Source organism: Eucyclogobius newberryi, unplaced genomic scaffold, assembly GCF_026437365.1.
Source record: "Eucyclogobius newberryi isolate DKJ021-1_F unplaced genomic scaffold, fEucNew1.0.hap1 SCAF_4, whole genome shotgun sequence".
Lineage (NCBI taxonomy): Eukaryota > Metazoa > Chordata > Actinopteri > Gobiiformes > Gobiidae > Eucyclogobius > Eucyclogobius newberryi.
Window position 1 is genome coordinate 28,409,649 of NW_027316056.1, and position 288,358 is coordinate 28,698,006.

Below are 288,358 nucleotides of genomic sequence, written 5' to 3' on the forward strand. Positions count from 1 at the left end.
ATCACTGCATTCATCTCTGCCATTTGAGTGGATTATCTAATGAGAGAAACAACTTATCCGTCCATATCTAAACAAACATGGCTGCTTACAGAGAAAAAAACGGAATATATCCCAATGAACAAAATGCTATTAATCAGAGAGTCAACACCAGATAAGGTTTTATTGCCATTGTCAATGAGCAAAAAAGGGGAGACAGAGGTGAGAGAAGTTTGATTTGATTGTAAACGATACACTGCCTGGCCAAACAAAAGTTAAAGGTAATCACTGCAATGTCACCAGACTTATTGTCATCCAGTGTTGCATTCATTTTTCACCAAGATCTTGAATTGATAATGGGAAAGTCTGACCGCGGCACAAAGTCTTCTCCTGCTCATCCCAAAGAGTCTTCACGGGGTTAATGTCCGGACTCTGTGGTGGCCAATCCCTGGTCAAGTAGTCAGCTGACCTCATTGTTTGCCTGGACCTGACCAACAAGCCCAGATCAGAGCGCTGTCCCCATGGGAACGAGGTATAATTGATGCATTCACCGCCCTCTCTTCTTACTCTGATGCGCCCATCGCTCTAGAACAATCTGGACTCATCAGACACACGAGCTTGTTCCATTCCTCCAGAGTCACACACACACACACACACACACACTTTCCCTTCGTATTGTACGTGTGGAAATGCTCGTTTTACTTTCTTTTGATTTTTGTGATTGCCGATCAGGAGTTGTTTCACGACTCCATTTGCGCCTGGAAGACAATGGTTCCCAACTATCCAACACGTTTTAATTATGTGCTGGACAGTTCTTAACCAAATTGAAGTTGTTTCTGAAATCTGTTTTCTGTGCTTAATGGTTTGATCCTTCTCAAACAGACTGACATCTTTTCCACAACCACAAAAGCATCAACTGGGGTTAAATAACTCGTTTCCAGCCGGAAGATCATCGTAAATGCAGTAATTCTTGTACCTGTTTGCTTAGTTCAATCCAGGAAGCTGCAATTTTGTTTTGCCAGGCAGTTTACATGACAAGGCAATTTATTTGTGGAGCACAATTTGTACAAAATGGAATTCAAAGTGCTTCATTTGATTGCATAGTTCGATTTGAGTTTGTCTTGAAGCGCGATGGAGGGCAGGGTGATCAGACTCACATTTTTTACAGTTTTTTACAATTGAATAAACACTAAAATCTAAAGTTTTGCCCAATTATCAAAACCTTACACTCGGCCTCAGATCTGCACCACTGTAACACAATAAGTCAGTTCACACTTTGTGCAAAACAATACACACAGTGATTTACAGTTGTATGTATTTAGACACAGAAGTTTATCAAGATGTCACTTCTTTGCAATTCTAAAGCACTGACTGTCAAATGACCACACCCATGTGCCAAATGACCACACCCATGTGCCAAATGACCACACCCATGTGCCAAATGACCACACCCATGTGCCAATCCATTGAACACTGTCATCAGGTGACCAAACACAAGATCGCTTAATTGTAGACACACCAATCAGGTTTAAGCACTATAAAAATGCAGCAGGTGAGTTCACCAAACTGAACCAAAATGGAAGGAAGGGGAAGAGTGAGGAGGAGAAGGAGGAGAAGGAGGAGAAGGAGAAGAAGGAGGCAGAGGCCGTGCCAGAGGTGGAGGTTGAGGTGGAGGAAGAGGAAGACTTCAAGCAGGAGGAAGAGGGGGAGGAGTTTGGGAGGGTTCTTTTTTGTACTGGATAAAATGTAATGTTCAAGAAAACTAGGAAATGTTTTTATTTTGCCATGTTGGCTTGAGTATATGGAAAAAAATAAATGACACTGTCAACAGCATTAGTCTTGTGTCCTGTGTGGTGTCTACAGTAACACATCCAAGTGTGTGTAGTGTTCACTGTGTGTGTTGTTGTGCAAAGTGTGAGCAGATATTGTGTTTCCAGTTGTGCAAATCCGAGCCATGTTTTGCAGATTCTCGATGTACTTCACCCATATGACTCTGTGCACTTAGAAGCAGGATTAGCCAAAAGTGTTTAAGGTTTTCCATAGCAAACTGGTGTGGTGTGTAACTGGTGTGTAACTGGTGTGTAACTGGTGTGTAACTGGTGTGTAACTGGTGCAAACATAGTTAAGTCATATGTGTGTGTTTCATATGGTAAAAAAATATGGTTTTGATCATTTAGTGTCTAGTTTTGACAAGAGTGTTTCATTTTGCAAAGGAGCTAAGGTGTTTTGCTAATTGGGTTTGTGGTTGTGCTAATTGTGTGCAGGGTTTTGCTAATTAAAACAAAACAGTCAAAATTGTGTTTATTCAATCTTAAAAACTGTAAAGAAGAAGAAGAAGAAGTGTGTTTTCTGCATCTCAACTTTATTCCATCTGCAGCTGCTTGAACGCTGTTACTATTGGTTGCAGACCATGGCCGGTGTTTCGATGACCGACTCCACTCCTCCCTCTGCAATGTCACAATTGAGCTTGGTATTTTGGCACAGTCACCTACTCGTTTAAAGGTTCCTGTCTTTGATATGAGCAGAAGAAAGAAAGAAGTGTATCTGCAGAGTGTAGCGTGTGTGCGGAGAAGAAAGACCACAGGATATAAAGTGTTGAGGACATTCTTGTAGAGAGTGTGGCCCGTGGGCACATTTCTTAGAGCAGACACAGAAACATTTCAGCAGCAGGTGAGCGCGCAGCAGGTGAGTGAGCGCGCAGCAGGTGAGCGCGCAGCAGGTGTACGTTCAGCTGGTGTAGTTTGAATCAGCACTTACCACAAATACTACAAATCCTTTTCCCGATCACTTTCAGTAAGAGCAAGATTTATAAATGTGTAGAACTCAATTCAGAGAGGTGCACATATCGATCCAGCATTAGCCAGGTTAGTGCTTTACATAGATGTTGTGATACTGGTTTGAGTTAAACTGTCCACTGGACGATTCTTGTTGTCTGCGATGAAAGATTCCATTTAGTAAGACTCCTCTGTTCTGATGTGGTCCTTTAGTCTGCGCTGCATCCAAACTGCAGTTAACTGATGAGCAGAACAAGCACATTATTTGCTAAAATTGACAAATCACTTCAACAAACTACTTACATTTGGTCAAACTTATTAAAAGCCTTTTTTTTTCATTTATAACAATGGTAGTAGTAATAGTAATAATAATACATGCCATATATCTAATAATGCTATACAATAATAGTATATTTTTACATTATGTCATATTATATATATATTTATTATTATGTTAAAAATAAAATCTAAATCCTGATCGGAGCACCTCTAACTTCAAGTCCTCAAATTCCTTTCAAAAGTGTCTAATCCAACATGAAAGCTGCGTTTACCTGATATATCTGTCCTCATGTTGCAGAAGACTATTTATTTCCTCAAAACTAGTCCCTCCAGACCCTTCAGCTCTGTTATTCTGCAGAAAAAAAGCACCATAAATGCATGCTATGTTCCATTTTAACATTGAAACGTGACAAAGTCTGCAAATAGACGAGTCGAGGCAGATCTACACGTGCTCTTTACCCAGTGGAGGCGGTGAATACACACTCTGTGGTCTTTGTGGAGGAGAACTGGACCTCACTTCACACACAGTCCACCAACACGTGACCAACATCCCAACTGTAAAAAGAAAAGAGTCTCTCTCAAGTCTAAGAAAAGCATTCAAAGTGTTAGAATGTAGCTGTGGCGCAGTAGTAGTAGTAGTACTGTAGTGGGACTAAGAGTACTTGAAGTGTGAGCTTGTGTAAACCCTACATGTACTTCAAACTATTCTCTGACTTACCTGTGATCTTTGTTCTTTCAGCTCTTGTTCCCGACCAGATCTACGGAGCTGGTGAGTGTCGTGATGACTCTCAGGGCTGAAGAAGAAACACATTTTTGGTATTTCTTTTGGTTTGACCTTGTGGTTGCTCCTGCTGTAAATTGGAAAGATGTCGACCTTTTTCTCAGGACCCGTCACATGAACCAGGAGTCTTCTGGCACCTCCAGGCTCGACCGTTTGTCCAGCTCGATCGGCACGACTTTACCAATGTCAAAGTCAGTGTTTACAGAGAATTTAGAAGTCTGACATAGGAACAAAAGCATGATGTTTAGTGACAACCGATTGAACTGGCTGAATTAAAGCTGGTCCTAAACGGTTTTAACGCTGTGAAGTCCGTCCCAAGATCAGGGTTGGACGGCATTTCACGTATAGATGCGCTAAAGGAGTAAATATAAATCAGCTTATATACATTTTTGTTTAGTTCTGTTGTTAGAAAGCGCAGAAAAATACAACTCAAATTATGATGAAATAGCAAAACAAAATCACATTTGCCATATATATCATATCAGTGGGTGAGAACGAGAAGGAATGGCCTGATATAGATTGTATTTTCTTTGTTTGTACCATTGGTTTTGCATATTTTTAATGTACAGACTTACTGTTCCTTTATAGAAGAGTGCCACACCCTTTAATCCAGTGATACTCTCTCCATTCTCTCCTCTAGTTTGATGTACACCTTGTTAAACATAGTAGAAAAAGCTTCAGTTGTAGTCATCTGGACTCAGTTTGAAAAAATAGACGTTTCGACTCTCATCCAAGAGTCATTGTCAATAAAAGAATTTAGATCGAGAACTCCGATATTAATACTGTTCTGTGGTAAGACCCGCCCATTGGGCGGAGCCTTCCTGAAGTAGAAAGAGTTGTTTGTTTCAACAAAAACTCCCCCCTTGTATCTACCGAGCTAGCCTATTCAGAATTTTAATGGGCTATTAGAGTCCTCTTTGTCTTTGTGAGACCCTGGCTCAACCACCCTGAGTACCTGATTAGCATCTAAATGTCCTTGTCCTGGTCCTCTACCTTTCCAGGGGTTCAGTATACCATTATAAATAACAGGAAGATTGAATCTGAGCCCTCCATTTCTGTTTAAAGAAGGTCTTTCTTTTTTAACAAAAATAGCTTCCTTGACTCCTCTTTCAAACCATCTTTTCTCCCTGCTTAAAACCTTCACCTCACCGTCTTCAAACGAGTGATTAGAGGCTTCAAGACTTGAAGCCTCTAATCACTCGTTTGAAGACGGTGAACCCCTGGAAAGGTAGAGGACCAGGACCAGGACATTTAGATGCTAATCAGGTACTCAGGGTGGTTGAGCCAGGGTCTCACAAAGACAAAGAGGATTCTAATAGGCCATTAAAATTCTGAATAGGCTAGCTCGGTAGATACAAGGGGGGAGTTTCTGTTGAAACAAACAACTCTTTCTACTTCAGGAAGGCTCCGCCCAATGGGCGGGTCTTACCACAGAAGAGTATAAATATCGGAGTTCTCGATCTAAATTCTTTTATTGACAATGACTCTTGGATGAGAGTCGAAACGTCTATTTTTTCTAACTGAGTCCAGATGACTACAACTGAAGCTTTTTCTACTATGGAACACGCCTGGACGAATGAGGGATTACACCGACACCTTGTTAAACAGTCTTTATAACTTAAATTTAAACATTTTTGATAGAAAAAGGGTCTATAGGTCTTATAAGAATACAAGTTTTGTTCCAAGTTTTTTCATACACAACTAAAACAACTCATGAGCTGCACAAAGCCGTATCCTCAAACTTCAATAAATTGTGTTGCCATTTTTTGTGCCAAGAGCAACACAAAGCATAATGCAATTGTGAAGTGGAAGGTAAATTGTGAAGGTGGGTGGGCGGAGTCATGGGTGGAGTCATGGGAGGAGTCGTGGGTGGAGTCGTGGGTGTTAACAAGTTAGCAGTAGCTTTGTGAACAATCAAATGAAACAAATAAGATAACATACCACACACTTTTAATTATTTTTTCAGAAATACATGAGTCTAAAATGACCTGTAAGTCTGGTCATAACAATAGAATAGCCCACCTCTGGCCCAAAGTAGCCCTACAAGTGCTAATAAGTAGAATGGAAAGTCCCAGAGTGAACAACACTGCTTTTCAACATAAAATGGGTGGTGACTTGCTCTTTAAGTCCATTGCCCTTATAAAAGCGTCAGATTTGTGAATGTCAGATGAAATGCTAAAGGTTTATGTGAATGAAGAGTCACTCATTGCTCGTTCCACAGGCGTAATGAGAAGATGGTGCATGGCATGCTGGATAATGGGGGCCCTTTACCCTGTAATTGAGTGACCCGCAGAAAGGAAAAGTTATGAATAAGATTAGAATAAAAGTGATGTGAAGTGAATGCCTGAAGGATGAGACGTATTATCCGAGTAATGGGCGAGAAGATTTGACAGATTTATTTTCCTTTAGAGTTGCAAGATCAAACTATCAGATCCCATCATTGCTGAGCTGGTACATCACACAGAGAGTAGGATTTATTTCCCTTATTCATAATTATAGTATGTCTATATGTACATGTTTATCATCATTTATTGCTATTATAGTTTCATTTTTGAAGGCGAGACGCTGCAGGTGAAAAGGAAAAATACATTTAATACAAATCAAGCTTAGAATTTGATTAATTTTTAACAAATCCTTCTGTACGTTTTGTCAAAATCTTTATAGCGTTTGGTATGTGTAGGTGCTACTTTTCTCTGTAGTATTTGACAGTGTTTGACAGTACAATGTCCCATAAAAAGTGTATTAAAAGGTGTAGACGGGGGCAAAAGCAGGGCAAAAATGTATGAAGTTTTGCCTGTAGTGTTCAGCCTTTAATAATAATAATAGTCATAATGATTGGTATTAACCTAATGCAAAGTGTAGCTCTAAAGATTTAAGGCAAAACTTTAAATTTATTTTTTCTTTCTTCTCGCCCCCTTCATTTGGTGGGTTTCTTCTCTCAGCGCACCAGCTTTCACCTGGAAACTTCTAAGGCCGTTTTCTCCAACATTGAAGATTTAAAGTAGCACAAACACACCGGATCCGGCCTGCCGAACATTTTGAATTAATATTTAATATTATTTTTATTAGACTGCTGTAGAGTCTTGTAATGAACAGCGTCACACTTCATGACAGAATCATGTAGAAGGATGTTTCATATCTAATTCAAAGCCTGATGTGCAAACGTTTTAACTCCAAAAGGATTAGGCATATTTTAAATGCTTACGCCACATGTCAGTCAGATGTAGTTTACTCAAATACTAAGAAATGTGAGTCCGTTTGGTATGTTTTTATCTAATATCTCAACATTTAAACTTGGATCTTTCCATTTTGGAGATGTTGATGTTTTTAGATGTTTTAGTAAAGTTACTGCATTACAAATCTCTTGCTCTACATCACATGCAGCCCATTGCCTGAGGCCACATCCCTGCTGAGTTTTCACAGCATAACTTAGGCTAATATATTCAAACGGAGCATAAAGGGAAAATGTATAATCATTACTAATATGCTTCTGTTCTTTTACGCTGAACTGAGCAGAGTTATTTTAGCAAGCTAAAATGTCACCAACTGATTTATGTGGAGGAGAATTCAGCCGTGGTTGCTGTGCCATTTACACCGTCCACCACACAACTAAAAGTGAAACATTTTCATAATTTATCATTCCCACAATATTCGCTAATTGATTTCCCAAAGATGATGTTGATGATCCAACTGTACATCTTCTGCACAGATGTTGTTCGTCATAGTTGTCATTAATCACAGATAATGAGATAAAGTGACCCCTCCGTATGGACAACCCCACAAGGACAATGTGTAGGTGTAGTATGTCTGAAATAGGAACACAGGACTAAACACACTTATATTTGTCTTATATATGAATAATAAATTATAGCTTTTAATTAGAGATGGGAATTATATCGACATTTGGATATTGTGAATATTGTGAATATTGTAACTATAAAATAAGTCTTTTTGTGATTTTTTTTCTGTTGGATTGATATAATATTGTCTGAATATTGTTATCAGGATACTCCAAAAAAGGAAAATTTGTCACTATTGCCAATCCCTACTTGAAGGCATTGCAATTTACCCCCAAAACTAGTCAAAATGTCATCCACAGAAGTCTGAATAGTGATCCATACATGTGTTTACTGACCTCCCAGTGAAAAATAGAGATCAAGCAAAAACTGTGTTAATAAGAAAACCCTACAAGAAGACCATCTACAGTGCTTCCATTGAAGGGTTATTTAAAGCAGACACAAGGGTAAACATGAGAAGTGGGACAGTCCGCACTTCAGAGCGTTATGAATACGGAGAGGAAAAACCGAGCAGTGTTCAAACCACAGTTAAATTAATCACAAAGCCACAGCTCAGTTTAGAGCGGCTCATTTGTTGAATTGGCCACAAATAAATACAATATTTATTCAACATATGGGAAAGAGAAGGTCATTTTGTCTATATACATATTCGTATAGACATATAATATTCTGAACTTTTTCCAACAGAATTCTTTCCAAACATGTGATATTGTGGTCCTCTATTGAACTATATTTATTTAATCCTGGAGAGACACAGAGACCACGAGAAAGGACTGTTTAGAAATCTTTATTACGTGAGTTATTTGGCGCTCAGACCCCGGCGGAAGACGTTGCAATCATGGGCACTCCATGATCTATTTGTATTCGATGTCTCCCCCCGGAGCCTGGAGACTGGTGGTGGTAGATGTGAAGAGAAGGTAGAGGATGAGGGGAATGCAGAGGAGGAGCTGGGGAGGTGGTGGGTCGCAGTACGGTTTGAGCGGCCGAACTATCTGCCTGAGGGCTTCAATGCGACCGCTTGGTGCTGAATGGGAGTGGGGAGGAGTCACTGGGAGCGTTGATTGGGGATGAGGAGTAGGTGCGGGGGCCATGATGCAGACGCCCCCTGACCTTTCACCCTCCTTCTTGGCCGGGAAAAAACTGCATAACCTCTTTGAGATAAGCGCAAAAACCTGGGAGAGTCCATGGTGAAGTGAGGGATCTGACTCTCACAGACGGACAGGCCACGCCCGCTTGAGATAAGATAAGATAAGATATTCCTTTATTGTCCCACATGGGGAAATTTCATTGGTGCAACGCAGGTAGATACAGAGGTAGATACAGAAGAACAGATCACTTATAGGAAGTCTGAAAAACACTTTCAGTAGAAGATCTCCTATAAATAAATAAAAACTCCCATAGACAAATAAATAAATACATAAATACCATTGTATGTGATCACGACAGTAATTGCACATGAATATGTGTCACGACAGCACGTAGATTGCACATGAATTTCACAGTAATTGCACATGAATTGCACATGAATTCCAACAGCAATTGCACATATGACAGAATTGCACATCAGTACTAGGTTAGGTCAGTATTGCGAGTGTTCAGTACTAACAGTTTTTGTTATAAAGTCTGACAGCAGCAGGAAGGAAAGACCTACGGAACCTTTCCTTCACACATCGAGGGTGGATCAGTCTCTCACTGAAGCTGCTCTCCAGAGCGGAGAGAGTGTCCTGCAGGGGGTGAGACTCATGGTCCAGCATAGATGTGAATCTAGCCAGGACCCTCCTGTCCCCCACCTCCTGCACCGAGTCCAGAGCACAGCCCAGGACGGAGCTGGACTTCTTGATGACTCTGTCCAGCCTCTTCCTCTCCCTCTCTGTGATGCTGCTGCTCCAGCAGGCCACACCATACAGGAGGGCCGATGCCACCACAGAGTCGTAGAAGGTCTTCAGGAGTGGCCCTGTCAGTCCAAAAGACCTGAGTCTCCTCAGGAGGTAGAGCCGACTCTGGCTCTTCCTGTACAGTGCGTCTGTGTTATGAGTCCAGTCCAGTTTGTGGTTCAGATGAACACCCAGGTACTTGTATGAGTCCACTCTCTCAATGACCCGTCCCTGGATGTTCACTGGTGAGGGGGCAGTGGAATGGCGTCTGCGGAAATCCACCACCATCTCCTTGGTCTTCCCCGCGTTGATGAGGAGGTGGTTCCGCTGACACCAGTCCACAAAGTCCTGCGCCAGTCCTCTGTACTCCCCGTCATCGTCGTCCCTGATGAGTCCGATGATGGCAGTCGTCAGATAACTTCTGCAGGACACAGCTGTCCGTGTCATGTCTGAAGTCTGCAGTGTAAAGGGTGAAGAGAAAGGGCGCGAGGACAGTGCCCTGGGGCGCCCCCACACTGCAGGTCTGAGTGTCAGACACACAGTTCCGGGCTCTCACAAACTGGGGTCGGTCTGTGAGGTAGTCCAGGATCCACTCTGCCAGGTCATACTCCACACCAGCCATCTCCAGCTTGTCCCTCAGGAGCAGCGGCTGGATGGTGTTGAAGGCGCTGGAAATATCGAAGAACAGAATCCTCACAGAGCTGCCAGGCTTTTCCAGGTGAGAGAGAGAGCGGTGCAGCAGGGAGATGACGGCGTCCTCCACTCCGATGCCAGACCGATATGCAAACTACAGCGGGTCCATGGCTGAGCTCACGGTGGAGCGGAGGTGGTCCAGGACTAGCCGCTCCAGTGTATTCATCAGGTGGGACGTGAGAGCCACTGGCCTGAAGCTGTTGAGGTCTTTGGCGCGCGGTGTCTTGGGCACAGGTACCAGACAGGAGGTCTTCCAGACCTGTGGTACCACCCTCAGCTTCAGGCTCATGTTGAAGACATGCTCCATAACTCCACACAGTTCATCTGCGCAGGACTTAAGGAGCCTGGGGCTGATGCCGTCAGGTCCTGCTGCCTTCCTCACTTTAATCCTCTTCAGCTCACTCCTCACCTGTGCTGCTGTGACAGTCAGTGGTTGGCAGGGGGACCGTGTGCTGGGGGGATGAGTGAGTCCAGGCGAAGTGGGGAGCTGATGGTCCGGGGCAGATAAGCGAAGAGGAACAGATGCAGGGCATTGTCCAGCTGTGGAAGAGGGAGCATGCAGCTGTGCAGGGGGAGGGGCGGGTGACCGATCAAACCTCAAGAACTGAGCATTTAAATAATTCACCCACTGTAGATCCCCCTCTGTCTGGGCAGGGGGGATTTTGAAGCCCGAGATGGTTTTCAGGCTCCTCCACACTCCCTGAATGTTCTTTTGCTGCAGCTGCTCCTCCATCCTCCTCTTGTAGCCGGCCTCAGCCTGCCTGATCTTCCTCCTCAGCTCCTTCTGTACAGTCCTCAGCTCCTCCTTGTTCCCTGACCTGAAGGCTCTCTTCTTCTCCTTCAGCAGAGCCTTCAGTTCACGGTTAATCCATGGCTTGTTGTTTGAAAACACCGCACCGTCCGGGAGGGAACAATGTTCTTAAAACAGAAGTTGATGTAGTCCGTGATGCACTCTGTGATGGTGTTGATGTCCTCCCCATGTGGGTCATAAAGCTCAGTCCAGACAGTGGTGCTGAAGCAGTCCCTCAGAGCCTCCTCGCTCTCAGCAGACCACATCCTCACCACACGGGACACCACAGGCTGTCTGCGCACGATGGGTTCATACACAGGCCTCAGATGTACAAGGTTGTGGTCCGAGCTGCCCAGGGGAGGGAGGGGGGAAGAGGAATAAGCCTCTTTGGTGTTGGCAAAAAACAAGTCCAATGTTCTATTCTCTCTGGTGGGGCAGGTAACATACTGGGTGTATGTTGGTAGAACAGAAGAGGGAGAAGCATGGTTAAAGTCACCAGAGATGAGGAAGACAGCCTGTGGATGCTGTGTTTGCAGCCTACAAGTGCAGGAGAGCAGTGCTTCACAAGCATTTTCAGCATTGGCAGATGGGGCCACATAGACTACGATCAAAATAGCATGTGAGAACTCCCGGGGCAGATAATATGGCCTCATGCCAATAGCCAATAGTTCAATATCCTTGTTACATAGCTGCTCCCTCACTGTGCAGTGTTCGGGTTTGGACCAGCTCGTGTTCACATACACCGCCAGACCTCCACCTCTTTTCTTCAAGCATTCTCTCGTTCTGTCCGCCCGCAGCAGATGAAAATTGTCCAAACCTACAATAGAGTCTGGCATTTCTGCTGTTAACCAGGTCTCTGTGAAAATCAAGACACTGCTGTCCCTATAAATCCTCTGGGACCGCATGAGGCTCGCTATTTCCGTCATTTTATTTTGAAGGGACCTCACGTTACCCATGACTACGGCGGGAACCGACTTCCTGTTTTCTCCTCTCTTCTCTCGGAGTTTACGTCCAGCCCGTCTGCTTCGTTGCGTTTTCCTTAGGATGTCCGCCGGGATAACGTGACGATCTCCGGGTAAGACGACTGTTCTCCGCAGTTTCATGAGTTCCTCCTTTGTGTAAACGCGGTACGGCGCCAGGCGGGGGGCGGGGCCAGAGCCGGGAGACTCAGAGCCAAGACACATCGCAACGACACGACGAAAACACTCAATCCAGCCGAATAAAGTCAAAACAAGTTAATTTAAAGCGATTCCAGTGCGTGTCCCGATCGTTCGTGAAGTTCCTCTTTCATATAAACGTGTATATAAACGTGTACCGACGACACGCCGTACTTTAGCGCGGCCGGAGGGCGCGGGGGGGGGCTGGTGGGCTCGCTCGGAGCTAGCTCACGTCAACCCTAACCCAACAACACAACGAAAAACGCTCAAATCCAGCCGAAAAAAGTCAAAAACAGTTGAATTAAAAAACTATTCCAGCGCGTGTCCCTATCGTACAGTAAAATAGAAAAAATATACTAACTATATTTACAAAATATAGGAGATAAAGCACAATAAGTGTGAGAAAGAAGAGAGAGCGTTTACACCGGGCTGCCAGCTGTACCAGCGCCTTATGACGCGATGAGAGCGATGATGGCGCTGGGGAAAGGGGTCCTTCCATGGTGGCCTTGACGTAGATGGGTGGAGTTAGGTCTTATGACGCGATGAGAGCGATGATGGCGCTGGGGAAAGGGGTCCTTCCATGGTGGCCTTGACGTAGATGGGTGGAGTTAGGTCTTCCAGGCTGAATTTACGCAGGCTTCATTACTCAATAATAATAACATTTGAGAAATTTGAAATATTGAGAAAAGTACATCCAGCTTTGGTCCAAATGGATGATTTGACTATGACTTTGCTGGACCACATGTTTAGGACGCATAACTGTGAGTGTGTTCTCTCTCTGTCTGTTTCTGTTCCGTGTTCCTCTCATCTAAGAAATAAAAAATAAAAAAATGTACTAAAAAGAAGAAAATCCTGTCCTCATGTTGGGCTATATACTATATTGTACTGCCTACGAGCCAGACATGAAGCAGTCTCTTTCCTCTTAACCTTTAGGTGATAAACCTGTGACAGACGTGAAGTGATGGATCTAACCCTGACCATTCTGATGGATTCCACACACTCTGAACATAAGATGATCTTTTTAAGGCCTAAGACATATTTTAGGCCTTAAAAGGTCATTTTCAGGTTCCACTTGATAAGTCGTTTTTATCCAGTAAAGGTGCAATATGTAACTTTGAAGGTGGAGGGTCCGCCACCTGCTTGACCCCGTGGAGAAAGCAGGTAGTGGACCGTCCAACAGAAAAAGTTACATACATTTTTCCTTCAACATTGACAAGTGAGCAAATTCTACATTATTTTGGAAGCTCCTTGGTTCATACAGATTAGCTCAAATCTTAATCGTTTGAAATAGCTAAATGTATTAAGTTAAATTTGCTGTTTGTAATTTCCGACTGAACATGACTTTAAACAGCGCTGCTCCTTGTGATCCTTCCTCACAGCCACATGAGCAGATAGAGGTGTTACATTCCAATGCACACAACTCCTACATAATCTTTTGTGCTCCAGTGGTTCAAAGGAAGTGTCTAAGATGACAATCTACTGTCTTTCAAAGAGAAAAATCCTCCAACATAAGTTAAATTTCCAAAAACCCTGCAGTGGTCAAACCACGTTCTCTTTTGGGCTTTTAGCAAACCATTTGATTCATCGGGACTGACACAAATGTATTTGGAGTGGATCTCTTACACTGTGGCATATGTATTTAGTAATTGTTGTTTTTTAAAACAATGTTTTTGTATTTACTATATTATTTATGGAGATTTATTGCTAACACAACATTAATAAAGCTGAACAACTGCCGAAAATCTGACCAAATGAGACAAGTATAATTTAAATTTCAAAGTCAAGTTGCAGATAATGACTCAACCACAAGGGGCGTGTGCAGAAAAATACTCTAATAATAATAATAACACTGCTATGGGATCATCTCAAAATGGGTTGAAGCTGAAAAGGGGGGGTTGAACCCACATTTCGTCTTTTTGTTGCTTTGAAGCTTCAATACATTTTTGTGGCAGTAATTGTTTTGAAATGCTAAAAAACTCTCAGCAACGAGCATTAGGCCAACGTCCATGACATCAGACACTCATGACTTTGCTTAATTTGAAATGTAATGCGCATAGCGCTTTACAGCAGCCAATCAACTCGCGCAATGAGGAAATTATTTCTTCTCCAGAGAGAGACTAAAAAAATTAAGTCTTTTCAGCTTCAACCTATTTTGAGATGATCCCTAACCTTATAGGCATTCCGCCTTAACCCCTTTACTACATTGTATCTGAAAATAGCTTTATCTTTGATGGATGAGTCAGTCCATACCTCCAACATAGCTTTATCCTTCATATATTTACCAAAGAAATTCCAAGCAGGATTTGAACACTTTCCTGTTTCCAGTTAGAGCAAATCACACAGAAGAGGCCAAGACTACTGAGGCTCAACTTCACAAAGAGTCCACACTTTTGTTTGTCGCCCAAAGTGTTCAGGAACAGCTTGAATCGGGAGAAATCTTAGTCAGGTGTTTCAGGGAAAATCAGTCCGAACGTTTAAAGTAGCTCAACAGAAGGAGGATTTAAAACATTTGTTCAAATTAAGGGAACTGCTCTTGTGACGAGTCCACCACTTATGGCATTAAGAACGTGTCTATCTCCATGGAGACAAGCAGGTATCACCATGCCAAGTCCTTATTTATAAAACTCTATATAGAATTCTGGCTAAAAGTGTACGGACAAAATACAAGTGAGATTCTCTTTTCTTTGAGTTCACTTCTGGCTCATATCTGAAAAAGCCCACACATGCAAAGATCACATATTTAGGACTGGATCGCATTATTTCAAATTAAATTGCCTTTTTATAAATTACAAATGTAACGTGGAAAGTCCCGTACAGAACATTTTTCAACATTTTTTGCGTTCTTTTAAGGTATTTTTGAATGAATGAGCAATCAAGTGCAAAATCTAACTCTTAACTTTGGAAATAGAATCATATAACACGACCAGCCACAAATAGAATAGTGTACATAGGGTCACAGAGAGAGCGATAAACGATTAATTGAGTTGATTTTCCGAGCCGTTTAAACAGTCTCCAGCCCTGTGCCATGGGTCTGATTCAGAGGTCTTAATTGAATCCCCTCCTCGCTGCTCGCAGATGCCCACAGCAGAGCAAGCCCACAGATCAGCATGAAAGGGGTGCGTCCAAATCCTGTCAAAGTGGTCAAATCCTCTTTGTCCGTGCGAGTTTAGCCCCGAGAAAGCCAGTGTCAGTCAGGAGACGCCAGTTCAGGAATTTGACTTGAGGTAAGCGCCTGCTCGAATCCTCCCTCTATCCTCTCTAATCCTTATTGATTAATGGCTCTTTAACCCAGCAGACTTTCAGACAATTACCATTCCACAGATGAGCTCAAGGGTGAGATGATTTATTTTTCCTTCTTTCTTTTCCCCCTCACAGTCATGAATAAAAAGTGCTTGTAAACAAAAAGGAAAATTCTATTCTTTGTGTGGTTTTGTAAAAAAATGGGTGTTAAGATGGATAAGTGTAGTATTGAGTGTGGCAGATCGTTTTTAATCTTGAGGACCTACTAAGAAGTGAGAGAACCAAACCCTGGTGTGCAGCAGAATTCAAAGGCACATATATTTGCACACAAGAGACTCTTGTGATTTATGAATGCACTCTTCCAATTTATATAAAAAGAAGGGGCTTTGGCTGCAGCTTTTGTGCTTCAATGTGTTCACCTACTTTTTTGTTGTTGTAAATTAATGAATTTATTTTGAATATAAAATGGCATGAGCGTATGTCAGTGGCTGAAGAGGTGAATACGGTATATATACATATTGTATTTTAAAGTATAATTTCCTCCTGTTTCCATCCATCTTATCCCTCTTAATCTAGGACTGGATCGCGGTGCAGCAGTCGCAGGGACTCTCGGGTGTTCCTAGGGCCAGGGAGGCCTGGAAGAGCAGTGGCTCTTCTCTGAGCCCTTGTAACTAAGCTCCTCACTCTATCTCTTTCTTGAAACTAATTTCAACCACTTGTATTTGGTCATGTTGCATACCCAGAGCTCATGACCTTAGATGAGAGAAGGCATGTAGACTGATCCGCCTGTCAATCTCACATTCCATTTTTCCCTCAGCCGTGAACAAGACCCCGAAATACTTGAACCAGTTAAGAACCATAGCCTGAAGTTTGGTAGTTTTTCCTTGCCGAGAAGGAGGGTCTGAGGACAGGGGAGCTTGGGACATTTGTCTAAGGACAGGGGATGCTGGGACATTGCCAAGTCCCTATGAACACTGTTTTATCTGTTCTCACTGTCTCCCTTCGAGGCAAATGCTGTTGTGATTTTGGGCGTTGCAAAAATAAATTGAATTGAAATCTAATTGACTTTGGGTGCTGATTATCATCAAGACTATTTAAATATATTTAAAAAATAATAATTTTTGGTTCAATTTGGAACATATTGGACCTGAACCTGACTTGAAAACGCACAGATGCAGGTATTTGGTTTAAGACTAAGGATCCTGCTATAGTGTGTTAGAGGGGAACGATGCAGCCTCCTCCTCCCACCCTCGACACACAATCATGTAATCTGACTTCCTTGTGTGTCAACCTCTCCAAAGCACAAGCCAATCTATCAGGAAAAAACAAACATACAGTTGTTGAACTTGGATATATTGACATTTATTGCTTTTATATACGACTGGCAAGAAGTGTATAGTGGTAAAACATGCTCCATAAACCAATCTTGACCTGAGTCTGACTCCTGCTCTAAACTCAAGGGCCTCTCAATAACTACAAGTAAGCTGGAGCAGAACAGAGAGCCTGTCAGTGCTTGCAGGGCAGTAACAGCTTGGCTGTTATCGTTACTGCAAAGAACAAGTGTTTTCTGTTAACTTTGTGCTGTCACCAATGTGGTGCCCTTACCTGGCACTGAAAAAAAAAAAATCAAACTATTGGATAGGTGGTTTTAGTGCAATCCTATGTGTAAAGACACACTGTTTTTTTTTGTATTATAGTTATTATCCATGACAAACATTTTTATTTTCATTTTTTACATTCTGTTCTATGTTACAATATTCATCTATTGCAACATAATAACCGCATTCCGGCTCAAAACCAAGGAAGCAATTCCTACTTGCCTTTTTAAGGTATTCTTAATTACTACCTTGTAAGGGAAATTAATCATCTTGCATTTGACCCATCCTCCAGAGAGCCGCTGGGGCAACCAGTAAGGAACAATGATCTGTTCAGGGCCATATCCAGACCTTGAGCTTTGCTTGTTCAGGACTTTGCCTGTTGTGCATGTTTTGGGTTAATCAGGTAAACCTCTCGCCACTCAGCCACCATGACCCCACTATAAGATAAGATAAGATAAGATATTCCTTTATTGTCCCACATGGGGAAATTTCATTGGTGCAACGCAGGTAGATACAGAGGTAGATACAGAATAACAGATCACCCATAGGAAATTCTCCTATAAATAAACAAAAACTCCCATAGACAAATAAACAAACAAATAAATACATAAATACCATTGCATGTGATCACGACAGTAATTGCACATGAACATGTGTCACGACAGCACATAGACTGCACATGAATTTCACAGTAATTGCACATGAATTCCAACAGCAATTGCACATATGACAGAATTGCACATCAGTACTAGGTTAGGCCAGTATCGTGAGTGTTCTGTACTAACAGTTTTTGTTATAAAGTCTGACAGCAGCAGGAAGGAAAGACCTACGGAACCTTTCCTTCACACAGCGAGGGTGGATCAGTCTCTCACTGAAGCTGCTCTCCAGAGCGGAGAGAGTGTCCTGCAGGGGGTGAGACTCATGGTCCAGCATAGATGTGAATCTAGCCAGGACCCTTCTGTCCCCCACCTCCTGCACAGAGTTCAGAGCACAGCCCAGGACGGAGCTGGACTTCTTGATGACTCTGTCCAGCCTCTTCCTCTCCCTCTCTGTGATGCTGCTGCTCCAGCAGGCCACACTGTACAGGAGGGCTGATGCCACCACAGAGTCGTAGAAGGTCTTCAGGAGTGGCCCTGTCACTCCAAAAGACCTGAGTCTCCTCAGGAGGTAGAGCCGACTCTGGCTCTTCCTGTACAGTGCGTCTGTGTTATGAGTCCAGTCCAGTTTGTGGTTCAGATGAACACCCAGGTACTTGTATGAGTCCACTCTCTCAATGTCCCGTCCCTGGATGTTCACTGGTGAGGGGGCAGTGGGGTGGCGTCTGCGGAAATCCACCACCATCTCCTTGGTCTTCCCCGCGTTGATGAGGAGGTGGTTCCGCTGACACCAGTCCACAAAGTCCTGCGCCAGTCCTCTGTACTCCGCATCATCGTCGTCCGTGATGAGTCCGATGATGGCAGAGTCGTCAGAGAACTTCTGCAGGACACAGCTGTCCGTGTCGTGTCTGAAGTCTGCAGTGTAAAGGGTGAAGAGAAAGGGCGCGAGGACAGTGCCCTGGGGCGCCCCCACACTGCAGGTCCGAGTGTCAGACACACAGTTCCGGGCTCTCACAAACTGGGGTCGGGCTGTGAGGTAGTCCAGGATCCACTCTGCCAGGTCATACTCCACACCAGCAGTCTCCAGCTTGCTGACACCCGCACCTACACATACCTGCTGTTCAGGGCAGTGCGCAGTGTTCTTTTAAAATGATGTTCCAAAATGGCTGCACTATGCTGTTGAACCCTATGCTGTTGAACCCTATGATGTTGAACCCTATGCTGTTGAACCCTATGCTGTTGAACCCTATGATGTGGAACCCTATGCTGTTGAACCCTATGCTGTTGAACCCTATGCTGTTGAACCCTATGCTGTTGAACCATATGATGTTGAACCCTATGCTGTTGAACCCTATGCTGTTGAACCCTATGCTGTTGAACCCTATGATGTGGAACCCTATGCTGTTGAACCCTATGCTGTTGAACCCTATGCTGTTGAACCCTATGCTGTTGAACCCTATGATGTGGAACCCTATGCTGTTGAACCCTATGCTGTTGAACCCTATGATGTTGAACCCTATGCTGTGGAACCCTATGCTGTTGAACCCTATGCTGTTGAACCATATGATGTGGAACCCTATGCTGTTTAACCCTATGATGTGGAACCCTATGATGTTGAACCCTATGCTGTGGAACCCTATGCTGTTGAACCCTATGCTGTGGAACCCTATGCTGTTGAACCCTATGATGTTGAACCCTATGATGTTGAACACTATGATGTTGAACCCTATGATGTTGAACCCTATGATGTTGAACACTATGATGTTGAACCCTATGATGTTGAACCCTATGATGTTGAACCCTATGCTGTGGAAGCCTATGTTGTTGAACCCTATGATGTTGAACCCTATGCTGTTGAACCCTATGATGTTGAACACTATGATGTTGAACCCTATGCTGTTGAACCCTATGCTGTGGAAGCCTATGATGTTGAACCCTATGATGTTGAACCCTATGCTGTTGAACACTATGATGTTGAACCCTATGATGTTGAACCCTATGCTGTTGAACCCTATGCTGTTGAACCCTATGATGTTGAACCCTATGCTGTGGAACCCTATGATGTTGAACCCTATGATGTTGAATCCTATGCTGTTGAACCCTATGCTGTTGAACCCTATGATGTTGAACCCTATGCTGTGGAACCCTATGATGTTGAACCCTATGATGTTGAATCCTATGCTGTGGAAGCCTATGATGTTGAACCCTATGATGTTGAACACTATGATGTTGAACTCTATGCTGTTGAACCCTATGCTGTTGAACCCTATGATGTTGAACCCTATGCTGTTGAACCCTATGATGTTGAACACTATGATGTTGAACACTATGATGTTGAACCCTATGATGTTGAACCCTATGATGTTGAACACTATGATGTTGAACCCTATGATGTTGAACCCTATGATGTTGAACCCTATGCTGTGGAAGCCTATGTTGTTGAACCCTATGATGTTGAACCCTATGCTGTTGAACCCTATGATGTTGAACACTATGATGTTGAACCCTATGCTGTTGAACCCTATGCTGTGGAAGCCTATGATGTTGAACCCTATGATGTTGAACCCTATGCTGTTGAACACGATGATGTTGAACCCTATGCTGTGGAAGCCTATGATGTTGAACCCTATGCTGTTGAACCCTATGATGTTGAACCCTATGCTGTTGAACCCTATGATGTTGAACCCTATGCTGTTGAACCCTATGATGTTGAACCCTATGCTGTGGAAGCCTATGATGTTGAACCCTATGCTGTTGAACCCTATGCTGTTGAACCCTATGATGTTGAACCCTATGCTGTTGAACCCTATGATGTTGAACACTATGATGTTGAACACTATGATGTTGAACCCTATGATGTTGAACACTATGATGTTGAACCCTATGATGTTGAACCCTATGATGTTGAACCCTATGCTGTGGAAGCCTATGTTGTTGAACCCTATGATGTTGAACCCTATGCTGTTGAACCCTATGATGTTGAACACTATGATGTTGAACCCTATGCTGTTGAACCCTATGCTGTGGAAGCCTATGATGTTGAACCCTATGATGTTGAACCCTATGCTGTTGAACACTATGATGTTGAACCCTATGCTGTGGAAGCCTATGATGTTGAACCCTATGCTGTTGAACCCTATGATGTTGAACCCTATGCTGTTGAACCCTATGATGTTGAACCCTATGCTGTTGAACCCTATGATGTTGAACCCTATGCTGTGGAAGCCTATGATGTTGAACCCTATGCTGTTGAACCTTATGCTGTTGAACACTATGCTGTTGAACCCTATGCTGTTGAACCTTATGCTGTTGAACCTTATGCTGTTGAACCCTATGCTGTTGAACACTATGCTGCTGAACACTATGCTGTTGAACCTTATGCTGTTGAACCTTATGCTGTTGAACACTATGCTGCTGAACACTATGCTGCTGAACACTATGCTGTTGAACCTTATGCTGTTGAACCTTATGCTGTTGAACACTATGCTGCTGAACACTATGCTGTTGAACCTTATGCTGTTGAACCCTATGCTGTTGAACACTATGCTGCTGAACACTATGCTGTTGAACCTTATGCTGTTGAACACTATGCTGTTGAACACTATGCTGTTGAACCCTATGCTGTTGAACACTATGCTGTTGAACACTATGCTGTTGAACACTATGCTGTTGAACCCTATCCTGTTGAACCCTATGATGTTGAACCCTATGCTGTTGAACCCTATCCTGTTGAACCCTATGATGTTGAACCCTATCCTGTTGAACCCTATGATGTTGAACCCTATGCTGTTGAACACTATGCTGTTGAACACTATGCTGTTGAACCCTATGATGTTGAACACTAGGCTGTTGAACACTACCATCATCATAGGGTTCACAGTTTTTGACAGATAAACAAAACAAAAACAAATAAATCAAAGAATGAGGAGTCAGAGCAGTAAAGGATATAGGGGAGAGGCAGAGTAGAGTAATGGCGCCTTGAATGCAAGACAGTAAAGATTACTCAAAGTAAAAAATATATATGAAAAAGAATAATGATATATATGTATTACACACAACCTAATGGACAACAGACATGTATGCTAATGATGTAGCTTACCATCGTTTTCTCTCTCATTGCTAATGTTAATGTTATGTAATGTTACCTCAAGCACTAATTTTAACAGAACAAGTGGTTTATTAAAAGACATCTTCTTAGCACAGCATTTTCTAAGCAACCATGTTTGAATGTCTCAGTAAAAAAAAAAAAAAAAAAAAAATGACATAAAAAAATGAATATATATATATATATATATATATATATATATATATATGTCATACGATACTATATATAGTAAGATCTTTTGTATGTTGTTAAAAATGCCCACGTGTAATGTAATCTACGCTGCAGGTGCATGAGTAAGCTCTAACACACTCCTGGGTGCACCTAGGGCCTGAAACTGCTAAAACAGACTCTCCAAAGTCAATTCTCTATTTAACCGGGGCACTTAAATTTATGACCGATGTGGTGAGAAGCATGAAAATACTTCTTACCCCTGAGACACAAAGTCATATAAGTTAGAGCAGACAGTGGAGTGTAAATCCTAAACAACTCCTCCAGTTTCGTACTGAGGCGGACACACTGCATTTATCAGGGAAATGGGGAGATCCCTCATATTCAGAACGCAAAATATGTTATAGTTTTTAAAAAGCTGTACCATTCATGCCATAAACATAAAGTGTTGTGTTGAAAACATAATCTGTCACAATAGGTGCTGTTAATTAACCTTCTTAGCAAGATGAGTTCACAAACTATTGACAGGCTCCTGACTGTGGTGCAGAGAAACTATCACAGCTTTGTGGTTCGGGCGGAAGGTGAAGCCCCAAAATGAACCAACACGGACACAAACATCAAGACAACACACACGGACATTCTTCAGACTATTTTAGCAATATGGGAAAGATGTCTGATGGAAAGGTCTTAACTGGACCTGACCAAAGTTTGATTTCTCGACTTGTTTCTCGTTGTGACGCTGAGACCAATCACGATGAAGTATTTGTTTGCACGTTCTGATTGCTTTCAGTAAGAGCCTTCCCAGAGTGTGACCCATATCGATCCTACATGAGCCAGGATAGTGTGGAAAACGTTTGCCTTGGATACAATAATGTCAAGCTGAAATTAGCAGAGCTTAAGGATTCCTCCACATGATTTATATAGAATGTTGAAAGATGGAGATACCGTATTGAATTGTGCTTAAAGTTGACAAACAAAAAAGCTAAAAAAATATTGAAGGATAAAAATAATGACACTTGTACTAGCCTTATTACAGCATGAACATATTAGTAATTATTATTCTTTATTTGAGAACTTTTCATTAAACAGGTTTATTTCAACAAAAACTGGTCATATTAGACAGAGCAACACGCTCTCTTTGTTTTTATTTGCTTTTATTCACTTTTATTTTTTTAATTTGCCCACCCTTTTCTTTTAAATTTACTTTGATTCAGCAGCACTTAAACCCTGGAGCTAACAGCTTAGCCCCCGGGGCCCAAACTCACCCTAGCCGGAGGCAAAAGCCGACAAAAGTGACAATAAAATCACAAAGACTAACACCAAACTCGGAGCAACACCGAAAAATAAGCCGCAGAGAGGCCGAGAACAACAAACAAGGCGCTAGCCTAGCTCCCAACTTAGCTAGCGGCTAACAGGAACAAACAACACACACCCAAAACACCACCCCAAACAGGAAAGAATAAGGAATACACACAGTTACACACATCAGACAACACAAGGAACACAAAAGAAACAAATAAAACTGAATAATTGAGGGAGAGTGGACGCTCAGCCCACAAGTGGATCGGTTCATGGCTCAGAGATACTCAGGTCGAGAGGGGATGGACCCTTCTGACGCTCTGACACGTGACAAGTGATCTCGGTGTCGGAGTTGCTGGTGCAGAACACATTTTTATTTTTATTTTCCAAATAAATGTCTAAAAAATGAATACATTCATTTTTATAAATTTAGACATTATCCATCCATCCATCCTTCTGCTTATCCGGGGCCGGGTCGCGGGGGCAGCAGTCTAAGCAGGGACTCCCAGACTTCCGTCTCCCCAGACACTTCCTCCAACTCCTCCGGGGGGATCCCGAGGCGTTCCCAGGCCAGCCAAGAGACATAGTCCCTCCAGCGTGTCCTGGGTCTTCCCCGGGGCCTCTTCCCGGTGGGACATGCTCCCAGGGAGGCGCCCAGGAGGCATCTGGAACAGCTGGCTCCTCTCGAAGTGGAGGAGCAGCAGCTCCACTCCGAGCTCCCCCCGTGTGACTTTGCTCCTCACCTTATCTCTAAGGGAGCGCTAAGCCACCGTGCAGAGGAAACTCGTTTTGACCGCTTGTATCTTCACATGCAATCTTGTCCTTTCGGTCACTACCCAAAGCTCATGACCATAGGTGAGGGTAGGAACGTAGACCGACTGGTAAATTGAGAGCTTTGACTTTCGGCTCAGCTCCCCCTTCACCACAACGGTCCGATGCAGCGACTGCATCACTGCAGCCGCTGCACCGATCCAACAGTCAATCTCACGCTCCATCCTTCCCTCACTCGTGAACAAGACCCCGAGATACTTGAACTCCTCCACTTGGGGCAAGTACTCCCCACCCACCTGGAGAGGGCAAGCCACCTTTTTCCGGTCGAGAACCATGGCCTCGGATTTGGAGGTGCTGATTCTCATCCCAGTCGCTTCACACTCGGCTGCAAACCGTCCCACTGCAGTGCAAATTTTGATATTATTTCCTTGAAATTTCTATCCAAGAGTCAAAGTATTCTTCCACGATTAACACAAATAAACATTGAATCTATGGTTGGATTGAACTATTTCCAACCACTATTGCTTTTGTCTATTACCCAATCATTTCTATCCTTACTCTTAGTTTACCACAGCAGCAGAACCATCAGCCCCTTCAGCTTCTCCATTTCCCTGCATGAATTGATTACTTTCATCGGTGTTCATAAACCCCATAGACATTGGAACATGCAATTAGATTTAGGTAGAAGTTAGCTGTTCCTAAGCCTTGTCAAGTACCTTGGCAATATGACTCTAGAGATGATTGCTGTATCCGAGTACATTTATTAGCATTCAGATGGCAGATTACCAGTGCGGCCTGTTCATTGTAAGAAATGATTGAGTTTCCCTTTCAGTCGTGCCTCGTTTTGGCTTCCACTGATAAATATTCATTTAATATTCTGAATACATGAATAGGTGGTTTCATTTCATTTGTGTTTCGAGTTCGGTCCCACCTCTGTTACAAACATCTCCATAGAGTGGATTTGAATGAAAACGTTATAAAGAAGAAGATTCAGTTACGTTGTTCTCAGTAATTGACAATGGCCACTGTAAACATGAAGGAGAAAATGTCTTCCACATATTTATCGTACTTTTTCTCTCATGACATGATATTTGCTTTGTATTCACTCCTCGTCTCTCCACACATCTCCAGTCCAGTCCAGCCAGCGATGGGAATTTTCAGTGTTATATTATAACGGTACAGCATAACGAACAAAACGTGTACAGCAGTGTTTTATGCAGTTTTTACATTTATTTTGCAATTAGCTTTATTCTAAACCAGTATAAAGTCGCTGAAACCTGTAATCAGTGATGATAATCAGAATCACTATTGAGATTTTGTTATTCCCATTTGTGTTATAAAGTTGTGTGTTGCCAAGCTTGTACAAACCAATACTAAAAAATGAATCAGAACAAAACCATTATTCGTCTCACAGTGGGGGAATCTCAGCGTTGTAACGGATAGTTCTTGAACAGAATGTTAATAGAAACATGCAATCAAAAATCCCAGTGCAAGTAGCTACAGCACTCAAGTGGCTGTGACTATTGTGTATAGTGTAGCGCATGGATAGAATTAATCGCTGGTAAAGTGGGATTCACATTATGTTACGGTTATGGCACATGATTACTACAGGTGAATGACACATGTGCAGTGATAGTTGTGTTCATCGTACTATCTGACAGCAGCAGGAAGGAAAGACTTACAAAACCTCTCCTTCCTGCAGCGAGGGTGGATCAGTCTGTCACCGAGGCCTGGTTTACATAGCAATGAGTTTTCACAAACCTGCAATGTTTTGATGTTGGATTGGCCATTCTTTTTCCTAATAATGAGCTATGCGCTCATTGAATCAGCCTCAAAACTCTGGAAGTAGTTTTGCTGAGCAGTGGTCTAAACAGGAAAAAGGAAGAAGAAGAAGAAGAAGAAGAAGAAGAAGAAGAAGAAGAAGAAGAAGAAGAAGAAGAAGAAGAAGAAGAAGAAGAAGAAGAAGAAGAAGAAGAAGGCATTGATTGAACTGAAGGCTGAAGAATGAAGCGTGTCATCACTAAATACCTTGACCCATAAGGGTTAGGTGTTTTTCTTACATTAACATCCTTTATTTTGTATTTATTTCTGTGTATTCAGTCATTTTAGCCACTTTGACATTACATTCAAGTCTAGCATGTTCCTCGGACTGGTCTTTTCCAAATACTCCATATTTGTGACTGACCATGGCCAATCCAGTTACATGTCTACCCGGAGACATTTTGAGTTATTCACATATTCCACAAAGTGTGAATTCAAAGCTTTCCAATGATGTCTCACTCATGTAGATCTGATAATATTTGAGTAAGTTGTGGTCATTTGAATGTATACAACTCTCAAACCCATTCACTGAGAAAACGGCTTCCAAAGTTTCTCACCTGAGTGAGCCCAGAGTCACAGGGGGGCTCATTTGCATCTCATTGAGATAAGCCCTCCCCCCTGTCACACTGACACCACCTTCCCCCTACAGCTGTCACTGAAGACTCAAGAGGAGTGTTGTTATTGATGGTAACTGGACTTGAATCAGAATTAGAAGTTACTATATTAAAATGTAAATACTTTGATTACAAAAGGCCCTGAATAGAATCAAAGAATCAGAATGAGAATAGGGTTCATTGCATTTGTCGGTAAACATAATTCACAGGTGATTCAGTGCACCAGCAATGGTGCACTGAATGATTCAACACAAACAACAAAAGATAAGATAAGATAGCCTTTAATGTTACAACGCAGTAGATACAGGGGGAAAGGACAGATAATTTATAGGAAGTTTAAAAAACACCCTCAATAGAAGAACTCTTATAAACAGATGCCAGGGCCAGGTATACGAACTGCAACATATGAGATAATAGACATCATAGGTACACCATCAGAGTCCAATTACGTCCGCAGCCTCTTTTGCACATTCGTCTTCTGTGCTGTGACTCTCGGCGCTGGGCATGTGATGTCTTTTGCCTCGTCAGCACAGAAAGGCCTGATTTTTTCATGCAGGTAGGTCTGCCTGTCAATGTTCAATCCAGGTGGGACCAGGACATGGAGATTGTCAACCGGAGGCAGAACAGCTGTAGTGCGTAGTAGCTGAAATTCCACTGGTTCTGCTCCACAGTGACTTTTCGCAAGCACCACACCTGGTCTCTTGGCATCAAAGCTGTAAGCAAATAACAGGACATTTAAGAAATGGCTAACTATTTCACATGAAACACTCATTAACTATTTTTTTTTGTTTGAATATAAATACCTGAAGTGCTGATAGCTCTTGATCTTTGGAAGCCGTCTGAAGAAGGGACTCAGATGCTTCTGCCAGTCGAAGTTCTTGACGAACACTTTGCCATCCGCCATTCCAACAAGCTGTGGGATATTGAGGTGAGACTCAGGAGAGCTGTTTTCCACTACCTGATGACAAGGGCGACAATGTAAAAAAAAATTAGAACAGAAGAAAAATATCTGCACTGAAGTTTTGCCAGGCTAATGTTTACACATTACAGTAGTCAAATAACATAAACTAACCTCAGCGATGTCTTCCAAAGTGTCAACCCTGGTCTTCATGTATGCTTGCTTGATAAGTCCAAAGCCACAATCAGGGGAGAATTTCGTGTGGCCAGCAATGAGGAAGTGGATGTCCATTGTGTGGTGAAGCTTGTGTCCAACACGCCAGGCAGCATACCACAACATGAAATTGTTTTTGTTTTGGCCACTGCAGTTGTCACAATGAAGATCCACGTATTTTTCTCCAACCCCGAAGTTGTTGAAGAAATGATGCATGTAGCTTATGACTTCATTGCTTCCCTTACTTGACGACATGCCTTCGTCAATCAGGAAATTGACCTGCTTCTGCATCCCTTCACAGGAGACACCAAAAAGGCCACATTTTCGTGGAGTCAGGAAATACATTGGCCCCGGCTGCAGAGGGTTTGAGGGAAAGTGTACCTGTAGTAGACAGAGAGAGAGAAAGGAGATTAGATTAATACATATGACATTTGATTAAGACGTATATGTCTCTATAATTGCTATTCTGCATTTGCACTATTAGTAGTACCTGCTGTGCAAAGTCGAAGCTGTAATGCATCCTGATGTCTTTGCTTGCTGGCGGTGAGGGTCCGAAAGACAGCACATTAGATTCTGTTGTCAGTCTGCAGGCAGCAATCAAAGTGTTGTAAAAAGTCCTCTCACTTTGCACAAGGGCAAGATGATGCACTTGCTTCTGGACAACTTCAGATTTTCTTTCATCTGGGACATTTGCACTTCGTATCAGCTGCTCGTTGTTGCTCTGACACCGCCAACAGAGATCTGTGCGTGGCCTGCAGCTTCTGATGTGTGGGAGAAGCTGTTTCCACAGTGATCTGAAGCTTTATTTACAAACTGCAGGCTCACCTAAAAAACAGATGTTGCTTATGGTTAATTATACTCTAATCATTAAAACATGAAAATCACCAAAATAATGTTTTACACTTACCAAGCTCCTTAGCAGACTTCACGTAGAGACGCCAAACTGAGGCCTTAGTCACATGGGTTGGGAGCAACTTCACATGCCAGTCCTTATGGCCAGGATGTCGACCAGGTAGCATTATGGAATGGACTTCTGCATAGTTTTTGATAAACTCTACAACGGTGTGGATGACTTCATGGCTGATGAACCTGCGTGAACGTGGCTGTGCGCGCTTCTTCCTCAACCGTGGTGTTGCTCCATTTTCATCATAATGTTTAATTATGTCAGTCAGGGTGTCTTTGCCAATTCTGAAAAGGGGGAAAAAAAGGATTAGGGTTGACAGTAATATGGGAATAACACGCTTCACGTGGCTAGCTAGCTTGTGATATCATGGCTCACCAGGTTTAGACCAAAACAGTCACTCACAACACAAACACGACCACAACAGCACACCAAAACATAACTTTCAAGCGTGTTTGTGATGCCATTTATTCTGCATTATTCACATTCTGACGTTTACGTCGTATTTAAGACTTAAAATGCGGAGGAGCGGGACACGGCCGGGGCTAGCGGCGCTACGTGGCTAGCTAGCTTGTGATGGCTCAACAAAACAGGCACTCACAACACAAACACGACCACAACAGCACACTAAAACAGGCGTATTTAATATTAATCATTACTTACGCCATGAGGAACAGGAAAGTACTTCTGCAGACTTCCGTGCCTCCTATGAAAAAGCTTGTCCGGGCAAACTTGCGCTTCTTCTGGGGCTTTTTCGTGGACGTCGTCAGCTCAGAAGTGACGACAGAACGTCTGTTTGCTTCCATATGTCCGATAATCCTCATATCCTGCCACTCTCTTTCTCCTGCTAATGAGTCGCTCCGTAGCTTGTACATGAGTTCTGGAGTGAGTTTCCCGCTACACGATTTGCTTGAGAGTAGAGAATTTTCTTTTCTTCTTGAGTAACATTTGCAGTCAAAGTTAAGGATCTTTTCCAACTCTTCGTTCTCTCCTGCAAAAGTAACCGTGGCTATAGCGTCTGTTATTTCACGCTCCAGCTCTTCGGCGTGACCGGGCGCTCCTTCCTCTGTCCAAAACCCATCTTCCTCCTCATATAACGTCAGCCGTAGACTAGGGATATTTTCCAGCTGGATGAAATCGCACTCTTCATCTGTGACCTCATCTTCAGATTCAGAACTTAGTCATCTGGATAAGCGGACTTTTCGCAGCGTGGAGCTGTAACAACCTCTGTTAAGCTCCGAAGCGATAGCAGAAGGATCCATTTTTCAACTGATTTTACACAGTGTGTGTTGCGTGTCCCTGTGTTGCTGCTTATCAAGTAGCCATGCGGCTGGCGGCTCAGCCCATTGGGTGACTACAATGGCGCAGCTGTTCATATGGAAATGCGGTCACACCCCTCTGCACGTCCAGAGAGCGCCCAAAAACACCACATTTTAAACGGCTTTATTATGCTTTTAATGCTGCAAATACTGTTATCTGATACATCGAATGGCTGGTCCATATCTTCAACTTTCACATAATGCAAAAAAACGAAAATCACAAATTTGGGGGAAAAAAAGTAAAATGCTGTTTTTCTCAGTTTCACCGAGGCCGACATGGTCCGACAATTGCCGTGGCGAGTCACATTTGCTTTGGCATGATTACCAGTTCACATGTTCTTGTAGCGTTTCTGCTTTGTAATCCACTGTCACCTCCTCATCTGTCCAAACACACGCTTCATTCCGGGTACCTGCCTCTTTCACCATTTGTTGCCCAATGGTTTGATATACCTGACATATACAATACCTGTCATATAGGTTGCGTGAGGTCAGAGAATGGTCATCTGACGAGGCCTCATCAGTGCTAGCAGTCGTAGCCCATCGCTCCGGTATGATTAATGACACTAGCTGCTGATGTGGCATAGGTACTACTGCGTCTTCAAGGTTATCGATATTTCCATGTGAAGGAATCAGAATCAAAATCAGAAGAGATTCTGGAGGATCAGATTGCCATGATACTGTGAGCATCTTTTTTGGGATCAATGTTGTTGTGTAAACTAGGCCTGAAGATGCTCCCCAAACAGCGCGTCCAGCTGGAGATGACGCTCATGGTGCAGCATTGATGTGAGTTTAGCCAGAACCCTCCTGCTGTCCATCTACAGCCCTGAGTCCAGAGGGCAGCCCAGGATGGAGCTGGACTTCTTGATGACCGTGTGTAGATTCTTCCTCTTCTTCTTTGTGATGCTGCTGCTCTAGCATCCATCGATCCATGGATAAACCGCAGAGGAAAGCCATTGTGGTTGGAGTAACAATACCATGTGATGGCAACAGAAATATCAAGAACTCAGAGAAGGCCTGTTTTAAAAAAAAACAACAACTCAACTTCAGATCTTTTGTATAGATACCTATTTATTACACCAAAGCCTCCAAACATTTTCAAAGGTTGAAAATGCTTATAAGCGCACACACAGACTGGTGTCACATTTGATAGTGTTTGTGGTGCAGCATCTGTCTGCTGAGGAAGTGCTGCAGAAGGTCATTGTGACTGTCTATACATCACCACAGCATAGAGGCCACAGGCAGTGGCTTATGCACACATACATCAGGAGAAGTCATGCTATGGCAGCTTTAAATTAATTTGGACATCATGCGTATTTTAGAAACTTTTGAATGTAAGACCTTGAGGTTTCAAATGACATGTGAGTTAATGAATCTGTGGTGAAAGAGTACCAGAAGAAACAGTAATACAAAACTAATAGTATTTAAAGAACACTTCCACTAAGGCATTGGCCCCGTCTCGCAATGGCAAGTGCCCAGACCTGAATTGGAGTCTTGAAGTTTATCAGAAAATGTTTTACCCGTTTTTAGCCAAACTTTTCATTCTCATTTAAGTAAGAATTCTGTAAAGAGGATGTTTCATAGCTCAAAACAGATTCTCTACGTAGCTTTCTCCTTCAAGAATTCTCCACATGTCCACAAAGAACTTATCAAGTTACAGGTCTGATCGTTGTAGAGGCGAGCCCACTTACAGTGAGAATGCTGTTTTTGTGTGTGTTTTTTTCATGAAAAACTCCTTGTTTTTTTCATGAAAAACACCTTGAATAAATGCAATATAGAGAAGTTTAATACCATAATTTAAAACCATGAGACAAGTGCGTCTTAGTTGTAAAACTTCACGCACACATCTTTCAAAGCAAACAGATGACAGATGGATGTTGCTGGATGAGATAAATTATGATTCTTCATAAGCTCGTTCATCTGGGATTGGTGCTGGTAAATCATCATAATTGAAATGTCTTGAGGTGAAGACAAATTACAGCTGTCAGCAAAGGAAAAGGAATGGCATTTTTCATGTGACTTGTGCAGTTGTCATGGACAAAGAACAGATTGCAGTCAATTAGCTCGACCATTTCATAGAAGGTGTACAATGTTTGAAGGACCACTTTGTCAAAAAAGACAAAATGCAAACTTAGACCAAAGTTTTAGTGTTAAATGAGACATACACAGTTGACTCAAAGCATTTAAGATGTCATAATTTATTCACCCTCAACATTTGCTTATTCAAAGTTGTATTTTGTGTGATTCATGTATGTTTGTGTGATCCTGTATTGTCCTTGAGTGGCCTGAAAATATCTGTCTGCATCTTTTTCATATTCACTTTTTTTAAAAGTTCTGGCTCCCGGGCGAGTATGCAGAACACAAAAATAACATGTAGCAGCAATGGATCCTCTGTCGCTTTTGTGGTTTGCAATAAAACAAATAAAAAAAGGTTACATTATGTATGTGATCACTAAACAAGGATACCAATCATTGTATGATTTAAAAAGTTAATCATGTATCATATTTATCCACTCATACGAAGAAGATTAAGTAATGGTGTCCCTCTGTCTTCAAGACCAAATTGCCCTGCCACTGAACTTGTCAAGTCTTGCTCAGCCACTGTAAACAACGCTGGAAATATGGAGAAATATGGTCTGTAATTCCAAGGACAAAGTTATGAAATTTCTTGATCTATTGATGTAAACAGCATCTCAATACATAAAAAATAAGGCTTAAGTATTGCTTTGCACAAAAATGATGTGCTGGGATGAGATTATATGCATAAGCTGTCAGTGCCTAGGGCCGATACAGCTCTGTGTTCATTACATGTGAGGAAGAGCAACATGTCTCTTCTAAATCTTCTTATGACAACACCAATGAGAGTTAAGATGGGCTGTTGACAGTTGCCTACATGGATAAACAAAGCATCCAGACTACTGGGAGAAACTGCAAAAATACAAAAGATGCATATTTATTTTAGAGGCAGTAATTAATTTAGAAGAGCCAAGTCTTAAGTGGATTCGAATAGAGTAAATAAACCAGACAATGACCCTGTATTGTGGGTCCAGAGTGGGTCTTTAGAGATGTCAGAGATGCTTGTTATCCGAGCAACAATGGGAGCCATGACAAACAATACCCAGCATGGAAACGAAGGTTGAAGGCTGAGAAGTGAGCCAATTGCTAGAGGCTGCGAGAGGTGCAATGCAAACACAAGTAACCAAGAGGGACAACCAGATTTCCATACCTGAAGCACTCGGCACTGCCAAACAAAGTCTCAAAGCCTTGGACAGCCTCCTAAAACACGAGATAATGAAGCCATCCGAATAAACCGGCAAATAAACTCAACCTGCAGAAGTCTGCGCTCAGTGGCAGGGTAATAACAGCCGAGCAGACCCACCAAGGCAGGAAACTGAAAGGTACTGAACACAACACACAACATCACACAACACTGATGTCGAGAGGCTCTGAGAGAGGACCAGAGCAACCTCCCCGAACAGAATCCAGTTACCATCACAGTGGCAACATGCACTGGATAGCACCGGGCCATGAGTCACACCTTCATAGCAACCTCAATGAGGCTGTGGAAAATCACCCTTGAGGCCAATGGCAGATCAGATGTGACACATACACCACATATACCAAGGAGATGCTCTGTCCCCATTGGGTACTGCCATTAGCGTGCAAGCAGACTTTGGGTGTTCATCAATATTTAGTGGATAGCACAAAAGTGAAAAAAAAAAGTCTCATATGAACCCCAATCTCCGGCTTGAAGGGCAAACACCTATTCTACTGAGCTATACTCTCTTTACTGAGCCACGTACTGAATGGATAGAACAATTCATGACACAAATTAGAGCGTGATGGTGTAAATGACTGCCTGTATTTCTGACTAACATCTAATCATTCACAGGTTTATTTAGTGTGGTTTGAGGATAGATCTGTGAGTTTGAGGCTGTGTTGTCCTCAGAGCACATGCGCCGGCCTCTTAAAGATGCTGCTGTCCACTCTGGTTCTAAAAGCTCCTGTTGTGACCACTAAAAGACACTTCAGCCATGCTTCAGCAGCAGAAGTGAGGGGAAAACATACTTATTTGGATGTATTTTATAACAATTTACATATAGTTGTAGCACACAGTAATTTTAGATATTATTGGTCAATCACTGCTTGCCTTGATTGCCCTGACCACTGCTTCTTAGCATCCTCAATATTCACGGTGAGGAATCTTTGAGCCCTTTTCACAACTTTCTCAAGCCAGAGCGAATTTTGCTGTCAAGGTAAAGCTAACAATAGTCTATCATAGTCTAATTTGAACCCAAATAGAGGTTTTTGCGATACATCTGCACTGGGGCAAGACATATAAGACATATAATAGACATAAGTGGTTATTGTGGTTATAATTGATTAGGTGTTTTTGTATGTCTTTTGTATTTAGTTTTACTTGGTTTATTTTGGTTGTGGATATTTTAATTGGGTGGATTTTTACTTAGTTTTAAAACGCGAATGTGAACGTTTACATCGATGGAGTTTTATGGTTTTACCCAGTATCCTTTCACTATTTTGCTGATCTAATTACATTGTCCCATTTGTTTTGTGCACTTAGTCACTTTTATACATTTAAATAATATAGCTCAAGCATATTAAAAAGTATACAATAAGCATCCATGAGACACCCCGGGCAGAGGTTGACCTGTTGTTTATTGTAGTTCAGTGCAGCCTTTCTAAGCATCACTTTAATGATAAATCGATACAGCTTAGAGTTCAGTCTGCTGCTCCACACTCTTTTATTGACCCACAGAAAAAACAGTCATTCCACAAAGCCGGCACAACAATTTTGAGCAAAATGATTGTATGAGACAGAACGCACACTCAAAATGGCAAAAAAACAATTTCTGACCAAACGCTGACAAACGAAGCAAAACAAAGCATGTTAGTGTAACTTATCAACTGTTTCCTGTTTACTCGCTTTAAAATAGTATATTTCCAGTACATAATGTATCTAGAATTCTCCAAACCCAATGCATTTTTCACAAAGAGATGAAAATGCGATGTAAAAGCACAGAGAATTTAAACGATTTACTGGAAGTTGTGTGTTGTTTTCGAGCTTTAGCTACCGCTCACAGGGTTTAATACGCTTTTAACATTACCATCTATTCAATTTAACATTATCATTGCTTTAACTTAATCTGAACAATAGTCTTTATGTAAATCCTTTATTGGCCTCACGCTTGTCTTAATCCAGTCCAATCCTGAATTCACTTCCCTGTCTTTTGTACTATGCACAATATCACTGTCTCAGATCTGAAAGTTTGCTGTTGTTCTCAGCTGGCGTTGTCATGGACACCACAACCAGGGGCAAAGGGGCAGCTGCTTTTTCTTTCCTCAGCAGATTGAGGATGACTTTTGGATGAAAGTTGAAATGTCTCTGTCCAGATGTCTACAACTGAATATTTTTCTACGATGGAACACAATGGATGAATGAGAGATTACGGTATACAAGCTGCTGTGGGCTTTTCCCAAAGCTATTGCTTTGAATCAACTCAAGTTTAAAAAGTTTTAACATACAAACAATACTATCATTATTTTAATAAGACCCACATAAAAAAAGATAATTTAAATGAAAATGAAGTACTAAGTTAATTAGATAATTAAATTCATCACCCAGCCCTACTGCTTCTCACCCTATTACTAGGGTGAGGAGCTCAGTTACATGGGAGGAGCTCGGATTTGAGCCGCTGCTCCTCCATGTAGAGAGGAGCCAGCTGAGGTGGCCCAGGCATCTCCCCTGGGGAGGCATGTCCCACCAAGAGGAGGCTTTGGGGAAGACCCAGGGCAAGCACCCGGAAGAGCTGGAGGAAGTGTGGATGGAAAGGGAAGTGTAGGCGTCTCTTCTCAGGCGGCTGCTTCCACGATAAGACCCCAAAAACAAAGGATGAGACAATGGATGAGACAATGGATGAGACAATGGATGAGACAATGGATGAGACAATGGATGAGATAACGGAGGAGACAATGGATGAGACAATGGAGGAGACAATGGATGAGACAATGGATGAGACAATGGATGAGACAATGGATGAGATAACGGAGGAGACAACGGATGAGACAATGGATGAGACAACGGAGGAGACAACGGATGAGACAATGGATGAGACAACGGAGGAGACAACGGATGAGACAATGGAGGAGACAATGGAGGAGACAATGGATGAGACAATGGATGAGACAACGGATGAGACAATGGAGGAGACAATGGAGGAGACAATGGAGGAGACAATGGAGGAGACAATGGATGAATGGGAGGATGGTTTATTGTAAAAAAAATATGTGTGGATCAAGATCAGTAATGCTTTGAACAAGATATTTATAATGCAATCGCCTGAACACAAGGGATCAATGTGACTGTGGACATTCTTTGATCTCAAAGATTTAACATTTAAAGTTTTCTGTAGTTAGGTATTAATGCAGTCTTTCATGTATTGATAAATAAATAAGTGTCTTGGCCAGCTTGCTATAATAACTAAATAATAAGGGTAATAATTAAATGGATGCCCAGCACAGTGTTTCTGTATGTGCAGTAGAGTTATGCTGCGCTGACAGAGAGTGGCATGAAAGGCCTCAGCTGTGACTCAGACTCTAGCACATTTAGAACAGCCCAGAAGTGTCACATGAATGACCAGTAGATCTCTGAATGACTTGGAGGAGGACAAAGCCTTTCTGCTGTTCACACAAGGAGAATGTAAGTGCATTATTTCGCTGTTTTGAATGGGCACCATGAGGTGAGGAGTGTCAGGACAACGTCAATAAAGTTTCCCAGATCCGACTTGAAGGTTAAGCAACATAAGTGTTCAACTCTTTCAAATACATCCATTGTTTCAGTTTTTCATTTAGACTATGCCTAATGACTGAAAAACTCTAAAAACAATTTTAAAAACAAGGACCATAAAGGTTACATTAAATAAGGAAAAAATAAGAAAAGGTTGCTGCGCCAAAAAATGGTCAAAAGCTGAGACAAATATTTCCAAAGGGACACAAAACCATCTAAATTACATTATAGAATGTCTCTCTGATTCATTAGCAAAAAAAGTGTGTCCTTATTTTGCTGCTATTACCAGGCAGAAAAGTCAATCCCTATCTACATTCCTAATTGTTTGCACTGCTTCCCTGTTTTCCTACTTTACATCCAGCTCCACTGTCTCCCAAGGAAACAATGAGCTCTTCTTGGATTGTCTTTGGCTTTAGGTACATTTTGAATTATTTTCCAAACGAGAATTCCTCGGGATAACCTACACTTGGCCTTGGATTGAATCTAAAACTTGTTACTATTCCACCATTCCATAATCTTGCAGGGAACTCCAACCTCCACAGTCGGAACGGTCATTCAAGTAAAATCGAGTGCAATGAGACTTCAGCTAAAAGAGGCACATTCTCTTCCCCAGGGGTGTCCAAAGTATAGCCTGAACTCAAATGTGCCGGATAACATAGGGACAGAGTGGGGAGCGGCCTGTGGCTCAACTAAATACATTTCAGAGACGTTGGATCAGGAGCCCCGACTTTGGGCTTTATAACTATTTAATTAGATGGATTAGGGGTGTAGTTTGGTGGAATGTAAAGCAATGTATAAATACTATTCTGACCTCAGTCCTACCAAAAGTTAGGGTTAAAAGTTACCCAGTCTTTCCCATTCCATTGCTCTGACTCAAGAAAATGTTCCATCTACGGCCAGCGTGGCATCTCTGTTGTATCCTGAGTGAAAACAATGCAATTTCTTCATCGCTGGAATTCAGTCGACACAGCGACATTTAATACAGCAATAATATTTAGTACAGACAGGGGGCGGCAAATATGAATATTGTGACAATGCAGATGAAATTACACCACGGCTACGTCTGAATCTCCTCCTTAATCCCTAACCCCTCATCCACTGTATAGCCCTGCAACGTTTAGCAGACTGTATAGTACACTTACTCACAGAGCGATTCGTACACTCAACTTTCTCCTCGTTGTGGGTCATGTGACTCTGGCGTTAAAGAGACAAAAATCTGTGATGGATGTTGGCCAAATCTACGACTATAAGGGCCAACCAAGAAAAAAAAAATGCGCTGCACTAAGAGAATAAAGTCATTAATTAATGAGAAAAAAGACGTTAATTAATGAGAAAAAAGTTGAAGTCAGAAAAAAGTCCTAAATTAACGACTATAAACTCATTAAATAATGAGAAAAAAGTCATTAAATAACGAGAAAAAAGTCAATAATTAATGAGAAAAAAGTCATTAATTAATGAGAAAAAACTCCTTAATTAACGAGAAAAAAGTCATTAAATAATGACTTTTTTCTCATTAATTAATGAGAATAAAGTCGAAATTTTTCGTATTAAGTCAAAATCAAACCATCGTGGGAGACGAAACGAAAGAAGCGGAGATCAATTCATCTTTACCCGGGTTTCTTCCATATTTTCAATGCAGGTAAGGCTATATTTTCTTATATTGTTATAATATGTGATATTTCAAAAATGTGGATTATGTATTTCGATACATTTCAAGTAAAACGGGCGGCAAGTGCGTTTAATACATGCGAGGGGTCGGCCTGGTTCCTTCGCAGGCCGTGTACACGGTCGACTGCGGGGCAGGACTGCTGCTACCTCGTCAGGACGGTCTCATTCATATGGGGAGTATGTTGAAGTTATGGCTGAGATTACAAGGCAATGAAATGCATATGATTTGGAGGTGTGCGTATGACGCATCGTATGACGCTTCGTAAGACGCAGCTCTTAACCAGTTGGTTAGGTCTTGGTGTTATGCTGGGGGTGGTTTGGTCCGGAATCAATCCTGGTTCTGACAAGCCCATCACGACGTAAGCAAGAGTTCGGTAAAGTTAGTACCAAGAGAATGCTGATGTTCACCGCACAGTGCAGTGCCGCGGCATGCGCACACCACAGGGACACGCACATGGGAATGGGGAGCACAGGTGGGGTCGAAGCATCGAGCAGACCATACACAGCACCTTACGGCCGGTATCCATGGCCAGCACCCATGGCCAGTATTGCTCTATGCCGCGATGGATACAAGGTTTCAATGCGGTGATTGTAAGTCCCGTTACATCCTATTACACAGCAGTAGCAGCCGCGACCCAGGTGAGCGCGGGAGGCAAACACGTAACCCCGCCCTCCACAACCTGCCATATTGACAGAGATAAACCCGCGCAAGTGCTAGCAGGCAGAGCCACAACAACACTTATGCTTATGAGCCTAGTAACTGTGATCATCTTTTTTCACTAACACTCATATGCTTACAGTTGTGGATTTATTCAGATGGTCATTCCCAGTGTTGGAGGAGGACATACTTTTGATGTGCATTGCTTGATTGTCCGTTGGTATGTTTTTTATGCGTTGACTAATGTTTCATTACTAAAAGCTGCTGATTAGTCAGATAATAACAAGGCCATTTCTCTTGTACGTTCCATGTCCATGTATCATGACTGACTCATTGTCTGACATTGTGGCACTCTTAAGGGGACGTCATGTTTCAGAGGAAGCCATCACATGGATTCAAGAACATAAGGTTACTTTTCTGCTTGTATATTGCCTATTATGTCAGCCATTTGACTACAAAAACATGTGCATCACCCATTATTTCACCATTCACTTAAAATAATGTCCATGTTTTTGTTTAGTTTTTTGCCTCTAACTCTACTTTTACACTGCTTTCAGATTGACAGAGAAGTAATTTTGCTGATGGAAGATGCAGATTTGGAGGACCACCTGCCATCCTATGGAGACAGAATTGCTCTAGTTAATTTTTGCAAATCTCATCCACACTCAGCAAAACGAAAACAGGGACTTTTTGAGAGACTAAGGGAGAAACTGAAAGTTAGAACTCAACCTCATAATGGGGAAGAAGAGCCTGGACCATCTAACATTAAAAAAAAAGAACCAAACAGTCTACGCGAATAATTGAAATAGGCTGGATCCACACTGAAAACAAATCATCTAAGCAGGTCAGAGCTAAACAAGGAGGAGGAACAAGAAAGCTTTCAATCAGCACCACGGCAAGATTTAGTGACATTCTAGAACTTGGAAAAGCTCTGTTTTTTCCACAAGGAAAATCTAACAAAGGCATTGAGAGTGATTTTGATTTTGATGTTTGGGATTTTAAACAAAACTCCCTGCCACACGATTTGTCAGTGGAGGACATATTCAACACTGTGAAGCTGCCAATGTTAAGGTTTTATTTGGCAACCAAAGTCAAAGTAGTGATTGTGGATGATGACATAGATGATCCATCCTTCGAAGAAGAGGAATGGCAACCCAATGAAGGCACAACCTATATCAATAGTCCACAGCATCAATCACCTGAGATGGTTCCAGAGCTTTATATTCCATCGGAGGATACCCAAAACAGTGCTGTTTCTACATTTGATGTTGATGATTCTTTCACTCTGAATAGTTCAGATTATGCTGAGAGTCTTTCTCTTTTAAATGCAAACAACTCTGACCTGGAGATTGCATTTGGCCCAGACCAAACTTACAATGAGGATTCTCTCAGCGACACAGTGGTTTACCAGCCGGATACAATGCCACCACTCAGTCCACAAGGCATCATTCCAGAGATAACTGTGGTCTTAAACCAAGCAAACAGCTTCAGTGACATGATAGAGGCGCTGGAGAAGGGCAGTGGTACAGGTTTACTTAAAGATGTCTATACTAGCTTCTGGGGAGAGTTTTATGAACGGTGTACCCTGGGAACCACATACAAAGTGCCTTTTCTTAGACATGACTTTACTGAAGTAACATGGAAGGCTATTGGTAGGATCTTTGTGAAGGGGTTTCAAGATTGTGGATACCTGCCTCTTAAACTTGCCCCTCCTTTTCTTGAGGAAATGCTTTTCGGGGAGATTTACAGTGACCTGAAGACAAGTTTTCTCCGGCTTTTCAGCTCACATGAACAGAAAATAATCAGCAAAGCACTTGTTAAGTTCGATTCTGTGGAAGCTGATGAGATAATAGATCTTCTCGCCAACTACGAATGCCGCAAACATATCAGCCCTGAAACCCTACCGGAAATATTGCTTGAGTTGGCGCACAAAGAAATTATTCAAAAAACAAAGTTTGTCATTGACTGTTGGCGGAACGTTTCACAGCCACATATGTTTGCACTGGACCCTGAGCGGCTGAAAACAATGTACAGTGAGTCGAAGCCTACTTCAAAAAGAGTAACAGAAAAGTTAACTTTTCCGGACAGCATGACACCAAAAGAAGCAGAAGTGGCACGATACTTAAAAAAATATGTGAAGGAACTTAATGAAGAAAGACTAGAGAAATTTCTAAGGTTTTGTACAGGATCTGACTTGCTGGTATCTAGTTGTATTATGGTAGAGTTTGTTGTTCAAACTGCATTTACCCGCAGACCAATCGGCCGTACCTGTGCATCCCTTTTGCATTTGCCTGACAGCTATGACAACTTCCCAGATCCCCCATCCATGAGGACAGTACAGAGTTCAAAGATGGTTGGATCACATGGATACTGCCCTTTAGGCGTGCACTCTTCTTTGCATATCACTATCTCTTCTGGTATGACTGGCTGGCAACCTGTCCTCACCCCCATGAAGTTGTGGCATGGTGTACATGAGCACTGGTCTTCCTCCAAGCACCTCAAAGCCAGGTCTTGTCATTATGCGGTGTGAGTTCCAGGTTCTTACCACACCATCCAATTCATCCTAAATACAAAATTGAGACAGGTTTAAATAACAATGTGTCAATTCAAATTTTACAGTAGATTATGTGAGAAATATCAAATACAAAGAGAACGGCTTTTGTTTCTTCCCCGCCTCCTGCATTTTAATAAAAATATGTGTATGACTTTCTTTGTGTTTCCATTCTAGTCCAAATACCCCTTTATTTGCAGGAGGGGGGGAAGAAACAAAAGCAGTTCTCTTTAGCTTTTTTAATATTTCTCTACATTGTCGGCTGATTTAGGGATCTAGTCCTCTCTTGCGCCACAGATTCTCACTTTTCTGGTTACCGAGGCCACACGGTGAATCCCCTTTTCTTGAGCCTTCTTTGGCCATTTAAAAATAAACTTAGCTTGGTGCTTGTGTTTAAAAGCTGTACGCGATAGTCACTGCGTTGCAAAAAGCGCATATTTGTGCTTGCGTGCTTGGAGAGTTTACGCACTCGCAAACCACCACCACAAGGTCACCGAACAGCCAACTTGAAACCTTGTGAATTTAAAAGTAATCTCCAAGTGAGCACGCAAAAGTTATAGTGCCTGTCGCGCACCTAGCCAACCTGTGTCAGACCCTCCGCTGCACCTCGGTCCCGTGCGTGCGTGCGTGCGGTGTGTGTGTGTGTGTGCGCGCTTTTTCATGGGAGTAACACGTTACTTTTAAAAGCTATAGCCAACACTGATAATTGCCTACCTGTATAATGTTGAGGAAAGAAAACTGTGCCAAGTTTTTGTCCACAAAGTCACCAGTGAAATGTCCATCTTCTTTTAGAGTTTGAAAGATGTCTATCCAAAACTGAATGCATTGTTTACGCAGGATTCCCCACCAAGACTCTATTCGTTGATTGGCGGTGCTGCATCCATAGATGAAACTTTGATCTCCAGCATATGCATCGGGTTGATTTCTCCGCAGGAAACGTTGCATGTCTCGGACATGTGCATTTTCTGTACCTGGATCTGCCCGGAGCCTCTGCGGACACCCCCCAATGCGGACACCCCCCAACGCGAGTCACGGTGTTGATATAATAATCCGCAGTTACCTTTGGATTGCTGTTGGTAACGTACGCTTCCATCCACATAATGTGGCGGCTGAAGCCATCAATACAGCCATTTATAGCAATGCCGTACGGCTTCAGTTTATCGTATGAATCCAAATGCCACAATGCGTTTGGCCCTTACACTGTACCGTCTACGCCGAAGACGCCGTCTTCTTCGCAAATCCACTCCATTTGGATCCAAAATTCCCAGCAAAATCCGCACAGTTTCTTGTGATACAACAAATCCTCTCTGGATAGCTCTGTGGTGTAACCACCGATAGCCCTGTAGCCGACCACTTCCAGTCAGTTCCTCCTCCACAAAATAAGCGATTTCTTCTAAATTCGTTTGGTTCTTCCGACGAAACAAACCCAAACGGCTGCAATGTCGCTTCAAAGTCCTTGAACTGATGATATGGTGGTGATTATGTGCTAGAAGGCACAGTATTTCACCGTGCGTAAACCCTAGGTGAAAGTATACCTGCACAAAATGTTCAATATTCTCCATAACGTAAGAGAGGTACCACTGACCTGCTTCATTTAAAATTTTGACTTTATTCTCGTTAATTAACGAGAAAAAAAGTCATTATTTAATGACTTTTTTCTCATTAATTAACGACTTTTTTTCTCATTAATTAACGACTTTTTTCTCATTAATTATTGACTTTTTCTCGTTATTTAATGAGTTTATAGTCGTTAATTTAGGACTTTTTTCTGACTTCGACTTTTTTCTCATTAATTAACGTATTTTTTCTCATTAATTAATGACTTTATTCTCGTAGTGCAGCGCATTTTTTTTTTCTTGGTTGGCCCTTATACTCCGTCGTACAAATCTGTTAGACATGCAAATAACTCTGGACAAATAATGATTATGTTTTATTTAACATGGATATGGATGGTTAAACTGGTATGGATGATTCAACGTTTTGCCTGTGATGGTTTTTACTGCTCGAGATGAGGTTAGACACTTAGCAGCATAGGTTAATTTGAGAGTTGTTTAATAAATAATTGACAGTTGTCATTTTTCACATTTTCCTAATGCATTGTGGTCCAGTAACCAGCATTGGGCGCTACTTTTCAAGGTAAATGTTTTCACCTGATGAATATTTGGACACCACTACTATAGTCTAAATCTGAAAAATACACATAAAAGACACTAGTTTTTGTACTTTTTTTATACTGCTTTTTTGCGCTTATTTGCAGTTTGAGCTTCTGCTAATTCACTAATTCTTGTGACATGATGTGTGTAATCTCTATAGGCTCATTAGAATAGTTTAATACCACGTCAGTGCAACAAACTACATATGATTAGCGTGTACGGCATCAGCGTTCCACATGAGGGAAACGACATAAGAAGTTCCAGAGAAAGTGTGACTCCCTCTGCGTGTCTTTTTATTTTCTCCTATGATTTGAAACGTCCTTGGTGTAGGTCGATTCAGCAACTCCGGATGGTTCAGGTTTCCAATTAGAGCGTGGAGTCAGTGGAGAGGCTCTCAGTGGTGTGACAGCAGTTGTTTCTTCTGTCTGAAAACAGTTTGTAGTGTCACTGTCTGTCAGATGGACCGAGACAATCTGCCTTCAACAACTGCCTGTGTGTGTGTGTATGTGTGTGTGTGTGTGTGTGTGCGTGCGTGCGTGTGCGTGTGTGCGTGTGCGTGTGCCGCTATTGAGGGGATTTAGAGAGGCTTTTATGTTGAATGCAATGGACTTACATTTGAGGACTGCGTGGACAAGATGCACTGTATCACTTTTCTGATTGTCAACGCCACTGAGATGTTATTGCTTTACCTGTCATTTTCTACAGTGCAGAACCCAACCTATATTTTGCCACCAGATCAAGTTACAAGTCAGGTCTGTGGAGGGAAGACCCTGTTTCTGTCCTTACGCAGAATGCATTTTTGAGCCATAACAACCCTGGCTGTAACTAAATGTAAGATAGAGAAGTTTAATGCCATTCTGATGATATTGGGATTATTTTAGTAGTTGACTGGTCAGCGATATTTTCGATTAGTCAACTAGTCGAATGATTATTTCTATTGTACATCAGGGTTCAGATTAAGGATTTTCACTTGTGTAGCGGTGCTGCTAAACAATCCGTTCATTTTTTCAAATTTGTATAGCAATTTGATAATTGCATAGCAAAACGTGAAAGTGACTAACAATCAATATTTTCCATTGATGTAACAAGATTATTTATTTAAAATGTATTTGTAAACATTATTATTTTTTTTTTAAACTAACAAATGAACTTTTAAACACTTTAAAAACATTTTTTTTTTTAAAAAAACCAGAAAACTTGCAAATAATATTAGCTGTTGAACAAATTAATTAACACCAAGTAAGAGTAACTTATTTACAACTTTCTTCCATATCATCATCAATCAGATGACTATTTGCTGGAGTCTCATTTACATATTAATTGTCTTTACACTCCCAAAAAATATGTGTTAAGCTTCTAATGGATAAATAAAGGTTGCTGTGGCGTCCATCATGGTGTATTTATGTGTTATTCAAATTGTACCACTCTTTTTGACATTCCATTCCAGCTATAAAACATTTTCATTTTTCGTTTTGCTATTTGATGACGGTCCCTAAGTACTTTGTCTCGGCTACGGCTGCACATTTGATGACGGTCAAAGTCTGAGGAATAAAGTCTGGCGGTAATGCAACACTTGGATGCCAACCGCCATAAAACAACAACAACAACAACAACATTTGATGACGGTCCCTAAGCACGCGTCTCGGCTCCGGCTGCACATTCGGGGCCGTGTAATTCGCTGCGCCCAAAATACGCATCTGATTGTTAAAAACGAGGTTGTGTCACTTTGGCAGTGTAAAGATGAATATTTTGGCCTGTGAATGATCTGCAAAGACTTTTGCGTTTAGGAGCTATTGACCTCGGAAGTCCAAATCTGTGACGCTAACTTTACCGCACGTGGCTCCTCCCACTTTCAGACTCTCGATCTGTGACAGCAGCGGGACTCGTCATGTCAACACAGCGTCCTACATTGTGTCCTGCCGTTGTTGACGATCGATTGACGAGTGATCAGTACTTTTAGGCGCTTTGTTTATACAATTGAACACACATTTTTGTATCACAAAAGCTGCGATACAAAAGCCCTTTTTTATGACGAATGCATCGCATTTGAGAGAAATTGCGTCGCATTTTGCGATGCGATACCGCTTATTCTGAACCCTGTACATTGAGATTTTTTAAATACTTTATCAACCCAGGGGAGATTTAAGGCTCAGTCTGAGAATCAGCCCTCTTTTACATCATTATTTTGCTACCTATTTTTCTTAATATCATTTTCCATTAATGTGTAAACCTGGTGGTCACATTGCACACAAAGAACCCTGACATGATGTGGAATAGATGTGTATGCATATATGTTTACAATTATTAGACAATGTATTGAAAATAATATCTGTCCATGAGAATGCCATCGACAAATCTCATTCATTTGTCCATTGAAAGTCATTCTGTGAAAAAGTAGCAGATTTAAGGAAAACAATTCAATATGTCCTTTGTGTCTTTTTTATCTATTTGTTTACATTGTTTTAAGTTTCCCCTGAAAATAATATTCTTTGTCACACTAACAGCATTTTAATTAAAAAAGAGAATCCCTCTTTAAACAGAAATGGAGTTTTAAGGTTCAATTTATTGGTAATATACAACAGCATTCTGAAGCCATGGTGTGGTACTCATCCGGAGTTTCCGCCCAATAGGAAGGACTTACACAGCTAAGAGTAGGATAAATATCAGAGTTCTCAGACTAGATCCACAGATGGAGAATGACTGAGCAATTAGTATAAAATAAATTGCTAATCTAATCACAGCGCTGTCAATATATATATATATATATATATATATATATATATATATTTTTTTTTTTTTTTTTTTTTTCCAAATTGTGTAGCCTACAAGTGGCTTTAGTTACTCTGCTGCTACAAACAGTGAACACACATAAAACTTTTACAACAAAGTTCATCAGCACTGATCCGACCCTCTGAAAAGTCTTGCACAACACATTTCTAAGACTTCTTTCTTGATCATTACGCACAGTTCCTATGAGTGGTTCTGTTGAAGAAGCTTATTTTTCTCTGACCTAACGGTCCTCATCACTCATCACTGCGCTCATTAGAACGGATGGTAATGTTGCATGAAGGCCAGTAAACACGCCACCAGTCCTGCAGCTTTTTTGTGAATCAATGAAGTCCCCAAACAACAAGGAGCTATAGTTCACACGGCGATGCGAATGGTAAAAACACAAAATGAGAGTAAATGTCTCCAAATGCAAGCAAAATCTTCATGGTCAAAATGTGCTCTACAACGCTTAAACATCAATACGAATACAAACGATACATAAATAAATCAATTTATAAAGACAATGTTCAAAAAGACTACAGTATCTGCGTATTGTAAGCGACCTAAACTGAAACTGATACATATTGTGTGCAAACAGGTGCCGTTTCTTTTGGAGGAGAGGATTTACTTTCCCAGCTTCAAAAATGAACAACAAAAGGGATGGTAATTGATGGAAAATGACTTCTTCATAAGATTTAATGCATGAAGATGAATGTTCGTCAAGCTAGTTACTGTGAAATATCAGAACAGAGGAACATAATCACTCTGATCAACCTTAAAACTCAAAAGTCTCTTCTCTGGGTTTCAATATTGGCAACTCTAGACTCACTGTGTTCCGTGTAATAGGCTTGTCACTGAGAATTATTGTCCCCGGCCATATTTACTGCCCTGGATAAGGACAGAGGGAGTGAGGAAAGGAGGAGAGGAGAAAGAGAGAGTAGGAGAAAGAGGGAGACGAGACCCTCTTATGTCACTAAATGCCAATGTTTAAGGCCTTGTGGGAGAAATAAATGGCTTTAGGACAGTAAGCTTTTTGTCTTTTGAGTGATTTTAGAGAGATCTAATTTGTAGACTTACAGTAGTAATGAAGTCTACATTTTAAAGATACAATATTTAATGATATGAACGCACCAGAGTATAAGTCGCAGCAGCCAAAAATGCATAATAGAGAAGAAAAAAACATATATAAGTTGCACTGGAGTATGAAATGCGGTTGCAAGCGTGAAAATAACAAATAATATCACATATAAGTTGCTCCGGTATATAGGTATGAATATAAGTATAAGTCGCACCCTGGCCAAAACTATGAATAAAGGTGCGACTTATAGTCCGGAAAATACTGAAGTCATTTTACCTGCGTCTATCTCCATCACATATTAATAAAATGCATGTTTGTCAGGACAGTTACAGTAAAATATTGGAAAAGCAACAGACTCACTATGTAATATTATCCATAAAACCAGAATGTCGACTATTGGCGAAACAATTGTTGATGAAATAGCACCCACTGTGGGGAGTGTCTCTCACAATCCAAAGAGGGTTCCTCCTTCCTCCAGTCATGGCAGCATCTGTGCGTCTCCTGTTTTAAGTACATAGAGCATATGGAGCCTGGACAGAGACAGATGCGCTTGTGTGCGAGGACATGAGCTGTGCAGTGTGCAGCAGGTGCACTGTTCAGCTCACAAGACGAAAGCCATAAGTCACAGTCAACCTGGCTTTGTTTAGAATAACGTTAGACTGTGAAAACCATCAGGGTAAATGTAAAGCTGTGAGATTTTAGAGGCCCTCTAAAGCACCTGAGGTTTATTTCCTCTAACTCAGGACAGCGCCCCTAACGCCCTGCATTGTATTGTAAATGCAGCTCTAGGTGAAACAACAAGTGCATCCGTCAGCTGATTGTAAAAAAAATGTTCATACAAAAAAGTGAAATCAGTTTTTTCCCAGTCCTTAAAGGCTCATTTCAAAAAGCAGCTCTGTGAGACAGTCGTTTGTTCTTTGTATGTAATGAAAGAGCATTTCAGTCTCCGCACAATTGGAAGCGTGTTGTTAGCATGCTAACTTTAGCTTTACCACTGAGGGTAAACGCTGCTCTGACAGTTGTGAAAAGCACTTATAAATGGAATAATTAAGATGCAATGCATGTAAGTGAGCGATAACTTTGTACCATTGAAAAACAGTTTAAATTGAAGAAGCTATTTTTGCTTTTTTGTAAACAAAGGAAAATGAAAACAAGACCAGAGAGAGAAACGACAGAGTTAAAAACAGTAGACATCCAGCAAATATTAAAAAACCCAAAAATACAAGGTACACGAAACACAAAGCAAACGTCCTATTTAGTCCAAGGTCTATCAAATTTTTCAATTTTCTAATTAAGTTTTTTCGTGTTTTTAAGACAGCAAACGTCAGGTAAAGCACCTTTAAGGACAGCTCGTCTGCCCAATTCTTGTAACAGTGTCCATGTTTATAACACTTGCATTACCATAGACTGTGGCTTCGTGTCTAGAACAAAAACATCTGCTGTTACATTCTTACAGCTGCTTGGACCCAAAAGTGAAGAATACGCTGCATAATCATAAAATGAAAGACGAGACTAAGTGAGCAGAGTTAACAATTCAAACTGAAACATGTTCCTCACTCGTGGCTCAAAATCAGACGCAGGTTCTTGAACTATTTTTGTCTGCCTTTGTCAAGAGTGTAATGTGTGAGGAAACATCTGGAGGCAATGATCACAAAGCTCCTGGTCTCTTAGTGTTGGTTGGTCTCTCTCCTGGAGTAGTAGGAGTCCCTTTCCCCTGGTGTGCCACAAGGGTCCATACTTGGCTCAGTCTTGTTCTCAATGTACTTTTCCCCCCGATTATTGCAAAAATATTATTCCTCCAGCAACTACTCAAGCTCTGTCTACTTTCAGTTCCCAACTAAAGTCTCATTTAATCAGAGTTATTTAGGTTTTAACAGAAAGCTCATTGTCACATATTATGTAAACATATATATGCCAATAAAATATCATTAAAAAACATGTTCATAAATCTCTTATTATTTTATGCTTCATTGATGAATTTAATATGTAATAGTATTGTCTTTTTATGCCTTGTAGTAGCTTAATTTATTATTGGTTCTATGTCTTAGTGTGAAGACTATTGTCGTTCTTTTGTTGTTCTTGAGTGCTCTATAAATAACGTACATCCTCTGTGGACTTTCCTCATTTGCTCCAAACATGCTTAAGCTCCATCATTTATTTGCAGATCTTTCCCCAACTCCTGTTCGAAGTTGCCATGTTGTTCAGAAAAGCATCGCTCTAACTTTACTCGTATACAATGTGACTGTCTCGCTGCCTGTTCTGAATCTCGTGGAGTCTGCTTGGACTTACTGTAAACAAGTGCAGATTGAGGTCATTTCACTGCCAGGAGTGGATTCCTAATATAGTTTGGCGCTGGTACCGGATAGTGCGCTGTAAGTACCCAGGTATGCACACACAGCTCTGCAATAATGAGCCTAGCCTTCACACACAGGAAGGAGCTGCCAGCCTGACTCCTGCCAAAGACGCCTGTGCAGCTAGAGGACAACATATTTTAGCTTTATAAGGAGCGGCAGCATCTCTTTTCCACTCGCCTTCAATCACACAAATCTGCTGGACCTGACTAACCAGACATATTGAAGAGTTGGGGATTTAGTACTTTGCAAAGTAATTCCAAGCTTTGATAAACAGCCAAGAACTGGCAGGTATTGCCCTGACATTTAAAAAAGAGGAATTCATATGCTCGTGTGTTATAGGCGCAGTGAGTGATGTGGAGGGCGTCGCGTCGTTGTCCTATTGTGTTAATCGCCGGTGCAGCCGAACTGATCACAACTGCTCAGTAAATTCTAGTTCCTAATCAGGATTGCAGTGGTTAAATGTTTAAATGGTTTCAGCAGTTTGAAACCAGTGCATACTCTTGTTGTGTCCGTGAGCAAGACACTTTACCCATATTGCTTGCCTGTGTGATATGCTGTGTGAGATGGGTGGTGGTTTAAGGCAGTGGTTTCCAAAAAAAAAATCTTGAAGTCCTTCCTGCATGAACCAGAGACCTGCCAGGCTAAAGGGACCACAACAACTGCAGGACATGATAAAAAAGTATTACTAACAAGAATACATTATATATTTATTTGAAAAGGGACATTGCACATTAATCAACATCAAAGCTGAGATGAGCTCATTTGTATCGGGAGTCCCTATGACAGATGTCAAAAAGGCCTCCTAAAAGTGAAAACACTTAAAAATCACACATCAGACCAGTATACAGTAAAACTGCAAAGACAAATGCATTTATATACAACTAGTGCTGACAAATTTGTGTTTCTACAAGCAACTTTCAAGCATTCTTTTTAAAAGAAAGTAAAGAGACAGACTCTCGAGTGGCTTAGTACAGTGTGCCACTGTCGGGAAGCTCTGACAAAATAAAACAAATACAGTTCTTCTGTGAGGGATGATGCAGTCTTCCCTTATTGCTCCTCTGGTCACTGCCCTCCCTATTTCAAATAAATATATAAATAAACAAACAGTGATTGTGGTGTTTATGTTCCCATGCCCAATTTGCAATTATTTGTTTGTGATTTTTACCATTCAATGTGCCCCCTCATGGTGGGAACCACTGGTTTTAGGCCCGTTTGGTTCGGACAGTGGCTTTTATTGTTTACACGATGTAATCCCTCGTTTGTTCTGGAGTGGTCCATGGTAGAAAACATTTCTGTCATCTGGACAATGTTTTAGAACTCAAGATGTTCATATTTCCCTCTAAAAGGATCAGATCAGGTTGAATATTACTTTTGAATGGAAAGTTACTTTTGAGACCTATAATTATGTACTTAAAATATGTTCTAAATGGCCTTTCTACTCAGTAATAAGTAAATGAGATGGACATCATTTATAAATATTTATACAGTATAAGAGTGTCAGTCATTTAAAGACTTTAAGAAAGCAGTAAAGCAATTTGTGTTATTTTGTAACAAGACGTAAGCGGTCTAATTATTATATATATTTCAAGAAATATTATGAATTCTAAATGACAAAATATTCTTGTGGAAGTTGTAGCTTGTAGAGGGGTTTGGTGGTTGTTTGTGTTTAGATGAATAGAGGATGAGTGGATGGCACTCATGTGAGCCGCCTGCAGAGAGAGAGCTGCATCCTCTTTCAGACGGAGCACACGAGTGAGCTTTGTTTTAATAAGATAAGATAAGATATGAAGCGCATATTCAACACATTCATTTGTCTTTACACATCACACGCTGGAGTTTGGACCAACTCAAATGATCCAACCTGACCCTTTGTACGACATGTGGCCCAGTGTCCAAACCTGACTCAGACCCAGAATCTCTTCATTATTTTGTAACAGCTTGCTCTGAAGGGTCCCCCAATACTGTCTGTGCCAGACCCAGGCGTGCACATTCACAGAAGTAACCAATGTTTTCTTTTGACAAGCACAATTTATTCTGTCATTAAAGTGAATTTGAGAGGAACGAGTCATTACAATCACTTTCATTTGCATTTGTCATAAAGCCTTTGATGTGACTCCTGCGGCATGCAGCGTCTGCCCCTCCCGCTCTGTCTGCCTTGGTCAAAGCTTCTGATTATTGCACATATTTAGGTAAATCTCATTCATAAATCACTTTGCATGTTTTTTTGTGAGGTCTTTTGTGAGGTTTTGGAGGTGTTCAACAAAATGTCTATGCAATACTTTAGAGATGAGGTCCCTGGTCACCCTTGAAAAAGAGGTTGAATCTCAATGGGTACGTACCTGGAAAAATAAAGCTAATATAATAAATAAATACAAATAAATTAGGACCAATTTCTGTTTTCAGGGTTAGGGTGCATTTATTCCATTGTATCTTCCATCTTTTTATATATATATATATATATATATATATATATATATATATATATATAAATATATATATATGTGGGAGTAAAAGTTTTTTTTAAAAGCAAAAGTAGCAAGCGGGTTAGTGCAGAGGAGCACAGCAAAACACACTGTAAGTGGTGACAACATATGTTAAAACCTCAGGGAAAACACAATAAACAATTTGTCTTCATTATGTGCAAACATAAAGAACATGTAGCCCTGTTTGTCCTTATGGGGGACTTCAAAGTATTTAGCATCTGGGGTTAGCAGAGTCATTTTAATAAAATGCCATATTTGTTGCAGTTAACTGACATGAACATAAGGTCATCCATCTAAGCTGACAGAAAAGGTTATGCAGTGTGTGACGCAAACTGTGAGACAATGTGAGACACATGAAAAAAAGATGCTTGGACTTAACCCGATGTATTAACAATGGCAAATGTTTGCTCCCACCCTAAGAATACTTGTGATTGTGAAAAGGAGGAGATGGTCAGAGCGAAGAAGCTCATGGTTCTGTTGCTGTGGTGACATGACTCCTGAAGCTTGCAGGATCTGTGTATTGTTTGTTCCTTAGTTTTTCCTTTTTGTTTTCTGTCAAATCAAAAATAGAGAAACATTTGAAGCATCCATTTGAAACAAAATTACACAAAAACAAAATTCAAAGATTTTAAATTCTGATTTGTATTTTTCATATTTTGATTCAGTCTAACATTATCAGCTGATAACAGCACAACACTTTTCTTATGCACACAGTACACAATAAGAAAAAACAGGTCGATTTGGGCTCATTCACCTTGTCATGGGTCTTTTCTCACATGATCTACATGCACCTTTTTGGACTCGCGCGCACACAGATGTGTAACGCCCGGCACTGCTCAAGTGTTTGGGCGTGATAGTGTCAAAAGAGGTTGAAAGGCTTCTTGGATGTGCAGCGTAGATTATTACAGTTGACTTTAATATGAGGCTCCACTCAGTGCATGTGACGTCCTCCATGGTGGACTTAAAGAGCCACTCTGGTCCAGAGCTGGACAGTGGGGCGCAGTGGTGTCCTTAGGCAAGACACTTCACCCACATTGCCTAGTATGGATCAGGTGTGTGAGTGAATGGTTGGCTGGTGGTCACATCGCTTCTGTCAGTCTGCCCCAGGGCATCTAGGGCTACAATAGTAGCTTATCCCCACCTAGTGTGGCTTGAAGTAATAATACAATGTGAAGCATCTTTGGGTGTCCTGAAAAGCACAATATAAGTAGTATGTATGTATGTACTTTTAGGATGATGACGATGATGATGATGATGATGATGATGATTGTTATTATTATTGGTGGAAGTGACCTCAGTCTGTTCGGGGATTTGCACCCTGAAATGCTGCCTGCGTAAAAGCCATCTCCAAACGAACGCGTACAATTACCTTTCTTTGCGCTCTTTGCCATACACACAGTGACCATTTCAAACACTTTTACCCCAACACTGAGTTACATAGTGTGTCCAAAGGGGCTTTAGCGGGCTGTGAACTGGGGAACTTTGCCTGCCTCAGCTCTGCGGTTTGCGGTACGGTCCATAGGCCCATAATAAAACATATAAATTGAGGTTGAACTTGAATAATAGTAACAAGAAATAGCAGCTAGCGTAAGTGACATTATGTATCTACATTAATGGCCAATGTTATGCCAAAAAAGCATCTTTAAAACCGCCTGGTGTCAGCTCACAGCTGATTCTTGTGTTAAGTTTCCCTTTAGTTTTCCACACATATGACACCAATGCAGAGCTCGTGCTTGTGTTTTTACAACACCTTTATGGGTGGTGGTGGTGGTGGTGGTGGTGATGTGGTGGTGGTGGAGGAGGATTATGGCAGATTGGATAGTACTTTCAACCGGACACGAACACTGTTGCTGCATTTTCAGTGTGAACAATGTGGCTGCATTTTCTTACTGGATTTTAAGCATGCAACATTTACTTGCGGTTTAAGCATTACCTGGACTGAGAAGTAGAATTAATCAAGTCAAAAGTGTTGCTCATGCCTGTTTTGATTTAAGCACAGCATGCAGACTTTGTTGGGTGACTGTTTTTGGGTGGATATAAGGGCGAATCTGGACCTTCAGTTCTTCTTTAAAACTAAAGAATACAAGGATTTTGCAGATTCTTGGATAAGAAGCTAAATCTGAGATTTGTTGACAGTCATAGTTTATAAAGGCTGGTTCATACCCAAGCCTTAAATCAAAGTGTATATGCAGCACAGCTCCCCAATCCACCTGACAGCCAATCAGAAAGCTTGTGGCGCTCTCTGAGCTCTGAACGGGCGGGGCACGTGCTCTGTACCTGTCACTTTGCGTCCAAGTGCTGCAGACCACAAGGGCTGTGATTGTTTGATCTATAAATACTATGTAAATAAAATATGGAACTGCTCAATTTCCACACAGAAATATCTGCAGCAAAAGCAATGTTATTACATATCTTTCTATTTTATACATATATATATATATATATATATATATATATATATATATATATATATATATATGAAAATGTAATTCTTTGTATTCTCACAATGCAATTCTACAGAAGTTTGACAATCAAACAAAGCAGCCTAAAGAATGGTTCCTTTCACATCTCTTAACAGATAATGTTAAAAAGACATTTTGTATGAGTGACAATAAAGGGTCACTATATAACTTGTGGTGAAAAGATATTTTCTGGCTTCTATCTCCTTGTTTTTGCAACAAAACATAGATTTGATAAATACAAGATAGATATGTAGAATGTCACAATGAGTAACATTTCAGACAAAGCCATAACATTTCCATGGAGATTTCATCTGTCTACATCAACCTGCCAATGGAACGACAACTGCATGGCTAACTCTGGCACATTTACATGTTGGACCATATGTGACCAGTCGTATGAAAACCAGGAACAAGTCCATTTATTCACAGATTCTGAAAGTGTACTTTAAAGCTAGAGCAATGATGTCTCACTCATGTACATCTGATCATATTTGAGTAAGTTGTGGTCATTTGAATGTATAAACCTCTGAAATCCTTTTTCAAAGAAAATGGGGCTCAAACATTCCTCACCTGGGCTCACAAGGTATAGTAGGACAATTGTGCTCATTTGCATCTCATTGAGATAAGCCCTCCCCTCCTCACACTGTTTTTGGTGCATTCAGAAAAAGAAATGTTTATTACACTAATCGCTAACGGTAACAATCTACACAAACACAGAGTTAAGTGAAATTCTATTTTCACGTTTTCAAATCACATCTCTACCATCCAGTCGGAGTTGAGTTTAAAAATAAAATTTTAATCTAAATACATTTTCTTGGATTCTTAGAATATAGGCCCGACTAGCCCCTCTCTACATTATCTACATAATTATAGTTAGGCTGAGCAAAATAACATGTCTGTTTGCTGTAACCCGACCGACCCGGTATAAAACTAGCCGACTGAAAAAAAAATATGCTTTTTGTTGAAGAAACGTCAATTGAAATATCTTAAAATCGGGAGAAGTATTTTGTCATTGCCTAGCTTCCAACTTAGCCCGTGGCTAACACAGGAACAAACAACACCTACTGAGCTAGTTTTTCGATGTGCATATAATTTTAGCATGTATGCATGCATGCTAAAAACGAATACTGTTATCTGAAACACGGAGAGGCTCCCTGATAACTTCAACTTGCACATTCTGCAAAAAACGAAAATCACAAATCTTGGGGAAAAAGTGTTTCGTCTGCGCCGACTTGTTGCTGGTTTTACCGCGGCAAGTCACATTATGTTTATTAATGTGCACTGCCCCATATTAAATAAAATGAACATAAGCAGGTGGCACACTTTATATACATTCTAAACTATATAGTGCACCTTTAAATTAAACCAATCATGCACACTTCTGCAAATAGAAAATACATTTGATAACAAAACAACAAAGTCAAGATTTTTAAAGGAATTTAAAATGATTTATTTTCTTTTTTTACATGAGCAGATTTCTAAAGTTCTAGTGTATGTTTGTTGTGTTGTCAACCCAGAGGTATAAGAGGTACATGCAAGAAAGTAAACAACTGTCATCAGTTATATAGGATATGTTTTCCTTGAAGTAACAAGCTGTATTTGACAAAAATACGTCCCCGGAGGCCCTTTCATATCTACACTTTCTGACTCCCCAAACACTGTTATTATGTGAAGAAACTGTCAAAATCTCACTGAATTTTAGCATTTCTAAACACCATCTAGATGGATGACAGTTTCTCTGCAATGGACAATGGTATTCTGATTTAAATCAAAAACACACACCTTCCATAAAGAGAGTAATTTGCATGTGCATAGAGCTGCTGCATGGCTGAGAATGGACAGCCTGTGCACGTTGCCCTGGGGTTATTCATAGTGTGGTGGAGGAGGACAGGCCTGTTGGGATGTGGGAGTTGTGGTGGAAAAGTGACAGGAGGAACATCAGGGGGCTGTAGAGCATCATGTGTGCGCAACATAAACTAGATGCGTTTTAGAAACCACAATCCTCAGAAAATGTTGGGGCAGTGTAAAATATGAATTATTTTTAACTGACTCAGGTAATATTTTACCAATATTTTGGAAGTATAGGTATGGTCTATGCGTAAAGCAATGTGCAAGTTGGGCTACAACTTATTTGACCCTTTGCAACCACCTCATGGAAGGGACACACCCCCATTGATAACCAATGAGCCCCCATAAACTTTTATTACATTTTTGCATGGCACAAACAGCGATACAGTGTTTTAACCAAAGCAAAACAAACATTTAAATTAAAAGTGTGTCAGAGAAGTCAAAGCGCCTGTGACAGTGTCCGTGTTCACAGTGTCCGTGTTCACAGTGTACGTGTTCACAGTGTACGTGTTCACAGTGTCCATGTTCACAGTGTCCGTGTTCACAGTGTCCATGTTCACAGTGTCCATGTTCACAGTGTCCGTGTTCACAGTGTCCATGTTCACAGTGTCCATGTTCACAGTGTACATGTTCACAGTGTCCGTGTTCACAGTGTCCATGTTCACAGTGTACATGTTCACAGTGTCCGTGTTCACAGTGTCCGTGTTCACAGTGTACATGTTCACAGTGTCCGTGTTCACAGTGTACATGTTCACAGTGTCCGTGTTCACAGTGTCCGTGTTCACAGTGTACATGTTCACAGTGTCCGTGTTCACAGTGTCCGTGTTCACAGTGTACGTGTTCACAGTGTCCGTGTTCACAGTGTCCATGTTCACAGTGTCCATGTTCACAGTGTCCATGTTCACAGTGTCCGTGTTCACAGTGTACGTGTTCACAGTGTCCATGTTCACAGTGTACGTGTTCACAGTGTCCATGTTCACAGTGTCCATGTCCACAGTGTCCATGTTCACAGTGTCCATGTCCACAGTGTACATGTTCACAGTGTACGTGTTCACAGCGTCCATGTTCACAGTGTCCATGTTCACAGTGTACGTGTTCACAGCGTCCATGTTCACAGTGTACATGTTCACAGTGTACATGTTCACAGTGTACGTGTTCACAGCGTCCATGTTCACAGTGTACATGTTCACAGTGTACATGTTCACAGTGTACATGTTCACAGTGTACATGTTCACAGCGTCCATGTTCACAGTGTACGTGTTCACAGTGTCCATGTTCACAGTGTCCATGTCCACAGTGTACATGTTCACAGCGTCCATGTTCACAGTGTACGTGTTCACAGTGTCCATGTTCACAGTGTCCATGTCCACAGTGTACGTGTTCACAGTGTACGTGTTCACAGTGTACATGTTCACAGCGTCCATGTTCACAGTGTACATGTTCACAGCGTCCATGTTCACAGAGTCCGTGTTCACAGTGTACGTGTTCACAGTGTACATGTTCACAGTGTCCATGTCCACAGTGTACATGTTCACAGTGTCCATGTTCACAGTGTCCGTGTTCACAGTGTCCATGTTCACAGTGTCCATGTCCACAGTGTACGTGTTCACAGTGTACGTGTTCACAGTGTACATGTTCACAGCGTCCGTGTTCACAGAGTCCGTGTTCACAGTGTACGTGTTCACAGTGTACGTGTTCACAGTGTACGTGTTCACAGTGTACGTGTTCACAGTGTCCATGTTCACAGTGTCCATGTCCACAGTGTACATGTTCACAGTGTCCATGTTCACAGTGTCCATGTCCACAGTGTACATGTTCACAGTGTACATGTTCACAGTGTACGTGTTCACAGTGTCCATGTTCACAGTGTCCGTGTTCACAGTGTCCGTGTTCACAGTGTACGTGTTCACAGTGTCCATGTTCACAGTGTCCATGTCCACAGTGTACATGTTCACAGTGTCCGTGTTCACAGTGTCCATGTTCACAGTGTCCATGTTCACAGTGTACATGTTCACAGTGTCCATGTCCACAGTGTACGTGTTCACAGTGTCCATGTCCACAGTGTACGTGTTCACAGTGTACATGTTCACAGTGTCCATGTCCACAGTGTACGTGTTCACAGTGTCCATGTCCACAGTGTACGTGTTCACAGTGTCCATGTTCACAGTGTACATGTTCACAGTGTCCATGTTCACAGTGTACGTGTTCACAGTGTCCATGTCCACAGTGTACGTGTTCACAGTGTACATGTTCACAGTGTCCATGTCCACAGTGTCCATGTCCACAGTGTACATGTTCACAGTGTCCATGTCCACAGTGTACGTGTTCACAGTGTACATGTTCACAGTGTACATGTTCACAGTGTACATGTCCACAGTGTACATGTTCACAGTGTACATGTTCACAGTGTCCATGTCCACAGTGTACATGTTCACAGTGTCCATGTCCACAGTGTACATGTTCACAGTGTACATGTTCACAGTGTACATGGGGACTAGGCCCACAAGAAATCACAGACACGTAAGAGATAATGTTGTGCTACAGCACCTCAAGCCTGCAAACGTGTAATTTTGGTCATAAGGCAGAGATGCAGCGAACTAGATACAAGAAGTTTGGCCCTGTCTATCTGTCCCAAGCAAATTTTAAGGGCTATCCCTGTCACATTATACTGCCACCCTGTTTTATTTTGAGGTAAAAAATAAAAAAAAAAACATGCATGTGGAGTGGATGGACAAACATACATGACAATAAGTCAAAACCTCTCGCTCATGACGAAGCGTACATATTATCTGAAGATTTAAAACCGCACTGGAACTAAACAGTCCCAGAAAGGCTTGGAAGCTGTGGGTGAGGTGGAGGGCGTGTCCAGCACTAAGGAAAGGGACATTTATGCGAGTATTGGGGCCAATTCAAGAAGCTGCAGTTTGTGGTACAATAGTCATTTAAATATAATCTATGTTTTAATGCTCTTGTTTACTCTAGGCTTGTGTTGTTTTGAAGGTGGGAGTAATGAAAAAAGAACATTACCTGCAATGCCTTTTCCTCGACTCTCAAGCTGTATTCCACTGGAGCGTTCCCGGTAGCAGTCCATCAAACTGCGCTTTCATGTATCCACACCACATCCTTTTAAGTCCTTTAAGAGGAGAAAATGTAGCCCAAACACCGAGATGAGACGCGGTCGCGGACCACTTATTTCTGTATGTATTCTGTGCACCACGTACAGTATGTGTGTCTTAGTGGCCATCGGTTATTGCTCTTCAAACTCTGGGTATTCTTCCTGTCCTCCTCGGTGGTGTTGTTTCGGCCTCCTGTTAATGATTTCCATAAAAATGAGTTTTCCAACACTGAGAGACATTCACGGGTCTAGTAATTTAGTATTGTTCCTATTCCTATCCCTAGCATTCACACTTTCTCAGCATTCTAGTTTCAGTTGATTTATGCGCTGTGACTGCCCACTTGTGTCACCCTGGTTTTATGGGGCTGCATGTGTGGGCTGACAGGGGAGAACATTTGCAGTCCATAGAACCAACCAGGGCTCATGAGTGACAGTCAAGGAGCCTCGCTGCAAGTGCTCTCCCCCTCCCAAACTTGTCTCATATTGGATGGTACACATTAGCAGGCAGAGAAGCACACCTCCTTTGAGCTGGTCTGCCCCTGGAGAACAGGAGGGGTTAAAGGGTCACAGTGCATACTTTCAATATTTCACCTACTATAGGCTGCTGTGTGTGGGAGTTCAAATCAAGTGCACCACTACATTCAACAAGGTCGCATCAACGGCGATCCATTTGCCTGTTGTAGAATCAATCACCCTTAAATATATAATGCCTCATTGAAATGAGAATGAATTTTATTACTTCAACACTAAACTACTGTATACTAAACATGTTTTAAAATAGCCTTTGTTTCTGGTGGCCTGAAGGTTAGGTGTTTTCACAGGTTTGACGCACAGATTCATGGGGTTGACGTGATGCTGAATGTCTCTTTTCTTTTCTCCCCCTGTTTCTCTTCTGTCCTGTGTAATAAAACCATATGCAGCCTTAAAGATTCAACCATTTTAGCAGACATTTTTTTATACTACCACTTCAATGTGTTTGAGGGGCTACATTTTAACTGTGTATTAGTGCTGATATGTTTGCATTCTACATTATGTGGCTTTTCAAATGTCATGAACTTAATGATAAAGATAAAGGGGAAATAAAGACAAGATGATGGTCCGTGTAATGGTGAGGGTTGAGGCTCTCCATGAGACTGGAATTAATTAGCTCAGGAAAAGGTCACTCCATCTAAAGAATATGTCCAGAGTGAAGCCAATGACCTTCTCAGCTCTTATTTTAGAAAATAATAAGTCTTAAAATACCTGAAAGGTGTGACGGAAACAATAGCTTCGGCTATTGCAAGTAACTGTATTTAAATTTCAGTAGTTTGTTCTAGATTTGATTCTTGTCCCAGAATTGAACCTGCTTTTATTACTGAAATTATTTTTATTTTAAGTCATTGTACATCCAAACTAATAAACTGAACCATACAAGTCATATTTAGTGTAGTCTTTGTGGGGAATCAATCAAACTAATACATTTACAAACTAAAAGTCTCACACATAAATCAAAATCAAATTGTTCTTGAAAGAAATGTGTTATAAATATCTGAAATCTGACGTCATGAAGGTCCCATTTCTTTTTATGATCAACTAAACATTCAATAAAGAACAATAAATTGTAAAGTTTAAATGTTTAAGAATCACACGCACACACACGCACACACACGCACACTCACACACACATATATAAAAAATATATATTTATTTTATTTTTTTCAAACTAGAGTGTAAAAGCAAAAAGCAGAACTAAATGAGACCACTGCGCATTGTTGCTCATGGGATCCTCTTACAGAGACTAGAGGACTGGGTGGGCATCACTGGCACTGCCCTAAACTGGTTAAGGTCCTATCTGGAAGTCAGGAAGTACTTTGTTGAAATTGGCTATTGTGTCTCAGACAACATGACCCTGACCTGTGGAGTGCCCCAAGGGTCAGTCCTGGGTCCCCATCTGTTCAACCTCTACATGCTGCCGTTAGGTCAGTTGATAAGCAGGGAAAATGTGTCCTATCACAATTATGCAGACGAAACTCAGATCTATGTTTCACTATCGGCAGGTGACTATGGACCAGTAGATTCACTCTGTCACTGCATCCAACAGATCAGTGTGTGGATGCAAAACAACTTTCTCCAGCTGAACTCAGACAAGACTGAAATAATCGTCTTTGGCCCACAGAAACAAAGCTCTAAAACCTACAAACCAAGTTAGAAATCTGGGGGTAATAATGGACTCAGACTTGAATTTTAACAGCCACGTCAAATCAATAACATCAGCAGCTTTTTACCATCTAAAAAACATTGCCAAAAAATATAGTGTCTAAACCAGATCTGGAGAGACTTATCCATGTATTTGTCTCCAAACTAACTAGAACCAGGAAGTACCATCATATTAGTCCTGTTCTCAGGTCTCTGCACTAGCTCTTGTGGCTCAAAGAATAGACTTTAAAGCAGCTCTATTTGTCTCTCCATGGCCTAGCACCAAAGTACATCTTGGGCATGTTAGTGCCATATGAACCAACTCTGACTCTGAGGACCTCAGGGACCGGCCTCCTGCTGGTGCCAGAGTCAGGACTAAACAGGGACCGGCCTCCTGCTGGTGCCAGAGTCAGGACTAAACAGGGACCGGCCTCCTGCTGTTGCCAGAGTCAGGACTAAACATGGACCAGCCTCCTGCTGGTGCCAGAGTCAGGACTAAACATGGACCAGCCTCCTGCTGGTGCCAGAGTCAGGACTAAACAGAGACCGGCCTCCTGCTGGTGCCCAGAGTCAGGACTAAACATGGACCAGCCTCCTGCTGGTGCCAGAGTCAGGACTAAACATGGACCAGCCTCCTGCTGGTGCCAGAGTCAGGACTAAACATGGACCGGCCTCCTGCTGGTGCCAGAGTCAGGACTAAACATGGACCGGCCTCCTGCTGGTGCCAGAGTCAGGACTAAACATGGACCGGCCTCCTGCTGGTGCCAGAGTCAGGAATAAACATGGACCGGCCTCCTGCTGGTGCCAGAGTCAGGACTAAACATGGACCGGCCTCCTGCTGGTGCCCAGAGTCAGGACTAAACATGGACCGGCCTCCTGCTGGTGCCAGAGTCAGGACTAAACATGGACCGGCCTCCTGCTGGTGCCAGAGTCAGGACTAAACATGGACCGGCCTCCTGCTGGTGCCAGAGTCAGGAGTAAACATGGACCGGCCTCCTGCTGGTGCCAGAGTCAGGAGTAAACATAGACCGGCCTCCTGCTGGTGCCAGAGTCAGGACTAAACATGGACCGGCCTCCTGCTGGTGCCAGAGTCAGGACTAAACATGGACCGGCCTCCTGCTGGTGCCAGAGTCAGGACTAAACATGGACCGGCCTCCTGCTGGTGCCCAGAGTCAGGACTAAACATGGACCGGCCTCCTGCTGGTGCCAGAGTCAGGACTAAACATGGACCGGCCTCCTGCTGGTGCCAGAGTCAGGACTAAACATGGACCGGCCTCCTGCTGTTTCCCAGAGTCAGGACTAAACATGGGCCGGCCTCCTGCTGGTGCCAGGGTCAGGACTAAACATGGACCGGCCTCCTGCTGGTGCCAGAGTCAGGACTAAACATGGACCGGCCTCCTGCTGGTGCCAGAGTCAGGACTAAACATGGACCGGCCTCCTGCTGGTGCCAGAGTCAGGAGTAAACATAGACCGGCCTCCTGCTGGTGCCAGAGTCAGGAGTAAACATGGACCGGCCTCCTGCTGGTGCCAGAGTCAGGAGTAAACATGGACCGGCCTCCTGCTGGTGCCAGAGTCAGGAGTAAACATGGACCGGCCTCCTGCTGGTGCCATAGTCAGGAGTAAACATGGACCGGCCTCCTGCTGGTGCCATAGTCAGGAGTAAACATGGACCGGCCTCCTGCTGGTGCCAGAGTCAGGAGTAAACATGGACCGATCTCCTGCTGGTGCCAGAGTCAGGAGTAAACATAGACCGGCCTCCTGCTGGTGCCAGAGTCAGGAGTAAACATGGACCGGCCTCCTGCTGGTGCCAGAGTCAGGAGTAAACATGGACCGGCCTCCTGCTGGTGCCAGAGTCAGGAGTAAACATGGACCGGCCTCCTGCTGGTGCCAGAGTCAGGAGTAAACATGGACCGGCCTCCTGCTGGTGCCAGAGTCAGGAGTAAACATGGACCGGCCTCCTGCTGGTGCCAGAGTCAGGAGTAAACATGGACCGGCCTCCTGCTGGTGCCAGAGTCAGGAGTAAACATGGACCGATCTCCTGCTGGTGCCAGAGTCAGGACTAAACATGGAGAATCAGCTAAAATCTGGAACATTCTTCCTGAAGATGTGAGACAGGTTCTACTCTGAAAATGTTCAAATCTAAGCTAAAACCAGTTTTGTTTAACTGTGAATATGACTGAAAGAATTTAACTTCTCTTTTATCTTAAACTGTGATTTCTGTCATGTCTTTGTGTTTTTAATGCATTTTTGCCTGTTGTGTGAAGCACTTTGAATTGCCTTGGGTACAAATTCTGCTCTAGAAATAAATGTGCCTTGCCTTGTCTGCAGTTAATAATAAAGTATTTTATTTCTTGCCAACCCAGAAGAAAAATCCAAAAGCAGAGCTCTGATTGGCTGCGCTTGTGTGGGCCACCCCAATTTCAGTACTGTGCCGTATGAAAAAAGCTGTTCTAAAGCTGTGCTCATAATAAAAAATGAATACATGTGAATGGAGAACAAGGCACTGAAAGGACGACTTACACGTCACATACTTCCTCTTTTCGCAGTACACCAGAACACCAGTGCTCACAAGGGCCAGTTGAGTAATAACTAATTGCGGTGAGCTGCTGGCTGTTCACTGGAGCCCCGCTGTACCCATCAGTGACGAGGCCCAGTGCACTCCAAGTCTCAGCCTCAATTCAAGCAGCAGCAGCAGCAGCAGCAGTAGCAACACGGAGCCGCACGGGCAGCCAGATTGGATTAGTGGAGGTAGAAATACCCAGCCCCGCAGAGAAGTGACCAAATTGAAAATGGACACAATTAAACTGATGGCTACATGCAATCTTGTCCCTGACTTGGGGCTAAAACATGAGCAATGCATTGGCAATAGGAGAGGCAATTTCTGGAGGGAAGATGGCATTGCAATTTATACCGAGTTTCTGGAATTAGGGACGGTATATTGGTTATCAAATATCAGTGATATCGGAGGGTTTCTCCAGATATTTCTCCGATATCAAACATGAGTAGATATTTGCCACCGAAATGTATCTTTTGAACAGACTCATAAGTATAAATACCAATAAGCCAATTAGGCCAAAAGTATTACAATTAATAACTAATAATAATAATTGGCGAATAGGACAATTAGGCAAAAATTGTTTTATATCCCACATATATGCATTGTGTTTTGTTTTTATGAATGTGAAAAATGAATTTGTGAGCTTAACAATAACTTGTGGTCTTATTATCGGTATTGGCAAATATCAGTGTTCGGCCACAACAATAAAACACTGGTATCGGATCAAAAAAATCATGTTGAACCATCCTCATCTGGAATGTTCTGGAGTGGATATTATGAAAGTACTCCTACTAGGGCATATCCAACTAGCATATTAGCATAATGAACTAAATGTAGTGCAGAACCTCTGTATTTACAATAATGAACTTTGTGCCAGTTTTTGTTAAATCTACCACAGAATTTTAACCTTTCCACCAGCTCGATTTTAAACAGATCCCAGAATGTTGCGATGTCACATTAACACAACCTAGTACTAGAATAGAGTGCATTTACAAAAAGAAAAAGAAAATGTAATGTTTTTAACGGAACTTGACACATGATCAGATTCATATTCTAGATGCAAGTCATTTGGAGGTTCTGCAGTGTAGATAAGTGAAATGTGTAACCCTTGTGATGGTTGAATGTGAGCTCTGAACACTGGGCCGAGGGCAGGGAGAGGGTGTGAAAGAGAGGGATGAGGTAAGACTGCAGAGAACAGCCATAATGTGGGCCCAGCAGACATTAGACACTAAAAATCCCCAGCAGTGGACCACAGGGAGAACTTGACCCTGGACAGACACTGAGAAGTCTTACATACTTGAGAGCAAGGATGTTCCATGGATTGAATCCACATGTTTATCTGAACTTTTTTTTTAATTTTATTTAATTTTAGATTTGTTTTTACCTTTACTGATTCTGTATATTGCTTGTTTGTCTAATTCGGTTACATCATGTCTAACTGAGTCCAAAAATGTACTTTGCAAACCAATGAAGAGAACTGAAAATGTGTCAGAGAGATGAAGTGTAGAGAGCAGATAGAGGCTGAGAGCTATAACATTATCTCCCTCTAGTGACTCCTTCAGTGCAGTACAATATGTATATTTTTCTATGCCCCATTGTCAGATTTGAAGAAGAACATGTTTTAAAAAGCAATCAAATGTTTACTCTTCCCATCCGTCATTGATTTGTAATTGTATTAACTGGTTACACCCAGTGGGACCACAGATGAAACTGAGCCTGCATGAACTAACACATGTTTAATGATGTGCACTGTCCCATATTGAATAAAAGAAGCATAAACATACAATACAATCACTGTTTAACTGTATAGGTTTGTGTTACACTGGTTTAAAAAATAGGTTGTGCATTTACATATTTTTTCATTAAAACATGACCCTCAATATGTCAACTGAGTGAGAGACGAGATTAGTTTATTTTATTTTATTTATTTTTTATTTAAAAAAATCTTTCTTTGGAGGTATTGCCTGTCAAATTTCCTTTCAGCTTTCATTTGTCCGTATATATATATATTTTTTCTCTAATTTTGCTACGATTGCGTTTTTGTTTTTTCTTTTCATTTCTAGCACTGTGATATCATGCACATGCAGAACATTTATAGCTCAACTTTCACTTTTGTTCCAACACATTGTTCTGTTTTGGCTTCCAGACAAGGAAATCATCTTTCAGACAAGTGAGACTGTTTAGCTACCACCCATGTCAAAACTTCATTATGTACTGTTAGTGTCCTTTTGCTTCACTTGAATTATATATTATATATACAAACTAAATATGTATTTATTTTTATTTTGTTGTTGTTGCTTAAATCTGTTACATACATACTTTTAACATTTCCATTAGATTGGGTTTTAGGAGTAAAACAGTTGACTGTTAAAACTAAGGAGGTCTGTTTGATTCTCTTTAGAATATGTACACCTGGATGTCTCAAAACCTTCAAAATTTTATTATAATTTGACATTCTATATGATAAATAAATGCTACACGTTTGATTAAAGGTGGTATGGACGATTTTTTTCAGCAAATTTTGTATCATATTTCCTCGTGGCGTGGATAAATCATTTGTCCTGCCACGTATCAATCATAAAACGCACCTATCACTCACCTGCAGCCGCGTGCAGTTCGTCCCCACGTTTCCGCGTGCCTAAGCGCATGGATCTATCATAATATAGTTCCCTCAGTGTACGGGGCAAAATGAAGACGGAGAAAGACAGTTCGAGCTGACGCAGAAGTGGACAGAAATCTACGGGAGACGAGCGATGCGCTCCGTTGCGCTAATAAACAAACGCACGTGTGTGTTGTATCAGTCCGCACGGGGGAGTGCGCATGCGCACTTCCGCCTGCGTTCTCAAATCGCCGAAAAATCGTCCATTGCGCCTTTAACTTTAGGCTACCCCAAATAAATTGTCTGTTTGCTGTAACCCGACCCAACATTTTCAACTGGGTCGGATGGTAGGCAAATTCTTAAAAAAAGATCCAAATTTAGCAATTTTTTTACTTGGAGTCACCACCAGGGGTCAGGCTTCAACGTCTCTATCAACCTGATAGGGAGACTAAATCTCACGATTTTCATGATTTCAATCGACCTTTTGTACGCAGTTATCCTTTATTTTGGTAGCGAAGGCGAGCTAGGGAACATGCGAGCGGGGGAACATGCGAGCGGGGGAACATGCGAGCGGGGGGAACATGCGGGGGACACGGGCGCTGCCATGTTTGTTGTGATGACGCTGCTGGGCGTGTTTCAATCCCAGAATGCATTGCGGGAAAATACACAAATGTGTATACACACTGTTTGTCTTCAATCTTGCATATGGCTTATTGCGGACACACACAAACTGTGACAATTAATGTTAGTGTATAATCAGGAATAAAATCGGGTCATACATGTCGAGTGTACAAGTTGGATATTGATCGTTGAGAGTATGACATTTGAGAATTGACTTGACAAACATGGAACATGAACTAAAAGCTACGAGAAAGTAATTTATAATTTAGTCATTGGGACGGTTTGCAGCCGAGTGTAAAGCTGCTGGGATGAGAATCAGCACTTGGTTCTCCACCGGAAAAAGGTGGCTTGCCCTCTCCAGGTGGGTGGGGAGTCCTGGCCCCAAGTGGAGGAGTTCAAGTGTTTCAGGGTCTTGTTCACGAGTGAGGGAAGGATGGAACGTGAGATTGACAGTTGGACTGTTGTGGTGAAGAAGGAGCTGAGTCAAAAGACAAAGCTCTCGATTACGGTCAATCTACGTTCCTGCCCTCATCTATGGTCATGAGCTTTGAGTTAAGACCAAAATTATTTGGTGTAAATTATCTGTTGTAGGACTGATTTGAAGGTATAAGTAATACAACAGAGCATGGTGAGTCCTCCTTTATTAACATTTCATTTTTCAAATCATTTTTTTTTTTTTACCCCATTATTATACATGATACATTTACATGGCATTTAAAGTTGTACGGAGCCCAAAGGGAGCAGGCTGAAACCCAAAAACCAATGATGTAAACTAAAACAAAAGCGCATGTTAAGTCCACCTTTATCAATATTTAATTTTCACAATTATAATATACATGTCATTTGCAATAAAAAATAATATAAAGACTGATTGTTTCTTATCTTAAAGGCATAGAAATGAACTGTGCACCACAAAGCTAACACGCAATCACACATCTATTAATTTCAACAAATGTCATAAACCCGATTTTCTTTAGCGTGTGTATGTGTTACCACCAAATATTTAAAGAGACACACTATTCTCCATACATTCTGGTTTCAAATAAGTGTATGGCAAATCTAGGTTCTTGTTTCTGTCATCAATATGTGTATTTAGGTCCTTGAGCTCCTTCTGAAACGTCTTCAAAAGCTGGCATGGGCGTTCTTCAGTGAAGTACTCCTCGGGGTGTTGTCCAAGAGCAACCTACAAAGTAGAGATATGACTTATTATAATATTCACCAATCTCTAAGCCATGAACTGTCTCTCATCCCCTCAATCTGTTATTTTAAACACAAAAACTCACAAAGTGTGTCTTCAGTTGTTTGACCCTTCTCAGTTGGTGGAGGGAGTCGTAGTGAAGGAGGAGCATTGGGCATCCAGCTATCAAAGTCAAACTGAAACATGCAGATAGAAGCCATCTCAGTGTTTACTTGTATAATACATTAAAAAAAAAAACATAAGTGAAGAGGGGAGACATCATGTAAAATGTCTATATAATAATAATGATAATAATGATAATAATGATAATAATGATAATAATGATAATAATGATAATAATAATAATAATAATAATAATAATAATAATGTTTATATAATGTCATTCAGGGCAGAAATAAGAAAAAGAACAGTAGGCAGCAGGAAAAAAGAAATAGTGAAAATGTATTCAAAGATTTCTATTAATGTGGTGAGGTCAGAGCAGTCTGTGCAAGAACAAAGACAATTTACTTCATATTGTTATTTATATCATGATGAAAAATGCAGTGAATGTGAAAGTGAATCTGTTCAAAACTAAATACTTGTAATAAAAAGTAAAACAATACTAAAGTAAAAGTATTTAAGTACACCTTCAAAAATAGAAAAAGTCAAAATAATTTGCAGAGATTTTGAGAGCCATTCAAACATAACATTGCGATCTGAATAAAGACTGAAGAAGAAGCAATATTTTTCTGTATAGTCTATTTTTGTTTTCTTAAAGATTGGACTTGGATAAAAGAACTTTACTTTTCAGTTTAGTTAAAACAATATAGTGGAGTATAAAGTACAGATTCCTGCACTCAAATTTAGAGAAGTAAAAGTAAAATGTATCCAATGTAAAATGTTCTTAAGTAAAGTACAGATACTGTACAGATATTTACTTGTTCTCATATTGTACTCTATTATGTTTGATTTCTTCCTTGGTCTACATTCCATTATGTACAAAGATTTGCATGAACTGGATGATTTAAAACATCTTCAGGATTACAACATTTCTAACCCATCCAAGTATTATTTTGATGTGAACTGACCTGTCCATTGTTGACAGCTGAGTGCTGAGCAGAGCAGGTGAAAATGACCATTGTGGTAAACTTTACCAGTTCATCCACAGTATTGAAGTGACCTGGGATTCCTGAAACCATACAGGGCATTAGTCTTTCCTTTAACAGCACAATTGCTCTCACATGCTTTACCTGTTTCAGCCTTTGAGAGGAAGCCATGCTCATAAATGTCCTTTATGTAGTTCTGCATCTCAATGTCTTTTTTTACTTGATCATTACTATTGTAGTAATGCTTTATCACTCCCTCCACAAACCTTTAAAAACATTTAGATTTGACCTTCATGTACTAAAATAATGTAACAATATTCAGTACCTGTGTATGATGTCCCAGAGCCTGAGTCCATCGTCCCTGTAGTAGTAGTTGGGCACAGACTCCACTCCTCTCTCTGTGACGTCGTCACGGATACAGAGGGAGCTGTAGGTCATGGAGGACAAGGACTTCTGCAGGATGGTGATCATACCCTCTTCAGCTGGAGCTGTATACTATAAAATGTAGATGTTAGTGAATGTGATAATTGTGTGTATTGTTTACACAGTTTTTATTTACCTTTGCAAAAAATCCGTTTTCTGAAATCAGTTCCTTTCTGGCCATCAAGTTGATATGAAGAGTGTATTGAGTGTGCGGAACAAGAAGCTAAACAGTTTCACATTAGAGAAATTATTTATATTGTCAACAGGATTACAAGACAGGACATATATCAAAACTCTGTTTTCACCTTGTACAGAGGGTGGACCCTGGGCACGTTCCTCAGCAGAGCCACAGTGAAGACTTCTGCCAGCAGGTGAGTGCGCAGCAGGTGCACGTTCAGCTCATGTAGGTTAAAATCTGCACCTCTCAAAGGTCTTGGCCAGTAACCAGTCGTACTCCGAGTCAGTGGGGACAAAGATGGGGTTGTCTTCTGCTGGAGTCTGTTGGAGCTGTGGCAACAAGGCAATCACTTAATTGAGGGAGTTTTGTGCACCTCAGGGTGAAGCAGCTGAGATCTGCCACTGACACTCACCTGAATGGCAATGGGCTTCAGCTCGTCATTAGGTGTTTTGTGAAGGAGGACAAGAGGAGCTGCCAAATACTGCTTTTTCTCATTAATCCTACACAATTTCACATCCTCCAGAAGTTTGTAGTCACAGAGGAATATGTTCTTTTTCTAAAGTATAGAAAATCATGACCTTTGATTATTATGTGTTTGAACATCAGTACAAATCAATACTACTGCGAGTCATACAATATAACTCCTTTGCACCTGGGATTGTACATACAATAAATAAACTAGAAGCATAATTGACTTTGTGGGCAAATGTATGTTTATGTAAATAATTTTACCCTCATCTCATCCGTCAAACTGGCCCCGCCCTCCAGAGTGACCATGTCATCAGTGACGGGGAAGTTACTGGGCAGAGAGGTGCAGCGTTGGATCAATATGGGGTTGAGACCATTTAAGTACTGGTAACCAAAGAAAGCATCTTCACTCCAGTGTTCCTGCACATAGTCTGAAAAAATAAACATAATAACACTTAGTACTTTTTTACAATCAACGACATGTATGTCTTCTTGATCACTTGTCTGTGAAATACCTGATGCAGCACTTTTGTGGGATTTAAATGCTTCTGAAATGGCATTAAAGTTTTCCCATGAATCTTTACAATTCGCCAGACCATCTAGTTTCATTGCAATCAGCCTAAAAAAACTATATGATGACAAAAGCAAATATTGCAAAAATATAAACACATCAATGAGGGTTTTTATATTTACTCTTGAACTGCAGTCAACTTGAATTCTATATCTTTAGTGAAAGAGAACTGAACTTCATAGGGCAAAGAGCTTGGATCATCTGCATCCATGCAGTATGGAAACCCAGCTCTGTAGGTTTTCCACCTGGAACGAACAAGTGTGGTTTGGTTAATGGGGAACATGCCACCAACCATTCTGGTCTTGTACCTGACATTGAACTAGAGGAACGCCTAATACACCAACATTCATATTTTATTGGATGAGAGCACTATGTAGCGACAGACTGTTTAATCTATTTAATGCGACTTTCCCAAACTGTGGTTTTCTGTCAGGGTTTGACATCGGGATGAAAGACAGAATTAACTTTTGACTTCCCTCATTGTACAAATTCAGATAATCTTTATTTTGATGACAGTTGTTAATTTAAAAAAACAGAAAATATCAATTTTTAACCCAAGCGATGTATGTACTTACTTATATTCCAGTTCCCTCTCCTTTAACTCCCTCTCTCTACAGGACTTGCCGAGAAAATGATGCTCATCATTGGCTCTGATTGCTGAATTGATTCACAAACATTGACCAGTACAGTGTATATTTACTGCATATACAACAAATAATAATATACAAATCAGCTGAAAGACTACTCACCTCTCCCCTCCCTGAACTTGTAAACTTTACCCTCTTTGATCCAGTGGTAAATTGGAAACTTGTAATCACGGTTGTCTGGACCTGTCATTTCAACTTTGTCAACAAATGTGGACCTCTTAGGAACAAACGGCAGCTGGTGCTGTCCTAGTTCAACCATCAGTACTGTCCCAATTGATTCAGGACAGTTCAGTGTGAATGTAGCTTCCTGAGAAAGCAAAATGTGTTCATGAGATATGATGATTAAAGAACAAAGGAAGTAAATAATAATTTTAAAATGTAACTTACTCCTCTACTGAGAAGGCGCCGGACTCCACTGAGCCAGGTCTGGTAACTTTCCCCATCTTCACCCACCAGTTTGATGAAAATTGCATCGAATACATTCAAATACAAAAGCTTGCTTGTAATCAATTTGCCTGTATATGTCTTCATTTTCCAGCCTAAAAGTAAATAATCAGAAGTGAAAGGTGGTGTTTTAAGAATCCTGCCTCATGGAGAAGATGAGCAGCTGTTGATCTAAACTGATCAGGTTCCAGTGCAGCGTTGTCATTTATAATGAGTGGAATGTGGGTGGAAATCATAAATGTAACTCCCTTTCTGAAAGACAGTTTCCTTGTGTGGAAGACAAGAATGTAGAATCCATTACATCTTAACTATCTAGAGTTTGAAAATGAAAGAGCTAAATCAAAAGTAAAAATGTCAAAGACATGAGACAATCTGCACAATCTTGGTTCCTGGCTCCCTCAGTTATTACTCACCTCTTCTCTTGAGGCAGAAAACCATCTCATTCCAAAGTGAGTGATGAACAATGCATTTGACTGTGTGTCGGTTTTACTTTATGCATATCCTTGTCAACACTTTCTGTGGAAAAAGGTTTTGGCTTTGTGGAGCCATGAGCATAATGTTCTTTCTAGATTCATTATTCTCACAATTTAGTTTTACAGAGCCAGTTAAGAGCTGTTTCTCTGCAAGAGAGTAACTTGTAATATATGTGCATCTCTGCTCCGCTCTGAAGTTTGGTTAATATTACTTCCATTTACATTTCAGAATGAATAAGAGGAACTAGGAACAGTTTGTCACCACTGTCACCATTTGTGGTCTACCACAGCTAAAATGGAATACACAGTAAACACTCTCACCTCCTGCTGTGTGGTACACGTACCACAGTTTGAGAAACACTGCGCTGCACCTCCAGCCACGAGTCTGTGAAACTCATCAAGTTTGTGAACCTCATCGGCTCAGCTCAGACGGCGATGAGTCTGACAAGACAACCTAGAGCTTAACGCCCAGACATGAGTGGAGATGATGAAGTCAACAGACTCACAGTATCTTGGTCCGACAGTATTCTTTCAAAACATGTCATTTTGTTGTCCTGCATTGAGAAGAACATATATTCTGTCAAAACCAGATTACCTTCTTTCCCTTTAGGCAACATTCATACTGCAGGGTATGGGGACCAATTTGGATATTTTGTTTGAATCAGATTTTTTTATGTGCTCGTTCACAATATTAAAAAAATGCGACTGCCGCTTGTGCCAACATGCGCATAAAAGAACACAACGTCATAAAAGTACGGTTACATGTCGGATTTATTTCCACATACCAAACTCAACCCTTCTCACCCTTAGGACTACGACAAAGTCTAAGGAATAAAGTCTGGCGGTAATGCAACACTCGGATGCTAACTGCCATAAAACAACAACAACAACAACAACAACAACTATTTGAGCCCACTCCCCTCAGGCAGGAGGTTATGGTCCATCCGGACAAGAACCTGCTGCCACAAGAACAGTTTCTTTCCCTCTGCCGTTGGACTCATGAACACTTCTTAAACACCTGTTGCTGTAAGTATAATTTAATCACCCACTGCACTTTCTGCACTACCTATGTAAATTCAATTGTAAATTCGGTGTACATAGTAAGCCTATTTTTATTTTATCCTGTAGTAGATTTAATTTTGTTTCCTTAATACATGCCCTTTTTAATTTTTTATAAGTTGTTTTTATATGTAAAAAAATATAGTGGAAAGCAGTTTGAAAATATGAAATAAAGCTGTGTTCACAGTTGCACACATCTAAACTTGACCAGAAGTAGAATAGGGCCAAACCAAGTCGATCAGAACTAAATCAGGAGTGAAGTGTGAATACATTAATTTATTCATCAATAAATTAATTTAGAGCAGGTTCCCTTCAATGTCATGTTTCTTTACTGTTGGACTGTTGTGGACGTCTGACCAAGTCCATGTTTGTGCTCATTGAACTGGATCAGCGTTTGTTTTTCTGCTTCCCCCACAGCTTTGAGATTTCTTCAAGCTGTTGCTCCAGAAAGTGGCGTCTTGTTCTTTCCAATTCAGCAAATAAACCTATTATTTGTATAATTGTTGTAGTCTCTTTTCCCTGTGCTTGGGGCTGTGGAGGTGGTGTGGGAGGTTGTGGAGCCCTGAACATCTCCTGTCTCAGACCAGCTTTCTCTGCTGCGGGCGGGATCTCTACTCTTCCCTTTCTCTGTGCCAAACTGATATTGCCTTTTGGTTTGTTTTTCACTGAGACGTTAAAACTTTTCTGAGCTCGTTCCATTCCCTCGATCGCCTCGCCCTGGTGGCAGACGGTCGCCTCCAGCTCTCTCATCCGCCTTTGCTCCTGCTGTCCAACCCGCGATTGCAGCTGGAGAACCGTCTTGAGCTTCAGCAGTTCCTTCATTCTTCCTGATGAGCTGGTTCTGCAGCCGCTGGGTCCTGTCGCTCAGAGCCGCACCCTGGCTGGAGAGGGATGCCGTGCAGTCAGCCATCTCAGCCTTGGTCATAACGTCCAAGTCTGTGTCCTTTCAAGACGTACAACTACAGTAGGTGTAATATAACACTTTCTGGATACTACCCGCCATAAAACACCAAAGAAGAAAGTACTTAAAATCTATCTTTTGTCTTTGATGTAGCTAAGGCTCTGTTCATGTTTCTAATGATTAGACATCAGCTGGAAATACATACAGTCATTTAACAGAGCGCTAATTTGTGTAATGGATTGGTCATCTTATTTAATCCAATCGGCCTCTATCTTAAGTAGGAGGATTAGCTCATTAGGCCTTTGCCCTTCATACGGAAGGCCACTGTTCAATATATGATTTTTTTTTTACTACAGCCACACTTTGATTTGCGCTCTTTCTTTTGATCGTTATTATTCATTTTTGCATATTTGGTATTTGATACACATGCTAGATTGTACATATGGGCTAGTTTTCATTCATTATGCCAAATTCACTCTCACAATACTCCTGCATACATGGACGGTCAATCTCAAATTGTGATAATAATTGCCCTCTGTAGATGTTCAAACACTAAACTGCTTGTTGTTTCACTGTTGGTGTTATTTGTAGATTTTGAAGTAACCACTTCTTTCACTTCTTTTGCTAGTCAATCATCTGACTGGAGTTACTGGAATAACTGGATAATAATAATAATAACTTTTATTTATATAGCGCTTTTCAGTGACCCAAAGACGCTGAACATAATAAAAAAAGGGGGGGTATTTACAGACAGGGGGGACAACACGTACAATACACATTAATATACAGATAAAATGAACAAGACAGAAGAAGTAGAGAGAAAAAGATGGGGATGTAACAGGGGGTAGAAGAGTAGGCAATGGGGTAGAGGAGGCTAGGGGTAGGGGAGGTCATAGGCTTGGGTGAAGAGGTATGTTTTTAGGCGGGATTTGAATGTTGTGAGTGAGGGAGAGTGGCGGACAGGTTGGGGGAGGGAGTTCCAGAGTCGGGGTGCTGTTCGGGAGAATGCTCTGTCGCCAAAAGTTTTGAGTCGGGATGTTGGTGCAGTCAGGGTGAGAGAGGAGGAGGATCGGAGAGCTCGGGTGGGGCGGTGGGGGATGAGGAGGTCAGACAGGTAGGGGGGGGCAAGGTGGTGAAGAGCTTTGAAGGTGAGGAGGAGTATTTTAAAGTTTATGCGCTGCTTGATGGGGAGCCAGTGGAGAGAGCGGAGAACGGGAGTGATGTGATCACGGGACCGGGGGTGGGTGAGGAGGCGGGCAGCGGAGTTTTGGACCATTTGGAGTCTATGGAGGGAATGGGAGGAGATGCCAGTGAGGAGGGAGTTGCAGTAGTCGAGGCGGGAGGAGATGAAGGCATGGATGAGGGATTCAGCAGCGGGGAGGGTGAGGCAGTGTCGGATTTTGGCGATGCGGCGGAGGTGGAAGTATGAGGTCTTGACAATGTGGCTGACATGGGGAGTGAAGGAGAGGGTGGGGTCCATGATGACACCGAGATTGCGTACCAGGGTAGAGGGGGTGATGGTCGAGGTGTCGATGCTGAGTGAAAAGGGACCAGTTTTATTGAGAGTGGATTTGGTGCCAATGAGGAGGAGCTCTGTTTTGTCACTGTTCAGTTTGAGGAAGTTGAGAGTGAGCCATGATTTTATTGTAGAGATGCAGGTTTCGATGTGGCGAAAGGGGGGAGGGGAGGGTTTTGGGTGGATTTGGTGGTGAGGTATATCTGGGTGTCGTCAGCGTAGCAGTGAAAGTCCAGGTTGAGTTGGCGGAGGATGTGACCAAGGGGGAAGATGTAGCAGATGAAGAGGAGGGGGCCGAGGACTGAGCCCTGGGGGACCCCTGCGTTACTGGGGAGAGGGTGAATGAGTGACCGGAGAGGGAAATGAACTCTTGCCTGTTGGTGAGGTAGGATGTGAGCCAGTCAAGTGCAGAGCCCTCAACACCCAGTTGGCGCAGCCTTTGTAGGAGGATGGAATGGTTTATAGTGTCAAAGGCTGCGCTGAGGTCTAGTAGTAACAGGATGTTGAGGGCCCCGGAGTCTGCAGAGGTGAGGAGATCGTTGAGTACTTTGACCAGGGCTGTTTCAGTGCTGTGAAGTGGGCGGAAGCCAGATTGGAGGGGTTCATAGAGGTTGTTTGACTGGAGGTGGGAGTGAAGTTGGGCGGCGACGATGCGTTCCAGCGTTTTTGAGAGGAACGGCAGGTTGGAGATGGGGCGGTAGTTGGAGAGGTTGGCGGAGTCTAGGGTGGGTTTTTTGAGGATGGGGGTGATGGAGGCCAGTTTGTAAATGGAAGGAACATGGCCGAGGGATAAAGACTGGTTGAAGAGGGTGGTGAGATGGGGGATGAGAGCAGGGAGGCAGGCCTTGGTTAGAGTCGTTGGGAAGGGGTCGAGAGAGCAGGTGGTGGTTTTGGAAGCGGTGATGAGGTCTATGATATGAGAGGAGTTAACAGAGGAGAAGGTGGTGAGGGGAGGGAAGGGTGGGTGGTCAGGGAGAGGAGGGGGGGCAGGGGTGGGGGTGGTGATGGAGTTAATGGAGACGGCAGTCATGGAGCTGTTGATTTTGGAAATTTTGTCATTGAAGGCAAGGAGGAAAGAGTTGCAGAGGTCAGGGGAGGAGGGTGGAGTGATGTCCGGTGGCTGGAGCAGCTTGTTGACGGTGGAGAACAGGGTGCGAGGGCTCCGGTGGGAGCTGTTGATGAGGGTGGAGAGGTGGGCAGATTTGGCGGCTTGGAGAGCGTCACGGTAGGAGGAGATGTGTAATTTGAAAGCTTCGGCGTGGACGGTGAGGCGGGTTCTTTTGAGGAGTCGTTCGAGTTGGCGGCCAGTCTGCTTCATGGTGCGGAGTTCAGGGGTGTACCAGGGGGCGGGGTTGATGTATGAGACGGAGGAGGTTTTCCAGGGGGCTAGGGAGTCAAGGGAGTCGGAGAGGGTGGTGTTGAGCATGACAGCATAGTCGTCGGGGGAAGAGGGGGGGGAGTCAGGGGGGAAAGCAGAGGATATGAGCTGGGAGAGCGTGAGGGGGTTGACTGACTTGATATTGCGGTAGGTGATGGTGCGTTTTTTTGGGGTTGTGGGGCGAGGGTAGGGGGGCGGAGAAAAGGATGCAGAGATGATCAGAGAGTGGGAAGGGGAGGGGGTGAGGCTTAGATATGGGTAGGAGAGAGGAACAGACTAAGTCCAGAGTGTGGCCTTTGGTATGGGTGGGGAAGTCAATATGTTGGGTGAGATGGAAGCAGTCCAGGAGAGAGAGGAAGTCGGATGTCAGTGGGGCGTTGGGGCAGTCAATGTGGATGTTGAAGTCACCAGTGAGTAGGAGGCGGGCAGAGAGAGAGGATGCGATGGTGAGGAGTTCAGACAATTCAGTGAGGAAAGAGGGGTGGGGCTTTGGGGGACGATAGATCAGGATAGCGGTGATAGAGTTGGGGAGGGAGAAGGCGAGGTATTCAAATGATGAGATGGATGGAAGGTTGAGGTTCAGTTCAGTGATGGATGTAGATTTTTTATGAATAACAGCAAGACCTCCCTCACGCCCAGAGAGGCGGGGTTTGGCAGTGTAAGTGTAGTTGGAGGGAGTGGCTTGGTTGAGAGCATAGAAGTCCAGGGGCTGTTGCCATGTTTCACAGAGGAGAAGCAGATCAATGTTATTGTCCAGTAGCAGTTCAGATATAACAGGTGATTTGTTGGCGAGGGAGCGGCAGTTCAGCAGTGCAAGGGAGATGGATGGGGGCGCGGAGATGGATGGGGGCGCAGGGGTGGGGGGGCGGAGGTTGCTGAGGTTGGCAGTGCGGCAGGTGGGGGTGACGGGGGGGCGAAAACTAGTCCAGAGTGAGGGGATAGGTGAGCCGTCGTTGGAGTGTTGGTTATGGGAGAGACCAGAGCCCCTGTGGATGTAGCGGGGCCGGCGAAGGATCCCAGCTGAGCTAGCTGCAGAGGCAGCAGCAGCTGGGAGACGGTGGTTATGGTTGAGGAGGTGAAGGTCAGCAGCGGTGTAGGTGAGTAAGCGAGAAGTTTGTGGAGCGGTGGCCTGAAGGCGCGGGAGTGATAGTCCGAGGAGGAGATGGAACGTAGCAGCAGATGAGAGTAATCCAGTTAGTATGTTGGCGGTGGCTAGAGGCTGGTTAACTAGAAGCTGGTGGGCAGAGAGTTGTGAAAAAGCAGCAGTGGACCGGGTGTTGAAGCTGGTGGAGTGAGTGGCGTTGGTTGCCCCAGACCTTGTCTGCACGGCAGGGAGGCCCCGCGATACCATGACGGACCTCAGCAGGTGTTAAGCCAGCTGTTAGCTGGCGGCTAGGGCAGTAGATAGTCCAGGAGTGAGGGAGGAGATGAGTGATGGACGGTGCAGTAATGTCCGATGAAGTTAAGGAACAGGGATGTAGACAGAAGACAACACAGAGACGCGGGAACAAAACAAAACAATGGAAACGACTAACAAAACAAAGACGTTGGGACAGAAGCGGCAGTCCACATACCAGACGCCGGCGTTGCTCTAGCCCAATCAAGACGCATTTGAGTCCAGTTTTGTGACCAGATCGCCCCCGTCTGTGGAGCGGGGAAAGCAGAGAAACGGGGCTGTACCTTGGTTGTATGGGGCTGCTTTTCTCCGGGTGGAGCCGGTGCCCCGCTCTCCGTGTCTGCTCCTGTGGCGGGCTGGGGCCACACCTTCGCCCAGGTACAGACCTCCGGGGCGGCGGGTGCGGGAGCGCGGAGCCGGTGTTCGGGCGTGGAAACGCCGGTGCAGCGGAGGAGAAGCGGAGCCGCGTGCGGCTCGTGGCGGTGCGTGCCGCTCGTGGTGAAGGCGGTGACCTGGATGTTGGTATCTGCTCATAGGCCTATGGAAGCTGAAGAGTAAAAGTACCTTCAAACAAGGAAAGGATTGTTGGCAACAGTGTGAAGATGTAGAGCCAACTTCCTCAAAAAACTGATAAAGTCATCAGATCATGTGTGGCCTAGTAGGTGCTTCATTTCAAATGAATGGGGAAAACATATCTTATTTTCAAACCATGGAGAGGAGGAAGTATGTTGAAGATTGAAGATATACACATAAGATTCCTTTCCATTGCTTTCCTTATGCAAATCTCATTTCACCCACTTTCTTCTGAATTTTCTGGTACGATCGGCCTACCCTTTCAATATACCAGTCGTCCTGACATTTTTGATACTTTTTGTTTGTTTTTTTGAAAAAAATAATTATTATTATTATTTAAATTAAAAAAAAATAGGGAGAGAGAGAGAGAGAGTGAGAGAAAGAAAGACTTCTGATGAAACTTGGTGCTGCTGTTGCTTCGCTTCTCCTCTGCAAACCACAGGTTTATTCAGACCTCTAAAAGAAGCTCCTGTCCACTCTGGTTCTAAAAGCTCATGTTAGAGAGCGGAGCATGAACGGGCTTCTGAACACGGCCAGAGACTGAGCTGCTGCGGCTAAAGAAGAATCATGCACTGTAAATTCAGCCAAGCTTCAGCAGCAGAAATGAGGTGAAAACTGGCTTATTTGGATATATTTGAGAACAATTCATATATAGTGGTGACACACGGTCATTTTAAAATTCTATTGGCCAATCACTGATTACCTTCATCGCCCCTGCTGTACTGGTGTGATCCAGAAAATGAAGCTCAATGGAAAATGTTGAGTCTGGTGTGGTCCCAGAGGTTCCTGTACAGGCCTCACTGGCAGACCCAACGGTTGGGTCAAATGGAGGAGAAAAAACTAAATAAAGAGTTTAAAATCTTGAACTGGTTGACATATCATCTAAGTTTTGTACCGAACGGAACAAACAGCATCTGAACTGGATCTGGATTACAACATTTATAAAATATTTTTACCAGATTGTAAATAAAATGAAAAGCTTTGACAACCCAAAAGAATCATTTGACTTAGAGAAACCGGACATTTAAGAATTAATAACACCCAGGAAATTAGGGAAAACAACGCTGACGATTATAAAACCCTGATTGATATTTTTATTAAAACATTTCAAATGGAATAATATTTAAAATATAAAAACGATATAATATCTGGACTGCCATTCTACTAAATTAAATGCAGATAAATGGGAAAGACATTTAGGCGTCTTGTACAATGACCTTTAATAGGCTACAATGTATCGCTGATCATCACAACCGACCAATCTCCTGGGCATTCACTGATGACAGACGCACTGCAGTTGCTCCTGATGAGCTGCGATGGCTTGCTCAGCCGGCTGGTCCCGTTTGGACCTCACAAGCTTTTTGTTAAAACATTTAATCTCAAACAAAGCTATTGTTACAGACTCTAGTCCAAAATTAGCCAGTTTAATAAATAATAATTCAAGCAGTAGACCAGACTGAGCTGAATTGAAAAAAAAGGTCTGTTCAGGGTGATGAGGATGGGACCAGTTGTAGTATTTGCATGGAAACAAACACATATTGGAGTCAGAGGAATCAAAGTTATGTCAAATGGACACAAAAGCTATTTTCAAACAAAACGTAGCAAAAATGTCATGACGACTGGTATATTGAAAGGGTTGGCCAATCGTACCAGAAACTTCAGAAGAAAGTGGGTGAAATGAGATTTGCATAAGGAAATCAATGGAAAGGACTTTTACATGCATTTCTTAAATCTTCAACATACTTCCTCCTCTCCGTGGTTTGAAAATAAGATGTTTTCCCCATTCATTTGAAATGAAGCACCTACTAGGCCACACATGATCTGATGACTTTATCAGTTTTTTGAGGAAGTTGGCTCTACACCTTCACACTGTTGCCAACAATCCTTTCCTTGTTTGAAGGTACTTTTACCTTACAGCTTCCATAGGCCTATGAGCAGATACCAACATCCAGTTATTCATGTTATGCCAGTCAGATGATTGACTAGCAAAAGAAGTGGTAACTTCAAAACCAAAAATGTGACTGACCGTGGATAAACCAGTTACATGTCTACCCGGAGACATTTTGAGTTATTCACAGATTCTGAAAGTGTGAATTCAAAGCTTTCCAATGATGTCTCACTCATGTAGATCTGATAATATTTGAGTACGTTGTGGTCATTTGAATGTATACAACTCTCAAAACCTTTCACTGAGAAAACTGCCTCTAAATATTCTCACCTGAGTGAGGCCAGAGTCACAGGGGGGCTCATTTGCATCTCATTGAGATAAGCCCTTCCCCCTGTCACTAAAGACTCAAGAGGAGTGTTGTTTTTGATGTGAACTGGACTTGAATCAGAATTAGAAGTTACTATATTAAAATGGAAATACTTGGATCAAAGAATCAGAATCAGAATCAAAATAGGGTTTATTGCCATTTGTCGATAAACAGAATTCACAGGTGATTCAGTGCAACACAAACAACAAAAGATAAGATAAGATAGCCTTTAATGTCCACACATGGGGAAAGGACAGATAACTTATAGGAAGTTTAAAAAACACTCTTAATAGAAGAACTCTTATAAATCACAAATTTGGGGGAAAAAAATTAAAACCCTGTTTTCTCAGTTTGGTCGGGGCCGACATGTTCCGACATGTTCCGGCATTTACGGCGCTTCGTCACATATTAAATAATATTTGCACATCTCAATGAAATAGCAATAAAGTGTCCATGAAAGAGCAAGCAACATAATTTTTATTTTGTCCAAAAGATAGCGCTGTGACTGATTTGAGAGTTTGCAAAGTCTGTGGTGTCTTTTGGGTGGGATCGGACGGCTGAATCAGCCCCAACCATACCGCAGGTGGCTCATGTTGAAGGATTTGTAAAATTCAGTGTATCAGTTCTGGTTCCGGGTCCAGGCTGGTCTCAGCTCGCCGTCAATTCAATCTTTTGATCTGGTACCCCACTGGGCACACCTGGCCTGCGGTCAATAGACAGGACCATCAGTTAAATACCCAAACATTAGCTAGCTTCTATGTCATTTAGTTCATCTCTTTAAATTAACAAATAATGCAGTAAATAAATACATTATATAAATACCTTTCGTTAAGATAAATAACCGGTTGGTACGGGTAATGAGTATATATATAAATATCAACAATCAAATCAATATGTAGCACAACAACAAGAAAACACAGACAGACAATTCAGACAGACTCACCAAATTCCACGTTTTCCTGTGCTCTAAAAATCCAGCATCGGCAGCGGTTGATAAGGCGTCTATGAACATACACTCGAGTTTAAAACCTGCGCACATTAAAGTGATTAAAAGCGGGTGTTTTACTCGCAAAGCTTACCTGGTTCAGCCGTCCTGTCGTCTCTCCCAACACCGTGCACGGAGAAGCTGATATTGGCCAGGCAAGCGCGTGATTGGTTCGAGTGACGCAGTGCGTGCGTGACGTGCAACGTACGTAAGCCACGTGATCAGAAGTGATATCGGGAGTTGTAGTTTTTTTTTCTATTCGGAGCTAAAAGCCGGTTTAGCCACGAAAACTAACGCAAAGCACCATAAAACACACATAAAGCACGACCCACACAACCCACGGGTAAAGAAATACAACATAAGTATATACTTAATATAACACACACAAAGCATGCATGCATGCAGGGATCTTGTGAGTACTTACGCCAGGCACTTTCTTTTCGTGGATCTTTTTTCTTTTTCATCATTTTATACTACGTATTCCATCTTCAACACCACGGAATGTGACGGTGTTTTAAGTAGCCATGTGGCTAGCAGTTGATTGGCCAAAAAATATCAACAATGCGCTGGCTAGAAAAGGTGACGCCCCCCAGGAGCACTGGAAAAAGACCCGAAAACTACCCATTTTTAACAGCTTAATGTATACGTTTAAGACAACCAATAGTGTTATCTGAAGCACACCGGGGCTCCTTCATAACTTCAACTTGCACATTCTGCAAAAAAACGAAAAAATCACGCATTTGAAAAAAAAAAACTTTTTTGGGCTTTATCTCAGTTTCACCGAGGCCGACATGTTCCGGCATTTACGGCGCTTCGTCACATATTTGGGTGACGTCAGCTGCACATGTAGGAGACCCCTGCGAGCCAGGTCTTTGCCATGGAAACGCAGACCGCCATTAACAGAATGTTGCACTTATAGAAGAACCTTAATGGTAACATATAGACGCATGTAGTAAACATTGCCCATTTACTTCAAACATATAACCTTTGAGCAATAACTATCTCCAGGCATAACCATTTTAATTTCTAAACATTCGAAAGGCTAGGCTGGCCTAATCTTTCATAGGTAAATATCACTCTCTTTTTTCTTTGTCTGAAAGGATACTGTTTTGCTGGGGTGCAGGCAGGACCCTCGTGGTCACTGGAGCCGGACTCTGACGACACATCACCCTGGCCCATGTCTGTCCCAGCCAGGTCATCTGGCGCCACTGCATTGTCGGCCTCTGCGTTGTCTTCCCTTATTGTGTCGTCATCCGTCTCATTGTCTTCCCTTTGAGTCGTGTCATTGTCCGGATAAAACTCATGTGCTTCAGCTCTCAGTTGACTGTCGCTTTGAGCATCATTTCCAGCTTTCAGTCAGATTATGGCGTACCAGCCATTTTCATTCTCTTCGGCTGTGCTGTCTTGAGTGTCAACATGGCTTGACTTCTTTTATTCCTTTTTGTTTTTCCTGAGTTTTTATCGGGAGCCACCACAGTATCCACAGGGAGAAAATCAAATGGCAACAGCATATTTCTGTGCATTATTGGGATGCGTCTTTTGCCATTTTCAGGTGTCATTTCATACACGGGACTGTCTTGATGTTTGAGTTACTACATACATTCGATCTTCCCAGAATGATCTCAATTTCCCTGGCCCACCTCTCTTTGTTAGGTTTCTGACCAGTACTCTGGATCCATGGAGTAACTCAGCTCCCTGAAGGCCAGTTTGTAAGCTTCAGTCATTCTTGCCTTCCAATTTTCAGCATAGTCTTAGTGAGAGGAACTCAAAGCCAAACATTAAGTCAATCGGCAGCTTTGGACAACGGTCAAAGAGCAGGAAATATGGCGCATGACCCGTAGCTTCACTGCGCGTGCAGTTGTAGGAATGGACCACCTTAGCCAGCGAGGAATTCCAGTCTGCCTTTGCTGCTTGGGTCAAGTTTCTGAGCATAGCCAACAAAGTACGATTGAACCGTTCCACGTGGCCATTTCTGGATTATGGAGTGCCCATAATCGTTATGTCTTCTGTCTGGGTCTGAGCGCCAAATAAACTTTGTAATAAAATTTGCTAAACGATCTTTTCTGTGTTCTGTCTGAGTCTCTCCAGGGTGAAATAGGATTCAAACTAGCTGAGGGCTGTTCCTCCAACACCTACATCACATTCTAACCTCTGCATTAGAATGTTGTGGTCAAAGGTGTCAAACGCTGTGCTGAGGTCCAACAGAACCAGGATTGAGACCAGTCCATCGTCAGCGGCTAATAACAAATCATTTGTGACTTTAACTAGTGCAGTTTCAGTGCTGTGGTGGGCTCTGAACCCTGACTGGAAGACTTCAAATAAGTTATTGTCCTGTAGGTGGCAACAAAGCTGTTTAACTACAACTTTTTCAAGGATTTTAGAGACAGGGAAGATTTTAAATAGGTCTGTAGTTTACCAAAAGGTCAGGATCGAGGTTAGGCTTTATCAAAAGCGGTTTAATGACTGCATGTTTGAAGGACTGTGGAACATAGCCACTTTCTAGTGAAATATTTACTATAAGAAGAATAGAGTCTATAATCTTTGAGGAGTCTGCTTGGAATCGGGTCTAGGATACAAGTTGAGGTTTTAGAGGACATAATGGCTGAAGTTATCTCTGCTTGATCAACAGCTGTGAACCTTTCTAAATTTACTGATGGATTTATTTCGGACAATAGTTTTACAGCTTGGGCTACTCCTGTTCGTTATAAAGGTTTGTCGTTTAACCTGTTATTCCGCCATCTAGTGGTGAAATTATACGTGGAACAAATAACGTCAAAATAAGGTTCTGCCCGGATTTAATTTAGAGACGCATTCAGCCTTCTGTGCAATGCTGCCACGCTTCACGGATCTCGAGCGTGATTGAAGAAAATAACAACAGAAATAGATTAATAACGAGCGAACAACGACTAAAAACATAGAGGAAGACAGACCAAGGACACCACAAGAAATTAGCCCCTTGTGGATGTCAGCTCACAAGGTTTGTGCACTTTATTGTGCAATTTGTTGAATGAATGTAAAAATACTAAATATGTTTAATTGTATTTATTGTAATTTCTTTTATGCCCAGTTCTCACGGGTTGTCAAGCCAAGAATAAACCCTGTTTGTTCTACTTCGTGCCCATGGTATAACCTTGAGGGTGCTACAACAGATGTGCGCCATCTGCCGGCGTGATGGGCACACTGCTACACTAACAACAACAACTTTAATGTCAAAACATAATATATTTTCAGTAAAACCACAGCAATACTACAGGCATTTTTGAAGAAAATCTTTCAAACAAAGGACATTTAATTTGCATTACTTTTTATTATCATTAGTGGAACAAAGCATATTGATCAATCCCTCTTTCATCCCATTAGTGACACAATTGGTTACATTTAGTTTGAATCATAAATCTGTTATGCCACTCAATGTACTGCAGATAAGATTAGCTGTTGAGAACCAAAACAGCAGAACTAAATTATAAATGGCTCATTCTGACCCACAGGAGCTTCAAATAGGCACACTGTTTTCCATGCTTTTGGGCTGTGTGTATGTGTATGGTAACTTCAGATTTTTGTTTCTATCGTCAATAGCTGCATCCAAGATGTTCAGCTCCTTTTCAAACTCCTTGATCAGATTGCAGCAAACATCTTCAGTGAAAAGTTCCTGTGGGTACTTGCCAAGACCAACCTGAGACAAACAAAACACATACAGAGATTGAAACATTGTACAGTTTATACATATTTCTGTGTCATATAGTGGAAAACGTACAAAATCAGTGGACTGTGTGCTGAGGAGCCACAGGACAGCCAGTCCATTCACAGTGGTGCTGACATCAGGAAGAGTCTGCAGCAGGGAATGTTCAGTCGCACTGCCCTTTACGGTTGGTGGAGGCAGTTTTAAGGAGGGTGGAAAGTTGGGCATCCAATCACCAAGGTCCAACTGCAAGGCATCCATAAGACACATGAATAATGAGTAAAGACATGTATATGTAATGGTTAAGAAAAGTACTTTAATTTAAAAGCACACTCATGTTATACGTATTATTATATATTTGCATGAACTCATCACACAGGGCTGGGTTGAAAAATCACACTCACCTTACGCAGCTCCTGTAGTGTGTGTCCGAAAGAAATGTGGAGGGCTCAGGTTGTGTATAGACTACCGTGAACTGAACAAGAAAACTATTCATGACCGTCAGCCTATTCCCAGGGTTCAGGACATCATGGATGGGCTTGGAGGCAACTCGTGGTTTTCTCTTCTTGACCAGGGGAAAGCCTATCACCAAGGCTTCATGGCACAAGATTCACGCCACCTGACGGCATTCGTGACGCCGTGGGGCTTATATGAGTGGGTCCGAGTCCCTTTCGGTCTGATGAGTGCCCCAGCCGCTTTCCAACGCTGCATGGAGAACTGTTTGGAGGATCTGAGAGATGAAATCTGCCTTCCATACCTCAATGACACCATCGTATTCAGTAAGTCATTCACAAAACATGTAAACAATGTAAGAACTGTGCTCCAAAGACTCAGACAATATGGCATTAAGCTAAAACCAAGTAAATGTGAACTGTTTAAACAAGAAGTGCCTTACTTGGGACGCATTGTCTCGGCAGAAGGTAGTAAAATGGACCCAGCAGTCCGATCTCTAAAAGACAAGCAGCCCAAAACAGTTGGAGAATTGAGAGCCATCATGGGTCTACTGAGCTACTACAGACAATATATAAGAGGCTTCTCATTTATTACTGGCCCCCTCTACCACTTGCTAAAAGGCCCTGCTGGTACATAGACAGCCAAAACCCAAATGATAAAGTCAAGACAGAGCAAAAGGTGTCCCCTCAAACACGCCAATAAAATGGACTCAAAATCATCAACAGATTTTGGAAAAGTTGATCAGTTTCCTTGTTGAGCCACCAATCCTTGCTTTCCCTGATTTCAGTAAACCATTTATACTCCACACTGATGCTTCAAACCAAGGTCTAGGTGCAGTCCTCTACCAGGAGCAAGCTGGAAAAATGAGAGTAATAGCTTGAATCTGAGAAGAATTACCACCTACACTCAGGAAAACTCGAGTTTCTTTCATTAAAATGGTCCGTTTGTGAGAGATTTAGGGACTACTTGATTGGCTCATCGTGCACAGTGTACACGGATAATAATCCACTTACATACGTGTTATCAACAGCTAAACTAAACGCAACTGGATGTCGGTGGGTAGCTGAGCTTGCCGATTTTCACCTCACAATAAAGTACCGGCCCGGACGTGAAAATGTGGACGCTGACAGTTTATCACGCATGCCAGTTGATATTGAAACAATAATGAAAACATGCACAGAGGAGATGTCATCACGTGCTGTACAGGCCACGGTTGAAGTCGTCGAAACAGATTCCAGCGCACAATGGTCTATGGCTGTGACAACTCAACTAGACATTGACAAAAAGATCATTCCCATCCAAAACAAAGACATAAGCCAAGCTCAAGAAGATGATTCATGTATTGGCCCTGCTATCAACTACATGCAGTCAGGCACAAAACCCTCTGCCCAAGAGTATAAATCGCTGGGCATGGCCACAAGAAGACTGTTATCTGAATGGAATAAGTAAACAATAAATTACGACAACATCCTCTATTGCCAAACAACTTTAAGGACACAATTAGTTTTGCCAGATATGTACAAAGAGACAGTTTTGAAAGCTTTACATAATGAAATGGGACATCAAGGAGTTGCCAGAACCACATCACTTGTGAGAGACAGATTTTTCTGGCCCCAAATGCAGAAACAAATTGAACAGTATGTGTTCAACCAGTATTGTCATGTTCCAACCTTTTGAGCTAGTGTCTATAGATTTCCTTCATGTTGACAGATGTTCGGGAGGCTACGAGTACATTTTGGTTTTAATAGACCATTTCACAAGATACGCACAAGCTTACGCCACAACATCAAAATCAGAAAAGACAGTTGCAGACAAAATATTCAACGATTATTCACTGAAGTTTGGATTCCCTTCACGGTTACATCATGATCAAGGGGGCGAGTTCGAAAACCAACTCTTTGCACAACTGTCGAAGCATTGTGGTACTGCAAACTCTAGAACGACTCCGTACCATCCTGAAGGAAATGCCCAGGTTGAGAGATTCAACAGAACACTTCTACAAATGCTAAGGACACTTACAGAAAAGGAAAAATCAAACTGGAAAGAGTCACTGAATAAAGTTATTTTCGCCTACAATGCCACCAGGAGCGAAGTAACAAGCTTTTTCTCATTCTACCTGTTATTCGGCAGGGCTTCACGACTGCCAATAGACATTCTTTTCAAGACCAACAAGAATATATGAAAAAGTGGAAACATCAAATGCAGGAAGCCTATGAAATAGCAAAAGAAAAGTCAAAAAAATCATGACCCCTAGAGGTGGCACGGATAAACTTCGCAACCACTGGGAAGAGAGTCTCTATAAAGTTGTGCGACAAGTAAACAAGGATCTCCCTATTTATGAAGTTGTGGCAGAACAAGGTAAAAACAGAGACAGTAGAAAATTACACCGTAACTTTCTTCTACCTTGTAACCACCTACCACTGGAAATACCACTCAAAGTGGAACACACAAGGAAGAAAAACAAATCTAAAGATAAAACAGACATAGCTGCACAGGACAAAGAAAGCAGTGATGATGAGAATGACTGGTACCTCTGCTACTACCCAACTCAAGCTCAAACAGCAGAGCAGCCACAAAGGGAAAATGTGCCATCAGATAGGGACTGTTTTAATGATCCTGTCGGCACAGACCAAGAGGAAGTTGAAAAATCACCAGCATCGCTACAGCATCCTGTCCTGCAAAGAGAAGTGACACCACAACCACAAGCAACACTCGTCCTGGAAGAATACTCATCTCCCTGCAACGCAGCCACCGATGATGATCTCTCAGCATCCTTGAGGAGCAACCCCATGGAGCTGAACCAGACACCTCAACGACCACGCAGAGAGAGGCGTCCACCAAGGGTATTCACCTATGATGAACTGGGTTAGCCATCTTGTTGCAGTATCTGGCCAACAGCTTACCAGCGCCAACCCTGTGGTCTACAAGTTGCAGAGACGTCTTGGATTAACCCAAACATGTTCCACTATTATGATTACCAGCCGTTGCACTGATGCATTAGAGCACAGTAACAGACATTCATAAACCTTTGGTGATGAGAAGTCACAATAAAGACTGTTTCTATACAGCACGTATCTGGATTTCATTGGCTGTTACATAACAGAGAAAAGCACCATATGAGTAATAATCTTGTGACAAGATGTTGAAGTCAATCCAGTGATTCAGTAAAGCTAATGTATTATTGAGTGATAACTTGCAAAGTTTGTGTTGAGATGTGATGAGTGACTAAGGTTCACATAGAGACAAAATGCTGAAGAAAATCATTTTAAGACATACTGTCTATTGCAAATGACCAAAAGCTGTGATAATAATGCTTATGCATTCAAATCTTGCTAAGGCTTATGCCTAAACATGTATATATTGTTCTTTATGCTGTAATATGTTCAGTGACAGTTTCAAGTTTATGTATGATGTCGGGACGACATCTTATTTCCAAGGGGTGTCTGTAATGCTTAAGAAAAGCACTTTAATTTAAATGCACACTCATGTTATGTGTATCATTATTTTTCAAGAGTAAATGCTATGTTTCAATTATCACATAATATGACTGCATTACTATTGTTTTACTTTAAATGGATTTTATTTTAGAAAAGGGAGTGTCTACAGAGCCGCGGCACGCGGCCGAAACTGCCATGTTATTTTGTGCCGCGGCTCCTGAAACTGCTGGGCTATTTGACCGCGCCGCGGCTCTGCAGCCACGGCCTTTGGAAAACACACCAGGTGAAGTGAACACTAGGGGGAGCTTGAGTTCCATCTGGTCATTAAACCACGATTTGAGACGCGAACAGCCGCTGTTGTTCCTTGTACTCAAGTTTTACCCCTTTTTCAGGGGCCGTGGTCATAACATATATCTCCTAATGCTCTCTCACACTGTGCTGCCTGTGTGCTGTGCTGCTGGACACAGAGGAGTCTTTTGTCCTAAGGGCTGTTACTCTCCTTAAACTGCCCTGGCACACAATCTGCAGACCTTACCTGATGAATCCTCCTGCTAAGCTGCACTTTGAGTCCTCTGACTGACATAAAGTACAAAGGCGACTGAGAAGCAGGGTTAAAATGTTTCTGCAGCTGAATTAGAATTGTCCTCAGGATCAATAAACTATCTAATCATGAATTTAAAGCAAAGAGAATGCATCCATATGCTTACAAACATATTTTTTTCTTGTCCTGAGTAGACAAACATTTTCATAATGTATCATATATGTGCCGTTAGTAGAAGTAGTCCATTCATTCATTCATTCATTTTCTACCACTTGTTTCCATTAGAAAATGAATGAGCTCGTAGCAGGGTTAACACAGTGGCATAAACACACAGACACATTCACATTCACAGCCAATCACTAGGGGCAATTTAGAGTTGCCAATTTCATTTGTGAGATGGAAGCCGGAGTACCTGGAGAGAACCCACGTTAACACGTTAACGTTAACACCTTCTCATCTTGAACTCACCTGTCCAGTGTTGACAGCAGAATGCTGGGCTGAGCAGGTGAAAATGACCATAGTGACAAACTTCACCAGCTCATCCACAGTACTGAAGCTCTGTGGGATTCCTGCAAAATCATCATGAAATGTACACCCATGCTATTTATTGTGCAGTAGTTTGTTTTTCAAATGACTCACCTGTTTCTGTTTTTGACAGAAAGCCATGTTCAAATATGTCCTTGATATAATCCTGCAGTTCAGAGTCTTTTTGGACCTCAATGTCACTCTTGTAGTTGTGTTCTATCACTCCATTCACAAACCTTTAAATTCATGAGAGCAGGGCCGGCCCAGCCTATAAGCGAACTAAGCAGCCGCGTAGGGCCCCGAGGCGTTAATAGGGCCCCCAATCTGGCAACCCGTCTTATGAGAAGTGCAAGCGCAGCGTGCGCCACTAGTGTAGTAGCGCTGCTGGCGCGGCAGCGCACACAGCGGTAACATATAACGCACAAACCGCATTTATTTGTAATGACAATCTGGCAACCAAGACACCAAACCTGCGCTGATTGGGCAACTTCAATGTGCGCGAGCAGAACGAGAGCAAAACATAAACACAACACAATGTGGTCCCTGCGTGGTCCTCATGTCCAGAGGAATATATCCCCCCGATGCCGAAAAACGAAAGAAGAAACTTCTTGACGATGTAAAGAAACTGCAAACTCAACAACACTCTCCAGGTATTGAACTTCTCTTACAAAGAGACGGTTAATGCTGCTGTTTGAAACAACACGATTCTGTCACGTTAGTTCGCTCAGGCTGGAGGCGACGAGAGCTCTGCCCCGCGCACAATATGTGTCTGAATGAAAAGATAATAAGTTTAACATTTACACCAGCCCGTGTGAGCTGCAGGTGAGGCCGGTGAGGGGCCTCTATGGCCCGGGTCACTAAGAGGCGGAGATCCGGTCCGGACGAGCGCCGTCTCGTCCAGAACCTCTGACGTGAGACTTTGGAGTGAACAGTGTGCGGCCCCTGTCCCGGGCCCCTGTCCCGGGCCCCTGTGCAGCCTCAGTCAGAGATGAGCGGTTTGAGTTTGCGTCCCTCTCTCTCACATCACCATGTGTGAGATCAATCGTGACTCGTGATGTCTGTTTTACTTTGACTTCTTAAAGTGCAATGAGAGGAACGTAAAGGTTTATGCACGTAAGGTCCATCAGCCAATCACATCGCAGCATTGTTTCATGCAGGAGTCCAGTGTGTGATGTTCTGATCAGAACAAACATTTATATTGTAATTCACTTTTAATAGAGCAATAAAACATTTCAATTTATTTAAAAAGCATCATTAGACTATTTGTTATAAATTATAAGAAATTGAAAGTGAAAAATAACCAGACATATTATAATTACGTCTGTTATAGAATAATACTATATATTTTTATACAAAAGTGGCAAAGTTGCAGAAACGCAGTCTCTTCACTTCTCGTTCTGTTCATTCTCTGGGAATAACTTGTTTGCACTGTTTTATCAGTGTTAATTGTTAATCAAGCAATTTGTTTAATTTAATATAACTTGTTTTGTCACTTTGGCAAGTTGGGAGCTGTAAAAGATAAATTAGTAAGGATAACTATTACTTTTACATTTTCAGTTAAAATGAATCAATTTGACCATAATTATTTTTCATAGCCAATATTGTATTGAGTAATTAAGTACACTAATGTATTAATAACTGGCTTTAGTCATTTTCTCCTGGCACAGTTTCATCACATCATCATTTTATAGCATTACAACCTCAACATTTTACTCTTACTTTAGCCGGCTGGACCACATTAAAATGCAGCAGAAAACCCAAAAAAGGTCTGAAAATTTCTGGGGGAGGGCCCCCAGACCCCCCCTGTTCATTAATTTAAACTGCTAATGTGCTAATGTGGCTGTCGACCCTTAACACCCACAAATACACCCAAAAACATATCTGGGATGTGTGTTATTTGTACAGGGAGTAGAGGTGATGTCAGCGGAATACCAAGTTGCATTGTGGGATTTAAGTTAGCAATATTTGAGCTTGTGAGGTGTTGAGAATAAACTAACTGGCAAACAGATGCCCTGGAGTTTTGGTGCGCTTTGTTTGCGTTGAAGAAAGTTCCCATATGTGAATTGTTTACTGACAATGGCAATAAAACTGATTCTGATGACGTGGTGAGGGGCCCCCAAAAATGTTTTCGCTTAGGGCCCCCTGAAGGCTTGGGCCGGCCCTGCATGAGAGTCAGTTGTATCTTTGTGCAGGCTTCCTGGATTCATTAGTTCTGGTCAATTCATTGGCAAAATCCAATGAATATAACGCTGATGAAGAAGGCTATAACACAATCCATGTTCTTGCATCTTTTCTACCTTTGCCTTTACATTTTTCACCTCTCAAGTAATTGCAATTTATTTTCACTCATTATAGAGTCGGACAGGTCAATTAATTCAGTTATACTCCAACAACTTTAATTTTGTTTTCTTATGGTATATCAACCAGACTTAGGTTCAGTTTAGGAGATGTGACCACCTTGTAGACGGGGTTGGAGTTAACCCTTCGGGGTCGACGCCCGCACCGGTGCGTTTTGAAACATGGTCGGCTTTAGGACCCGGTAGCATGACAACCAAGCAACGTAGACGGCTGCCGTTGACGTCATACGGAAGTGGAGACCCGTAGCAACGTCTGAGTATGTATTATTATTATTTGAATCCACCCGATAAAACCAAAGTTATGATAATTCCAATTCCATTAAAAATGTGCGGAAAAATATGCGCTCTTTTCTATGCGCGTTACATTTCTTATAATAACTTTGTCGTCTTTTGTGATAAAACTGAACGGAAAAAAAACGTTAGCTTGTGCTAACCCGGATGTTCAGGATGCACACGAGGAATGTAAACATTAGTCTCATGACAAATAGTCAAAGAGGAAGAACAAACGAGAGGAATCATGCTGTTTTTGAGTAGTTTTGGAGAGTTTTAGAATTTCAAGTATTTCATTGTCAGTAATATAGTTGTTGTGAAGCAAAATGAGGGGCACACTTCATGTTGATCAAGTTTAGACCTGGTTTAGTCCTGGTTTAGTCCTGGTTTAGACCTGGTTTAGTCCTGGTTTAGACCTGGTTTAGTCCTGGGTCAGACCTGGTTTAGAGTTCCTTCTGAACATCACTCACATGGAAGTACAAGGCCTGTGATGTGGCTCTCTGCAACTGTTGTAGCGCAAATAGAAAAACGCCTGAGGATGTACCTACTTTTTATTGTAAATAGTTGTTTATTGCTTGTATATTTCACAAGAATACTTTTATATGTTCATTTTTGCACCTTGTGGTTCAGTTTGAACCTTTTTAAATGATTGGTTGAGCATGTTTGAGGGTTTTACAATGAAAAAAACATAATTTTTCTAGACAGACTTTGTGTTTTCTGTGTGTGTTTAGGTCCAGTATGTTGAAATAGTATGTCAAAGTGAAAAACTAACTAACTGATAATATAGGTTAGGTTGTGCTGAAAAAAAAAGATGCATTGGTCTGGTAAACATTTCTTAATGTAGTATATCAGGGCAAAATTGAAGGTACCCAAAAACGGCCAAAAAAGCTCTTGACCCTGTAGTGGCAAAAATGTCTCGATAAGACAAAGAAGCAAGTTGTCTCGTTTCAAAAGTAAACTGTTTAATCTTGTGGCTGAATCAGAAAGAAACTCGTGTGGACTCGGCCATTCTCATGGAAGGCCGAATCCACGCGTCTGTCTCTTGCCTGCTCCCCAAAATGTGTCTCTCCCAAGTCCTCCCGTCCCACCTCTGTCCCCTTCCTTAAATCACAGATGGTCACATGACCACACACACACAGAAGTTCCCGGTCACTGGTCTCTCAGGTACAAAGGAACCAAGGAGCAAATGGGACATCAAAGAAACAGTGGTTTCAGGAAGGAGACAGTACATAACATTTGCATTAATTCAATTCACATGTCTTGCTGGCTTTGTCCTAGTGTGAAACCGAACGTGGGACTTCCTAGTCACTCCAGGAGGTCCGGACATGTAAATTTCCAGGCCAAGAGGAGTCGTTTCAGGCTGTTGACTGTGTTAGAACTAAATTCAATTGAAAATAGGATTTAAAGTTAAAAAGCAAAGGGCCAGATTATATTTTTCCACAACAACCCCGAAGGGTTAAGCAGTCAAAATATCTCCTAAATTGATTGTCTTAAAAAATAACCTAAGTCTGTGGATTAATTCAGTTAATTGTCATATTATATGGTTGGGATTTTTGAATCAAGAAGTCCACAGACAATACTTGTGGTATTGAATAGAAGCCAGACTTCTGTTTGGATTCTGAATTGAATTGTTTTTCTGTAACAAATACACATTTACATCAACTGGAGTCAAAGCAAAGGTCTATTGCTTTATTATGTTTGTACATTTTCAATCACTGAAGTCTCCCTCCTGAAACATTATACTGGAAATCGCACCTGTGTATGACGTCCCAGAGCCTGAGTCCATCGTCCCTGTAGTAGTAGTTGGGCACAGACTCCACTCCTCTCTCTGTGATGTCGTCTAGGATACAGAGGGAGCTGTAGGTCATGGAGGACAAGGACCTCTGCATGATGGTGATCATACCCTCTCCACCAGAGGCCGTAAACTGGATGAACAGAAAAAGCATTTTAGTTTGTATTTATATGTATTGTAAGCAGTGTTATCTAAGGTATCATACTGCAATAGCTTACTTGTGAGAAAAAAACATATTCAGATATGAGTTTCTGTCTGGCAAGCACGTTGATTTGTAGAGTGTATCGGGTGTGAGGAACAAGAAGCTGTGATGAGAAAAACAAAGAGACAATGCACTAATAAACTCTTATCTTCAGAGAGGACAAGATTACACTGTTAAGATTACTAATGACCCTTCGTTTAACTTAAGTTCTACTGTGTGCTATACCCAACTTGAAGTGCATATGACAGGTTTTCATGTTTTTGTAAGTATTGTTTGGTGGGATGGGACCTGTGGTAAAATATTATCATAGTTTACATCAGCCAAGTTGTAGTTTATGGAGAAAAAAGAAAAGTTGAAAATTACAGGACCTGAGTTGTATAATAAGCAGCACAACATGTCATAGTGAGCCCACAAAAGATGGAGAAATGTTCACCTTGTACAGAGGGTGGACCCTGGGCACGTTCCTCAGCAGAGCCACAGTGAAGACTTCTGCCAGCAGGTGAGTGCGCAGCAGGTGCACGTTCAGCTCATGTAGGTTAAAATCTGCACCTCTCACAAAGGTCTTGGCCAGTAACCAGTCGTACTCTGAGTCAGTGGGGACAAAGATGGGGTTGTCTTCTGCTGGAGTCTGTTGGAGCTGCAGGAGAAGACACAACTGTCGCTTAATGTACCTGTGTGATCGTTCCCCAAAAGCGGCAGATTGACCTCTCACCTGAATGGCGGCTGGCTTCAGCTCATCAGCAGGGGTTTTGTGAAGGAGGACCAGAGGAGAAGCCAGATACTGCACTTTCCCATTAATGGTATTGGTCTTCACGCCATCCAAAAGCTTGTAGTCACACAGAAATATGTTGCCTTTCTAAAACATGAACCACCACACATTTACACCGTTAACAAACCTTTTCTTGATTTTGGATTATGATGATTTGAAACTGTACTCCCAGAATATATAATTACATATATCAAGGAAGAATGAAAAAGAGTGACCTTCATCTCATCTGTCAAAATGGCGCCGCCCTCCAGCGTGACCATGTCATCAGTGACAGGGAAGTTACTGGGCAGAGAGGTGCAGCGTTGAATCAATATGGGGTTGAGACCATTTAAGTACTGGTAAGCAAAGAAAGCATCTTCCCTCCAGTGTTTCTGCACGTACTCTTAAAAAACAGGACCACACAGCAATAGCAGTAATTGTACAAATCACAATAATATGATAAAGCGAGCAATAAAATACCTGAAACTTCTGTTTTGTGGCAGCAGAACACCTTGTAAAGGGAATCGAAATCAGTCCAAGGCTCTTTACGGTCACACAAATGTGACAGATTCATCTCCAATAGCCTTGAAACAGTGGATTTTAATATTTTACAAATGATGAGACATTATATTTATAATAATGGCTTACCCTTGGATTGCAGTCCATTTGAATTCTATGTCCTTTGTAAAAGAGAATTGAACCTCAGGAGGCAGTTGACAAGCATCATCTCCTTCCATGCAGTGAGGCATGCCCTTTACATACGACTTCCAACTGAAATATAAGCAGATACAGTGAAGATTACAATTATTAATATATAAATTGATCAAAAGTACGAGGCATCTCATGCTTACCAGTGTTCTCCTTTCCTGTGCTTTAACTCCCTCTCCCTTGCAGATTTAGCGTATGAATTACGCTCTTCAAAGTCTTTCACAGCTGTCAAGGCCAAATACACTTTCAGTATAGGCATACTGCACAAATACTCAAACATGTGATATACAGTATATATATATATATATATATATATATATATATATATATATATATATATATATATATATATATATATATATATATATATATATATATATATATATACATGTATATAAAATAAGAGATCTGAATATGAGAAATTACTTGCAATAAATATGATACCACTGACCGGTTCCCATCCTGAAATAGTGAACCTCCTCATCATGGATCCAGCGGTAGATGGGGAACTTATCGACTTTTCCCTCTGGAGAAATCACTTCCACTTTGTCCACAAACCAGGAGTCCTGTATTAACCAGTGATCTTTGTCCAGCTCCAGCAAGATCAAATCCCCAAGATATTCAGCACTTAAAGTAAATTGATATTCCTGAAATCAAAGAACATTTGGACTTCAATATCTTGGCTCTGTAAACATACGAATCCAATGTTACTATACAGTATAGAACTTACTCTTCCACTGAAATAAGTTCCTGTTAACGAAATCAAAGTGCGCTCACTTTCCCCAAGCTCACCAACTAGTCTGATGAAAACACGGTTAAAAGTATCTGCACACGCACCGTTGCCAGTAAAAAACGTGACTTTGTATGTTGACATTTTCTTCTCTGAAAAATAAAACTGAAATTGTAAAATGTACAAAAACAAGTGAGGGTGGAACAGTGAAGTGTCAAACAGCACATCTGCTCTTTATATAAGCCTGGGCAGGCGTGTCGTGGGGGCAAACAAACAACTGGAAACTCCAACGTCAACACCAATCAGATCTACACAGATCTTTATCATCCTGAACACGCCTATTGATATAGCCTTTGTGGAGCTACTTGGAAAGGAGTGATACAGGCTAAAAGTTAATGGTTGAGCTCGCTGGACATCCAGGTTTCCAAAGAAATCTCTGACAAACTTTAATGACCCATTTTCAACTGAGAATTATTAACATATTGATAGCAAATCAATAAACCAAATTATGTCCCATAAACATAACAACTGCTTCACACCAATTTGTAATAACTAAATATCTGACAAAAGAATCTATCTATCTATGATAGTATACCAAATTCATAATCTATGAATTTAGATTTCCCAAATTTTGTAAAAAACTGCCAACCTTCTTTTTCTACAGTTTGAGGTGGTCCCGCTAGTTTTCTAGTGGCATTCCCAAAAATTCACACGGCAGTTGACTAAGGCCTTAACGTTAGTCAATGTTAATGAACTTAATCATGCATGTATTTATTCCGTTTCCTCTTGGTGATGGTCAAGAACTCCCGCAAATGGAATTTCAATGTTAAAATTGTATTGTTTTATTTCAATGTATTTAATCAAACCACAGAAAATATACATTATCTATTGAAAAATAAAAACATGCTCCTGGAGAGGTTTTATTTATTTTATGTGTCCTTATGTTATACTATATACACTAATATATTAACTTTTAAGTCAGTATCTGCTCAGTAGGCGACGTTCATGGGCGTGAATGTTTTGATGTTTCACAATGGGGTGAAATGGAAAAGTTCTCACCAAACCAATAAAATAAATATATCATCCCCCAATAATGGCATTAAACATAAAAAAAAAGCTTACGGCGTACATTTAAAGGCATTCAAACATTTCCTATGGTTTCAAATCTTCTCACTATTCTCTGTTTTTTCCGGTCTTGGTTACAGACAGTTTACATCTGTAGGTCAGCTTCAGTAATACAATAAACAAATTCATTTCATAACTTATAATGTCAAATACAGCGACAAAGTAAAAAAGGATGATCACGGCAGATTAAACGGCATAAAATAAATCAATCCGTCAAACATTTCCCAGACCCAGGAGGAGCTTCAAATCGCCACACTATTCTCCATTTTCCCTGGCCACATATATACCATATTTTTCGCACTGTGAGGCACACTTAAAAGCCTTTGATTTCCTCAAAAAACGCTTTATAATCCAGTGCGCCTTATATGTGGATTAATTTAGGTTGTGCTTACTGACCTCGAAGCGATTTTGTGTGGTGCAAAATCACAGACTTTGATTGTTTGGTCATTACAGGTGATTTCAATGTGCATGTTGATAATATTTGTGACAGAAACGCTAAAGAGCTTGATGCTGTCCTTGAAACCTTCAGTCTTACTCAGCATGTGAGAGGCCCCACCCACAGCAGAGGACACACTCTAGATCTCATAATTACAAAGGGGGTAAATATTTCAAATGTTAATGTGATCGATGTTGCTCTGTCTGATCATTTCTGTGTCTTCTTTGACCTGTCTGTTTCTCCCAAACCTCCGGTTGGTCCTGCAGTTGTTCAGAGGAGACACATAAGTGATGGCACAGGTGCACTGTTTATGGAAATGATACACTTTGAAAATGTCTCATGTTCTAATGTAAATGATTTGTTGAACTCTGTTACATCTAGTGTTTTGAATGTTCTCGACACCATTGCCCCTATGAAGGCTAAAATTTTTAAAAATAAACAGAAGGCGCCGTGGATGATTCGGTCAGGGCACAGAAAAGGGAGTGCCGCAGGGCCGAACCGAAATGGCGGAGTCAAAGCTGGAGCTTTGACTCAGCGATTTGATTTGAGAGATTTACAAAGAGAAGCTGAACATGTACAATCTAATCTTATGTAGAACTAGGGAAAGATATTTCTCTGAAGTTATTGGAAGCTGCAGTAACAACTCACGTGTCCTGTTTGCCACAGTAAACAGATGAACAAACCCTCCAGCTCAGCTGCCGTTAAAACTCATTTCCACATCCAAGTGTAATGAGTTTGCATTATTCTTTAATGACAAAGTTCAAGGCATTAAAAATGCTATAAATCCCACAATGCAAAAAATTACTCTAAAACCACCAAGACACTTAGAGCTAACTCACTTTGCACCAGTAACTGACAAAACTGTCCATGAGATCATCACCAGTTTGAGTTAATCCACATGCTGCCTCGATGTGTTACCCACCAGATTTCTAAAGTCTGTGCTGAACAGTTTATTAGCACCATTTATTTTCAGACCTATTTCAAAGCTCTCTTTCATGTCCAAGATCCTAGAGAAGGTGGTCTCTGAACAATTGTCAGATTTCCTTGATCAGTCAAACATTCACGACTCTTTTCAATCTGGTTTCTGCAAACATCATTCTACGAAAACCGCATTGTTGAAAGTGTCCAGTGACATTATGATGTCTGCTGATTCTGGAAAATGCACTGTTCTAGTTCTGTTGGATCTGTCTGCAGCCTTTGACACTGTCGACCATCTTATCCTGTTGAACAGACTGAGGGACCTGATTGGACTATCGGGGTCAGTTCTTCATTGGTTTTCCTCATATTTATCGGGTCGGAAATTTTGTGTCGCTACAAACCAAATAATGTCTGACTCAGCTGATCTGTTGTGTGGAGTTCCTCAGGGCTCCGTTTTGGGTCCCGTCTTATTTTTGCTTTATATAATCCCCCTGGTAATGATCATTAAAGAGTTTAGTGATGTGTCCTATCACCTGTTCGCTGACGATATTCAGCTATATTGCTCTTTTAAACCTTGTGAGATCCAGAAGCTGAACTCCTTGGTCAGTTGTTTGGTGCAAATAAAACAATGGCGGAGTAAAAACTCTCTGCAGCTAAATGCTAACAAAACAGAAACTCTGATTATATAAACCAGTACTTGGGTGTTTTAGGCCAGACTGTAAAACCAAGTCTTAGAAACTTGGGGTTTATCTTTGACAAAGACATGTCTTTAGAGCACCACTCCAAGCTGTTGACGAGGAACTGTTTCTTTCAGTTGAGGAAAATCTCTAAGCTCAGGAAAATGATCTGGAACTTATAATTCATGCTTTTGTGTCTTCACGTTTAGACTATTGTAACAGCTTGTTTTCCTGTCTTTTCAAGAAGGAACTCTCTCGTCTGCAGCTGGTCCAGAACTCTGCAGCGAGGATCTTGACTCACACAAATAGAAGGGCCCACATTTCACCCATTCTTAAAGCCCTTCACTGGCTGCTGATCTCCTACCGGATACAGTTTAAAATTTTAGTCCTGACTTTTAGAGCTTTGCATGGTCAGGTCCCTCTGTACATCAGCGATCTGATCGCACCTTACACTTCCCCTCGCTCACTAAGGTCCTTGGATCAGAAACTGTTGTTGGTTCCTCACACTCGCATTCGGGCCAGAGGAGACCGATCCTTCCAGGCTGTTGCCCCCAGACTCTGGAATGATCTTCCGGTCTCCCTACGGTCACTGGACTCAGTTACTGCTTTTAAGGGTCAGCTCAAAATATTTTTATTTAGTCAAGCCTTTTAACTATATTTGCTTTAGGGACTGATTTGACTCACTGTATTGCTCACTGTTCACTGCTCACACTCAACTTTTTTTTGTTTTTATTGTTTCATTGTGTGTTTTTGTGAAGCACTTTTTGACTTCTGTCTGTGAAAGGTGCTATACAAATAAAATGTACTTACTTACTTACTTACTATTTACTTGCATAGTTAACATGTCGCTTCAATCTGGAACATTCCCAATGTCTTTGAAAACTGCGGTCATAAAGCCTGTCCTAAAGAAGAGCAGTCTTGATGCCGCAGTACTGAGTCATTACCGGCCCATCTCTAATCTGCCATTTTGGGCCAAAGTACTTTTATCTGCTCCTTATCATTGATTATGTTAATATTGTGGTCCACACTCTTACCTGGTCTGATTTACCCCAATAAAGAACATAGCGTGACCCGCAGTAATGATGATACGAGATAGTTAGAAGCCCTAATGCCCTCAAACAACCACTTTACTAGTCTCTAGCCTTGTCTCTAAATTGCTAGGGTAAATATGCGAAATACGTAGCAGATAGTCATAAGCAATGAGATTGCTATGCATGCTCTGCACTTTGTAACACCGCATTGTTTTAGACAAGCTATATATATATATCATATATCATATATATATATATCATATATGTACATTTTTTGCAGTCAACAAAGCTTTTTGTTCTGGGTAAGAATGTATTTGTTGTGCGAACAGACCAGGAGTCATGTAGAAACAGTGACTGTCCAGTTCCACCAAGATCAAATCCCCAAGAAATTCTGGACATCTTAAAGTAAAATTATATCGTTGAAATCGAAATACATTTGGACTTATGATATATTGGCTCTGTGAACATACTAAACCTATACAGTACAATATAGAACTATTCCAATGAAAAAAGATCCTGCTCACTTTCCCCAAGCTCACCAACTAGTTTGATGAAAACATTGTTAATGTAAATCTAAACTCCAACGTTGATCAACACAATCAGATCTACACACACTCATCCTGAACATGCCTATTGATAAAGCCTTTGTGGAGCTACTTGGAAAGGAGTGGTACAGGCTGAGAGTTAATGGTTGAGCTCGCTGGACATCCAGGTTTCCAAAGAAATCTCTGAGACAAACTTTATTACCCACTTTCAACTGAGAATTATTAACATATAGATAGCATATCAATAAACCAAATTATGTCCAACTGTATGGCAACTGTTTCACACCAATTTGTAATAATTAAATGTCTGAATTTAGAATTATGAATTTAGATGTCCCAAATTTTGTCAAACTACATTCTACAACTGCCAACCTTCTTTTCTACAGTTTGAGGTGGTCCCGCTAGTTTTTTTTCCAAATCATCACACAACAGTTGACTTAAGGCCTTAACGTTAGTGAATGTTATTGAACTTAATCATGTATTTATTCCCTTTCCTCTTGGTGATGTGAGCTCCCGTCAAGAACTACTGCAAATGTAATTTCAATGTTATAATTGCATTATTTTATTTCAATGTATTTAATGAAATACAGTTTCTGGTATAGACCACAAAAACATGCTGCAGGAGAGCTTTTATTTCCTTCATGTGTCGTTATGTTGACTTGGTAATTTATTCACTTTGAAGTCAGTATCTGCTCCGTTGGTGACATTCATGGACGTGAATGTTTTGATGTTTCACAATGGGGTGAAACCAATAACACTTGGAATTATTGTCTATCGAGGCACTTGCCAAAAAGCGTTGTGTATAGGGATGCGTACCGCAACGACGGACCGGATCTGGACTTGTAAAAACGTTTCAGTTCAGGTCCAAAAAAAACTAAACCCCGGTGATTCGGTTCTGAACTCATATAAAATATAGCACTCAAATACTATATCCTTTTTGTTCTAGAATCTAGACCATCTTAAACCTTCCATTGATCGCGAAAGTTGCGCTGGAAACGACGTAAACACTGCCATGCGCCGCTGTCAATAGCGCACACGGACCCTAATTAGCGACGCACGCGTCTTCCGGGCATAAGTTGAAGCCGGCGAAATAAGTTTAAAGATGCGAGAGACAGGAGCGCCTCATACGTGTCGAGCTGCGCAGAACCGTGTATCCACATGTGAACATTGAAGCTGCAGCCGGTGAGATCGCTGGCTTTATTTGAACTGTTTTAAGCTGTGGCCGCCGCGTGCGATGTTGTGATGGTTAATGTGCTGCGGGTTAAAGGGGCGGGGTCAGCGTGGTCTTGTCTGGGTCTTTGGTCTGGGTGTAAATATAAATTAAATAACTTAAGTGTTATGTTGTGGTGTGATGTATTTGGCATTAAGTAAATACTAAGTCAAAGTAATATTGCTTAATTGCTGCATTCATTAATTGGAGTTTATATTTTGTAATAGTATTCTGTATTTGTATTCTACAGTTGTTAAATATGGTCTGGTGTTTAATGCTGCTAATATGATGTATTATTTTGATGTGTTGTGTAAAATATTTTCATATTCTACTTTTGATACTGCTAAGTTGATTGCTTTATAGTGATTCAAGTTGACTTTTATGCTAGTTTTTATAACTCTGTTATTTTACACTGCGACTTAATTATTTACACTGGTGTTTTGTCTGTTTGAAGGTTTTGACCTGACTTTTGATGCCAATGGATCTGTAACATTAAAGAGTGGAAATGTGTCTAAAGGCAAAACATTGTATCAGATGAAACAGCTGATTTGACCCTTGACCCAGACTGACCCTGTCAACAATACTCAACATGCTCTTGTTGTTGAGTTGAGTCTTAGCTCGTAGCTTGTGATTTGTAAGTTGTAACTTCTGTTAAATAAACAGTGAATAAAGCAGACAAGTTGAGTTTATTTCACTCTGCAGTTAAGCCTTGTGTTTGATAGTCGTCCTTGTTCATGTGTCTTCAACTTAATTGAGCCAAGTAGCTTGTGTTATGCTGTTATAACATTATGCAAATATGGCATGAGTTCAGCCGGACTCATTAGGTCCGGACCTGAACCTAAACCTCATGATTCGAATCCGGACTTGAACCTGAACGCGGGTTTAGGTATGCATCCCTAGTTGTGTAACAACCTGAGAATCTGCTGCTGCTACTGTCAGAATACTTTTGAAGTTTAGTCTTTAGAATCTTTAAATTTGTATTGTTTTAACATAAAGTTTTAATGTGGGAGGAGACGACCCCCCTAAAAAAATAGGTTGAGGTCGTGAGATGCATTTCTAACATTTCGAGGGACATATATCATTCCCCAATAATGGCATTAAACATAAACATAAAAAAATTAAATTCAGAAATGTTTCTTCCAGAGATGGTGTTTTATTTCAGGAATAAATAAGCAAACAAACTATTATAATCAAATACAGCAACAAAAGAAAAAGGCTGATTACAGCGCACATTAAAAGGCATTCAAACATTTCTTTGGTTTCAAATCTTCTGTTTTTTTTCCGGCCTCGGTTATAGACATAATCTAGTTTACGTCTGTAGGTCTCTTTGTAAATCTTGGATCAGTTTAATATAAACAGCTTCAGTAAAGCAATTCATTTCACAACTTATATCATCAAATACAGCGACAGAGTAAAAAAGCTGATAACGTTACATTAAAAGGCATGAAATAAATCAATCAGTCAGACATTTCCCAGACCCAGGAGGAGCTTCAAATTGCCACACTATTCTCCACTTTCCCCGGGCACATATATATGTACGGTAGTTCAAGAGTGCTGTTTCTGCGGTTAATATCGTCACCGAATTCTTTCAGCTTTTTCTCGAAAGTATTCATCAGATCAATCGGACCATCTTCAATGAAACGCTCCGATGGGAACTGACCGAGAGGAACCTGTAAATGAAATGAAAACATCAGCAGGCGTTCCAAATATCAGTGGTGGAAGAAGTACTCGAGTAAAAGTAAAAGTCTCACATACAAGTTTCTGCAAAAAGTATTGAAGTACCAAATAAAAACACTTTGAGTAAAAAAGTATTTCACAGATTTCGAGAACTTTTAGCACCAAATGTAATGATTTTGAGTGTTCATTTTAATCATATTCTTCCAATCTTTTTATTTCATTATTTTTTGCTCGAAACCAGTACTCGAATTCTGAACTTTTGGGCAAGTTTTCCCCTACTTGAAATCAACCCCTCCAAGCATACCGAAAGTACATTTTACTTTATCATCCAGTTCAAAAACGTTGTGGAGTAGAAAGTACCAAGATAACCACTGTAAACTATGCACTAAGTAACAACAGATACCTACAAAAAGTCGAGTACTTTTACTTTTGTACTTGGCTACTAACACCACTGTCAGGGATGAGGCACTTACTGCGTCCTTAAACTCTGTGGTGAGGAGCCAGAGAACCGCCAGACCGTTCACAGTGGAGTCAATAATAGGAAGGGTTTCCAGCAGGATTTCCTCAGTCGCGTCCCCCTTCTTAGTTGGAGGAGGCCGTGCGAGAGTGAGTGGAAAGTTGGGCATCCAGGCGCCAAAGTCCAACTGCAATGCATCAGAAATAAGTTTAAATAATATTGAAATGATCATGTCTACGCGTGAGTAAGATGGCTTTACACGGACTAAATTTCTGTGGGCAGTTTACACTTATTTGAAAAGTGGTATTTCCTGAACTGACCTGTCCATGGTTGACAGCCGCGTGCTGGGCTGAGCTTGTGAACACAACCATGGTGAGGAACTTCCCCAGTTCCTTCACACTACTGAAGCTCTGCGGGATTCCTTCAAACATATTGTTATAATATGAGATACTTAAAGCCAATGTCAATCAATATCTTCTATATCTATGAGTATTTACCAGATTCTTTGTTGGAAAGGAAACCATATTCAAAAATATCCTTGATGTAATTCTGCAGTTCAGTGTCATCTTGGACCTCTTTGTCGCTCTTGTAGTAGTGGATTATCATATCATTCACATACCTTTGAACATATACTTAGTATTTATAAATGTGGCATTCCACCACATAAATATAAAATAGACATCGAAGATTGGAAATAGTACCTGTGTATGATGTCCCAGAGCCTGAGTCCATCGTCCCTGTAGTAGTAGTTGGGCACAGACTCCACTCCTCTCTCTGTGACGTCGTCTGGGATACAGAGGGAGCTGTAGGTGACTTCTGCAGGACGGTTATGGCACCCTTTCCACCAGAAGAGGTAAACTAGAATATAGAGTCAGATGTTATTATTATGATCTAAGTCTCCGAACACTAATACTATTATAGTAGTATTTTCTGTCAAGAACTTGCCTTATTAAACAGCCCACTATCGTTGCCCAGAGTAAGAAGGGTTTGCCTGGCCCGCACGTTGATTTGCAGATTGTATCGGGTGTGAGGTATAAGAAGCTGCAATAACAAAAATGAGGCAATAGCAACAATTTGTAATAAAAATAATAATTCCCAAAAGCAATGTATATCTTGAGTTTTTTTGCTGAAATCATGGTGAAATAAACACTGGAAACAAATGTGGGGTTTACCTTGAACAGAGGGTGGACACTGGGCACGTTCCTCAGCAGAGCCACAGTGAAGACTTCTGCCAGCAGGTGAGTGCGCAGCAGGTGCACGTTCAGCTCATGTTGGATAAAATCTGCACCTCTCACAAAGGTCTTGGCCAGTAACCAGTCGTACTCTGAGTCAGTGGGGACAAAGATGGGGTTGTCTTCTGCTGGAGTCTGTTGGAGCTGTGGCAACAAGGCAATCACTTAATTGAGGGAGTTTTGTGCACCTCAGGGTGAAGCAGCTGAGATCTGCCACTGACACTCACCTGAATGGCAATGGGCTTCAGCTCGTCATTAGGTGTTTTGTGAAGGAGGACAAGAGGAGCTGCCAAATACTGCTTTTTCTTATGGATTAAATTTGTTTCCACTCCATCCAAATTCTTATAGTCACACAGGAAAATATTGCCATCCTACATGATACCGAAAATAAATTACTCAAAGCCCATTAAACTCATAACTGTGTAACTGTGCAGGCTGAATCAAGACAAAAATAATGCTCATTAAAAAGAAATGATGTATTTACCTTCATCTCATCTGTCAAACTGGCCCCGCCCTCCAGAGTGACCATGTCATCAGTGACAGGGAAGTTACTGGGCAGAGAAGTGCAGCGTCGGATCAATATGGGGTTGACTCCATTCAGAAACTGGTAACCAAAGAAAGCATCTTCCCTCCAGTGTTTCTGCACATAGTCTGAAATGATCTCTGAAAAAAGAACATGTGAAGGGCGATGTAAAAGTGTGAACTTGGGACTTATTCTTTTCACACTTTTGTTTGAGTAGTGATTCTCTGTCTCAGGCACTACAATTTTTACAGTCAACAAAGCTTTTTCATCAGCCTATGAATGTATTTGTCGGACAGAAAAAAGAAGAAGATTTTAAAAGTTTCAAAATGCTGTAAGAGCTTCTTAAGTAATTCTTTTTTCTTCTTTGAAGCTCTGAGAGAATGTAAACGCACTTTACATTACCTGTTGTTTTATGCTGTACTTTTTTGAACGCATCATGAATCTCATCAAAACTCTCCCATGAGTTTTTACGACCAATGAAATTACCCAAAAGGTTTGTGGCAAACCTTGTAAGGAAAAAAAAAAAGTATTTTCATACAAACAACATATACATTCATAACTTGTAATTTGTAAGATTAATTACGCTATAGTCTGAGCAATAAAGAATTCTCCGTTCTTCATGGGAGAGAATTGAACTTCAGAAGGCAGATCAGAAGGGTTTTCTCCCATTATGATGTAAGGCAGGCCATCAGAATACTTCTCCCAACTAAAGATAAGCAGAAGTACAGTTAGGTATGTATGTATGTATATATATATATATATATATATATATAATGGACTACATGCTTACACATATTCTATTTTCCTGTGCATTAAGTCATTCTCCCTTGTCCACTTGGCGATGTCATAGACCTCTTCAAATACTCTCATAGCTGAAAAATATATATACCGGTACACAAAAGTGAAAAATTACTTACGCAATATATACTAGCTCTATAAAAAATATTCAAAAACCATGGTTTTATGGTTGTAAATGTGTTGCAGTTACGATTCTGCCACTCACCTGTGCCCTCTCTGAAGTAGTAATTCTGGTTATTCTCATCACCATCTGAATTATTTTTATATTTGAGCCAGTGGTAGATGGGAAACTTGTACACTTGTCCTTCTGGAGAAGTCACTTCCACCTTGTCAACAAACCAATCTAGGTTGCTCAATAGCTTCCTCTGGGTCCGCAGCTGAACCACCACCAAGTCCCCGATGGATTCAGGACAGATCAGAGTGTGTGTACAATGCTAAAAAAAAAAAAAAAAAGAAGAGACAAGTTTGTTTTGAAAACCTGTGCAAAATACTTACTGTATAGAGTGAAGCAACCCAGACTTACTGAATTACGGTCAATCTCATTCCCGGGAAATAGATCTTCCTCACTCTGCACATTGTCACCCAATAGTGTAATGAAGACCTTGTTGTTTGTACCCGCATACAGATGGTCACCTGTAAAGATAGTGATTGTATATGTTGTCATTTCAATTGGATGTTTCTGACTCCAGAAAGCACGGACAAATATGGGTTAAAAAGCAAGTAGTGAATCTGCTGATGAATGCAGTTGCTTGAAGTAGTCTTGGAGCAGTCTCAGTAAAAGGCTGCTGCTGAAAAGACCACAGAGCCAATGCTTACTGTACACGGACTCCTTTATATACAGAATACATTAAAGGAGTGTCCCCAAATTCTTCAGACGAAAGATTTTATCAGGACAGTAGCGGGAAACTACACAGATTCTAGAAAAGAAAATCAACAAGAAGCTGATAGTGAACTTTGTTATGCATTAGAGGATGTTTGTCCCTTGCACTGGTCAGTTTAGGCAGTGCACAAACATTGACCCTGCTCTAGGGACAACTTTTTATTTTTATTTATTTTGTTATAATAGGTCAGAATTGTCTAAATATTAAGTGAATGATACTGCCAACAAAACTTGACCCTCCCACGTTATCTCAAATACACTGCATGGGCCGGACTGATATAGACACACTGCGCTTTATTCTGGAAAGAATCCAAGTAGCTTTCGGGAAGTACACAGATGCAGATTGTGCACCAGTTTTGTGTAATATGAAATAAAATGTCACCAAGGAGTTTTAAAAGTCTTTGCTCAGCGTTTTTTTGTATCCACAATTGCAGCTTTGTGAGTAAAAATGAAAGAGACTAATATTATCATCGTATTTTCAGAACTATAAGTCGCACCTTTTTTCATTGTTTTGGCCGGGGTGCGACTTATACTCCTGAGCGACTTATGTGTGGAATTATGAGTTATTTTCACACTGACAAACGCATTTCACAAGAGGGCGCTCTAGGCTCTAAGTGACACAGAAGAAGAATCTGCACTTCCTCTACCTCTGGAGTTTGTGGAGTTGTTTAGAAGTGACACAGAGGAAGAAGAATTCAATGGATTTAGTGATTTGGGGTAATACTGATGCTTTGGTAAACTTGTCAGCATGTTCTTTATGCTATAGTTATCTGAATAACTGTTCATATGTTACGTTAACATACCAGACACTCAGCTCATTATTCATCAGCCCTCAGTCTATGTCTTTGTCCACGACACAGCTAACAAGGCACACTTACTTATGCCTAACATTTGTACACTAGAATATGCTTGCAAATATCGTGTTACCTAAAGTGTTAAAACAAAGGCGTTGTCAAATGTGGCAAGACGAGGGCTGTCTAGGACAATTGGACTTGTAAACTATAATTAAAACCAACAACGCCACCTGAGAGAAGGCTCAGGACCTAAAATGAATAAGCTAAAATAAGGCGCATAGGTAAGTAAAATCGATACGACAGAGGCAATAGATTTACTAGATAATTTATTTGAAGTTATGATAATAATTTAATGTAATGGTTCCACATGAGTTACACATTCAGTCCCATTCAACACTGTTCCAAAAGTTTGGCTTTCGTTTCACATTTGTCTCATTTTCCTTTTTACCCGGCATGAGTTCGTCAGACTGCAGCCGACCCGCAGCCACAGTGACGGTGTATTAACAGCGATCGTCCGCGATACGGTCCAGAGAAAAGGTGTCCGTAACACGGTCCAGAGAAAAGGTGTCCGTAACACGGTCCAGAGAAAAGCTGTCCGTAACACGGTCCAGAGAAAAGGTGTCCGTAACACGGTCCAGAGAAAAGGTGTCCGTAACACGGTCCAGAGAAAAGGTGTCCGTAACACGGTCCAGAGAAAAGGTGTCCGTAACACGGTCCAGAGAGAAAGATGAGGCGGCAGCGCGGTTGGAGCTCGGAGACCCAGACACCTCCGACAGCCACACCGTGGACCCCGAACGCCTGACTCCGTCCAGCTATACTGTGCTGTCGGCCCAGCATCGGCCCTCCGCAGAGCAGATTAGTTGATTGTTGCTGGCTTTACGCCCTGCGACCGCAGGCTTGACGCTCCAACACGACGCATCACAACTTCTCACTATTTTGCTCTAGAAAAGTCAATAAATGTCATTTTAATTGGCATATGTAAAAACCCGGCCCATGCAATGATACATTTAAACAATGATTGACCTGTATGAGGGGTTAAATGACAGGAACATGGTATTTGTATCAACTATGCTCTTATCCGTCTACAACAAGACCAACCGACAAGGAAGAGCTCAACACTGATTAACACATTCACCAAAGTTATTGAAAGTGAATTGCTGATGTATCTCACACCCGCTGCCAGGCTTCACAGTGAAAAAGAGTCATTATATCTAGACGTTCATTAAATCACAAGTGATTTAATGAACCAAAACTAGAACAAAGTCTATGCAGAGAACGTAAATACGGTGTGTGAGGTGTTTCTGGGAATCTTTTGGTGTCGAAAAACCATATTTGACTATGGGCCGTGTTTTGCCCGTAGTAAGCATGATAAAATGCACAATTTTACTAAATAAACGTACTTATTTTTTCCTGTTTGACAATTTTGTGATGGTCTGTAGAGGTCATTCCAAAACTGTTACCTAGCAACATACCGTAAACAAATACCAAAGTCCATGCCAATTACACAATAGTTATGATTCGGTGACTATTAATACCCTTTAACATGTCTATTTTGTTAAATTATTGTTTAAAATGTGTTAATTGCGCATAAAATGTCAACGCTTGTTAATGAGATTCTGCTTTAGAACTAATTTTCAACTTTACTAACTACAACTTCACTGATGTAACGCTAATAAAAGTATTTACTATCCGACAAAACTAAGTAATAAAGAGGAAAAACACGAGAATGTCGTATGTTCTTTAATATTCATTGTTGGAAATGTGAACACTAATCTCCCCGACAGCGTATCGTTCTTTACAATGACACATAAAATAATTACAAAATCTGCAAACGGGATTCATATCTGAGGTGAGGGAACCGTGAGCAGTCCCGTGGGTTTCAGTTTGTTGATGCCTCCGTCGAGGACGCAAACGCGAGGGAAATTCACTTTGACCAGGTGCGTCGCAAACTAGAAAAGAAACAGAGGAAAACGGCGTTAGACGTGTGGATATTTTTCATCTAGATATTGTATGTACACCTTTGGAAGTCATTTGTCTCACTCGATTTGGCATGCTTAAAAAATTACACATGTAGTTGTGAATATTCAGTTGCATTTGAAATTTAGTTGAGAAAAAACACATTTAGACTGAAAATTGATGGTCTGAAAATGACCCCCCCCCCCCAAAAAAAATGAGTTTGGAAAATTTTCATTCATTTAAAAGGTAAAAAACCTACCTACTTTTAAATTTTTTGGTGTTCCTATCTTTTGAGATGCGCTGCGCCATTAGATTAAAATGATAAAATCACAAATTGTATTTAAATCTCAATTTCTTCAGATCAGAATGGTGTTTCCCAGAGTTTTAAGTTCTAATGTGAAATGTTGTTTTTGTTGTTTCCATTTTGTTTGGCTGAAAGTCTTCTCACCATAGCAGCGCTCTTCATGGCGTGACTGATGACCACAATCACTCGTCCTCTGTAGCTCTGCAGAACTCCTGTCGTGGGACACTGCACCAGCTCCCCGTCCGGGCTAAACACCGTGCTGAACGGGACGTTTATGCTCCCTGAAATGTGGCCCCTGCTGTAACTGCACACGCTCAGGTTAAGGGGGAACAACTGGATGGTTTTACAGAACGATAACGTAAGCATTCCACAACAATTTAAGTCAATGTTGAAACAAAGCCCAGATTAAAGTGTAACTTGAGTAAAAGAGCTTCAGGCTAAAGCTCTTGTCTGCTCTGTTTGAAGCTCTGCTGCTCAGGTTACACTTTAATCTGGGCTTTGATTCAACAAACACTGACTTAGTTGAAACTACAATAAGTGAACAGGAGTCTAAAAACAACGTTTCAAAATGGCTCAATAGTGACACCTCAAAATTTGTATGAAACTTGGTAACATACCTTATTATTTCAGGACAAGTAAAAAATTATATTGTGACCACGCCCTAAACCCCACAGGGAGGCGACTATTGTGGGCGGAACCCAATTTTTTCAAAACTTTATCCCTCGTATTTTTCCACTTTGGATTTTCAGTCAAAAGGCTTGAAAATGAACTACACCCATGTGCGACCAGAGGTAACTCCTTAGATTTTTGATGCAATTTCAAATGTAGGCGTGGCAAGCTCATTAACAAAACGTCACACTCGCTTTTTCGATGAAAGTCAAGCACCTAAACATGGACATGAAAGCTGATATGTAGAAACGTTTCTGGTCGTCTTTTCAGTGGGATGAAAAGTATGAATGTGCATGTGTAGAACTGTATGTATGCAACTTCATTGTATTCTTCCTCACTTCTTTACGGTGATGCAAAGTTCTGAAATGGGGTTGATTGTTAAAACATTGTGAAGAGGACTGTCCTGAGGTGCTGACACTTTCACCAAACTTCCCCAGACAGGCATTGCTTAAGATGCCGTCTGGTGCTTGATCAAATGGACGGTTTCAGGCCTCACACTTCTCACTTTTTATTCCTTCAGTTTCTGTTTTGGGCAAATCATCTGCCAACTCAGCAGCAGGTCGCATCACTGCTGAGAAGTGTGCCCAACGTGGCGGGGAGAACTGTATGTGGTTATAAAAAACATGTACAATGAATAAAATATTGCTAACTAGTGAATGCAGACACCTAAAAATGTTACTTAAGTATATTTTACAGTTGGTGCTTTTTACTTTTACCTCACTAACTGGACTGAAAAGTAGAAAGTAGTTTTTTGGGGTTTTTTTCAACTTCAACTTCAGCAAAACTAAGAAATTGATCCGAAGTGACCTTTGCTGACCAAGGATTCTTTAACAATATCACTACATTTAACATGCTAAACAGTTCTCAAAATCTGTGTGAAATGATTTTACTTTTTGCTCCATAAAGTTTTACATTTCCAAACAAGTAATTCGAAACGTTCACTTAAGCATCTCGCGTGAAGGTGATTTGGGAAAAGAACTAGCTGGACATTAGTGATGAGGGATGGGGTGAAGCAGTGAAGAGGGTTACAAATACTTAGCACTACTCCAAGTATTTGTAATAATGTAAAACGTAGAATTCTACATCACGCACATATTATCTTTCCCAGCAACATACATTTTATTCAGACCTTTCTCTGTTATGTCTTTAGTGAAGAATAGAGGTTGTTACTCTCACTCAGGGCTTTTGGTCCTGTGGGAAAATCCATTATTTTTGGCATGTTATAAAATTTGAAATTGACAAGTTCTTTTCCATTACTTATATTACGCATGCTGCTTAGATTAATGGATACCACTGTCACTGGGAAATACAAATGCCAACTCTCTAAAGTGCTCACATTCTGTGCAAGGGAAAGTGTGCTTCTGAACTGGATTTCAGATGCAGATTTCAGACAGGATTCAAATATGTGTCTTTGGACGATTTGACAAGCAAGATGCACGACAGGGATCTTTTCATGACAAGCATAGGTTTGAACATTTCACCCACATTTCAGCAATTTTCATGAGAAGTTTTGTAATATAAAGGCATAAGGCATAGTGTTTATTATAATAGTGTCATGGTAAATACTTGTAATCTTATCTTAGAATCAGCCGGAATGTTCTGTTGTTGTGTTTTGTTTTGTTTTATCAACAAAAATCCTAATTATTATAATGATTTTTATTTCATTTTTAATTTAAAGCAGCACCACATAAGGATCCTGTGGTGGGCTGGCATCTGCATTTCTCCATGGAGAAGGGAGGTAAAAAACAAACTTTAGAACATTCTCCATGGAAACGGACCACTTTTTTGTCCTTCTTTGGAACGTTAGAGGTAAAGAAAGAACATCTCCACGGAGACAAGCAGATCCTCGACCAGAGAGTCAAGTTTGTGAAAAAACACAGCACTTTAAAAAGACCTGTCATTAAGTAATTACAGTAATTTAAGTGTATTTTTTGGCAGAGATCTTACACATTAGGGATTTAAGGAGTTTTCTATGTGATACTTTTACATTCAGTTAATTGCACTTGTATCTGTCTTAAAACAACATTTAGTACTTTGATTCAGGGAAAGTTAAAAGTATATATTAAACAAAAACGAATGCACAGTTCTTCTTATACAAACTTAATAAGGATACTCCTCGGAACTGCGAATGTCGACAGAGATGATTTTGGGTTTGCCGGACTTGGTTCTTTTGGTGGGTGCGACCAATGAGAGCTCACACAGGTCGATGAGGTCATCTGCAGAGATCCGAGGCGACACTTCTGCTTTCAGCTCACACAGGGACATGGGCTCTCGACACTACAACCGAAAATGACACAACAAAACATGTTTCCAAATACTCACAATAACCTTTACACAATGGTCTATTTGGCGTAAGTGAAACCCTGCACTTTTCTATCATTGCTTAAGAACTGTCCTTTATCGGGCCATCGGCCATTCCTATTAATGAGGAGTCCTTTGAACAATCTCCTTATCATGAGTGTGGATTTTGTCCTAAAACATCTGACTAAAATGACATTTACCTTAAGGCTTCTTGAAGAATTTTGTAAAATGTTTGTGGGTTTGGAGTACAAACTGACCTTGATTCCATCCAGAACAGTTGATTTGACTGAAAATAAGGGAATCAGTTGGAATCATAGGGTCCATGCTCATGCCCCTCTTCTTTACTCTCAAGCTCCTCCCACTTGGGTCAGTTCTCCGACATTCCTTTTTAAGCTGACGACGGACAAAGCTATGTACCACTGAAAAATGGTCATTGCATAAAGCAACTCTTGCACTGATGTCTTTGAATTATCTTAATTTGAATGATAAAAAGACAGAGGGTCTATAGCTCAGTCCAGATGAAGCCCCCTTTCGTTAGCTCAAGAAACCGTCCAAACCCGAGGCGTTTGTTCCACCGCAATGCAACTCATCACTGGCCCGACTACAGTTTGTCCAAAATGCGGCTGCTCTGCATTTAACTGGCACAGAAAACAAGAGCATGTCACTCTGATCTTAAAAAGAAGCTGGCTCTCAGCTTCTTATCGCAGTGATTTTAACACAGATTTGATGTGTTTTTAAACGTCTACACGGCCTTGTCCCTCAACATCTGTCCGACCTGCGGCAGCCCTACACTGCACGTTCTCTCAGGTCGACTCACCGATCTTTAAACAGGGGGGAGCGATGTTTTTCTGTTGCTGGGCCAAAACCCTGGACTGAGCTCCCTGTGCACCTTAGACAAACCAAGTCGCTTTCTGTTTTTAAGTCTTTTTAACACAATTTCGAATGTTAACTTTAGTTTTTAAATGTGAGTTTATTCTGTTGTTTCACTTTGTCTTATGTGCGTTTGTGTGTCAAGCGCTTTGGTCAACTTTGTTGTTTTTAAGTTGGATTGGAAGACTTCACAGTGTTGTTATTTCAAGTAAATAACACATTTAGGGTTAGACTAGACTAAAGGATTTGCCATTACGCCTCCCGACTCTGGCCTCCGTAGTCTGGCCTCCCTAGTCTGGCCTCCCTAGTCTGGCCTCCCTAGTCTGGCCTCCCTAGTCTGGCCTCCCTAGTCTGGCCTCCCTAGTCTGGCCTCCCTAGTCTGGCCTCCCTAGTCTGGCCTCCCTAGTCTGGCCTCCCGACTCTGGCCTCCCGACTCTGGCCTCCCGACTCTGGCCTCCCGACTCTGGCCTCCCGACTCTGGCCTCCCGACTCTGGCCTCCCGAGTCTGGCCTCCCGAGTCTGGCCTCCCGAGTCTGGCCTCCCGAGTCTGGCCTCCCGAGTCTGGCCTCCCGAGTCTGGCCTCCCGAGTCTGGCCTCCCGAGTCTAGCCTTCCTAGTCACCCCACATGCAGTATTTAAACACATTCAACAGTACCATTATACACATCCTATATTTACACTCTATATTACTTTTAAAAATAGGGACACGTTAATGATATGGTCACAGTAAACGTCCTTTCAGAATAAACAGATACAGTCACTGGCATAGGAAATAACACTATTTTGTGGCGTTCTTATACCTACCAACTCAGTCTTCGTCATGTTTTGGTACTCGGAGGAAAAGTAGGACACAGGTTTTCCGAAGCCGTTGTCCGCCGCGTGTTTGGGTGGCTGAGCGTGTTGTCTGTATGTGGCACTTTTGGGGGTCCAACAGAAGAGACTGATGGACTCTCTCACGCATCTCTCAATGTCAATCTCTGCAGCATCAAAACACGTTCACGTAAAAAGGATCTTGTCATAAAAAACCCAGCGAGGGAGGTTATTTTGTTTTTACCTGGGAGGTCAGAGAAAAGTAGGATGCACTCGTTGAAGCCGTTGGCCAGGAGGCGGTCCCGAAGCTGCTGCAAGATGGCCACACCGATACAGAAAGGGAACGAGGAGTTACCCAGGAGGAGCGTGTCCCACAGGTGAAAGATCTTGTGCAGTGGAAATACGTCTACATGAGGAGAGTGAGAAAAGGTGTCTCTTCAAACGCGTTGATTATTAGTATTAGTATCGAGTATTTCATTGACGTATACAAATTAATTCAAATGTCAATGTCCCGCTAAGACAGGATAACAAAGTATGTAGATCTAACAAAGCCACTTTTGTGCAGGAGATCAAAGAATTAACAGCAGAGAAAGTACATTTAGAGTGTTATGAAATTATGTTCAATATGACCATCACGCTGTAGTTGTTTAGCCATATCAGGAGATAATTCTTGAAAAATGTACAAGAGAAATATCTAGTTTTATGTGTTTGAAGTATTAATACTGTTCACAGTTTAGGTGATACTTACGTGTAAACATTGTCAGGAACCAGGGAATGGCGTAAAGCTGTGAAGAGTGATGAGGACAACAAAATATTATCCACCATAGACAGTATAATGTGAAACTAAAAACGAAAGTTACGACTGTAACTACGGTTCTATGAATCCCGGATGACCACCAGAGGCGGTGCATAAAGCACTGGATGATCATCCTTGCGCATACACAGGTCGAGAATTAATAACAAAAAAGTCACCTTTGACCCCCCGGTGGCTCACGTGAGTCTATATAGTCACGTGACACCGGGAGCTCAGTCCCTGGAAACCTTCTCGCAACGCACGAGAATTCCGAGGGACCAGATGCTCTGCCGGTCATCCGGGATTCATAGGACCGTAGTTACAGTCGTAACTTTCGTTCTATTTCATCCCTACTGACCGCCAGAGGCGGTGCATAAAGCACTGGATGACGAATACCAGCAGGGTCCCGAGGAAAAGATAAAACCATACCTCAATGGGACGCAGAAGAGTGTTGCCAGATAACCTCTTCCAGCGGTTGTGGAGAAACCACATTCACTCTGTAGAATCTTGGAAATGTATTCGGGGATGTCCAAGAGGCCGCCGCACAGATCACGTCCAAGGACACCCCGTTCATAGCGGCCCACGAAGTTGAGAGCCCCCTTGTGGAGTGGCACCTCACCCCGGACGGCAACGGTCGCCCTTGTCGAGTATAGGCTTCCGTGATTACATCAACAATCCAGCGTGCGAGACGCTGTTTGGACAGAGCCTGACCCTTGCGCGGGCCGGCAAAACAAACAAACAGGCTCTCAGATTTGAGTATCAACGCTGTAGCACGCACACATGCCTCAAGCGCACGGACAGGACACAGCTGTTTGGCGGCAGATCCCGCACCAAAACGTGCAAGTTGTAGCGGCCGGTTGTGCCCCTCCGACAAAATCACCTTTGGAACAAAATCTATATTTCGGCCAAAGGGAAACCCCAGAGTTGTCGGGGTGCCAACGAAAACAGGAGTCTGCCACGGACAAAGCCTGGAGCTCACTCACCCGCTTCGCAGAGGCCATCGCCAGAAGGAATGCCGTCTTCATTGACAGCCATTTAAGGTCAACCTGCGACAGAGGCTCAAATGGAGAGGATCGCAACGCCTCCAGCACCAGGGACAGGTCCCACGCCGGGGCCACAGACCGGGCCGGCGGATGCAAACGCCGAGCACCCTTTAGAAAAAGGGAAATATCTTGGGTACGGCCAACCGAGAAACCATTCCACCCCACGTGCCCACAAGAAATTGCGGCAATGTATACCTTCAGGGTAGATGGAGAGCGCCCCTGGCCAAGTAGCTCCTGCAGGAATGCGAGCACCGTTGACACAGCACAATGCACTGGATCCTCCCCGCTTTTGCGACACCAGGCGTCAAACAGTTTCCACTTGCAGGAATACAGAAGACGGGTAGACCGGGCACGAGCATTGGTTATTGTGTTCCCAATCTCCCCGGCGTACCTCGAGAAGGTCAGGCCGGGCCCTGCAGCGGCTATACCCAGAGCTTCAGGCGCTCGGGATTGGGGTGCAGAATCTGACCCCCTAGTTGAGAAAGGAGATTCCGCCTGGAGGGGAGACGTCTCGCTGTGCCGCAGCAGAGCCTGTGCAGCCTGTGACGGCACAAGGCAGCTCTTTGCCAAGTTCACCCGCAGCCCCAAGTTGGCCACGTGCCTGAGCACAGTCTCTGTATCTTGAAGCGCCTGCTCGTGGCTGGGCGCACAAATGAGCCAGTCGTCCAGATAGGGCAGAATCCGCAACCCCTGGGCCTGCAAGGGGGACAAGGCTGCAGCGACGCACCTTGTAAACACTCGAGGGGACAGAGATAACCCGAATGGCAGGACCCTGAACTGGAAGTGTTCTCCCCGGAAAGCAAAGCGGAGAAACTTCCAATGTGGCGGTGCAATGGGGACATGAAAATATGCATCCTTCAGGTCTACTGTTGTGAACCAGTCGCCTGGGGAGATCGCCTGGAGCACTTGTCTGACCGCCAACATTCTGAAAGGGAGTACCTTTAAAAACATATTTAGACCCCTGAGGTCCAGAACTGGGCGTAAATCGCCCGTCTTCTTGGGTACTAAAAAATAACGGGAATAAAAGCCCCCTGGATCCAGCAGGGGGTCCACAGGAACTATCGCCCCCTTGTCCAGCAAGGTGCGAATCTCCTGAGAGAGCGCCTGAGCCTTGGCCGAATCCTGAATAACTGTCATTCGGATCCGACCAGGATCCGACCAGGATCTAACCCAGGGCTGTGAGGAACGGGACGCACGGGACGGACGAAATCCAAATCTTGGGGCCTGTTGCAAGTCTGAGTCATGATTTGGCGGTGGTGTGTATCTCCGTGAAGAAACGGGAGGGGCGGCCTGAGCCGGTCGATGAGACCCCCGCCTATGAAGCCCCGCCAACTGTTGCCGTGTACGGCAAGCCTGGGCCGTGCGCTCTAGAGCCTCCAGGGCGGCCGGGCCAAATAGTTCTCCGGGAAGAACTGGAACACCCCTCAAGGTCTTCCTACTGGCCTCAGAGAGCAGAGACTGTGCCAGCCATACTTGGCGGCGAGCTTGCACTAATGTAGAGAGCAGTCGCCCTAGTTCCCTTGACATGAGGGCAAAAGCCTGCAAGGAGGCATCAACCAGCCCATGTGTTGGTTGGTCCACTGGCACCGTCTCAAGGGAAACCGACAGGCCAAGCATTAAATGAGACAATGAGTTCCCAATGCGACTCATACGAGCTCCCATGTCGTACGCTTTACACAGAAGGTCGTCTGTAACCCGGCACTGTGGTCGTGGACACCGGGCATTAGTCCGTAAAGACTCCTCTGGGCGGACGATGAGGGAGGCAATAGCCGGCTCCACTGCCGGCATATGTCCCAGGCCAAGCTTCTGAGGATCCTGCATCAGTGCCAAAACCCTGCCATCTGAAGTAGGCCTCGAAAATGCCTTTGGGTCTGTCCAACAGGCATGCAGTTCCTTAATGTACTCCTCCGAGGGAGGAACTGCAAAGTGGGACGCTGCAGCCTGGCGCCGAAAGAAGGCGCTCGAGGGTGCCGCCTCATCCCGCGGAACATCCAGCTTTAAGCGGGAAAGTGCCGTCCGCAAAGCCGCTGTGACAGTGTCATCACTGTCGGCCTGAGAGCCGGCAGAGGCCAGTGAGCCAGATTCTGAAACTCTGGAGCTCAGAAGGTCAGACTCCAGCTGAAACTGCGTGTCTGAAGCAGCCACAGATATGACGTCATCATATACTGAGGCTGTGCCATGCCCCTCATGCCGTTGTGCCACCACACGACTGGCATCAGTCTGGAGAGTCTGGATAACTGCCCGCATTTGGGCCAGTTCAGATGTCAGCGTGCTCACTTGAGCCGCTAACTTCCCGGGGCCCTTCTTTTTCTTAAATGGGGGGCCGCCTTGAGTAGCCGTGGACGGCCGCTTGAGGCCCTCAGTCTGGCCAGCTGGTAACTGACTCGGAGGCGCCACAGACAACCAGTCTGAAGCGTCCTCGAAAGCCGCCAAGCGCGCCACTCGCACAGACCGGGGCATAACCGAACAGTTGGAGCAAGCATCATCGGAGAGTGCCTCCCGAAGATGATCCACTCCAAGACAAGCAGGGCAGAGATCATGCCCATCGTCAGGCTGCAGCGGCGCCAGGCAGGACCGGCAGCACAGGGACTCCAGCATGATAAGACCGGAGCCAATAGAGTCGGGTCGAGCGGAACGCCACTAGCGACTCTAAGATGTAAAACCTCTTACCTACCCCGGTAAGAGGGGCGCAGCGGGGTCAGGTCGAGCAGTGAACGCCACTAATGACCCACTATATGAGGGGACACCGCGGGGTCAGGTCGAGCAGGGAACGCCACTAATGACCCGCTATGTGAATGAGACGCGCGGGATCAGACTGAGCTGAGCACGCCACTAATGACCCAATGTAAACACAAAACCAGCTACATGTAACCACCAGGTCGAGCCGAAAACGCCACCGCTGGTGTGTAACTGGCTGAAAACAAAGCAGTTCAGAACTAATGACCCGAACACGGCTATAGTTAGAACTTAGAGCCGCGCGGCTGTATCAGTAAACCAAACAACCGGCTTTAGCACGGGTAAACACAGAACCGGGTACAATTGTACGGTTCAAATTTAACAAAAAACTACCGAGCGCACGGCTACGGCGAAATGCATTAAAGGGGTACTTACCAGTCGTAGAAAACAACGTAAATATACCTCCTATTGCAACAGGTCCGACACGCTTGTGCAGCCCCAGGAGGGCGAGCGAACTCGCTGCACCGACTGTACCACAGTCACAGGGCTAACAGGCTACAAGCGGCAAAACAAACCAAACTTTGTGGGAAAACAGCAATATTAGCCGAACAACCACGTATACAACCTGCATGCGAGAAGGTGAAAAGGGACTGAGCTCCCGGTGTCACGTGACTATATAGACTCACGTGAGCCACCGGGGGGTCAAAGGTGACTTTTTTGTTATTAATTCTCGACCTGTGTATGCGCAAGGATGATCATCCAGTGCTTTATGCACCGCCTCTGGCGGTCAGTAGGGATGAAATAGAACTAAACGCATTTGTCAGACAAACAAAGCATGAAGTGGTTTCAGTGGTTACGCCAAATCATCATAATACAATCAATATTTGTTGTACTTTCATTTTATTTGGAGGTGATTATCTGTAGCATTTATTGATCAAATGCATTTTTTTTGGTAAAGGATTTGTGCAATTTCAATGCAACGTCCATCAGGGCTTAGCTTAAATATATATCATAATTACGAACATTTCTGAAGCAAAATTAGGTATTTTCTTTCAATCTGCAGTCCAAAATGACTCATAAATGTAAAATATTTGTCTGTTTTTGTCACTTTAAGATTATACAAGGTAAAGAGTCAGTGAATAGACAAGATAATTCACAAATCTCAGTGGCACAACAGGCAAAGAGCGATCCATGACATATTCTATAAAGACATGTAAAAGGAAGAACCACGACTTTTGTTTTTCTGTCTGTTGTTCACTTACGTCTGGGATGAAGCCGATCTCATTCAGATGGTTGCTGAGTTCAGGGTCGTGGAAGGCAATCATCTGAGAGAAGACGGTCAGGTACTCTACAATGAGACAAAGAGGTTTATTCTTTTGAGGCGGCAAAATCTTCAAAGTATTCTTCTCTCATTATCCATAGTTGAACCGTGACCGTGCGTCTAGATGTGGGAAATATACATCAAAATGTATCGATATCAAAATACTACTTGTTTTGATGATGCAGATATAAATTGTCTCTGATTAAAGTGACATTTTTACACGTTTGTGGTTAAAGGTGACATGTTGAGCTTTTTCCAGGATCCAGTCGTCCTCAAAGGTCAGAACTCGGACCTGGACGTGACGTTTCAGAGTTGTTGTGTTCCAGTTGGAAAGAAAATTACCATTACGTCAAAGTAACGACTCAATCAAGCAATAAAAGCAAGTAAAGTGCTCAAAATACAGGTCCGTTTAAGTTAATTTATTCACCCGGACTTTGTACATTTTAGCATTAGCTCCGCGTAGACGTTAGCTACATTAGCATAGCAGCGCATTTATAACTGCAGAAGCTCGGAGACACAACAGAGCCAATAAAAGGGAAACAAATAACCAAGTACTATCACATATTAATCTTTTGAGTGTTTATCTTTCACCAAACGCAGGCGTAGCCATGTTCGATTTGGGTTGGAGTTGAAAATGAACAATCTGAGCTCCAAAGACGACTGGAACGCATTAGTATATCTTGTTCATTGTAAACGGCAAAATAACAGTCTAGAACATCTTAAAACAGAAAGGGTTGATACAATATATCTATATATATATATATATATATATATATATATATATATATATATATATATATTTTTTTTTTTTATAATAATTGTACATAACATCATAACGTTACCTTGGATGACATGTGAATTGTCCTTCAAGAAGAAATTATACAGGTATTTGGGGATGAAGGCGGACATACACGCATAAGCCAGTGCTAGAGAAAAAGAGAAAGACATGGATATTTGAACAATAAACACATCTATTATCTGAGAAAACGCTGATAAATACTTACCCTCATTGTTAAAATTGAGGTAAAGGAAAGGGGCACAGAGTGAATCCAAACCTAAAAACAAAGATTATTTTTTTGTAATTATTTCAATGTTAAACTTTTTAAAAACCTGTTACTTTAACTACAACTGTTACTTTAACTACAATTGAGTAACAGTGCAGTGAGTAATCAATCACTCACTGCACTGTTCACTTTCTGCACTACATCTGTAAATGTAACTAATTATGTGTACATTGTAAGCCTATTTGCTTTTTGATCTTATAGTAGATTTAAATAGTTTTTCTTCAATTCCTGCCCTTTTAGATTCAATATATGTCGTTTTATTCTTCTTCATCGTTATATGTTGCACTGAATCACCAAAGCAACATCCTATGTTTGTGACAATGGCAAAAAACCTTTTCTGATTCTGATGTAATACGTGTAAGCGAGAGCATCATATAACACATAAAAAAATAGCCTGAATGATAATGAAAAATGACTTTAACTGCAGTAATAACATACAAAACTGTAATATAATAATGTAATCCTAAACTGGTGCGACCCAAATGCTGCAACACCGTCGCCACCTAGAGTCTGAACCCATTTTAGACCAAAAAGTACGGATGTCTGGGCTACGACGTGTAAAATAATGTTTGGGGTGAGACGGTAAAATGAGCCCGGACCCTGCCAGTACACCAGGTCGGGATGGGAGACCACCCAAGCTTTGAGGACTCGTCTGAACTTGATGTGGCCTTGAGGGGAGGAGAGCAGCTCGTCGTACTGGTGACAGCGTGGAATGTCTACCTCAATCTGGACAACAACAAAAACACACATACAGTTAGTCCAAACGCTTTTTCGTGCTCATTTGCTTCATAACGTTACCTGTCTGTCAGTCGGAATGGGGGTATCTTTGTCTATACTCTCATATTTGGCTTGAATGTCGCCCTGTAAATGATATATTTTGCGATTATTATTCAAATTCATTGCTGTATGTTGCACTTTGCCGCCAAAGTGTGTTTTTATTTCTGGTCAAACCTTTGAAATTCACTTTTTTTTGGTCGTTTACCTCGATGCCTAGCAGTGCGGCCCATGCGAGACCCCGGACAAGAGGTGGGATGTCCACTCTTGCTTCTTTCCACACCAAATTCCTCTTGTAAGGATAGGCCTAAAAGCATAGAAGTAATGACATTAAAAAAACACACACAAACATATACTGGTAATCAATCAACTCAATGTATGCACAGGTCATTGATGTACTGTTTAGAATGAATACATTAGCAGGACTCACTACTTCACTCATTTGTTTTCAGATATTAGTTCACAAAAGGACTGGTCTGGAATAACTTTGAACGTTTACGAAATGCAGACTTGACTTTTGCACGGAATAATATGGACAAACGTGCGGCACATCGGTACAACAAGAGAACCAGGATTGATCATTTTTTGGGTCTTGTACTGTTTTTCTAAGAACATTTTGATCAATTATAAAACAATAGTAAAACATTAGCAATATCATTTGAGGAGCAATACTAAAACAAAATACATCTGCTAACCTTAACTGTAACGATTTGAAACGACTACAGTTCACCGCATATTTTGATACTTGAATTTGAAACGATAGTCACTCATTTGAATTGAAATGCAGATATCGTTTGAACCTATTAGAAATGTCTACCATTTATATAGTTTTGGCCGGGGTGCGGCTTATACTCCGGAGCGACTTGTGAAATTATTCGTTATTTTCACACGGACAACCTCAAGAGGGCGCTCTAGGCTCTAAGCGATGCAGAAGAAGAATCTGCACTTCCTCTACCTCTGGAGTTTGTGGAGTTGTTTAGAAGTGACACAGAGGAAGAAGAATTCAATGGATTTAGTGATTTGGGGTAATACTGATGCTTTGGTAAACTTGTTAGCATGTTCTTTATGCTATAGTTATCTGTAATAACTGTTAATATGTTACGTTAACATACCAGACACTTACCACAGTTCTGTCTGTGCGTCATGTAGCTGAAGGTGTTAGCGTTAGCATACGTACACCTATTCACCATGTTCTTTATCTGTTATTATTGTAGATTGAATTTCAAGATGAAATGAAAATTGCTCTTGGATTTTATCAAATAAATTTCCCCCCAAAATGCGACTTATATACGTTTCTTTCTTCTCTATCATGCATTTTTTGGCTGGTGCGGAGCAACTTATAGTCCAGAAAATACGGTAATTCTAAATGCAGAGAGATGAAGGGACGAGACCTGGAGCAGCCGGTCGAAGAGAACGACCCGGAGCAGCTGATACTCGGTGTCCTTCTCGCGGATGATGAGCGGCAGCGTGACACTGGAGGAGAGCTCGTTGCTGCTGTTGGACTGAGGGAGACTGGACTGCCTGAGAGACGGGACAAAGAAACGGGACAAAGTCATGGTCAACGTGCCGATTCGGTGATTGGATTTGACCAAAACGAGGAGGCGAGTTTAGGGGAACTCACTCATCTTCAAGTAGAGGATAATACGCCTCTCCACCGACATCTTTCAGTCGCTGCAAAAAAGTATAATATTCGGAAAAAAAAGTATTTAAAAAAAATCACACACATAAGCACAATTTATGCCTTTTACATTTTTATATAAGAAAATGGACGACTCAAACTGTGCCAACGATTAACGACTGGACTAATGTCAGAACAGATATTCGCACGATAAAAAAAATTACCTCAGGACTCGACTTATAAATAGACAAATTTAAAAAACAATGGACAAAATGGGACAATTATCTGCTTTACTGCTTTACTTGCCTTAAATTATACCTGGTCCAGCTCGTACTTTGTGGTTCTTATTTTTGAAAAGTTTTTTTTTCCCATTCTGTTGTTGTTTTGTTGATTTATGTTCTAACAAAAAATAAAATCGGAAAAAAATAAGTGTGCATATACATATAGATCTGAGATAACAAACGCCAAGATATTGTTGCTCATACTGTATAATATTGCCATTACGAATCCACCAAAGCGAGTATGTGAGGTCAAAATTGTAGATTATGTTTGTTTTTTTGGAACAGTAATATTCATACAGTTCTTTTGGGCAAGTTTCCAAATGTTCACAAATATTGCGAAAATAAATATTTCAAACAACGTTGGGGTTTTTCGTGCTCATTTGGCCCGATAACTCCACGTACATTTCTGAGCTGACCCAGCGGGAGCGTAACCGTTGTATCGTCCAGCAGGAAACTCCGATCTCTGGCTTGTCCGAACGTCTCGCCATCCTCCAGGACGAAGCTAAAACAAAACGCAGTTAAATGACAGCAGCGATGACCTCATTAGAGTACTATGTGTGCGTACTTGGGCAGCGTGCAAATCGGAGGCTTGGACTGTATAATGCCCTTATTAGTCAGCTCTTTCTCCAGGTCTCCTCCGGCCAAACACCACAGATGGTACACTTCATCAATGGCTCTGTCTGAAAGGTAGTCTTCGTCGACATCTAGAAACGTAAGCAAGAACTACAGGTCGCTGCGGTGGCAAAACGGTGAGGTAAAGCTGGGGGGGGGGCAGACCTTTGCAAAGTTCGTTGATGTCTTCCGGAAGTTCTAAGTGAGCGCAGCGCAAAGACGAGGAGAACAAACTGACGGGCTTCTGGAATGGAGAGTAGAGGCCGGAGATTCCAGCGAACACGGGGTCTCCCAGCAGCTCAGCGGGGGTCGGCCTGGAAACAGGGAAGAAAGAGACACTATTTACAAATGTGCAAACAATGTTGCATACTTATATCTCGTCGAAAGAACAGAAGCCGCATAAAGGGTCGGCAGGGGCGACCAGTGAGTTTACTTTTCTTGTTTTTGGTCATTTTAACAAATATAAACGACAAAGCCAGGACAAATAGATAGTTAGTTTGGCTAAGTTAGCAGCCAATAAAACAAAAAGTAACAGTGAAAACCCAGTTAAGACAGTAAAATAAACATTTACAATATTAATAGTGTGTTTAAAATAACACAATGAATCATACATAGCAGAAAACTATGCTCAGCACTGATTTTAGCACCGATTTTAGTCCTCGTTATTCATAAATCATAAATTCTATGCTTAAATCGATTTTATTGTTAAGTGTAGTACATGTTAATGGCCACTTGAGGGCGACAAACAGCAGGGTTTAACATGGTAAAACTTCTTGCTATCAAAATCCTATAAAAGTCTATTGAATTAACTATAAACATTGTGTAAAATCCCAAATATGTGGAGATAAAATGCATTGGTTCCTTTGGCATAACTATGTCCATATTGTCCCTCTGTCCGATACTTGGTTTTCAGGTATAAAGTAGGTTTAATTTTGATATTCCCTGCTTTATTCCTGCGTGCATAATGAAGATATTACACATGGCATATTCATTAAAAATGAAACCTTATCCTAAAATATATAAAACATGTGAGAAGTAATGGATCATTATAATTTGCATAAGAAATAAAAAGATTGACATATTTAAATACTGAAATACAGAGCTGTAGCTTTTTTTAAATTGTAGAAAGTAGAACAAAATCGTTCTTCCCATCTGTGTGGACAGTATGTTTCTTTAAAACACCACAGTATTCTGCGTACTGCATACTGCCAAACCCTTCACACAAAAACACAAAACACATAATACCTTTTGGATGGAAGAAAGGTCAAGCATTTCCTCAATAACTCCAGAACACTTTCAGGCTGATCCTGTGAACGTGACCGTGTTTAAAATTGCATAAGCATGTTTCTCGTGAATAAAAGAAGAGGAAATACATTGTTGGAACTACCTTAATGTTATCGAGGCATCCGTGTTCCTCAGCAAGGACAGTAACAATGTCGTCCATGCAGCCTGAGTACAAGAACGTGTCATAGTCATGTTCTCGTACATACTATAACTTTAAATAACTTTAATTAATAACTTTAAAACGTTTGCATTCATCTCTCTTACCCAAAGTCAATATAAACTTTAGCCGCTCGCTTATTTCGATATTTTGCAACAGCCGTCTTCCCTGCGGCGCCAACACAAACACAGTGTCAAGAAACATGCACTTCAGCAAAACGTTTTACTCGTTTTACGTTTTTACTCACAGCGCACAGCTCGAACAGCAGAATCCCGAGTGACCACACATCGGACTTGTGGCCGGACGGAGGAGGAGCATCGTCATGGGAACGGTCGCTCGGATGAAACGATCCCTGGGCGATCACCTCTGGAGCGAGGTACGATGGGTACCTGACAAATGGATCCATATCGCACAAAACTGTTTAAGATTTATTCGATTTATTGCGTGGTTTGTCTTCTGTTTGTGGCCAATGTTATGACAGTGGTTTAGTCATTTATTGATACGTAAAACCAAAAAGCTTGACAGTTTGAAAGAAAAGAAAAACAATGAAATTCAGTGATAGACTTTTCAATAACGTTTGACACGCGTAACATTTACCGGACACATGTTTTATCGCAGTCACGCTGCTGCTTCTCGACTGGCGAAAGGATATTGCCAATTTAACTTGATAAAAACATACAAGGCCCGTTTGGACACAGATAAAAGAGATGTTTCGTAACTCGATCGCCATGAATAAAAATGATCTACCAGGCAATCATTTTGCAGTCGGCGCCTATTGAAAACCCCGCGGATAACGTTACCCGATGGGGAAGTCCACGTCTGCTCCGTGATCCGTCATGTGATAGAGCCCAAACTTTGCCAGCTTGACGTTGCCCTAAAACGAAAACGATATTGATTTGAATATAATGTTCGTAAACCTCTGCAAGACACACTTTCAATCAGTTCTGTTCAGTTTATTCTTTCAAAGGACTGAACTCTTGCGCCACGCCACAAGCGGATTTGGCTGTGGAATTCTCGGTATTCGAAATGACTCTGGAATCTTAAGTCTGATTCCACTTTGATTAACAGCACAGCCTCGCGCGCTAAATTCATTGTGTGTTTTGTACCTTGCAGTCCAGGAGCACGTTGTGTCCGCCGAAAGCTCTGTGGACCATGCCATGTTTGTTCAGGAACTCCAGGCCTTCGAGAACTTCATAAGCGACCTGCAGCACCTTCTCTGCACTGGAGAAACGTCATTAGCGGAGGTGAAAGTGAAGTGCTTTATTCTTCTAAAAAGATTTACTACTACAATGAAAGTAAAAGTAGTTTGTAATCACACGTACTGTAGCAGTAGTAGTAGTAGTAGGGAGTACAAATAATATTAGTACTAGAAGTAAACTTTGAAACCCGCCACAGCAGTAAAAGTGTCACATATAATTAACTACTACTATAACAATTATCCACTTAAAGCAACACCGTGTAACTTTCTGGACGTGGCATGTCACTTGCATGATCAATATATAAAACCATTCTTAAAGAAGGGTTATTCAAAGACCGTGGAATATAATATAGCCAAAGGAATAACATTTCCATGGAGACAAGCGGTAAGACGCTCCTCATGGCCAAGTACGAGTCAGGTTTGTGGAGATGCAAGCACATTCTGAGTAAAGTTGCAAGCTTTTCAGTGCAATAAAAACAACCTACATGAAAAAAAGACAAAACAAATCATGGTTTTATTATTGGCTTTTTCTGGCTAAATGTTGGGACACGGTGGGACTTTAACTTGTCGTGTACAGCAATGAACATTTTATCCATTTCAGAAATAGCTTATTACCTTGCCGTTTTCCCCCGCTTTTGGAAGTCACTTAAACTGCTTTCATAGTGCTCGGCAACAACTGTCAGCCGTTCTGATGAGAAAAACACAAGCAGAAATATATATAGGTTTTTAAAAAGTGTTGAAAACATAATACATATTCTCCCGAACAGCACCCCGACTCTGGAACTCCCTCCCCCAACCTGTCCGCCACTCTCCCTCACTCACAACATTCAAATCCCGCCTAAAAACATACCTCTTCACCCAAGCCTACCCCTAGCCTCCTCTACCCCATTGCCTACTCTTCTACCCCCTGTTACATCCCCATCTTTTTCTCTCTACTTCTTCTGTCTTGTTCATTTTATCTGTATATTAATGTGTATTGTACGTGCTGTCCCCCCCTGTCTGTAAATACCCCCCCCCCCCTTTTTTTATATATATGTTCAGCGTCTTTGGGTCACTGAAAAGCGCTATATAAATAAAAGTTATTATTATTATTATTATTATTATATTAGAATTCACTCTATATTCCGGTTTTCCCCTGATCCCTGCAGCTCACCGTGCTTTCCTCTGGAGATGTCCACATACTGACAGAGTCTGGGGTGTGTGATGGTCTTGAGGATCTGGAAGCGGCCCAGGATTTTGATGGAGTTTGGAGTAAGAGGCAGACCGTTACTTCCACAGACATCATGGGGCAAGGCTGAGGCAAAGAAGGTGAAAGCCCCAAGCTGAGCATCTTTAAGGGCCCGCATCATCCTGCACTCAGCACTGCAGACGACACGAGGGTTATGAAGGAAATATGACACTTGCATGCATATTTTCAATGTTCGATCACTAAGTTTTTCAAGCAATTACAATATAAGCGTCACAATTTGAGCTAATGATGAAAGTAAAAATCACATCCCCATATCCTGTTTACCGCTCAACATAAACCAAAAAATTATCCACAAAAATCTAATGCATAGCAAGATTCTTTCAGTGTAGGAATTGTGTACATATGCGTTTTACTCACGCTTAAATCGCAGCTTTTAGAGACATTTTAAAAGGGATTGTGTCTGTAAATAAGGTGTAATTTCCTCTGTTTGTGATTCGACAGGGACAGCTGAGCGAACGTGACCAATGACGTAAAAGCCGTGCGACAAATATAATAAGAAAAAAACAAAACGAAAGGAAGATACAACTGTTTACACAACGACTATCACGCATTTGAGATAATTAAACAGATGGGTTGCCTGTCAATTTTTAATTTGCTTATTTTGTTTAGATAATTTTGACGAATGATAAAATTACGGAAAGGCAACTGCGAGGACTACTAAGACTACTTGCTGACTAGTAGATCACGTGGATGTTCCCCTAACCAATTGCTAGCTTGTGAGATACTTGATCCCTGTAGTTATACGTCTGCAGTGTGGGCCCTGTGTGTTGCTGTCTGTTTGCTGCCGGGTTTTTTTTCTGGCTCCAGCTGCTGTCAGGTCCCCAAAACGTGCGAGGTTGGTGCTGCGTTCATGTAAGTTAGAAGATTTTGTACAATATTTCTGTAAGTTTGAAGATTTTGTCAATCGCGTATGTTCAATGATCGTGTATCTGAGCCAAATGGGCTATTGTAGCAGCCTGAAAAGCATCGCTCGAAGCATGGACCAGTTTTATTGATATGTTATTCACATGTTTTTAATTCCAATTTAATCTAAAATGTAACGCTACACGGGGGGCTATTTTAAAACGCATTTTTATCAGTTATCCTTCAGCAGTGAAATGTGAAATGATGTTTTGCATTTCACATTCTTTAAATAATTTTCATAATCAGGGCAGCCTGTTTGTCTTGTTTTGTTCTGCATCATATAATCAGGCCTACTGATTAAAACAAGGTTACTTTTACTGTTTTTATTCATGCTGAAGGGAGGAGTAGCTTCTAGATTAGACCATTTGGATATACTTTTGAAAATGAGTAGACTAGAAATACTTAAATAGCCAAACTCAAGCAGGTGTTTAAGTCATTTAACTTGTAATCAAAATAGAAACTGAAACGATACACTTTCACATTTACAAGCTGCAACACCTTTACTGTAAACTGTCGCTTACATTTTCCCTTCAACATTAGAAGCATATTAGGCTATTTGTTTTTTTTGGTTCTCCATTCATTCATTCATGTCTATTTTTAGAAGGGCCTGAACCTGTAATCAGAGGCCCCTTTTACTAATAAAGTATGTGCAAACATAAGTCGACTGACACACTGCTCGACTTAGACCGGTCAAGAGTGGGCTACAGTTAGAATGGATACAGTTTAACAACGTTTAAAAAAAATAGCATTTATTCATCTATCTTAAAAGCGTACTGCAGCTCTTTATTATCACACATGGTCCCTTCTAATCCCAAACCCATGACATGTTTTGTATTCATTGTTCAATGTTTTGTTGTTTGTGTTGCATCGAGTTCCTATGTTTGTGAATTTTGTTCATTTACAATTGGCAATAAACCTTATTCTGATTCTGAGCACGTTCAAATACTTCTTCTTCTTCCGTGTTTTATGGCGGTTGGTATCCACCGCAGTTAGACTTGAGAACTTGATTCTTTAGACTTTTTTAAGTAGACTCTGACTCCATTTAGCGCTGTGCATCTCCAGAGAATATCTAAACATGATCCGCCTTTATTGTGGCCTACGTTGTTAGTTCTCCACTGTTGCTGCTTAAATCAAGGGTTTTGTTTAAAGACACACACACACACACACACACACACACACACACAACAGAGCTTTGATCCTTGATTTTTATCAACTGCAGTGCTTTTGTGTTTCAAATTTCCTCGTCCCACTGCGTTCTGTTTTCATCTGGGGCCAGCTGGTGTTTTCCTGTCTTTTTATCCTCCATTTGTTAACCTTATAAAATCCATCTTCAGCTCGAGTCCAGTGTCAATTCGTAGAGCGCCACTACAAAACTGTGTATTTAAAGCTTAGCAGTGGCGATAACAGTATTGTAAAAGGTCCACGATAATGTTGGGACTATTTTATCACAAATTGACAGGATTACTCATTACACAACTTAAAAATAATTGTGTAATCTAGCTTGAACCAATGTTGCGACAATGAAAATAACACGGTGGAGTTTTTTGTTGAGACTGCAAACGGGCTGTGTTTTGTTTGTACTTTGCCCCGTGTTTTCTTGCGTACTGCCCGGACTCGTTGTTTACAGTATTTGTATATTCTGTGCTAGGTTTTTGGCGCGCACGCTGGCCAGGATGTCGGGGCACAATCCGTTGTTGAGGCTGGAGCAGAGGGCGGCGGAGGCGGACCAGATCATCGAGCACCTGAAGCAGCAAGTCCAGCTACTGAAGGAGAAAGCCAGTAAGCCGGTCAAGAAACGCGGTGCAGTTTACAATGTTATGACGATTATTCAAACCACGCTGTTGCCTATACTTATGTTGGTTAAATACTACTGCACAGGAAGTAAACTGTTTTTACTTCTTGTCTCATCTTAAACTGCGATGCCGACCAAATTGTTGTTTTTTGTCATGGTTGATAATGATTGTGTTGAATCCAGAAAAATCATTTGCCGATATTTCTGTGCCGATATGTAGGGACGATTTGGGTATTTTCCCCGAATGATATACTGTATTTTCCGGACTATAAGTCGCACTAGCCAAAAAAATGCATGAAAAAACATGTTTATTTGATCAAATCCAGTACCAAGAACAGACATTTCATCTTGAAATGCGATTTAAAATGATAACAGATGAGAGAACATGGTGAATAGGTGTGCGTATGCTAACGCTAACACCTTCAGCTACATGAGGCACAGACAGAACTGTGGTAAGTGTCTGGTATGTTAACGTAACATATTAACAGTTATTCAGATAACTATAGCATAAAGAACATGCTAACAAGTTTACCAAAGCATCAGTTTTACCCCAAATCACTAAATCCATTGAATTCTTCTTCCTCTGTGTCACTTCTAAACAACTCCACAAACTCCAGAGGAAGAGGAAGTGCTGATTCTTTTTCTGCGTCGCTTAGAGCAAAGTGCGCCCTCTTGTGGTTGTCAGTGTGAAAATAACAAATAATACCACATATAAGTCGCTCTGGAGTATAAGTCGCACCCCGGCCAAAACTATGAAAAAAGGTGCAACATATAGTCCGGATAATACGGTACTTTGAATTTACCACAAACTGCAAAAGTATTTGTATAGTCACATTTTGTGCAGCGCCTTCTTTGCATTAAAGTTAAAATGAAGCTTTAGGCAGATGTTTAGACCACAAGGTTTATCTCTAGCTGCAGTTAAATTGTGGTGAAAAGATGATGGTTTATGTCCTGTAGTTCTACTTTTTGTCATTTCACTGGAATCAAACCATTTCTTGGCTTGCGTTTATATTTCTGAAAGTTCTTGAGACGGCAATATCTCAGTGTCGTGACTGTAGAGCTAACAATTTGGCCATCGTTTGGACATTTTTCATACGATTTTCAGCTGCAGTCCCACGCTCCATTGTGTCATTTCAGTGGTCCAGGCCAGCGCCAGAGAGGAGAAGAAACTGATGGTGGAAAATGCCAGACTGAAGAGCGACATTGAAGAGCTCAAAAAACAGCTGCTGGCGAAAGAGAAGACGAGGGGAGGTATGTGTGGAGTCAAATGTGAGATCGAAAGATTAAAAAAAAGGTTTTGCAGGTGGAAAATGGCGAGACGAAGGTAATGTCAAGGATGGAACTCTCATTTCTATGTAAACCGGAAGGTCCTCTTCTTTCGTTTGAACATAGAATTAAGGTGATTAAAAAGCATTCCTGTAACCGCGGTGTGTTTGTCAGACCAAACTGCTCCTCTGTACAAAAACTGCAGGCGCCGCAAATGGATGGTTACTTCTTCTCAGTGGCACCGTATGTTGTTCTTTATGGCTCCATTTCCTGCTTATCGTCAACTCTGACATGGTGATTTTCAGCACTGTTTGCGTCAGCAGCGCCAATGTTTAAATAAAGCTTCCCGTGTCATTTTTAGCTCTGTTTTGGTCAAAATTATCTGCCTCTTCAAAACGTGGGACTGTTATGTCTGTTTCGTTGTGCAGTGCTGGATGTGCCAATGCCGTCGGGGGAAAACAGCGTCGAGTGCAGCGCAAAGACCGTTCCCCCCGCAACCTCCAAGCCGGCCCAGCCCCCCTGCGCTGCTGCTGACCCGCTCCAGAGCCCCCCTCCCAAAGACGAGGCCAAGAAGAAGAAGCCAGAGAAGAAAGGTAAAGTCGTACAGGCAGCAGCATCCTTCCATCTTCATGAAGGCCAATATGAGAGATCATTTCAGCGAGGTTCTTTGACATCTTAATATCAAAGTCAAAACAAAGGCGTGTCATGTCTGGCCCTTCACTCCCAAACCCTGATCAAAGACGCACTGCAGAGGGATAAACTTCTCTGTAATAAATCACTCATCGTGTGTGTGTGTGTGCGCCCCTTTGTGTGTGTGTGTGCGCCCCTTTGTGTTTGTGTGTGTGTGCCCCTGTGTGTTTGTTTGTGTGTTTGTGTGCGCCTGTGTGTGTGTGTGTGCTTCTGTGCCTGTGCCTGTGTGTCTGTGCCTGTGTGTGTGTGTGTGTGTGTGTGTGCGTGCGCGCACAGGCGCACACACACACACACACACACACACACACACACACACACACACACACACACACAGTTACCAGATGTCACGGTCTCTTCCACATTTGATATAGTTCAATTTCCAGCTCGTCATTTCTTGTTAGTCACAAAGCCGTAGTAATCTCAATGGAGATGTGCAAATGTGATTTTGTTGTGCTGTCATCACAGCGCAGCCCACAATCAAAGGCCGCATTTGGAATCAATTTAGTGCAAATGCTGATTAAAGCTTTGCTGATCACTTGATCAGTGCTGTCCACTGCAGCAACTTAGTCCAAATGAAGGTGCTTTTCTGGAGAAGAACCGCCTGCTATTCTGTTAAGTCACTGGAGCATGGAGCGTTTGGCCAACGCGTCTACTGGTTTTGTCATTAACCTCGGGTATGCATACCGTCTTGTGTTTTTTTCTTTTGCTGAATATATTTATTGATGAAATGAAACACATGCCTGCCCTAGGCATTCTATTGGTGGCTTTTGTTTTCTTTGTGGCAGGAAATTAAACTGAATTCCACATGGATGCCAAGTGTTGTTTGAGCTGTGACTTGAGCTTGGAAACATACCACTTGAAAAAATGCTTTTTTAGAATAAGGCATCGATACAAAGCATTTATAAATGTTTGTTAATCATTAACTAATCAATTTATTTCTATATATCTATAAATGCTTTGTATCTCTGCAACAAAACTTTTCCTTTTACGACCATGAAAGATTTCACAAATGGCGCTCTCAAACTTGACTGACTTTTTGGAAACGCGGCTCCTTTACTCTCATATCGAGTTCTCTCGGAGTACATTCAGTTGTATGAAATATGAGCTTAGGTCTATTTGAATCTCCAGGTTGCGTAACAGTATTTCCTGTCACAGAAAAGGCTGAGAAGAAGCAGTCTGCCCCGAGCCAAGACGAGGCCAAAGTGGACGTCTCCCGCCTGGACCTGCGCATCGGACGCATCATCTCTGCAGACAAACATCCAGACGCAGACAGTCTGTATGTGGAGCAGGTGGACGTGGGCGAGGCCTGTCCCAGGACTGTGGTCAGTGGCCTGGTCAAACACATACCCCTGGACCAGGTGCGATCGCACTACATTCTACTTAAACATATGTTAGCATAAACACTGGGAAGGGTGGGTTATTGATAATTGCCCTTTTATCAGCGGTAACATGGTATACTATGTGTCATTTCTAGTGTAGTGAAGTGATCAGTGTTCTGTTGTGGGCCTCCTGCAGATGCAGAACCGCATGGCCGTGCTCATGTGTAACCTGAAGCCGGCCAAGATGAGAGGAGTGGTGTCCCAGGCCATGGTGATGTGCGCCAGCTCCCCAGACAAAGTGGAGATCCTGGACCCTCCGAGTGGAGCCGTACCCGGAGACAGAGTGACTTTCCAGGGCTTCCCAGGTATCTGAAACACAACACCGGAGACGAACCCAATTATTTCTGCTTCGTGTGTCGCTTTGAGCCAGTTTTCCACAGAATGTCTCTGTTCCGCAGCAGTTGGTTTGTTTCAAGATATTACTCTCTTGAATTTGTGCATGGTTAAGTGATCAAACAGTTCTTAAAAATCCCCAAATAAATCATCACAAACTCCTCAGGTTTACACCGCAGTCCAACAGATGAGCTACTGCCCCAGGTTAGCTCACTTTCTGGTAGGAACAATGTCAGAACTTTACAATACAAACAATTTATGACCGCCAATAAAGTTGACTCCCTGTGAAGATGTTTTATTCTTTTCCACAGAATAGTTTTAGTTATGTGTTTTTTGCTAGACGGTAAATGATGTGTGACAGATGATTTTTAATTTCTTTTGCCAAAATCCACCTCTTAAAGAAGGATTGTGAGCTATATTTAGCGCTTATTTCCTTTGTGATAGAGCAATTGTTTTAAGATTCGCTTGCTTACACGATGCCAATTGAATGACTGACTAATCAAAAGCTGACTATAGTGGTTACAATCAATTTTTTTCGTTGTTTCTAATTTGCTTTTTCCCAGAAGAAAGTGAAGAATTCCGGTGAAATTGAGAAGGATCTGATGAAAGCGTTTTGATCCGAGCCAAAGCTTTTATCTCGGCTGTACGCGTCGTAGTTCTTTGGTTATTTAAAAATGAAATGGGGTGATGATTATTTAAAAGGCTCTTATTTAAAGGATATACATGTGTTGCTTTAGTGTTTCTCAATGCAATTTCCGTAAAATCTTGGTTTTACCTCACATTTACCGTAACAAAAAGTACAATTTATTACAAGAATTAACCAAACTCGAAAGTACAGTTTACTTAAAAACTCCATCTGTAACGGAGCGTACGCCTAATCGAAATCAGAGGTTGAGACCACTTTTGTCATGTCTCGAATGTCGATTAAATTACGGCCGTTTCAGTGTTGGCGCGCGGCCGTAATTACCCGTGACTCCTCTTTCTAATAGGGCCCAGAAGTTGTGCTTGAACTAGAGAAAGGCACACGAGTCCTGCCGCTCAGATCTCTGTAAACTTTGTAAAGATGAAACGCGCGGCAGTATTCGGGCGAGCCAAGCGTAAAGATGACGTGAAAAGAACGAGCAGGTTTGTAACACCCGATGCGTCGATAGATTTTGTTCGCCAGGGAGAAAAAACCTCACGTTTGCCAAAAAAACCGTCAGAAATCATTGAATTATTCTCGCCGTCGCATCATTTTTTTTGGCCGTAGTTGTTTAGCTCGTTTGAGGTTGTTCGTGGAGGCAGGTCGTCCATCACAAAGACTGAATTTGTTATAGTAATGATCCGGGTTTAAGTACCTATGCCGTGTTTTTAAGATTTTCTAATTTTGAGTTTATTTGGTGTATTTGTACCTGTTGCACATGTACATTATAGTTTTACACCATATACTGAGTTGGTATCTGTGGAGAAAACGTTGAAAAATCTGTAGAAAAATGACAGGAAGTGACATCACACTAGAGACTCATTCCAGTCAAAGTTTATGCAGAATTTACTACTATTTTGACTCTCTAAACAACAATTCAACAAAATAAAGACGCTCTCATAAAGTTTTATTTCTCATATTAAAAAAAGTGACATTAGATGAGTTTTGGCCCAGTTTTTGCCAGGTAACTTCCTAGTGTGATGTCATCAATTATAAACAGGAAGTGAAATAATAAACCTAAAAAATGCACTATTCTGAATATATTTATCTCAAGTGCATTTTAGTTCAATGCGTCGTTCAAACTGTCAGAGGCACTTTAAACCGGGACAAAAAAAGCACTTTCTGTGTCAAGTGTTGACTCAAAAAACGTCTCAATCTGTGCGCTGAATGAGCCCTTTTAAAAAAACGATCCGTCTGGTTTGCAGGTGAGCCCGACAAAGAGCTGAACCCCAAGAAGAAGGTCTGGGAGCAGGTCCAGCCCGACTTGCGCACGGACGCACAGTGTGTCGCCACGTACAAAGGAGCCGCTTTTGAAGTGGCCGGCAAAGGCGTGTGCAAGGCCCAGACCATGAGCGGCAGCGGGATCAAATGAAACGCCACGGCCGTCTGGAACCGCTCTCCGCTCACAGGGCTTTAGGATGTTCTCCCGCCCGAAGACGAAGAGCAGGATGACGGTGTTGGCGAGACTGAACTGCAATACTTTGAACGTCAATAAAAAGAGGAAAAAGAGTGGTTTACGGTGTTTGTTTTTTGTATCTCGCACAGAAGTGTTTAGTCTGATTTTAATCCCATTTTCACAGTCAATTCGAGTTAAAAAAAAAAAGTACAATTCAACTCTGTTCCGACTGATGTGAGTGGCTATGGTACACGTCGACAATGGTGGAAGACGTACTGCAGAGTAAAAAGTATTCAAAAACGATTAAAGAGTGAAATGCGGCTGATAAAAGGCCACGACTTGAACTCAAAACCTTAAGTCAGGACGTCACAGTGAATGTGCAAAAATAGATAAAAAAAATAGCCGATCAAACCATACGGAAAGTACTTAATACTTCTGTCCATAATGTAGTGGAGCAGAAAGTACAGTAGGCTGACCTGTTCTCAAATGTAGTGAAGTAAACGTAAAATATAGTCACTGTAAATGAAGTAAAGTACAAATGCCCCCAGTTATTACTCGGGTACAGTACTTCAACGTTTGTACTTACGGTGTTACTTTCCACCGCTGCACTTCAATTAGTAATGGGTTTCTAAATATGACTGGACAGTAAAAAACACAAAAAGTCAGAAATGTCACTGTATACCCTCATATAAAAGATGACTTCACTAGTTCAAACACTTTTTGCTCAGTTCAGTCAACATACATCATTTTATTTGAACTGCTTAAGAACAGATTAAGAGGTGAACGCAGCATTTTACTGATTTGCCCGGAGAAAACCCGCTTGGATGCAGCATTTGTCCTAAAAAGACACAGTTCTATACGTTTGGTCTTGGGTGGAGTAGCTGGAAATCGTCTCCTGAGCCTCATTACGTCCAATGGCCTTTGATTCGGTGTCTTTTAAAGGACAAGAGCATGAAAGTCTTTGTTTCCAGTTGGTCTGCTCGTGCTCATGGACTTTTTAATGAGCCAAAGATGAAACGAGAGGTTTTTTTTGTTTTACGACAAACTCCTGCAAATCCAGATCAATTGTTCTAGTGATGGAGAGACCCATAAGTCCTGATGCTGCGCCCACGGCCATTATCTCGTCTGTGCTTAGGCCAATTTGTTGTTTTGTGTGTGTTTTTGTTGTTGTGGAGGTCCCAAAGAAGAACACAGAGCACTTGGTTTTCCTTTTTTGAACCTCACCATCCGCCGTCCTCCGCCAAAACATCTGCCAAGGTCGTGTCAGAGCACAACCCAAGCACAACAACGGTGAAGTGCTGGTCTAGACTCTTTTTATCTCTTTTACGAGGAGAGAATAGTTTTGTATCAAGACCGGTGCCAAGGGTGAAGGACGCTGGGATCAGAACATGCTCGACCCTGTGACTTTTCTGGGTAACACGCCAAGAATAGCAAAGTGACGCCAACTGCACTTGTCCAGTTGGCGTGGCGTGCTGTTAACTAGTAGAAATGACAAATGAAACGCGTTGTACCGTGAAATTAGATACTCTATGGACTGGAAGAGACTTGCTGTCGGAGGAACTTAAAAGAACAGGAGTCAGGGAAAAAATAGGCCCTAAGAATGCAACGTGCAGTTTAGAGATCGTCTCAAATCGAACATTGTTTTGATTATTTCAAGATCTCTGTTCTTTTCTGTCGCTGTGATAAATGTGTTTTTTTTGCCTTTTTTCAATTTCCCTTAATCCAGTTCTTAGCGATCGACGAATTAGGTGCTGATTGTTTCATTGTGTTGCAAGGAAAACTTCAGATGTGCGCGCGCAGGCTTCTGCTCAGCGCTGCAAGAGTGATTCCCGGCTCTTTGACAGTTTGCTGAATGTCCGCCGCGCGTTTTACCCCAATTTCACACAAAAATTAGCTTAAGGAAACGACACGTTTAGTTGTTTTCAATATAAAAATGTCACTTTTCAGCATTTTAATTAGTCCACAAGCTTTTAATGTGCAAACAAACTAGCCACATTTTAATATTTATGATCCAATATCCATGATGCAGATCCTCATAAAAAGTCCTTTGCACTTTTATATGCTTGCTTTATACGCTATAAACCCAGCGCCAAAGCACCGAGCACACTGCAATCTCAAACTGTCCAATGCTCCTTCTGAATTTATGCCATAATCTGATTAGCCACAAGTTCTTTCTTCAATTGGAGTGCTATAAAGTCACAAAAGCTGGTCTGAGTTAATAAATGGGAAGCCCTGGCACCTGGACAGTTGCATTATTGACCACAGGGGGGCAGAAACTCTCCAAAAACTCTCTCATGGCCAACGTGTCCTTCATCATGAGAGTAATCAAAGGTCCACAAGTGCAATGCTAAATAATCTCTAACATTTGACTCCATGATGGCGTCATGAAGGTGGTGGAAATCTCTGTTGATGTGTTGATGTGAATATTTGAACCAGGCCTATTAAATGCATGTGTAATTACCAGACTTTGTCCTTATCTGAGCCACTTGAGATATTTATCCCTGTCCCTCCACAATTACAACATTCAAACATAGTTTTCCAGGATTTTGAAGCTTGAAAAGGGTCCATCATAACAGCTAAATGTCAATTAATGAGAGGAACTAACGCTAGAAATCATGTGTTGGCAGGAAATATAAGACTGCAAAGTGCAATGAATGAAAAAGAGTTTCACTGCAGTATTCATTTGTAATCTTAGATGGATGTCATCATTTGTGTAGTGTCAAACTGACTTTGCAGAACCGCTTCAATAAGACAAGTAAATGCACATGTACCAGGCTCTGACTAATGACAAACACTGTGTCATTGTGTTTGAGTATAATTTCAGCCATGTCATTGTAATACTCACTATGAGTATTGAGTAGAGCTGTCTGTCACAAAACACCACTGCATCGACTGCTCTGATTGGCCAGAGCTCATAGAATATGCTTAAAGTGACTTACTTCCACTTTAAACAAAACAATCATGTTAAAAAATACATAGTATCTAGTACTCCGAGTAGTTTTTTTCATGAGTACTTTTTATTTTTACTCAAACACAGATTTGATCCCAGCACTTACATTATAGTCATGCACCTGTACCTTTACTTCCATATTCAGTACTCCTTCCACCACTGAATGTATGTGAATGAGTATGAAAAAGGAAAATAGGTCGTTGCGGTTAGATTTGCGGTTTCCATTTGCAGTGTAATGTTTTAGACTATGTGTTGTGTAGGTCATACAGAGAAAGGGGGCAAATCAGATTGTTCTCCAATCTGTTCCTTTTCATGAGGATCGGTATCGAAATATCAACTGAGAGAGAAAAATGTGGGTTTCAATGTTACTACACACATTTTGATCCTAATTGACATACATACATTTTAAGAGTGGGCATTGATATTGGACATGTTTGGGCCCTTTCTTTGTTGTTTTATGTCAAACAAACTTCACCAGCTGCACACTGGACAATGTCAGGTGTTCTGTTTGTCCTTTAGAGCCTTTTTTTCCACAAGCTTAGGCTGTTTTTATTAAGACGCCTTCACCATAAGGTTCCATCAGTATTGAGTAATGGTATTGAAAACACTTCCACTTGGGGATAAATGTGGTAACGTCCATCCCTACCTTTTCATTCATTTTTGGTATGCTTATATTACCGGTGATGTCTTTTTATATGTTGTGAACAAAAAATAGAACTGTTGTCAAGGGAACAGACGCTTGACCGCTCCCTCTCCATATTCGCCACCTGAAGAGGACGTGACTGAAGCTGGGTAAGTTCTTTGCTGACCTGGCTCATCTCTTAGCAGCTCACATGCTCCAGGAGACAAAGGACAGTCTGGCTCTTCATAATGACTAGTGACTCAGGGTGAGTGAGCCTTAATGCCCTTCAAACAGTGGAGGAGGAAAATCCCCCGGGGGAAGTTTTGAGGTGAGGATGGTAATTGGAAGAAAACAAGGATTTCACTGTCCGCACATCCTCGACCGAAACCCGACACGGTCACGACGGCAGCGGTGAACAGAAGTGAGACTGGTTAGTTTAGCATTCAGGCTGATTTGTGTGCCACCTGTCAGGACAGTCATGGCTCTTGACAGACAGAAGTGTGGCGTAAGGGTCATTTCAATCTTCAAGACTTGGTGAACATGCTTGTTGGATTTACACATGAAGAGCTGGACGAGGACGGCTTGTTTTGATGTGGTTGTATTCTTATTCACTGAATGAAATCAGGCCAAGGTCCAACTCGGATGAAAGTGAGCGTGCACAGTTTATTACCATATGTGGGCAAGTGATGGACAAATAATGGGGGACGGCTCCATGTAATGTAGCTTTGTTTTGAATGCCGTGTGGTTCACCAAGCAGAGCAGCGGTTTGTAGTCAAAACAACCATCATTGTTACTGTTGTTTGCTCTCCACAGTTGGCACAGTTAGTACGTATAGTGGCATTGTTGTTGCAGAAATTAGTTGCATTAGAGGTAATCTAACACTTGTTCACAAAAAAATGAGTGCGCACAGCAAAGGCTAGTTGTAACAGTCCAGCCTTGCTTTGTATGGCATGTGGTGTGTTTTTTGGCAAATACAACATGTGGTTATTGGTGCCTAAAGTCTATGATCAGCACATAGGTTCTAAAGACCATGTTTTATTCAGTGTGGTTCATTTGGTCATAATTTAGTTGGGCAATCCCCGCTCGTGAGCTGGGAAAATGCTGTGGCAGCATCTTCTTGATGATTCACATCCCATCATGGAATAATCACACATGCACAATTCTGACAGCGCATTATGTTAAAAAGGTGTGAATACAGATTGATTACTTATTATTCCAGCATAAATCAGCAGTTGCAGGTGACTCAGCCGGGAGTCGAGCAGATTTACATTAAGATCTGTGAGAATGCCACGAACACTTCTCCAGATCCAGGATTTTGGTGCTCCACCTGAAGTTAAACACTTCAATGTCTATTTGCCCAGGTGGTTCCGGAAGTACATTTTCCATTAATTTGACCCATACACTTGAAGGTGCACTTGAAACATTTCACATCATTTAAAGTTTCCAATGTGTTTTTTTCTAAATGTCTGTATATAAAAAAGGAATGAAGGAGAAATGGGATACTTCAAAGTCTTCAAAGTGTGCGTGGTACTTGAGTTTGACATCAGAAACACAATAAATGTCTCTGTGTACATTCAACGTAAAATCTCAGTCTGTTTTATGGTAGGATAGTAGTCACGTTTCTTGAGTCTGTTTTTCTTGTCCCACTGCAGCCACAAGTGGCGTGCAACTGTATAATTTGGGGTTGACCATGATGCACTGTGGCCACAGCCTGCTGAGTGCCCGGAGTGTAAACCATGCAGAGCCGTGTGCAGCAGGAGGATGGACAGATCGACTGGTGACAGAGAATAAAGCCATCTTTTCACTGATGCTATCTGCCTGAAGCCAGATCATGTTACAGCTATAAACAAGTCACTGAGATGAATGGGGCTGTTCCCGCCTGCTTCATGACCACTCTTTTCCCCTGATATATACATTCCACTGCACATGTATGTAACCTGTAGCTCGGAAATCACTCACTGTTGATTCAGAGCAGTTTAAAAGGGATTTTTAGAGAGATGTTTGTGCTTCAAAAGGAAATAATGTGTGAACATATGAGAGGATATGACTGAGACATGGTTAGAGGCTGAGCTGTCCAATGTGCTGAACAGAAAAATATGTACTAAAGCCTTTCAAAGGAAAGTGACGATCTGTAGAGACACACAAGTACAGCTGCTTTCATTGTGTTTTTAGCAGCAGCTCATTCAGACGCTCAGGCCATGTGCTGTGATGGTGTCAACGCACTCATTTGGCAAAGGGCATGGAATCCAGCTTTGTTGTCCTCCATACAAATTGTGTTTCATGTTGATAAGTTGATAACGATAATCCGTTCTATATATGTGTATTACGTCCATAGATACCCTTCATGGTGAAAGAGTGTTGCTCTGTCTCACATGTTTGTTATGCAGAGGTGTACTCTGTCTATACAGGCCACTTATTGCTATAGTGTGAGAAGAATAATTGGCATGGGAGTCTGTATTTTTCTCATAGTGGAACACTGAAAGGTTGTCGACTGAAGGCTCACATCGGACTGTCCCAGGGAGACGCTTAGATAAACACAAGGCTAAAAAAGCCAGGGGCTCGGGTTGCACCGGCAGCTATGCCTAAAAGAAAGGGGATGCAGAAGGTATTGTGAGTGCATTGTGGTCGCTCTATTTCCTCTCCCAGGTAATTTCTTTTCTCCCTTGTGAGGACCGGACACCCATAATTTCTCAACACAAACACAAAACAACATTATTCAAAAGCTTGAGACAATGGAGAAGAGATCTGATCTAATAATTGGAGTTGTGAGTCAGAGATGGCTTGAGGCTCAGTCAGTGAGGTTCTGACTCCGGGTCCTGACTGATGTTTGGGGTCACAAGTGTCCGTCAGCACGTCAGGAATTACAGAAACCTAACCTCCTTGAAAAGAGGACATATTTTAGGTGGCCTACTTAATATGTAAGTTGCATCCATTCTATTGTGTTCCTGTACCTACATTTGTTGTTTGGAATAAACCATTACAAAAGGTTTTGGGGGTTCTCACAATAGAAAATTATACTTTCCTGTATTTTTTGGTGCATTTGAGATACGTTAATTCATTATTTGAGTTGGCTACACCAAATTATTATTATTAGTGTTTAAGTGTGCTATGAGTTGTTGAAGGACCCCCAGCCCCAGGGTTTCTCTGCTCCGCCCCTGACGCTCGCAGACTTCACGCCCCCCACTCTCACTGCTAACTCTTCTGTCAGGATGACTAAACTTTGATTTGACGCACTTAGACTATCTATTTTTCCACGAGTGACCTGTTGTTTTACTGCGTGCGCGTAGTAGAACATAAGTGGCCTAACTGTGCCCCCGGTCAGCCTGTGTGTGTTTGTTCAACCCTCTGCCAGACGTGATGCAGCGTTCTCTCTGATGATTCACACTCCAGCTCTACAGGATCTGTCCACCTCTTATCCCAATTTACACTGACTCTAAAACAAGATATCAACAACAACAAAGGTCAAAATTCAAACAATGTAGGACTTCTTTCGTCTCCTGTATTCACCTATGGAGGAATGCACAGGAGACGGAAGCAAAGATGAGGTGCAATCTTGTTGAAGTAATACAATTCTGCGCTAGCACCCCTTTCATCTTAATGTCCGTACACAGCCCTCCCGAGTGGAGCCTGACTCACCAGTTGAATCATGGAGAGTTTGACATCTGGCCTGGCTCGCTCTGACAACTCCCTGCCAGCTATAGTTTCATTCATCAAAGCCTTCCCTCTGTCTTTTAATCAAATCCTAATAATGCATTTGATTAGGATATATTATTTCACATTATTTTACAAGATTCTTTGGATATTCCATCGACCAAAGTGAAATTCCACTATACCACTGGCCCAATAGTAAAAATAACATTGCTCTAACGGCTTTGGTGAGGTGTACAGATGTTTTTATCCCAGATTAATTTTTATTTTTATGTTCCCATCAGAATTATTTGGAAAATGAGTAATTCATTTGGAAAATGATAATAAACTCTGACATTTATTCAACTCTCTGACTGTGAAAGCAACCACACAAAGGCTATGGTTACACACATCTGGTGAAGAAACAAAGCATTAACATTACTGAGACAATTCATCAACTTAAGAGCTGTATACTGACGAACACTATCGATTTAGAAACTGTTTTATTTAGATGGGTAAAGAGAATATACATATAAGACACTAAGAATAAAGAGTTGGCACTGAGGACTATGTATATACCTTTTTTGTTTAGGCTTTGGTGTAGTGGCATCCTTCACTCTTCAGAATACATCCCCAGCTGATCCTAAATACAATTGCATGGATGTTGTTAGCCTTAGCTTAATACAAGTTTCCCTATACAAAGGGTGCAGATAAGTATATATATAAGAATATTGATTTGACACAGAGGCTCCAATAAATTAGCAATATTTATTTAGAGTGGATTCCTTTGTGTTTTGGTCATGTTCATTTTCAGTTTAAAATGACTTGCCGTTCAGTTCCAGTCATAGTTTAGTTCCAGTCTGTTCACCTCATTAGCTCACACAGCCGTCTCAGTCTGGACTAGACGCAGCCAGGACATACTGCAGGTAGCTACATCTGGTAGTTCACAGTCCACACAAACATGTGAGTGTGAAGAGCCAATCAGAGCGAGAGCTGACCAATTGGTCGAACACGCGCAGTTTGCTTATACATTACGCTCAATGGAAAAAATGCTTTCTGGACTGTCAAGGATATTTTCACTGCAGTTCCAATGGACTGGCCACGAGTCCAACTCAGGACAGGCTTAAGCCAGCAATACCTAATCCAGATATTTTAATATGATATCGGATCGGATCAATATAGCAATATTTACCATAGTATTACACGGTATTGGATCAAATCAGAAATCGGCGGTATCGCCCATCACTATCGCAGAACACCTTGCGCAAAGCTAGAGAGTCCAGCTGCGAAGATAGTTTGCTGCCATTGGCTGCGGAGCGGAGTTTCGTGCCTTCTCAGAATACTTTGAGTATCTCAAAAAGCTCTGCATGAATCCAAGGCGTTATTATTATTACAATGAGTTGAAATGAACTTTGCACAACTGCACCACACACAAGCACATGCTACATTTTATTTGCATTCTGTGCTTATCAGGACACAGATACACACAGGGGATTGTTGCAATGACAGACTTGGCAGCGATGTAGAGCCAGTTCCACTGCAGTGAAGAGTCCCTCAGTGAGCTTTATGGGGCTAGAATTACTCCAGGAGACCACCACAGATCATCAATAACATAAAGAGGCCCGTGTACTCGAAGCACCTTGTAGCTTCCTCCAAACATAACAAAAATGACTAAGAGTGGTAAAGTGTGATGGCAGGTCATCTTTTCAGATAGATTGTTTATTATGGTCTGCGTTGTCATTGATACCCCTTGAGTTAACATGTCCAACCTTAATCCATAAAGTGTAATGGGGAAACAGAGCTGTGAATTTGTTATGGCAATATTGATGGAGTTTCTAATAAAGGACAAGCTGAATCACAGGACCCACATCAGACCCACACCTCATGCTTGGCTGCACTGCACACACCCGCTGCCATTTCAGCCCAAGCACGCGTCCAACAGCCACTGACAAATGAATATATTGTTCTTAAAAATGAGTTTGAAATCTCGCCAGGAAAAACATCGTTTTGCAAGTGTAGCATCAGCAGAGACGTTGATCTCAGAGATTGGCTTGTACAGTGTAAAATCTGAGGGGGGCACACTGGGAGTTGTTTAAGATCCAACAATATGCTGTGGTGATATGAGTGATGTGGTCCCCAAATAGTAAGGATTGTGTTTTCTATAGATAACGCAATGAACTGTCTTAGTGTAGGGCATATGTGATAGTGCCAATAGGACAGGGAAGACTGTGAGTTAACACTTTTTCACACATTTTTCCTTCTCTTCTCTGGTGAACGGTCCACCACTTTCTTAAAACAAAAACATAAAACATTTTATTAATCGCAATGAAAAAAAAAAGCCTTATCAGATGAGGAGGAGAAACACAGTAGTTTAGATGTGCCAGCCCTATTACCTAAAAAACAGAATTATAGTTACCAGAGTTGGAAACCGTTCCACTTTGCTCTCAATATCACGTTTCCATCACCATCCACGTCTGCACTGAACGGCCTATAAACCCGTTTTGAAAGGACTCAGCCCTGGGACTTGACCACCCAACGATCAGCTGCAACGAAGAACTCCGGCTCCTCAGGATAGTCAGCAGCCAAACCAATGTGCGGTGACACGCTGCAGAGCAGTGTGCCACGGGGCTCTTAACCGCTCACCAGACTGAGAAGGGACGCACATTAGAGGAAGCGCAAACTCATTTAAACCAGATTAGTTGGATATTTATTTAGGAAAGAGTATTCCTAGGCCACAACCAGTCGGCCCGGGACATGGTAGTGCAGGAGAGAGACAACATCGAGTGAAAGAAGAGGGCTTTCATATTTTAGGGGTGCCATCTGTTGATCATTACCCGCAAGCCCAAATTGCCACGTTATATTTCATTTTGGGATGAGTATTGGATGTACAGTATTACGCCGTTTTTTTTTTTAAATCAGGTGCCTCAACGAATACCTTTGGTCCTCATACGGCCATGTGGCTCAATAGTAAAGCTATATGCCATCCCACAATTCAGATAAGTTAGACTTGGTGGAGCTGGGAGAGACATCTGCAAATGTCCCTCACTGCTCCTCTACATTCTCTTGTAATATAGTTACAAAAAAACACCTCACTTACACCTCACTTACTAGTGTAAAAGCAAATCTTTGGGTATAGTACCTTCATTTCTAAACTGCATGTAAAGCTGAAGTTTCTTTTCTTTCTTTTGCTTGGCCTTTCTTGGGTTTCATACACTAATGGTTCCGTTGTGCTGAATGATAGACATTTCATGAGGTGAAAGAGAGGGCCTATAACAATCCCACAGCGAGGATGATTCAAACAATATGTGACAACCTTACCATACACTTCTTACTTTTTTGCTGTCTATCTGTCATGCAACCGCGGGCTTAATGTCCAAGTTCAAACGGAGCTGGACCCCTACAGAGCAAGGCATCTTAAGCAGGTATAAATCTCCGTTTTAGACAAGGACCATGACCTTGTATGATACATATAGATTCTCCAGACAGATAGAGAACAAAAGAAGGTTAAAATGGGCCAGGAAGAACCAATAAAAGTGTCAAGTGGTGTCAATCATAGTGCAGTGGTCCAGACTGCATCCTATTACACAGATCCCAGCTACTATGTTAGCTGGGATCTGTTGAAAAGTAAGTACATTTTGCGTCTATTTGCGCTCATGTTCTTAATAAACTGTAATAACTTGATTATTTCACAAATCTAAATACATTTTTGAAAAGCCCAACTAGTTACAATTAGTCTAGACATTGTATTTCATGTTGAATCTGTGTGGTCGTTACGTTCGGTGGTCACAGGGGCAGCCTGCAGCGTCGCCGTTGGGATTTTGTTTGCTGCGGTGTCCTTTCCCAGTCGCATCCCCATTTCACACAGTACTCACACAAAAAGAATGTGTGGTCACCGATCACATTATTTCAGGTAAACGTACATGACCAAACAGCAGGTTTAGTGGCTCAAGGTCTTTTATTGGCACTTTCAGATGTAACTGGCTCCGATGGTGACAGATGTGAACAGCTGGTGTTGATGTCTACAAGTGTTCTGTTTAGTTCTGTAGTTTAGTGAAATATTTGGCCCTTTCCACTAAATTTATCGCCCACACCCGGCTTTGTTTAGTCGCGAAGGGCGCCGTGTTTGGCTTTGTTCGTTCCGCAGCGCCGCTACGCACGTGGACATCGGCGGAGAGCGGTGAGCTGTGGCTATGCGGAGGCGGGGCTTTCCAGTTCTGCGGTTTCGAAACAGGAAGTCTATGAAGCGGTTCTACTAAGCCATTTTGAAACAATTTTGCGGTTTACAATGAACAAAATGTAAAATGATGATCTACTTGTAGTTCAATATGAAGTACCTGAAAAAGTAATATGTCTCCTTTAAATGTTATATGTTTAATCCCTTGATGTAAACTGTCGCTCCGAGCCATCCCCAAACAGCTCAAGTGAAAAGGGAGATGTGTGATTGAGAAAGATGCGTGTCTCTCCTGAGTGTACACAGCAGTACGGCTCTAGCAGAAAATTAAAGGGTAGAGTAAAGTTGTGGGCACAGCTAGGCCTCTGTTTGTGTCTATTCAAGAGCAGTGGGGCTGGGAGGGGAAGCTGTCTTTATAAATGACCAGGGAGAGGGAGGATGTCTCCAGCCTTGACTCTGGCGTCCCTTTGTTGTTGCTGCAAACAAAACAAAAAGAAAGAGAGCCACTATGAGAGAGCGGAAGAGTGGAGGGCGGGATGAGCTGCAGCCAGTCACGGACAACAATGGCGTCTGCGGGGTGACAGAGACATGATGTCAGAGGAGTCCCTGGTGTAGGGGGATTGGGTGGGGCCATACCTCTACCTTCCCTCTGTGTTTTTAGTGAATGAAGCTTGGGAAGCGTGAAGAGGCAGGCTGGCAACTCCACTTCCGAACAGCTGTCATGTGAAACAGTGAGATTTCCAGGTCGTTCATTCAGGGCGGCAGTCCCTGTGGCCCTGGCGCTCAGAGAGAGTGAGGGCCGCTGGAAAAGGATCGGCCCCCCGGGATTGTGTGTGTGAGTGTGTGAGTGTGTGTGTGTGTGTGTGTGTGTGTGTGTGCGTGCAGGCAGAGACAGAAAACTAGGGAACAAACACAGGCTTATCTACGTGATCAATTTCAAGACTGACTTCAACAACAGCAGGGCAGAAGCAGACTGGGCTGGATTTTTCCATAACATATAAGATACAGCTACGCTTTGATGACTGAGTTGGATCATAAACATGTGCCAGAACACCACAATAACCACATAAAGAAGGGCATACTTCTTCATATGTGCCACGGCGAACAGTGATTTAGGTTTTCTGCTGTCTCTCCATCTTCTAAATATAGTCTAGGATGCATAGATATTATCTCCACAAAAGAGACTCTCACCAGAAAGTACTGGATGACTCAAAAAGACTTCCCTCAAAGTTGGCACGCTGTAACCTTTCCTGATCTACATTATTTTTCTTGCTAAATATAAAAAAGCTACCCAAGCATTACCTTGGGACTGCCAGATGTATATGTTGCACTTTAAATTGAGTTAATATCGCTCAGGAAGCGGAGGGACTCTGGAGTTTTGGCCAGTCACAGCAGCCAAATGGCAAATAAAAACAGTATTGCTTTTGTGTAGCATCATATCTACGTTTTCTTACTCTCACCTACCTTGTAAGCAAGTATTACTAAAATGTTTTTGTCGGAAAAGATTCACATTCTGCTCTACATCAAAAGTTGTGTGGGCCAACGGTTCATCCGGAAGCCCACACAACAAACTCAACAAAGTAAGATAGGCACTACACTTTATCTTACCACACTTTGATTCTATGGATTTCGAGCCAAAATAGCACTCGCACGTCGACCCCTAATGACTTTAATTGAGATTATAACTGTACGTGTTTTTGTTCCATTCTTTTCCTTCTAATAACCATTAACTCTGCTAATGACAATGTGGTGTTTTTTTCTTTTTTTTTCTGTTGGCAGTCTCTAAGGTTGTTCATTTCCTCTCACAAACACTAAGGGCTACACAAGATGCAGATCATTATATTCAAAGTGAGCCCACACTTTGTATTTATGAACATCTGGGTCGTCATTCAAGTAAAGGAAGAATGGTCTTGGCCGCTTTTCCCTTGACCATTAACACAGATCTTTTTCTGAGCCGAATGATCTGCTGCAGGTGTTTTGGTTTCAGTGGAATAAAAAGCTCTTCATTTAGAGGTATGTGTGAAGTTAATGATTGTTCAGTCGTCTCGTGTGTACAATACATACTTGGAAACATTTCAACACACATGGGAACTGTGTTTGGGGCCCCAATCAACACCCAAGCAAAAGTCAAACTCAATAAAAGTTTGTATCTTTTATTCATGATTAGAAAGCCACAACATCTCAGGTTGGCCCCAGAATGTGCTGGACAACTAAAGTCAGACCACTCTTGTCCTAGTCAACATGCGAGTCCAAAACCGATTGAGTGGCTGTGTATTTATGTAACATTAGCACCAAAACGTTGCGGCTATAATTGCTGATAAAACACCAGTCATACATTTACATTAAAGCCACACTTTTGGCAAACATAGGTTGCGCATTTGATTTTGAGACATGGAAGTAAGAACTGTGTTGCTCCCAAGTTATTTTCTCTCCCCAGCACAAATACATTTGAATCAGTTTTACTTTCATTTAATGCAGCGTATCAAAATAAAACAATGCATGCAAGTCTGTGGTGGAGGGACTGTATTTTGTTGCTGCTGATACAAGTCCAATCTAATTGAAAAATGTGTTGTAAATTGGACTAGGCCAGTTATCCGGTTTTCCTAGCCTGCATGTACATTAAGTTGTCTTTAAACTGACATATTTTGGCAGTTTTTGGTTCACCTTCTTTAAGCGCGTATTCCAAATGATTTTTTAAAACGTTTTTTTTTTGTCATAGGCTGTAGTAGACTGGAAGAAACAGGGTGAAGCAAATGAGGAATCACTCTCTCAATGCTCTATGCTTCCAGTGATCTAACCACTGACCCATTTTGCTGTTCATATATTGAATATATTTGATTTTCAAAGATGCTATGAAATATCACCTTTATATCAGTACTTCTGTGCACTGTGGGCCGTTTCAACTAAAAGTCTCAAAACAAAGGTTTTATCTTCTGTAACATCCCCAAAGACACAGTTTGTCGCCATAAATGATTCCTGTGGTCAGGAGGGACCAGTGGACATAAAGAAATCACGCCAGACTGAGCGGTGAGCTGTTTCAGGTAGTTAGCATCTGGCTAATTCTAGTTTACATATGATTGTGTCCATGCAAATGAACGTTAGCATAGTTGCCGACAGTTTTAATGAGCCTAATTTCCAACTGTGCATTATATTTTAGGATCAGACAGTCACTCACCTGCACATAAAGTTTATGCTCTTGAAAGCTTTGAGGGCTTTTGGATGAGGAAGCTTGAATGCAAATGTCCTCAAAGGTTTGTTTGTTGTTTGCTTTTCAGTGTCAGCGACTGCCGCTGTAGATAAGAATCAAAGTCCATAACTTCTGTCTTCTTGAAGTATCAACCCTTTTTATTTTCAATTTTATACAGTGTTTTACATGACTATATGGCTGCGGAGGTATAGCAGCAGCATGCGGTGACGTCTTCAAAATAGCGGTGACAACAAATAAGTCATGTGACTGAAACCCTTGGAACTTCTAAGGCCAATCCATAACCAATCAGTGATCAATATGTCTAAAATGGAGTGTGCACAAACGATGCACAAAGCTTCGACAACATTTGTAGGGCAATCAGACACAACAGGGCGGGCAACGTCACCCAGGTAACAGCCACCTGTCTTTTTAATTAATCATTACCAAGTCTCAACTAACAAGCTGCTGTGAACTCACCTTCCAAGGCAAATGAGCTCTACAAATTAAGAAACACATCTGCCTTGTGTCATTCATTAAACCGAGATGGCCAAGGGCGAGCTTCCATTACAACTTCACAGCAGGTTCGAAAAAGGAACGTCAACTCTGTGCTTAATGAAGAGCGTGAGCCAGAACGTCTGATGTCCCGCGTGTAACATGGGCCGGTCTCCTCACCATTCCAGTGATGCCTGCAAAGAACAAAGAGGAGGATATAACCAAAGATTGATTGGGTGTGCTGTGAATAATAGAAAGATAGATGGACAGAGCAGCCAGAGATCAAGGCGAGAAGGGCAGTCAGACAGGAAGGATTTGTGAACGCTCCATGGGAAGGTTCCAGTAATTGTTGGAGTTTATTATCTAGTCACAGGAAATTGTACCCTTTGCCACCCACAGGCACTCAATAGTAACTATCAAGTTAAACTGCCAAAGTGAGACGTTGTGACAAAGCCTCCTTTTAGAGATGAGGGATGACAGTGAGCTGGGGATGGGGTGGGGGTTGAGGCGAGTCCCATGAGAGTAGGAGGGGCAGTGTCACCGTTTGGGCCTGTTGAAAAGAGCACAAAGACGGCACATATCAGGTGTACATGTTTGACAAATGGATCTCCCGCTGTGATTGTGGCGAGTGCAGAAGCGCTTATCTGCACAAACGCCGCCTGATGGAGATAAATATGCCGGAGCTGTTCTATGGTTTGCATTTGTTTGAAGCACATACATATGGAACGTTTAGAAGTGTCTCGTTCCAATTCCACTGCTCTCTTCTGCAGGAAAAATGTGCATCATAAACTTGATTGTTGGGCCGTTAGGTTTGTACCGTTAAAAATCCCAATAATACACTGTTGTGCACATTGTGGGAAGGGTAACCATGCAGCATAAATCTTCTGTATATATGGGATTATTATTTAATAAATCAGGAACAACTCAACAGTTGGCGCAGAAAATAATTATTAACTTTTAGTTCTATTTTGTTTGTATTTCCAATCTTACGGTTTTCTACTATAAATAACCATCAGTAGTCTCTAGGAACAGGTTTAAAGCCAAAGCTGTCTTCTGATTTACTCTGTACAAGGACATAAAAATGTCTTTAGCCCACAATGCCAAATGCTGTCTGGGAATAGACTTGATGTGGACCTCCCAGTGTGTTTGCGTCTTATGTGTGCGGTTCCTGTCACTTTGGTAAAATAACATGCCCCGCACACATTTCCCTCTCCTCTGCTGTGACATGAAGTTGACACAGATCTCACCTATGCACGAAACAGCCTTTGAACTAAGAGTGTGCTATCCGCGACTTACTCTCCAATAAAAGAGCACACATCTTCGATCCAGGCCTTGTAAATCAGTGTGAGCACTGATCAAAGCGATGCTGTGAATCTTACATGGCATATCCTGCATTCCCAGCTAAATGCAATCACATGGAGCAGTCTCCAGAGAGCTCGCTGACCTTTAATCTTTGATTGAATTTGAAGATTAATTTGACCCTGGTGCAATTGTTCATGACAGTGGTCAAGGACTTGCATCTGTACAATCACACCTTATGTGTTAGTATCATTCCATAAGTGTTTGAAGTGCACATGCTTTTTTAACCATCACTGACGCGTTTCAAGAAGGTTTCAAAACAGGTTAATACTTAGTAATTAAAGCAACATTGTTTGCACTACTCCACCTATTCCACAACTATTGTGTTTTCCCTCAGGATCATCAGAGCCTTTCATTCCTTCACAGATAGTGGCCATACCTGATGCTAATGGCAGATCCCATCAGATCTTGGGCGCTAAACACGACAGGTCCTGGTTGGCACTTGGCTAGTACAGTGGGGCAGCAGCGGCTCTTATATCTTTAAGACACGTACACAAGTCACATATATATATATATATATATATATATATATATATATATATATATATATATATATATATATATATATATAAACTTAATTAGAGTGTATTAGCATTTTTTTTTTTTTTTAGAAAGAGCAACACAAAGCAGCACACAGGAAAATGATACATGATTTCCAGATTAGAAAATAATTACCACCAATCTCCACCAGCTCTGCTCAACTACTGCTCAAGCACAAAGATTCTCGATTGGATTTACGTCTGGACTTTGACTGGACCACTCTAACTTGATATGTTTTGTTTTAAACCATTCCATTGTAGCTCTGGCTTTGTGTCTGGGGTCGTTGTCCACTGAAGGTGAACCCAGTTTCTAGTCTTTTTCAGAAGTTTTCTTCCAAAATTACCCAGTATTTGGCTCCATCCATCTTCCCATCAACTCATAGCAAGTTCACTGTCCCTGCTGAAGAAACACGTTTGACACGGACGCTAATCGGGTTGGACTTTACGAGAATCGTCTTATATCTGAGTTCTTTATCAAACCAAAGAAGATAGCTCCGCTTTGTGCAGTGAGAGAAGTTTGCTTGTGTTCTTTGCAGATTGTGTTTTTACTACACGGTGACATGTTCTTATCAGCCCAATGTAGAGCGAGCGAGTGTCTGACTCCTCCGGTAACTTTAACTATTGTCACTGTTTATGATCATTGAGTTCAGTCACAGTCCGTGTCATGTTAAAGGAGTAGCCACAGTCAGTGCTGCAGGGCTCACACCTTTCCCTGGGTTGCACAAAATATGAAACACCACATAAACCTAAAAGGTTTAGAATGAATAATTAAACAACATTCCTTAACATATATTAAGCCTTCATGAAACGTTAATCTTCCTGACAGGCCATAGTTAGATTACTGTATTCAAAAGCAGGCAGATGTTGCCTTACAGACTAGTTATAGAAGTTTTCAGATTGTCCAAGAAATGGTGGAATTAAAAGGCTGATTAGATGTCTTAAGCATCAATACTGGGCTTAGTTTGGCTTATAAACTATTGTTATACAATTATAGCATTAAATTATATCAGAAAGAGCTTGTTGTTGAATTGAAAAGTGCATAATTGTGGAAAGACACTCCACTGTTGCGTCTCAATTGACTTAACGGCAGCATGTACAGGTCGAGAAGGGGTCTCAGGATTGTCTAGAGAGGACCTGAACCAGTTTAGGGCAGTGCCAGTGATGCCCACCCAGTCCTCCAGTCTCTGCAAAAGGATCCCATGATCCACAGGGTCAAAAGCAGCACTCAGATCTTACGAGACTAAGACAGAGACTTTTCCCATGTCAGTGCTCAGACGGATGTTGTTTGTTACTTTTATAAGAGCAGTCAGACTGGAAAACATTAATCAGAAGATAATTATTAAGCTCTTAAGGACTTTCCCCAAAGCCTGTAGGTTTGAGATGGGCCGCTAATTAATTATGACTGTGGAATCAAAGCTGCTCTTCTTTAAGAGAGGCTTAATGACCACAGTTTTTAAGGCTCTTAATGGAATGTTCCAGATCAAAGTGACATGTTGACTGTATGAGCGATTGGAGCCAACAGACTGCTCAACATAGACTTTATAAATCTAGTAAGCAATGCATCGAGGCAGTATGTAGAGGGACTCAGACTTGTGGTGATCACTTGGACAGTTTTGTCAGCTACAAATGCTAATCAGGTTAACTCCAGGTGTCTCGCATGCTGTGTGGTTGTTATTTGCACTGTGGAATTAATGGTATTTTTAATGTTCTGAACTTGAAAGATTGCAAACTCATTGCACTTGGAAGTGTAATTTAGCTCGACAGCTGAGCTGGAGGGTTTGTCAATCTGCTTACTGTTGCATACAGAACACACACAAGTTATTATGCAATTTACAATAACTTCAGAGAAATACCTTCCCCCTGTTCTACATAAAAATACTTGTACACAAAAACATTTTTCTTTATAAATCCTGGAGCTTTGACTCCTCTCGGCCCGGCAGCACTCCCTTTTCGATGTCCGGACCGAGTCATCTTTTTTTTAATATATAATTGAAGTGTATATAGGAGAGTCCACATTCAGAATTGAGATTGGTCTATAAGAAACAGTCGAGTCGATCCTTCCCCTCAAATTCAATTTATTTTTGTAACGCCCAAAATCACAACAGCAGTTGTCTCGATGGACGACAGTGAAAAACAGATTAAACAATGTTCATAGGGACTTGGCAATGTCCCAGTGTCCCCTGTCCTTAGACTTAATGTCCCAAGCTCCCCTGTCCTCAGACCCTCCTTCTCTGCAAGGAAACACTACCAAACCTCTTTGGGAAAAAGTAGAAACCTGGAGGAGTTCCAAACCAAGCTAGAACCAGTTCTTTGAGGCGGACGAGGAACCGTTCATCTGGAGTAGAGACTGTTTCTCCAGGCAGGGGAGGAGGATCATGAGGTAGGATGGGGCCATGTCATTTGTGGCTTTATAGGGCAGGAGGAGGATTTTAATATTTGATACTAAACTCAACATGGAGCCAGTGAAGAGACAATCGTAATGTGTTCTCTTCTTTTAGTTTCTGTTACTAATCTTGCTGCTGCATTTTGAAACAAGCACCTCATTTTTTGCTATGCTCTTCGGTCATGGTGGGTAAATATAGGGTGTCAAGAAAAGATTGTATTTGTTCTTCATCGTTTTGGGAATTTTGGTGAAGGGTTTTTGTCTTTGGTCTTATTAAATTACATTACCTTTTTCAGATCCAATGCATTTTCATAAAGACATTCTCTGAAGGTCCTCTTATCTTATTCTATGCTAAATGAATGGCCTGACAACGATAGTGCAGCGTATATTGGTCCTGACCCAAAGGGGGAAGGGGGGGTCATAAACCAGAGGGCTGTTGTCTCATGTGATAGTTCACATCGCAAGCTCCTTTTGCTTTGTTCTGCATCAGTGAGTATAACAGTTGTTTTGAATTATGGAAATGTAATGTCTTTTGGGACTTATATGTCCTACTATAGTTGCTGTTGTGCCGTGTTGAACATTGAAATCAGACATTGCTTGCATCCAACTGAAGTCCATGACAATTTTACTATTCAGAAAATAAAATTTCCCCATGTGGGACAATAAAGGAATATCTTATCTTATCTTATCTTAAACTATACGTTGTGAGGAGTTTGGAAGAAAATGCTCCCTCTGAAAGTCTGAGGTTCAGTTTCCATATGTCTCCAGTGGGAGCTCAATCCATGATGGATTGCTGGCCTGCCATTTTGGTCAGGTTAGTTTGTTGGCTTCACATTTGGTGTATGTTCATTGACAGCCTATTTTAAATTGGATTGTACACTGTCAAGTGCAGACACACAAACACATTATCTAGGCCCACAGCTTCATCACACATGCTCTAGACTTTCAAAGTGGTTTACTCTGACCTCAGTCTGACTCTTAATAATTGCATTTTTTTTGCAGTTTGCTCATGAAGTCTGTTGAGCTTTATTGCGAAATGTAACAGGAACCCAATTGGTCACACATAAACATCTGTTTGGCAAGGAAATTAGCCGTGATTACTAACTAACAACAGGCGTCGGCTCGTGGAATAATCCTTGATAAATCAAGCCCCTCCCCGCCACATTGTTGACCTTTAGCCCTTATGCCCTATCAAGAAGTAATAATAATTTTAAAATCTGCAAACAACTGGTCTCCTTCGCGGATCAGATAACTTGTAACACTCCATACCCAGGCACGCTCTACCTTATAGGAAGCCAAACACATGTTCAAAATTGTACCAGCATTACAGATCAAATAAGCGTGTTGAAAATCTGAATTTAACGGGTGTAAACATGCTATTATATCATCTCGGGTATGTCATTGGGCTAGTAAAATAAATACATGTGTGGTCATTCCCTGTTGAGTAAACCATGTGACAGTACCATATGACCGAAGTGGCACGGTCAGATAGATGATAAACAAAATAAGTGAAGCATTTAAACAGTGGTGCTGGTCTCAAGCACGTATACGTAAGGTCAAGTGTAGAAGCTGCAGTGCAGATGTGAGGCCTTGGGAAGCACAAATCATTTAAGCACATGTTGTCTGATTCATAACTTGTGCATGAAGTAATTGAAGCTATTATTTTGATGTCCTGCATGATGTCCACATGCGCCATCTGTCTGAGAGTTCTGTATGCAGACAAAACGCCCTGGTAGACGTCCAACTATGGGGGGACATAGTCGGGTACCTATGTTCCCCAACTGTAGATTCATGTTTGATAAGATGATGTTTGTACAATCATTTATTTCTCAATGGTTTGTGAGATACCCACTGTATTTACCCAGGTGCTTATTGTATTGGAATATGAATGATATGGGGAACATAGTTACTGGGGAACATACTTTACAGGCATCATTATTCTTGCATCGCTGTACAGTTTTTGCACATTCTGAACCTCAAATACAACAATGACAGACATACCGGGCGTGTCCTGCTCCTGGTTGGCGTGCTAGCCTAGCGGTTGTAAACATATTTTTGTGTCGCATCAAGCAAACTTCTCATACAAGTCATTGCATATCCTTTGTAATTGTATGGTCATGCTCCATATAAGCACTTTGATGTATCTTACGTAGCATGTTGTTTTAGACCTTAAACTTTGTCACAATAACATGGTGCCCAGACTCACAAAGCCTTACACACTTTATAATTTTAATATTCATATTCCATTCATTCAACGTAAATGAGTATGTTGGTCACATGGGCCTATATCATGATTAGACTACATCATGTGCATGTGAGGTGGACGTCATGAGTCTGTGGCCATTTTGGAGATTCTGGAGACGTGGGCCTCTGGTGGATTTGAACACTGAGTTTAGAACATGTTCTGCCGTTTTAAGGACAGAAGCTGCTATGTTGTCTGCTTGCTGTACTGTGGATTGTAACAACCTTCAAAAGAAAGGATTATGTAACATCCCCAAAGACCCTGTTTGTCACCAGACATGGAGTAGCGCCATCAGGAAGGACCAATAGACTCCCAAACAGTCACTCCAGGCGGTGCTTTTGTTTCAGGTAGCTTGTTTACACCGTAAACTACCACGTTAATCGTGTGGCTATGCTAATAAACATTACAAGCCTACTTACCCTTCCTGTGACCAAGAACATAATGCCCAGGTGGTATATTTTAGGATCAGACTGAGACGGGCCTCGTCTCTGGCAATGTTCAAAATAGGCTCAAAATGGTTCTGCTTAGTTATGCTCTCGATTTGAATAATTGTATCTACATTGTACTCTTTTGTTTTGTTGACATATCAGAGTCAAACGTCAGACACTGTGAACCGTTGTCTACAGCTTCACTTTCCACACCAGACTTTCCTACTCTTCAACTGTGAGCGATATGAGCCATGCAACCCCAAAGTGTTTTTCTAATTCACACGGTGCCAACATAGGCTCAAAATCAAAGTGTTTTACAGAATACATTTGCGTATTTATTTAGCTGGCAACGTCAGTAACGGGCAGTCAGGGCTGTCTCACTTGGGCTGGAAAGTGCCACGCCAGTGATACTCCCTCATTAAGAGAGACTGTGTGTGGCCCGTCGCTGTGGAGACGCTCTGCAGCTTTCCAGTTCACACTGATAAAAATTACATACAGCGTTTCAGCAGATACAAAGTGAACCCAAACAAAGAACATGATCGCAATACATTGTACATTTGAAAGGACAAGGAAATACAGTACCAAAAATACAACTTTGTGTTTATGTTTTCTGTGTATGGAACAGCCTCTCCTGTTTTCCCCATGGATGATACAATGGATAAAGATGAGAGTTGCTTTACAATACTGCAGTGTTTAGGCCTATCATACAAAACTGATGTTTTGCTCGTAACTAATCCCCTCAACAGTTTTTTTAATTAATTGATTAATTATTATTTGTTTATTTAGTCAGGACAATGCATTTTGATGAACATACATCAAAAACTGTACATGCTGTACATGCTGTAAATACACCAAACTGTAGCCATAGGCTAATTATAATCTGCTGTCCTTTATTCCTACTCACAAACACTATTCATTCACCAGCATGTGTGCTCATGTGCACTGGAGGCAAGGTGGGTGAAGAGTCGCCCATCCAAGCACTAAGCGGGCCCATCCCTGCTCCGTGATGAGATTGGGCATTAACAACACTCAATATAATATAAGTTACCACAGAAGAGACTATCATTCATTCGTCCAGCAATTCTTGGAACCTTTGTACCCTTTGGTCCAACTCCTCACATCTGAATAAAGAGAAATGATAAGAATGAGCTAGATCACCTCCCAACACTACTTCAACCCCTTTACAAGAATCTCAAGAATGGTAAGGTATTTTTACTTTGGCATTTGAAAATATTGTTTTCATCTCTAAAAAACACACACAACATAAGACTGATTTTGTTTTACGTTTTCTCCTTGACTTTTAACAAGAGCAATCCCAGGGCCTGTCCAGGGACAATCACTGGAAATTAGCCCTTGAGCTACTGCCTGGTACAATGCATCTCTCCTGATAAGGTTAATGTAAATTGTCCCTGTCTCAAATAAACTTACTTAACACTGTAAAGTAGTGTAAGTTTTGTGTTAAATATACTGGAGAGCTTTTCACTGTAAAATAATGTGAGGGAGATGTTGTGCACCTCATGGCTCCTGTAAAAACACTTCCACTGTAATGTGGATTGGAAACATGACAAACAGAGAGCAGTTTTAGGTGCAATAAGAAATTACTTTCAAATAATTAAGTTAACATCTGCTAAAGACATTGACGTAGGAAGAAATCCACATTAGTTCTAATTAGAGGACATTTTATATTGATACTTTAAGACTTATAAAATCCTGGCTGAGCAGATGTTGGACGACTCTAAACCTCTGAGCGTGTATTAAAGACGGGGGATATCTTATCTGTACTGGTCATTTCACAATGGTACCAGATGTCGAAAACAGACTATGATAAGTGCTTATCCTGAGATACTGGCGCCAACGCTTTATATATACTTTATAGATTATACAGTAAAAAGATGGTGGATTATTGTGGGAAATATAAAGAAAATTAAGTACAGCTCTTAAGTACGAACTATCCAGTGTGTGTGTGTGTGTGTGTGTGTGTGTGTGTGTGCGTCTAGTGACATAGACTGTGCTGAAAATATAAATGTATAAGATTAATGCTTAGGTTTTTTAAATTATACCCATTTTACTGATACCACAATATAATGTCAGCTCTTTAGCCTTTATCTACTTACTTATGCATGAACAAAATCAAATGAATAAAACCCCCAACCGATTGTAAACCTGGTGAAAAAAGTGAAAATATTTAAAAAAATAATAATAATGGGAGAGATTCTGCTCAGTACCAAAAACATTTAGTGCTTACTCCCACTTCAAGGCATTGTAAAAAAGAAAAAGCCTAATGTATATTTCCTCCTGTCAACCAGTTCAAAACATTCCAATTGATTAAAAAAAAAGGAATAAACCTCTATCGACCCGCTTCACAGCAGCAGAAATTGCACGGTCCCAAAAAGATCCTCTGCCTTTGCACAATCGGCCTTTTCTTTTTTAATTATCAGACAGTGTAGTCTGAATTTGTCTGTGGATATTAATAACTTCACTCGAAACTTGAAAAAGCACATCCTAGACAGCTAACTTAGTTTTTAGCTGTATTTCTTTATCTGTCTGTAGTATTCTGTAACTCTTAGAAATTAATTTGTTTCATAGTGTATTTTACTGAGCTAATGTTAATAATGAAATGTAGCGTGTTGTAATTGTAATGAAATGTGTACTTTTATTGTTGTGATGTATTCACCTGCCCAGGGACTGTAGATTGAAAGTAGCAGGAGCTAAATCTGGTGCAGATCATCTTTTCTCTTGAATGATTTTGTACATGGTCCTGACAAATAAAGACTAAACTAAATGTAAAGTTGGCCAATAGGAAATTCTGCATGTGCACATAAACAAACAAAAATGATACAAAATACATTCTTTTATTTATCCATCACTGTAAATACATCAAATCATAGTATTCACACAATAGTGCTGTAAATCTTCACTCAATTTATGAAATACGACTTAAGTCTACTCTGCCCTCCGGTCTAGTACCACTGTCACACGCCAGCCCTCATTAAAACTTTATAAATCTAATATGTAGGATTTATATTTTGTAATATGTACATGATATACAAAGACTTTTAAATACATTGTTCCCATCTATTTACAAAAAGCTTATCGGTATTTTATTGATTACAAAAATATTGGCTGGTCTTAAACACGTGTGTGCAGATGTGATATAGTGTTGTATTTGTTTATTGAATGGAACACATAAGTAACAGCATAATGTCATGAGAAGGGGCTTTTTCTGATTAAACAGGCTTGTGCTTGAAATGTTGATTGAAAGTTACATTTCTGAAGATTCTTTGTCTTTTAAATAAATATTCTTTCATCTCACATCTCAAACCGGCAGCTGAAATGGAAAAGTCTGTATTGGCATTTCCACAGCGACCTTGAATCCTGTTTCTGTGATTTGGAAAGCAGTTTTCAGTCTGCAGCGCCTCAACACAATACAGCTCACAGATCAAACAAGACTTCACACTTTAGTACACTAAATCACAAAAACATTTATATTTCTTTGGTTTCAAAGTATTCTGTGTTAAACTAGACTCTCTGATTGTGTCACGGTCTATGAAGTGGAATAATCTGTAAATAGATGTTACCGCGGTGGTCTGAACTCTGAGCACGTCCTGGCCGTGCTCTTCACGTGGATGTTTTGCACTGGCTGCTGTCTCAATGCACAAGATGAAAGAAGAGAGATTCTGTGTGAACATTTACACAAACATACATAAATAACATGGCCTTTTGTTCACAGAATAATCTCGTAATAATTATTTACATGTTTTGGCATGTAGTTTCCCCGTCTAAAGGAAAGCCCTAGTCAGTTCCCAGCTTCTACTCACTAAAGTTATAATTCCCTGAAAGTCTTAGAGTGTATACAACTTATTTGGAGCCTGTATGTGAGCGACACGGCATGATCTAGACCTAGATCTGCCCAGTCGTGTGCTGGAATGTACAGGAGTAGGCTGCACCTTCTCTGCCAACACAGTTCAACATCTCTCTTTCTCAACGTGTGAGCTGTCTCTGTTAGTCTGTTTGTCTTTTGCAGCCATTTTTTTTTCTAAAAGAGTTCTCTGGCACTGGAGAGGAGCCTGTGCCTCAGATCTTCTGGCACATGTGGAGGCGGGACTTGGATGAGGAGGTGGCGTCTTTCCACACCTTACAGGAGAGACTTTTAGCACAGTCGCAGCGCTGGAAGATCTCCAGACCATGAGAGCCTTTCTTCCTCTGCTTGGTGCACACCTCACCCAGCCGCAGCACAGGTTTGCAGATCTTGGTCCAGAAGTGCCGTGCACAGCAGTAGCCGTCTGAGCAGTCGGACGAGCGTAGGCAGGGGTCGCCCTCGTGACCTGTCACAAAGAAGGAAAGACCTTAACTTTAGTGAGTGTCTCTTGGGATAAAAACCTTCAAGGAACAAATGTGCATCCAGCACGAAGCATCCATGCAAAGGAAATATACAATCACTGCTAATTCACACTATTTTAAGATCGCATAACACAGCTAATTTTACAAAATGATGATCAAATCTAAGGGGTGCCCCTGGCCCCTGTCCAGGGTGAACCCCGCCTAATGCTCAAAGTCACTGGGATAGGCTCCAGTCACCTGTGACCTCTAACAAGAACAAGCAGTATAAAATGAATGAAGATCCAATCTACTACTACTACTACTAGTCAATACTCTGTATTTTGATTATAGAAAAATCAAAAATTGATTTGTCAAACTATCTTCTCATGGATGCTCATATTTCTATGTAGATGCTTAGGATTTTCAGTCCTGATAATTTCTGTTTTAGCATCATTTACACACCCAAGTAAAATGTCAGTAGGGTGTACTCAGTTTTAGTCATGCAGTCATTGCAGGCTATTAGACCTTACAATCGACTTATTTCAGTTGACATTAACACTGAGCAGGGGACAATAATAACACTAAAGCTGCACTTTGTGGTTTTCCCTTGGAGCAACAGGGATAAGGTGGTTTGTGATCAGAGCTGGACTCTAGGCATGTTACAGACACTGTCAGTGTTACAGACACTGTCAGTAGTGTTACAGACACTGTCAGTGTTACAGACACTGTCAGTAGTGTTATTGGCACTGATGATGGGCACAGGACCGGTGCTTACTCACCTTTGAGTTTGCCGTGTGGTTTGCTGGTTTTCCTCCAGCTGTGATCTTTATTGGACAGTTTGTTGTGTTCATCGAATGGTGAGATGTGATGTGAGAGCACACTCTCAGACATCGGCATGCAGATATCTAGAAGGACACATCAGTTACGTTTTTTTGCCATTGTTCACAATTACAAGCTTAAAACCATCAGTTGTATGTGGCACTCACAGCTACTGCAGCGATTGCCGGGGCAGCACATGGCGTCTCGGTGGCACCGCTTCTTCCTCCTGCGGCAGGTGAGGCAGCGTGAGGGCGCGTGCTGAGGGCTGTGGCAGTAGCTGCCCACGCTGCACTCCTTGTCATTGCTGCATGGATACACCTGCTGGAACAAGACAGCACTTTTACTGACTTTTTACAAGACAGACAAACTAAATGTAGCAACCATGTTATAATTGTAATTGGTAAATGGTGAATTAAAAAAAGATTAAGAAAGAGCAACTGCACAAGGTCAAAAGGGTCTACACAACAAGCAATTAAAGTTACATATATTTGTTTAGAATTACTACAGGAAAACTACTTTTTTACAACTCAGCCCATTGTTGCTTGTATTTTAAGTGTTAATATAAAAAGAAAAACACTACATTATACAAATTTCCCCGGGTGACAAGTAAGTCTGGCTGCTCTATATAACTTGTAACATACATTGTGTCTATAACAGACACGATATTATTCAAGAACTGAACTACTCCATGTAACATATTCCATTTTTATCTCGACTGGAAAAAACACAGCGATTTGAAACACAATGTTATGCGGTAGGTAGCCCTCAAACCAAGAATGACCCTCAAGTGCACAACTAAATACCTCTAAGTAGGAAAATGAGTGTGATGTTTGTCTTGGAAGACTTTAAGACGAGGTTCCAATGCGGGCGGTTAGTCGTGGGCCCAGTGTTGCAGCCAGGAGTTCAAGTACTGAGTTTTATCATGTTTTCGGGCTTTTACATAGTGGGAATTTCAAATGATTCTTACAAAGGAAAACAGTGTGTTTGAGTTTCAGGAGCGTTCAAGGGCTTAATGAGTCTACAGGCATAATGAGAGGGCAATTACTGCTGCTAATCATACAGCTCTGGAGCCTGCCTTTATTATGTCTATGGTTTACAATGAGTGGTCCAGACATGTCGCTGTTGTGCGGCCTAGCACTCAATGTCTAAGAATGTCCTTACAGTAAGGTCCCAAAGCCTGCAAACAAAATGTCCACTTGAAGGAATAAAACCGCGTAAACAAGCACGAAGGCGGGTGTGGATCTTTACTGGAAGCTTCATCTCAATTCCATTCCAAAGAGACATTCCTTGCATAACATACGGGTTGCTTGGTCACTTAAGTGTCTAAACTGTTTGCAAATGTGTCCCGAGCCTTAAAGTGGACCGCTAGTTAAACTTTAGACAGCTATTCACTCATATAAATTCACCGTATGCCTTTTTTCGCATGTTATCAGTGTGCAATTGGTACATATCAGGCTCATTTTGATCATTGTCGGCTGTGTGAGGACATTAAAGTTTACCTTGCGTTGTTGTGTCCATGCACAGAAGACATATGTCCAGGTTAATGGCTTTGAGCTTTTGAGAGTGGCCTATAACTGATGCTCATTGTGGGAGCAAATAAGGCCAAGGAAACACTGCTTTGTCGAATATTAGAAAACCACTGACAAAGAATTCATGTACTAAACGTCCTGTACACGCTGCAAGCCCGACCGTAAAACACACAACTATTTACCAACACTGACCGGAGGAAGGAATAAATGTATCTAAAGAGAATCCATGAAGAGGACATGAAGTCTTACAGAAAAAGAGATGAAAAGAACAAGGAAACTGATTTGTGGCGGTTATAATGACGATCCCGGCCTACAGACAGTAACTATATCTACATCTAACCAGTTTGACATGAGTATGAAGTCACTATCCGTTCATTTGGAAGTGGGCGGTCCTATCTTATGGTCTGATTTGTATTTAATAACAGTCAAAAGCATTGAAAAGAAAACACATCAATCCTCATAAGTCCTCTACAGAGCTTTAGTGAAACCTTTAAGAGAATCCTTCGTTAAGTAAGCCCTGTTTTTCATTACTAACATATCACAAGTCCTTGATAGTAATAATGATGTAAATATATAAGCGGGATATTGACTACGGTTGGTTACAAAATGTCCAGCGCAGAATGACATCGGAACAACATGTTTAGTTGGCAAACCACCACAACACCGCAGTGGGCGCTACACTGACAGAGCAGATTTAGTGCGGCGTACCGCTGACAAACACTCAACGATTAACATGAGGGCCTGCGTGAAAGACGGCTTAATCATTACGGCCACAATAAACAACAACCTCCGCTCAGGGGACGGGGTCGGCTGCGCGGAGGGGGCGGCGGCGACGGTATCCGGGAGAAAACGGCGGCATTCCAACCACGGGTGCGCGCCACATGTTAAATCAAGCCTCGAGAATATCAATATTTCAGCACGTTACGCCTTGTTATTGGATGGGCCTGTGCCATGAAAGTGAGCGAGATTAGAGAGGTTGGACTGCCGCCACGTTTATACTTTCTCTGGCCGGGAACACGCGGATGCAATGACGCAGCCGCGGTGAAGCGTTAGACTGCGTGCAAGTATGACAGTACGACATGTGAGATATGAGTGATATGTGATGATGAAGGGGACCGGGATCTGAAAATGTATTACAACAAAAACATTTATATGTACGGGCTTGTAAATGAAATGTAGACTGTACACAAAAGCATCAAAACGTGTTGGGCTGGGGTTCTTTAGTGGATTCATCAGTAGAGCTCTCTTATCGTCTATACATTGTTTTAAGTTTTATGGGCCGCAGCAGAATGGATATTCAGGAGTGAATTGAGTTTTTACAAGAAGTTTTCTGTTTAAAGAAAGTTAGTTAAAGGAAGTTAAAACAGACTTGTAATTGTGTTCCCTCCTGTGATCTTGTCAGAGCAGTTTGTGTCACATACATGGTCGGATCATAGACATGCCACGCCCCCTTTTTAGTCGACTAATTGATGCAAGGGGCGTGACTTCAGTCGACAAAGAATTTATTCGATTGATTACAGCCCAAAAACGTGCAAAGCGCAGGAAGTCCTATGTGCTTTGGGTTGCAATACGTGAATGTCTGCACCGTTTCCCAATTAGCTACACAAATACATAGCATACAGTTCAAATGAAGTAAAACAGTAGGTGCAGTATATTGTTCCTACTGTTTTACTTAATTTGAACTTTGCTGTATGATCAATTTTAAAATGTTTCCCCTTCATATGTTGAAAAGTGCTAACAACAATAGAAAACCACTTACACTTTTGCTTTGCTTTTGCTATGTTTTATCAATGTGAACAAAAAAAGCAAAAGCATATATAAGATAAGATAAGATAAGATATTCCTTTATTGTCCCACATGGGGAAATTTCATTGGTGCAACGCAGGTAGATACAGAGGTAGATACAGAAGAACAGATCACTTATATAAAGGTAATATCATGGGGCTATTTTACAGACAAGAAACAGGTCGGCCTCAAACTGCGCTCAATCCTGCCTGTGCCCAAGCTGGCCTGGACTGACAACAGAGTTTGTCCATACGTAAAGAAAAAAGAGCAATGGGCCTCACCTCTTCCATCAAATCTCCCACCACATGACAGCTATAATGCGTTACAAGACCCAGTCCCTTGCCAATCTCCTCTGATAATCTTGCCTTAACTTGTCATGTTTTTGAACGCCTCATTTGCAACTTCTGAAGTATCTGATTCACCTCATATCGCTCCCTTATTTTTTTCCCCCTCTCAACGGGCTTTTCGAACATTAAAGCCAGCCCTGCATTTGGCGTGCAGGAAGTGGGATGGAGACAGTGTACTTTGGGTATGCTGGTGAGATGATGCAGGCTGAGACGCTCACATAAGAGGGGCATGGGGAGGCCCGCGGAGCTGTCTCGTGCTGCTCTCGTGCTGGTAAGCCTGCTTTTCTTTGAAGATGGAGCTGAGATGTGCACAAGACAATCTACAAGGGATTTACTGCAGGATATACAGGCTTTACATTCTTCCTCTGTCTGCCCGGGTCCCTGCTTATCCCCCTATATCCATTCCAAATGGGTGAGATCATCATGAATTTAAAAATACCTTTTCTGTGTGGTAGGCTCATAAATTAAAGCGATATATACTTTGTGAAGCATTGCACACTTATAATCCCTAAAGGAGACATTATGATTTCAGATGCTTAGTATTAAACCATAACATAAATAGACTAGATCCTCTTTCTGTGTTTTGTTATAAAAGGTTTTTTCATACTGACATTTCATTGTTTCAAGCAGCAGATTTTCATGTATGTGTCTTTATTTTTAAGTGTCTGCGTGACATTTTTTAACTTGTCTTTATTTTTTTCAAATAATCACAAATAAGTACAGGGATGTGGGCAGGTTTAGGGGGTAGGTGAAAACAGGAATTTTCTGAGCACTCGAGCAGGTTTACAGGAAGCATGTATAAATCAATCAAAAATACAACTTAGGATGAGGAAACACCCGTGTCACCAGGTTAAAAGCTCATTTAAGTTGATTTAGCATAATTTGCCCCTTTGAAATTGTGCTCACTGGCCAATACAACACATTTTATCATTCTGTTCTGATCATTTCAGTGCTCTAATTGCCTCCACAGTTTATTTTTTTCATAACAAATGGGAAAGGTGAGCTCATCTATGGGGCAGGCAATGTGATGTAGGCACTCTTCAAGGGTCCATGATATAGAAATACTTCAAATAAACGTCCTTTATTGGCTATAAGAACATACCAACGTGTTTCGTCTCCAATGGTTAATTTATCTTTCATATATGTAGCTGTCATTGTTTTTTTGCCATATATAAATTCCAGCTGTGCCGACCAAAATTTTTAGCTACTCTATCCTAAATTTTTGAAAAGAATGGAACAGGATGTGAGTAAAATGTAAGTAACGTGTCAGAATAATGTGCCATTCTGTCACAAGAGGGAAAATATGCAAATATATTTTTTGTGTTGAATGAGAGCAGATTTAGCAGATTCTTTTTCTGTTTTTTGGGGGGATGGTGGGAGGAACACGTTTTCAGCTCACAGAGAATACAGTATTCCTCACTCAAACAGGCATGAATTACATCCACCCCAACTTCAGGTATGTTTACGATGAAGTCACGTTATAATTGGTCAATAACACATCTCACGACTCCACTTTCACGCTTCCAGATTGAACTTGGCCTTCAAGAGATCCACGGTGCAACCCGAGCCCGTGAATGGTGTAGATGAGTGGCAGGGGCCCTACCAAGTCAAATAAACGATGTCACTGAACAAACAAACGTCCCAGGGCTTAAAAGCACAGCCGGGCCGTATTGAGTGACACGGGGCACGGCGAGGTCCGAGGGTTGAGCTATCCCTTCAGCCCTTCAAGCACGGCTCTTTCATCACTCAAAACATATGTGTTTATAGCTACGCTCAAAACCCTCCAAACTCTCGCCCCAAACTAGGCCTTCGCTTAAGTTAAGTACACATTCTTAGTTGATCTTATTCATCCAGCTGAAAGAAAAATGAAACTATCTGGGACAAAGACGGCCTGCTTCAAAGAGGTTGAAAGTTTGAGACATTTTAATCCATGAACCCCGAAAAAGGCGTAATCCTGCCCCATTTCTGCTCTCTCATTAACAGCTCCAGTTACAGTAAAGGAGGTCTCCAGCGCGGCCCCTCATGGCTCCAGTGCCGGGCCCTCGTATAGCACCCAAGGGACTGGCAGCCAACAAAAAAAAGCAAAAAAAAACAAAGACAAGGGGAGCTGGAGACTCGCCGTAGCCGGGCTAACAAGCTAACGAGCTGTCACACCTCAGACTGCCTTTTCTCTCTCTTTCTCAGCTCATTAGGGTCAGTAAACAGTCATTTCAGGGCACCAACAGGACACAGTGTCTCTGAGATGGCTCGTAAAAGTGATCTGAAATAAAAAATAAACTATAGTTAAAGTGGTGGTGCCAGGGTTGGCTGCGGTGTCCGTTACGACAGCTTAACCTGAACGCTGGGCCGACGAGATTCAGCTATTTTCGTACATGGGAAACAGAGCACGTGACAGAAAAAGTACGTAATATGATTTGTGGCTGACGAATGGAGTCTTATTGGCAAAATCACCTACTGCTGTTGTGTTCTGCCAACGACTGCAACTGCAATACTACAGCTTGTTTTTACAGCAGAGGTAATTATGAGGCGATGTGTATTGGAGCCGACAGATAAGAGAAAGAAATACAATTCGCAGCCGTGCACTGTCTCAAAAATTGCATTGGACAAAATAGAATTTGTTAAACTGTCATTGGAGATACTGTATATGTCTTATAAGTGGACACGTTTGTATCAGTTACTCCAATTTATTCTTGATCTGGATAATGGAACTTGGACGATTCATTGTGGGTCGTTCGTTATTCTTAACAAGTTGTCCCAACAGCAACGGTTGAAGGATGTGGCAAATGCAGTGAACAGATGTCTGCAGTGAACCATAGAGTCTAGCTTAACATTAACAAAACTGCACTGTATGGTTTTAACTTTGATGAAGAGATGAAGGTGTAAAAACCACACTAGCCTCTGTAGCCTCTCTTGGTCGACTAAAGACATGTCCTGTGCATCGAATAATTGACTAAAAGGCGTCGGCGAGTGACATGCTGCGCTGGCAAAAGCACTCGAAACTATCTCGAGGAACAGACTCTGTATCAATCTGACCCAAACTGCACAGACAGAACCAAAAGATGGCAAGAGTTCACCCAATTTCAAATATTTATACAAAAAACTACTAGTAAAAAGGATAATTGTCAGTAAATAAGCAGTGAATTTACTCCCTCACCCAGTCCTTGCCTTGTCTATATGAATCCTGTAATCTAATTCAAATAATTAGTCGACTAATAAAAAGGTTGGCCAACTAAGATTTCATCGACATCGATTATTCGACCAAATTCTTATCAGAAACATAACAAATTAAGGCCCTTTTTCCAAACCCAAAAGTTCAACAGCAGAAATGCCTCTACTTGACTTTACTCCAGTGTCTTATTTTACACAATTACTGTTATTTTAACAAAAAAAAACTGTTCTTTGGTTTTCTGTATTAGGTTTTCGTCCTAAATGTTCGCTCTGATTAACTATAGAGGATGCATGCAGCGCTCTCCAGAGGCAAAAGCTCATGCATGCCAAGGTCAGGCTGCGGCTGCTATTTCACAACTCTGGCAGAATCTGGCGGATCAGAGCCAGACACGTTCACACACACACACACACACACACACACACTGAGTGAAATTAGCCGTCTTCATCTGGACACCACCAGCGTACACAGTGGCTTCTCGCATTATAACAGTTGCGGTTGATCGATGTGCATTATGTTTCCCTCAGCCCAAAACCGCTGCAGACGGTAATGGCGGTTGTGTGTGCTGCAGCGCCGGGGTCTGGCAGTGTGTTTGAGGTCGGGTCGCCACACTCGGCAGAGGAGAGTAAGAGGCTCTCCATCATTATTGAGGTTTGAGCTGAATGTTTAGAACGCACTTAACACATCTCGCAGCCATCTGACACCGCCGTGACCACCGGCAGAGAACATGCGGTTGATACGAGATACATACTTTGCGGGAGGAAGACGCTGCCGGGACAACTGTGCACGGCAAGAGGGGAAAATGGACTGGAGAGTCTTTTTTTAAGGAAACAAACTGGTCGGATTGGTTGATTCTCGATGTGCGGAGGTTGTCGAGCAAGACACTTTGTCTATTTTGCATGAATAACAGTTAACAGTGAAATGTTATGCTGGATGCCATGTTGCCATCTGCACATCGTTACTGCAGTCATGATACTAACATTTCAAACTTGATTTCAAGCAATGTAAGCAATATATTCAATGCTGAAAACAAAAAAGGCTCTTTTTACGTTGAGATTTGGGTCAAGACTGACATTTTCAATTGTACTTTCTTTATTGAATCCTGTGGTCTTACAATATTAGCTCTGATAATGCTCAAGATGATTCTCCTCTTTTTTGTCCTGTTTTTTTGTATTTATCCTTGCCTAAATCTAGTTTCGATGGTAGTTTCAGCATTGATTAGTGCCTGATTTTCGATACTTTTGACAACCCGAGGGACAGCGAGTGAAGCGTCTCACACTGAACGCAACATTCTGCACTGAGCTGAGGTTTAAACTGGCAACCTCATGATTGACGTGCCAGTGTTTAACCCATTGTACCACTGTTGCTCTCCTGGATTAACAAAAAATATGAATGCACTAATGACACCACAACATTCTAGGTCGATAATATTCAATACAGAAAGGCAGCAACAGAACTCAATAAAGTTATCCAATAGTAATGCAGATTTCTGTGTAATATAGCGAGGTCTAGACACTAATAGAAAAGATCAAGTTCAACATTTGTTCATATTTTAGCACAGTTTATATTTTACTTTTGTCATTGTCTTTATGCAAGTTTATGAATACTGTTCACTGACAATGACAATTAAACATATTCTGATTCTTACAATGTAATCAACAGGAAAATCTGCACAAGACATTATAGAAAACACTATTGCTCTACCAATATCACTAAGGATCACTAAGCATGGACAAAATGTATGATTCGTGTCAGCAAAATTGTTAAATTAAATGAATAGAAATGAAGGTTGTGTGATTTCTGTCATGTTTTTGTGATTTTAATGCTTTTTTTTCCTGTTGTGTGAAGCACTTTGAATTGCCTACGAATTATGCTCTACAAATAAACTTGCCTTGCCTAATATCATCATTAAATAGAAAGACAGAGCTTCACTTTCCACACCTAACCAGTCTCCAGACACCTCCAAACGATCACATGCAGGTTCGGTGTCAAAACCCAGCCCATGTTTCGAGTTGTTGTAACAGCAGGGATTCATAAACGCTTAAGTGGTTGGTAAAAGAATCCATCTAAGGCCCTCCACTGAAAGACTCCCATAATCCCAGCTAACGTCTGGTCCTCTTTAATGACACTAAGAACCAGACAGAAAATTACCCAGACTAGTGTTAACTTTCTCTCGCATTTCTGCCTGGCATTAATGATTTAGTGCGGTGGAAGTGCGCTGCGCCCCGGTGTGGCGTCAGCTCTGAAAGGCAATTAGGGCTTTATGAGGGGGCTCCAATCCCTGCAATTTCCAATAACCCTTCACATGTGAAAACGAGGGCCTTTAAATTGTAAAACGGTGCTACTTGTTCACCTCAAGACACTCCAGAGTACAAATTTGGGGCTGTGGCAGTTATTAGCAGCCGGGTTAGGCTACTTAAGCGCACTTGTGTCTGACTGCGCATAATTGTGATGTCTCTAACGAGCTCGGGCTATTTTGAGTCGTTAAAACACAATTAGCACTCCAAATAAATTGGGCACTTTGCATAGCTGGGAGTAATTGCACTTAATTAGTAGGCAGGGTATTTATATATATATATAATAAAACATGCAGGCTATAATTAAGACTACAATCAGCAAACTCTGTATTTTTGATATAATCATTTGAGCCCATTAAGGTCTGACTTTGTGCTTAATTGATTGTTTCTTTTTGCCTGATGCATTTAGTCCATCAAGGAGCTATTACGCATCTACAAAAAAAATAGGCTTTAAGTTGCATCAAATGTAGTCAACGTCATTCTGGTTGACATCAGTGGTCAAATCTAAAATTGAGCTCTATTTCCCCCCAATATTCCCCCGACATAAAAGTGCGGTCACCTGCGCCAGGATGCTGTGCTTCTTGGTGACACTCCCGTGGCCGGAGGCGGAGTGGTTGGTGGCGGGAGCGGCCGTCTCCCCGAGCTGTCCCGGTTTGATGGAGTTGGCCTTGGGACGCGCCGCGGACACCTGGCGCGTCCTCAGCGAAGCCACGAGAAAAAACACCGCGCAGCACCTAGTCCACTTTGACGCGAGCATCCTTGAAGGGGCGAGCGCGGGGGCGATCACCTGAGTTTACGGGACGTGTCTTTCTTTTGGGGGGAAATATCCTGCAGACGTGCGGTTTGTCAGCGCGCGGTGGCAGTGTCCATGTGTTGGAGAGCACATATGCGGCTGCAGCGCGTCTGGGACTGAGGACGGGCCTGGGACGGGACCAGAGCGCGCTCTCTCTCTCTCTCTGTGTCGGGCTGTGAGTGAACGCTCTGCGCCGAAGCACACACTTTTATCATCTCGGTTTGAGGTTTTTTTTTCTTTTCTTCTATAAGATCATAATGAGCGCGCTTCCTCCGCCCATACTTACAGCTGACAAAGACTGAAACTGATCCGTGCGCCGCGCTGCCGTTGTCTCAAGCCCGGCACCAGGAGCCCGGCACCAGGAGCCCCACTGGGACAAGCCTTTAAAATTACACTGTGTTTTAACTGTGCTCTTGACCCTTTTACGGCCAGACGTTTAGTCGCGTATGGAAACGGAAGTATGACTATATCAAGGTCATAAGACATTATGGGGATTTATAGTCTGGGACTGGGAGCCCCCCCCCCCCAAACGACCTCCAAATGATATTACTCTGTTCCTATACTAAACATGTTTAGGCATCATTAAGTCATGGTTTATGTTGATTTGATTATATTGATCATTTCTTCTTCTTTTGAATGTATCTGACTCCACCTGTGACCTCTTGGATATCATATGCAGCAGAGGCAGAAAGTTGGATTATGTCTCAATATGATGACCAACAGAAATGGGCTACATTTACTTGAGAAATTACTTTTACTTTTCAGACATTTGCCTAATATTTAAAGTTTTGGTTCTTTTTCTCAATGTGAGAGTGAAGTGATGAAAAGCTTTACAATATTACATTATTTTAACATCTGGGTTTCTCTGTCAGATATGGTTTCGTTTTTCAAATTTTTATGTCCATCCTTTGGAAATACCGTATTTTCAAACGACATTAAGTTGAAAATAGAAATCTGGTGTTACATCCAGACAGTTACTCTTACTTGAGTCACAGTTTCCCCGAGTAGCCCATACTCTTATTTGAGTCATTTGTTGGAGGATTTTACGTTATTATTATTCTTTAATATTATTTTGAAGTAACACGAGATTTACTTGAGTAAATGTTTTAGATACTCTACCCACCTTTTCATGTAACAAATAGCTTTTAATAATGTGCTATCATAACCATGTGGAAATAGACCCTATAGACTATGAGCAAAAGCATTAAGCTTATAAAGTTTCAATATCCTAGACTATTGAATTACATTTTTATTTGACTGAATTATGAAACCATTACTGTACTTTATATTATTGGTACTGCATATTATATTGGCTGTGATGCTGCACGGCTTTATGGCATTTAAGATTTAAATAGGCAGGAAGCCATTTACTCAGCATTCCTGAATAAGTTATAATACAAACTATCTGATAACCATTGTTTCCTCTCTGTGGGAATGGCATCCCTCATGATGCAAGGAATGCCACTGGCGATAAAGTTAGTGATACAAGTATTATAGAGGCTTCTTTGTGTCTCCGTGGCATAGGCACTATCTGAATATTTATTTTCATGTTGGTTAGATAATACACGCGGCGATACAAAGGGTCTTTCAGTCAGGTAAAGCCTTTCATTTGACAATGTTAGCAGATTATTCATGGATGTTATCACAAACTGCATTGTTACTTCTATACAGTGAAGTAGCGGTTAAAATCGTCGCCCTCAGATTAATGTAGACCATAATCTGTCTCGCGGTCAGTCACTAACCATTTACCACAATGGCTATGGCTACACACCTCCATAGTGTTCACTGACTGGGCTGGGATGAAACCAGAACACCAGCAAAGGCTTCTGACCTCAAAAGCGATCCATCACAGCCTCCAATTCAAAGTGTCAAGTTCTTTTGTTGCTGACAATGGGCGACCGACTGAAGTGGGGAGTGGGAGGAAGTATTGGACTTGTTTGTAACTGTAGACGCTCAGAGGTGATACTATTTTAGCCACCTTTGTCGCCCGGGGGTAAAGTCATTTACTTTGAAAGTCTGCAATCAGACAGTAGTTTCTTTCAATGTGTTTCCTCTTCACAAGTGATCCTGACACAAGTATTGTGATTCACAATGGTGCGTTCACTTCAATAGGTTCTTATGTTATAGCATTAACTGAATTGGTTGCACTAAAGAGCAATTATGCTTTGTGTCCATCAAAAAATAGTAGTGGATTATAATAATTTCAGCACTGAATGTGCATTAAAGTCCTGTTTTATCAACATCATTAGGTTACAAAGACTATGTAATCCATTTTGGATATAAACTACATAAAACTAAAAAATTAAAAAAACATAATTATTTGAAAGATTGTCAATATTTTTAAATTTTTCACAGATGTTTTATAGAAAAAGCACACAATTGTTGATCTATACATTGTACTTCCACTTTATGTGGCCGAAGACTGAGTTTTCCACTGGTAAATATATTTCTATGGAAAAATATAAGGCATCAGGAAATGAACTGCAGATAAAGCACTCAAATGTAATGGTTTCCATCATAATACTGGACATGAAAGCTTGCATTTAAATAACGCCACAAAAACAAAGCAACGGCTCAAAGCAAAGAGGGACATGACTGTGATTTATTCTTAGTCCGGATGATGCCCATCTGTGTTCTGTCTCCTCTCGGGGCTCCTGATTAAAAAGTCCCTGAAGAGAGGGTGAAAGTGCATGGCCTTTCCAACACATTTATCACTGCAAGTCCTGCATGCAGAGCAAAGACACAAATGACACGACCATGAAACTGCAGCATGTTGTGCTGCTGTGAGAAGAACAGAGCTGTCCGGATCAACCACAGCGGATAGAACGTGACAGGTCCCAGTACAACACATAATATAGTATCTCCGGAAGGGACGCTGACGAGAGGGATTCTGCTGCATTCAAAGTGAGTTTGTCCACACAGAACCCTGAACAGAAGTTATAGTCAAGAAGATTGTCTACAGTAAACGTCTTTTTTGTCTTTGAACTTTGAGCTTATTTTATTTTCATTGTGCGTTGATTGACATTGATTTGGCATCAAACGTTTTAAGCCTGATGCACTTTCTGTCGCAACCTTTCCCAAGTCTCCAGGCTTGGCAACAGCACAATCACTTTATTGTCATGTGATCACATGCAGCTGGAAGTACTAAAGTAGAAGAACACCAATAGGATTGTACTTAATACAACTAAATGTTGTGTTTATTAATACCATCACTGTGGCAGTTTTGAAATAACTATGGCTATTAAAATACAAGAAAATGATCTTTGTTCATTTGCTCTTTTGAGTGTGTCACAGAAACAACAGAAACAATGCAAAAGAATGTCTCAGCCAAGAAGAATGATTTATTTTCTAATTTGACTTGTCTTGTCCTGGGATGCTCTTATCACACTGGTCTCCTGCTGTATACTGACCGCTGTTTTAGTTGTGTGTTCAACATAGAACTTGTTTGATAATTTAAGTCTATTAATATCACATGGACAGGAAACATTAGATCTTTGGTTATTTTTTATGTATAATCAAGTGTCAGTTCTGGTAGCCTGTTGTTGTGGGAAAGTAGTTGAATATTCTGATAATATTCTTCATTTACTCAACTCATTGGTGGTAACTAAGTTCTGATGTCACGTCTGTGCTTGGGCTGACTAACAAGTACTGTACACGGCTTCCATTCTGTGCCAACTGTGCCATCGCCACCCACCACTCACTAACTTCACATAGGCAGCTACAGCTGAGCTTGAACCAGCTACAAACATAATATAACAAAAGCTGTGTTTCGAGTCAAGTCAATATCAGACCTGAAAAACAATTAAAGCTGGGATATCTGACTTTTGAACTGTAATTAGTACATTTTGTGTTTCCCCCAAAAGATTACACCACATTCCAAATGATTATGCAAATTGTCTGTAAGTGTCATAATTTAGTTTTGTTTTTAAGTGAATCTCATCAATCTCAGACTCCTGTGCCAGTTAGTTTGCTAAGTAGGTCCAATTAAAGGAAAAACTACTTAAGAAGGACTTTCCACATTATTAAGCAGACCACATTTTTTAAGCAATATGAGGAATAAAAAGGATCTCTCTTGTGCCAAAATGAGAGAAATAATTGAATGCTTTGGTCCAGGTATGAAAACCTTAGATATTTCGCACTATTAAGAGAGTTGTAGCTGATTTAGAGCCCACATGGACTTGTGCAGATAAAGGCACAATCAGGAAGGTTTCTGCCAGACAAATACATGAAGACAGCAGCTGCTAAAATGCCATTACAAAGCAGCAAACAGGTATTTGAAGCTTCTGGTGCCTCTGGAGTCCTGCACACATGCAGTTATGCATAAACCTCTATTCGACCCTTAATGCTCAAGAGCAGAAATGGCTCCAGTGAGCCCAGAAATGCATGAGGACTCATTTTCAAACAGTCTTGTTCTGAGCGCCATGCAGCCCTGGATGATCCAGATGGATGGAGCGGTGGATGGAGTGGTGGATGGAGTGGTGGATGGAGCGGTGGATGGAGTGGTGGATGGAGTGGTGGATGGAGCGGTGGATGGAGTGGTGGATGGAGTGGTGGATGGAGGGGTGGATGGAGTGGTGGATGGAGGGGTGGATGGAGCGGTGGATGGAGCGGTGGATGGAGCGGTGGATGGAGCGGTGGATGGAGCGGTGGATGGAGCGGTGGATGGAGCGGTGGATGGAGCGGTGGATGGAGGGGTGGATGGAGCGGTGGATGGAGCGGTGGATGGAGCGGTGGATGGAGCGGTGGATGGAGGGGTGGATGGAGGGGTGGATGGAGCGGTGGATGGAGCGGTGGATGGAGCGGTGGATGGAGCGGTGGATGGAGCGGTGGATGGAGCGGTGGATGGAGCGGTGGATGGAGGGGTGGATGGAGGGGTGGATGGAGCGGTGGATGGAGCGGTGGATGGAGCGGTGGATGGAGCGGTGGATGGAGCGGTGGATGGAGCGGTGGATGGAGCGGTGGATGGAGCGGTGGATGGAGGGGTGGATGGAGCGGTGGATGGAGCGGTGGATGGAGCGGTGGATGGAGCGGTGGATGGAGCGGTGGATGGAGGGGTGGATGGAGTGGTGGATGGAGCGGTGGATGGAGCGGTGGATGGAGCGGTGGATGGAGCGGTGGATGGAGGGGTGGATGGAGGGGTGGATGGAGCGGTGGATGGAGCGGTGGATGGAGCGGTGGATGGAGCGGTGGATGGAGGGGTGGATGGAGGGGTGGATGGAGCGGTGGATGGAGCGGTGGATGGAGCGGTGGATGGAGCGGTGGATGGAGCGGTGGATGGAGCGGTGGATGGAGCGGTGGATGGAGGGGTGGATGGAGGGGTGGATGGAGCGGTGGATGGAGCGGTGGATGGAGCGGTGGATGGAGCGGTGGATGGAGCGGTGGATGGAGCGGTGGATGGAGCGGTGGATGGAGGGGTGGATGGAGCGGTGGATGGAGCGGTGGATGGAGCGGTGGATGGAGCGGTGGATGGAGCGGTGGATGGAGGGGTGGATGGAGTGGTGGATGGAGCGGTGGATGGAGCGGTGGATGGAGCGGTGGATGGAGGGGTGGATGGAGGGGTGGATGGAGCGGTGGATGGAGCGGTGGATGGAGCGGTGGATGGAGCGGTGGATGGAGTGGTGGATGGAGCGGTGGATGGAGCGGTGGATGGAGCGGTGGATGGAGGGGTGGATGGAGGGGTGGATGGAGCGGTGGATGGAGCGGTGGATGGAGTGGTGGATGGAGTGGTGGATGGTGGACAAACACCATGTCCCAACAAGGCTGCTACGTCAGCAAGGAGGGGGCGGAGTCATGTTTTGGGCTGGAGTCATGGGGAGAGAGCTGGTCCCTTTAGGGTCCCTGAAGGAGTGAAAAGGACCTCTGTAAAGTACGTGGCGTTTCTGACTGACTACTTTCTTCCATGGTGCAAAAAGAAGAACCGTACTTTCAGCTCTGGGAGACTATTCCGCAAATAAATTCAAACATAAACTCCACAAACTCACAAGTTCAATGGATGCAAGAATAATGAAGCTCCTGTCAAATAAAGGGACTTATGTTCAAATGTAGCTTGACCTGTTCAAATGTTTTAATTGAAATAGCTCTTGATTTCAGAAAATATGACCTGCTAATGCTTCTAATTTAACAAATGACCATTTTCAGTTCTTTACAACAATAACATGGTTTGAAACTCTGTTGAGCATAATCATTTGAAACAGTGCATTTTAAGGTTATTACTGTTATCATTGGGAGGTTTGTTCAATAACATTCAAAATGTACACTGTTTGATGATGATTGTCATTTATATTCCTAATCATTTGGAACACAGTGTATATTTTAAAAACAAACATCAAAGCCCTGCTCTGCATGTAATAATAAATGATTTTATTTCTCATCAACCCAGTAGTAATCTGTCAAAAGCAGCGCACCGATTGGCTGTGATTGGGTGCTCCACCCCAGTTTCTTTCTTTTTTTTGTGGCCCATTAGACAGAGTGGGACAGTGTGAAATGAGGGATGAGAGAGATGGGAGGACATGCAGTAAATTTGTACTGTGCCTTAACCACTCGACCACCAGACCCCAGTTTCACTTCACCCTTTGACTGATAAAAGCTCTTCTAAAACTATTCATGCACCTAAAATTAATGTGGATATTTACCATGTGCCAAAGTGTTTGTGAGAGATAAGAACTAGTTAAACAGTAAAGGAAAGGCACTACAGCTTTAACTGGTAAAACATACTGCTGTATATAACCTGTTCATTTAATGAACTGCACAGTATCCACACACACAGCATCCGTTAACCTCCTGAGTGAAGTGGTGAAGGTCTCCACTTGGACAAAGACAAGGGGAGGCCCCTCAGAGAGCAGCGTGACAGATGTTGCTCACTTATATTTGAACTCAAAATGACCTATGACTAAGATCACACACAGTTCAGTAGCAGCAGCTTTTACTTAACATACAAAGTGTAGCTTCATTACAGTTCAGCCACATACATAATACATGTCCGCACATACAAGAATGCAGAAATAAGTGCATGGAGTATGACTGGGGGCGCTGCAGTGGCTCAAAAGCTTTCTTGCCCAGCGCTGTGCACGATAACAAATTTCAATCCACTTTTGACATCGCCTAACATAGCAGGCCCATCATGGGGTCACGGACACTGAAGCAGAACCAAATTTTACATTAAATGAAATACAGCTGCAGTCATAGAAACACAGGGAGGGAGCTACGCATGGGCTCAGAGTTTGAAAGTGAAGGGCAACAAAGCATTTTTAAACGAGACAATAAACAGTGTAATTTAAAGCAGGGTTTGATTCCTCTGACGTGTGGGTCCAATTTACTTTTTTTTCCAGATTTGAACAGGAAGTCAGTACACCTGTTTCTATTATTAAGCTGTTTTAGAACAATATTGCAGGTTACATAGGAACAAATGTAAAATGATTATCTGATTATGTTATAGTTCAATACTAAGTATACCTGAAGAATGCACAATGTCTCCTTTAAAATCATGTTAAAAAATGGCTTTATATTTTGGTGCAGACAGCAGTCAGTGGTCTCATTTTGATCCTAAGAGTTGATTGTACAATATATTTTAGGGGCAAATAAGAAAGACAACATTTTACACTAGTGCATGAAACCTCACATCTCTAGGACCATAGCATTTACCCCAGGACTGCTCTGTGCGCTGTGTTTATGCTCTGCTGTGGGTGTTGTCCTCATGTTCTGAGAGTCACATCAAAGTGGCACAGGGACAGCCCTTCGACTGTGATTTACTGACATGTTGCCGGCTCGTAACTGCGGGGAACCTCGCTGCATGCACACAGCATAAACAGCCCCCTCAATTCAAAGGCTCGCTCGGGGTGGGCCACCTGGGGAGATGTCTCGACGTCAGCTGCGGGTGGTCAACACGGAGGACCCGAAACATGTACTTCTGCTATTAATGAAAAACAGTCCGACGTTCACACTGAGGCAAAGTGTTTTCAAACTCAGCTTTCAGGCAGTTTCACACGACAGGAATATTGTGTCTTCAGATGTCCGTCTGCGCTTCACGGATCGCTTCTTGTGCACTATTCACTGGTGTGGAATTTACAACTTTGTCAGCAAAAACAACTTGCATGGAAGTTAATTTGCTAGTTTTATCACACGCCTTTCATTGTTTGCATGCAACTTCAGTGACTTTTGTGGTGTAGTTAAAGAAGAAAAAAGGCTTTTGTCTTTTTCTAATTCAAACTGAACAAGGGTTAGAATGGGATCCATGCCGCACGGGAGGCATAATCTAGGCTGCTGCACATATGCCAGGCTATGCTCAGCGCCATGAGTTTGAACCACTGAATGTCCCTCCCACTTTTCGCTCCCATTTCAATCTGTTCTGTAAAAAAAGAAGGAAAAAAAAAAACGATTTGACCAGATGAAATAATTAAGAATGAAATCCAGAAAACAATATTGTGGAATATTGAATTGAAGTGTGGGTGGAGGTTGCTTGTTCTTCCTGTGTCTGGTTGGGTGTCACATGCAGGTTCTCCCCATCAACCCAAAACATGCACAGCAGGCTCATCTCTCCTCTACACTTAAATCTAATTGATATGTAAATAACTTCTTTAATTTGACAAATATGAAAACGAAAGACAGTTTTTCCTGTTGTGGGGAGCAACAAATGTAGAAAAACAGCAAAGAGGAACATTGTCTAAGCAAACTGATGGGAAAGACTCAATCTAAAAGTGATGTGTCCACCTGTCATGCTGCAATGTCAAATGAATGGGAAAGAGTGTCTGGAATGCTATGTATGTGGTCTGTAATTTCTTTGTGTTTTTAATGCATTTTTCCTGTTGTGTGAAGCACTTTGAATTGCCTTGTGGATGAAATGTGCTCTACAAATAAACTTGCCTTGCCTTTGCTTAGTTCAACAGATTTCTTATACAAAATGGATCAAATATTTCACCAAACTACAACACACTGGAAGACGAGCCAGTTACACGTGCAAGCGGGAATGAAGGCCCTTCAACCTTAACTAAACCTGTTTGGTCCTGGTACATTTATCTGAAACATATGACCACACATTCAGAAAGGTGAAACCATTTTAAACATCATGCAATGTGATTAATTGTGATTAATCTGATCCGTTTTCTTTTATCGATTTACAGCACTAAAACTAATCCAAGTGGGCCAAGAGTTTGATGAATGGCAGGAGTCTGGATGTCTAAGGTCACCATTGGTACAGGATCCAGGAGACATAACATTGTGGTGGTATTGTCCATTCAAGTCTGGCCATGCTTCCATTGTAGAGAGTTGAATAAACTTCTGATGACATTGGTGAGCTATTCACAAAGAAATATCCACATGGACAGAGGTATATCCTTGGTACAGTGGCGCAGTTTTCTGATCAAAATCTGAAATATAGCAACAGGAATTGCACAAGAACTAAAGCATTGTAAACTAGACGATACATGTTAGCTCTATGATTGCCACTGATCGCTTCTGCTGCCTTCTTATGATAAAAGTACTGGAGTATATGAGTCACTGGAATGATGCAAAAGGATGAAATGAAGAAAATTCCAGACTTTGATGTGACTCATGGAGAACATCTCTATGAACAACACCCACACTAGATGATAAACAAATGTATCTAGTTCTTCCATCATTTTTTCTGCATCCAACAGGTGGTTAGCCCCAAGTTGAGCCAAAATAACATGTCCATTTCTGAGGAAGAACTCGCCAGCACATTTTGGCAGGAAGTCGTTTGGATGGAACATGTGAATGGGTGTCGCTGTTTTTTATGACCAGAGATTTTCTGCCGACATTGACGTTGAATTGTGTGGGAATCGGGGCTCATTAAGTGTCCCAAAACAACGGGATTTGTGTTTGCTCGCGTTACATTGGCCGACTCCCCATAAACGCGGCCCTAATTATTATGCCGTTCATATGTCTGGACACTATCCACAGTTCGTCTTTCAGCACCTGCTCCGGCCTTTCAACCCTGTCCAAACACATGAATAAATCAAATATTCATTGCATGTGTTTGGAATGGAAACTTCAGTTGATCAAGAGAGGGTTAATGGTCTATTAGGTTGTATTTGAGATGTGCGAGGTGGCAAAAACACTTCTTAATTTCCTCCATGTTACTCAGAGTTCTTTGCTGGTTCAACTTTGCTGTGAAGGGATATGAGTATAACATATGGATACATGTATATTTGTTTGCCATTCATTTATTGATTGATTGACAGTTATTAGATTAGATAGAAGGTCCAGTGAGTGTAATTTAACATTAAACGTGAATGAAGGTAAAACTATTGCACCTGCAGACTTCTTAATGGAACAACTTAAAAATATTTCCCATAAAATAAAAACACACTAAATGTACTTTCTTCTTCTTGTTGGCCTAATGTTTGGACTGGTGCTGAAAGGGGCTGTTCCCAGTAGCGTAGCCTCAGACAGTTGAGCCAGTGTAAGTGTACTTTGGCCCTACACCTCCAAGTACAGACGAGAGAGAGATTGAGCTTCTCCCTGTCGTGGTAAACACATTTTGACTGGATTAACATGAAAAGAAGAAAGGAAGACCATTTATTTTCTTATTCTGGGAAGTAAAAGTGCATTTAAACAGCAGCTCAGAGGTAAAATAAACAAATGTGTCTGGGCACCGGCCACAGCGACACAGCGGGATAAAACGCTCTGTCACCAGTCTCACTGCAGACAGAAACACTTTAGTGAGTCAAATGCTTGTACCTGTGAGTAGCGGAAAGCACGTGCTGCTATTGCAGGGCCAGTGTTTACATTAATTTGTATTCTCCGTCAAGTGGGAAGTGCGCTGTTAGCATGCTAGTTGTTGTTAGCTTTACCTTGACAGCCTAAGAGAGTTGAATATTTAAGATGCATTGCTGTCAGACTGTATAACAAACACTGCTAGCCCTGAACATGTGCAATACCGACATATTCATGTGCAATTACTGTCGGACTCACATGCAATTAATGTCATTCATGTGCATACAACTGCTAAGAGTGTTTACTTTACCATTGTTATTATTTGTCTAATGCCAGCTATTTTTTATTTTTATTATTATTATTTTATCTTTATTTTATTTTATCTTTTTATGTTCTGTCCTCCATTCCCTATTAAGATATGAGAGGACCTGTTTACAGGAGTTTTGTTAATAAGAGTTTTTGTTTTTGAGTTTCTTCTATTAAGAGTGTTTTTAAAAGTTATCTGTCCTTTCCCCCTGTATCTACTGCGTTGTAACACCAAAATGTCCTTATGTGTGGACATTAAAGGCATATCTTATCTTCTCTTAAGTGAGTGATACATGTGGACTGCTGCCACAAAGCCATTTTTAAGACGTTAATATCAAGGCAGGTACGACACACGAGAGTGAACAAACCCTTATATTCAACAATCTCTTCCGTTATGATCAACCATCCTATTGCTAGAGGGCGAATGCTTAGCCTACTGTGCCACGGTCTAAATCTACAGCTAATCTCACTCACTCGTTGCACATTTGTAAGTCAATACTTCCTCCACCTCGTGCCAGCGTTACAGTGATGGTTGTGTTCTTCCACTCTACTTATTGCTCTGATGTGGCTCATTAGCAGAACTACTTTAATCAACAAGTCCATCGCTGTTTTCCTTGGAACTCCACCACGGCACATTCCAAGGAGAAGAGCGGGAGGAGGCTGGTGCGGCGCTAGGCACGGAGCTCTTTAAAAGACGACAAGTTGCTGCCCGGATAATTGTTCCTATCCTCTCATTTACCCAGAAGATGGATTAGGCCATTTCCAAAGACATGAATGCACCCTGTCTCTGCCCTTAACTGACTCAGATTATTTAATCGATAGCAGTGACCCTCCGACCACATCAAAGCGGCCATGGTTCTGGTAATCAACGGCTCACAAGGCACAAGGCTCCTGCATCCTGGAAATCAAAGATGGCCTCTGCCTCTGGGGCTGAGGGGAATGGGACATACAGAGGCGCACTGTCACTGCAGCTTCTGGTATTCGGGTTAGAGATGTGTCTGTTTGTCGGTTTGTCCTTCTGAGGTTTCATAACAGAGACCGCTGCTCTGAAAACAAGGCATTCCAGCGTTATGTTTCAGGAGAGGTTAGATTTGGAGCAGGACATAGGGTAGTTGTGATGGCATTGGCTGTGATAAATGTAAAGGTGCACGATGTAACGTTTCACCAACTGCTTCTCTCTGTAAAAAAAGTTCTTGCTTTGTGTGAAATGCTCCACAGTATGACATTAAACTTATCTATCTTACATTTATTTTACAGGTATCTTATTGCTCGATAATACCTTGAAACACATGCTTTATTTCTGTGTTTCTCAAATGTTTCACAGTGGATCTTTGAGGTTGCAAAATTGTGGGTTTGGTACCTAACACACCAGCAATCATTTACCCACTTTCAATGAATGACCTTTGTTAATGTAGACTTAACAGATTGACTTCTTTACTGGGTGTCTTTGGATGGAGGTTTGAGTCGCTGAGAGAACTGGCAGCTCTGGCAGGACATGGTGATCACATTTAGGGAAGAACATCGTAGCCTGTGGTGGGGACTGAGCTGAAGCAGGTATTCTGCAGCAGCAGCAGCTTTGGGCAGCTTGTGGCTCACTCAAATGAGATTTATGACGTGCTTGACCAATACAGGCTATAAATACCCTTCTCTCATGATAAACTGTGATTTTCAAAATATTCCATTGAATCAAAATGGTCAACCAGAAAATGAGATAATACCATGTGTGGGACTTTAATGGCATACTTTGAGCTTGGCCGTGCGTGGACAGCACAGATAAATGTAAGCTTAATTACTGCTGCAGAGGTCCCCTGCAGGAGTGTTGATTAGTTTTGACAGTAATAGTGTTTTAATTGAAGCCAGGCTTGGCCACATTCATGTGAGTCTCCTGGTATACATAGGGTGTCTGGCTCACGCATGCACTCAGCAGTTTAGCCTAGAGTACTGCTTTAAAATGTCTCCAGTAATTACAATGCAGTCTCTTTTAGCCTGGCCTGTGTGCTCCATTTCACCGTGTTGTCAGCTTGTGCAGGGCCTGAAGCCAACAGCTCGCTCAAGTCATGCGAGTTCATACCATACAACGTGCTGTATAGATGGAAAGGTTGCTCACAGATGTTTTGTTCAGAGCAATTTATGTTTTTATTATTGTACCTCTCAATATGATATAACACTCACATTATGGACCCTCACCACAGACCACCAAACTATGTGCAGTTGAAATGTTTTCAAAGGGTCACCTCAGAACAACGTGTCTCATGTTGTGCAATTAACTCATTTCCTTCACATTTATATTCATGCAATATGTTGTTATTCCAAAAATGTTAAAAGATGAAATAACCAATCTAGGGGAATCAGACAAAATCATGTCAATCTTCAGGAACTACACAAGCTTGTTTGTATACTTTTAACATTTTATCAGCAGTATTAGTCAAAGCCACTGTGCCTGTGATACGAAAGGACTTAGTTAATCATAGGGAGCTCTTTTGCATATTGAGTGACACAAAAGCACCATGTTTGAGCAGTGCCACGACTCCCAGCCCTCTGCAGCCCAGCCCGGTGTACAGTTTACATACTCCACGACATTGAGCCCATAATGCCATGTAATCAGTGCTTGTGTTATTCAGATCTTCACTTCCCCTCTGGCTCTAATCTGATGTAGATCTGTCCATCCCGAGGTGCTCTTTGTACTTGCTACAAGCAGCTGTGGTGACATCATGCTGCAGCTCAGTCCTATCACTGTTACTGAGCAGGGCTGGATAGAATGACTGCCACACAATGACTCTTTGTGCCCCAACCTGTGATGTCGCTGCACAGGAAACGGCACAAGGTGAAGGCCTTTGTGCATTTCAAACATGATTCCCTCTAAGATCTATTCTTCTCTTTCACTCACATATCAAAGTTTCAATAAATGAAATAAGTTCATATGGCATTTTTAAAAATTCAACAAGTTAAAAAAAAAAAAAAAAAACTGCCTTTGTAATTGCAAATGTATTATGAACTAGAAGAGGGAGGGTTATTAATTAAAATAATCAGCATATATGTCAAAATTACCAGTTTAGGTATCTTCTGCAGGAATGATGACCACTGTTAATTAATTCAATTAAAGGGCGACAGTGGGAACAGATGAAACAATGTTCATAGGGACTTGGCAATGTCCCAGCATCCCCTGTCCTTAGACAAATGTCCCAGCATCCCCTGTCCTTAGACAAATGTCCCAGCATCCCCTGTCCTTAGACAAATGTCCCAGCATCCCCTGTCCTTAGACAAATGTCCCAGCATCCCCTGTCCTTAGACAAATGTTCCTGCATCCCCTGTCCTTAGACAAATGTCCCAGCATCCCCTGTCCTTAGACAAATGTCCCAGCATCCCCTGTCCTTAGACAAATGTCCCAGCATCCCCTGTCCTTAGACAAATGTCCCAGCATCCCCTGTCCTTAGACAAATGTCCCTGCATCCCCTGTCCTTAGACAAATGTCCCGACATCCCCTGTCCTTAGACAAATGTCCCCGCATCCCCTGTCCTTAGACAAATGTCCCCGCATCCCCTGTCCTTAGACAAATGTCCCTGCATCCCCTGTCCTTAGACAAATGTCCCAGCATCCCCTGTCCTTAGACAAATGTCCCAAGGTGCCCTGTCCTTAGACAAATGTCCCCTGTCCTTAGACAAATGTCCCAAGGTGCCCTGTCCTTAGACAAATGTCCCCTGTCCTTAGACCCTCCTTCTCTGCAAGGCAAATCTACCACACTTCATAGTTAATATAATAGTAGCAATATTTGATGGTGAATTACTGCTGTAATTACCTAAACAATAATTGCTGTGTATGAACAGTAAATGATTAAGAATTACTGCTGCGTGTAATTACGATTGTATGTGTCAAATATTTTCTGCCGCAAACACCAAACTACTGACAAATGCAACAATATGTTTTGCTGTATAAGTTCCTAGGAATTACAAGTGTAAGTACCAAGTAATTATGACTGTAAGTAACTAGGAATCGTCCTAGACATTACCCACCTCGTCTATATGAATCTGGTGTGTGCATGAGTGATTGGTGGGACCACTTGACTAAATAATGACTCTAATGAAGTGTTGAGACGCTTCAACAAGCCTGTAAAGCATTGCAAGTGTAAGGCACTATTATTATCATTTGGAGTTATTTTTAAGACGTTATTTCTGATGTAAGTAACTAGGAATTGCTGCTGTAACTATCATGAATCAACACTTAGATAACCATGATTTACCTATGTAAGTATCTGGGAATTACTGCTGTAAGAAATAGTCAGTACAAGTACCAAACAACTATTATAAATGTAAGTCTCCCAGATTTACTTCTATAAGTAACTCGTCTTTACCAGTGTAAGTCATTACTACAGAAATAGCATTACACACGGCTGACATTGATTGAGTTTGAAGCATCGGGGTGTGGGCTCTCAGTAAACAACACACTCATTTTAATTGAATATCCCGTCTCCTGCAGCTCAACCACAGCATCACAACCATCTGCGACCCCTCCCGCTCTCCCGCTCCCCTCACGCTCCCCTCACGCTCCCCTCCTGCCCTGCTCAGATTCTTTCTGGTTCCCTCATGGACCGCTGCAATGGGCTGGAATACTTCTGATTTGGACACAAGTGGGATCATTTGTGCGTGCAGCGCCTTGACATAACTATTTTATTATGCTTTTCCAATTGATTCATTCTGTACTTTTACGTAAGTTGCACTGTCAAGGAACCAAAAAAATATATACAAAAGATATATTTTGTAGAAGGAAACAGAACGGGGTAAAAGGCTAAAATGTTTTGGATACTACAGTAAATCGCATTATGTGCACTTGAGAGTGTTTTGAATCCGCCTTTGTCTCGGAAACTACTGAATTTGTACTCAAGTAAACATACAGTTATATGGCTACAATGTACTTGCTGCCAAAAATGTACTTATTTAAAAGTAAAAAGTATTTTCGGATCAGTCTTTTATACACAACTTTATGAACTCACATTAGTGCACAGTATTCTCTGAGCTTTGGTCAGCGCAGGCGATGCAGTGATGTTCTGTGAGTTTTTGGGTGTAGAAAGGAGCAGCGACAGAGATTACATGCTAAACTTATACTCAATTAGTACAAGTACAGGTTTAAAAATCTGTTGTGCAATTATCCCAACATCTCCCCAATTACAGTAATATGAGCAATTGTAATTAGTTACTTTCCACCCCTGAGTACAACACAGCTTCTTACATAAAGATGATAGATTTACGGTTCAGTTTTCTGCTTTTAGTCTTATTTTTATTCTAGTCTGGGTACACTACGTTCTCTCCACTGACAGAGACCACATATACAAATGTTTTACAAATACTTGTCAAATAAGGTTAAGGAGAAGTCTTTGTTTTTATGTCATTCACTTGTTCAGAATAACACTGGACTTGGCACAGATAGCTTCAGAAAGTGGAAACAGGCAAAGAGAAGGCACCGAACATCTCATCGGCTGTCAACAAGGTTATGCTATTTTTTTTTTTTTTACAGAGAGCAAAAAATGCAGTGCTGCTTGAGTTGGGAAAAAAATGCTGTAATGATTTTGCAGAGATTATTTGTATGTACACTTTTGTAAAACCATCCAGACCATGTATCCTCAAGGTCTGGGATTAAAACTCGCTGTGAGGTGAGCGTCATTAATAAACGTTGCACTGCTGCAGAGAGCTCATGACTCATACTGTATTATAGTGGAGTAATGCTACACACGAACACTTCAATATAAACATCTGTGATATATGGACATCACCAAATACAGCGATATATATCACAGTGACTATTTTTAAAAGCAGTCTTTGAGGTGTTCTTTTCCTTTTAATGGACGTTCTTGCCGCCTTCAGGTATGTCATTTTATGGTAATACTTTATTTCAGAGATCCTATATGACTCAGTAAGTGGTCATTTGTATGTTTGTTAGTGGTTGTTCAGGTATGTTATTCAGGTGTGTTTATAAAGCATTTTAAGTGGGGTTGGAGATGTTGATCGTCAACGCCTCAACCTCTACTTCACCAGTAAACACGCCCCACCCTCTAACCACACCTCTAATTACCCAGAAGCCCTATTTATAAGGCCTTTTCACAGCATCTCTTGTCGTCTCTGCTCTCTCGACCCCACCCTCCCGCCCCATGTCTCTATCATCTTCACATTAACACATCACCATCTACGGAGGGGGGTTCTGAATCGGCTGGGCTGATGAGCCAAGACAGACCCCCGTCCTGAGTCTCCACCCAGCCAACTCTTGTTGCGCGATCGTCGCTCCATCGTAGCTCCATCGTCGCTCCATCGTCGTTCCATCGTCGATCCATCGTCGCTCAATCGTCGCTCAATCGTCACTCCATCGCCGATCTATCGCCGCTCCATCGCCGCTCCATCGCCGATCCATCGTCGCTCCATCGTCGCTCCATTGTCGCTCCATCGTCGCTCCATCGTGGCTCCATCGTCGATCCATCGTCGCTCCATCGTCGCTCCATCGTCGATCCATCGTCGATCCATCGTCGATCCATCGTCGATCCATCGTCGATCCATCGTCGATCCATCGTCACTGCTCCAGCGTTGCTCCATCGTCGCTCCATCGTCGATCCATCGTCGCTCCATCGTCGCTCCATTGTCACTCCATCGTCGATCCATCGTCGCTCCATCGTCGCTCCATCGCCGATCCATCGCCGCTCCATCGTCGCTCCATCGTCGCTCCATCGTCGCTCCATCGTCGCCGCTCTATCGTTGCTCCATCGTCACTGCTCCAGCGTTGCTCCATTGTCGCTCCATCGTCGCTCCATCGTCGCTCCATCGTTGCTCCATCGTCGCGCTATCGTCGCTCCATCGTCGCCGCTCCATCGTTGCTCCATCGTCACTACTCCAGCGTTGCTCCATCGTCACTGCTCCAGCGTTGCTCCATCGTCACTCCATCATCGATCCATCGTCGCTCCATCGTCGATCCATCGTCGATCTATTGTCGTTATTATCAATAAACATTCTTTCATACTCCATTGTTGTGGCGTGGTCCCTGCTAGTGAAAGGTGCACTATGTAACTTCGAGGCAACTGCAATTGTGATTTTGGGCATTACAAAAATAAATGGAATTCAATTTAATTTAAACATTTCTGGTGGGCGTATGCTACGTTACTTGTCTCCATGAAGATGTCTTTGCCTGGAATGTTTCACAATATGGCATTATTCTTACCTGTATTGCATCCATGTACAATTACAGGCTGAGGTGGCTCAGGCAATTGTTGACATGTCCCACCTGGGGAAGACCCTGGACACGCTGGAGGGTCTATGTCTCTGGGAGGGTCTGGGAACGCCTCAAGATCACCCTGAAGAGCTGGATGAAGTGTGCGTGGAAAGGGACATCCTCCCAGCTCAGTCTGCTGTCTCCACGACTCGGCCCTGCAAATGGAAGAAGGTATTACTCAAGTAAGAGTAACTGTAAGAGAAACTGTAAGAGTAACTGTAAGAGTACTTTTACGTAAGGCCGTGGCTACAGAGCCGCGACGCGGTCAAATAGCCCAGCAGTTTCAGGAGCTGCGGCACGGCCATATAGCCTCATGGCTAACCTTAACCCTAACCCTGACCCTGACCCTGACCCTGACCCTAACCCTAACCCTGACCCTGACCCTGACCCTAACCTTAACCCTAACCCTAACCCTGACCCTGACCCTAACCCTGACCCTGACCCTAACCCTAACCCTAACCCTGACCCTGACCCTGACCCTGACCCTAACCCTAACCCTAACCCTGACCCTGACCCTGACCCTGACCCTAACCTTAACCCTAACCCTGACCCTGACCCTAACCCTGACCCTGACCCTAACCCTAACCCTGACCCTGACCCTGACCCTGACCCTGACCCTGACCCTAACCCTAACCCTGACCCTGACCCTGACCCTAACCCTAACCCTAACCCTAACCCTGACCCTGACCCTGACCCTAACCCTGACCCTGACCCTAACCCGGCGCGGTCAAATAGCCCAGCAGTTTCAGGAGCCGCGGCACAAAATAGCCTTGCAGTTTTGGCCCCGCGCCACGGCTCTTTAGACACTCCCTTTACGTAAATGTAAGGACAAGATATTATATAAGGCAAGGCAAGAAAATTGAAATAACATATAATGAATCTAAATGAGCAGGGCAAGAAATACAAAGGTTCAGATCATTTTGTATTGTCAAAATAAACCTTTTGTTGCTTGTAGATTTACTTCCTGTGAGAAGGGAAACACTTTTACTCAATCAGGAGTATTGTTACACTGTGCAATATATTACTCAAGTAGGAGTAAGAGCTTGGTCAGAAAACTAGTCTGAAAAGTACTTTTATAAAAAAGTAAAAAATAATAATATAATAATAAAAGTAAATGTAACCTCTGATTACAGTTGTTTAAATTGCTCACACATCTCTTGAAAAACATCTACATCTTTGCTTGAATGGGCTCGCTTCTCCACAGATCTGATCTGTAACATGGCCTACTGGTGTTACTATGAAGATAAGTTTAATGCCAGAATCTGGGACTTTTGAGGTAAAGCAACAACTTCCATGGAGAAAGAAATTATAATAACATCCATATGATGCTAAAAAGAATGATGTAGATACAGTCATACAGAATGACCCTTCGTACATTAATAAACTCTAACAGTGATCAGATTAATTAACCATTAACAATTGTTTATTTGTGTTTAGTATTGATCGCAGGCCAGACTATATTGTGCATCACGACCATAATGTAGCATACTTTGTAATATCACCAAACATGGCATGGTATAGTACATTTTAGAAACAAAAATGCATTTCTAAAGTCCTGCACACACAAACAAACAAAAACAAACAAAGTTAGGCTGTCAGCCCTGCGAGCTAACTGCAATTATGGTGTTGGGCTTTATAAAATGTATAACTGAAAATGTATGAATAAGTGCTCAATTTGATCTTACTAGTTCTAAAACAATAAAACCAGTCAAATCAAAAAAAAAAAAAAAACATATAGTAGCAATCAATAAGTAAAGTGGCCATAACGCCTTGTCAATGTCCAATCTTGTCAAATCTCTGAATCTTGTGTCCTTGGGCAAGACACTTCACCCTCCTTGCCTCTTGTGTCCATGTACATTGATGTATGAATGCGAGTGTGTTTGTGAAAGTGAATGTAGGATAATGTGAACAACCCGCTATGTTTACAGCATGTGTATCATGTATGTTCATTACCTGCACTGTCCCGACCAAATAAACAAAGTACAGTCAAATCACAGAAGACTACACAAGTTATGCGAAGTTAAATACCAGAAAGTAAAAATCGTGACACAGCCAGAGGTGGTGGAGCATGATTTACACCTACTATGTATATTGGAATTGTAGTAATAATACTGTAGCGGGGCTCTCTCCAAAAAAATGGCAAAGTCAGATTTCAAGTGCTCAAGTGGATTTATTGTGCCAAAACCGAAGTGCAAAAATAGTGAAACGGTGCAAAAATATTTACAGTGAGGAAAAATGTCCAAAAATCCCAAAAAAATCTCAAAATTCCAAAAATGTCCAAAAATGTCCAAAAATCCAAAATCCAAAAATAAATACAGTTATTTTTCTCAATGCGAAATATCACATTGGTGTAAAGAAAAGTTGTTCGGATGTGTTTCATAGCATTAAGAGATTTGCTTTGGAAGTACATTTTATTGAAAGCAAATATGTAGATTTGACACATTAGATAGCAAAGGTGAAAGTGCATGTTCCGCAGTGCGCAAAGGACAATCTCAGACGCCTTTGATGTACTCTCGTATTTGTTCAATAATCCAGGTGGAATTTTTCTCCAGCTTTGGGCCTCTTCCATTGTCACAACCTTTCACCTCTTCATGGCACAGGCAATAAAGTGGAATAACGGTCAAATCCGCCTGGTCGACCCCCAGACCCCTGACACAGAAGAGTCCCAGAATGATTCCTTATAGTGAGTTGTAGGAGCGCTTTTATTACTGTCCTGGTCATGCTGCCTTTACAGGGCTGATGGTCCAGATCCAGATGCTTCTAACTGCTGCATGTGACCATTTAAGTGAGCAGAAGTGGAAATGACGGTGGGTGTAAAATGTGTAAAATATGGTATAGCAGAAGTAGAAGTTGCAGTTGTGATGGAAAAAGTCATATAAATGAAGTAAACGCAAAGACAAACCGAGCTGAACATCATGTATAGCATTTATATTTGTGGAAGTTCCTGAAATTGTGAACCTCTGGCTCAGAACCTTGTCCATTTCCTTTTCCCTTAAAATGACCCTTTTTGCGTGGGCAAGAACAAAATTCTGTAAATATGTGATCAAAGTAACACTATGTAACCTTCTGTATGATTCCTGCAGAAGGTTACGGAGAGTTAAAAACCGTACTTCAGCACATTCTCCATGGATAGATGCGTTTTGAGCCATAAGGTGGAAATATAGCCTGACAACAGTGAAAAACATTTAAAAACATTATTTTAGCCAATTTTTGGCAAAAATAAATAAATAATAAACTTAAAGACTGCTGTGCAAAATATTGAAATATCGATATATCATGATACTGAATTTGGTGATAAAGTTTTGATATCATGGGCTGCTTCATCGATATATCGGCGAGTCATTTTTGGTATTATTACCCTTGTTTACGCAAACCATTTGATATTTTGACTGTTTTAATGATTAAAATGTGTGTATTTCAAATAGAGTTTGCGCAGGTCATTGTTTAAGATAAATGTTGTTAAAATGTATTGGCTTCTTTAAGAAAATAGTGATTTAAACATAAATTATTATTAGAGCAATATATCAATTATTGCATGTATTGCAAAAACGTGATATTATCGTAGCGTGAGCTGAGTATCGCGTATCAAAACGTGAAGGACTCTGTGATCCCCAGTCCTACTGTGTACAGTCTGCAGCTAATAATGAAGTACTATATTTGCTGTCAAACTGGAAGTATTTGTCAAAAGCAGCACTCTGATTCACTGGGTGCTCTACCACTTTCATTCCACTGTTTTAAAAAAGCTGTTGTAAAGCCGCACACACACATGCCTAAAATTAATGTAAATATCAACTATGTGCCAAAGATGAGAGAAAGAAACGACTTACACAGACTTAAAAACCTACTTCCAGTTTTGCTATGTGAAAAACATGTACCTCAGCAGGATGACCTCTTTTTTACCCCTGTAACTTTTGCTCAACTTGGTCTGGATTGAACTTGTACTTGAACAGCCAGGCTTCCTCTTCTACTGTATCTTCTTCTGTCTGTATCTGAAGTCATCTTCAGGATCACCACAGGCCGAGTATGCACACGAAGCTCATAGACATTACCGGGGAAGAGGCACAAAACGAGGCAGCAGCACTGAACATAACCTCAGCTCTCAATTAGCACAGGGATTATCTCTGCAGCATGACCTCAGCCCACTGTAATGAGGCTTTATAGTGCGTAATCACAGACCGCTTTGTGCTCAAATCACCTATTCTGCCTTTTCTTCCACTGTGAACAAGAAGATCCTGTTTCCATGTGAGCGCCAAAGGTTTATTGGGTACAAGCTTGTTTTTTAGACTCCCTTAATAAAACATTTCACAGTTTAACTTTTCTTTTACTGGAGTGTACTATGTGTTTCCAGGTCCAGTGTGCAGGAGTTTCGGTGGGCTACGGTCCGACAAAACATTGTAAGAGATATTGCCTTTAACTTCAATTAAAAAATGGTGCAACAGTATCCACACAATTTGGGCCTTTTTTCAGGGAAATTTGATGAATTTCGGAGTTACTTTCTGTGTATTCATTAAATGCCAAGACATTAATTGAGTCTAATGTGAATCCAACACAGCAATTAATTTAGTGAAACAAAATTAAAATGGTTACTAAAAAACAACACCAAAACGTTTAATTAACTTTAACCAAATCCTTAATTTTATTGTCCTCATAATTTCAAAGAATTGAGAGTTAGCTTTTGCATTAATATTAGCATTAGCATTAGCGTTAGCATTACCACAATAGCATTGGGGATTTTATAACTACGACTTCCTTTAAAATGTTTATGAGCTCTGTTATAACAGTGTATGATATGCTTTACTAGTCTTACATAAGAACACACAAGAGTGCATGACCTCTGTAACCACGGTGACACGCGCCGGCACGATGACAGTGTTTGGAGTATTTTTACGGAGTAGCCTAAACTAGGATCAAATAATTGAAGAAAAAAATTTTCTTCAATTATTTGATCCTAGTTTAGGCTCCATTAATGCGACAACACACCATTGTGTTATGTTCGTCATCCTTTTCTTCATCTGCTTCTACTTCCCTCCTGCAGGATCCGAGGGGTCTAACGAAGACCAGTTGTTTGTCGTCCGGTGAAAAGTGTGATGAAGGCCGCGTATTTATGAAGTCCATATAAAAGTCATCACCCTTTCCATCACACAAGCTGCATGTGTACGAAGTGTCGGCTGAAGTCCTGACAATATTGTGATGTGCCGTGTGTTATGTCTGTCGCCTCTTTTGGGGTTTTCAATACTGATCAAACTCTACGTTACTCCTCGGCTTTGAAATGTGAGGTCGACTCTATGGATTGCCTTTATTTGACATGTTGGAAGTATAAAATATTTAAGGCGAGAAATAACATAATAAACAATACCTTCTTTGAAACATTTCCTGATGGAGCAAAAATGAAATCCCCACACATCGACATTGCATTACAATACAGCACGATTGACTGTGAAATGTGCATGCAATTTTCCTGATGAGAAAACAAGCGAGTAACAAGGCCAGTCTGTGGTTTTACAGATGTATAACGCTTAAGCAAATTAATGGAACATTTGACACTTTGTTTCATTTGCTTGAAGACCTCCTGTGATTTATAAAACTACACCCAGGTTAGTTAATTAAAAAAAGGCCTCTTCCCCTAAATCAAACCGCGCCCAAGCATCCCAAATGTGGACAAACTGGTTCATTATTGCTCAGCTCTTGGGTTTGACGTTGTTCTGGGATTTCTTTTCGTGGACGAGGTTTGTTGTCATGGTTAGACGCCTTGTGGTTGTGATAAAGGTGTGTTTACCTGGCGCCCCGCTGCACAGACTGGTGAGTGTAAGTACTGTCTCATCGTGCCCCCTTTACCCACGCACATTTCCAGGTCCTTGTGTTGGCCACTTCGTCCTCCTGCTCCAGGTAGATCCCATTTCCCAAACCTGTTCATTAAATATCCAAGTTCCTAAATCGTGGTTCCTTTAACGCCGCCGTTTGGCTGTGCGATTGACACATTAAGGCTCCTCCAAGACAAGCCCGGATTAACCGAGTATGGGCCCCTGGGCACAATTTGGAGCTGGGCCCCCAACGTTACACAATAAATGGTTATGGACACAAAATATACACTTTAGATTCGATAGGCAAACAAAGCAATAACATGTAAGGTCAGACTTATATAAACCTACTGAAATCATTATTATGAAGTAATATGAGCTCGGAAAAAAGTAGTGTGGAAAAGGCCAGTAGGACAAATGTTATAGTTATGTTACAAGTTTAAATACAGTATAAAGAAGCCAAATCTAGGCAATATTTTGGTAAATAAGATGTTCTGGATGATTATCAATAAAGAGCTGTTTGGTATAAGATCTGATCTTCACAGGGACTGAAAGAACCACATTTATTGCGCCAAAGGGAAATAAACTAACTTTGAGCGGGGTCACCTCTCCACAGATCTGACCTATAATCTAGCCTGGTGTCATCTGCTTGTCTCTAGATAGATATGTTTAATGCCATACTGTGGAACATTCTTAGTATGTAAAACAGTTAAACTGCTCCAGCTAAGGTGGTGCTGACAACACTCTGGTGCCCGAGCGCTGCAGTGCACCTGCCCACTGCTCCCGTCAAGCTGCCCCAGCAGCACTGAGGGTTCATGCAGAGAATGAATTTCCCTCATGAGGGATTAATAAAGTGTACCTTAACCTTTAATGTAATTTGGTTGGGGCTTGTTTATGCCAATGCCTGAGCTCATCATCTCCCTGAAGCTGAGCAGGACAGGGCTTGGTTAGTACTTGGATGGGAGACCGCCAGAACACCTGGTGCCACAGGGGGGCGCTAGAGGAAATGCTGCACCTATTGCCTAGTAAAGCGCTTTGAGTGCCTTGAAGATGGAAACGCTAAACAAGTACACTGTAAGAATAATAATATAAATGTTGTCAAAAAATGACTTCTGTTTTCTCACACTCTTTTGTGGTCTCTTTCTCACAGCATCAAAATTATTTATGGTCATAAAATTTAAGATGGGATCTACATCTACAGTATGTGGCGTGATGCTTCCTTTCCAAAGACCGCAATTTAGATATTTAGATATTCCAAGAAGTTGTAATATGATAGGAATCTTAATGACTTTTATTACTTGGACACACTTAAGTTCTGGAGAGTTTGTTTGCAGCCAACTGGAAATAAGTCTGTGCCCAGAAGATTAAAATGACAGTTATGGGTTTGCAAGTGGCCAAAGTGTTCAGAATCCTATGATTCTTGTGGTGCTAGTCTGTTAATCAGAATCAGAAAGGGGTTTATTGCCATTGTCAGTAAATTTATAAATTAAATAAAACAGACTTATAGAATATATACACACTGGCGGGCTCACCATACGCCGAGGGTTTTGTAGGGGACAGGTGCATTGTAGATCGGGCTCCCTTATAGCCCCACAGCTCTGCTGCCACATATTCACCCCAGTGAACGAAAGGGTCTCGTACCTGCACCTTCAGGTGGGGGACGCCCATGACATCAGCAATATTTGGCCCGTAGCTCAGAACTGAGGCTGCAAGGTCTTTGGAGCTTGTCTTGGCAGCAACCCCCAAGCCTGGTGGTGGAGGATGCCGTGAGGCTGAAGAAGGAATCCTTTCAGGTCATATTGGCTTGTGGATCCCCTGAGGCAGCTGACAGGTTCCACAGTTTGTATAGTTGCAGAGGCCAAAACTCTGACCCAGTAAGGTCCACTCCAGGGTACTGGACAGGAGAAATTGACCAATAATCAAACCTCACCTTCAGGTGTTTTGGGGATCTGGAGATGTTAATCCATGTTAATCTATAAAAAATACTACCCAATAGGAGGATTGTGTATTGTGTCTAAAATCTACTCTGAGAAGTGCAATTTTCGACTTAGTTACTTAAGTAAATGTAACTGAGCACCAGCCACTTCTGCTGCTGTTTAAAGAACAATTCATTTTGACTTTCCAGAAGCAGAGGAGACACAATCAGTCCTGGTGCAGTCCCAGCCTCTCACACGCAGACTCCAGGGAGCTTCTGGTAAGTGGGCGCGCACTGGAAGCTGTGATGTGTGTTCAAAAACATAATGTCATTTAAAAAAAAAATGAAAGTGCATGGGATTCTCCTGTTACAAGCATTATTTCCACAGGGAAGGGTAAGGCTATGAGTAATTACCACTATGTCTGATCAAAGCACGAATAATGTCCAAAATAAATACAAAAGAAGCATTGAATAACAGTTGTGCTGATAATGCGAGGGAACTTGAGAGCGACTGCGTGAGCCATGCCAGGATGAAACCACATCACTGTTTTTTATTCGCCCAAAACGTAGCTGGAAGTCGGATTGCCTGGTGTCTGCGTGTTTGAGTCGCCCCGATAAACTCTGCTTGAACTGCAGCACATTATTTATGATTGACAGGTCTGATGTGATCAACATTATATTGTTTCATCATACTGGAAAGTGCTGTGTGCTGTAGCCACGTGAGCCCACTGGCAGCGCTGTGTATGAGAAAACTCCCCGAATGTTCATGTCCATTTTTCTCGGAAAGTGTGATTTTCTTTGCTTTTTTACAACAAAAACAGGTCATATTTAATAGGGGCGTGACCGGAATGTGCTTATGTTAACTTTGCATATAAAGGAAACTTTTAAATCATTCTGCTCTCAAGAGATTAATCTACACGCTGTAGTTTCACATTGTTTAGTGATGAGAAAAGTTCCAATAAACAAAATCCAACCTTAACATCAAACAGGAATCGGACTTCATAAAATTCTATCTTCTGTCTCTCTCCCTTTCTCTCTCCTCTCTTTCTCTCCTTCCCTCTCTCTCTCACCCCTCCTCTCTCCTTCTTTCTTTCTCTCCTTCTCTCTTTCTTTCTCTCCTTTTCTCTTTCTCTCCTCCCTTCTCTTTCTATCACTCCTTCCCTCTCTTTCTCTCTCCCCTTCTCTTTCTTTCTCTCTCTCTCTTTCCCCTCCTCTCTCTTTCTCTCCTCCCCTCTCTTTCTCTATCTCTCCTTCTTTCTTTCTCTCCTTCTCTCTTTCTATCTCTCCTTTTCCCTCTTTCTCTCTCCCCTTCTTTCTTTCTCTCTCTTCCCCTCCTCTCTCTTTCTCTCCTCCCCTCTCTTTCTCTCTCTATCTCTCCTTCTTTCTTTCTCTCCTTCTCTCCCCTTCTCTTTCTTTCTCTCTCTTTCCCCTCCTCTCTAATTCTCTCTTTCTCTCTTTCTCTCCTCCCCTCTTTCTCTCGACCATCCTCTCTTTCTCTCTCTATCTCTCCTTTCTTTCTCTCCTTCCCTCTTTCTCTCTCCCCTTCTCTTTCTCTCTCTCCTTTTCTCTCTTTCGGTCCTCCCCTCTCTTTCTCTCTCCTTCCCTCTTTCTCTCCTCCCCTTCTCTTTCTCTCTTTCTCTCTCCACTTCTCACCCTCTTTTTTCTTTACGGTGTAGCGTAAAACACATACTTTGAAGACGTACAACTACAGTAGGTGGAGGTAAATGCACCTTTTCGATTGGCTGCCAACCACCATTAAACGTAACGACAACAGGAGCAACAACTTCATATCTGACATGGTGTAGTCTGTGCTGGATTATGGGCTTAAGTTTTCTGTGGCCCATAGAATTGTCCCTCGTTTCAGGGAGCGGTCAGTCATCCTGCTGTTTAAACATGTGGTGTGATTTGTGCAGAATATACGCCAAAGTTAGAAGAACAGGAGTGTAATTTCAAATATGTAAAAGGGATCTGGGTAAGACTGGTCATTGAAATCAGAGGTTAAAGTGTTATTGACCAAATCTTCTAGAAGTAAAATGACTTAACGAAAGTGTAAGATGACTGAAGCAGGTGATGATACAGTGATGAGTGGCGCGCCGCTTAAATCCTCCGTGGCGGGGCATCTGGGGCCCATCTGGGAGTGTTTCAGCCTGATTGGGGTCACGATGGGTTTGTCTCATTCTGTGCTCAGCTTATTCACTGCGGAGTTCCAAAAGAAAGCCGACCATATCAAAGAGATGTAATGAAAACAAGATCATAACCGATAAATGTAGAGAAATGTGACTCTACCAGGATTTGTAGTTTACCTTTGTTCATTTTTCCTTAATTGTCTAATACGTTAGTGACCATTGACGAGATACTAAGTGAAGGATGAGCGTGAACAAACAGACATTTTTGCTAAAAAGTTTATTGGACAAGTAGTATTATAAATCTGATCGTTTGTTGTAATCATCTCATTAGACGGGTCTTAGTCTTTTTAAATTAATTACAATGTGGAAAACACTTGCAACAAAATAGAAAACAATACTGTAAAATGATAATGTAACATAATGAGGTCAACACTACATGCACTAAGCAATGAAAAGGTAAGGACATTAGTAAAGGCTACAACAATAAAAGCTTAATATTTTGAATACGTTTGCCTGTTTCACTGGTTTTACTGGTGCTCCAGGGCAGATTCTTAAATGCCCTGACTTGAGTGAGAGGACACAGATCATGTGCTCGTGCCAATTTAAGCAAGACATTTGTCTGTGCAGAGGAATTTGAGAAGAACCAAGGCACTGGACATTTACACCAAATACTTAAAGCGACTTGCTGGGCAACACCATGGCTCAAATAGGTGCGGTACATTTGACTTGTAACATCTCAGGTACAAATATCAATTTCACATTTTGTACTGCTCAACAGCACTTAACATACAAACCAGCCACCGTTTACCTTGTAAGTACGTCACCAAGATATTAATAAAGTTAGTCTAGGAGTGAAGAAGCTTGTTGGTGCCCTACAGTGTTGTACAGTAAATAGAACTTATTGTACAGTAACAGCGTTAAACCATGAAAAGACTTAAAGCAGTTCCACGATTGAGTGAAGTATGATGGTGGAATGGTCCCACATTTACAGAATCCACACTGTTCCGGCCGGGTGTTCGACTTAGGCTTTCTTCTCCAGAGACTGGTAGTACTCCTTCAGCACCGTCCAGGCCTTTGGTGCCATGAAGCCGTCGGGAGGGTTCTCCCCGGTGCGGGCCATCCGACGCATGCGCGTGCCCGAGATGAACTCGTAATCTTCATGGCTGCGGAAAAACAGGCATTATTTTAATTAACTATGTAAAAGGATGTCAATATATTCCTTATATAGCTTTTACTTTTGGGGTGAAAGAGTCATTTCAGGTTGTCGTTTTGACATAGTAAAACAGGCGTTTCCAACAACTTAAAGGTACACTATGTAACCTTAGCCACCGGGTTGTCTCCATGGGGATGTTATTGTTTTGCATAGGATGTTCCGGCTTTAAACGTGTCCATCTTGCATGTATTCAATTACAGGTGTTTGTAAGGCTAGAAATGCATTTAAAAGCATTCTTACTGTGAGCGCATCGCCCCAGATTTAAAGGACAAATATTATGCATCGTTTGTATTGTTGTTCACCTTTTAATATGCTCTTTAGTACCTTTACTTTGGCATCTCACTAAAAAACAGTTAAGAAGTACAAAATTACTTCTCATTCTCGCGTTTCCCATGGCAGTAATTGACTTTGGACTCCATCTACTGGCAGCAGAGGGCATGACATAGGCGAGATTAACAGATGCTAGCTTGCCCTGCAACATGCTAATAAAGCCACGCAGTTGTACGGATCGGGATGCTGTGGCAAAAATGCTGAGAGTCTGGCGACGATTTATGGACCATGGAAGATCTCGGAGCTCGACTAATGCCACCACATATCTGTGAAAATTGAAACGGAGTGTTTTCTGAAGCGCAGAGGGGCGAGGACTTTCTAAACAGGATTCATCCAACTAGAGTGGGTGAAGCTAAATACGACCTCAAGTATGCGTTTGATGAGGAAACAACTTTAAATCATGGTCAAAATCAGTTTGCATAATTTGTGCCCTTGACGTTACCCGCTTGTCCCCATGGAAACAGAAATTCCAAACAAGACAATAACATTCTGTAGACAAAACCAGGTGGCAAACCCGGCACCAGAAAACCTACTATTCAGAATTATTTTTGTCTGTATATTTGCAACAATTTCCTGACACATATATATATATATATAAAATTGTGCTTGATATAAATGGCCTTTTGGAGCAGCACTCACTTAAGCACATCGGTATTGTTCTAGCAAATACTGTATTCGAATACTGTATCCAACTTTGTCTCGGAAATCCGCATCATGGAAAATAAGCTAATTGATATTTAGTGTGAGCAGTCCTATCCAAACAAAGCCTCGGTTGTGTAACAATGAGAAGGGGTTTTGTTAAATCCGCGGAGCCAGTGAGATAGTCTGATTTTAGTTAGTCGTCATTATGTGGCGCACTCATATACACACTCTAATTAATGGCAGCTCTCTCATTTCTGACCGACTTCAAAGCCCTCGGAGCTTTTAACTGTTGAGGATTAAGCCACGATTGCTGTTATCTTTGGCCTGGATGGTTCTGCAGACAGAGAGAAAGAGCCCTGAACAGGGATGAAAGCAAACGGGATGAGCTTAATGAGCGCGTGGAGTGGAGCTTTTGTCCTGGCGCCTGGTACAAATTGACCTCACTTTGAAGAGACTTGGATAAAGCCTCGTCACTCCAACACATAAAACTGTCAGAAGTTGTACAAATGTTGTACTGTTACACTGTATGTTGGAGTAAAATGCGCATTGTAAAATATGAATTATATAAAGCGAAATGCTGCATTTTAATCAATGTGCCTGGTCAAAGAAGTAACCGTCCATATCTAAATAAGCAAATGTACAAACCTCCAATTGGATATAGTATACAGTAATGTTACGTGCCCAAAGGTAATGGAAGATTTATTTTATTCAGTCCAAGGTTACTTTCCAAGATTATGAGCCTCATTTATGTGAATTTATAGCATGGAACAACTGGACAAAAGGTTTGAAAAAGGCGTCAAATCTGTGATGCTGTCTCCATTATAGCATGGAACAGTCCACAGTTCCACAGCATTGACTGGTTTATTTCTGAAACAGCATATTTTGGTGTCACCCCAGACGTTCTCTGTGGGATTTAGGTTTGGAGATGGAACTGCCCTCTCCATAATGATAATCTCACTCATCTGGAAAGAAGATGGTGCCCTTCTTCTGTTTCTTTTATCCATTTCAGAAAAGAACAACACGTGCCGCCTCTATCCTGCCAAAGCGGCAAACTTGCGTTGAAAAAAGCAAAAAGCTGCTCGAACACTCGTCCATAGCAGCGTCGTAGCAACAGGGTTTTTACAAAATCACTTACTTATTTTTATCATAGAAGTCCATGGCTCGTTTGACCTTGTTGTAAGCTGCGACCTTGAAGGGTACAATCTCCAGGGTGATGAGGCCCGGGGCCATCGTCAGCACTTTGGCCCCATGGGTGGGCTCATACAGATCCTTTCCGGTCTCCGGGTGGGGCATTCCAGCGGGGTCACGGCCCACTATGTAGAAGTTGGCGCCGGCGACCATTCGAGACCTGCAATGCCACTGAACCTGGAGTAAAACGACACTTATTGAGGGTTTAAGTCAAGAAGGGTCAAGTTTATCTTGTTTGAGCATTATGTTGTAAAAGTCTGCAATTAAATACATTGTACAGTATTAAGTTTTAGTTTGTATAAAGGTACATTTCCAGCATGTGATAGTTTAGCATTACAGTGAACCCTCGTTTATCGCGGGGGTTACGTTCCAAAAAGAACCCGCGATAGGCGAAATCCGTGAAGTAGAAACCTTTATTTTTTTACAGTTATTATACAATGAAATATTCCATAAAACATTGAAAGCAAGGAACAAAACCTTTTTACAGGCCCAAGCATTTGTTTAACAAATAAAAGTACTGTATAAACGTTTGTTGTTGTTTTAAGTTTAACTTTTTTCTGCGATAGTTAGCATCTTCCTCTGCCTTTTGTTAGTTTCTTAAGTTTCACTTCTCTAAGTTTCACTTCTCATGCCTGACAGCTAGGGGGCAATACTGTTCTGTTTACCTGTATTACGTGTCTGGGTGGGACCGAGGTAGACGTTGTTGTGTTGGCTAACGTGAACGTGGTGTTCGCTAAATAAATGAGTTATCATTTGGACATTGTGGGTGTCAATAACGGTGTAACGTTATTGACACACAGGTAGAGAAGACGCGGAGAGACTGTTTAGCCAATCAGAATGCAGAACACAGTGCATGATGCAAATCCGTGAAGCAGCGAGACCGTGAAAAGTGAACAGCGTTATAGCGAGGGATCACTGTAATCAACAGTATTTCAACAGATCAGAAAAGAAGCATACAGTAATTAGCCTTTAAACAAACAATGTCAACTAATGTTTTTATGGTTTGTACAGTGTGGGCTAAAACTAAAAGTACATGTGGTTAGTTTAAAACATTTAGCCAAAGAGAAAGTTCCTAATGTCCTTAGAAATATGCTAATTGGAATCTTCAACGATATAAGAAATCCTCAAGCAAATACTATATACTATACTACATATAAATGTCCATGTTTACCTCTGTCGGTCCGGCGTACATCATGGGCGAGGGGAAGATGGCGACAATGGTGTTCTCGGGATTGAGGACCCCTTCGTCCAGCACGGCGGCGTGCTGCTTCATGCGCCAGGGCAGGGGCACGTCGTCGTCTTTGGTCCAGCCTCCCAGAGGGTGCAGCAGCAGCACAGGCCGCCTGTACCCGCGCTCGGTCAGGCGCTTGTGGGTGTCCTGCATCAGGAGGGCGTGGCCGTTGTGAACCGGGTTACGCAGCTGGAAGGCAAATACGGCATCTACGTAGCGGGAGATGCATGCAAAAATATATATATTAAAATCACAAAATGTACTAGTAAAAAACATCTTGTTTTTCAATGACCCTTTTCAAATTTGACAGTGATCCAATCCAGTAAGAAGAAATTTACCCTTGAGCTACAACCTGGTACATTGCTTTTATTCTATCAAAGTTAATGTTTGTGGTGTGCCCACTCTGTCTCATTAAATATTCATTCATTCCGTTAACTAAATTAAATCCATCTGTACAAAATGACCACTGTACACACAACAAGAACTCCTGGTCAGAAAAACAAGGACGTTGCTCTGTCCCCACTGAGGCCCAGCACACTTTGAGAATAGTCTACATGTACCCGTGTTTGTGTTGCAGTAGTAGAAAGTAGAACTACTCGCTAAAGCCTGTTTGTGTTAAGTAGGGCTCCCGAGATACTAAACTGGGATCGAAACTCATTTGAGCAAGAATCCACACAGACGAAAACCAACTGTGGAACGGTCTTGATCTTTATCAGAACTAGAACAAGACCAAATGGTAATATTAAAGAAACTGCAAGCCTTTCTATTACAAAACATCATTTTTTCATCACTGTGCAATAAAAACTGGTATCAGCCAATTTCCTTCGTATCGAATATAGAGTTGAAATGTTGTTATTGTAACTACACTAGTGTAAATAAATTATAGAAGAGACGGTTTGAACCAGAGCCGGGCAGTTTAGTAAATACAATAAAAATACATCTAAATATATAGTAGAAAAAGCTTCAGTTGTAGTCATCTGGACTCAGTTTGAAAAAATAGACGTTTCGACTCTCATCCAAGAGTCATTGTCAATAGCCTCTTGGATGAGAGTCGAAACGTCTATTTTTTCAAACTGAGTCCAGATGACTACAACTGAAGCTTTTTCTACTATGGAACACGCCTGGACGAATGAGGGATTACACCGACATCTAAATATATACTCATTTACATTCAAACCACAGCATCTCTACAGCTCCCGCTCTTCCATTACTGCCCTATGCGCCCCTACAGGTCAGTTCTAACTACCGTATTTTCGGGAGTATAAGTCGCACCAGCCAAAAATGCATAATAGAGAAGAATAAACCATAATAAGCATGAAATGCAGTCGCAAGTGTGAAAATAACAAATCGCACCCCGACCAAAAACTATGAAAAAAGGTGCGACTTATAGTCTGGAAAATACGGTACAAGTGTTAGAATGAGAGTGTTCCGTTTCGGCGATACCTGCGTTCATTTCTTTGAACTTGTGCTTGAGCTCGTTGGGTGTGAGTCTGTACTGGTCCAGGCCGTCGTTCCAGCGGATTCTGTCCAGAACCTGCAGGTCTCCACCCACCAGCCAGTCTCCGCTCTCCATCACCATCTGAAAAAGCAATCGCGGGCATCACAGTCCCTCCGGGTCCAACCTACTAAAGATACAGCGCTGGACTCGAGCCTCCGCTAACGAAAACAAGCTACTTTTCGCCGTAAACGTGGCTTCGACACTAACGCCTGGCGATGAGCTTGAGGGACACACAGAGCGGTTTTTCCCTCTAAAGAGCTTCCATCGAACAAAGGCATGTACTGTATGTCCTCAAAACTCGATTCAGTATTTATTTCACCGACCACTTTTTTGGCAGGTGTTCTGGTGTCTGCTCGAGTTACTGAACACAACGGGCCTGGGCCTTTTTACGGTGATGCAAAGTGACAATCCTCTACTAGGACAACGTGTTTACAAAGAATGAAGACATCGGGAGACGGTTGAAGATGTCACATTAGTAGAATAGAGCATCCCTTCAAGGTATTCCGTGTTCTACAAACAAAACGCAAACTATAAATGACAATGTCTCCACGTTTCTGAACCTAATGAGTCTTTATATTTCCAAGGAAGAAGCATCTGGTGCATTACAGGGCGGGAAAGTGTGTTGTTTGTGTTTTGTTTGTCAGATAAATTGCACTGAAATGATACAACTAAAACATCTAAAACATTTCTTTTAACAGTCCATTTTTTTTTTTTGCTCTTGCCCCAAATTCAATCTGGAAATCCATCAGATGATTGTTTTTTGCGAGCGCGCCGACTAATGATTAATATCCACCTGGCCGGGGAAATGAAAGAATCTTCGGAATGTGTTGCAATTTATTTTCCACGGCCCAATTAATCCATAAGGTCTGCGGTCGGCCAGGGACGAGTCAAAAGAGACACTCACCAGACTCGCTCTGTGGAAACGTCGATAGGAAAGCTGCAACTGAATTCATTTGGCGACATATGCGAAAGGAAATGTGCATCGAGTTAACCACCGAAAAGAGAGTCTGAGCAAATAAACAGGCCGCGCTAGACACGGCGGGCCCGGGCCGAGGGGCTCCGTCTAACAGAAGGGTAAACAGGATATAGTGCGTTTGTTACATTTAAGGCTTTCTTTTATGAACAGGGCCCAGTTGGAAACGCGGGCTCGCTCGAGTGCGGTGACAGAGCGGCTCCGGAAGAGGGATTTAAACACACACTGAAGTATGCAAAGGTACGCTTCATAATGAGTGACACTTTAATCACACCAGGCTAAACATACGGTACTAGTCTGCTGCGACAGGTCCACGTGGATGGAGCATGAAACTGGCTTACATTGTGGATTAAGTTTCAAATGTGATGAAACTAAAATGAACTATACAAATAATATCTTACTGATCGCATGTGTATATACAGTTTGCTGCTAATATTTGATGTTTATGGATTGTAGTGGCTCCAAACAGCATAAACATTTTGTAAAATATTTACGAAATGATTCAGTTTATTTCAGTCAGACAAATAGCCAACACTGCACACTTGCTTTCTTTTCAAAAGCAGGAGTTCTGGAGCCAAAATCAAATTGAATCAATGCTCCAACAAGTTTAGAGTCAAATAAATCACAGCCATTTATCTGAAGCATCAATTAAGTAAGAATTACATCAACTACATCCCCTTTATTCATAACTAATTTAAGTACTTCTCTCCTTTCAGACTAACAGTATTTAGTGATTCATCTTTCCCTGGCTGCAATGCCTTAAGCTTTTGTGTGATCCACAACGTTAACTTTGCAAAACAGACTTCACTACACCAGTTCCGAACTATTTTACCTACTACGCGAGTCTTCCTCTCAGACAGAAGTTTAGTGGTGCCATGGTAATGGAATATTTACTTAATTTATTTTTAATCAGTCCAAGGTTACTTTCCTTGATTATGAGCCTCATTTATGAGAATTTATAGCATGGAACAACTGAATTAAAGGTTTGAAAAAGTGTAGAGTGTAGGTACATTGCAGCACTCTATCTTATTGCTAATAATAATCTACAATACACCAACACAGACAGATGGGAACGACATGTGGAATATTTGAGAAGGAGCTTAGCTGAGCAGATCGGCCAACGCTGTTAAAACTTCAAAAACATGACAAAAACAACCTGCTGGAGTTGAGGAAGATGAACCCCACAGACCGAGTGTGTGCGGGAGAGATCTACTCCAGAAATCACAGCTGTGAGATGTGACAAGCTCAGATCTGTGTTCAGTCAGTCCAAGGAGAGGCACTGCGTTTATCACTTTCCCACAAAATGACTATAGCCTATGACTACACACGAGAGTAGAACGGTGAATAAACGTGGAGAGTCTGTATCAAATAGGAATCAATTATTCATAATTAATCCCAAATTCATCTTTCCCATTTCAGCTGTCATACTTGTAGCCGCCCTTACATAAACTGACAGAAGAGGGAGCTAGTACCAAACTGCTCACCTTGAGGTTGGAGGGCGAATGCTTAAAACGCTAAGATATTCCTTTATTGTCCACACATGGGGAAATATAATTGTTGCAACGCAGGTAGATCGAGGAAAAGGACAGATAACTTATAGGAAGTTTAAAAAACTTAATAGAAGAACTCTTATAAACAAAACTCTTATAAATAAAAACTCCTATAGACAAAACCTCTCATTTCCTAATAAGGAATGGAGGGGGGAAATAAAGCTAGAGATAAAATAAAAACAGCTAGCGTAAGACAAAATAATACTAATAATAACGGTCAAATAAACACTCTATTTACATCAGTTATATGCACATGAATATGACATTATTGCGTGTGAGTACAACAGTAATTGCACATGAATATGACGGTATTGCACATGGTTAAGTCAGTATTGCACGTGTTCAGGGTCAGCAGTGTTTGTTATAAAGTCTGACAGCAGCAGGAAGGAAAGACCTGTGAAACCTGAGTGTTCTTCTGCTGCAGATGATGAGTAATCATCGTCTGTAATCATCATCAGATGATGAGTAATCATATGTCACTGGTTCTGTTCATAGTTTTTATGGACAGAATTTCTAGGCACAGTCAGGGGTCGGAGGGTGTCCGGTTTGAGGACAGGATCTCATCTCTGCTGTTTGCAGACGATATTGTCCTGATGGCTCCATCAAACCCGGACCTGCAACATGCACTGGGACGGTTTGCAGCCGAGTGAGTGAAGCGGCTGGGATGAGAATCAGCACCTCCAAATCAGAGGCCATGGTTCTCGACCGGAAAAAGGTGGCTTTCCCTCGCCAGGTGGGTGGGAAGTTCTTGCCCCAAGTGGAAGAGTTCAAGTATCTCAGGGTCTTGTGCACGAGTGAGGGAAGGATGGAGCGTGAGATTGACAAGGAGCTGAGTCGAAAGGCAAAGCTCTTGATTTACCGGTCAGTCTACGTTCCTGCCCTCACCTATGGTCATGATCGCGAATACAAGCAGTCGAAATGAGTTTCCTCCGCCGGGTGGCTGGGCGCTCCCTTAGAGATAGGGTGAGGAGCTCTGCCACACGGGGGGAGCTCGGCGTAGAGCCGTTGCTCCTCCACATCAAGTCAGTTAAGGTGGCTCGGGCATCTGTTCCGGATGCCTCCTGGGCGCCTCCCTGGGGAGATGTTCCGGGCATGTCCCCAGGGAAGACCCAGGACACGCTGGAGAGACTATGTCTCTCGGCTGGCCTGGGATCGCCTCGGGATCCCCCCGGAGGAATTGGAGGAAGTGTCTGGGTAGAGGGAAGTGTGCTTAGACTGCTGCCCCCGTGACCCGGCCCCGGATAAAGCGGTAAAAGATGGATGGATGATTACCATATGATGATGAGTCGATGTCCAGCATTTCAAATACAGAATAACGAGTCCTTCTTGCGTTTTATGTGCCACTAAAAAATTTGCCCGGAGAGACTAGAATAATATGTTTTTATACAGACGGACATCAGTCAGGTGACCGGCCTCAAAGTCAGACTGCCGGGATTGACAGGTGGATTAGCCAATCAGGAACACGGATGGTCCGTCCATATAAAAACAGTTATAAAAAAAATTACCACATGGACTGAAAAAACATTGTGGATTTATGCAGAATTAGTGAGCAACGCATTCAACGCTATTAATCAGGAGTTAGATTTTTTTTAATGATAGATGAGTCCTGAAGGAGCCGTGTGTAGCCTGCGCTCCTACTGGTTTGAAAAAGGAACTACAATCACAACTGGGTTAACCTGTAGAAGTGTTCCACAGGCTGCACTGGCATCGATTCATGACCGGCTGAAGGTGCTGGACGTAGGAAGGTTAAAACAGCTGGATTTAGTGGAACTGGCAACCCAAATGAGAGATTCATGAGAGATTCATGTGAGGCTCATTCTGCTTTCTGATTGGATAAACAAAACCAAATTACAACATAAACAAAGTGCCCATCATGTCCAATGCTTATATAAACACGAATAAATCTGCGTTAAAAAGCTATATTTGATTTGAACATGTTCTTCGAAGACACAGATTGATCTTTTGTATGGTTAAAAAGAATACTTCCAGTTCTAGCATTGTTGACATTTCTATGCAGTTAGCTCCATGTATGAACTGTAACAGAATATGTCCTTGACTCTAGGACTCATTAGGACAACCCTTTCCCCCCAAACAATGACCAATGAGCCCCATTGTTTCACATGCGTCACAGAAATAAACAACTCTTATTGCACGGCCCCGGCTGAGTTCGACTCGAGGTGCGACGGGCGGCATTTTGAGTTGAAGAAGCGTGTATTATGCGTCCCAGGCAACTAGGTCATTCTCCCTCGACACAAACCTTGATGTAAGGGTGGTCTTTGCAGGTCGTGCCCCACTGGCGAGCACAGCGTTCTTCTTTGCGGTGCTCGTAGAACTCGGGGTTGCGCAGAATGGCCACTCGTCGGCCCTCGAAAACCAGGGCTATGGCGGTCACTCCGTCCAGGCGCTCCTTATCGCTGCTGGACACGGGCAGCACCACAGGCACAGACAGGTTGATGATCCCACCTACAATTGAAGTGGATGCATATTATTTTGATAATAATGCTACTGCAAAATATTTGTTTTCAAATATCTGATAGAAAATTACAATTATCCATTTGTGATATATTGTGAAGTACTTTACTACAGTTTTAATAAGCAATCTTTACACATCAACACCATCTCTAGCCCTTCCAGCAGTGTACGGCCTCCAGATTAATTCAATAAACACTGACACATAACTGATGTCCGTGTGTGTTTGTGTCCGTGTGTGTGTGTGTCTGTGTGTCCCTGTGTGTGTGTGTGTGTGTGTGTCCGTGTATGTGTGTGTGTGTCCGTGTATGTGTGTGTGTGTGTGTCCGTCCGTGTGTCCGTCCGTGTGTGTGTGTGTCCGTTCGTGTGTCCGTGTGTGTGTCCGTCCGAGTGTCCGTGTGTGTGTGTGTGTGTCCGTGTGCGTCCGTGTGTGCGTGTCCGTGTGTGCGTCCGTGTTCGTCCCTGTGTCCGTGTGTGCGTGAGTGTTTGTCCGTGTGTGTCCGTGTGTGTGTGTCCGTGTCCGTGTGTGTGTGTGTGTGTGTGTGTGTGTGTGTGTGTGTGACACAGGCTCTTTAAAGGGATTTGGGTTTATTGAAGCCAAATGTTTGATTAGTAAAATTCCCAACTAGTTTTACAGGCTCACCCAGGGCAACCAGCCGTTTAATGTGATCACTCCAGTTTTAAATCCCAGGGAGGAGCTTTTTGCGTATATTAATTCAGACCAAAACGTTTGAGGGCAAAAAGAAAGAAGGATCTTTGTTTTTGCCCTCAAAAAAAAAAAAATCTAATTATGTTCCTGGTTTGAAATTATTAAGAAATGACTAGGGACCGGATGATCATAATCTCAGATTGTGAAAGTTGACTTTATTACAGCGATGACCTGGTTAGCCCTAGTTCAGCTGGTCTGCAGCCGCTTCGTACTGTGGGTTCTGTGTATGGAGAACAAAAGCATGCAAAAAAAATATTATGATATGCTAAACTGAGGAGGACTTTAAGCCGTCTGGTAATAATTTGAATCTTGTAAATGTTTGTCCCACAGATTGCCAGTGCTGTATGTTGTATCTACTCTACTATTAAACCAATAAAACCATCAAATTAACAAACATATTATTATGAAATTGTGATTTTTCTTTACCATCCAGCAGACAGTCGAAATGAAGACACTGCAGGTATTCTCTTTCTCGCATAAACCCATTCAGAGGAGTGGCCCAGCCTTCAGCCAGGACCTGGACCCACTGCAAGTCCACCTGAGACACAATCCAGAGGTGAGCATGGAGGGTCAAAGTAAAAGTAAAAGTCAACAGCGACAAATACGACGGACTCACCTTTCCAATTTGCACTGCAGGAAGAGTGTCTGCATCTGCTTTAGCGAGATCCAGTTTATTCTCATGCACGTACAGCTCCTTCACTTCATGGAACGCATCGATCGGCACGATGTCCTAGCAAAACAAAAGGGAAGAGATTAATAACTGTTGACGTGAAGATTAGCAGTGTTATAGCATGGAATAGTAACAAATTTGATGCAATTACGCCCTCTAGTGGCAAATCACATGGAAATGAAAAACTCAATCTTTGATAGTGTTATTTAGTGAACAAGTAAAGTAAATGTCCAAAGTAGTTTCTTCCGGTCACTCAGTAGTTTCTCTTACCCTCTCCTGAAGCAGGTCGACCAGTTGTTGTATGCACTCGTTCACGCTGCACGAGTCTGTTTTTAGCACCAGCTCAGGAGCCTCTGGCTTCTCATACTCCGAGTCAATTCCAGTGAAGCCTGCAAAAATATACGAAGGCAAAACTGAATATTATAGATATGTTACAAAGTAGTAGCAGAGGCAAAACAATACAATAATTATTCATATACGGTATAATGTTTTTTTTTAATCAAAATACCATTGACTAGTTATTTTTCTTTCCAATGTGACTGTATTGTGGCTGTTGCTGTGTTAAAAGCCACAGCCGATGTGCAGTTTGTATATAGTTGTTAGTTGCTACAGCACAGTAATAAGAGTCCTTGATGCTGTGTTTAAACATTGAGCAGACACACTTTGATTGATTAAAAACAGCCCTTTCAATAGGTATTTTCATTCGTTTCCAAAATATTTTAACTACCGGTACATTTACAAATGATTTGAATCCTTACCTCTTATTTCCCCGGCTCTGGCTCTTTTGTACAGGCCTTTTACATCTCGCTGTTCACACACATCCAAAGGAGCATCTATGAATACTTCGTAAAATGGCAACCCTGTAGCTTCGTGAATCTTTCTAGCATTGAGGCGATCCTAAAAGGCAATGAAGAGCGACGTATTATTAAGGTTAGAACAACTGTAGTGCAGTGGCTGATATCACTTTGTGCTTTACTGACCCTGCTGTATGGGGAGATAAAACTGGTGATGCAGACTAGCCCCGCATCAGCAAAAAGTCGAGACACCTCAGCAATGCGTCTAATGTTCTCTTCACGGTCCTCTGGGCTGAAACCTAGATTTTTATTAAGCCCCTGACGAACGTTGTCCCCGTCCAGAGTGTAGCAGGGAATCCCATGACACACCAGGTATTCCTCCAGGGCCATGCTTACGGTGGTCTTTCCTGCTCCAGAAAAACCTAACACAGGTGACGGATGTCATGGTTACAAGTGCAAAGGATGGTAGAGAAAACTGAACTGGACAAAGACTACCTGTGAGCCAGACTGTGCATCCTCTGAAGCCCCCTCGGGTGCCCACGACTTGTCCACGCTTATTTCTGCTCACATGATGAGCTTGATAGGTCACGTTTGTTGCTCTTTGGGTCCCCTATAAACAATAAAGTATGATTAACCTGTAGACAGAGGTGGGGGATACATACATAGATACTATGCCAAAGGGAAGGGGATAGAGGATTTTTTATATTTTGTCTATTGCTAGTCTGTCCCTACATATATATATATATATATATATATATACATATATATATATATATATATATATATATATACATATATATATATATATATATATATATATATATATATATACATATATATATATATATATATATATATACATATATATACATATATATATATATATATATATATATACACATATATATATATATATATATATATATATATGTATATATATATATATATATATATAAAAAAATATTATATATAAATATATACATAAAAATACCCGTCACCAATATGGTATTGTTATATACACACTGCATTCAGCAGCTATCCACTCTGTACCAGGTTAGCAATAAAAACAACCACAAAATATTCAGACGTAGTTAAACATGATTTAGGAAACAGGAATGTGCACATTATGTGATGTCAAGATGATCATGTCATATGGGAAAGAGGAGAGTTTTCAGGAGAGTTTTCACATAGAGCTTTGATGATGAAACCGGGTAAGTCTCATTTTAGCTGGGGGCTCAGACAGTGCAGATGCTACGGACTTTAAAGGACAGCGAGACTTATCAAGCTTATTCATGCGTCGTAAAATAGACCTTATAATAGAATAGTTACCTTTTCTGAAAGAGGTTCAGATCGGTTACACAAGTAAAAGGTTTAGGATTCAACCAGAGAAAAGCCCACTTGTAAATGCACTCACCCACTCACTGTCGACGTTGCTTCGTTTCTGCTTTTTGTGCGAGTTGCCATATGTCTCCATGTTTTTCAGCTTCTGCGGCACAGTGAACTGGTTATGGTTATAATCCGTTTATATTAGACAAACAAGAGCCAAATGTGATCTTTATTTACAAAACTAAGAGTGTATTCCGGTTTTAGGCACAGGTTTGTCCTGTGAATGGAGCGGCTACCCTGGGCACTCGGTAAACCAGGAAGTGCTCCCAGTGCCACATCACGCGCCGATGATGACGTACTTCCTCTTCAGAAAATATTGAGAAAGCATAATCGTCACAAAATATCTTAATATTCTATATTCGTAAATTACCTAAAATATTCCTTGCAGAACCCAATCAAGTAATTTATTATTTTTATATGAATTATTATTTTTTGATTGCTACTATTTAGCTTAACATAGTTATATAGCCTACATTATGTATGTATTAGTATGTATTATATTTATATATAACATTGTAATACCCATATTGTTGTAAAATAATACAAACAAAGTAAATACAAAATGAGGTGATAGTTAGACATTCATTATTGTTGTTAATATCATTATTATACTGTATTACACTGTATTACCCTATTAGTTCTAGAAGATCTTTATTTCTATAGAAACAAGTTTTTGGACCATTTTACAGGTTATTATTACGGGTTATAAATGGTCCAAAAACTTGTTTCTATAGAAATAAAGATATTCTAGAACTAATAGGGTAATACTGTATTACCCTATTAGTTCTAGAAGATCTTCATTTCTATAGAAACAAGTTTTTGGACCATTTTACAGGTTATTATTACGGGTTATACAAATTAGATGTCTGATTTTTGTCATTCAAAGTATTTTTTGTTGATATTGCTTGTGTGATTTTTTGTATAATAGTTTCCCTCTTAGTTGCAGAGTTTGTCAGTTGGACAGAGATCTCCATTCTTCTTCTTTGGTGTTTTATGGCAGTTGGTATCCAAGTGTTACATCACCGCCACCTACTGTAGTTTGACATCTTATGCTATGGCGGTTGTTGTTGTTGTTGTTGTTTTATGGCGGTTGGCATCTGAGTGTTGCATTACCGCCAGACTTTATTCCTTAGACTTTGTCGTAGTCCTAAAAGTTCTTCTTCCAGTGCTTTGACAAAGCCCAAGAGGTCATGAGATGTTGTTGTTGTTGTTGTTGTTGTTGTTTTATGGCGGTTGGCATCCGAGTGTTGCATTACCGCCAGTTCTTCTTCCAGTGCTTTGACAAAGCCCAAGAGGTCATGAGATGTCTAAGTTGCGGTTGTTGTTGTTGTTGTTGTTGTTTTATGGCGGTTGGCATCCGAGTGTTGCATTACCGCCAGACTTTATTCCTCAGACGTTTCGTAGTCCTCAGACTCTGTCGTAGTCCGTAAAAGTACTCCTCCCATTGCTTTGGCGTACAAAGCCCATGAGGTCATGATGTGTTTTTGTGACTAGAATAGTTGTTGTGTCAGAGACCAACCGGCTTTATTCCAGGGAGACTCTTCTTCACCTTCCTCGCCCTCTTTGACGTTCGGTTAGAAGTCCTTCTTCCATCACTTTGGCGTTTCTAGGCCCACGAAGTCCAAGCGCGTTAGAACATCCTCTTGCTCCTCATCCTCGGCTCAGTCTCCAACACCCCCCACCTCTATAAACGTTTACCCAGCCCTGTGCTACATAAGTAAGCAACCACAGCCTGACACAAACCCTGTGACTGGATCGCCAGAACGTTCCGCAGATTGAACTCCCGCCCATTATTCCGAAACCACAAGGCCAACCCGGCCCTTTCCCTATCATAAGCCTCACAGCAAATCAGCACATGCTCGACAGTCTCTGGCACCTGACAGTGACCACACAGACCGGTCGGATGTTTGCCTATCCTACTCAGTGACCAATTGAGTCCAGTATGGCCAATCCTCATGCGGGCGAAGGCCCTTTCCTCCCACGCGTTCCTGCCCATAGACCCGCAAGGACCCACACTACCCTGTATGTGATAGAGATGCCGTCCAGTAACACAGTGGCTCCAAAATTCCTGCCAAAGGCCGACCACATGACTCTGACTCTTGATAACGGGCTTGATTTCAGACTTGCCCAACTCAACCGCCACATCAATTGATGGCCGCCGAAGGGAACGTTTAGCCAGTGCATCAGCCATTTCGTTACCATCCACCCCCACATGCGCAGGGACCCAAATGAAGGAAACCCTCACATCCTTCCTGGACAGGGAGAGCATCAGACAGAAGATGCGGTTGGTATCCAAGTGTTACATGGATAACCCCCCTCCCTCTCCTTTCAAAGAGGAAAGGAATTGAATGCTTTGATGTGACAATATAAAGTTGTTGTTGTTTTTATGGTAGCTTAATTGACAATATTTCTAGTATTCGTTGTAATAAAATATGTTAGCAGTGTCATATTGATTAACTCCATGAGGCGGGCTTCGAGATATTATCACGTTCTCGCGTAAAAACAATTCTGAAATTCTAAACAACAACACTTATTTTTTTTATTTTTTAAATATCACATGGGAACGTGATAATCAACACTAAGCCTACACTGAAACTTTTAAGAATGTTATTGTTACATTCACCTATGTATTTCTTTAGGTGCCTGGCCACAGTATTCTGAGCTGGATTTATATTTTTGGCAAATGTCAGAAGTTCACGAACACGTCTTGGTGTTGGCACACGCTCCTGTGTTATTTCTAACAAGCCATTGAAGATACACAGTGAGTTTCTAACAAGCCATTGAGGATACAAAGTGTCAGCAGAGTAGGGCTGCAACGATTACTCGAGTTCATCAAATAATTCAATTACAAAAAAACTTTGATTATTATTTAATTGCCTCGATGCTTCGTTTAATTTACATATTTTATTAAAAACACATGAATCTGTGGCGCGCGGAGCGCACGGAACAACTTGTGGCGCTTTTGTTCCCCACGGAGCTTCTTCCTGAAGCAACTGAAGCATAACAGAGAGAGCGGCGTGTTTCAAACTCACGAGTACGACTTATGGATCTATTACGGTGGGACCGGGAAGAGTTTGTTGTGTAAAAGAGCACGGTGCCGAGAGCTGCCGCGAGCAACCACCACAACTAGCTCCACACTCCCACTCCTCCCGCTCCACACTCCCACTCCCGCTCCACACTCCCACTCCTCCCGCTCCACACTCCCAGTCCCGCTCCACACTCCCACTCCTCCCGCTCCACACTCCCACTCTCGCTCCACACTCCCGCTCCACACTCCCACTCCACACTCCCACTCCCGCTCCGCACTCCCGCTCCGCACTCCCGCTCCACACTCCCACTCCTGCTCCACACTCCCGCTCCGCACTCCCGCTCCACACTCCCGCTCCACACTCCCGCTCCACACTCCCACTCCCGCTCCACACTCCCACTCCTGCTCCACACTCCAGCTCCACACTCCCACTCCTGCTCCACACTCCCGCTCCACACTCCCGCTCCGTACTCCCGCTCCACACTCCCACTCCTGCTCCACACTCCAGCTCCACACTCCCACTCCTGCTCCACACTCCCGCTCCACACTCCCGCTCCGTACTCCCGCTCCACACTCCCGCTCCACACTCCCGCTCCGCACTCCCGCTCCACACTCCCGCTCCGCACTCCCGCTCCGCACTCCCGCTCCACACTCCCGCTCCACACTCCCACTCCTGCTCCGCACTCCCGCTCCGCACTCCCGCTCCGCACTCCCGCTCCACACTCCCACTCCTGCTCCACACTCCCGCTCCGCACTCCCGCTCCACACTCCCGCTCCACACTCCCACTCCCGCTCCACACTCCCACTCCTGCTCCACACTCCAGCTCCACATTCCCACTCCTGCTCCACACTCCTGCTCCACACTCCCGCTCCACACTCCCGCTCCGTACTCCTGCTCCACACTCCAGCTCCACACTCCCACTCCTGCTCCACACTCCCGCTTCACACTCCCGCTCCACACTCCCGCTCCGTACTCCCGCTCCACACTCCCGCTCCACACTCCCACTCCCGCTCCACACTCCCGCTCCGCACTCCCGCTCCGCACTCCCGCTCCACACTCCCACTCCTGCTCCGCACTCCCGCTCCGCACTCCCGCTCCACACTCCCGCTCCACACTCCCACTCCACGCTCCACACTCCCGCTCCGCACTCCCGCTCCACGCTCCCGCTCCACGCTCCCGCTCCACGCTCCCGCTCCGCACTCCCGCTCCGCACTCCCGCTCCGCACTCCCGCTCCACACTCCCACTCCTGCTCCACACTCCCGCTCCACACTCCCGCTCCGTACTCCCGCTCCACACTCCCGCTCCACACTCCCGCTCCGCACTCCCGCTCCGCACTCCCGCTCCACACTCCCGCTCCACACTCCCACTCCCGCTCCGCACTCCCGCTCCGCACTCCTGCTCCACACTCCCGCTCCACACTCCCGCTCCGCACTCCCGCTCCACACTCCCGCTCCACACTCCCACTCCCGCTCCACACTCCCACTCCTGCTCCACACTCCAGCTCCACATTCCCACTCCTGCTCCACACTCCTGCTCCACACTCCCGCTCCACACTCCCGCTCCGTACTCCCGCTCCACACTCCCACTCCTGCTCCACACTCCAGCTCCACACTCCCACTCCTGCTCCACACTCCCGCTTCACACTCCCGCTCCACACTCCCGCTCCACACTCCCGCTCCGTACTCCCGCTCCACACTCCCGCTCCCGCTCCACACTCCCGCTCCGCACTCCCGCTCCGCACTCCCGCTCCACACTCCCACTCCTGCTCCGCACTCCCGCTCCGCACTCCCGCTCCACACTCCCGCTCCACACTCCCGCTCCACACTCCCACTCCACGCTCCACACTCCCGCTCCGCACTCCCGCTCCCGCTCCACGCTCCCGCTCCACGCTCCCGCTCCGCACTCCTGCTCCACACTCCCGCTCCGCACTCCCGCTCCACACTCCCACTCCTGCTCCACACTCCCGCTCCACACTCTGCTTCCCTGTCACAATCGTACGTTTAAAACATGCCACACGCTCCTCTGCGACGCCTTGAAACGGCCAATACATCTATGGAAACAGCAGGAGGACCGCGACCGTGTTATAATAATCTGAAAGTCCGCGATGACACGGAGCCAACGCCGTAAAGTGACAAAATGCAAAATGTTGAGCCACCGCTCAAAACACCAGCATCACTGTCCCACACACAATGTTTTACAAACTAATGTCTTATTTTAAGTTATGTGACAGGAACGCAAATGAATTCATAGCTACTGTAACTGTTTATAGTCTGGTGACAAGTTAATTAGCCCTTTATATTTATTCTTTATATATTCTTTTTATACAAACAGTTGGACTGGTGAAGTGAAATGTTGCGGTTTTGGGGAAACAAATTTATGTGAAATTAAGAATTAAATGTGTTTTTCTTAGGCAGAAACTCAATTTGTTATTTGTTTATTACAATGAACTATAAAGTTTATTTAAAAAAACGATTTTAATATGCTTTTAAATGGTTTACGGATTGTACAAAAAATTAACCGATTACTCGATTAATCGAAGAAAAAATCGATAGATTAATCGCTTACTAAAAGAATCGATAGCTGCAGCCCTACAGCTGAGTGTTCAAGACAGGTTTCCAGCACTATATGACATACATTGGAGTCTGAATGAGTGTTTTGTGTGCCAACTGTGACACCATTTGTTTGATTGTGTTCTCTGTTGGAAGATGGTGGCAGTCATGAGCATCTAACACATCAATCAGTTTTGATTTGCTGACAGAGTGAAATGATTCAAGTGCATTTGACAGGATCTCCCGTTCTTCTTTTGTCCCATACTGGAGGAAGCTTTCCTCCAAAAAGGGAGGGGAGAGGAGAAGAGGGAAATATTGCACATTATTCCAGCTAACTAGAATAATCTATATACTACCTGCCATTCCTGGGCTTGATATTCAAGTCTCCGATATGGAACTTTTACATCCTACCAAGGGTACATTTGCTGTAAACTCTTCCCAGAACTCGTAAAGACAATCCCGAAATGCACCTGAACCTTCTCCTTCCTCTAGCTTTCCATTGGGAAGCTTTATTTTGATAATCAAGTCTTTATGTAATATTGCATGGTCAGCAAAGGCTTGTAAAAGCTCAAAAAGTTGTCTCTATGACAAGCACCAACTTTGTCTTTGATCCATCCCATCCAGATTCACAGTTATACAGAGGCTCCCAAAATTACTTCACTCAGTGGAATTGTCATGACCCCACTGTATTTTGGGTTGCACTCACACTTTAGTTACCCCATTTTCATGTACCTCCATTGCCAGCTCATTTGATTGGCCCACTGTTTGATTGATGAATACAATTTCAGTTTCTTCACTTCGATCTATTTGAATAAATTCAACCTCAGATCCTTCTTCTGTTCTTGCTTGGATTGAACGATATTTAGTATACAGGTACAATCTGAGCATTCTTACTTTGTTTTTTTTATATAACTCCTCAACTGTGCTCTCAAGGTCAATCTCATTCTCTAAAAAAATCAGAAATGTTGCAGTAAAGGTCTTCCAACTTTAACAATTTACTCTTTCCATTGGGGAAAAAGAGAGATTCTGCCATTTCTTTAACCTCTCTCACCTTGACATGTCTGTCAACACACAAATGCATGGTACCACCTTTTAGTGTGCGTACCTGTTTGTACTGATTATCATCTGAGCAAAAGTGCATCCACTCAAGTTAAAGTCTTCTTTTCTTTCTTTTTGCACACTTGTTTCTCTTGAGCCTTTGAGTAGCTTGAATTCTTTTATCAATGCTGCTCGCTGAGATCTTACTTTTTATTCTACCCAGCAGATGACTCCTTGAAATTCCTGGCTGACTTTGACTGCAAAAGCCATCACTGCTACTCTGTTCCCAAACCGAGGAATCAACTTTGCCAGATCAGAGTCAGACATGAGGCAAATGACAGAAGAATCAATCTGAAAACAACAACAACAACAACAACAACAACAACAACATTAAATAAAATTATATATATATACGTGGGACCGTGATAATATCTCGTGGCCACGTGCAGATATAATATTTCGCCAGTGTCACCTGCGGGGCTCCGTAGCTCTCGCTGGGACAGACACCTTTAAATAGACACAGCCTCATTCAAACCTTGGCCGGTCACATCCTTCTCTTCTAGAGGCTCCGATTAGAGGGTAAAAGAAGCGCCGTGGAAGATTAAAGGGGGAGCCAGAACCCAACGGGATGCTGCCCGGGAGGAGGATGCGAGGAGGATGCGGGGCGATGTGGCGTCTCGGGGAGGAGGAGCCGCACCGCCGCCGCCTCTAGAAGTCGAGCGGCACCGCGCTGTGACGTCGCAGTATCCCGTCCCGACGTGAGCAGCGAGCGGCCAGGCCACAGCGCGCAACCCCGGGGAGCAGCTGCTGGAGGCCCGGAGGAGGCAGGTGAGGAGGACGCAACACGTGCCATTACACAACAAACGGACGGAGCCGATGTGCTTTGCCTGGGGATTTTTTCATCTTTATTTATTTACATGACATCTGCGGATTGTGTGATGTTCTACGCTGTCGGCAGCTTTAAACAGGGATCGATTGAGTTTATAACATCACTACAGGGCTAACTTTTCAGCCATTTTATTCTAGCCTTTATTCTAGCCCATCATCACGATCTTAATGCTTCATGGTTTTGTGAAAAGTTACTGTACTAGTGGCATGGTGGACGTACAGTGCACGGCTCTGCCTTAATCGGGCTCATTTGTGCGTATTATTGTCCCAACCTAATTATATCTGCTCATGCTTACTGTTGCAGGGACAGTGATGAGGAGAAATAGCCACAATAATAATGGACAAACTGAATTGCAGCTGGCTTTTGGCGGAAGACAGTTATTGATTCTTTAAAAAGGAAAGGAAAGCCACAAATGAGCTAACAAAACATGACACGTTCGAGATTTTATGATGATCAACAACAACATTGGACTAACATTGTGATTGCATTAGATTTGACATCCACATTTTGTTTAATAGTTGGATTCAGTACAAAATGCAACATCTGAGAAGAATCTGAAATATAAACTACAAGAATCACATGTTTGTAGAGGTCTAAACTACAGGGTTATCAGGGTCTGTGATTTTCGATTCTTTGCAGAGGACTTAACGAATAGCAGTCTGCAATTTTCTCATTCGAATTGCAATTTCGATTTGATTGTAGGCTATATATTGCAGCCCGATTACTCTCTCCCCAAAGATCTGCAATATTAGTTTCACCAGCCAAACACCTCTGCTAAATATGCCAAAACATTGTGATGTCATGTCAAACCCATCAATGGACTAATGTTTAATTGAAAATGCTGTTTTATTTAAATGAATGGCCTTGGGAACCTTTGTGTTGGACTTGCTGAACAAGCCGCAGTCGACAGAACTGAAACAGCGTAATTAGAGGGTTTGCAGTGACCTGTTGCCCCACCCAGTAGTCTAATGTGGAACATGGTGTTTAGCTCTGTATGTGGGGTTACAACTACACCCTAAAAACCTTCTGCTTCACTCAAATTACAAATGGCTGCCCTGTTATACACAGCAAGAGTGAAGCTGCTATTATCCACCCAATGTGGTCAGGCCTTCCAAAGGAAAGACGAGTGGAGTTCTATTTCTCCACTTGAAGACTACACTTTACCTCAGTGACATTTCTCGTTCCAATGTGAAACAGTGCAGCGGTTTATCATGTTTTAGTGTTTGTAAGTTGAATAAAGCTCCAGATAGCGGTATCACGTATCAGTTGTAGCAGTTCTTCATCAACAGTTATTGAACAAAACATCCTAAACCAGGTTTTGATGAGTAAAAACAGCTCATATTATATTGCTGCACTTCTGTTATCTCTCATCTTGTTCAAACAATGTCATTATTGGCTTAGTTAGATATACAACTTTACAGGGCTGAACTATGTGGCTTATTTTTGTCTCTTTGATGAAGACAGCTCCACATGTTGTGCTCTACAAAATGAGTGACTAGCTCTAAGCAGCATGTTATTATGAAGGGCTCAAAATGGACTCAAAGCTCTGTCCCCTGGAGTAAAACACAGCCCTCACATCTGGGTGGCTCTTCCTGAAATAGCACCGGGGAGTGGAGCCAGCCAAGTTATCCATTACAGCCTGTGATCAAGCGAAATAAAGTTTTTCTTGCCAGTTTCCATCACCACCCTTTTCCCATGGAGCAGGCTGCTGTGGAGAGTGGGAAACCGCATGTACTGTACACAAGGGAAGCACATGCGCACGGCCTCTCAAATGGAGACTAATGCAGACCGTGCACTCACAGGAACATTCTATGATGGACTTCAGTTTCTAAGTGTAGATTATATAAATGCACAGTTATAAAGCTGTCTTTTCTTACACTACACAAGTATTATGTAGTCCATTGTCGGTTCACAAGGGTAATTGAGGTGAAGCGACAAATAAGAATCCACTATAAAAGAGATCTAAACTATAAACCCTCAAGTCTGAGGGAGACAGGTTATAGACCGTACCAATATATTTGCAGGGAAATAGGAAAAAAAACATGGCAATACATTGTAAAATATTTGTAGCTTGTTTTCCATATTTAGTTTTTAATATTGTAATTGTTAATGACTAAATGAATGAATGAAGCTTTGTATGAAGTTTCACTAAGTTTCATTTGTTTCTCCTCCTTTAAACCTTGTGATGTGATGTGAAGACCAATTTAATAGCTGTAATCGGCAGATTGTAACTGCACCTGACTCATGTCTTTTCCCTCTTTGCTGCAAATTCTTCATTCTTTTATTGGAATTAAACTCACAAAAGATATTCCGTTTTCCTTTAGATTTCTTTATTAATTTTAAATTAATTCCCACAACATAAGTCACATTACTGGGACTGGGACCATAGAAATCTTCGGCCACGTTGTTTCCTGTTAACTCTAAAACATACAGATTTGGGTTTTTTCCGATTATGTAATAAGCTTTTTTCCTGTGCTCAATAATATTTTCCCAACATTGCGTTAGATGCAACTGATCCGTTCTTGCCCCAGCATTACTCTATTTCCAGCCCACTATTTGATGCTCCAGTTTAGTCTCAGAGTAAATCAGCCATTCTCTATGTATCCCAGAAGACATTTATTGTGGTGCCTTTCAGGCTGACTGGAAAATACAGACATCCATTAATGGAACGCTTTTAGGTACAAGAAGCCTTTTAGCCTTATGACAGAAAATGGCTGTAATTCTCTGTCAAGTCATTACCTGAAAAAAGATCCAGCATTTTTTCTCTTCCATTTTGTTCATTTGGCATCGATAATGTACAGACCACACAACAGCTTTGAGTCTGTGCCATGCATGCTGTTAAATGAAAGGGAACGTGAACAAACAAAAACTTCCTAAACTAAGGCATACAGTTCCATAGGTTTAAAATGGAAGGGTTCAGACAGCAGGATCATGGTTTACTGATGTTCTTTTCTATAACCACGTCTGATTGATGCTGACCGCTGCAAGCCATGACCTCAGTCCTCACCGGGCCATTTAACAGTTCCTCCTAACTCAAACTCTGAGGACAAGAGTTGATCTATTTCATACCAAAAATAACAAAGCCATGACAAGAACTCATAAAACCTTTTTATATCTTGTCAATCTATTCCAAAAGTGGACTAGGATCATTCTGCTTGGTTTGATTTGTGACTGAATGTTGTTTTTTTCCTCAGTGACCTCATACCAAGTCCAGTCTCTGTGGATGCATAGTGCGTGCAGCTATGGCCACACCGGGACATGGGGACCCAAGAGCCACCGCTGCAGACAATCTCAAACCTGGAATGGAGACCACAGCTGTAGTCAGTGTCAAAACCTGTCCGGTCCACAACCCTGGCACGGATGACCAAAAGAGGGGTTTTCGGAAGGGCCTGGGACGGCACAACGACTATGTAAAGATCCCAGTGCCCGACACCAAAGTCAACCGTCTGCCCATGGAGTGGTGGAAGACGTTCATCGCTTTCTTTTACGCCGGATTCAACCTGGTCCTGACCACAGTCGTCATCACAGTGGTGCATGAGAGGGTTCCACCCAAAGAGAGCAGCCCACCGCTTCCGGATAAGTTCTTTGATTACATCGACCGGGTGAACTGGGCGTTCACTGTCACGGAGATAAATGGCATGTTGCTCCTGGCCATTTGGATCATACAGCTATTCTTCTTCCGATACAGGCAAGAATATGTGGCTCCGTTTTTATTAGGAAATATAAAGCTATTACAGTGGAAGGATTTTATTCAGACAAAAGACATTTTCAACACAAAATAATTATCTTTATTATACTATGCAGTCTTGTCCTGATAAAGCTCAAGATCATTCTTAATCTGTTCAGGAAAGTAGGGATGGTTTGATATTGATTGTTTGAGCCGATAATCACTGTAAGATTTTACAATCCATTGCAGGGGCCACACATTTAGGTTTCGCAATGGTAAAGTATAGAATTAGTATTAGAGTAGTATATAATATTTGCTCAAACGAGTATCTAGTTTTGAGGCTAGTTTTATTATTGATTAGTATCTGATTTCCGATACTTTTGACAACTCTATCACATACACTGCCTGCCTGCTATGACAATAGAACTGATTTACTATGGGTTACAATAAAAAGGGAGCAGCTGGGTAAAAAATGTACAATGTATTGTATTTAGATGTAAAACTAGTCAAAGGTGTAGAATTATTCAGAATCAGAGACAATCACATTTTATTATAATGAAAAGATTCTTCTAAAAAATATTATGTTACAATCATTATTTTTTTTTGCAATTTTTGAAACAGCAGACCCAAGGAGGTACATAATGTATATATAATGTGATATACATAGTCATTGGTATAGAAAACATTTGACAAATATACTGTAGGTTTGTTGCTGTCAAACATGGATTGATTGTTACTCATCTCTTTCCATTTGCAGGTCCATAGCCCTGCGGCGCTTCTTCTTCCTAATGGGCACGCTGTACTTGTACCGCTGTGTGACCATGTACATCACCACACTGCCTGTCCCGGGCATCCACATGACCTGTGCTCCTAAGGTGAGCTCTGAGTCCTCACCGAAGAGCGGACTCAGCTGGTGCTGCCCTGTTATGGTCTGCCCTCGGGAGCCATTTTATATCATCACACCACAGCTATAAAAACAAGCTATTTTGACAGTGCTGCCACAGCAGACTAACAGGGGCGCATCGTGGCTCCTCTCTTCTTCTCCCTCTTTTTTAAATTTAGTTTTTGGATGATACAAAATAAACACTAACCGAACAAGACAGAGAGCAAAAAGACAATAATAAAAAGAGCACTTTGTTAAATGTCAGCTCGACATACAATAAGTCCCCTTTAGTACGTGTCCCATTTGTCCCAATGTCCAAGTTAGCCTTTCCATTTATAAATGTCCAATATTATCTCAGTCCAGTACTTGACAATCGGCTCCATCCATGTCATCTATCTCCTTGTTATTGCTTTTTTGCTGCTACCCATCTATCATTTCCATTATTGGAGTGTTACATCCAAGATACATTGTTTTAAAATCAAGGGGAATGTCAGTATTGAAGACCGTTTGCAGTGCCTCGTGTATCCTCACTTCTGAACATAATGATTACAGGGAAATGGTTCAAATAGTTTTGAAAATGTTACCTCTGAATATCACAGGAAAGAACTTTTAAAATGGGCAGTTGCCCATCAAAATGGAAGCAGGACTACTTTGTATTTTGCTTAAGGCTGTGGAATATTCCATTGTTTACTTCCCAGAACTAGCACTGTAACTGTAGATTCTCTTTTCTCTCAGTTGCACGGAGATTCTCATGCCAAGCTTTTGCGAGTCCTGCGCTTAATTTCCGGAGGAGGATTGTCCATAACAGGCTCCCATCTCATGTGTGGGGACTTCCTGTACAGTGGGCACACCGTGATGCTCACCCTCACTTACCTGTTCATCAAAGAGTGTACGTCCCAAAATATACAGCCGCTCCTCAGACCTCAAAGTGATGTTGACATGACTGTTCTGAACTCTTTGCCTTTGTCCAGACTCTCCGCGGTCGTTCTGGTGGTACCACGTGATGTGCTGGCTGCTCAGTGCGGTGGGTGTGGTGTGTATCCTCGTGGCCCATGAGCACTACAGCGTGGATGTGGTGGTGGCCTACTTCATCACCTCACGCCTCTTCTGGTGGTACCACACCATGACCAACTTACAGGTTTGACTGGGGCTCGACACTGGATGGAAGCTTATGATTGAATATTATAACACTGAAAAAACTGCATGTTTAATTAATATCAACTAAATAGTTTTGTGGAAAATGTATGCCAAGAATGAATTCCAAAGTGCAGGTAACACAGAATGAGAAATGTTAAACTTTTATGGGAATTGTGGGAAGTTTCAAAGTTAGAAATTGCACCATCTGCTGGCCTTATTTATATATATTATATTACAAATTGAACTGATGAAAAAATGCCCATGCTATAATTAAACTTGTAAAGCTGTTTTTGTACTAAATGTTCATGCACTGTTTTCGCAGAATTTGAAATGCTTCCCCAACAACTACCTCCAAAACACTTGGTGGAACCCTTTTTTCAACTTAATGGAAAGAAACGTCCAAATCGCTGTGCCGTGTTCCTACAGCTGGCCCATCACCTGGCCCCCCGCCTGCCTTAAGAGCCCCTGTAAGAAGTATTCCATGGTACAGAGCATCAGAGAGGAGTGACCACATCTCCATGGTCCATCTTTAGAAAATCAGCACATCAGCATTGTACCGTTTATATTATGTATATGAGAGATGTTCCCAGAAGTATTCTAACAATCACTGTTGTTACCACAGAGCATATGAAGTTTTTTTTCTTCCTCATGAAAAGTTTCTAGCACCTGACAAACTGCTGTATTTTAGATGATTGAGATCTTCTGCTGAAACGATTTGTCTTCTCATATTAGCTCGACTGAGAAGGGTTACCTCAAGATAATGTACTTATGTCACAAGGTGCCTTAGTGCGTTGTCACTTATCAGCATGATTTTTATCAAAACCAAACCAATCGTAATCTTTTCTTTTTTCTTCATTACTATTTTAATATTGTTTATCTTTGTCAATTATTTAATTTGAAGTGTCTTGTGGCTTTAGCCATTTATATGTGTGTTGCATCACATAGTGAGTTTTACAGTTGTGGTGTTCACAATGGTGACTTTATTTTAAAGAGCATCATGTTATTTATCCAAAATGCTTGTTTTATATTTAAAATATTTCCATCAAATAAAACGGTGAATGATGTAGTCTTTTTCTTTTTGTTTACGTTAACAGTTGTAGAGTTCTAGTCAAATACATCTTCTTCCAATAGTAGTATAGTAGCCTATTATCACTTATTAAATAGCCTCCAAGTATTTATATTCAATTTGCATATATTTATTTATGTATTTATTCATTATAAAGAACACACTATTCTGAAACCATATATATTAGTGCCCGTGGTGGGAGGCGCTGTAGAATCCAAATCAAACCAAATCAAATAAGGCATGTATAAAATCAAGAATTTCCTAATAAAATAAAAATAGACTTAGTCTGATCTAGCCGAAAAAAAAACTCAATTTCATTCACTGTTACATACAAACCATAAAAGTGCGTTAAAACACCTTAAAAATAATATATTTATAATATATACATATTATAATGACATCACAAACCACATACAAAAACAGACATTTCTTCAGCCCATCTAAAAACAAAACCAACGGTTTCGTCCCTTTGGTAATGCACCAATCACAGCGGGCTACAACCCCGTCCGCCAATCAGAAGCCAGTACCGGGATGACGCGGGGAGCAGCTGATTTGACCACAACACAGGAAGAGTAGAAGCTTTTCGCGTCTTTTGTTATCAGTTGACCTACAAGTTTTAGCGTTAGTTTTTATTTTTGTTTTAAAGAATGGGATAGATTTGCGCTTTGACACACGCTGCTGCTGCTGCTGCTGCGGGGCTTCGGTGCACAATGGATTTTGTCTGGTGCCACGCAAACGTCGCAACTTTACTTATCTTTACAGTAATGTACTTTGTTCTTGCGAAGTATCGTAAGCGTCAAAAACGTCTCGCGAATATCCCCCCAGGCCCGAAACCATGGCCTATAGTGGGTAACTTTGGCCACTTTCTGATTCCTCCGTTTGTCCGGAAGCTTTTGCAGCAGCAGCAGCCGCAGCAGCCGCAGCAGCCTGTGGAGAAGAGTAACAACAAACACGCGATGGAGTCTTTGACCGAACTGTCAAAAGTCTACGGGGACGTGTACAGTCTGTTTGCGGGTACAACGCTCATGGTGGTGCTGAATGGGTACAAAGTGCTCAAAGACGCGCTTTCAAACCATCCAGAAGTGTTCTCGGACAGACCAGACATCCCGACCGTCACCATCATGACCAAAAGGAAAGGTAAGGCCACGTGTTTGCTGCAGGCGGACAGTGAAACATAATGATCAGTCCAGGGCCGGCCCAAGCCTTCAGGGGGCCCTAAGCGAAAAAAAAATTGGGGGCCCCTCACCACGTCATCAGAATCAGTTTTATTGCCATTGTCAGTAAACAATTCACATATGGGAAATTTCTTCAACGCAAACAAAGCGCACCAAAACTCCAGGGCATCTGTTTGCCAGTTAGTTTATTCTCAACACCTCACAAGCTCAAATATTGATAACTTAAATCCCACAATGCAACTTGGTATTCCGCTGACATCACCTCTACTCCCTGTACAAATAACACACATCCCAGATATGTTTTTGGGCGTATTTGTGGGCGTTAAGGGTCGACAGCCACATTATCACATTAGCAGTTTAAATGAATGAACAGGGGGGGTCTGGGGGCCCTCCCCCAGAGATTTTCAGACCTTTTTCGTGTATTCTGTTGCATTTTAATGTGGTCCAGCCGGCTAAAATAAGAGTAAAATGTTGAGGTTGTAATGCTATAAAATGATGATGTGATGAAACTGTGCCAGGAGAAAATGATTAAAGCCAGTTATTAATACATTAGTGTACTTAATTACTCAATACAATATTGGCTATGAAAATAATTATGATCAAATTGATTAATTTTAACTGAAGATGTAAAATTAATAGTTAGCCTTACTAATTTATCTTTTACAGCTCCCAACTGTTCCTTCTTGCTAAAGTGACAAAACAAGTTATATTAAATTAAACAAATGGCATAAGCATTGCTTAACAATGTTATTCCCAGAGAATGAACAGAACTAGAAGTGAAGGTCCAAACCTCGCTATTGTGAAGCGACTGCGTTTCTGCAACTTTGCCACATTTATATAAAAATATATAGTATTATTCTTTAACAGACATAATCATAATATGTCTGGTTATTTTTCACTATCAGTTTATTATAATTTATAACAAATAGTCTAATGATGCTTTTTAAATAAATTGAAATGTTTTATTGCTCTATTAAAAGTTAATTACAATATAAATGTTTGTTCTGATCTGAACGTCACACACTGGACTCCTGCGTGAAACAATGCTGCGATGTGATTGGCTGATGGACCTTACACGCATAAACCTTTACGTTCCTCTTATTGCACTTTAAGAAGTAAAACAGACATCACGAGTCACGATTGATCTCACACATGGTGATGTGAGAAAGAGGGGCCCGGGACAGGGGCACAAGCCCCCGGAAGCCAAGATGGCCGCCATTGAAACCTATGGAGCTGCTCATTGGCGCATGGTTCCAAAAAAGTTTTTTAGTTCCGCATTACTTCCTGAATACTGGTATATCTCCTCCCACTTTTGTGACGTCATCGCCGTGAGGCTTTGGCGTCGGGAGCGAGCACGTCGACAGCAGCGCGACAGACTCAGAACAGTCAACACGGACTTTTGGAATAATTCGGCTTGAAATAGTCTGTTTACGTAAAGTGTAATGATGAATTGTTATATCCATCTATAAATATACATGTATCATGTTGTAAAGCTCTGATATTAAAGAGAATTATAAAGAAGTGTTAAGATAAAAAGTCTGGTTTAATGACAATAAATTACATTTAGAGGTTTAATAACGTCATCATTTTCTGTAGTTTTTGGTTTGGGTATTTATTTTGTTATTAACTTTTCAGTTATTAATGTACATAATATAATTTGGCCAATATGCATTTTTTTAATCAGATGAGAAGAAATATAAAATATAATCATCGATTCTGTTACATAATTGAGTTAAGCAGTATTTAATTATATTCAGTTTCCTTTTGTGTCGTTTTTGTATCATGTCAATCTTTAATAAATACAAAACACATTTGTTTATTAATGTATTTAATAAAAATAATGAACATGAATGAACTTGTTCAATAAATGCAAATCTGATTATAACTACAAATGATAAATTGATTTTAGCCAGTTTAGTTGAGTTTTAAAGCTACAATGAGTTTTAAAGCTACAATGTGGGAGTCCCTTATTAAGGAGTTTGAGTCTGTACTGTTCATTATTATTATCATTAATAGAATCAGAAAATGTATTGCCATTGTCAAAGAACAGAATTCACAAACAGTGGAACTTGCTTTGGTGATTCAGTGCAACATAAAAATATTAACAATGATAAAACAACCTGTATAAGTCAAATAGAACATACTGAATAAGATAAGATATTCCTTTATTGTCCACACATGAGGAAATTCCGTTGTTGCAACACAGTAGATACAGAGGAAAAGGACAGAAAACTTATAGCAAGTTTAAAAAACACTCTTAATAGATTGATCTTAATAGAAGAACTCTTATAAACAAAAACTCCTATAGACAGAACCTCTCATACCTTAATAAGGAATGGAGGGAAAATAAAGATAAAGATAAAATAAAAACAGCGTAAGACAAAATAATACTAATAATAATGGTAAAATAAACACTCTTTTTACATCAGTTATATGCACATGAATGTGACATTATTGCGTTAAATACTGAATATCTCAGTATTTAACAAGACTTTGTTTCCATGGCTACGCAGTCTTCTGGTGAAAAGGACTTCAGTAAACTCCTCCGTTCAGCTCCATCGTATGACTGAGGGACAAACAGAACATGTCACAGCTTTAGATTATACAAGTCATAGAACATACACTTCATATGTTTTAGATTTATACAAGTCATAGAACATACACTTCATATGTTTTAGATTTATACAAGTCACATAACATACACTTCATATGCATTAGATTTATACAAGTCATAGAACATACACTTCATATGTTTTAGATTTATACAAGTCATAGAACATACACTTCACATGTTTGTCCTGAAGCTGCTTTAGACACATGTGACACAGGAGTGTCTCTTTTGAAGAACAATTATCATTTAGTTTTTTTGATCATAACAAAACAGACATTTTATAAATTCAAAGTACTGATTCTACACTGTTTAATTTTAGTTGAGGCACAAGTTATTATTAAAATACCTTTTGCTTTGGAGTCGTCAGGAGTTTACTTGAGATCACTGTGTCTGCAGTGACCTGTAGTGACCTGTAGAGCTCTGGATAGCACAGACAGACTAAACTCACTGGTCAGCACTGAAGATGAGAAAGATACTTATTAGAACATTGATATATTATGCACATTTAACAGAGAAAAGCTGTAATATGTTATTGACAGATTTACATTTCGCTCTGTAACACAAAAGTTCCTCTTTTCACATTATTTTTTAAAGCTAGAACCAAAAGTCATTTGCTTATGCATAAGTTTAAACCTTAGAAGTTAGAACATAACTGACATGTTTGCTAAATCTCTACATATTCCATGGAAGTAAATCCATGACAGTCCTATAGAAAACAAGCGTGTGCTTTGCTGTTTAAACACAGCACACTTCATTATTAAATGGGTAATAAAACCTCAAATGTCGTCTCAGCCCTGAGTACACCACTGTCACTTTTACATACGTTTACATTTATATATGTAAGATATGACCCATTTCAGCAGGTTATATTTGAATTATTGGTTGTTTTTTATAGCACATAATACAAACATCACTTTATTTCCCTTCTTTCTCTAGTTTTCCTTGATCTGTGCTTAACCTTTTGTCTCTTAAAACATTTAGTAAGAGAAATAATTAGTTATTTATTTGCAGAAGCACGAGCCATCATGACGTATTGTTGCATCTTTGTGTAGCTAAACTTTAGCTTACGTTAGCTCGTGTTAGCTCGTGTTAACTTGTGTTAACTCGTGTTAACTGTGTAATCGTTGATTTACACTAAACATGGAACGATGTGTGAAACGTGAGGAATGACAAACAAACACAACTTACGTGTATCGTTGGTCTCGTCTCGTCTCTTTCTTCTGCTTGTGTTCAGTTTCCGTCACATGTTCCTGGCTCGTTCATGAGGGTTACGTGCGCGCTCGGTGCGCGTACACCGTTCACCGGGAGGTTAAAAATGTATTTTTAAAGTATTTTAGAAACAGTTGAAGAGTGAAATTCCTTCTATTTTATTTTTAGACTAAAAACAATTTAGCATGTTTGGTAATTTTAGAGGCCGAACTCCTGAAATGGTCCGACCAAAAGGCTGCATTCTACTCAACTTGGAGCCAGAGGCAGAGGGGGCGTACCCTATCCAGATACTATAATACATCCATGGACAGGGGCCGCACACTGTTCACTCCAAAGTCTCACGTCAGAGGTTCTGGACGAGACGGCGCTCGTCCGGACCGGATCTCCGCCTCTTAGTGACCCGGGCCATAGAGGCCCCTCACCGGCCTCACCTGCAGCTCACACGGGCTGGTGTAAATGTTAAACTTATTATCTTTTCATTCAGACACATATTGTGCGCGGGGCAGAGCTCTCGTCGCCTCCAGCCTGAGCGAACTAACGTGACAGAATCGTGTTGTTTCAAACAGCAGCATTAACCGTCTCTTTGTAAGAGAAGTTCAATACCTGGAGAGTGTTGTTGAGTTTGCAGTTTCTTTACATCGTCAAGAAGTTTCTTCTTTCGTTTTTCGGCATCGGGGGGATATATTCCTCTGGACATGAGGACCACGCAGGGACCACGTTGTGTTGTGTTTATGTTTTGCTCTCGTTCTGCTCGCGCACAATGAAGTTGCCCAATCAGCGCAGGTTTGGTGTCTTGGTTGCCAGATTGTCATTACAAATAAATGCGGTTTGTGTGTTATGTTACCGCTGTGTGTCGCTGCCGCGCCAGCAGCGCTACTACACTAGTGGCGCACGCTGCGCTTGCACTTCACATAAGACGGGTTGCCAGATTGGGGGCCCTATTAACGCCTCGGGGCCCTACGCGGCTGCTTAGTTCGCTTATAGGCTGGGCCGGCCCTGGATCAGTCCCTAGAAGTCAAAAGGTGATTGTGCGTCTCTCCTTTGCTCTCATTCAATGACCCATGCACCACAATCAATGCTAGACTAACTCCAAGATCCAAGATGTGTCTTTCAGCTTTCATAATCATGTGCAATATTGTGACGTAATGTGAATCATCCTGGTGCAATATTTTCTGTCCATATAACAGCTGTAAATAAGAGTGTTATGTTAGTATTTATTAACTATTTTTGTATTACTATACTTCTGTGCCTAATCTGTGTCGCAATACGTGGGACAAACAAAGGTTATCTTATCTTATCTTATCTACAGTAGAGTTGTTGTGTAAGTGGAGCTTTGGCGCCCCCTGCAGGACATCACGCGATCCCACTTTCGTAATCACTGGCGTAAACAATAACACCCCTGTTCCCTCCATTCACCAGGGATCGTCTTTGCCCCTTACGGACCCGTGTGGAGGAGGCAGCGCAAGTTTTGCCACACCATGCTGAGAAACCTTGGCCTCGGGAAGTTAAGTTTGGAGCCGTGCATACTGCAAGGCCTGGACACCATAAAGACCCAGTTGCTGCATCTCCATAAAGAGCACGGGGCCGCTGGGATAGACCCGGCCCCTCTCATAAGTAACGCCGTATCAAACGTCATATGCTCTATGGCTTTGGGGCAGCGCTTCCGCCACGACGACCAGGAGTTCCGCACTTTACTTCACCTGATGGCGCGCGGGCTGGAAATCTGCGTCAACAGCCCCGCAGTGCTCATCAACGTCTTCCCCCTGCTGTATTATTTGCCGTTCGGCGTCTTCCGGGAGTTGCGACAGGTGGAGAGAGACATCACAGTATTTCTGAAGAGGATTATTCGCGCGCACAGGGAATCGCTGGATCCAGAAAACCCCCGCGATCTTGCTGACATGTACCTGCTGGAGATGTTGGCCCAGAAAGCTGCCGGAGAAGACGGCGACGGCGGCAGCAGCTTCACAGAGGATTACCTCTTTTATATAATAGGGGATCTTTTCATTGCTGGCACCGACACCACCACTAATTCAGTCTTGTGGATTCTGCTCTACATGGTCTTATACCCCGACATCCAAGGTAAGACATGTTCTCCTTAGGGCTGCTGCTGCTGCTGCTGTTGTTGACAGGACAGGTACGCTTCATTCTGGCAATGGAAAGATTGGAATAATTGAGCAGCTTGTTTTTCGTAATGGTAGAAAACTAAAAGCTGAGAACAACGTGATTTCAATGTGTTGGTGTCTTACAGCGTTGCATTTTTCAACTGTTTACAGACAAAGTGCAGTCGGAGATTGACGCAGTGATAGGCCAACACCGGACCCCCTCTATGACCGATAAGGGCAGTCTTCCTTTCACTGAAGCCACGATCATGGAAGTGCAGCGGCTGAGTGTGGTGGTTCCTCTGGCTATCCCCCACATGACATCCATGGACACGGGTAAGTGGAGCCTTTCATTATTCCATTTTAAGGTGATTCAGGACCTGCTTAAATACTGACCTTTGTGTACTTGCAGAGTTCTGTGGTTACTCCATCCCCAAAGGTACAGTGATTATACCCAACCTTTGGTCCGTACATAGGGATCCAACTGTTTGGGACGAGCCTGATCATTTCAATCCGGAACGCTTCCTGGATCCAGAAGGAAAACTGCTGAGGAAAGAGTACTTCATACCTTTTGGAATTGGTAAGTGTTGAATTTTGCATGTAAAGCAGTTTGGTTGAGAACAGAGTATTTGTGACTCCTTTGTTGCCCTTAGGTCGCAGGGTGTGCATGGGCGAACAACTGGCCAAGATGGAGATGTTCTTGATGGTCACCTGTTTATTCCAAGCGTTCACGTTTAGGTTACCGGAGGGACTGTCTCCTCCTCCTCTGCAGGGACGCTTCGGCCTGACCTTTGCCCCTTCACCTTTCACTGTGTGTGTGAGTCCTAGGACCACAAGATGACATCAGCATGGCTGACATTACAGAACGTACTTATTCAGGAAGGTCAAAGCATATTCTATTGTCTTTTGGAAAGACACCAGCGCGCACATATCAAACTGTAACCTGAGCTTCTTCTGCATATGGACTTATTTTAATTCAGGAAAACAGCAGAAGGACTATTTATTGAATTTGTAATCACCTTGCTATAAGCTTATATATGAATCTAATGTGGCTTAAACTGGCACTTTACTGTCAGAATCAGAATCATTGCCATTGTCAATGAACAGAATTCACAAACATAGGAACTTGTTTTGGTGATTCGGTGCAACATAAAACAATGAACAATGAAGTCACGTCCATCAAACAAAATAACAAATCTTAGAATAATAATGGACAAAAACTTTAACTTTAGCAGCCACATGAAATCAATAACGTAAGCAGCTTTTCATATCTAAACTTGAGATACCTTTGTCTCCAGTAGGTTAGACCAGGGGTTCCCAAACTTTCAGGACCCCCAAAATAACCATGCAAACAACTCGGGACCCAAACAAAAAAATAAAATAAGACATCTGTAATCATTTCAAGTTGCAAACTTTTAAACTTAGGTTTATTTGTATTTATTTTAGTCAGAGTTTCAAATATTTGCAGATGAAGATGTGAAACAGACAATGGCTCAAAACAGTTATGTTTACCTGTGACTGAAATGATTTTATCCGCATGACCCTTGCATTTTAAAATTATTATGTATGTCTATATTTGTTTGTGTTGTTATTTTGAGGAACATGTCTTGTTCTGTAAAGCTCTTTGAATTACTTTGTGTATGAATAAATTACTTCAAATAAACTGATATTTGCTTTAATGTTAATTTCAACATAATTCTGGATTTTCGACTACATTTTGGTTCTTGCATTGGCCGTTGTGTGACCTATTGCCGGATAAAGCCTAATAGATCCATGGATGAAGCTTATAAAAATGAATGATTCAAAGTTTCCAACGTGTGTGAAAGGCATGGATGTGTTATATTGGTGAAAGGTCGCGTGGTCACGTGATCACCTCCTCTTGTGTCCCCTGGTCCTGGTCCTGGTCTGTCCTGAGTCTGACTCTTCCCTGCGTGAACATGGCCTTCTTCACCCACTTTTGCAGAGGTTTTTCCACATCGTGCGTGAGAAATGTGGTGATAAAACATGTCACGATTATTGGAGGTGGACAGATGGGCGCAGGGATCGCTCAGGTAGGACACGCCATGTCTTTATGCTAGCCTGTCAAGTAGCAGTAGCATGCAGCACGATAGCTTTAAACTACAGTAACATTTGTTAAAAAATATGTTGTGGCAAGCGTACTGTGCTCATTTTAGAAGGCAACTTGTAATCTTGTTTATTAATCGCATTTATTGGTATATTTTAAACGGGCAAAGTTGGTGGAGTGCTACTACCTAAAGGGTCCGCCACAAACAATCGCTGTAGCGTGTGGTTCCACTTTCTGCGTAAAAATCTAAAGTTAAACATACAAATCGTGATCAACAAATGAAAAGCGGGAACATTTTCGATAAACCAATATTAGAACTATAAAGCTAATAATATAGTAAGGATTGGAGTGTAACCTTAAATTCATGTGAATTGTAAGGTAGCTGCATCTACTGGCCACACGGTGACGCTGGTGGACACATCTGAAGACGTCCTCAAGAAGTCTGTCAAAGGAATCGCAGGGAGCCTTAAGAGAGTGGTCAAGAAGAAGTATGCAGACAAGCCAGAAGTGAGATCTTACAAATCAACATATGTCATACCTGTTTATAGCTTTTATTAAATGTAGGATTGCTTAATTCATTTGCAATACTGTAATCATCATGTGCAATACTGTGACACAATGTCAATCATCCCTGGTGCAATGTTTTCTGTCTGTATAAGAGCGTTATTATTAAGATTCTAAGAGTAATTTCCAATCTGTTTTTATTATTATGCTCCTAATCTGTGTTGCAATACTGGAATTTCCCCGTTGTGGGACAAATAAAGGTTCTGTTATCTTATTCTTCTTCTTTTTTGTAGGCAGGTGAAGAGTTCATCCAAAAAGTCTTGAAAAACATAGACACTTCCTCGGATGCGAAAGCTGCCATCCAGGGCACAGATCTGGTTTTGGAAGCCATTGTTGAAAACCTCAAAGTCAAACAGGATCTCTTCAGCGCTCTTGACAAGGTCGCGCCCGAGTACGTCGGTTGTTCCAGTGTTCGTTTAATTCTTAGACTCGGGCAAACCTTGATCCGCCAGAGTTTTGACTTCCCGGTTTACATTTCTTCCTCAGACACACCCTTTTTGCCAGCAACACGTCCTCCCTGCCGATCACGGACATCGCCAGCTCTACAGCCAGGCTGGACCGTTTTGGCGGCCTTCACTTCTTCAATCCTGTACCGATGATGAAACTTGTGGAGGTAGAATCGTCAGAATCCAATATTGCCATGAGATAATGAAACGCAGTTGAATTCATACATATTTTACAGGTTATAGCGACTTCATCAACGAGCCAGGACACATTTGACTCTCTCTTGAACTTCAGCAAAGCCTTGGGGAAAACGCCAGTGTCTTGCAAGGTAACGATTTGTACTTCATTTGATTGTAACTTTAATAGTTTTCTATGTTTTTTTTAATTATTATCACTTTATTTAGGACACACCTGGCTTCATTGTGAACCGTCTTCTGGTTCCTTACATGATGGAGGCCATTCGGTTGCATGAAAAAGGTACGATTGTTGATGCAAGAACAACATTAGGACTCAAAATATCAGTGACACCATTTATGTTTTAAATATAACCTTTATAAAATGATGTTCGTATTGTCACAAATTCTCCTCCTCCGCCCGGTTGTTGTTTGTCATTTCCAGGTCACGGGTCCAAGGAAGACATCGACATCGCCATGAAACTCGGGGCCGGTTATCCGATGGGGCCGTTCGAGCTCCTGGACTACGTCGGACTAGACACGGCAAAGTTCATCATGGACGGTAAACTTTGAGAACGTTTTTGATATTCCATAAATGAAAGACGGCCGAGCGTAACTTTACATTGTGTTTGTCTCTGTGCAGGCTGGAGTGCCATGGACGCTGGGAACCCACTGTTTGCACAAAGCGAGCTGCTCAACAAACTGGTCGCAGAGGGGAAATATGGCAAGAAGACCGGAGAGGGATTTTACAAATATAAGTAATTAATATGCAATGATGATGGTAAATTAATTGACAACACTATTATCAAGATTCATGACTTAATTACGGGACTTGTCTGTGGCTGGACTAACTATGTGCCTTTTTCACCATTGAAAACAAAAACGTCCATTTGTCAATTGTGAATACTGTATGTATGACAATAACATAATTTTTTTTCAAATATTGGTACCCTGGCTCTGTTGTTTACACACCGACTTAGTCTCATTTTCCATCCATCATCAACATTTCAATTTATAATTCTACATTTAATGATTTCTCCCATAATATTTCAAAGATTACGTTTGTTCTCAGTCGTTTGTAAAGGCGCTGGACTCTCCCCGCAACACTAGGGGGCGCTGGTCTGCCACAAATGCTGAATCCCGGCTCAGTAGATGGAGATGGTCTATAAATAGAAGCCTTTGATGTTGGCTCTTATTAGAAGCGTCTAGTTTCAAAATAATCTGAAACTAAAGCTTTATAAAAAAAAAAAAAATAACAGCGTCAAGAAGAGACAGGATGTTCTTTTAAATCCCACCCCGAACTTTATTGATTTCTATAATACGTTCTACTGTATTTTACACCTATGTTCTCTGGAAGTCACGAGCAGGAGGTGTGTTTACGTCTGTGTAGAAAAGCCCTGAACTGTACTATGTATTTCTTTAATTCAAACATGGCTGCAGACAAATTACATTTTAATTACATTTTCCAAACCGTTATGACAACTGCCTCGTCACACGCAACTGGACAATGAGCCAAGTGTGCATTTTTTTTATTTTCTTTAAAAAAACAACAAAAACATGTTGAAACAGTTCAAATATGACCATTTGGGAGCAAATGCTATACCAATATGACAGTGACCCAAAAAGATGACAATTAAAAAGGAATTGATCAAGTAATACTAAAATAGAACATTAAAATTAAAATGTTACAGAGATGCTTGAATGGAATAAACAACATGGCAAAAGACCACACTATTAGCTACCAGAGAAAAAGACAAAAGGTCCATTGCAATAAAAGAAAAGACTGCCAAGTGCTGGGGTAAATATATATATCTGCTTCATTTGTCATGATTTCCAACAATAAAATATAGGCCTCTGAGCAATCACTCTCGCCTTTGTCCTAATGTTGCCTGCAAAAATACCAAGAAAAGTGACATATCCTGACAGTTTTAAAAAGTACACATACTGAGCATTATTTTACATCTGAGCAAGACTCGAGGTCACTATTTGTTACAAATAGTTATCAAAAGAAGCCTTTAAATTTTCTGCAAGATGCTTCAGCAAGAAAAAAATGGCTTTCCTGTGTCCAAAGCTTATTTTCATATATACCACGATATATATATAAAAAAAACAATATTAAAAATATCACTAAAATGTACACCAAGAAACTGAAACGAGAATTCAAGGTACAAAAAAAGCATTCAAAATAAATGTCGGTCTAAAATGAAGAGCAAAATCAAAATCCTTTATGCACCAACTGGTCGTGAGCAAAAATGGCGCCTTTAGGACGTTTCTTGGACAAGATGAGATCCCTCCATCTTCTTTAGTGCAGTCTAACAAGAGGTGTTTGGTCGGCCGGGCACAAAACCCTGAATGGTCTCAAGAATCCAGTGAGCGAAAAAAACGGTGGTGAGGGTGACGTCGAGGGAGCGAAAGTTGGCCTAATGAACTATACAAAAGCAAACCAGGCGACAAATAACTTACAATAACTTAGAAACGGGCGTGAGAGGGCAGAGTTTTTGTGCGCACATCAAAAGTGGCTGCTGGATTTTCAGTGCAGTGCCTTGGATTGCGATAAAGCTGATTCGAGAGACAATGCGAGTGACTAATCGTGATTGTCTTATTCAGTTCGGTGTCTCTGGGAGTACAGTGAGACGGTGAGGCGTTCTCAGCGCGTGGCGGGTCGAAAAGCGGGGTCAAGTTCGGGGTAGTGGGAGTGGTAGTGGGGGGTGGGCGGGGTCCTCTGAGAAGTGGAGGCGTTAGGTCGGACTGTTCGAAGGTCTTCGTGGAATCTAGCAGGCCTCCATCTCAAGCAGAGGGCCCGGAGCTGCTGCCTTCGCTTTGCATGTGGAGAAACTGTTCCGCTTTCCTCCTGTTGAACAAAACATAAGAAGCTGACGTTAGACACTTGATTGAAACCATTTTACTACGTTTGCATTGCAAGGGTTCAGAACTCTTCCCGTTTAACAGGTGAAACGGGCGTCTAATCAACGTTTTTTAATGCATTTGCAACTTGTATGTTTCCACGCAGTTTACATTTTGACTAGAAGCGTGAATGAACGATGTTTCGAGAAAAGCATGGGAGGTAAAGGAGGTGCATCGACTGCGATTGGAGAAAGCCAAATCGTTTTTTATGTCATTTTCTTGGACAATGTTTTTATCTTGGCGTTGGTGTTGGTGTCGTTTGCATTATGGGGACTAAAATCTGCACATGCTCAAGTCACAGGAACCCACTTCTTTTATTGGGACAAAAATCAGGTCCCAATCAGGACGTCGTAACTCCTTTATTATAAGCGCAAAAACACAATGAGGGTTTAAATGGTTTTAGGTTAAAAGTCAGGCAAGTTGTAACTATGGTTAAGGTTGGGATCGGTCTCCAGGAAGTCAATGTAACACAGCGGTGGAAGAGGACTCTATTTACGGTGGTTATTTAAGTAAAAGTGAAGCTACAGGAGCTCAAAATACTCAAGTAAAGGCAAAAATAGCACGTTAAAAAATCTGCTCAAGTAAAAGTATAAACAAACACCTTTGAAAATGAGTAAAAAGTAATTCATGCAGATTTTTAGAACTATTTAAGTGTCAAATTGTGATCTTGTCATTGGTAAACTGAAGCAAATTTCCTGGTCATGTCTATTTTTGTTTGCTCAAAGCTGGAACTGGGAAAAATATAGGCAAGATGTCACCATGAATGCGCTAAAGAAGGATCAATACTTTTACTTTTCAGACCAGTACAAGTATCCAATGTCAAATTTACTTAACTAAAGTACTGATACCTAAAAAAAAAGTACAGCGCTTTTACTTTGTGATGTAACGTTCCCAAAAGCATGGAAACATGTGCGTGCACGTTTTATTTGTTGACAAGTTGCAAAACGAGACATTTACGATCCCTAAACTGTAGAATAGACGGTTTATTTATTTATTTTCCTGAATGTCAGTTTGTGTTGTGAGAGTTTCGATTAAATTACACACAAACACGTCACCGAATCCCTTCACTCCTTCGTATTGATCGCCACAACTTCTTACACGTTGCCATTACGAATCCACTGAGTGAAAGACGTGACTCAGGAGTGACTCAAAGCGTCTCGTTTGAGGGCGCGGCACGTTATCGGCCTCTATCTCGCCCTCCACACAATCAATCATTAGTATTTCTTTTCTTTTTTTTGTGTCCAGCATTTGGGGATGATTGAATGGAGGGCTTAGCGGCAGTGTTGAGCGGTACAGAAGGGTCAGAGTTCGCCGGCAGGATGTGGGCCGGTCCTGCCTTTGATCTGGTCCAGCAGCGCGGGGGGCGGGGAGCGGCGGGCGGGTTGCCGTGACCCAGCAGGCCTCCCCTCCCCGCTCTCCTCTGTGCCCTCGTCTGACTCGCACGCTCCCAGCTTCGCTCTTTCAACGCCGCGCTCTCTGCTCGACATTTAGACCGGCGCGGCAGGTGGGCCACGGGAAAACGAGGAACACCACGACCCACCAAGAGTTCGTGGAGTAATGTTGATCTGCCGGACAAGGGTTCGGACTTGTTTGCATCAAGGTGGAAGGGAGATTCTGCCGTTTAATTGCATCATTTATCCGTGGTTCTTTGAGAATACGGGACAGACATCAGTGTGTCCGGCTGCTCTTGAACACTAAATCAACTCAATAAGATGAGGGAAAGCAATGGTACAGCCAAGTTTTCTTCTGCCAAGCGCAAGAAAGAACACAAAAACATCAGAAAGAACCATGGCAGGAACGGCATTTGTAACGATATGAAACTGAAACGAGTTAAAGTTCATTTGCAGAATAGTTTGTCTGAAGTAATGTACGGCACGTCGTTTAGCAAAGAGCGAATTAGAGCCACTTATTTCTGGATGTTTTTCATTTCAAAGCGCATTCTAAAATAAGATTCGTACAGATCTGTAGGCGCTCAGTGACGGCTCGCTCCGCTTTATCAAACTCATGAAAGCCTCTCTTTTCCCTGACTGGGAAATTGTTTGTCAAGCCTGCGAAAGTATTCTTCCCTCGCTCGTGATCGGGGCTCAGGCTAACGCAACGGAGTTAACTGCCATTATTGACAAGCCGAGGAGAGTTATTTAAGGCCCGAGCTGCATCAAATAGAATGTGTGATCAAAGTGGAGGTGCATGGATGCCTCCTGCCACCGAAAACTGTTTTGTGAAGACGAGAGAAGGGAAAAAGGAGCCGTCTCGTTGGCTTCTCCCTCGCGGCCGGGCCAGAAGTGTGTTTTTGTAGGAGAGGAGTCAGCTGCCGCTCCGACGGCTTTGAGACACATGGCACAGACGGCTTTAGCACATGTGGATGAAAGGAGCGCGACCGAGGCAGCGCTGACCCCAAAGTATGAACTGAAAGGAACACAGCCGCTCAGAGAGAGAGAGAGAGAGGGAGAGTTCCTGACGCTGTTATTCACCTCCGCCGCCCGCCCTCTTTTCATCCTGGAGCTCAAAGCTGGCCCGTGTGCCCGCCGCCGCTCGTTTCCTGGGGAGCACCTTTTTTTCCCCCCTCCCCTCTTCGGCAGACATGAAACGCTCTGGCCTTCCTGCCCGGGGGAAGAGGCCTGCGGGAACCGGGACCGGGACTCGCAGCAGGGGTGCGGGCCCCCGTGCTGGTGGTTGGCGGTAGGGGGCAAGCGGGGCAGCGGGCCAGCTCTTCACAAGCTCCAGTCGATACAAATACCAAGATTCAGGAGCACAGTGACCCCGCCTCCCCCGGTGCTGGGCTCAGGAATGCCAGTCTGAACTTTTTTTTCTTCTCTTCTCTTTTTCTTTTTTTCTTTTTTTACAGGAAATGAAATGCTCCTCTGTTCCGAGCACTCTGCGCGCACTACCAAGCCGTGCCCCTCCTCTACTCTCCCACAAATTCATTCCTATTGCACGGAGGAAGTGGGAGGAATAGGAGTGGGACAAGGCCGCCGTCTTGTGTTTGAAGTGTGGGAGGTTAAGTCAACGGCCTCGACTGCAACTTTCACCTCCGAGGCCAAATCAAATGGGATCTTGACCTCATTAGAACTGCGACTTGAACTGCCGACCGGTTGTAAACGTTACGGATGTCGAGGTGTCAATTCAAACAGATAAAAATGTCATGTACACAGTCAAGAAGGCGGTCAAAAGCATCAATAAATAATCAATACTAAATCTGGTATCAAGAGTAGATACTTATTTGAACAGGTATCGATTTACTGTCATACTCATACGCAATAATGTCATATTCATGTGCAATACTCATACGCAATAATGTCATATTCATGTGCAATACTCATACGCAATAATGTCTTATTCATGTGCAATACTCATACGCAATAATGTCATATTCATGTGCAATACTGTCATACTCATACGCAATAATGTCATATTCATGTGCAATACTTTCATACTCACACGCAATAATGTCATATTCATGTGCAATACTCATACACAATAATGACATATTCATGTGCAATACTCATACGCAATAATGTCATATTCATGTGCATATAACTGCTGTAAATAAGAGTGTTTACTTTGCCACTATTACTATTATTATGATTATTATTTGTCTTATGTTATCTTATTTTTTTTATTTTTTCCCCTCTATTCCTTATTAAGAATATGAGAGGTTCTGTCTATAGGAGTTCTGTTTATAAGAGTTTTTCTATTAAGAGTGTTTTTTAAAGCTTCCTATAAGTTATCTGTTCTCTTACTTCTGTATCTACTTGTGTTGCAACACCGAAATTTCCCCATTGTGTTTACAAATAAAGGCTTATTTATCTTAAAATCACATACATAGGACAAATTTGGGCCTTTTCTGGAGCTTCAACAGAACATAAAGAAAGTTCTGCTTTTTTGTGCTTTAGTTTGAAGCCTTGACATAGTTTGAAATTACCGCGACAACACATCAAAACTGTACTAATTTTATACTTTTGTGTGACTGTTTTGGCACAACGTTAATTCTCCTACAACCTTGCACTCAAACCACTACAGCCAAATCTGCATTTATAGCGCAGCGAGTTGGAAAGTGGAGTTGTACTTAGAAGTTTGAACTGTTCTCTAGCAAAGACTCCCAGACCACTTTTATTTGAAACCCAACCCAACAACAAACCATTCCCTGCCAACACCGCTACGCCGCCCGCTGCACTTAACAGCCCGGAAATATTGATGCGTCGGGATTGGACCGCCGAGAGTGGCATGCCTCAAAAGTGACCTTGGTCTGTTGGGCGACACCTCCTTGAAAAGCCACCTCATTCTCAATAAAAAAGGCGATGGCGGCGGCGCTCTCACAGACACGAGGAGGAATGAACTGTGCGGAGCGAAGAGAGAGAGAGAGGGCAGCACTTTCAAACCCTGAGCAGTGTCAGCATTTGATCCCGCTCCCAGACTTTCCACATGAAAGAACGAGCTGCTTTGAAATGTTCCACCTACAATGGGACGGCAAACGTGACGGGCAAAGTGCTGAGGAAAAGGCTCAGGACTCAGATGCACACGCAATACACGGGTTTCAACACCAGTGTCGTTTTCAACCCAAAATAGTAGTAGTTTCTTTACCATGTGGTCGTCTACATGTTCAGGTAATAGTCCATCTTAAGACCTTATTCAGAGGGACAAGGTTTTTTTTGTTTTTTACTAACGATGCTTTAGTATCTAGTTTGAAGCTTTGTTTATTTAAATATGTCTTCTCCATTTGAAATATCAAAGAGAATGTTGTCTGTGATTTTAAATGTTGTCTTGTTCTAGGCCGGCACAAACACCACGTTCAAACTGGGACTAAACTAGGACTAAACTGGGACTAATCCTAAAAACTACTTACTAAACCTGGGACTAAACCCGGGCTAAACTAGTAACTAAATTGGAACTAAACCTGGGACTGAACCTGGGACTAAACCTGGACTAAACTAGTTACTAAACCTGGGACTAAACTAGTTACTAAAACTGGGATTAAACCTGGACTAAACCCAGGAATAAACCGGGACTAAACCTGGGAATAAATCGGGACTAAACCTGGGACTAAACCTGGACTAAACAAGTTACTAAATTGGGACTAAACCTGGACTAAACCTGGACTAAACCTGGACTAAACAAGTTACTAAATTGGAAATAAACATGGGACTAAACCTGGACTAAACTAGTTACTAAACATGGGACTAAACCTGGACTAAACCTGGACTAAACCTGGAACTAAACCTTGACTAAAACGGGGACTAAACCTGGGAATAAACCTGGGAATAAACCTGGGACTAAACCTGGGGATAAACTGGGAATAAACCTGGGATTCAACCTAGGACTAAACTTGGACTAAACCTGGGAATAAACCTGGACTAAACCTGGGACTAAACCTGGGACTAAACCTGGGGATAAACTGGGAATAAACCTGGGATTAAACCTAGGACTAAACCTGGACTAAACCGTGTCTACATCAGAATTAAACCGTGCACAAACCCGGACCAAACAAGAACAAATGAAAACACATAATTAATCTTTTTATTTTCATGTGTAAAAGTTTCTATGACGTGTGTCTTGTTCTGTCAGAGTCCATCCTCTAAACAGAGATTTCATCTGGTTAAATAAAGGTTAAAGTTATGATTTTGATACTAGTTTAAGTAGTGATTAGCATCTGCATGTCCATTACTTTTGTCGACACTTATCCTTATATATCAGAGAAAAACTCATTATGTCCAACTTCAAGCCAAGCACTGTTTTTGGTGCGATATTTGAGATATTTTCCCAATTCCGCGCCCGATGTTCAAACTCTAAACCTGCAGCAGTAACTGAACATTCTCCTTTTGCATATAAACACAGTGTGTAAGACGTGAGCCGAGGGGATGGGTGAGGTCCGCTTGTGGTCGCGAAAGGAAAGAGGAGGGGGCCTTCTTAAAACCTCAAACCTCAGGCATGACTGTGTGAGGCGTGAGGGCGGGGGAGGACTTTGCCCACATCTGAGGCGGCATCGCTGGGGGCCCGGGCAGCTGAAGTCTGGCCCCGTGCCCCCCCTTCGTCTGGCTCACAGAAGGGGGGGGAGGGCGGCGCATTCAAAGGGCCCCGCACAATGACTGCTCCCGCTGTTGAAGTTCAAAGACTTCGGCGGCGCTCGCGCTCAGAAAATGACGAGATCACGGGTGGAATTTCGATTTCAACAATGGCTCGGGACTGACTTTGAGCAAAAGACAAATAAACACGTTCCGGCAAAACCCCACTGTCCTCTTCCTGCCCCGATTCTACCTAGGGGCCTTTCAGTCACAGATAAGCATCGCACACAGAGAGCGATTTATAAGGTCGACCGTTCCGTTCCCGCCCCTTCCGACGCGGGAGTGGGGAGCGAGGGCAAAGAAAGAGAGGAAGTGAAGAAGACATCACAAAAAAACAAAAAAAAGTGAGGAGATTGGACCCTCATACTGTTACTGCAGCTGGACAAACCACAGCACAATGGGCCCGTGACTCAATCAAAGCAAATTCAGGGCCCAGTCTAAACAATAGGAGTGTTATTACTACTTTGTGGAACTAAAGCACCCAGTTTATTCTCTTGTCTTGTCCGTAAACCAAAATTGACTCACGTTTTGTGCAAATAATAGATGTAGATTCGCCTCATAGTCTGTTTTGTGCAGCGACTCCCGAGTTTGTTGCACACCGGTTTATCAAAGTCATCATTTTAAAATAATATATGACTTTTTAATGCCGTCAACACAGACAATGCAAACTTCAGTGACGTCAAACTGATCATTTTATCGAGGTATACAAGTAGATATTTCTCCTGAATCATGGGGCGTAAGTATTTTAAAATGGTAATACAAAACAAAGCTGTGTTTCTGAATAAAGTAAAGATTAATACCTAAAACCTCCTTTCAAAGAGCTGGCTTTGTAGAAATTACATAAATACTAGTTTGCTGAGGCGACCATTTCCTATTTCCTTGCCGCAGAAACATAAACCGGGTGTCTCCCTGATTTATGCCCAAATATCTCCCACACCCCTTTTTTTTTAACAGCTCTAAAAACATCCTCTCATCTCCTTCAAGCCAGAACTATCTTTTTCAATGTGGATTCTTTTCCCCCAATTATCCCAGGTCACTAATAAGCCGGGGTGTGGAGGCACTGGGCTGTGCCGTACTGGCCTACAGGCTTTCGGAGCCAAATTGAGATGACTCGAGAAGAGAGGGGAGCTGAATCTTGGCTAATTGCGAGCGGGGAGTGTGCGTCTGGAGCGTGTCGGAAAAAGAACCAAGATGAGAGGCGACAAATAAAGAAGCGGAGACGAGGGACGGCTGACTGGGGCCGGTACGAGACGCAAATCTCCAAAGTTTTGGTCCTGGGCTCCTTGCCGTCCTCCCTTTCGCCTCATCTTACCGCCCCGTCCTCGCTCATCAAAGCCTCCTGACAGCTGACTTCTGGTTGCATACATCAGAGGGAGCAGAACCGGGCCACAGACACAGAAGAGCGCGCGGCCACCAGTGTTTCAAACAAGGCTCCCTTTCATGTCTCACCACCCGCTTATGTGGCTATGCACTTACAAGACTTTAATAAGACTTTTTTTTTCTTTTCCGGGGACGGCAGTACGAGCCATGATTCAAAATAAACGCTATTGCTTTAAGTGGCTCGTAAAGATCTACTTTGCATGTCGACAAAGGCTCTTTCATGAGAGGTGACTCACGAGCGGCACAAGTTTTATGACCATTTGCCAGTGTTTGCAACTCTCGGCTCTTCGCAAACTCGATTAAAAAGCCACCTTTGTTAAGCGACCGTGTTTCTCCCTGATGTGAAGGAAACGTGCGCTGGGAGAAGGCCTGGAGGGCACGTGTGTGTCTCGGCCAGATAACCATCTCAAAAGGCGGTGAATCAGTGTGCTTAGTCAGACAAAAGACAAACAGCACGGGAGGAAGCGAGGGACCGGGGAGCAAAATAAGAATTGTACAAAACGGGGAGTGTTAAGGAGGGACTGGTGTTGAAAAGGGAGTGATGGAAACCCTAATGTCAGTGTGTCAGAGTAACGGCTTCTTCGACTGCTGTTGGGCTGTGGTTTGAGCCAGTTGTGTGGTAGGCCCAGGGCTTGACATGTTTAAAATGACTGACAAAATCAACATGGAGTCGTAAAACAGTCTGCAAATCACGTCCGGGGCAAGATTGGGTCCAGGGAGAGTATTTGCATCGATACATTTGGCTTGTCATTAGCGACGGCCGTTTGATGTGGACCTTTTGAGCCCATACTGTTATCTAATGTATTCTGCTGTCGAGGCTGATAACCAATATATGTTCCAGTACTGATATTAAGATTTTAATTCATAGCGAGGCTCACAAATGTGTGTCAAGCGATAGGAAAGTGTAAAACATTAAAAAAAAGAACAAAATGTATTTATGCTGGATATAAAATCATTTGTTGCCATATTGTTTTGCATAAATTCTCTTCTATTTGTCTGTTTAAAAGAACAAATCTGATGCACAGAAGACAAACTGGGTATGACACAGAGGCATACACAGACTGGAGGAGTGCAGAAAAAAGAATGGTGCCAAAAATATCAGGCCGATACACTGAAGCTGTGTCTAAAGGTTGTTTGAGTGAAGCCTGCATCTCCTATTATTGACTCTTCTTATTGTTAAACGACACTCTCAGCCTCACAAAGGACACACTTTATGAAGAGACAGTCAAGAAACGAACGGATCGATCAAATCTGGCTCCGAAAAGTTGTTTTTTGTCGGTTGAAATCGATTTTTGAAAAAGACACAAGAACACACTTTCCCTGCGTTAATTAACTCATTAGTGGATTGTCTCTCTGGTTCCACAAACACGACGGCGACAGATGGGGTAGAGGGCAGTGCACATCAAAAGGAACAGACAAACAAGTTCATTTAAAGATGTTTTTTGGCGTCTTCACGAAGCTAACCTCAATCCAGCTCTTGGGATCTGCATAAATTGAGGGCTTGGGGAGTTGTGGCAGTATCCCTGGTATTATGCATATTAGTTTAAGGCTGTCACTGAGAATCAGCAAGGGTGTCCATCCCGCTGCGGCTAGGCGCTGCTAATTATTGGATCAGAGATAAAGTGCTTTTTAGCACCCGCTCTTTCCACGCTTTTGCAAAACCCACTGTGGCCACAAAAACGGGGAGAAAGGAAAAGGCAAAGCAGGCCAATTTCGGGTTCAGAGCGAGCCACTGGGTCAAGAATCGATCAAGTGGAAAACCTTTGTCTGGTTTGGGTGATTTTGACGTAAGACCAGATTTGTCACATCTGCCCGACTTTCTGCTGCCGAAAGGGAGCGGAATAACAGGATGTTAGCTCGCTCGCAGGGGAGCGAGGAAAAGGCTGAGAAGAAAGATGCAAGAGAGGAAAAGATTGAAATATAGAAAATAGAGCTGCCTTTGCCACACAGCAAGAAGCGCTAATCCTTCTATGGATGAAAAATAGAGGAGCTGTCAGTTCAGTGAGTGCGTAATGTGTCGGGATCATATATGTCGCTCATGTGTCATAAATAACAACCGGGAGTGCCTTTGTTATGAGGGCATTATAGACGACCCAAACCTGCAGAAAGCATGAAATCGTATTACGGTATGGCATCTAATTAGGCTTCTGCACCAAACAAGCTGTTCATTTGTGCTGTGTTTCTCAAAGATGCACAGACAGACAACACGTTTGGTCCATATGTTGCCGAGCAAACATCTCAGCCTACACACACACACACACACAAAAATATGCTTTCAGATGTGATATTACGTCCACGTTTACAGACCCGACAAGAGCAGTCCGATTTATCAAGCAGTTTCCTCAGAACCACGTTTGAATTTGTAACACATGGAAATAAGGAAAATAAGCCGCAAATTGCTGACACACCATCTGATCCTTCATCAGTTCTGAGCATACAGATTTGACACACACACACGGGCACACACACACACACACACACACGCACACACACGCACACACACGCACACACACGCACACACACCGCAAATCCAGGCCCATTGTGCTGAGGTCATTGAGCAGACTCAATCCCTCTTTGGGCCTTAACACCACAGACACAATGACTATGGTGAGGTTAGGGTGGACCTTTTTAGGATTAGTCTGTGAGTACAAACTATTTAGGCAGTGTTTAGCAGTTTTAACAGACTTGACAGAAAGTGAACCAGACCAGACAGGAAGGGGGTAGAGTTTTGTCTTACCATATTCTCAGATGTACGCCGTTTTCATTCTCTGGCCTGTACCTGCAGAAAATTGCATCTTTTTTTAAAATACTTAAAGAGATCCGGGCAGCAAGTGCGTATGCTTTTTATGGATTACAGTTGCAGTGCCGAAAGTAGGCTCAAAAAGCGCAGATAAACAAGGTCAGCAGAAAAACATACGACGAAGCAGCAAGCAGACAAATAGAGAAAGCCCAGAATCAGTAAGAAGTCTACTCTAAAGAATGGACAGACTAATCCCAAAGTAGGTGTAATATATGGAGAGGGGATGTGAGAGGAGAAAGGGAAACTGATTTATAAAAGTGCGTGTGATTATTGTGGTGAGTAATATGGATGAGCATGGCATGGCATCAGTATGGGACACACAAAGGGAAGACTTCAATGAAAATGTTCCTTACCCGTCGCCGTTTCCTGCATCTTCTCCCTCTTCCGCTTCTTTTTCTTCCCCTAGAAATATAAAAAGGAACGCATAAAGTGTGGCTCCAGCACTCACGCTCACTAGACCACTCTGATAACCAGCTGCTGGCTGCCATGTTCACTCATCCCCTGCTGGGCATCTAACCAGCAACCTCCGGACACTCCTCCAGCCCAGAATGCCCCGCTGAGGACCAAACCAGGGACTGCTCTTATATAAGTGCTCTAATGGTGCCTGGGTACAGCCTCTGTTTTAGGAGAGAGCATCAGAAACTGAAATGGTTCAGCTGTTGTAACCGGTGTGTGAGGTTTCCTCACCACCACTACCTTTGAAGTCCCCTTAATGATGACAAACATTAACATTGAGTGAATTAAAATGTTCACTCTAATTAGTCTAGCCTGGCTCAATGGCAGTGAAGAGCACCACTTCCAGAGGTGGTGGGAGTGGGTTAGGATTTATAGCTCATGCTAAATCCCCAGGGGGGAGACTATAGGTATAGATAGCAGCGTAGAGTCGTTCTAGTCAAATATGAGCAGCACTTTGGTTTCCTGCTGCAAAGTCTGCTAATCCACTTATTCATGAGCTAATCTGCTTCTACTGCTGTGGTAGACAGGCAAGAGGAGCGACTAGAGTGGGAGAGAGAAAGGATGAGAGAGGCACAACTATAAATGCTGAGCTCTCCATGCCAGGGTACTATTCTAGTGTTCAGGTGTTTCCAGGCATCATGCACTGCTGTAGACAGACATGTTTGTGGGAGGGGTCTGTTTACTACATGTAAATGTTGCCATTTGCCTTTATCTTTGTGGTGCCAAATGGAACGCTGTTTCTACCCCATCCCCATTAGATGTGTTTGTAGTACAAAGCTAAAATGTGAGGAAGCTGACTGTCAGAGGCTGCCTCTGTCTACAGTGTCTTAAACAGCACATCCCTGAAAGCAGCCTGGTGCCGTTGTTTCCCTCAGCGAGGCACTCGAGCAGGAGCAGAGGACGCACAAGGAGGAGGGTGCTGCCAGTGTCCGAGGGGAGCAGATAAACACCACAAAGCACTTCGGTGGTGGAGTGAATGTGAGTGCTGGAGCCACACTTTTAACAGAGGCAGGTGCTCTCTCTCACAAGTCCATACACAACACATTCTCAACACAGGTTTAACAACAAGCAGCAAACATCAGCGGTGATACACACACAAACAACCGGTTGCATCTTAAAACCAGCCAAAGCTCCTACATTTACAAACCGAATGGGCGACTGGGAGAGTAGAGGTGGCTGCTGCTCTTGCATCTACTGATATGGAACATCAAAGACTAGCATAGCATTACCGGGCAATTTTCACTCACTGCCAATAATATTGTCCATGGGAATAATAGCCAGTGTTATGAATTACACATTAGCCCAAAACAGAGGGGCTAAAATAGTTCTTATTAGCATGTGGCAGGCCTGGGTGAGTAACAGCGTGCCATTATTTTCTGGAATATACAAAGCTGTCCTGCACAGACACAAACAGACATAGTACACACGCGCTCGCACCTCTGCAGTCCGTTCTTTTGGTACTTACATAGTTGTCTCGAGCAGACCAGCCTGGGTACAGTTGCATGTGGAGCTGCCGTTCCTTGCGGGCTAACTCATAATATTTAGCTTGCTCTTCCCGAGATAAAGCATGCCACTGTATCAGTATATGGAGGGAGAAACGGCATAAAGTCAATGGCAGTCACATATACAAACCTTACTTAGAGATGTGTGCTATGTGTTTTGGTAAAGAGGGCAAAGAGCTGACTTCATTTTCAAGTTTTCAGTACTACAAAAAAATGCGAGGAGTGGGATAAAAGCGAAACAAAGCAAAGGGAGAAACATGATGAAGAGATTAGCAAGTACAAGAGAGGGAGAGCGGCACGGGCAGAGGGAGGGAGGAAAAACTTTGATTTCATATCAAAACAATGGTTCCAATTTAGCTGTTCTTTTTATTCAAACTATGTCAGCGAGCAATTACTCCATGCAGGCCACAAACTAGGCTTTGCTGTGGCCGGCTGCCTCAAACCGCCCGCTCGCTTCGTTAGGGCTTTCAAACGTGGCTCTGTGGTTCCACTCTTCTCCCAATCCTCAAAAGGAACAAATTTTTGTCATTTTCAGCCGTGCCATTAGCCAGGCATGTTTTATTAAAGCCAATTTGATAAAATGTCAGTTAACGATGCAGTCTGAATCTGCGCTGCAGCAAAAGAACTAATTGGCTTGAGTCATCATTAAGATCGTAATAATGTTCAGAGAAGGAAGGACGTTAATAGAGAGAATGATCTGTGTGCTTTCTGATCTAATTGGACTCGGAAAGGTCTATTCGGCGCGTGCGTGTGTGTTGTGATGTTTTGATGCACAGGCTGTGACCTACCCGCCGTCCTAAGATCTGATTGATGGCAGCGCTTTCTTTTAGCGTGCACTCGGCGACCACATTGGCGCGCATTTCTTTCATGTATAGCATGAAGGCGTTTAGCGGCTTCTTGATGTGCGGCCTTTTGGGCTCCTGCTCCTTTCTCTGGTCATGCTGGGATTTCCTGCACATGAAAGAAAGAGCAGTGCCAGAAGAGTTAACAGAAGAAGCGGCAAATGAGAAAATGGGCAAAGGAGACGGGGGGGAAACTGTGGAGCCGCGATGGCGACAAACGCACGGGGTCTGGTTGCCGTTGGCCAATGGTGCGGCAGCGTGAGAGGGACTGCCACGCCACGGGCTCCGGTCCCAACTCTTTAATCATGAGCAGTTGTACAGTCATGCGGAGAGATTACTTCACCAGTAATGGCAACCAAACCTTCACCTCGGCACAACCACTCTGAACTACGCCGTCGAACTTCTAACCTCCTTTCTAATAACTCAGGTAAAACGTACAGTGCTGATATGCAGACGGGAGATGAGTCAAAATCAGGGTGCCCGGTACACATGCTTGAAGAGTTTCGCTCATCCTCGCACTAATCTTGAGCATTTATCTGGTGCTGGCTAAGTGTGTAGTGCTGTTCCCTGAGGCCAAATGAGGCGCAGGGCTGTTATCAGTGCAGCGCGGGCCCTCGCTACTTATCTAACTGCATCAAGAAGCTGGGAACAGGCCTCCGACAGAGCTGCGGAGTTTGTTCTAGCAGTGGTGACACAGCTGTGAAGAGGCAGGACTTACATGTGCATGAGGTCCGTTTCGTGGGGCGGTTCGTGTTTAATCTGTGGGTTGACAATGGCCGGGTGGGGGATCCCTGTGGCTTGAGGACCCTGGGGGCCAGGAACCATGTGGTGAGAGAACCTGGAACGAACGGAACACGACACAAGCGTTGATTAGATACCAGCAGAATAATAATATACATGTTATTTTATTTTTTTTACGTTGTGATGAAAAGAGTGATACAATTAAACTTGCAGTACAATCTTTTCACTGAGGTGTAAGGTAATATTTCTGCTCTTCCACGATACATTTTACACTCTATTCTCTTTTTGTGCAACCAAGACATTTCAAACATGCTTTGGCACATTCATGATGAATTACAGAAATATATAGTACAATCTGATAACAAGGGCTGCAACTAATGGTTATTTTAGTAGTTGACTAGGCAGCAATTATTATGTTTTTTTATGATTTAATAATGGTGCTATTCTTATGATAAAACATGTATTATCACAAATGGCATCTTTACTGTCTGTTTATAGTCAAGAAATAATTATTGACACTCACTAATTAGTTCAGTAGTCAAATAGTCACGATTAGGCCAATTAATTGTTGCAGCCCTACTGATAACTGCTATCAAGGGAACGAAGAAAATGGCAATATTTGTTCATCCACATTGCCAACCCCTGACAAAAATGTACATAGAAACATTTAAATTATTGTTTTAACTACAGAGACACAAGACGCATGATTCCATACTGCATTAGGCTAATAGAAGATGCACAAAACTTTCTATGGACACTTTACCATGTTTAAAACCTGTTAAAAAATAAGGTTGTTGTCGTCGTTGTGGGTGACGGGATCAGTCCAGATGTTACTATGGTTTCCAGCTGTGTCTTTTAAATCTCATTTTATCAGCCTTTCCTTTTAAAACATTGTCGGAAACAAGACCACATCAAAATGACATCCTAAAACACTTGAAATTCCAAATGAAGCATGTTTATTCAGTTGTATTAGGTTTTACACTCCAGCTTGTTTTTGCTGTGCTCTGATTAGTGATGGCGTTATGGTGTTTATTATTGTCTATAAGACCACAGACGGTGACGTTAGACGCAGATACAGTCCAAACTGAGTAGTTCTTTTATAAACTTTAATCCTTTTACGACTTTCCTGTCATCATTCCGTCAGTGGCTCTGCTCTGCATTCTGCTTCACTCAGTATGTTTGTTTGAATAAGGCACCTCATCAGGCTGTGGCTTTGTGTTTCCATTCTCTGACTGGTGCTATTCTCCAATTTTCTTGGATGAATGTCTCACATGAACCCAGTAGATAAAAGAAAATAATATAAATCTACAGTTCAGTGAAAAATATTGTCCTTTTCTGCAGGATATATGCGCTTTATATACTATATGACACTAAGTGTTTGAGCTCAGTGTCTGTCTATAGTTCGGTCTTGACGTCACAGGTGGTAAATGTAGATGAAAGAGGAGCAGCCATGTTGGGATAAGATACAAAAGACTACATTAGACTGGGAATAAGTCCAATAGAAAGAAGCAACAGTAAAACATATACACATAGGGCGAGTGAATAGAGGAGAAGTGTACTCAGAGAGCTTTGATGGGGTTAAGCACCATATGCTTATGCAGGGGCACGTATACACTGTGATGTGCTGGACATGTGCTGGGCACACAGAAGGCCCGCTCTGCACTCACACCAGCAGAAGTCTGTGAGGAACTCACCAGCCCAGAGGAGGTGTGATCTGACCCACTCCTCCAGGAGACAGGGAGTAGAAGTTAGTCATGTCTGGTCCTGGGTGATGCCTGGGCATTCCTGTAAACAGACAACATGGTTAGACTACTGCTCAACAGGAACGCCACAATCTAACATCCAACAGAACAAATGTACAATTTTATAATAAAAAGAATGATAAATAAAATAATTGGTGAAAGTTAAAAGCATCAAATTCCAATCTAATCAGAAATGCACACTTTGAAAATGACTGCATGCTGTGATTAAAGTAATCAATGGGACTTTTGTTTTAGTTTAATGCTCTGCATACAAGCACCATTTACAGACTGCATTGATTTGGGGGCTTTTAAGTCATTCAGTCAAGTGTCAAGTCATTCAGTCAAGTTATATTTTAGTATGCATGAGCAAATACAACAATCTTTGTAAAATGTTATAATTTCTTTAACGTATTAAACTGTTCTAATGAGGTGTTCTGAATGGAATGTTCCACCCCGAGAGTGATCCTCTGCCTTATTCAATGTACAGCAGAGCCAGTAATCATGTGATATCATTTTGACCTTAAACTATCTTCCACTAGAACTGGATCATTATCTGTCACAGCAGATTCTTCTCACACTTTGGTTCATTTGGAGGAGGAGGAGAACGTGCTTTTGTGGCAGAGGATCCCCCTGTAGACAAGGGATTGACTTGGATTGGAATTGTTGATGGATCTTCTACACTAAGCTTCATCTTTTGGGTTTAAAGGCCAGGATATCAGTATTAAAATATGTCACTGGTGGGAGAGGTTCCAAAATATCAGTTCTTTTTTGTAGCTATTCAATAAGAAATTCTGTAATGATGTAAGGTTTACTGATATCCACAAATACACAGGATTTGGGACTATCTTTTAGCATACACTCTCAATCACATGCGCACAAAGCAAACAGAGCAAATGCCTCCAGATTAGCCCCATGGTCTAATCCCTGTCGGAGCCAGCCTCTATCGCTCCTCAGCCTCTCTTCACTCCGGGCTGCGGTCTAAAGGGCCTCCCTCCTCTGAGAGCCAGGCCGTGCAGGGGGCTTATATCTCCAAAGCCAATGTTGCAATGTATGATTCACAGCAAAGCGCACTACCCCCTGCGCACTAATCCAGCCCGCGCACTCCTTAGGGCCCTCCTGGGGGCACCAGGGAGGGAAGCAAAGGGTGAGGCGGCGAGGGAGGAGGAGAGGGCCCCAGCGCATTAACCTTGTCACTCAAAACCCTGAGGTGCCCAATTATGCATGTTCCTGTTGGCAATAAACATTTCCTCTCAAACATGCTGCATTTACATTACTCCACTATTAGAATAATAACGAACTACAAACAAATCACTGCACTTCACCACAAATTAAAAAACACAATATAAAGTTCATTGTTTTAAATATGCAAAGGCCCCCTGCCTGACCTTCTGTGATGTGCCGCGGCCCTGTGCATATTAGAGCTCCTAATGAGAAAATCCATGATTATTTTTCATAATTAACAAGCAGATCAAAGTCTGAGCTCACTAAGGAAGGAAAATCTGCCATTGGTCGATACCAGAAAGTGAGTGAGAGAGAGCGAGTGAGAGAAAGGAGGGAGAGAGGGACAGCAGGAAAGAGAATAAGTGAGATTTGGTTTTAAGCATCTTCAGCTTAACTCTGCTCGCCTGTGCACATAGAACCTGCCTGGGGAAATCATTTACACTTAATTCTGCTTCTGGATCGTTTGGACATGGATTTTTTTGGGCTGCCAGTGCTTAGCTCCGATGTGGCAAAAACACCTCTGGGGGCGCTCTACAGTGCTGGATCTTTAAATGTTCCTCTGACTCTATTATGCATTACTCTCTATAAACTACATTAGATACATTTGCCTTGGTATTTCCTGTAGTAAAACTCGTGATACATAATAATCTATGTGTCTTGGAATCACTTCAAAGCCTGGCATTTGTCTGAACGAAACAACAGCAGAGGGTGCAATCTGCATCAGCGGGCGCCTTGAAAAATGAAACAGTAAAACAGCCAATAACAATGCTGCTAGGATAAAAACAGATACAGCATGATGTATGCCCATTAAAGACTAGCAAATAACCAGGGATGTCAAGATTATTTGATTAATCAATCAATACTCAAGATTATTCAGGTCATAATATAAACATAAGAACTAAAAACTAATCATTTTGACTATTTTAGAAGCTAGATTAAGACAATACAATTCAGTCTGTACTCAATATCGTGGCATAACCTTTGTCAATGCAATATTGATTTGGGGGCTTTACCTCGTCACTTGTTCTACATGACAACCAAGTCCACAATTTACGTTCATGCAGCGTATTAACCACTCGTTTCCTTGTCAACAACATAAAGCTTTCACTGGAGAAATATCCATCTTGAAGTGTCTTTTATATTTGATTTCGCTTGACGTATGTGGAGCAGTTTCTTCACATGCCCCACTCCCTTCATCTGACAGGCTGTGTAGTTGGCTGCTCTGTTCCACAATACTATTTATATCTGCCCCAGCCTCATCTTCATCATCTTCAGTCAAGCCTACAAAGCATCTGATCCCTCTTCTTTTTGACTTTGGAGAAGAAAGATGCAGGGCCGAAGCACGGAGTCTACTTAGCGTTTTGTGGGAAGCTGCCAAAACCTCCAGCTGTGCGGCCCATCCTTGCGCCGCTCTCGCTGCAGCTGCCAGAGTGGGGCGAGATGTTGTTAGTGAGTCAGGGAGTTAGCGAGCAGCGATGAATGCACAGGGAAGAGAAAGCAGCAGCAGCCGAGCTAAACACAGCGTCTCAAAGGCAGCTTCAAATGAGTTCAGGCGGAGAGAGAGGGAGGAACGACACCACCGCCGCACACTCGACAGTGCGGCAGAAACAATGACACACTCTGCTAACTGTATGATTGTGATATCATTAAAACAATTATTGCTGTAATAATTCAACAAAGGTCTAAATGTAAAATGTAAAAAACTGTAGCTTGGAATTGGGACTCAAAATAATCTGAATGTAGTCGACAAAGGAGAGAAAAATGCAACCGGTCGATCAAACTCTGTGAAGTGAATAAGTAAATCCTTTTATTTTGTGATTACCTTTGTTGTTAATGTCTTGGTGATGACCAGAATGGGGGCCCGGTGCGAAGTGCTCGTCGCTGTAAGTGATCAGTGGTGTGAGTGGGTGGACGGCATGGGAAGGCTGCACCACTGGGACTTTGTTGGACTGTGGAGAGAGAGAAAAAGAACAGTGACATTAAGCATTTGCTTGAGCTATATCGGTCTTTATGCAGCATGGCTCCATGCCCTGTCACATGGTGTGGAGACAGGTGCCACACTGTGCGGGTGGTCTGACTGGTAATTCTTGCAAGTCTAAAGCTTTACACTATGATCAATAGAAACATAATTAATATGTGACATTTAGGTTTTCTTCAATCCTGATAACTTTGTTTATTTTGAAACAACATTAATGGAAACCTGTCCTCAAAAAGAAAAGACAGAATGAAATGAACACAGCAAAAGAGAAAGCCATAGAGCGGAGAGGGAGAGCGAGGGAGGCTGGTAGAGCAGAGGTCTTAGGCGTGAGATCAAAGGCAGTCATTAGCTGGTGAATAAGGGGAGTTCATTACAGAGCAAGAGTCGGGGGAAGGAGAGAAGAGGGATGGTGGAGGAGGTGGAGGGGGGGTGGCTGTAGAGTTAGAGCAGAATGAGACAGACGTCTGCAGTGCTACTTAATGCACTGCTCATCATGTCACCGGGTCACCGTCACCCTCATCTACAACTGACTCAGACTTGCCCCCCAAAAAACTAGACACAAACACACCCAAAAGACAGAGCTCACCCCAGGGAAAAGCTTGCATGCCTCAGTGCTTCTGACGTATGGTTTTGCTTAGCCATGCCAAATCTACTATTTACAATGTGAGCAAAGGGCTGAGGCTGAGCGGAGTCGAAATATCACCTATTTATTAATCTATTAATTGATTGAACCTGGTGAGAAAGCCATTGAGATCAAGAGCACCTTTTCCAGTGTGACCTTTGCAGTTAAATCTCACACATCTCACTTTAAACTCAGTGCTCTAAATAACGTTAAGAAATGTCCACAGGGGAAAACAGAAAGCAATTATTACAACGTGTCAAAAAGTAATTTTACTATAACTAAATGTCTATACAATACTGGAGCTGGTGCTGAGGTTGCTCTGAGAGGTGTGACGGTTGACATGCCTGTAATGTTAAGCCGTGTTGGTGCCTCTCCTGTTAAACACATGGGTGAGAATGTCCTTGTTTCCTTGAACCTCGCACAGACTGGCACCGCTTTCCCCGACCCTCCCCTTACCTTCTGGGAACCACCAAACAGCCGGGCTTATGTTTGGAGTGCAAGAACGTTTCCAACAACACAAAGCATCATTCAAGTCAACCAAGAAAACAATCACCCGGTCAGGCTGTCATTTAAAACACCGCCCCTTTTGAAATAACAGTGAAAATTGATATCATCCAGTCCGCACATATTCAAGATTTTTGATGGTTTCAGATATAAAAAAATCCTGCTTGAAACATTCTTGACTTCTAACACCAGTGGAGCAGACTTGTTTGACCCGGGTCATGGGAATCAGAGGTGATGGGATAATCTGAGTGGGCGTGTCACACCTCGTCCCACAGGTTTGATCGTCCCGCTAGTCCCTCAGGAAGATAAATCAGGCCCTGGGACATGACCGAACCGGAGGCTTAATTATAGTATTTTCACCTACATTATCCAACGGCTCTCGCTCCCATTAGTGATCATGTGGGAATAAGATGTTGGCCCGCAGCACAATCATTTTAGCTCCAGATTTATGCAATGTGGTGAAGATTTATTTATTGTTCTGTAAAAACACAGCAGTAGTGTTTTAATCAATTTTGTCGCATAACCTGCATTCCCATTGGTTGTTACATATAAACACACAGCTTCAGACAAACCAACTTCCAGGAGAAGACTTGTAAACATGCCTACTTCCCAACACATGGAGAGTTCCTGTGCTAAACGTCTGACACCACACAACCATTCCCTGACGAGCAGCAGAACACTGAACTGACAACAATGAGGGCACATTTAACCCTGTCAATGTCAGCGCCTACCGTAGCCACAGTGTCATCATGCATGTGGCCATATTGGAGTTCCCTTTTTATTGTACAGGAGAAATAATAGGCTTAGAATATTTCTATTCATATGATGTGGGAGAACGAAAGGGGAGCGGCAGTGCGGTTTGAAATGAAAACGTTCCATTTGGAATTTTATATCCAGGCTTGGCCAGCCCTTTTAAAGAACCTCTCAGATGTGGTTTTAAGAGAAATTCATTGTGTGGAACTGCAGCTGGCAGGGAGCCCTTCATGGAGGAGACACTCCAGTGTGAACATAGTAACTTGGCACAACAACCGCAGTGGGGATGGAAGAAAGAAAATAGAGGACAAAATATTTTTTACAACATGTCTCAGAGTTTGATTATACAAAGGTTCTGCAATCATCATCCACAATATTTTATATATGAAACCATATTGGCTTTCAGTATTCTCCCTTCATAGCACACCTTTTGTACTCCACTCAATTATACCACTTCTGCCAAGTGGAAACGGAAAAAAGTGGAAAGCAGGAATTTTATAATAATCACTTCCCACTTGTGTAATTTATATGCAATGAGGACTGCGTGTGCCTGCAGCTACAATCCAGCACACATAAAGCATGTAAGGTGTTTCACAAACAGCTGGGGAGACACAAACTCAAGTGGTGACTATGGATTCCCATACTGCTTAATCTTTTCTCTTCTCACCTTTCGCCTCCAAAACCTATGAACCTTATGGGGATTTGTCCTCTGCACAATGGAGGTGCACATGGACACTAGATACTAAATAAAGCTCAACAACAGTACACCCAAAAAAGAGTCCATCCTTGCTCATTTGAATTATTCATAGGACATGTTTAAATGACTTGTGACTATAAACACAAGGCTGGACTTTAACCGTAAAAGGTGTGGTCCATGTTGAAATGCAGAGAGTCATGCTCATGTGCTTTCTTTCAGGTGTGTTTAAGTGCAGCCTTTTCCCAGCAAAGTAAGCAAACACACAGGCATTGTGTTTGTACTGAGCTTTATGTAAAACGAGGCCGGTGCTCCCCCTCCGTTTGCACCAAAATCAGAGGAGGACAACCTGAGGAAGCTTAAATAAATAACCAATTAGCATTTGCAGAAAGGGTTGCACCCCACCAGCTTGGAGTGGCAAGCTAAAAATGGAATGTTTTATTGGCAGAATGGCCCCTTGGCCAGGGGGCTTAATGTAACGAAACCCAATTAATGGAGAAGAAAGCTGAGCCGGCAGCGAGCGAAGCAGCGCCACGCGCCTGGGGTAATGAGACGAACAAGCGGAGCCAACCACAGGGACAGGAGTGAAGAAGGCTATGAATAACAGGAAAGCCTGCCCTGGAGAAAAAATTACTGTGAAGAAGGATCTCTCTCCTTTAATTCAATCATGAACTCCGCTTTGGACTGAAGTCCACAAGTTTAGAGCTCGCAGTGCTACTGTGCAGGGCAGATGGTAAAAATGTAAGGATGTTTTTTATGAATATTTTTGTTTCTATGCAAAGCCAAAGCCTGCCTTAAATGTCAGCTATTTAAAGTCATCAGGGAGAATAAATGGTTTAGTGACACACATATTGAGAAGCATGACATGTTACAAAATAGTCCAAATGACACAGAAAATGGATCACAAAATCACTAATCTAATGGTGCTATGCTACAAATGACTACAAAAGAAATCACAGGCAGGTGCGTTCTTTCCCAGAAACCTCGGCACAACAACAAGGTGGATTAGGAATCATCCTTCTGTTGGCATGAAGAGTGTGAGCTCCGAGCAACTCCATCACGCTAACTCTGAAAGTGACATTCTGAACGTGGAGGAGATAATGCGTGTGAAATGTGCCTGCCCCAGAGAAAAGACTAACCGTTTTTAAGTGCTCAAGTCTTAATTTTGATCTGTTGCAATGCTATTAAAACAGGGCAATGCTACGGAAAACAAGCAACGATCCACAATCTATGTTTCGCTTTAAATTATGTTATTTATCACACCTAAGACGACTTACAAATTGGAATTAGCAGTAGGAAACCGTTATCAAGCCTTGGAGCAGTGGGCTGTCCTTATAAGTACTAGTGTAGTGTGAAGGTAACAGTTTGTGTGACAGTGGCCTGAGGAGTTCGCAGACAGAAGCATGTGTACTGGAGGTGTGCTGGGGGCAGGGCTGTGGGCGGTCGGCAGGATGTTCACCTTGTGGCAGGGCATGGGGCTCATTATCACAGCAGGACCTGGTCACATCAAAGGGCTGAGAAAGGGCAAACATTCTGCTGAAGTGCCACTGTCAGCAGGCCTACGAGCACACGCACACACACACACAACAGGACGGACGACCACCACACTCTTTAAGACCCACCAGGCTTTCACACCCCTACAGTGAGCACGCTGCTAACTCTGTCGTCACTTTCACTGTAGCAGATGAACTACAAATGCGTAGGGGGGCTATTGGACGAGTAGAGTTTGCATTTGATCACATTAGAGTTCCAAAAGCGTAAGAGTATCATTGTTTGAAAGGGAGTTATGTTCTCTTTTTATGGCTCATCAAAGACAAAATGTGTTTGAATTGCAATTAATTTGGCCTTTTACTTTCTTTTAATAAACCCATATTGTTGCATCTTGATACACAGATCATTTTGCCAGTAATTTTGCACACTGCATGATTACGACTATCTTGGACTCTACTCTGAAATTACTTTGGCCAATTTTGTCATGTCAGTACTCTCGGGTTTTATTATTTTTATTTTGGAAACATATTCAAGTTCCAACACTACTTCTAAATCCATCAATACACCTCTTTTCATGACTCTTTTCCTTCCAACTGCAGCCTTAACACTGGATCATTTATCATTAGCAGGCCTGCTCAGCGGTTGGCGGCTGCATTCATGCCAGGGCAACCCATCCATGCCAACATCTGCATTCAAGAATAACCCGGCGAGGTGTGCAAAAATAAAACTGCAGCACAAGCTAACTTTGTGCTGCTAGCGTGCTCAAGCCTAGCCTCGTCACAATAGTAGAATTGGAGAGAATGGGCAAGAACAGAGTGTCGAAAACTGCTGAGGAGTCGCCTCGCGCCGGAGCTTGAGATTCGTCGAACAAGAGCGGATTTGCCTGCTACACCTAGATAGTGTTCCCCCTCAGCTTTCAGCCAGGTATTCTGGGCATGAATGGCTGTCAGTTTGGATTTGGGAGCTCAGCGCTGAAGGGGGAAAATAAGAGTCTAGTGGGGGTCTTTGTGTGCCTGTACCTGTGGAGAGCTCAAGACAGCACTACCCTCGCTAAGACCTAGCGAGCGTTACGTGTTCGCTGAGGGTTGTTTTTAGTATGACGCGCTAGCCGGCAAAATCCAAACGGCGACAGAAGTCAGACAGATGCTATGTTTGCGGGGAAGGTTTTCAAAGGCGCGCGCACGAGGGATGAGGACGGGGAGGTGGTTTGAATGAGACGTGCCGCGCTGCCTGAGCCGAGAGTATTGACCTACTTTTCCTCCTGTATCGCACGTGCGCGCCCACCCGCCCAAAGCACCCAGAAAAAATGAAAGTATCGATGGTTAAATCATTCATGACTAGAGGTTTGCTAAATTATGATTGTTAATTTTTAAAGTGTACAGTTCCTTCTGATAGTTCCAAAGCACAGAGCCTTCAGCCGATAACGCTGCGTCTTTGTGTCGAACGTTTGAACTTCTGACCTTGAACAGCAACTCATATTTTTATCAAGCTTTGTAACTTATTTTATTTAGTTACAACAAACACTAAAAGCTAGCAACATTCACAGTGGAGGTCCAATGGAACCCCTGGAGGCTCATTTTCAATATGGACTGTACAACAATAGCTGTCCTTCAGTGTTTGTTGGCGATTCCTCGTGTTAAAGGATTAACGGGTAAAGACGACCAACAACTGCCTTTCAGCCTGGAATTAGTCATTAATCAAACACCACATTTTAGGGTTTTTTTCTCTGTCCCAACACACACGCCCCCGCTAAGACCTGAATGAGGTGCACAAAGCTATTCAAATCTGATCCCCTTCTAACAAATGGCTTTTCTCTGTCCTCACAGAAGCAGAGAACACTTGAAGAACCTCTCCAAGGATCTGGAACGGTCATGCGAAAACTCCGCCCCACCAATTAGCTTTTGTGGGCCTTAATACAAACAAAACAATGACCATGTACAAGAAGACTACATACGATGTCTGCTGATCCCCCGATACCTCTAAAGAAATGGTAATAGAGACTTTCTTAGGCCACAAAAGGGACAGCTTAAGCTCAGAGCATATGGTTATAGGCTCCACTTGTGCACCTGATGCCACTAATCAGAATAATAAACCAATAGAATAAGGCACTGGGGGAGTCGACTAACTTGAAGCTGAGAGGATTCATAGCCACCTTTTCATTAGTTTGAATATAATCCAATTTGTCTTGTTATGATTGCTACTGCTGCAATTGAATTACTTTAAGCTTTCGATAGAGCCAAGCAGTCTCGCAAAGACTGTACAAATTCAGTTTTCAAATCAGTTTAGGGAATTTTGGTTTGTTTTTATATGTAACCAAAGATTATTTTAGTAGTCGAATAGTCAAACAATGATTTGTATTGTACATTTTTCATCATTTCAAATACAACTAAATAAGGTTGAAATATGGTGACTGAAGGCTTCTAGATTGATCATATCTAAAAATAAAGTGTATTATTGATTAAAATCAGAAATTGATATTAATATTACTGTTGTATACAAGGGTCTTTTCATATGTGTTTTAAAGTGTGTGTTTAGTTCAGAGAAAAATGACGCTCAAAATACAACTACTCATGATTAAATGATTACAATTGGACAGAACAAGCTTAAAACGGGGGGTGTAGAGTTGGTGAAGACAATCGGCAAATGTCAAAGCTGAAAATCAAGCTTACAAGGCTGAGCACAGAGCCTTTATGTGCTACTAAACTGCAAAACTCTGACAAAACACAAAGATAAAAACAGTGACACCATCTTTAAAATATCCAATAAGTAAAGGTTTGCTGTTAAAAATAAGCTTTCAATACAAACCCACTTTAGAAACATTATACCCTTGTCAATGCGACAGCACCGCAGCAGAGGTCATGACTGTCAAGCAGCTTCTTCAGAGTTCATCAGCTTTGATATGGACGACGTTATGTGAATGTAAAATGTGGATTGGAGGTGTGGGCTGAGAGGTGTGCACAAACACTTGGGCATCTTTCATCTCTCAAAGATAGGGGTATAGTGGGGGCGCATTGATTTGATGTTCTGACGCATTGTTGGATTGTTTGATGACGGGCAGCTCAAAGTGGAGAACGTCTCTGTGATGTGTCTCCATTGGAGGACATGAAAAGCGTCACCTGGCCTCTGAATTCAGGGTTATGGCTGCTACTGGATTTAAGTTCTCCCACTGAGCTGCACGGTGGCTCCATTGATGCCACATAATCCATTCAGCCTGACCTTTATACTTTAAAATCATCTATTCCCTGTTTGCCTGCTTTGTTAAAGTAAAACTATCAGCTACCTTTTATTTAAATGTGAATGTTGTTTGTTTAACGTGTGCATCTTGCAAAGAAAATAATAGGCTTGTATCAGTAAGTAAGTGGTACGATGATCAAAAGAAACACGGCACACAAGGCGAGCTCATCAGATCGACAAACATTCTTGCTAGATCTCTTTGCGGGTTTCATCACTCTGCATCAAGTGACAGCAAAAAGATAAAAACAAAGCCCTGTTCCTTCACTGAAATGCCAGTACACAGTACATCTCAAACCCTAGATAATCTTATATTTCCAATTAACTGGCTCTGTAATGTGATTGTGCTTTTCCCTCTTTGGCCTCCACCTGACCCCGCAAAGTCACAAAATTCCCACACTAGAGACAAGGTCAAAAAAGGGGCAAACTCAATGACATAAAATAAAATAAAAATAAAATCAAGCACTCAAGAACAATGAGATGAAGAACTTTCAGTCATTGCCATTGAGTAGAAAGCTTCATGACATCACATGTGTGTCAAATCCAACAGAGCATTACACACTTCGACTGTGGCAGAGGCAGGAAAAGAACTGCACTCGCTGCTGTTTTTACTCGCTCACATTGTGCCAGTGAGTTTTTCAGCCGTAGTAAATTGGACGCCTGGGGCAGGCCATGGCCAAGCGTGTGTTGAGGGCATGAGGGATAGAGATACAGCAGGGAAGGGTGGACAAGGGGGGGTGACATAACACATAGCTGGCTCCTTAGCACGCTAACTAGCAAGCTCCAATGAAATCAGCCCTCCCCTTTTCCTCTATTCTCTCTATCGATCTCATCATGAATATGGCTACATCTGCAAATGTAATCACTCCATTGTACTCTGATTTTCTGCTCTGCTGGACAGCAGCATGGCAGCCTGCTTTTCAGCACCTCTCCCTCTCCACTCTATGCCTGCCCTCGTCCGTTCCTGGCGTTCTCTTCTGCTGGTCGGGCCTGTGCGTCTCCCACATTACAGAGCTCCGGTCGCTCAGGTAACAAGAGTTCCTAATCTGGACGGGCTTGAATTACACATAATTGCCTCGGCACTGTGATTGATTTCAGCCCAGGAAAGAAAAAGACGTCGTACCCCCCCACCCCAAACATCTCCTCCTCCTTCTCTGCCTCTCCAGCTCACGAGCAGCAGCCAAGACTCTCCATCTAGTAGGAGGCAGGAGGCTTTGAAGAGATCAAAGCCAAGGCCGGGAGCAGTTGCGCGCCCTGGGAATACGGGAGAGAGGCTTTCTGCTCCTCAGCCCTATTTTCTAGCGTCATGTCGGATTGCAGCTGTATTGCATTTCGCCAGTTTTCTTAATGCTCTTGGTTTTGACTTTGACATCAGTGATCCCCATTGGTTTCTTCAAAAACAAGGGAGGAGGAGGAAAAGAAAGTGAAAGAGGAAGAAGAGTAAGAAGGAAGGAGAGAAAAGGAGGCAACAAGCTCTACAGACCAAGTTTTATTTTCACAACTCCATAATTGGGCAGTTCAAAGGAGAGTCGGGGAGAATGTGGCATTTGTTTTCAATTCCCCAGCCGATATGAAAGGGGCGACAAACTTTTATGGGCTTCCCAAAAATTAAAGACAGGCTTTTTCACAGTCAAAGAACAGTGTGTTTTTTATGACTGAGACCACACAAAATGAACTGATAGCAATGCCCTCCTTTCTGTCCTCCCACAGAAACTCAACAGTGCACTTCTTATATCCATGTCCGCGTGCGTGCGGGTGTGCGTGTGTGTGTGTGTGTGTGTGTGCGTGTGTGTATGTGTGTGTCGGACAGCCTTGTTAGAAATGGCGAGACGGAAAACACAGTGGTTTGATGTTTAGAGCAAAAACACAGAAGACCGCTGACTATATCCATCTATTCATTTAACAGCTTGGCTAATAAAGCCTAGTGGCGAGAAAACACCCTTTGTACTGTAACTATGCAGGCCTATATCAACCTCCTACACTGGGGACCATTAATATTTCAGCACTGTCAAGATTCACATTGCATGTGAGCCTCTTTAGCACTCACACCCAGAGCAGAAAGAAATAATGAGCTTCTGAAAATATGAAACAGCAAAGAGAAGAAGGGAGAGTGTGCAGTGCAGACTGACCAACTTCACACAACAGAGCGACTACTGATCATAGCTCAGTTTCTTAGCAGGACAAAGTGAGAGCTGTTTGAGCTCCTCTGAAGTCTGGACACAGCCAGCAGAATTTGCACCCATGTTTCACTCCTGTGGTCCGATTGTTCCCAACATGGCTATTTACTGGACAGAACACTGCTCACCTCTTTACACACCAACAAGCTGTTAGAACCAGCTAAATAAAGCCACCAATTTTTGCTCATTTTACAACTCTCTCTTTATGAACATGAGACACTAAGACCAGTTGTAACGAAAAACACTTTCAAGTCAAGCAAGTGATTTAAACCACTGCTATTTATTCATTATTCATGCAGTCATTTAACATCACCCAAAGCAGTTGTGTGTTACTTTCAAACTTCCTATCCTCGCAACAATTCAACACACATTCCAGAGCAACTTCACGGCACCAAACTTTCAGATCTGCTCTGAGAGGGAAGTTCCCACCCATAGCAGTCAAACTGTTCTGGGCTTAAGGGGCAACCTTGGCGAGGCCTTGCGTGGAGTCCCAGGGATCAGCAGCAGGCAGCGGGTGAAGAGTGACGCCCCCCGAGCAGGTGTCGTGACTGGGGCAGCGCTGTGTACACTGAGGCCTGACCGGCACCAGGCTGTGCAGCCAGATTGGATAAGCTGTGTGCGAGTCAATGGCATGGCACGTGGCAAGGGGTGTCATCCACCCCTGTGAAACTGTTGTGCTTTCAGCAGGCTCGCCCGCTCAACAATAACAATACCCAAATCTCACACACGATAAATAATGGAATACTGTGTGTATAGCTGGGCTGCTCAAGTTACAAGGAATCCAGCTTTTTCTCTAAAGTCACTAGTGCTAGTTCTCATGAATACACAGAAAAACAGCAAAGGACTATGGCCGATGGAGTTGACTTTGGTGAAAAGGTTACACTTGTAATTGTGCTTCCTGGTATTTGGATGGTCTAAGCTGCTGCTAATCAATGTTGTGAATTCAGAATGACCTCCTTGTCCTTGACCCACATTTCCCGCACCACTGACCTGTCACTTAAAACCTACAGCCAAAAATCAACTGTCATTTTAAAAGTACATGTCCTTTTTGTTCTGTTCTCATCCTTCTTACACAACAACACACTTCTTGTGGTCTGGTCGAGGCTTACACTGCACAGCCCCATTGAGCGAGATGAAACGCTCTGATAAGGTGATTACAAGCACATGGCGTCATTAGTGGTGTGCATATGGAGTAAATGTGTCAACCAACATCACAGCGCCGCAGAGGACACGGGGGAACCTTGGCGTTAACGGTGCCATTTATGAAGCGCCGAGGCTACAAAGGCTGCGAGTGTTTCTTCTGTGGGAGGTCCGTACTTCTGGCCCTCATGTGCACGACCATCACACGGATTTATGACGCTGTGTAACGCCTGATATCACCGACAATGTGACTCAATGGGAAAGATGGAGTCCACTAAAGTTCAATAGTTACCGTAGCACGTGAAGTCATTATCACTATTAAAGGGGGAATTTGTAAGTTTTCATGTGGAAAGCCCAAAACGTTACGTCGTTTTGCCTGAAATTGTCCAACAAGGGCATAAAACTTAGCAATCTCCACAAAACCTATTATTGAATAAATTAAAGATTATATACATTTATACTAGGAGTGTCCAAACCTTTTTTACCGAGGGCCACATTTTGAAGCAGAGAGCCACAGAAACCCCGACAATGAAGAGAATCATTCAAAATTTTGCATTTGACATTGTTTTGCTGAGCCTCCACACCTTTAATAAGACTTGGAACATTAATACTAGATTGGCATAACATCAAAATGCTTGAATATTTCCCATTTTAGAGTAAAATGTACTATTTTTTGTTGTTTGGACCAACTTAACAGGAAGCCTATGGACCAACAAAAATTGGTCTGAGGGCCGCATTTGTTTGAACATGCCTGATTTATACTATACTGTGTACCCTTACAGGCAATCCCATTTTTACAAGTTAAGTAGGCCTACAGTAGTCGATGGACTCTCCAACAGAAAACGTAAAAGGAGCGTCTTTTTAAGTGCAACTGAAATGAACGGCATAATGGCTACCAATTTCAACATTATACCATATTTTTTGATGTCCTCGTCAATGGAGTACAGTTATGGACTTCAGAAAGTGCAGAAGTGAGCTGGGGAGCCTCGATACATAGGCATGGTATTCATCTTAAGACTATTACTAAGACGTGGTGATCATGTGGAGTTTAGCTGCTTACAGGCAAAAAGCTACATTCATCTGCAGCTACCTTCACGCGGCATGTCTGTCCTGTAGTGACACTTCAAAAACCACACGAGGTGCCATAAGCTGCGATATAGAACATTATATGGAGGGGAAAGGGAAGGCTGCTGGTAAACGTAGTGTTCTCTTTAACAGGGATCTTCCACGGTAGCGCTAGGGGCATGAGCTCAGGACACACATGGCACCGAGGGACACCCGAGCGGTCCGACCAAATCCCGTTAGGTAAGCCCGGGTTAGTGATTCCACGCTGCGAGACACTGGCTAGCAGATCCGTCACGTTCCCACTACTTCAAAGGAAAAGCAGCGCAGCAACCCCCACCACCACACAGCCCTGCTTCTTTTTTTTCTTTTTTTTTTGCCACGAGGATCTGCAATTGAGGGTCCAAAGGGAGAAACAGTGCACAGCAAAAGGGAAGGGAGACGAAACCGCAAATAGCAATGTAATTTCTATCTATTGCCTTTATGAATTAATAGTTTACCAGAATCCTTGGCAAGTAGTTGGTATCATTTTTGTAAAAGTATAGAATACAGATTGAAGATGAGCGTTTTAGGTCGTTTCTAAATGTCTAAATGAGTCCTTTATTTAGAAACTGTCATTTCTAAATCCTGACTTGAGGCTGAAACACCATTGATTCAAAAATAGCACAGAAGCATTGAACTTATCTTTGTTCACATATCAAACAATAAGTAGCGACACTTGCTAAGGAAAAAAAAACATGTCAGAACAAACAGTGCGATGACAAAAGGGCCAAAAAAGACAGCGATGCTATTCCCAGTCCACAGCACTTTATTTAGCAACGGGATGCTACTTTTAGACAAGAGATCCATAAATAAAGCAACTTCACATTATTTTTGCAACACTGCGCTGTTACAGATTGTAGTCCGTCCATTGGGGCAGTGCAAATTCTGTATTTTCTGACAAGAATTTTGAACAATATTTTTACCTCAACTATGTTCAGCCCTGTACGCATCAACTCGCTCTCTGCCACCTAAGGACGACTACACTGTGGTTCTGCGTCCAATCCCACTAGAGATTACATCCAAACAAGTCTGAACACGATCACCAGGAATAAGTTTTGTATATGCAAATGACAGTGACACACAATTTGTATGACGTAATGTCTTTACTTTGCCCCAGGTCTCGAACTCAATAGGTTCTTATCTGGTTTATCTAATATAAATAAATAATAATTATAATGATAAACCTCCAAAAAGTAAACAAAATTCCATTATTCCCCATTTTTCAACATTTACGAGGGCAAATGCCAACTTTAGGATATACTGTATGTTGTAAAAAATTAAATAAAAATGAAGATATGGAGGAGAATAAAGCTGTCCAACATCCCAAATGTGTATAATATCCAAGAATGCTAACCGTACCTGCGAGCTGCATGCTACTGTGACGCTAGGGCTACTTGATTTACTTTTCTGGTGCAATGACATGTCAACATTGTCTGTTAAGACTCAGTTGGGACTTGATTTGAATGAGTATAAAATACGAATAATCTGCCAAAACACATCTTAATAGAAAGAAAAAGTGGCATCTCCTATGGAATCATGTTTTCATCCACCATGGCTATCTATTGCCTGAATAGAAACTCAAGACCAATTCTCCTAGGTCCTGGAAGAAAGACATTTGCCAATCACACATTCAGAAACTTCTTCTGTGAAACAGAACTTTGAAGGCCGATGACGCACTTCGGATCAAAGAGAGAAATGCTGCCGACAGCATCATACCATCGGCCAGCTTCCTATACGGGCGACGGGTCTGTGGCTTTAAAGTGGATATCAGAATTAACAGATAATAAGCATCATTATATTTACTAAATACATTCAATTGAAAATAGGTGTAAATTTTGTATGGAGAAACACTAAATTAATAAATGGTTTACGCAAGCCTAAAACATAAATGAAATGTACGTAAATCAATTTATGGTAAAGATACTGCAATTGATCACATTACAATAACAACAAATGTGTAGTTTGCTGTAACCATAGCCACCTTCCAAACATCAGAGCAGAAATCATTTCTAAAGTTGGACACATTATACATTGTACAGTAACACCGTGTTATATTATTCCCTTTAACGTCACAATAATGAGGAGGTCTTTGCTGCACATCGCTCTCTCTATAAACATTATTCATAACCATACGCTTTGAAGTGGTTACAAATGTTTCAAATCTGCTTTATGGTTTGGTGTGTGCAACTGAACACCATAATGCCACACCAAAACCCCTACTCTTTGTGGTAAGCTATCGGCACACAAGAACCCCCACTCCACCTTCCTTCCCCAAAATGTGCTGACAATCAGCAACTCCCAGCAGCCCCATCATGACTGGACGGCATGTGCAGGAATGTCATGGTCAATGGAAATCAATCTAAACTACTGGGACTGAGGGGGTGGGCTCCGGTTGGTGTGGTGGGCTGGAGATGGAAGAGAATGAAAGAGAGAATGTGCCTTTGATCTGAGTGAAAACCGATCGCAGGCCTGCAGATACTGTGGCTGCGGTGGCCGGGAGCAGCAGCAGCAGCAGCAGCAGCAGCAGCAGCAGCAGCAGCAGCAGCAGCAGCAGCAGCAGCAGCAGCAGCAGCAGCAGCAGCAGCAGCAGCAGCAGCAGCAGCAGCAGCAGCAGAGGGAGAGCTGACATCAGTGAGAAAAGCCAAAGAAGTGTGAGCCTTCCCCCAAAACCCCAGCTTTTGATTGGATCATCCAGAGCAACTTTGTTGAAGAACGTTACCGAAATAAGCAGCCATGATGATTAAAATAACAGGAATTGGACGTTGAGGCATTGAGTCCAGGCCTACAAACAAATAAGCATATAAATAGCTCGTTCTATTCTATCCTTTTTTCCCCCTAACAAATTATAATAATTGTGAGAAGTGGTCATTTAATTTATCAAAGTTAGAACACAAACTCACGTAACATCTCAAAAATGGAGCTGGACAGGTCAGAATTACACCTGGTTTATGGTTAAAATCTCTGTCATTACTGGGCCTCGCCACATGAAACAAAAACTGGCTCAAAGCTCGACTTCTCTGTCAGTACAAACAAACAAAAAAGTACCTATTTTGATACTGCAATGAAGATATTAAATATAGAAAAAAGAAGATATTTCACCACAAAGTATTAACACTTAGTAAAACAAGTGATCTTATTCTATTTAGTAGTAACATAGGTCAAGACCATTCTAAAACTATTCAGAAAAGGTTTCTTGAGGCCCTATTTATGTGATCTAATTAACTAAACTAGTTTTAGTATTGATTATTATCTGGGTATTGATTGGTTTGTGACAGCTCTCGTGGGGATTGTCCATTAAACAAAAACTATCCCATCAAACAGGACATTAAGAGATGTTCAGCATCATCAGCGGCCTTTAAATGATCTTTAAATACATTCATTGTTTGGCTCAATACTTAATAACATTGGCACTTACGCCATGTCAATACAATCTCTAAAAAGAATAGTACTATAAAGCATATGTGAAATCTGTTTCAGCACTGACGTGAACTAAATCAAATCCATCACAAATATTGGAATGTCTAAAGATTGTATTATTTTTATTTCTATGAGCATCCAACTCTAACCGGTACTTCAAACAAAAAGGGTCATTTCCTCCCGTACATTCATCTGTGCTCCATAAACACCTCAGTGACTTGCCAACTGAAGACAACGCCGTAATTGATCTAATTGACAAGAAAATGAGCCATAAAAGAACATTTGGAACGCAACCCCGACCACATATCACAACTCTTCGTAAATGTGACGGTGAAGGAAATCTTAAGCACATTCTCCTCCACAACATCACTCGCTTTTTTTTCCATTTTGCCCTCTACAACTTTGGCAGGAGAGAAGGGAAGCGCGGTGCAATTGTAACATCATCCCGCGATAGAGTTGCGTATGGATCGAGAGCCTTTACACGCAGCATGTGGCATCTGCCCCCGACAATCACATCTGCCTCGCCAAGCCAATTCTTATAATAATAACACGTCCCAGCTCACAAGTTTGCCCTGATGAAACCCTGGGAAAAAAAACAAAAAAACACAACCACGCGGAGCTTGTTTGTGCCGTGCTATGAGTGGATTCCCCAAGCGGGCTCATCGTGTGCCACCGAGGCGCATGCAAGGACAAAACCGGATTATTAAGGACAGCTGCGGGTGCTCCCTTGCGTTTTATGTCTGCTCGGAGGAGAAATTTGCAAACGGTACAGACACAGGAAGCCGCCAGAGAGAGAGAGAGAGAAAAAGGCGAGCAGCTGGCCTGGCATTAATACGGTTAAAAGGGACAATATCTAGCTGTTGCAGACACACGCCAACCGCTGGACGGGACAGGGGGCGCTGCTCTGCCCCCGGGCCTCCTCGCTCCTGCCACGCTGGGCTAATTACGGCTCTAACTTGGGCCGTGAAGACAAGCGTCGCTCGTGCTTTAACGAGAAGAGGGACGCGGGCTTCAGAATGATGGAATGCAAGCGGTGTCCCGGGAGCCCACATGGGTCGCGAAGGGGGACTGATGTCAACAGCGCCACGCCACATGAGGGCGTGTGCACAAAACCGCAGAAAGACAGACATTTTGTGAGGAGGCTACATGCTTGACTGAATGAAAGTGTGTTTGATTTAATGTGTATAAAGCGTTTATGGATTTTAGTGGCCAAAACGAGCTAAACTAAACTAAAAGCATTCATTTTACTTCACTTTAAGGGTGGACCATATGGCAAAAAAACATGTATATTACAATTTTCTTGGAGTTGGATCACAGTTTCGATTTGATTCATGTACGTTTTGTATTTTTCTATTGCCTTTAAGAGGTAAATCAAGTCAACTGCGTCTTCTGAAAGTTCACGCTTCCCTGCGATTGGTTAAATCCACTTGTCACTCACTCGGAGCCTTACAAACTCTGTCCAGCAGGAGAAATGTGTGGGCGGAAATAAAGAGTGTGCTTGAGCAAATAAACAACATTGAATAGAGAAATAGCGAATCACGATGAGTCACAGTTAGATTTCTATCACAATATTGCCCAGCCTTACTTCACTACACATTATATTTTTGTAATTAGTCATTTTATTCGGGCTTCCTAGTCGATTAATCTGCAGACGGCGTTTTAATCAGCAAGTTATTTTATTGGGAATAGAAGCATTTCTCTGGACGACAGCAGAAGTAGCTAACAAAAGAGCAAGAGATTTATGAGTGTATTATGTGTTTTGTCTGCAGTTTAACAAATATGCAATTAACTAGTACTTTTCCGTATAAATTGTTGCTTTTGTGTGAACTCCTGTAAGCTTTTGGTCTTGTGTGTGCAGTTTGGTTTGGTCATCGTCTCTTTTAGTTGGCTAAATCGATGCTCAAGCTCTAAATTCTATTGACACCAGAATAAATGAAATCAAAAGATTGCAATTAGGATAGAATCAATTTGGTTTTCTCTTATCACTGCATCCGATACTGTACACGACAGCGCCGTCAAATAAAGAAATTATATCACAATAAACATAATAAATCAATACATTCAATATAAAATAATAATAAATACTCTAATTTAAATCAAATCCGAGAAACTTGAACTAGTGGTCATTGTGGACCTTTCCTGAATAGTTTTAGACCCATCTTGCTCCATATCAGAACACGTGGTAATATAAAATGAATTGTACCATTGTTTTGTGTTGGGGATAAACAAAAACTTTAAATTGTCATGAAGGTTGATCATTGTGGTATTGAAATCTGTATCGAGTATCAAGCCCTTTTTCTTAGTATTGAAATGCAGTTTGAAATGTTACACTAATTAGAAACATGTAATAATCAACTTAACATTCAGCCTAACTATGGTGTACGACCCCTCATTTGAGAAACACTGACTTAACCAACTTTAATCACTTTTTCGTTTACTTTTTTCAACATTTAACTACCTGTTGGTTTGACTTAGATCCATTGATGTTCGTTGAATCTAAAATACTCGGCCTTTCAGATGCTTGGGCAGTATTTTACCTCAATTTAAAAACAGCGTTCAAACTTCTGTTTCTCGCATAAATGCAGCTGGTACTGACCGTTCTGGGCATGGGCGGCGAAAGAGAGCCATTGTTCATGTAGTCGTTTGTCATGTTGGTCATCATGATGTAACCTGGGTAACCCGAGTACGGGTGGCCTTTCCCGTACAGATCTTGATGTTTCACTGCAGAGGACAAACGAACAATTTCACATTAGAATTCATAAAAGACACTTTCAAAAATGCACAAAAGATGGAACAGCAATTTGGACAAAGTCTCAACGTGAAAGCCCCGAATGAAATATTGCGTGTGCCTAATTGAATGTCCTACGCCTGCTGTCTTGATGCAGTCATGATATCACTGTTGATCGCTTTGACCCGCGCCCCTTTTGGCCTCGGCCCTTTTGTTTGCGCCCCTTCTTCGCTGACTTGGAGTGGAGGGCCGTATTATGCGCAGGAACAATGGAAGCCCCTCTGTGCCAATTAGCGCCAATTAGACAAACATACAGACTGTGTCAAAATAGAAGACGCCCCAACTGCTCCCTTACGCCTTTGACCTGAGTGGGGGGCTTTTTATTGTACAAGAGGCCTCAATGTAGCGCCACTCGTCAGTTGTGCTGTGTCCTGGAGCAACACAAAAAAAAGGAGAAGAAAAAAAAGAAAGAGGGAGGGAGGGGTGGTGTTTGTGCGACGTATAGGATCGAGTTCTAAAGGCAAGGCCGTGTTTGGTTTGAGGGGGACTCTATTGAGGAGTGAAAGGGGAACAAAGAGGAGACACGCTCCTGCTTTAAGGACTAATGATGACCTGCAGCAGAGGGGTCATACTACAATGGGCCACGGGAGCAAAAGGCCCGGAGCAACATGTGACAGAGATTCTGGGGGGGTGGGGGGAAATAAATAAATAAATAAATAGATAAACACACTTGGATAATGGTTTGATAAGAAACACAAGCTAAAAGGGAGCGAGTTAGTCAGTTAGCTTCAACAGTAGAAATTATGTTTTGGGTCATTTGAGTCTTTGATTTGGCACTTGCGCTGGCCCCCACATCTGGAGTGAAGCTGCTGCCCGGCCCCCTTTGCTGGCCGGGCCTGTCCTGACTAGACCTGGATCAAACATGGCGCTGATAAGAATAAGGACAAGAGTGTGAGTGATGGCTTCTGTGTGGGGGGAAAAAACTGCTTTTCTAACTACATGGAAGTAAAGGTTTAAGCGGTTCGTTTTATTGCATGTGGCCTGTCCCATAAAACATTGTGATTTAACAGGATTTTCCACAGGGCTGTGTCACTTACCATCATCCGGATGCTCTCTGTGATTTTCATGATATGAATCTTGTATTTGGGACTGTCTAGCTGCCTGCAAAAGAATTACAAGTGAATGAAATTATGGTGAATCAATTAGGAGGGTCTTCAGACATGCTGTTACACGGTCAGATGGCCACAAACACAGCAGGGCCGGCCCTTGTGCCCGTGTGCCCAACGCTGAACACAAACAATCCACTGCTATCTATAGAAGGCTGATGGAGCAGCCCACATCAAAGCTTCAAAAGAACCACTTAATTAAGCTTCATGTCCTTAAGGAGCTTACAAATTAACTTGATTTCAATATGCTGGGTCCAGTCTCATTTTTGGCTTTCAATTTATGCCTCCATATGAATTAAAAGGAAAAAAAAACATTCTGGACAGAATTTGAAATGCTTTCTGGAAATGAAAATAATCAGGGACTTCTTTTACTTATAAATATTTTTCGACAAATCTAAATTAGGAGGAGGACCTTCTTATTCCCACATCCCTCAGGATGGCTTCAAGCTGAGCGAGGGAACTTCACTGGATTCCTAATTAACATTCAGCCTCTGTCCCGTGCGTCTTGAGGACACGATGGCAAAAACATGAACAGTCTAAATCGGAAAGTGCCCAAAATGTAATAAATGTTACGGTTAATGAGAAAAACACATCAAAATGTGGAACGAGCAAGCTCCGGGAGGTGGTAAACAGGTAAAAGGAGGACATTTAGGATGGGATGGTTTAGGCCTGCTGCTGTATGGAGGCTAATAACATGCAGCTGATGAAATTCATGCAGCAAATTATTATGATGTCATCACTGATGGAAATAATTTGTTTTTATAAATCTTACTGCAACCCAATTCTTTTATGTTTTCTGAATTTCCCAATCTCTTGCTGCAAAGTGTACCATAAATGGATTATCCTAATTAATCTGCCATATTGCTGTTTTTATTCATCATTTCGATTCATAGAAATACATTCAATTCAAATAGCGTAAAACATACAGGATGCATTATATTTAGACTCCCACAGAAGCTATAGCTCAGTCACAAATATTTATAGTACAGCCTCTGTTTTTGCCCTCAAATACAGCACATTTTATGCATGTGTGCAGGCAGTTCTAAAGGCCTCGTTTTGCTGTGTTATCAGAGTTTTGTTCGTGTACAGGGTCATGTAAAACATTTAAGGCATGCATTGACAGAGATGAACGCCCATAAGAGCATCCTTTGGAGGCTGAGCTGCAGAGCAACCTCTTCTACTCAGTGATGACATTCTGGATAGTCAAAATTAAAAAGATAATTACAACTTGTGTATGGGCCTAATACGACTACATGGAAATATTGCATTTTGTGCAGCATATTTTGTATTTGTGAAAGCAGATCTACATCATGAAAAAATAAATCTATGGCACAGCCTTTTATTTTATTTTATTCTATTTTTTTCTTCGCAAGATTGTCCCATTGACTGTGGTCACTAAAAGTCTGAGTATATTTTGAATTGTCATTTATCTTGCTTTTTGATGCATGTTTGTTTTCCCCTGCTGTTCTAGAACTGTGCGTCACAACACAAAATGTTCCCAATTTTTGAACAAATAATAAACTTGTCCCATCATAGAACATAAGAACGTCTCAAACGTTGGGACATGTGATGCTTTTAAAGACCGCGGCGTGTTCGGTCAAACTTGCGCCGCGGAGGTCACAGTTGACAGCAGCATCCTCGCGGCCGCGGCCGTACTCACGTCGTTGCTGCTGGGGCTGCTCTCCGACTCGTGGACCAGGGATGACTTGATGTCCGCCAGGTCTCCTTCCTCCTCCGAGTGGCTGAGCTCGGCGAAGATCTGCTCCTTGTGCGGGTCTCCCTCATCTTTGAACGGGATCATCTCGTCCGTAGCGCACAGCTCCGGGTCCCCGCCGCCACCGCCTGATAACTGTGGCATTTTAAGTCTGTTTTATTCAATGACAGCAAAAAAAAAAAGAACTGAAGACGACGCAACTCTGATAAAGGGGTAAAATAAATTAAAACTAAATTTAAAAAAAAAGTTCCACCAGAAATCCCCCCGACGCGAGTGGGAAGCGCACCCCTGCGTGGGTTAAGTCTGAGCGGCACCGGGAACACGCTGCGTGCCTGGTCTGTTTACCGGAGCAACAGGAGACTTCTCCCCGGACCCGCTACAACACACACCCCCGAGGAGGAGGAGGAGGAGAAGAAGGAGGAGAAGCTGGAGGAGGACACATGGAATGGTCAAGCCAAAAGCAAGCGCGAGAAATAAAGGACCGCGAGTTCAAACAAATATGTCCCAGGAAAAAAAGTGTCAATGTAAAAAAAGAAAGAAAAAAAATAGTGCAAATTAAAAAACAATAGTCCCGTTGTGGTCCAGATAGTGGGCAACAAAACACGAGCTTGGAGGCTGGGTGTGCGCAGAGGAGTTTGCGAAAGTTATAAAACGCGTCTTTTTCAGGCTCGAAAATACATCCACAAACACGGACGAGTGACGAGAGGCGAGATGAAAGTCGTAAAAACGGTCAGAAAAACTGTAGCGACGGCGTGGAGCGTCTTCCCACTGCTCCCGCACCGCTTCCCTGGCGCAAAGTAAGCGGTGTGTGTGGTGTGTGTTTGGTATAATGTAGCCCTCCGCCTCACGCGCCTCCTCCGCCTCCTCCGCCTCAGTCAGCGCGAGGAGGGAGATGAAAGGCGCCGCCGCTTTGATTGACACTTCTCCGGAGAGGCTCGGCTCGGCTCGGCGCGTTTCGGCTCGGCTCGGCTCACGGCAAATGGCCAGCAGACACAGCCAATAATGAGACAAACGATGAATACAGCGGTCAAAATGAAATAGTAGCGCACAACGGAAGACGCATTAGAGTGATTTTACACATTTTACACACGTTGTTTCAGCGCGAACTTCTGCCTGGGACTTTAAAATGGCATATAATGTGGTTGTGTGTAATGAAATGCTATTCATAACGGGACAATATGAGCCCTGTTTGCGTCGCAGGGGTGTGTCGTGTAGGGCTTTGATGCCATGTCAACAACACGTTGGGGCCTACTGGCTTATGCTTGTGATTTTCCACAGTTTTCTGCCGTTCAAATTCACCTCCCAGCAACGCTCCTGCAGTGATGTCATGTTATGCAGTGACAGCTCGGCC

The 288,358-nt window shown here is 42.2% G+C and overlaps 9 protein-coding genes, 1 long non-coding RNA gene and 3 pseudogenes across 17 annotated transcripts; 4 read left to right on the plus strand and 9 right to left on the minus strand.

Annotated features, from left to right (window-relative positions):
* Positions 1-48,719: 48,719 nt before the first annotated feature.
* aimp1a (aminoacyl tRNA synthetase complex interacting multifunctional protein 1a) lies at positions 48,720-140,383 on the plus strand. 3 transcript variants are annotated; one of them, XM_072462339.1, is made up of 7 exons: positions 48,720-48,724; positions 134,383-134,513; positions 135,664-135,777; positions 136,221-136,385; positions 137,638-137,840; positions 137,998-138,166; positions 140,082-140,383. In XM_072462339.1, coding segments are annotated over exons 1-7 (951 nt in total). In that variant the 5' UTR covers positions 48,720-48,722; the 3' UTR covers positions 140,249-140,383. The 3 variants fall into 3 exon arrangements, with proteins under 3 accessions (XP_072318440.1, XP_072318439.1, XP_072318441.1); XM_072462338.1 differs by lacking the exon at positions 48,720-48,724 and adding an exon at positions 132,603-132,683; XM_072462340.1 differs by lacking the exon at positions 48,720-48,724 and adding an exon at positions 132,614-132,666.
* LOC140377259 (arachidonate 12-lipoxygenase, 12R-type-like) lies at positions 70,010-71,775 on the minus strand (annotated as a pseudogene).
* Positions 74,355-84,831, minus strand: LOC140377261 (uncharacterized; annotated as a pseudogene).
* LOC140377262 (polyunsaturated fatty acid lipoxygenase ALOX15B-like) lies at positions 86,395-103,992 on the minus strand. Its single transcript, XM_072462607.1, has 14 exons — positions 103,957-103,992; positions 98,271-98,466; positions 97,963-98,044; positions 97,760-97,882; positions 97,592-97,695; positions 97,348-97,514; positions 97,076-97,219; positions 96,797-97,000; positions 96,380-96,466; positions 96,125-96,294; positions 91,857-91,978; positions 91,686-91,786; positions 86,862-87,032; positions 86,395-86,780 (listed from the first exon to the last, which is right to left on the minus strand). The coding sequence occupies exons 1-14, from the start codon at positions 103,990-103,992 to the stop codon at positions 86,601-86,603; spliced, it is 1,887 nt and encodes a 628-aa protein (XP_072318708.1). The 3' UTR covers positions 86,395-86,600.
* Positions 105,955-111,689, minus strand: LOC140377264 (polyunsaturated fatty acid lipoxygenase ALOX15B-like; annotated as a pseudogene).
* On the minus strand, positions 112,587-132,260 carry tbck (TBC1 domain containing kinase). The gene is made up of 26 exons (XM_072462330.1): positions 132,189-132,260; positions 131,736-131,944; positions 131,198-131,270; positions 130,491-130,605; positions 130,185-130,258; positions 129,632-129,773; positions 129,492-129,552; positions 129,331-129,392; positions 129,189-129,250; positions 128,109-128,257; positions 127,897-128,035; positions 127,734-127,833; positions 127,054-127,103; positions 126,824-126,953; positions 125,641-125,739; positions 125,457-125,519; positions 125,258-125,384; positions 124,599-124,649; positions 124,437-124,520; positions 123,536-123,621; positions 118,510-118,546; positions 118,006-118,167; positions 117,756-117,928; positions 115,895-116,058; positions 113,257-113,416; positions 112,587-112,801 (listed from the first exon to the last, which is right to left on the minus strand). The coding sequence occupies exons 2-26, from the start codon at positions 131,929-131,931 to the stop codon at positions 112,691-112,693; spliced, it is 2,670 nt and encodes an 889-aa protein (XP_072318431.1). The 5' UTR covers positions 131,932-131,944; positions 132,189-132,260; the 3' UTR covers positions 112,587-112,690.
* Positions 140,384-165,108: 24,725 nt separating the features above from the next.
* dkk2 (dickkopf WNT signaling pathway inhibitor 2) lies at positions 165,109-177,319 on the minus strand. 3 transcript variants are annotated; one of them, XM_072463693.1, is made up of 4 exons: positions 177,095-177,319; positions 167,579-167,729; positions 167,372-167,497; positions 165,109-166,597 (listed from the first exon to the last, which is right to left on the minus strand). In XM_072463693.1, exons 1-4 carry the CDS (start codon positions 177,290-177,292, stop codon positions 166,347-166,349), a joined length of 726 nt encoding a protein of 241 aa, XP_072319794.1. In that variant the 5' UTR covers positions 177,293-177,319; the 3' UTR covers positions 165,109-166,346. The 3 variants fall into 3 exon arrangements, with proteins under 3 accessions (XP_072319794.1, XP_072319795.1, XP_072319793.1); XM_072463694.1 differs by having other exon boundaries at positions 167,585-167,732; XM_072463692.1 differs by having other exon boundaries at positions 167,579-167,732; positions 177,095-177,318.
* A 28,579-nt stretch (positions 177,320-205,898) lies between these two features.
* Positions 205,899-220,319, minus strand: papss1 (3'-phosphoadenosine 5'-phosphosulfate synthase 1). Its single transcript, XM_072462912.1, has 12 exons — positions 220,071-220,319; positions 219,152-219,266; positions 218,843-219,078; positions 218,621-218,759; positions 218,133-218,251; positions 217,809-217,922; positions 217,619-217,730; positions 216,272-216,477; positions 211,437-211,572; positions 209,934-210,202; positions 208,710-208,939; positions 205,899-206,552 (listed from the first exon to the last, which is right to left on the minus strand). Exons 1-12 carry the CDS (start codon positions 220,128-220,130, stop codon positions 206,411-206,413), a joined length of 1,878 nt encoding a protein of 625 aa, XP_072319013.1. The 5' UTR covers positions 220,131-220,319; the 3' UTR covers positions 205,899-206,410.
* Positions 220,320-227,315: 6,996 nt separating this feature from the next.
* sgms2a (sphingomyelin synthase 2a) lies at positions 227,316-234,302 on the plus strand. Its single transcript, XM_072462752.1, has 6 exons — positions 227,316-227,487; positions 230,743-231,236; positions 231,973-232,090; positions 232,834-232,987; positions 233,070-233,236; positions 233,558-234,302. Exons 2-6 carry the CDS (start codon positions 230,791-230,793, stop codon positions 233,741-233,743), a joined length of 1,071 nt encoding a protein of 356 aa, XP_072318853.1. The 5' UTR covers positions 227,316-227,487; positions 230,743-230,790; the 3' UTR covers positions 233,744-234,302.
* Positions 234,303-234,996: 694 nt separating this feature from the next.
* cyp2u1 (cytochrome P450, family 2, subfamily U, polypeptide 1) lies at positions 234,997-242,987 on the plus strand. Its single transcript, XM_072462751.1, has 5 exons — positions 234,997-235,438; positions 240,716-241,375; positions 241,570-241,731; positions 241,808-241,975; positions 242,049-242,987. The coding sequence occupies exons 1-5, from the start codon at positions 235,012-235,014 to the stop codon at positions 242,234-242,236; spliced, it is 1,605 nt and encodes a 534-aa protein (XP_072318852.1). The 5' UTR covers positions 234,997-235,011; the 3' UTR covers positions 242,237-242,987.
* Positions 237,664-239,348, minus strand: LOC140377366 (uncharacterized). The gene is made up of 3 exons (XR_011930107.1): positions 239,276-239,348; positions 238,434-238,544; positions 237,664-238,042 (listed from the first exon to the last, which is right to left on the minus strand). It is a non-coding gene; the product is annotated as an uncharacterized lncRNA (long non-coding RNA).
* Positions 242,988-243,255: 268 nt separating the features above from the next.
* Positions 243,256-246,506, plus strand: hadh (hydroxyacyl-CoA dehydrogenase). Its single transcript, XM_072462341.1, has 8 exons — positions 243,256-243,446; positions 243,839-243,967; positions 244,258-244,415; positions 244,511-244,637; positions 244,707-244,796; positions 244,873-244,945; positions 245,087-245,203; positions 245,285-246,506. Exons 1-8 carry the CDS (start codon positions 243,333-243,335, stop codon positions 245,401-245,403), a joined length of 927 nt encoding a protein of 308 aa, XP_072318442.1. The 5' UTR covers positions 243,256-243,332; the 3' UTR covers positions 245,404-246,506.
* Positions 246,154-287,178, minus strand: lef1 (lymphoid enhancer-binding factor 1). Of its 4 annotated transcripts, none has more exons than XM_072462337.1 (11): positions 286,954-287,178; positions 285,225-285,288; positions 283,996-284,120; positions 266,111-266,237; positions 263,020-263,110; positions 261,303-261,422; positions 260,531-260,693; positions 259,706-259,813; positions 258,138-258,180; positions 257,722-257,763; positions 246,154-247,492 (listed from the first exon to the last, which is right to left on the minus strand). In XM_072462337.1, exons 1-10 carry the CDS (start codon positions 287,149-287,151, stop codon positions 257,729-257,731), a joined length of 1,074 nt encoding a protein of 357 aa, XP_072318438.1. In that variant the 5' UTR covers positions 287,152-287,178; the 3' UTR covers positions 246,154-247,492; positions 257,722-257,728. The 4 variants fall into 4 exon arrangements, with proteins under 4 accessions (XP_072318438.1, XP_072318437.1, XP_072318436.1 ...); XM_072462336.1 differs by having other exon boundaries at positions 258,138-258,186; XM_072462335.1 differs by lacking the exon at positions 257,722-257,763.
* Between the last annotated feature and the right edge of the window lie 1,180 nt (positions 287,179-288,358).

Excerpts from the sequence above, each read along its gene's own strand:
- hadh (XM_072462341.1), top strand. The coding sequence starts at position 243,333 with ATGGCCTTCTTCACCCACTTTTGCAGAGGTTTTTCCACATCGTGCGTG. Across the intron at positions 244,416-244,510 it reads CTTGACAAGGTCGCGCCCGA|ACACACCCTTTTTGCCAGCA; the intron begins GTACGTCGGTTG and ends TTTCTTCCTCAG. Across the intron at positions 244,797-244,872 it reads AAACGCCAGTGTCTTGCAAG|GACACACCTGGCTTCATTGT; the intron begins GTAACGATTTGT and ends CACTTTATTTAG.
- sgms2a (XM_072462752.1), top strand. The coding sequence starts at position 230,791 with ATGGCCACACCGGGACATGGGGACCCAAGAGCCACCGCTGCAGACAAT. Across the intron at positions 231,237-231,972 it reads CTATTCTTCTTCCGATACAG|GTCCATAGCCCTGCGGCGCT; the intron begins GCAAGAATATGT and ends TTCCATTTGCAG. Across the intron at positions 232,988-233,069 it reads TTACCTGTTCATCAAAGAGT|ACTCTCCGCGGTCGTTCTGG; the intron begins GTACGTCCCAAA and ends GCCTTTGTCCAG.
- LOC140377262 (XM_072462607.1), bottom strand. The coding sequence starts at position 103,992 with ATGAATGTCACCAACGGAGCAGATACTGACTTCAAA. Across the intron at positions 97,696-97,759 it reads AAATGGACTGCAATCCAAGG|GCTATTGGAGATGAATCTGT; the intron begins GTAAGCCATTAT and ends CACTGTTTCAAG. Across the intron at positions 97,220-97,347 it reads TTTTGACAGATGAGATGAAG|AAAGGCAACATATTTCTGTG; the intron begins GTCACTCTTTTT and ends TTCATGTTTTAG.
- lef1 (XM_072462334.1), bottom strand. The coding sequence starts at position 287,151 with ATGCCACAGTTATCAGGCGGTGGCGGCGGGGACCCGGAGCTGTGCGCT. Across the intron at positions 266,238-283,995 it reads CGCCGCCCATGCCCAGAACG|TCCAACAAAGTCCCAGTGGT; the intron begins GTCAGTACCAGC and ends CTCTCTCCACAG. Across the intron at positions 258,187-259,705 it reads GGTCTGCTCGAGACAACTAT|GGGAAGAAAAAGAAGCGGAA; the intron begins GTAAGTACCAAA and ends TTATATTTCTAG.
- papss1 (XM_072462912.1), bottom strand. The coding sequence starts at position 220,130 with ATGGAGACATATGGCAACTCGCACAAAAAGCAGAAACGAAGCAACGTC. Across the intron at positions 218,252-218,620 it reads CAGAGCCGGGGAAATAAGAG|GCTTCACTGGAATTGACTCG; the intron begins GTAAGGATTCAA and ends ATATTTTTGCAG. Across the intron at positions 210,203-211,436 it reads GTTCAAAGAAATGAACGCAG|ATGCCGTATTTGCCTTCCAG; the intron begins GTATCGCCGAAA and ends CCCGCTACGTAG.
- cyp2u1 (XM_072462751.1), top strand. The coding sequence starts at position 235,012 with ATGGATTTTGTCTGGTGCCACGCAAACGTCGCAACTTTACTTATCTTT. Across the intron at positions 235,439-240,715 it reads CATCATGACCAAAAGGAAAG|GGATCGTCTTTGCCCCTTAC; the intron begins GTAAGGCCACGT and ends TCCATTCACCAG. Across the intron at positions 241,976-242,048 it reads CTTCATACCTTTTGGAATTG|GTCGCAGGGTGTGCATGGGC; the intron begins GTAAGTGTTGAA and ends TGTTGCCCTTAG.
- aimp1a (XM_072462339.1), top strand. Across the intron at positions 135,778-136,220 it reads GAAAGAGAAGACGAGGGGAG|TGCTGGATGTGCCAATGCCG; the intron begins GTATGTGTGGAG and ends TTCGTTGTGCAG. Across the intron at positions 136,386-137,637 it reads GAAGAAGCCAGAGAAGAAAG|AAAAGGCTGAGAAGAAGCAG; the intron begins GTAAAGTCGTAC and ends TTCCTGTCACAG.
- tbck (XM_072462330.1), bottom strand. The coding sequence starts at position 131,931 with ATGATGCGGGCCCTTAAAGATGCTCAGCTTGGGGCTTTCACCTTCTTT. Across the intron at positions 127,834-127,896 it reads CCGATTTGCACGCTGCCCAA|CTTCGTCCTGGAGGATGGCG; the intron begins GTACGCACACAT and ends GTTTTGTTTTAG. Across the intron at positions 125,740-126,823 it reads TCTTCGACCGGCTGCTCCAG|GCCTATCCTTACAAGAGGAA; the intron begins GTCTCGTCCCTT and ends CTATGCTTTTAG.
- dkk2 (XM_072463692.1), bottom strand. The coding sequence starts at position 177,292 with ATGCTCGCGTCAAAGTGGACTAGGTGCTGCGCGGTGTTTTTTCTCGTG. Across the intron at positions 167,733-177,094 it reads AGCACAGCATCCTGGCGCAG|CAGGTGTATCCATGCAGCAA; the intron begins GTGACCGCACTT and ends GTCTTGTTCCAG. Across the intron at positions 167,498-167,578 it reads CGGCAATCGCTGCAGTAGCT|ATATCTGCATGCCGATGTCT; the intron begins GTGAGTGCCACA and ends GTGTCCTTCTAG.